Genomic DNA, 254,436 nt, shown 5'->3' on the forward strand with positions numbered 1-254,436 from the left:
GGCTTTCTGAAGTCAGTCTATGCCAGCAAAAGTTAATTTTAAACCTGAGCAGATGTTTGTCCCCAGTGTTTACATGGTTGATATACTGAGATGACAAATGTTCTGTTGACCTTTGTTATTTTAGATCAAACAAAGCAACTTCTCTTTGGGTGTGGCCAACAGGGAGCAGGCAATGGTAGCTTTGCTCAGTTGCTGCTTTGGGCTAGAGATAAATGTCGACCTGGAGCCAGGCAAATCTCTCTGTGTGGAGACCTACTCAGTGCTCTGCTTGCAGTATTTAGTCCTGTTCCTCATAGTCTGCTGACAAAGGCAAGGATCAGTTCAGTTCCACCTCTGCACTGAAGTGAATATATGATTTTCTGTCCCAAATGGCTTTGCTTTGGTCAGAATATAAGGAAAGAAAATGCAATTGGATGTCTGAAACAGCACATCAACCTCTTGGACACCATCTCTACTCCCAGGTTACCAAGAAGGCTTTCCCAAACATAGCTGTTAAACAGTTGAACTCTCTTCTGTTCATGCAAGTTTGTTATTTGCTCTTCAGACCGTGTCTTTACATTTGGTAAAGCTGAGGTGGTTTGAAGGTTTTGTTTCTTTGCCTTTGGCTGAGGCTCAGAGCTGTTGCACTGGATGTGGGTGACTTGCCCCTGTGCCCCAGGACTTGCTCACAGACTGCAGGAACAGAGCACTCAGCAGGGTACCAGTGTGTCAAAATGCTGAGCAGCCACCCCTGAAGTGCTGAATGTGGCACATATCTCACATAGTCCCTCTGCATCAGGGGATCCCTATCTTGCTTGAGACTCAACACGTGCAAACTTGCCAGACAAGAGCACACTCAGGAAGCACTGCTTTAGAGTGTGTGTGTATGGAGGGAAAGAAGGAATGTATTTGATGCTTGGAAAGGTGTCATCTTCTACTCTTTGTCTGTCTGCTCCATGTGTTCTGTTCTCCAGCTGAGGAGGATGCTCTCCAGGGGCACATTTGTTAGGTGATGTTAAGCTTTGGTGCATTTCTGTGTCCCAGATGGAATTCCTTTCTTTTTAAAAAACAACCAACTCTTATTTTAGTTTTGGTTTTGAAGATGCATTGTGATGAATTTGAGGGATTTGAATGGGATATGGGGAGTGTGAAGTTTGTTAATTTCCCTTAAAAGCATATGATAGCTCAGCAGAAAGGAAGCCTCCTTGCCTCATCCTAGCTGCAGCACTCAGGACTGGAAAAATCATCAAATTCTCTTCTGTCTTCCCTTTCTGCTTTGAGTGCTCTCAGATTTAATCTATGTTCTTCTATTTTCTATTGTGAGAAAAGCTGACTTACACATTTCTTCCAAGGAAGAGATTTATGCAGATCTACCTCAGTGCTGTTTGTGCCTGATTTAGGATGAGCATCTAAACAGTACCAAAATTTCTCTCCAGTCCTGCTTGGTGGTGGTCTGTGCTCCAGAAAGAGGGCACAGCTTCAGGCTCTGGGGCTTCCTCTTGCTCCTCGTTTGCTGAAGTCAATTGACTGTAGAAATTGAGCAGACAACAACTTGAACTGTAGTTTACTTGCCTGTGCCTTCCTCCCATCTGAGTGTTTTGTGTTCACAATTGCATTTTAAAATGCAGTTAGCCAGGGTGTCTCATGTCTGGATACGCTCAGAGCAAAGTAAGTGGCAGAGCCACATTTTACATGGGGCTGTGGTCAGGCTAATAAACCTTGCAAGCTTTCCAAATAGTATCTTCTTGTGCTTGAGCAGGGTTTGCCACCTCAAGCACAATGTCATCTTAAATGTTGTTATACAGCTTCTGCATCTTGGAAGATTTGTGTCCAGTCAGCTGAAAACATGAAGTGACCAGGCTCATTTTCATCTGCAGAACACCAAGTAATATACTCTAAAAAAGCCCTAAAAACATAAATTGTGGTTGTGCCAAAAGCATGTGTACAGAAATGGCAGCTGGATTTCAAGCTTTAAACTTGGTTTGAAGAATGGAATGGAATGGAATGGAATGGAATGGAATGGAATGGAATGGAATGGAATGGAATGGAATGGAATGGAATGGAATGGATAGAATAGAATAGAATAGAATAGAATTTAATTGAATTTACCAGGTTGGAAAAGACCTTTGAGATAATCAAGGCCAACCTATCATCCAACACCCTCTAATCAACTAAACCATGGCACCAAGCATCCCAGCCAGTCTTTTCTTAAACACCTCCAGTGATGGTGACACCACCACCTCCCTGGGCAGCACATTCCAATGGCCAATCACTCTTTCTCTGAAGAATTTCTTCCTAACATCCAGCTTAATCTTCCCCTGGCACAGCTTGAGACTGTGCCCTCCTGTTCTGGTTGCCTGGGAGAAGAGACCAGCCCCCACCTGTCTACAGCCTCCTTTCAGGTAGTTGTAGAGAGCAATAAGATCTCCCCTGAGCCTCCTCTTCTCCAGGCTAAGCAACCCCAACTCCCTCAGTCTCTCCTCACAGGGTAAGCTAACAAAAATGGCTCTGTTTTAAAGTCAGTACCCATGTCAATGAGAAGGTGTGTTACTCCAGAAGCACATTAAAATTGCCTTATGTGGTTGCACGGTGTGCTTTCAGTGATAATACTAACAATGTCTCTTGGGGACAGAATCTTATTTCCACACAGGACTAGCAGGGTTCTGCTCTTTATGACCATATACGCAGAGGAAAGGTGCCCAGACTAATGTTCCCTTGACAAGCTGAGATCTCAGGTACTCTAATAGGTGTTTCGATGAGCAGTAGAAACAATACCTGTGGTTTGAGCTGGCAGTGAGACTGCTCTGAACCTGTAAACCACAGATGAAATATAGGTTCTGTTTGTAAGATGTTGAGGACCAGAATAAGACAAACACAAGCAGTATTTATCAAGCATTGCTAGAATGTTCCCTATTCCCACAGCCGACCACAAACCTCAGGAAAATGTATTTTTAAGCTTTCTTTAGTGCAGTGTGTCCTGTTTCTTAAGGGAAGAAACCTTGCTCAGCAGCTTTGTGCTGCAGCAATTAGGCTGCTGCCAGCAAACAGGCAGTGCTCCTCAACCACCCTGAAGTCATGGAGGAGGTTGTTGTGCAGGTCTAGACTGGCTACACTTTGTGCAGTTCCCAGGCAGCCAGCACCAGAACAAGAGGACACAGTCTCAAGCTGCACCAGAGAAAGTTTAGGCTCGGGGTGAGGAGAAAGTTCTTCACAGAAAGAGTAATTGGCCATGGGAATGTGCTGCCCAGGGAGGTGGAGGAGTCACTGTCCCTGGAGGTGTTCAAGAGGGGATTGGACGTGGCACTTGGTGCCATGGTTTAGTTAGTCAGGAGGTGTTGGGTGACAGGTTGGGCTTGATGATCTTGGAGGTCTTTTCCAACCTTATTGATTCTGTGATTCTATAATTCTATGACATGGCCAAGTGAGTGACCTCAAATGTTTGTCACACAGAAGTGGTGAGAGGGGGAGTGGATATCAAGAGTAAGCTCAAGGGAAAATGGTTTATTCCAGGGCCATTGTATAGGTGTGGCACAGCGCTCAGCTCTATAGTCTAGCAGCAAGGAGGGGAAACACCCCAGCTGGCAGGGACTGCTCCTAGCAGAATTGTTCAAAGAGTAGGAAAATCCCTGCAAATGGAGGAGACTATTTTTTATAGACCCAGGCATGCTTTCCATTGACTTTTTTTTAAACTTTTCTCTTCTCTTTTTTTTAAGTGCATGCCATATGGACATTTGAGCACTTCCTGCTAATGCTGTATATGCTGCCTGTGATCATCACCCTGGAACAGGAAAATTGGAACTTAGAAGGGATTTTGTTAATAAGCCTTTTCTAAATGACACTTTTACAGTCCACCTCTCAAAGGAGTACAGTGCCAACTTTGTTGTGAGGCAGATGGTGGTGAAAAAGGTGGATGTGACTCTGATCATTTAGCAGGGAAATTAATTTATGTGGTACTAACCAGCCTCCAAATTGGGTTTATTGGCTCATTACAGGTTCTCCAAAACGCCAAAGCTTTGTGTTTTAAAGAAGCTGAAGGTTATTTCCAGGGTATTTGAGAAAGGGAAGAGAAAATGGTCAGAGAATCTGCATTAAAGGTAAGATGACAACTTTGAATGAAGGACTTTGCAGATCAGCCAAGGAATCTTGAGGAAATTCTCCTGGCTGTAAAATTCATCTTTATCCATCCTTGGATACTCCATTATGAGGGCTCCTACCTTGTTAGTACTGTACTTCTTTTGTTGAACAAAGGGAATGAACTACACCATGGCCTAGCATTAAAGGATACAGATATTTCATGGTTTCTTTCTGTAAGCAAAAAAAATTGATCCCCTTAGAGCAGAATAACTCTGTGTCTGTTTAGTTTACTAAGGAGAAAAAAAGTCAGGATGAAAGTTGGACAGCACAATGAAGATTACATATTTGATCACTACTTCTTACAGTCTATGGTGCTTAACAATATAACAATCTTAAGGATGATTAGGAGCCTTTAGTAGCAGCCTGCCTGAGGAAACTATCCTGTTCCTAGATCCAAAGGTTTAAATTTCATTGCTTCAAGGTAATCAAGAATCATAGAATGGCTTAGCTTGGAAGGGACCTTAGAGATCATCTACTCCAACCTCCCCACCATGGGCAGGGTTACTTCTCCACTAGACTCAGCTGCTGAAGGCCTCATCCAATAATGATTTGTGCTAGCAAGTGACATAGGAAAATTGTAAATTGTAGGTGCTGATATTTGATGGCATTTGTAAAGGTTCCTTAAAATTTAGTCCCAGTTGTCCAATTGTTATCTCTAATAAGTTTTTTATTTTTCTTGGCTTATGCTACAGGACTAATCAAACACTAGGCTGTGATTTAGTCTTACAGCTCTGTCCTTAGTTTGTGTTTACCATAGCATAAATTATTTAAATGATATAAATTTAATTTCACAGAATCACAGAGTCAATAAGGTTGGAAAAGGCCTCAAAGATCATCAAGTCCAACCTATCACCCAACACCTCCTGACTAACTAAACCATGGCACCAAGTGCCACATCCAGTCCCCTCTTGAACACCTCCAGGGATGGTGACTCCACCACCTCCCTGGGCAGCACATTCCAATAGCTAACAACTCTCTCTGTGAAGAACTTTCTACTCACCTCGAGCCTAAACCTCCCCTGGTGCAGCTTGAGACTGTGTCCTCTTGTTCTGGTGCTGGTTGCCTGGGAGAAAAAATTTCAAATAGAAATGTCCTTTTTCCCAAGGTGTTGCTTTAGTATTTCTGATTTTATCACAGGGTTTTTTTCCCCTACCTTTGTAGATTGGAGTCATTAAAAATACTTTGCAGTTTGTATCCAGGTACACCTGCTCAGAAGCACCACTGGTGATGTGGATAACACTCCCAGATTAGGCTAACTCCTTCATATCTTTTGGATGAGGTTTTTATAGATCCTAGGCTGCAACCTGAAATTTGCAGGATGCACATGGTTGCACTTGCCACTTGAAACAGGGGCACTCTCATGGCTGCCTTGTTTTCATTTTGTGAGCTGGTATGTTTCAGCAGTAAAAGGATCACAAGAAATTCTCAAAAGGGATCAGCTGCTGAGAGGCATCTGTGAGTTTTGAAGGTTTAGGGAAGGGTTACTTTATATTGTCAGATGGCCTCAGGTCCCTTTGGAAGTGAGAATGTTTCACAGACACTCAGATGTGACTTTTATTACATTTCAGTCCTGTACTAATACTCATTTTCTCCAGAACAGATTGTCTGTAATTAGTTGAAATAAATACCTGCTATGGAGTTTAGGAAACCCTCCAGAAGGACTTGGCTAGCATGAAGGATTCCCAAATCCCAGACTGAGACCTAAAATAGTCCTCTCTAATCCTGGAGATATTTCTGTCTGATAGCTGGAACCTTGTTTGACTTGGAAGTTTTCAAGGCAACAGAAGCTCTGCTTCTAGTCCCCAGAAATGTTTTTAGTTGTGCAATGCAGTGTGTCTTCTGTACAGATCATTGTTAAGACCCCAAAACTAAGTGTGACACCACTTCACCCTGATTCTGCCAACCTGAAGCCTGTCATCCTTTGTGCTTTTTGCAATACCCATGTTTGCTCTTCCTCCATCCCATTGCTGCTTGTGCCCTGGTCCAAAATCACAGGGCAGGCAACTGTAACTTTGAAGTGAATTTTGCTTCTGTAACCCCAAGAAAGTGTGTTACTGTGGTTTTTCATTGTCAGGGACATAGACTATTGAAACCCTTAAACCTGGGTATATTTTTACCTTGGTGTGCAAGGCTGAGTGTTTGCTGACACTGGGGAAGACATGGGAGGCTATTCCTTGGTGAGACTTTTTTCCTATGCATCCCGGCTTTGTGAAATGGGCTAAAGCCAACTAAATTCTTGACTGTCAATCACACATTGTGCTGCTTCTTTACACAACCCATTTCTTAAGGCTCACCACAGCAGGAATTGTTTTCATTTTTGTTCTGCTAATGGAACCTGATTTGGAGAAACTCAATGGAAGTCATTTAAGGAGCCTTAGCTTCCAATAAAAAATATGAAACAATTTACTTCCCAGTGGGGAAAAATGTGGGTTGGAGAAAGAAAAAGGCAGCTAAAGAAAGAAATGCAGAGAGATATAGAATCACAACTCAGTCCAGAGTGTGGGAGCCCAAAACACTGCAGGAATAATCCATGTAATGAACCAACAGTCTGAGAAACCCACAGGGAGTTTCCAAAACATTTTCCCTTTGGAGAAGATAAAAATAATTTCCATAAGAATTACAGTCAGGGGCTTACAACCAGCACAAAGATAGTATACTGTGGGTTTAGCCAACTGTTTCTCTGCTGTGGTTGAATAAAAGTTCCTAAAGCCCTGCTCCTGCTCTCAGATAATGCACTTTGTTCTGCAGCTCACAAAGCAGAAATATCCTCGTTTCAAGTCCCGTTGTCATCTCTCTAAGAAGAGTCTATCTAGCCAGGTGATATTACCACTACAATCACAGAATGGTTTGGAAGGGACCCCCAAAGGTCATATAGTCCAACCCTGCTGCAGTCAGCAGGGACATCCTCCACTAGATCAGGTTGCTCAGAGCCTTGTCAAGCCTGACCTTGAATATCTCCAGAGATGGAGCTTCATCTACCTCCCTGTGCAACCTGTTCAGTGTTCCTAACATCCAATCTAAATCTGTCCTTCTGCAATTGCAAACCATTGCTCCTTGTCCTATCACTGTAGGCCTCTGGAAACAGTCAAGGATTCATTCTCTTAAAAAGGAAAACTAAAAATCAGGGAAACATCACAGTTCTAAGGACTCTAAAATGATGGTTGCACTTTATTATTGCCAGTGCAAATGACAACAATCAGTGTCACGAGGTTGGCAAGTGTTCAGTCCATGATCCTTATGAATTCTGTGAATTAATATGCTTTTTGTCTTTTTAAATGATGGAAGCACTGAAAATATCATATGGCTTAGCCAGAACTTAAAAACAAAACAGACAGGCCAGCCAAAGCTGGTGTGAAAAACAAAGCAGTGAGAGCTAATCTATTTGAATCCTTCTTTCAAGGTACTGAGTGGAAACCATGTGGAAAATATTCACCAGGCCCTGCACACTGCTTTCTGATCAGCCTATTAAAGAGTGAAAAAGAATTCTTCCAGGCTCACAAATGTTGGGGATTTCTTCATGTCCAGCTCCACCACTGGCCTGACAAATCTGATGCTGAACTTCCAGTTCCTTGGTGAGAGCCCTTTTGGAACTCTTCATACTGTGCAAGGTCCTTCAACATATCTTTGGGCCGTGACACCACCACCAGCCCCCTAAACATCAAGTTTCTGCTTTCAGCAAAATCCAGATGGATTCACAAGTTGAGGATACGAGATAATTAACCTTGAAATCTGTTTTTCTTTCCTCTTCCTCAGAAATATTCCAAACTACCAGAAGATGCAGGTAGAAACTCTGCTTAGAAGAGGGGCAAGTACTTTCTGTGCTCACTGCAGCCAAGGTCATTCACTCTAGAGTACCTGCCCTAGCTGTGGAAGGGTATGTTGCCTAAAGGTTTGAATTGAAGGAGAAAGAGTTTGCAAAACTCAATTCTATTGGTATTAATAGAGTACAGCCAGATGGTGCAGTCATCAATAATCTAAAAATATCCCTGGTGCATAGTCAAAAGCAAAGTAGCATGAAAATTAAAGTAAAAAAATTGCACTCACCAATAATGTCCTAAAACCCCTTTAATGGCAGTTTATCCTGTGCTTGCTGAAAGGTCAGTGCATGGAGACTGTGAAAGTCTTTTGGAAGGGGATTCATTCAGAAATGCAGCTTTTGGACAGGTCATTGCAAGAGAATCTTACCCTTGCCTGACTGATTTGAGGAGTTGTGCTCTTGTGTAGCTGAGTTACAATAAATACTTCATACAGTGGCTTTAAATGACACTGAATTTTTATGACCTGGCCCACTAATGAGTCAAAACTCCTGTGACAAGCCTGATGCATCATTCCTGTGTGGGCTTTGATATTATTTATACACCCTTGTGCAGTGTGGGCAAGTATTTACCATTCTGATCTGGTGCTCTTCGTGCAATTATTGACAACTGTCTAAGATACAGTGGTAACCAAAATAATGTCATGAAAATCAAAACATATTTAGTTATATTTATATATATAAAGCTATGAAGCCACCATAACTAACAGAGAACCGTAGAGCTGTTTTGATTGGAAAAGGCCTTTAAGATCATTACAACTGGGGGCCTCAACCACATCCCTGGGCAGCCACTTCCAGTATTTTACCACAGTGGTAGAGAGCTGAAAGAAGATACAATAAGCACCATAGGAAGCATTTAGTTCAATGTTTATTTAAATGCTAATAAAAATAGACACATGTAAAGACTTAATTAGTTAATGCCAGCTTCACTTTTAACAATACTAACCAGAAAGACTTAACTGTTTAGGAAGAGACTGGATGGGGCACTTGGTGCCATGGTTTAGTTGATGATAGACAGTGTTGGGTGATAGGTTGGACTTGATGATCTCAAAGATCTCTTCCAACCTGATTAATTCTATTCTATCATTGAAGACAAAGACTAACATCACCTGAAATCACGGTAAAACATTAAGTTTTTATACACCTTTATTTCCTTTTTCATACAGAAGTCAGACTTGGGATTTGGGGAGTGTTCTTAGAGTAAAATACTTTGGCAATTATCAAACACCTGAGAATTCTGTTTGACATCACTCAAGAAAATTAAAGGGCCACAATGTCCTCATTACCAGGATTCTTTAATCAAATGCCCAGATCACCAATCAGAGAGACTTCGAAACAGGTTGGGTTTATATGTTTAAAAAAGCAGAAGGATCACATTATGCTTTTTTTTTCCACAAAGCCAGTGAAAACCTATCCATTTGAAAGTGATTCATTGGAAAAGCCCAAACACCAATATGGTTTGGGGCCTGGTTTGTGCTCTCTTTTTATTTGGACAGATGGTGATACCCTCATTTCTATGAATAAATTTTATTCATGCAAACTTCAGCAATAATTTCACCAAGTTAAGAGTGGTACTTGGGAAGGAAATCATCTCTCAGTGTTCCCTTTCTGGGGGTAAACAAGTGACTTAGGACCCTCCATCATTTTCAAAAGTTGCTTAAGCACCCCTAGCCTAGTTTCCTCACAGCCAGCAAGATTTAGGATTTGAAGGGATTTATTTAGATGGTTTTCAGCATTGTTTGGCAGAGGAGCACGGACACAACTCCTCAGCTGCTCGCAGCTTGGAATTTCAGCACCAACTTGAGTGGCTGTTTGCTGCTTGGGATCCCTATATGGGAATTGTTAAGCTTGTAAGAAAGGGATTTTCAGCTTTTTAAGGCAAACAGCTGAGCAGGGAGCTGCCTAAATTAGCCAATAGTGCAAGGCTGAAGAATGGAGCTTATGTGTCTAAGCAACTGATGTGATGCCAGTTTAGAGGTGGCTCCCCTCGCTCAGGCTCCTTGGCTGCGAGCTCACTGCTGGACGTGGGCACAGCAGCCAAGTCAATGACTTAAGCAGCCTGTGCCCTAGTTGACAAAACCTCTGCCTGTCTTGAAGGCCATCTCTCCTGAGCTTTTTCTGTTATTCACATTATCCCTCAGCTGTCAATAGGCTCCTGCTGTCTAGAGGTGGCCTGTATTTATTTTTTTTCAGCCATGGTCCTGTGAGACCATACTTCAGAATTGCTGAGGACACTGCTGGATGAGTAAGCCACTAATGAAAGGACTGTTTTGGTAGCTGGGCTAAAGCCTGGGTGTCAGGCCTTGCAGGAGCTGCCTTTGAGGGTCAGAGCAGCTTATTACTGTGGTGTTGAAGTTGGGATTAGGATGTTTTGAATGCATTGGATAGCAGCAAGGTGGGAAGGTTTTATTACTGGCTTGAATTGATGGTCTCACTGTGATATGGTTTTAAAACTCTCAGTGAAGCCTCTTCAGCTGCATAAGTTGGTGTTGTGACCAACTCCCTCAGTTTAAGAAGGGTGTTGAGTTACTGGAATGTGTCCAGAGAAGGGCAACAAAGGTGGGGAGGGGTTTATAGCACAGCCCTATGAGGAGAGGCTGAGGGAGCTGGGGTTGCTTAGCCTGGAGAAGAGGAGACTCAGGGGAGACCTTATTGCTCTCTACAACTACCTGAAGGGAGGTTGTAGACAGGTGGGTGTTGGTCTCTTCTCCCAGGCAAGCAGCACCAGAACAAGAGGACACAGTCTCAAACTGTGCCCGGGGAGGTTTAGGCTGGATGTTAGGAAGTTCTTCCCAGAAAGAGAGATTGGCCATTGGAATGTGCTGCCCAGGGAGGTGGTGGTGTCACCATCCCTGGAGGTGTTTAGGAAGAGACTGGCTGGGGAACTTGGTGCCATGGTTTAGTTGATTAGATAGTGTTGGATGATAGGTTGGACTTGATCTCCAAGGTCTATTCTATTCTATTCTATTCTATTCTATTCTATTCTATTCTATTCTATTCTATTCTATTCTATTCTATTCTATTCTATTCTATTCTATTCTATTCTATTCCATTCTCTAGTACCTAAATGCCTTCACAGACTTAGCCCATAACTCCCCTGAAACGTTGTTGTGTTTCCCTGGAAGGAAGTTTTGGTGAGTTTCTAAACTGCAGCACACAGACTGAGCACTGAATAGTTATAAACATATTCAAAAACCTCTAAGAAGGACTTCTTCCGAGTTCACTGTTACACCATTAACTCTTGAGGCAGCTGCACTTTCTATTTTAAGCCGTGCTTTACCAGAACGTGGCTTCATTATTCCGCAGTTTGCTTTTGACGTCCTGCCACCTATTGGTTTATCACAGCAATATCAGACCAGCTGGATTTCTCCCTGTGAAGCCACAAAGGAAAATGTATCTTACAGCACAAACCCTGAAGGAGTAAGAAAAACCTAATAAGTGATCAGAAGTAATTTAGCTCCTTTTGCAATTGCCAGCTGATTTTCTGGTGCTGTGTCAGGACCCCATGTGGACAAGGCAATTGCTAAACTTTAGTTTCTGACCTTTTGAATTTGGGAAAGAAAAAAAACCTAATAATAATAATAATTCTATTCAGCAACTTAAATACTGACACCCTGGATTCTTATGCAAAGGATTTGCAGACTGATTTCTGCAGAGCAGTACAGGATTTTGAGACTAATTCCTGCATAGAGAAGTGTACATATGTTTATTGATGTAAAATAGATTGGAGTTTACAGAGATGCATACACTACATTTGCTTGTTTTGAGCCAAATTGCACATAAATAACTTATTTCCTAGCTGCAAACAGATCAGTCACTCTGCCTTTCTTTGCAAATGCATTCTTCTACACTAGCAACACCCTGCACTCTGAGGATATTGTAGAATTTTCTTTCAGCTTATGTTGGGTGACCTTATTGCTCTCTACAACTACCTGAAGGGAGGTTGTAGACAGGCAGATGTTGGTCTCTTCTCCCAGGCAGCCAGCACCAGAACAAGAGGACACAGTCTCAGGCTGCACCAGGGGAGGTTAAGGCTGGATGTTAGGAAGAAGTTCTATACACAGAGAGCGACTGCCCATTGGAATGGGCTGCCTGGGGAGGTGGTGGAGTCACCATCATTGGAGGTGTTCAGGAGGAGACTTGATGGGGTGCTTGGTGCCATGGTTTAATTGTTTAGGTGGGTTGGATTGGTTGATGGGTTGGACACGACGATCTTGAAGGTTTCTTCCAACCTGGTGTATTCTATTCTATTCTATTCTATTCTATTCTATTCTATTCTATTCTATTCTATTCTATTCTATTCTATTCTATTCTATTCTATTCTATTCTATTCCTTCTCCTGGTACTGCTTTCGAGGTTCTTACTGCACACTCAGGAACTGCAGTGTCAAAAGCATTTGGCCAGTGACAACAGAGTACAGGGAGTAGCTAAGAGCTACGTGAGCAGTCCAGGATGAAAGTCTAAGAAGTAAGCAACAACTGTGTGGAATCAGAAGTAAAAACTGGGTGAAAAAAAAATTAATTCCTAGACCTGGTACTGAAATGTTTGAATTTCTCTTAGGAAAGTGAGTATTCTTCAAGACATCTTGCTCTTAACCTCAACTTTTCTTAGGGAGATGCTTCGCTCTCGGGTAGTGACCTTTGCTGCCTCTGCTACCTGCTTTCTAGGTTTTTGTTTTCTTTTTTCCAGGACAAAAATAACACAACTAACCACCTGAGGAGAGGAGCTTTGCAGCTAAGGAGGGCCAGCCAGCCCTTTGCTTTCCCTGCTAGTACCGAGGCAGCGCAGGCAAGGAGAATTGCGCGGAGGAAATAATGATCAACTCGTCACAGCTGCACCATAGGCTGTATAAAGTAAGGCATCATTATCAACATGGCTTGCCCTGACAGCTCAAGCAAGTTGTGTTGTGATTATTCATGCAAAAGGCTCTGTATGGAGAAGACAAAATATTTTAAGAAAAGGGCTGGAAAAATATATCACCAACAAGAAACTTCCAATCTGTTAACGGTTCTTTAAATGTTAGGGACACGAAGCTGCTTAATTCACAAGGCTTGCTGTCTTCTGTTCATTATTTTGTGTACCCAAAAGAATTCAGTAAAGTGCACTCCACACGATGACAGTGTGACAAGGGCCAATTTGTGAATAACTTGTCAACAGCTTGAATGAAACTCTAGAAATCCATAACAGGTGCTCGATAGCTATAATCGAGTGACAGATGGATTAGATACATGAAACCACAACAAACTGACTGAATGGGAGAGGGAGAGAGAATGAGAGGGAGAGTGGGGGGAGGTTCATTAACTATAGAAGAGAGCAAAAATACATGAATTATTAAAGAAGAGGCACGAGCCAATTTGTGTGGATGCTTCCTGCTCATCTTCAGCAGGCCTGGGAAGAGGAGCTACAATGCCAGCTACTACACACAACAGCAGTGGTCCAATATCTTGAGTCTAGGCAGGGATGTACCAGAGCTTGGCACTGGCCTTGATTGCAGAAATCGCTGTTGTATTTTAGTACACATAAGAGCTGATACAGCAACGTACTTCAGTGCAGGCAGTGTCTGAATAGAATCATAGAATCATTCTGCTTGGAAAAGACAAGACCTTTAAAATCATCAAGTCCAACCTTCAACCCAACACCATCATGGCCATTAAACCATGTCCTGAAGCAGAGGAACTCTGGCTTTGACTCACAGTAAGGTGTTGAAACATCTTGCCAAAATTTTGTTATCTGTTGCAGGATTTAAAATAGATAAGGATGGATCCCAGCTAGTATAAATTGTTACAAGGCCCCTAGATCCTTGGACATCGCTGCTGTAGGAGTCTTGGGTGCCACTCAGAGACACATCCTTGTGCGCAGGCAAACCTTCTCTGCAGGTTTTAAGCACAGGGGATGCCATTGGGCCAAACTAGCAAACCCAGCCTGCCTCTCCCAGGAGCCAGAGGCTGCCTGCACTCATTCCATGGATTTTTCCCAGCCAGGGGCCTGTAGCACTGTCAATGCCAGACATCCTGTGCTTTAAGCACACAGGTAGTGCCTGTTGCCCACACACTTTTGTGCCAGATATGTCAGAAAATTATATTTAGGCTCAGCAAGGACCAGTCCTCCTTAGTCCATGCCCAGCCTGTGACTACTACCTGGCCCTGACTCCAGGCAGGAGTGGGGCTTCTATTACCACTCTTCAGATCATTTCTTCTCCATCTCTATTGGATTTTCCTTTATTATTATTTTCTTAACTTTAAATTAAACCTTCCATTTCCATATTTTCCTCCTAAGCACATTGTATAGTGCCACAATCCCAGATTTGCAATTATTCTATCCAAACAATGCTTTTCCAGAGCTACCTATTAAGGGAACAAGCAAAACCTTGACAGCTGGTTTGCTTTTATAGAATGACCTCACAGTTTTTTCCCCTCACAAATCTTGCCATTCCTGGTGTACTCCCTCAGAGGAAAACATGTGAAATGTTGGAACCTGTTTAGATAATGAGTAAAATGCAACCACTGAATGTTTCAAATGCAAACCCAAGATTTGCTGTTGGTCAGAAAAATGCTAGGGACTTGATTTCTGATCTTTTCACCACAAATGTCATGAACCCCAAACTACTGCTTAGAAAAGGGATTTTTGTGTGTAGACATTACTGTGATAACAAACCCCAGCCATTTTACAATGATAAAAGACTGAACTCCTGACATAGTTTAATCTTCTTCTACTTTGGCATAATTCTTCTTTTTTGTGTGTGTGTGTGATATATTCACTCCTGCAACAGTCCAGGCTGCTCTGCCTATGTGGGGTGAGATTGTTCTCCCTGGCTGCGTGGGCAGTCATCCCCAGCACACTCATATTCACATGTGAACCTTGGAACAGCAAATTCAAAGTGTCAGAATTAACCCAACGAAGGCACTGTTTCATACTTCAATGCCTTTCAGCTTCCAGCAGTGAAAAAGAAAGTTGAGCTCCTAGATCCAGAATGTAGGGGGAAAAGCAAGCTGCACAAGCACACAAGGCTTATGCATTAATTAAATCCCATTTTATCTCATTTAAGCTCTACTTCATAGGCTTTCTGCAGTGCATGGCTGCTTGCCTTGGGTGAGAGAAAGATTTCATTGTAGGCTTTTCCCCCCCCCTTTTTTTTTCTGGCTGCAATAATGTTCACGCAAAGATGTGACCAAGAGGCTGACAGAGTTTAAGAGATGAAAAGTTCTTGAGCTCTGATGATACTCAGCTGCCACCACTAACTTGGTGGTAAGTAATGATAATATAATGGCTAATGTCACTGCCTAAGGTAGAGCAGGCAGGCAATAAAAGCATATTCAAGCAGAGTCAAAGCCATAGACAATCAATTGTATTTCAGTATCTGGAAGAGTTTGGGTGCCTGGGGTAGGTCTTAATCATCTCTTCTATAGAAGCAAAACTAAGGCTGGAAAGTTTTCTGCTCAATAAGTGAATTTCCTAATCCTGCACAGATCTGACTAAATGTTGCTCTATTTTGGCTAAGAAAGCTGTTTTATGTGTGTTAGCCTTGGATCTAGCAGTGTTGCCCTGTTCCAAAGTTAAAACCCCCCAAACTGATTGCATGCTCTTATGACTATGCCTCCTTTGTAATGCAGACTGTAATTATCACCATGTAGAGAATTTTGCCTGTCTACTCCACAGCTGCTTGTGGCTGAAGCAGCAACTCTGCATGAGGGAGTACACAGATGTTCAGCTATTGAATCACTTCTTTGCAATCCAGGCCTGACAATAATTTGGATGTTGATGATCTTCAAGCATCATGATCCAGTGTTGGCTTTCTTGTTTTGAGAAATCAAACCTAGGTTTGGCCTTGTGGATTTTGAAGAACTGAAGCAAAAAAGCCAACATCCATGACAATTGTGTGGACTGGAAGAGGCTGACAGTTGCACCTTGGAGCTTCAAGAAGATGCTTATTTTGAGTCCCTCTGCTTTGCCTGTTTTGAGGAAGGTCAGTAACACAAAGTAGGCAGTAGGCTGTTCTCACTGGAAGGAGTATTTATGGAGCAAGCACTGGACAATGGCTTGGAGTTGTTGGTTTGGGTTGTTGTCTGTTTTTGGGGGGTTGTTTGGTTGGTTTTGGGGTTTGTTTAGTTGGTTTTGGGTGGAGTTTTTGTTGTGTTAGCTAGCAAGCTAGGTAAAAAATCCCTGTCTGAACTCCTCAAGACTTTGTGAACGGATGTTATCCGTGATTTACACTTAAGGATTGCCTTGAGAACATCCTAGAGACCACTGTAGATCTTGCTCACATCTACTGCTAACAGCAAGATGAAAGGAACAGTATTAGTCCCCCCACTTTTTGGATGGAAGGTGAGACAGAAACAGCAGCAGCAGCTTCTTTGGAGCTGTGGATTCCTGCACTTGTGTAACCAAATGGTAGACAAATGTCTCCAGACATCTTTCACTTCTTGGTGAACAGGAGTGAGAATTTGCACGTGCACCATTTGCAGGTACTTTAAGTGTAAATGGAGTTTAAATCGTGCACGTTTGGTTTTCAGTCTCATCCTGTTAAGAGACTTCCCTAAGACCTGTAGGTTAGAGGTGTCAGAATCAGGAAGAGCTGCAAGGAGTGAACCTTTCCTGGCAGTTGTTGAAAGAGAAGGTGTTCTCTTGATTGGATACTCTGAACAGAAACTAGAGATCATCTGAAATGCTTCACATTACAAGTACTGCAAAATCCACTCACAGAGCTGATTAAGCTCCTAGTAGCCCAAATGAACAACTGAAGGATTTTAGAAAGCCATTACTTTAACTCAAATAACTTTTTCCTTTAGCTGATCTGACCTGAGGACAGCCATTTCTCCACAATTTGATCCAGGTTAGTGCTTTCAGCTTGAGGCAGTGGGGAAAGCGAATGGAAGTGGCTCACAAAGACTTTCCCAGATAATTCACTATCTTCCCAGGCAGCTCATGGGTACAATTTCTATATCAAAATTAAGGAAGCAGTAGAGCATAGGCTTTCCCTAGAAACATTTCTGATAGAGCTTGTGCCTTCTGGTTGGGAAGGGGTAAGGAGGGGGTGGTGGGTGGTAAGAAAGTTATTATAAAAGCTTCCATTAAAACACTTATTCTTCACTAGTATTAGCCTGTGCCATTGATGCAGTGTAACTCCCTAAGTAAGGACTGGGTCTGGGTTCTGAATTGATAAAAGTTCTATTTAAAACATCATAAAACCAAGCACAGCAAGTCTCCTTGTGTTTAAAGTTGAGGTTGAAAGTTGCCCTTTAAGCAAAAACCCACGGTGTAAATTGTAATTTCTAGGTCACTTTGAGATGTGGACTAGCAATGCTTTGCTGGATCCTACATTTCCATGCTAGAGCTATTCCATTGCTATTGAGGTGCATGCCAAGAGGTGCATGAGAGTACAGTAGGGGAAGTGATGCACAAACTTCATGTTAATTTTCAACTCTCCTGCATCTTTCTGGGAGACCTTAACTTACTGACTGGCTTTGATATTACATATCACTCTGAAGTGGACAAGAAATCCAAGGGATGAAAGACCTGAATCAGATTGAAAAGGTTCATATCACAGGGGAATGAGAGATAGCATTAAAACTTTGGAGGCTGAATGATTATGTCCCCAGGCCAACGCTGTACATTCAGCAGCAGGCTGTCACACCCTATTTGCTAGTACCCCTTTGTGAATCAACATCTCTGAGAAGCTAATTCTCTGTGATGCTTCTTTAATATACATCTTCTCATTTGCCCCACGTATATTTCAGTTTGCCATCTGATAATTGGAATTGTGTGGGAAGCAGCCGGTACCATCTGGCTTGTTAATAAGTAGAGGATAAAAATGTCTAATGCCTTGCTCTACATAAATACAAGAATTACCCTACAAATAAACAGCTCCCTAAAACCTCAACTGAGGAGAACAAAAGAAAATAGTGTGGTCTTAGCTCATTAAAAAATGCACTGAGGAGAGAATGGGGGAGCAGTGGGGAAAGCCTCATCACTTCCCCTCTGAAGTTTTAGTGTAACTAAAACATATGGTAGAAATAATGCAAAATTAAACGTGGCAATGCACTTTTCACACCAAAACATATTGGGCCACTATACAAATGATGCAATTAAAACTGCTGCCTTCAGGAGCCAAAAAAAAAAAAAAACCCTGAATAAGTGGAGTACAATTAAAGTTGTTGGGGTTTTATTTCTTTTTAACTTGAAACCAAGTGAAAGATTTATCATAATGAACCTCAGAACTGAGATAATGTGACTTGGGGGCATCAAAGCTAAGCTATAGAAAGCCACATGTCCCACACCACGGAGTTAGAATTGGAAGACTGGCATCAGCAGATTTTAGGGCACAGAAAGGCTTTACGAGTTCATTTGCATGTGAATGGCCAAGACCATGCAAAATCTTGCATGTAAACAGCGCAGTATTGTAATCAATACTTTAATTAACAGGAAGGCAGTGCAAAGCTGTCTGCATTGGGGAAATAAACTCTGATCCCGGAGGCTGGATGCGAAAGCTGCGCTGTTGTGTTTGGAACCTGCTGGAACTTGTACAGGGCCTTATCTGAGAGGCCTCATCCGCATGGCGACAATGTCCTCTAATCTGGTAATAAAAAGGGCATCATGAACGTGGCAGCCAGGCCAGCCAGGGATGGCTGCAGTCACGCTCTGCTCCCAAGATGGCAAAAGGAGATTTAAGCCTCTTGCAGGAAAAAAAAAACACAAAAGAAAAACAAACCCAAGAGTTGCCTTCAGCTTGGTCTGGGTAGGGAGGGGGGGAGCACAGGTGGATGGCTGCTACCTGGCAGAGGAGAAAAAGCACACAGGGAGCACCTTGGTTCTTCCCCACCACCAGCCACCCACACAAAATCAGCCCATGAAACCAGACATGCTGGTGGTTGGAGTTTTGCACTGCTGGAGAGTTCCCCCAGCAAGGCTTTGCCCAGTAGGTGTTGTGAGAAATGGTCACCTTCATTCTTCCAGACATAAACCTGTCTCAGGGTGAGTCAGAGTTCAGAGGCAGTTTGTGCTGCCCCAGGAAGCAGGATTTGTAACAGGACTCGTGAGCTGGAGAGGGCATTTCGTTTGGCAAACAGGTGAAGAAGCCACTTGTGGAAAATGGACCTATTCTGCACCAGGTGCAACTGATGCAGCCTGGCCCCTGAAGGACTCTTGTAGACGTCTGTCCTGTGCCCCTGCCCCTATCACTGCAGTTCTCTGTCCAACCTTCTACTAACTCTCACTGCTAGCCTGGGTTGTATAGAATTATAGAATCACAAAGCCATTAAGGTTGGAAAAAGCCTCTAAGATCATCCAGTCCAACCATCAACCCAACACCATCATGCCCACTAAACCATGTCCCAAAGTGCCATGCTTTTTGCCCACCTCCAGGAATGGCTGCTCTCTGACAGCTCTTGTCAGTAAAGAAATTGTTGGGTTTTGGTTTGTTTTGCTTTTCCTAATATCCAATCTAAACCTCCCCTGGTGAAACTTGGGGCTGTTTCCTCTCACCCTATCTTAGGAGAAGAGAATGAGAGAATGACCCCAACCTCACTATAATCAAGGCTGGTCATGAGCAGGCCCTTGCCAAACAGAACCTGTAGCAGCTGAACCTCCTTCCTCTTCTCTCTTAGGGTGAATCATGATTTTGCCCTTATAGCTTCATTTTCCCAATTTCTATTCTTCTGCCTTTGCTTCTGTTGGCTGGAAATCTAGTTTGGGCATTTTGAGCATTTACTTTCAGACTGACCAGCAGCACCAACAGAAAGATGTCTTCAAAGGAAATTATGTAAGAAGGGTAGCAATAGAATGAAGACTGTATTAATGTCTTTCTTAGGAAGGGGAAAAAAAAAAGAGAACTGAACTTATGTGATGGGTTGTGTGCAAGAGCTGGCAGCAACCTAAATAGCAATTGTTATCACATAACTTAAAAGTCCTGAGATTTACTTGGACAATGTCCCTGGGAACATTCGTTAGGAATGAAATGCAGTTGAAGCAATTTGTGCCATGAAGTCAGGCAGGAAATCAGACTAATCCTTGATGAAATTACGTGTAAGCTTGGCTGTCTAGGACTTACTAGAGCAAAAGAGACAGAAGAAAACTAAGCCAGAATGAGATATTGAAAGGTACTGAAACTAGGTCACTGCCCTACATTACACAAAAGCTAACTGGAGCTCTATCATCCCACAAGCGAGATAACAAAGGACTTTGTCTGGTGCAAATCTCCTCGCAGCATCCAAGTTATATGGCTGCATAAACCATACAGAAACTTTAAGCACAGCAGAAATGTCAGAACAGGTAGAAACTAAAGCACTGAAAGAACATGGGAGGAACTGAAGGAGATGGCTTCTGTCATAGCTCTGTGTCACTGCATGATAGCAAATTCCCATCAAGAAATTCTGTGATTTATTAGAAACAAAGTAAAGTATGAGGAGGATGGAGGTTGCTGAGTGGAAAAGCCAGTGGGAGAGAAGAGGTGCTTAATTAGTAAACTGAAATCAGATTGCAGCAGCAAACAGAATATGTCCTACATCATAGACTCAAAAACCTTTATCATACAGAACATTGAGACACTTGAACATGTCCAGAGAAGGGCAATGAGGCTGGGAACAGGCCTCAAGCACAAGCCCTATGAGGAGAGGCTGAGGGAGCTGGGATTGTTTAGCCTGGAGAAGAGGAGGCTCAGGGGAGATCTCATTGCTCTCTACAACTACCTGAAAGGTGGTTGTAGCCAGGAAGAGGCCAGTCTCTTCTCTCTAGCAACCAGCACCAGAACAAGAGGACACAGTCGCAAGCTGCACCAGGGAAAGTTTAGGCTGGAGGTGAGGAGAAAGTTCTTCCCAGAGGGAGTTGTTAGCCATTGGAATGTGCTGCCCAGGGAGGTGGTGGAGTCACCATCCCTGGAGGTGTTCAAGAGGGGATTGGACATGGCACTTGGTGCCATGGTTTAGTAGTCATGAGGTGTTGGGTGACAGGTTGGACTTGATCTTTGAGGTCTTTTCCAACCTTATTGATTTAATGATTCTGTTTCCTATCCCAAGCTACTAGGAAATGTGCTTCTCTCAGATTGTTGGAAGCATTTGAAAATGCAGTCTTGTTTCAATAAATGTTCCTAGAGCCTAATGCCCTCATACCACTGCCCTCCTTCAATCTTCTGATCAGAAGGTAATGAGAATCAGAATAGATCTTTAAAAAATTAGCTGTGGGGAGCTGCCCCTCTGACAAAAGAGCCTTCTGAATCTGTCATTTGAATTTAGGCAGTCAGACAAAATGAAAGTGTTTGCCTCAGTCTTTCTTCATCTATTTATAATTAGGGCAAACTGCTGATGGAGACCTCTCTCTGCTTCAGCTGTGATCTGTGAGAAGAGACTGTCCCATCAGCGTCTGCTGCCCTGAAGGTCTACAGCTAAAGGTAAACTCTAATTTTAAAGGACTCTGAAAAAAATACTGGTTTGCATTAATTAATAAAATTAAGAATCATTACTCAAGTAACTATTCATTACTTCATAACTAGTTCATTCTGTCCTGGCATCTGTGTGTTAGAGCAAAGGAAATGTTGAATGCCAGTGGAGCAGAGCTTCCCAAAACGGGTTCTGTCTTGCTGACTATACAGCAAGATCTGTGAGGATTCCTGTCATGATCCAAATCCCACACTTCTGCTCTATTTCAGCCCAGGACATGCCAGTTTTTCTAGTATCACAGTCTGATTTTATTTGTCTAAGTCTATTCAAACACACAGTTCCTTTATGGGCTTTACATTTCCCTTGCTCTCTACATGAAAATTACTCTTGGGCCGTCCACGGGAAGCTGACACAAGAAACCTTTAGCATGCATCCCAAATAAATCTGGCCTGGTTTTGCTGCAACCAGCAGTGAAAAGAGAAAGTCCATCAGATACTGGCAATATTGCCTTTCTAAAAGCAGCAGATTTTTATGTGTGCAACGTCTAAGCACTGCAAATCTCAGCAGAAAATTGCACTGGAACAGTGGGCGGTTCCAAATTGCTGGAAACTTTACAATGGCTTTTATGTTTAAACATCATTTAGCAGCTGTTAAAGGTCAGCACAAATCCTGCACTTGATCACTATAAATGAAGTCTACAACTGCCAAGAAAAGAATGCATTAAATAATGCAGTGATTATTATCTTGATTATTTTTTTCCCCCCTTCAGAAGTGAAAAGGACCTCTTAAGCAGTTCCATTTCCCCCCCCCCCCCCCCCCCCCCTTGCTTATTTCAAGTTGACAGAGCAAAACACTAATTAAATTATTTATACCAGGAATTTACTTACAGGGATGACACATTTTGTACACAAAGCAAGTAAAACATCTGACACATTGTATAGTGCCAGGTGCAGCGAAGAAAGTGTAAAGCAAGTCGGCGTCTGAAGCCTAGAAACACCCAGGAAACTCGCTGCGACGTTTCATTATCAATTTTTATTTCCTACCATACACCAAATGTACAGCACAGAACACAACTTTTGTTGTTTTGATGTAAGAAATATTAATTGTATGAAGAAACAGTATACAAACTACTCCAAATTAAAAAAATGCATACGTCATCGCTCTTTACAAAAGGTCTAATTTACAGTGTAGCTCATCAATGCAGCGAAACACAGAAAGGAAAGTAAATGAAAGAGAAACCAAAGGGAAAGGAAAGGAAAGGAAAAGAAATAGAAATCAGTGCACGGTACAAAAACACATCGAGTACGAGGGAGGCAAAGAAATACAAACATACTCCACAGAACATCCTGAGCAAACAACCCAACACAGAGAAATGAACCTGAAGCCGCAGTAAACCATAATAAATACGTAGCTCAGTAAGAGATTTTCTTTCTTTCTTTCTTTCTTTCTTTCTTTCTTTTTCTTTTTTATTTTTTTACTTAAATAAAATATATAACAAATTTGTTAAAATATTTAGTAAATTAAATTTTAGTCTTTGTAAATGAGTGAACTCATTTCTGTATGCATTTAACGAGTAGGACAAACGTTTGCTTCGCCTTGTGTTTTGTTTGTCGGTGGTTGTTGGTGGTGGTGGTGGTGTTTTTTTTCCTCCGTAGCTAAAGGACAATAACTTTAATAGCAAATTTGTGTTTGGTGTCTTCCTATTTATATTAGACAGCACATATGGTAGCTCTCAAAAAATCAGTTCAAAAATAAACACAGCTCCTAAGAACATACATTTCCCCCTGGCTAAACTAAGATCAGAGAGTTGAGGCAACCCTCGAACGAAAAAAGCAAGCCCCCACCTAACGCAGAACAGTGACCACAGTGCATGAGTGTCGAATCACTTTCCAATAGTACTTCTGTGCAGGAAACAGTAATAATATAATTGTATATGTCAAGCCTTGTGAATGCCATCATAGTCAATCTAGATATAAATGAGGCTAAGAAAAATAAACACTTTCATTATAGCACGGGAAAAAATTAAACACACGCTAGATCCATGTATACATTTACACTGAGGCACATATGCACGTGAGGTGTGTGTGCATACAAAAAAGGCAGTTCAGCTGGTTGTTTATACCTTTTGTTTTCTTTAAAAAAAATAAATATAAAAAAAACTTTTGAAACAATGCTTCATTACTTACAATCCCTGAAATAGACATTGCCTCTGTTATAGCAACCGCTGCTTTCTGACGGATTCAGGAGGCCCACGCCCAACCAGTTACCCAAGCGCCCGGCTGGCCGCGCCTCCGTCTGTCTCTGTAGCACTTGGTACCCTACCAAGGGACTGGTAACAAACCCAGCATCAGCCTAGTCTTAGTGAAGAAGGAAGGGAGAAACCAGTCACGGTGTTGCTACCCTTGGTGCAAAGAGAAAAGCAAGCACCGTTGGGCCGGAGGGAGGTTATCCCTCTCCAGACCGCTGCCTTCTCAGCTGCCATTAAGTTCAAACCAGTATTAAACACCATTTCAGGGGAGATGTGCTCGATTCATTATGTACAAAGCCTCCAGCTTGGGATGTGTTTGTGGTTTGTTTGTTTGTTTCCAATCCAAACCCATAGCAATACTGGTCACTCGGTTATAAACCTCAACGTCTCGTACTAAAGTACCAGATACCTATCGAATTATCCTTCTTGTTTAGAGATAATTGTCATTTCCCTCCAAGAGCCAACTCTGATTAAAAATCCAAACAAACAAAAAAAAAAAAAAAAACCAAAATAGAACCCCAACCCCCCCCCCAAAAAAAAACCAAACAACAAACCTGCAATGGTTAAATAAATCTGGAGTTCTCTTGAAACATTTGAAATAACCATCAGTTCAAATAACCGTTCGCATAGGCTAAAATCACACAGCCAAGTCGAGTGCTCTGCTGATTGCTATATTTCATTATTGCTAATGTTTTTCTTTGTTTCTTTTGTTTGTTTGTTTGTTTGTTTGTTGTTTCTTTTTTACACACTCTGATTTCCAGCATTCTGTGCTTCTGGGAGCCCAAGTTTCCCACTAGTGGGCACCGTTCGTCTTCTCATTCCAGGCATCTTCACCTCGCGTGTTACTGCAAACCCACTGCTGATACAAAGCCATCAGATATAAAAAAGCAGGATGTGAGGAAAATAAAACCAGAACCATGGTTCAGTCCTTTGTGACTTTCATAGTTCTTTTTTTTTTTGTGTTTTGTTGGTGGTGGTGTGTATTTTGTTTCTTTTCTTCTTCTTCTTCCTGTACAAACCCAGCAAGTCATTTAATTTACAGTATAATATATTTAAAACCCCCGCAGGAAAATAAATTAATAAACACATCTGTAAAAATATGGCAGGCTGCAAAAATGCTGTGAAAAGGTTAAAAAAAAAACCCAAAACAACCCCAAAAAAAACCCAAACCAAACCAAAACACCAAACTCAACGCTTTGATTAGAAATAAATAGAAAGTATAAAAAAATAGTCACACGCACACATACACACTTTGTTTTACATTCACTTTACAAAAGAAATGAAACAAACCCCAAACGAACCCAAAACTGAGTGCAAAAGAAGGGGAGACCAGGAAAAAAATAAGGGGGGCAAAAGGGAAAAAAGACGGGGGGGGAAAGGGGGGAAGTAAAAAAAGGGGGGGGGGAAAGAGGGGGGAAAGAGGGGGAAAGGAGGGGGAAGAGAGGGGGAAAGGAGGGGGAAGAGAGGGGGGAAAGAGGGGGGAAGGGGAAAAAGAAGGGGGAAAAGGGAGAAAAAGGGGGGGAAAAAGGGGGAAAGGGGGGAAAAAGGGGGAAGAGGGGGAAGAGGGGGAAAGAGGGGGAAAGAGGGGGAAAGAGGGGGAAAGAGGGGGAAAGGGGGAAAATGGGGGAGAGGGGGAAAGGGGGGAAAGGGGGAAAGGGGGGAAAGGGGGGAAAAGGGGCAAAAAGGGGGAAAAAGGGGGGAAAGGAAAAAAGGGAGGAAAAGGGGGAAAAGGGGGGGGAAAGGGGTAAAAGAGGGGAAGGGGGAAAAAGGGGGGAAGGGAAAAAGGGGGGGAAGGGGAAAAAAGGGGAAAAAAGGGGGGGAAAGGGGAAAAAAGGGGTGAAATGGGAAAAAAAGGGTGAAAAGGGGGGGAAGGGGAAAAAAAAGGGAAAAAAGGAATTGTACTGAAATAAATACAATATACTAACAGAGTGCATTGCTGTTAATACAAATAGTCTGTTGTGGTTTTATTCTCTATTTTTACGTCAGCTGGGGAAAAAAAAGAAAACATTAGTGCAATGTTGCAATTGTAAATGCAGCATGGCAACCTACACCCCTTAGCAGTACATGAACTCCTAACAGATCCATCTGGAGTTTACTGCTGTTAAGTAATTTCTGTTGCCCAGCAGCTTTCACATCCTACACATGGATGCCCTTCACTGCCTGTTTGATACTTTCCAGCAGAGCTTTGCATTCGGGGGAATAGTCCCGTTCCAGATTGCTGTACATGTCTGTGAGTGTATTTACATATGCTTCGAAATTCTGCTCGCTGATTGGCCCCTAAATGAAGACAAAACAGATTATAATTGTAGGAGAGAAAATTAAGGGCAAAAAAACCCCAACCCCAAACACGTAACCCCAAAGCATGGAAAAGGCAGCGATATGGCAGCCGGGGAGAAGCCGTAAGCAGGGCAGCCATCCAAATGAATGGAGGGGTTGGAGAAAGGAAGGGGCTTGCATGTGCTGGGGGAAACCACACACTCTCCAAGCAAGGAAAGGGATTGGAGATTCTATCACCAGTATAACTTGCTTTTTGATTGTGGCCTGTTTGGCTCTGGGGTTGCGGCTGACATCCCTCTGACTGTCATCTCCTAATTTCCCAGCAGCTCTCCTGAAGTGGGGAAAGGGGACTACAACTCTGGGTTTGACATGGATTTGCAAGTGAGACATCGAGGACATGGACCTTCTCAAAAGCTCCACAAAAATCACCTGTATGAATCAGGTCAAAGTTTTGTTCTAGGAGCAGAGTGACTACAGATTCTCTTTGTGCAGGGTGGAGCATGGGGAGCTGGGGAAAAGTCCTCACTGCACAGCCCAGGGACACCGTGGCTGGCTCAGACCTGTGCCTGCTATCACACAGATCCAGCATCTCTGCAGAGGAAATTAGGCTAAAAGAGCTCTCTGCTAATGCAGCTCCAGTGCTCCTGCTGCTCTCTGAGCTTGCTCATCTGCTTCAAGTGCTAGCAAAACAGTCTCAATGAAGGTGTGAAGCTGCTGGCTGTGGTCTTACCATCTGTGGAAGCTGAATGTCAGCGAGGCTGGAGATGAGGGCTTGGCTTAAGCCAGCTAACTCCTTCAGCAGGCTCTCGTTGTTCTGCTCTATGAGTTTGTTCTCTTCTTCTATTGTTTTCAAATTGCTCTCCATAGATGTGATCTAGAAGACATAGGCAGACACAAACACACAAACAGTCCTTTGGCAGTGTTGTAACTGTGGTTTGAACCCAAAAGGGCAGTTGTGTGACAGAGAGAAGGGCTGTCACGGACCTGAGGCCCAAGTATAAGTTCCTTTAGGACAGACATAACTTCACCACAGAATATGCACAGCAAGGAAGCAGTTGTATTTGCTCTGAACTGATGGATTTTGCTGCTGGTTTACAGAGAAACCTTGTAGTAGTGAGGCACTGGAGGGTGCCCTGTGGCAGCAGGAGGGAAATCAGTTTGGGTGTGTTGGGGGGCAGGTCACTGTGGAGCTTGGATGAGAGTGTAGCCTCAGGGCTGGCAGAGGGAAGGAGAAAGGAAGCTGATGTTTACATTGCTGTCCTGCTCTTAGGGCATCCCTGCTGATCCACCACAATAGCGAGGTCCTAGCTGTTAGCTGTTGTGCTACTTTCCTGCCCCACTCCTGGGCAGAGGGCAGGGCTGTGGGCTGGCTGTGATTAGTGACAGGGATGGCAACAATGAGAGAAAAACGGAGTGGAAAGGAAATCAAGAGGTTGAGCATACAACCACCCTTGCGAAGATGATCTCCGACCAAGAGAATGCAAATTGGGATTTAGGAAAGAGCAGGGAAGAGCAACCAAGGTAGAAAATATATCTTGAGTGAGAGCCCAGGGAGTATAGGCAGCCCCAAAGGCTTATGTGTCAAAAGCAGTGCTAAAAAACTAAAGGCAGTGATGGCAGGGCCTCATTGGCTGCTACTCAGCTCCTCGCCCCGCGGCAGGACAGGGCAGAACCAAGGGCTGCCACTCCTGTTCCTGCAATTGAGCACTACTTAGATGTCTCTGGCTGTGGCCACTTTACTTTCCTTCCCCACACACTGTCACACGTCAGCTGTCCCCAAAGGGAGGGATCTGTTTTGCCTGCCTGTGATCCCACTAGTGCCTCCCCTGTGGAAGCAGCCTGACACCCATCCAGGCTACATGAAGAGGAAATGGGGTAAGCCATGCAGGGGACACATTGCTTCAGCTGTAGTTCAGCTCGGGCTTTGCTGGTCAGACTGCCTTCACCAGGGAGCAGTCTGAGGAGAAGAAATGTGACTGCCTAAATTGGGAAATGTCTCTGCAAACAGCACACTGATCTCCAGAGAGAACTGAAATATGTGTCATGACACTGAACATCACCACCCTCTCCCCACTGCAGTGCAATTTAGGGGGGATATCCCCACCTCGTCTGCAGTGTGAAGCCAGATTATTTAGATCCAGAGTAGGCAGCATAAACCTTGCCCTTATTTACACCGTAAATGCAGTGGTTTTTGCAAACCCAGTAATGAATCCACAATACAAACTCCAGTGTGGAATGAATATGGAGGGGTATGGCTATACTCAGCTTGGATTAGAACAGTTTTGACTCACATTAAGTTCCTAGATTCCTAAAATACTGAGCAAGCTTCTGTCCTTGCTAAGACCCAGACTGCCCAGATGAGCTCCCAGGTGCACAGAGGAGTCTCTGTAGGGATGAATGTATTCAGCTCACTCTGTAGAACCACTGTCAGCGTAGTAAAGCCAATTTAATCTCTCCAGCATCCAAAACAATGATAGAAAATGACTCTTTTCCATAGCTCCTGTCAAACTCATCTGCTACACAAATTAGCTAAAGGCATCAATTCTTTACCAGGTGTTGCCTGAAGGCAAAATTCAAACTATTTGAATCAATGACAGTGGATGAAATGAACTAGGCATCTTTTCTTACAGAATACAGGATTAACCAGCTTGGAAAAGACCTTCAAGATCATCAAGTCCAAACTATCAACCAACACTACCTGACCAACTAAACCATGGCACTAAGTGCCTCAACCAGTCTTATTTTAAACACTTCCAGTGATGGAGACTCTTGGGTACACATAAGAAGAAAGTCCACTAGCATTAAGAGTTGGAGTGTGCTGGTAAGATGCAGTATCCTCCCTAAACCCCACAGTCATGTGATTCTGCACAGTTTGGTCAACAAAGGTTTGATCAACAATGGAAAATTAATGTTCTGTTTGGCAAACATGATTTTTCTGCTTGCCAGGATTACCTCCTAACTGCCCTGATTTTGTCATTCGCCAGGTCTTTGAGGACAACCCCCAGGAATCTGCTGCTTCTTTGCAGAAAACAAAACAAAACAAAGAACTTTGGGGGAAAAAAAGCAATGTGTAGGGTTTTGGTACTTGGAAGTGCCACAGAGTGAGAGCAAAACCAAGTGCACAGAGGGATATCTGTGTTTAAGCATAGCATTTGCATAGCATTTCAATTATTCATTGTGCTTAAACACAGCACAATAAAAGGCAAAACTTTCATATCAGTGTCCTACCTGGGTTTGAAGTTTCATCATGTCAGCTTCAATTTTAAGATTGGATTCATTTAGTTCTTTTATTTCCTCATCCAAGTGTCTGATTTCTTCATCACTCTCAATGCCTGCAAACAGTTGGAATATCAATATCAGATTTAAAGTGTCCATGTGCAAGTGGGTGCATGATTAATGAGCTGTGTCATCTGTTACTGAACAAGAGGAAGATAGGAACAAGATTGGAGATTACAATCTTTAAGGAACAAGATTTTGTTCCTTAAATTGCCTCTTACTTTGCTTTTACTGTCAAAATTGTTTCCTAGCTGTAAATCATCCACATGAGCTGAAACATAGAAGGGACTCTCTGAGTCTTTGTGTCTCACAATTCTTTTTCTCCAGTGCAATGTACAACTACAAGCTGGAGGGTACAGAAAGGAAAAATTGCCCAGAAAGAGGAAAGTTTGTTATAAAACATGAGGGGACATTTACAATGTGGGGGTTTAATTTCAAGAGAAAGGTATCAGCAGTCCTTCTTCAACAGGGAACACCCCAGGAAAACTTCTCCGCTAACATAACTGCTGACAGTAAGCTCATCTGTACTTGCTTCTGATCTTGCAAGAAATTCTGTGGGGGCAAATCTCTGTGCAGAATAACTTCAGGAAGTGCAGTGAAATGTAAATAGCAGCAAAAGGGAAAGGGTTAGGAAGCTAGCAAGCATTACAGGAAAAAAAAAGGGGGGAGAGGAAAGGTGGAGGAAAAAAATTAAAGGAAGGCTTTTACATCCTCACATGTTAGCAAAGTAAAACACATCCAAGTCTTTAATGAAAACCTTGTCCTGAAAAACAGTGAGCAGCTAAAGCTGCTGGCAATACACGTTCCTCTTTCTGCTCAGGATCACTCTGAGACCAGCTCTGCCTTGAGATTTGTGCCATGGTTGTTGCAACTGCTTTACAATCTAAAGACCTGAGCAGAGTCTACTGGGGAACCAGCTTGGGAAACCTGTACACAGCAATCCCTACCTCAGTGAACCAAACTCATCTGCCCAACACAACACGGCTATTTTCCTCAGCAGCTGGAGTTTTAAAGACTAAGTTCCCTGAATCCTGGCTCAGTGCCCAGCTGTATAATAAAGCAACTTGTATAAGAAAGGAGGTTCCTACATATTTCCCCCTGTGCCTATTTGGTAATTGCTCCTTTCCACTTACTACCTGGGTTAGCAAAACTGTCCAAGTACTGCACAGAAGAGAACCCATGTGGTGTTCAAGTTAAGGAAAGGAACCAATTCCTGCACACAGCATTCACCCCTCCTTACCACAGTGATCAGATAGCTACGTCCTCCTGATCTGTAACTAATAGTTTATCAGTAACAACAATATTAGAAACATATTTAAAAGGGAAGAAAAAAAAAGTCCTCCTGATCTATAACTAAGAGTTTATTAGTAATAACAATAGTAAAAGCATACCCAAATGAAAAAAACAATTAATGCTATGAGATGAGATGAGAGGAAATGAGATGAGAGCATACCTTCAGCGTTATCACAATGCAAATTAGAAGATTTTTATAATCTCTCATGCAAAGAATTGTGTTATTCAAGATTTGTTATTGCTGGAGACAACTGAAAGGAGCGAGAAATTAATGCCAGAATGGCATGAGGGGGCACAAGTATAAATGGGAGTCAGGGCCCTTCCATCTAAATAAATGTCATCATCTTTTACAAATCTCCTTACCACCACTTGCTTTAAGCTTGATAGTCATTAATTCTTCCGAAATTTTGCCCTTTTTTATGGCTTGTGCATTCAGAGGACATCCAGACAGGCTGAAAAGGATAAGGGAAAAAAAAAAAAACCACAACAAAAAACACAACAAAAAAAAACACCACACAACATTAGTACCCACTTGAAAATGGCAACAATCCTTTCAGGCAATATTATCATGCACTCGGACAGACCTCTTGTACCTAAGGTCACATCAGTATCTCCATTATAGCGTAGCTTTGGGCAACGACATAACTCATAAAGAGCCATTTAACTGTATATTCCAGCTTGGAAATTGGCCCAGAAACCTCAACCTAGAAGTAAACATCTCTTAAGCATATTTTAGAAACAATCAAAGCACTAGTGGCAGCTAGCACTGAGTTAGGTGAAGATGCATTTTACAGAGGTCTGGAAGTTCCAACACTTCCGAAGGAAAAACCCCTGAATGGTTTTAATCGAGGGCTTGTTCTCCAGGGGAGAAAAGCAGATCTTTTAAAATGGCAAGTCTACTATCCTAACCAAAAATTACTAAATCAGGTGATGCAATGATTTCCAAGGTGCCCAACTATTGCATCGGTTTGTTGATACATAATAATGATCGATACAATAAGTCTGGGTATTGCCTATAGACTGTAATAGCCTTTTGGAATGGGTCTATTATATAGTCAGTTTGCTTTTAACCACCCCTCACATTAAATTACATTTTGCTGTTTCAAAGCTTACAATTTCATCAGCTGGTAATTATCTGAAGCAATTTTTATAGCCCACTAAAGGGCTGAGATGAATTGTGCTGTCTTAATACTATCTTTACAAATAATAAAGAAGAGCTCTCCATATGCTGAAAAACTGGTAGAAGGATTTTGTGTCTCCATGTAGCTGAGTAAGGAGTGAAGGAACATTTTCTTCCATAGGAAAGTGGTTTGGGGATGGGTTCACAATGGATTAGTTCAAAGTTTTAAAGGGAAATATGCTAGTTTGCTACTTTTCCAGTCCTAAAATGCTGCTCTATCTCTGTCCAGAGCAGACAACTGGAAGAATGGCTCTAAACCATGGGTTAAACTTGTACGATTTCAGGTGTGCTGGGGAAGGGTGTCATATCACAAAAATGCATTTGCTACTTCATTTTAACTAACATGACCTTGAGTGCAGGACAGACATCATCTGTAGTATGAGTTGGAACCAGCTAAAAACCATTTATGTTATATCCTAGAAGTTATCATGTTTTAGGATAGGATAGGATAGGATAGGGTAGGATAGGATAGGATAGGATAGGATAGGATAGGATAGGATAGGATAGGATAGGATAGGATAGGATAGGATAGGATAGGATAGGATAGGATAGGATAGGATAGAACAGAATAGAGTAGACTGGAACAGAACAGAACAGAACAGAACAGAATAGAATAGAATAGAATAGAATAGAATAGAATAGAATAGAATAGAATAGAATAGAGTAGAGTAGAGTAGAGTAGAGTAGAGTAGAGTAGAATAGAATAGAATAGAATAGAATAGAATAGAATAGAATAGAATAGAATAGAATAGAATAGAATAGAATAGAATAGACCAGACCAGGTTGGAACATTGCTCAGCATGAGTTGATTAGCCCCAATTTACTGCAGTGTCATAAAGAATACAACAGGGGATGTAGATCAGAAAGGATAACATTGGAGTGTGACTGAATTTGTTCAACTCACCTTGGACATTTTTGTATTGAGGAAGTAGGGTCAGAGTGTTAGAAAGAAAGCAAACAAGGCAAGGAACCCACACTTAACTCATGTTACAGACAGAAGATCAGACTTTGCCAGCTATTAAGTCAGATTTTATAGCCAGATTCTTTGGGCAATGTTGGTTGTACATGGCCAGGTTATTCTAGTGCTTTCACAGAACTGTAGTGTTCATTGTCACTAATTAGTTGTGTGATTCCTGCTTTGTAAGGACAGGGATTTTTTCCCTAAGGACAGTAATATTTGTATAGCTTCAGACTTGTGTAATCCACATGAGTTCTTCATGTGTGGTTCTAGCTATTTAAATACAAAGTGTATGAAACCAGCTTTTCCACTAGCAGACAAAAAATGAAATGAATGCAGACATTGCTTTGCTAAATCTTTTTTTTCTGGTGACATTTCAATGCTATTTGTACTTTCCCTAAGAGATGTACAGATATAACTGCATATTTGCCTAGGAAATCACTCTATTCAATTTTAAACCACATAGAAACTGTGCTAATCTGAAGAAAAGACCTTGGGAAGTCACACTGCAATGGGAACATCATAAAAAAAGGTAAAAGTTGATCCCAACTCTCTGCAAGTTATTCTGATCCACGGTACTTCAGCTGCAATGTAAACTATGTTGTTACTTTAGAGACTTCAGCACAATTTATTCAGACTGTGACCGGGCCAGTGGCCAATTCAACAGTGGAATGTTAAGGAGAAATGAAAAGAGAAAACACAAAGTTATACCTTCTGTGGGTGACAAAAACATTATTAACATGACCCAGCCCGTTGCAGCCTGGCAAAGGACAGTGTGGCAGCTCCTGTTTGTTCAGTTTCCAGGATAGTGAAGACCCATTGACAGGACTCTCCTTCTGTCTCTTGGCAGCCAAAGGACAACCAGAAGCAGTGCGATGAGAAGTGTATTTACCTGATATGTGACCTTGGCCATCACAGCCTATCACTGGACATCTACAGAAACACAGCAAAAGAACCCCCATTTTCACTGGAGAGAGCAGGCAAAGAAAGTCCCAAGAAACTCTGAGAAAAAAATTCCAGCTGCCTGTGCCACTTTGGGTTAATGGATTAAGACTCAGTCCCTGGAGGCATGCTATACCTGAGCATCCAATTGATGTCAAGCTGAGTCAAGGAGGTTCAGCTGACTTTGAATTTAGACAATTTAAAATGCAGTCATACAGCATTAAAAATAAACCCCACCAAACATTATTTAGATAGCATTTTACCAGAAAAGAAAACAGGAATTCAAGCACAGGCAGTAAATCACGCTTCTGCAAGCATATGGAAAGTCAACATTTGCTGCTCTCTATCTTGGCTTTTGGCATGAAGCAGGGGATGGGTTCCCCTGCCTCCAAAACTTGTATCATCTCATGGAAAGCCTTGCAAAGGAAGGTCTGGGATATTTTGTGCTACTCAGTGTTGTGCAGCCTCTCATAGATTATTAGCAAGTATTAAGAACAACGTTGTGTGAATCTCTACTGAGTTTCCAGTTATCACTTTAAGAGAAATTCTGATTTATTTATAGAGGCAAGACATGAGATATACACATATTTAAGTTCTCTGGGACATATTTTGAAGGTGCCACTCTGATTTAATTAGCTGAAGATAAGATTTCACTACAGGCAGAAATAATTTGTTTTCCTTCACTTTGCCAAATTTTCCAACCCTGGGGCACTTTGATAGCACTGTTTAAAATAACTGGACCACTGCAAGCAGCTACTGCAATCCTCCCGCGCTGTGCAAGCTCCAAGCTGATGGATTCCACCAGCTTCACTAGAAGTAGAAACACTTCCTTTAGCTCCAGCTCCAGACTATTCTCACATGGCTCAGACTAACCAGAACATCTTGAGCATGTCCAGAGAAGGGCAATAAAGATGGTGAAGGGGCTGGGGAAGGGGTCTGGTGAGGAGCAGTTAAGGGAACTGGGATTGTTGAGTCTGGAGAAGAGGAAGTTGAGGCAAGACCTCATTGCCCTCTACAGCTCACTGAAAGTGACGGCTGTTGGTCTTCTAGTATCAAGTGAGAGGACAAGAAGAAATAGCCTCATGTTGTGACAGGGGAGCTTTAGGTTGGATATTAGGGAAAAAAATATTTACAGAAAGAGTGGTCAGGCATTGGAATAGGCTGCCCAGGGAGGTGGTGGAGTCACCATCTCTGGAAATGGTCAATAAATGTGTGGGTATGGCACTTCACAACATGGTTTAATGTCCATGGTGGTATTTGAGTCCAGCTGTATGGACACTATGAGTCCGTATTCCTAAGGTTGGAAGGGACCTCAAAGATCACCAAGTCCAACCTGTCACCACAGACCTCATTACTAGAGTAGAGAGGACATTACTGCCCACTAGCAGGCTTGAACTCAAGACCTTCCCATTAAGGGTCTAATGTGCTACCAACTGAGCCACCTGAGGGGGTCAATGATCTTAGAAATCTTTTCAGACTGAAACAGTTCTATGATTCTGCCTTCTATGATGCCTCAAGTCCTGAGGTCTGCTAGACTTATATTGCCCCTCTGCTGGCTTAGTACTCACTTAAGTTCAGGGTCTTCTTTTTCTTCCTTGGTAGGAGTCACTTTGATACCTCCTTTCCTGGCACGAGGACAACCAGACAAGCTGAAAGAAGCACACAGAATAAAAGCCACCTCTTTCTGCTGCTGCTGCTTGCCGAGAGCCCTGAGCGCTGCAGCCCCGTGCGGTGGGACAGATTTTACCTTCTGTGGGAGGCATAGTTCCCCGTGACGTGGCCAGAGCCGTCACAGCCAGGTGTCGGGCACCTGCAGAATAACACAGGCAGCTTACCAAACACAGCTTCAGGGCTACACAGGAAACACTGTGCACCTCCTGCAGCTTGTCTAGGGTGGAAGAAAGAGCAGCAAAGCTTTGGTTGAATAACTAAAACCAGGTTTTGGTTGATTTGTCTTTCCTCATTTTGTTTGTGTAAAGAACAGACTCCTTTCACATGCTTTTGGGATTTTAGCACCAGAAGTTTAGTAAGGTATGGGAACTAGATTGGATGTGATGTGCAGATTAAATTAGTTTCTAACACTGCTTTTGCCAAACAGTTTTCCTTGTACAAAACCAAACCATACAAAGGGAAATAAATAAATAAAGAAAAAGAGAGTTTGATATAGATCTATTTGTAAATTTACTGTTAGGTGTTTGTTTGCTATTCTTCTGATGCTTTCAGGTACAGATAGAAATAAGCACTTTGCCAGTGTTTACAGAAGGGGAAGCAGAAGCAGAGAAGCAGTTTTACTTTTGGGCATCAGTAGATGAAAGCCGGAATTTGAATTGAGTAATTTGTATATTCTAGCACCGTAAGCACACAACAGGAGCAGATCTTTCCAGCAGCAGCTTCAATTGGGTATTCAGTTTGGCAATCAGATTATGCTTATGCCTCACAGTTAAGGGGTTTCTCTGTGTGTGCAGCAAACAAGCCTTTTCAAGTATGAATGTTTAATACTGAAACATCCATAGAATGAAAAGAAACAAACCTGCCTGTTGCTGTGTGTTTGCCAGTGGACTGGGAGGGCTTCTTATTTGCTGGTCATACATGAAGAATGTGCTCCAAGAGCCTACTGGAGTTAGTAGCTCTTTCCACTGGCTTCAGTGGGGTTTGGAGCAGGACCTTACTGGACGAAGTTTCCATATAAGAAGTCCAGATTTACATTCCATTTAAGGTTACTGTGTTCCTTGTGGGAGTTTTTGGGTTGTTTTAAGGGAAGAGAAGCACACCTTAGCACACAAAGCAGCACAAACACAAATATTTACCTTTAGAAGCTGTGCCAACCATTGCTAGGTTTCTGTATTACACGGCACAAAGTTCTTTGCTAAGCATCCCTAGGGGCCTTTTGAACACTATGATTTTTACAGAGAATCAGAATTACAGACAGAGCTGTGCCAAGTAATCTTGTACTGAACCGTGAAGGAAACTTGCATTGTTCAATACTCTCTTAAGGGTCTCTGTTGTTACTGAATCTTTCTGAGGTGAGGAGATGAGTGGTTTCATCTAGTGGGCTGCCATGGAAAACATCTACAAATAGAATTGTAATATCACATCTGAGTATGCAGGTGTATCTCTTCACTGAATATTTACAATTCTATTTCTGTGAACAACTAATTTGTCAGGAATCTGATTTCTTTTGGACACAAGCAAAATGATTCCCCGATTGAAGTAGAATTCAGCAACTCATTTCAGCTGAAGGAAAGGGGACATGCTTTTCTTTTTAAAAGACCACGTCAAAACACTTCATGGTGACAATTTCTGAGCAAAATATTTTGGCAGAATGACATGCCTCACACTGACAGCAAAGGTAGAGGTGTGGGTTGCAGAGTGCCAGATATGCTTGACTATGTAGAGCACTAAAGGTTGACCTGTCTGAGTGTGGGGCAAGGAGCAGATGTCTGGAGAGTGTGAATGCTCCCACGTAAATCCAGAACACCTGCCACACACTATGGATATTAATTTGGGCTCCTTGTTTTATCAGATGATCATAGATAGAAAGGCTATCTGCATAGACTGGATTTTAATTCAGCAAAGCTCTCTGTGGAAGACATTCAGATCGTGAGCCTGAGAGTTAAGGACTTAGAAAAGACACTGAACTGAATCAGAATCTCCCCATCCACATTTACTACTTCCATCAGCAGTTAGATTTCACAATCAGATTAGAGTCTGAAGTGTATTTGAAGCAGATTTGAGGCAGAGATATTATCCATACTGATGAAATGATAAGATAATATTTCAGGTGGACTACTGACAAATTGGCAAGAAGCTTCACTAGCAAGACTTTGAAGCTTGACCCCTGGGTTGGGTTTTCCCAATATCGATTATATCTTTGTATAGATTATGAACTTCCACAATACAAAGTACACCAGCAATGTACTGCCCTACAGTCAGCAATGCTGTGGACCTTCATCAGCTTTTAACTGGCAGATGAGTTTGAAATGATGCTCAGGGAGTCATCCTCTGTTTTGGATTCCAGTGTAGATCCAAGAAAATCAGATTTGCTTTGGAGGCCCAGGGCCTTGGGAGCTCAGCCTGAAAGATGTCAGCTCTCATGTGAGTGTAACTTACAGATTCTGAATTTTACAATTCAGCAAGGTTGGGTTTGTTGGTTCTTTGGGATTTGTTTTTTTATTTGTGGTATTTTTTGGTTTGGTTTTCCAAGAAAAAAATCTGTCAGTGATTTCACATGGAAATTCCTGCAACTGTGCATTGAACACCTATTTTGCGCCCTTCTCCAACAGCCCTGCTTTGTCTTCAGGTTGATGAATGACACCTACATCTAAAATTGATACACTGAGCTGCAGATCCAGAAGCATTTCTGGTACTCTTATTCCCCAGGAAGCTCACAGGGATGATTGGATATGAACTGTAGTTAAGGCAAACCCAGAGAGATCAGCTGAGAAAAGCACCGACTGAAATACGTCCTGCTCTCTGTGGAATATGGATCAGTATCACTGTGTTGTGTGAAACCTAACTAGAGGAACCAAAAGAATTCCTCCTAAAAATCGACATTTATGCACTTCAAGAAGCTGTCTAAGGATAGAGCTGACTACCTAGTCCTGGAAGTCTCTGAACTCTTTCTCAAGTACACTTTTAAAGTTCTCTAAGGTCCGACAAACAACCTGATATAGAATAGAATAGACCAGACCAGGTTGGAAGAGACCTTCAAGATCATTGTGTCCAACCTATCATCCAACACCATCCAACCAACTAAACCATGGCACCGAGCACCCTATCAAGTCTCCTCCTGAACACCTCCAGTGATGGTGACTCCACCACCTCCTCGGGCAGCCCATTCCAATGGGCAATCACTCTCTCTGTGTGAAACTTCCTCTTACCTCCAGCCTAAACCTCCCCTGGTGCAGCCTGAGACTGTGTCCTCTTGTTCTGGTACTGGTTGCCTGGGAGAAGAGACCAACCTCTGCCTGTCTACAACCCCCTTCTTTAGTGAAACAGAATAACCAGCCACAATTATCCCCTGCAGCTTTAAAATCTGAGTCATCATCACATTTAGCATGTTTTAATTTGACCACCTTACATTGCTCTGTGCAGCAAGAATTTGCAGAGGGAAAAATTTCTTGACTCAGACTCAAGGCTCACTTTCTGAACAGATCTTCCTTATTTCCAAGCTGCAGATCACATGGAAGCCTTGTATCTTTCCTGGCTTAGACTTTCATAATTGAAGCCAAAATCATATCTTGATTCTGGCAAATGAAGCACGAATAACATTTGGAAAAAAAAATACACAGCTTTCTCATATCCATGCCTAAGTACATGAGGGCACTTTCATGGCCTGATTCAAGGAGCATTTGTGCCCTCTGCTCATACAGCAATAGTGAAATTAGCTGTTGATATCACACCGCCGTACCTGCGCAAGCACCACGGCAGGTTTTGGCACAAGATTTCGTCGCGCTAACGCTGACCGAAAGCAGGGCTCGGTTTGGAAAAAAAAATCACCTGAACAATGCTTGCAGGAAGCTAAAATAAGGTGGTTGCATGTGTGGGAAATAATTTTATTTAGCCCCTTTTCCCTTTTGCAAATTGTCTGTGAACAGATTTTGATTTTTGCTCTTTTTTCGAGTTAATTGAAATTAAATGCGGAGTGCGTGAGGCAACATATTTCTGTCTGTGAAACGTTCATGAACTTTGACTTTGTCTTTCACAACTCACTTATTATACATGGCGTACAGTGTGCAGTTTGTCATTTAAGTCATATGCTGTTGCTCCTCTTTCCTTATGGCATGACCAAAACTCTAGAAGCTTTAGTGGAAAAATAACCATATTGGTATGCAAATTTCCTTATTCACACATGAATATGGGGAGGGGAGGGGTGCTGCATGAGGAGCAACTATTCAAAATATTTGTGTGAGTGTCTATGTATGGCAGGAAGCCAATAAAAGCAGGGACAAATATATATGACTCAGCACATGACTTCAAATTTGTCAGCATTTTCACGAGGCAGCCCCTTGCTGATGGTGCTGCTCTTCCCAAAACAAACTGAACCTCAATTTTCTACCTTTGAATCTCAGTGGTGGAAAAAAAATTGAAGCATTGTGCCAATGTGTCAGTTTGTCTACTGGCTTTGGAAGCCACTCTCAAACAGTTGCCCCAATTAGTAGCCTTTTTTTTTTCTTGCCTGTTTGGTGCTTCTCCAGTGGGTTCAACTCCACAGCTACCATCAGTTCAGCATTTTGTTTACAATTCAGGCTAAAGGGTGAGACCACTAACATTTGATCTGGTAAAGCTGACTTACACAACACAGAATTAACCAGGTTGGAAAAGACCTTCGAGATCCAATCTATCAACCAACAGCATTTGAATGTGCTGCCCAGGGAGGTGGTGGAGTCACCATCACTGGAGGCGTTTAGGAAGAGACTGGATGGAGTGCTTGGTGCCGTGGTTTAGTTGATTAGATGGTGTTGGGTGAGAGGTTGGACTTGATGATCTCAAAGGTCTTTTCCAACCTGGTAAATTCTATTCTATTCTATTCTATTCTATTCTATTCTATTCTATTCTATTCTATTCTATTCTATTCTATTCTATTCTATTCTATTCTATTCTATTCTATTCTATTCTATTCTATTCTATCCAATCCAACCTGGTTAGTTCTGTATTCTGTAAGCATCTAATTAACTAAACCATGGCACCAAGTGCCTCATCTAGTCTCTTCTTAAACACTTCCAGTGGTGAAACTTGTGACTAAACACTGAGTCAAGCCTAAACGTAATCGCTCCTACTGTTAATACCATTAGAACAGCATAATAGAGCCATGATCAAACTTTATTTCCTTCTAACTGGACTAGGCATGAACCCAGAGGACAGAAAAGGACACTCACAGGATTCTCCCCTTTTTACACACATCCATGAGTTTTTCCAAGCCATCCATTATGGGATCCAATTTACAAGTTGCCGAGGGAAAGCTATGAAAGAACTCTAATTATCCTTTCCTTTCCCCCACATTCTTATTGACAAAGCCAATTCAATAAGTAGATGACTGGTTGCCAGTGCCTCTCTTGACTACAGATTTTTGAAATATTCATATGTCCCTATACATCTGTCTATATAGCAGAGCTTGCACAGCCCCTTTGTAAGTGACATTTCATGGTGAGAATTATGCCAGCACAAAAATCAGATGACTTGATGTCTGCTTCAGTGACATTAAACTCATAGTATGTGGTAGTGAATGCTAAAAAATTATTTTCAGGAGTTCTGGTCTAATTTTCAGTGTTTTGAGTGGGGTTTGTTTGTTTGCTTGCTTGTTGTTTTGAACTAGATTTATTTCTAACTAACTAAATCTCATTTATTCTCACTGGATCAGGCTGAGTTATTTGCCAGGTCAGTCTTAACACATTAGATATCTTCTGTTTCTCTCTGATTCACAAATACTGTGAGAGCAGTTTCTCTCCTAGACCTCACTTTTTTCTTTACTTTTCTTTGCTTTCCTTTTCTTTTCTTTTTATTTTTACCCCTCAGGTCCTGGTTAATTCATGGAAAGGCAAGGGTACAAAAATGACAAAGCCAAATGGAGAAAAGGAAGCTCTGTTTCACTCAAAAGCCTTCAAACCAATTCAAGTTTTGGACAAAGGTTTGCCCCTAGCTCAGAGCAATTGAAGTGAACCACTGCATTACTGTGGGGAACATGTTGATTGAAGGTAAATAGCAATAACATTTGTTCTATTATCAATACTTACTTAAGCTCCTGAGAGTTAGCAGCCATGAGGGATTTTAATGTCTTGTCAGCTAATGGGCACCCAGAGACACTGGAAACGAACAAGATGTGAAATATTTTACTAAACATGAACTTTTTTGGTTTTCCTTTTCTTAAAACATCAATCTTCAAGCAACCATTTGTGTTAAAACAGTAACCTCCAGACAATCTGTGACTTACAAGGGGGGAAAAGAGAACCTCAAATATTTGCTCTTGGCAAAGGAGGTGCAGGCATAGCAGGCTGTGGGTTTTAAAATGCTGGGAAGATACAGAGTCAGAGCCAAAGGCTTCTAAGCCCCTGTAAAGCTTTTCATGGGGAGGCAGAGGTACACAAAGTCCTTCATTTATGTTGCCTCCATGAAGGTCAGGTAGAGCACCTGGCCAAGTGGCTTTGAGAAGGCAGAAACTGCTTCCATTCTGCTCCCAAATGGAAAGCCAGGCAATGATCATTACAGTTCCCAGGGACTGGCTGCTGAGTTTAGGCTATTCTGAGGAAAACATTTAGCAACCTCAGATTCTCAGCTGACTTTGGATTTCAAAGCCATTCATAGAGATAGCTGTAGAAACAACATCTAGTATCTCATGAGTCTGTACAGAGTGCTAGGACACTGAGGGAAATGAAAACCTTCCTAAATGACTTCTCTGCAGGTCTCAGCTAAGACAGACAACAGCAGCATGTGCTGCTTCACTCCGCTGGTCTACTGAGACCTTCAAAAGTATAACCAACCCAGGAAAAACAACCACAGGGATTATTCTTTACCAACTGCTTTTGAGTATTTATCTGTGGTTGCTACAAAAATGTTCAAAGAAGCCAACAGGTACAAGTAGCTGCATGTCCTGCTTTAGGCTTCCTGTTAGTTCTTACCTGCGGTGTGAGGCATAGTTCCCTGTTACATGACCGCTGCCATCACATCCTGGAGTTGGACAGCTGTGCAAAGAAGATGCAACGAGAAATTAGAGTATGAATAATACACCACTTAGCTCAGCCTGCCCTGCAATGAGTTGGGTAATGATCCCAGGGCAATCACATTCATCAATATACATCTCAACACTCTCATGATGCTGTGGGGAACTAGCAAAGTTTGCATGAGATCTCCAGTTTTCAATTACTGCTGAGATGGGGGGTAAAAGGGGGGTTTTCTTTTTTCTATTTCCTCTATGCAAAGCATAAAAGCCCTTACTTTTTAAATTCATCCAATGTGAAAGCACCCTGCCTTGTGTAGATTGTTTTTTCTTACATGTGTTCTTGAAAAGACAGTTTTGGTAGTGGCACCAAATTTTGACAGCAATTCATAAGTGTTAGTGATGAAATTCTGGTTTTTACCTCCTGTGTAATACAGAGCAGAGAACAGCAATCTTCAAAAAAAAAGGCACTTTCTTTAGAAACACATCCAAGCTCTATTTGCTGACATAAGTGGAAAAAAATATAGGTTACAGTTGCTCGCAGAGCAATCAGCACAGAAGTTTCCCAAGATGTTTCTCAGCTATACTGAGAAGCGATGCAAAGGTGGTGTACACTTAGCACAACAAATGTATGCCTTTATGCCAAGAGATGGAGGGAAGTTCGAACTTGGAGATGATATTATAGCTTCTGTTCTTCCTCAGTCATAGCACTGAGCTTATTTATCAGCTTGGGATACAGTCCTCTGCAAGAGGGAAAAAAATATCAGGGAATGCAATTTGTGCATGAGGGGGAGAAATAGGTGAATGAAGTGTGCCTTTCCACAGCATCCTGCAACAGTAACACCAGCCCTCCAGGATCATCTTAGACAGGGCTGTGTCTTCCTTCACTGGGCCTGTGGGTAAGAAGGGTGTGCAGAAACTGTACAAAACTTTCAGCTGGTGCTCTGTAGTAATGAGTATGAGGCACCTGAGATCCTCAGCTGGCTGTTTTCTCTGAGCTAAGAGTCTTTTCAAATCTGTAAAGAAACCTTAGGGAGACATCAGCCTCATTTTCACAGCCCAGTTCAACCTGAGCAATGCAGTTCTGGACAGGAGAACTGACTTAGAAAAACAGAAAGCATGTGCTAGGAGGTGGCATTTCTAAACCAGTTCACTGCAGCTGAGCTGTGTCAGAATGTTTTCTTCTGCAAGTGCATATGCCATTTTAAAAACTTCCTCATGATGGAGCCACCTGTATTGAATTGTTCTCAATGTGATCACAGAAATGCAGTCTGTTCCCTGTATTACCTATAGGCTATTCTGATGAATTAAAACTGCTTCTTATTTAACTCTCTCAACAGCTACATTTTGGATGCCTTTTGCTACTCTCTGTGTGAAAATAATACAATAAAACAGCTGTAAGCTGCTCATTGCCCCTGTAAATAATCTGGAAATTATTCTTTAGGAGACTAGAGAAGCATTGTACAAACAGAATCACAGGATGGATGTGGCTGGAAGAGACCTCAGTCCAATCCTTGACCCAGCACTGAAGAGTCAACATTAAACCATGTCCCTAAGTGCCAGTGCTTGAACACCTCCAGGGATAGTGACTTCACCACTACCCTGAGCAGACCATTTCAGTGAAGAATATTTCCTAATATCCAATCTGAGCCTCCCCTGGTGCAACTTGTAGCCATTTCCTCTAATCCTGTTGCTGGTTACCGAGGAGAAGAGGCTGGTCCCCCTCCTCGCTCCGACCTCTCTTCAGGTAGTTGTAGAGAGCGATGAGGCCTCCCCTCAGCCTCCCCTTCTCCAGACTGAACACCCCCAGCTCCCTCAGACATCTTAAAACAGGTCAATATCACAAATGAATAAATATTAACCAAAAACAAAAGCCATTAGTCTTCACAAACAAACTTGCTGTGATTTTTGTATGCATTTTGGTTTTGAAGAGGCAAATCAAACCTGACCTGTAAGAATTTAGGTCATGAACTGCAACTGCAGATACAATGTGGAGAGCAGACAACATGCAGTCTGCATGAGGAAAGAATCACTCTTCACAGCAGCTTGCTCCAGGGAAATGTAGACAGGAACAAATCTGAATCAGTGCTGCTGAGCCTGGGGAGCGGGACACAAGGTGCTGGGATGTGGCTACACTACAGATACACTGCACACTGTCACTACTAAGTCATGCAAAGTACACTTGTCTGGAGAGACCTACTTTGGTTTGGGACAGAAAGAAATTTGGTGTAAGTGAAGGCTAAGTCCTAGCTGACAATTACAGAAAAGAAACTCACTCTATTGATATCAACATGGTGTTGATGTGAATGCAAAGTGGGTTTCCCAAGAGCCTAGAGGAGTTTTTAAACAGTTATTAGTATTATGAGCTGTCTGGGACAATTTTACTGAAGGGGTTCTGAACTGGAACACACAGTGCTGCATAGAAATATTTAATGGAATTATCCTGGTTTTGACAGCAAAGGGTTGGAGCTTAAGGCAGAGCAAGTGAGTCTGCACTTGGGAAAAGAGAGTATTAGCCTGTTCTCCCAGAGGGTGAGTTTGTGTATCCCCTGGATTTTCAGCAGGACAGAAACAACCAACTCTGCTTTGAAAGAGCAGATGAAGGACTTGAACACAGCTTTTGTACAGCTTGGGAAATCCTGGGGCAACTTCTATCTTGTCTTTTATCTTGTTATGAACTTTGCATGTTTCCTATCTGAGAAACCCCCAGTTCCCTGTTTATCTGAGGAATAGAGTGTGGTACTCAATGTAATGTTAGTCATTACTCTGCCCAGACCCCCAAGACCTACCCTGGCTTGTTTCAGTCCCAGACCTCAAGTCTACTCAGTTGTATAGACAACAGGGAACAAACTGCTGCTGTGAACTATCCTGCAAGTCTCCCTACTCAGCTCCCACAAATCTGCTCCAAACCAGTACTCAGAACAATGGTGTGGTCAGTTGTCAGCAGGGCAGGGGGCAATGGGGCATTTTGTGTGACTCACGTGATGAGTTCCTTTTTGAGATCTCTTGAATGGAGCTTGGGTTTCGGGCTTGGTATGGAGACATCTCCTGGGTACTTCTTTTCCTCCATATTTTCTGGAGAGCTCACTGGATCTTTCTGAAATATTAGATGAGAATGTGATTAAAGGTTTCCCTCTTTGAGGATTCCCATAGAATCAACAAATAAGTTGCTGTGGCAAGAAGAGAATCTCTTGGCCAATATTAAATAAAAAAAAAAAGCAAAAAATCTTAAGAAATGATGGAGAGAGAGGAGGCCAGTTTAGTGCCTCAGACTTTTAAAAGTGCTGTGTATTTCTGAAAGTATTTCTAAAGGCAGATCCTGGTTTAAAGCTGCGCAGGGGGAAAGTGTGGCGTAGATGTACAGAATTCTGCTAAAGGCAAAAGAAAAACACACAAAGAGAATAAAAAGCAGTTGCTGAATACATAGAGAACCAAACAGGACTTCCATAATGAAGGGAAGTGCAAGTACCTCACTGAGTTTTGAATAGCTTTGAATAGCATAGAATAGCATAGAATAGAATAGCATAGCATAGCATAGCATAGCACAGCATAGCATAGCATAGTATAGCATAGACCAGACCAGACCAGGTTGGAAGAGACCTTCAAGATCATTGTATCCAACCCATCAACCAATCCAACCCACCTAAACAACTGAAGCGAGTGTGGCTGCAGTGTGAATCACAAATTTACACTCATGATTACAACCCCCTGTTGTGCAGAAGGAGAGGTCTGCAGGATGGAATGGCTTGCTAGCTTACCCCAAAAGCAGAGCCTTGTTAAAGTAAAAATCGTAAGAACAAATCCATTTGGAAGTTTCCTTAGTAGCAGGCTGCTAAGGCTAGTTCTTGATTTCTACTATTAGTAGATTAACATCATCACTGCTACAGTGCTACCTGATGGATGCATCATGAAGATTCTCTCCCTTGGGAATCATTTAGGAAATCCAGAGTCCTTAAAAGCAATTACATTTCTATTTTCTCAAGAAAATCTTCTTTGATCACTTCAACATTGCTTGGTTGATGCTATTCTGAGAATGAATATCTTCAATTATTATTGTTTTTATGAAGGGTAAGTATTTCCTTTCTAGGGGAATGCTTTGTGGGTATTGCACCATTCAAGAACTCTCCAAAGCCTATAGCATCAATTATCAAATCTCTGTTAATCCCTTCTGGGACTTCATGTTGGTTTTGAGACTCCATTGCAATCCCCAAGTAGATATCACCCAGAGATTACTGCCTGCAGGAGCTGGAACTGCTGCCTGTGGTTGAGAGGAGAATCTCCCAGGTCCTGCTAAACTCACGGGGTTAGTGCCATAGATGCTCTGGGCTTGTGCAGCTGCTGAACATGCCAGGACAGAGGCACAGGGATGTCTGCAGAGTTGTTAACACAGAGCAGAGGGCTGAGGAGAATCTGGACTGAAAATGGAGATTCTGCCTAACGGGCTTTGTAAGCTCTGTGGGGGTGTTTCTTCTGATAAAGCTTCCATATGGTCCTCAGTTCTGGCAGCTCATCTTTGCCTGTTTGGAGACTGGATCCTCAATATGACTTCCTTCTGCTTTCTGGTACTGGCTACCTACTGCCTACTGAAACTCACACTACACACACATATAGAAACCATGCCACGCTAGTGCTGTATCAATTACTACTGATTTTTGCAACCACATTTGTGGGGTTGGTTTGTTTGAGAATAATCTCATCAGCTGCAAATACAGAAAGCAAAAATGCATCTATTCAGCTTTTCTAAGCACTCTGCAAAGTAATTATCAAATAATTATTTAAAAAAAACCCAAACACACACAGACCAAAAAAAAAAAAACCCAACAAAACAAAACAAACCCAAACCCAGTCCTGACTTATTTCAGGCTTTTAGAATTTTATTTCCAAAGGAAAACTTCAGATGAGGAGAAATAGAGAAAAAAATCAAAGATGTAGTTAAAATGTGAGTAAAGAAAGAATAAATAGTTGAAAGTCCTCCAAGCACAGAAACTAAACCACTAAAAACCAAAAGGGGAAAAATGAGTGCCAGCTTTGTTAAAGATTCAGGAAGCTCAAAACAGTTTTCCAGCACTGAGTTAAATCCTGGTTCCAGTGGCATATGGTATGGGGATTCGAGTTCCTGACTCTCCCTGTCCACAAGTGCTGACCTGTCTTTCTTACACACGCATTAAAGCAACTCCTACAGGTATCATCACCAGTGTAACTCACTGTGAAATCAAAAGCTCCCAAAAGAAACAACAAAATGATCCTCCCAGTTGCCAGCTGGAAGTGTTCAGAGGTCAAAATAACTTCAAAAAAACAGAGGTAAGGTTGTTTCCAGTTAATGTAATGGAGGTTGAAGATGACTGGCTTATCACTTTCCTCTCTGCCAGCTAGCTCTGATAAGCTGCATCTGTATCACTGAGCTGAGAGTCACAGAATCACAGAATCACCAAGGCTGGAAGAGATCTCAAAGATCATCAAGTCCAACCTGTCACCATAGACCTCATGACTAAACCATGGCTCCAAGTGCCACGTCCAATCCCTTCTTGAACACCTCCAGGGACAGTGACTCCACCACCTCCCTGGGCAGCACATTCCAATGGCTAACTCTCTCTCTGTGAAGAACTTTCTCCTCACCTCCAGCCTAAACTTCCCCTGGCACAGCTTGAGACTGTGTCCTCTTGTTCTGGTGCTGTTTGCCTGGGAGAAGAGACCAACCCCCTGCTGGCTACAACCTCTCTTCAGTTAGTTGTAGAGAGCAATAAGGTGTCCCCTGAGCCTCCTCTTCTCCAGGCTAAACAACCCCAGCTCCCTCAGCCTCTCCTCATAGGGCTTATGCTCAACACTGCATTTCTAAACACTTAGCATATGGTTTGACTGGATGCTGTGTAACATTAGCCTCTTCTACTTCTTCTCAAAGGTCCAACTGGTTGGAGCCTGATGTAGAGGATGGTAGAAAGGCTACTGTGGCACTCCACTGGGCTCTTAAACTGCATGGGTACACCTTGGATGCACCTGCAACAAAGAGCAGCTGTAGCTGTTTGTGCTGCAGGATCTATTAGCATTTACATATAGAGAGCTGGTGCTCTTTATTTTGAATGAAAGTTATCTTTTGGTCATTTGCTGGTGCTTCACCAAAAACTGGTATGTGTGAGTTATTCATCATGTCACTGTCTGATACCTGCTGCACAGGGAGAAGTATGTACCTCAAGGCTTAACAAAAAACTACAGCATTACAGATCACAGCTTCATTAAATGGTGTTCCACCAAATCCTTTGAGAAAAACAAAGATTGCAAGATGAAGGTTGACTTGAGTACATCTAAAGCCACCACCATGACTGGTGATAGAGGGTTTAGAACTGCACTATTCATATTGTCTCTCTTTGAAAGAATAAATTCTCTTCTTCAAATCTTAAATATTAATTCCCCTGACTTCCTGTGAGTTGTAATTTTGTTGAGCCTATAAGCTGCACACACACCTATTTAGACAATGGCATGATTTCATAGTAGCTCCTCTTCTGAGATAGAAAAACATCATCTAAGGAGGATCAGAACAGAATACAATTTGTTTCCTAGTTAACACGCCTTAATATATTTTCCAGGAATGAGGGAGACACAGACATGTAAACTGGTGATTTCCTCAGCATTGGCTTAGCACCATGTGGAACACTTGGTAGTAGCCTAGCAGTGTGAAATCTTCAAATGGGTAGGAGCTGCAAGAGGCTGAAGACAGTGCAAAGGGAATGCAGGCAAAGGAATTACGAAGCTCTGCCTTTCTAGGATCTTACATCGTGTGGCCCAAAAGAAACTGTGTCTATCTGAATTGAGTAGGTCAGACCTAAAGGACAAATATTTTTTGGTCCTTTGCACTTAGGACTGAGTGTAGAACATCAAACCTTGGCTTGTGTGCTTCCCCAGAGATTTAGCTTCAGAGGGAGAGATAATCCTTTGGGAAAACACTTTTAGCACTTCCCACTTTTTGGTCTGTTAGGTGGTGACCATCACAGCTACTCAAGTCCAGCCTTTTGGTGCATAATTTTCTCCTTTCCCATTCGAACAGATTTATCAGTAAATGCTATTAAAATGCTGAAGAATTCCAGACTAAAAGGAAAACAAAACCCAAAACCAACCAAACAAAAATACAACCCAGGAAACCCAGGCCAAGCAGTGCAAACAGCACTACTTCCTGCAAAGAGCATGTGTGTATTCACGCACACCAGAGAAAGCAAGCAAGCAAGCAAGCAATGAAACTCCATTAATGTACAGATGGAAGTTTATATTGATTTCAGCAAAGACCAGAACATAATGGTAACATGAATAACAGATAATAGCATCTGGCACTTTTAACATTTTTAAGCCCTGAAATCTTTGGAGAACTGACAGTTGAACTAACTGACAGCTCTAGTTATTTCTCGGCGTTTTCCTTTGGAGAGATTTTGAGCTTTGTCCAAATTCAGACTTTTTGGGTTTAATTTTTTGGTGTGTGTTTGTTGGTTGGTTTTGGTTTTTTTTTTAAGGGGGCATCTGGACAGGCTATTTCACTGAGAGAGAGAAAGACAATATTTTCTGGAAATTACCACCAAAATTAAGCAACTGTTGTGCATATGAACCAGATAACAATGAATTAGAAATAGATATAATCAGTCATTTTCCTTGCAGCAGGATGAGTGCCAGTCTTTGATTTGCAAAACAGAGCCTCTGGCCCTGAGATCACTGGACATGTCAGTGCTCCCTGAGATCACAAAAGCTCACAGCAGAGGTCTGAGGCCAGATCCTTGGTTGGGGACAAACTGCACAGTGTCAAAGCACTGAGTGCAAGGAGCAGGAGCGCCTGAGCACAGACCTTTACGTCCTGTTGGGTAGTCTGCTGATGCTTCCAGATCTCTGTGCCAGCAAGGGAGGGGGAAATAGCCACCCATTGCAGCCTTCTGAAAGCCAAGCAAGGTTTGAGAGGGATGTGGAGGTGCTCCTGCCACAGCTCCTGCTGAGCTGCGGTGGCAGCAGGGAGGAGGAGCAGCAGAACAGGCCCCTTGCCAAGTCTGCGACACCGCCTGATCCCCTGCAGCAAGGCTGTTCTCTCCAAGCTGGATGTGCTCGCTCAGTATGCGGCATCAACGGGGAGAGACTGAGCCCTCAGCCTACCCCTTCTTGTCAAACCCAGTCCACAACTCTGATATGGGGCTCATGCTCTCATTGCAGAGGTAAGGAGCATCATCAGCCCCACAGGGGTGACCACAAAGTGCTCTTTAAGGAAACCTAACCTCTGAGAAGCAACCTATCATGGTGAAAAGTGCATCAGACAGATCTCCACTCAGTGCTGGCAGATTTTCTTTCCTCACACAACTGAATTATCTTTTATTTCTAGATATTTCTGGAACTGGAGGCCTGGATCCCTTAACCTCAGTCCTAAGTAGATTTACACCTTGCTTATGTCTTCTTGAAGTGCCATATTCTTGCATATTTGACCAAAAGATAATGTTGTTGTAAATATAATGCTCAAATGCTGCTACTTAATATGTAAAACCTAATAGGGAGGTAATGCATTTGAAGCTGAATAAAAACTCCAAACTGAGACATCTTTTATTCTGCTTCAGAAAGCTATCATTCAGGCTTGTCTATGTTAATTACCAAGATTTTATCTAATTAGCCTTTGAAAGTGCTGATGATCCCTTCCTGATTTAAGAAAAATATAAGAAATAGAGATTCTGACAGCTAGGCTCAAGAGAAAAAGATAAAGCCAGACTTGCTATCAAAATAGAGGAATAGGAAAGGAAGCCAAAGAAAGGAGACTTAGAGACTTACAGGCCTTCACAAGTGGGCTCTGAGAGCAAGCTTTTTCAAAGTGAGGAATGAGATGGTTTTATGCCACATCTGAGAGGACAGCACAGTCAGCTCAATGTTCACAAACCTCTATCTGTGGAAATTGATTCCCTTTAAACTGTACTAGATCGGTCATCCCAAAGACCATCAGATGACCACTTATCCAAGGGGGGAAAACAAATCACTCAGAAACTGGAAGAATACCTCTTTTTCTTCTTCTTTCCTGCCATGGGTCTTGCTGTAGTTGATTGGCGTATCCCAGCCTTCCTGTTCACACAGAGCCTGGTAGAAGGCTGCATTTACCAGGATGCTGCTTGTTTTGAAAGGAGACGAGGAAGGAGTAGGAAGTGCTGTGCTGGAAGAAGTGAGAGGCATAACTTTGTCTTGGCTCCGGTTCTTTTTCATGCTTAAATCCAGAGTGCCATTTTCATCCACTTCTATCTCAGCTCCCTGACATGCAACAAGAAACAGAGACATGTTTAGATATGGACGTGGTGAGGCTGCAACATAACCATGTGGTGCTTTTAAAGGATAAATACAAAGGCATGATTTATTTCAATTTATCTGACTCTAAACCCAGCTTTTCGATTTATGTCAGCTAATGTCCAACTCTTAGGCAGACTTAAGAGTAGCTTCAGTAATGGTATCCCTGCATCTCAGCTTAAACATAGTAAGTGGAATTTAAATAAGATGCCTCTAAACCATAACCTATACACTCTAAATCTAGTTTTATTTAAAAAAAGTTTAGCTTTAAATCTTCTTGATCTTTTCACTCTTACAGAGAACTATGACCCCAATTCACAGTTAAAAGCATTAATGCATTGTTTAGGTCAGCAGCAGCATTACTATTAGATGTCCTCCCTTCCCCCCACACCCCAGAAATATTACAACATCTGCATCATGGGGGAGAGAAGGAGGGGGGAAGAAATATGTCTAAAAGTAGCACATTAGCAGAAATTGTCACTGGTTTTGTACATCTCTCAAGAGAACAGCTTGCCTTAATTGTAGTTTGACTAGGCTGCTGTGGCACAGGTCTGCTTTGAGACCACTGGGAGCCACAGGAAGGGCTTTAGGAGGTTGTCCCTGATGGAGAAATGCAGTATGTGATAAAACTTTGCTACCAGGGAAGTATAGCAAAGGGCAGCCTGCTTGCAGGGATGTGTGCAGCTTGGGGAGAGACACAGGTTCTCTTTCCAGGCTGGGAGAAGCTCCCGCAGCAGCTCCTGCACACAAGAAGGCACAAGGACTGCTCAGCTGTAGAAGAGCAAGGGAAGGAAAGCTTGCTGCTCTGTCTTACCCTGCCTGACCATAGAACATATTGCTCTTCTTGGGCTGACAAAAAGCTCCTTTAATTGCAACTTACTCATGAAAGCCACAAAAAAGTTCTCCTCATGCTCAATATGCAACCCTGCATGCTGACCTATTCTGTATAGAGGGATGAGTATAATGAATATAAAACTCCTTGCTATTGCCAACAGTTACTGAAGTGGAGGAAGAAGTGAGAGGTGACTCTGGAGGAGCACATAGTAGTCTAGTTCCATGTTGCCCTGACAGAATGTGGAAAACATTCAAAGACTATAAAGATAAATAACCAAGTCAGAGATTTAACCTGTGGAATGCTGTAGTTAACACTGCCCTGTATCATGTCATCACTACCATGTCTTATTTACATCACCACAAGGCCCAGATACCACTTGGGCATTTGGGGCTCAGATCTATTAGGTGCTGCATAACTGTAAGAGACAGACATATAAATCCAGATGAAGATTTTCTAACCTGGATAATCTAAAAGTAGACCTGCAGCATAAGTCAAATCACCTAAGTGCTCTAAGTGAAAGAGACTGGTGTGTCCAGGTATGTTCTTCCAGCTTTCTTACACCTCTTCCTTAAGAAGAGATGGAACACTAGCAAACAGATCCCCTCTTTCTTCCCATCAACTATTGCTGGAGCTTGAGGATTAGTCAGCCTTTTAATGGTGCAAGACAGGGCAATGAAAGTTATTCTTATTTGAGGATGGTGAAAATGGTTGTGGTGAACTGAGGAATTCTTCTCCTGCGTGGAAAGTGTGACACGGCCACACCAACTGGACTGAAGGCACGAGATTCCTTCCTGCAGCCTTGTCTTCCACCACTGCCAGTGGTAACTAATTTAAAGGTAAAATATGTCTGATGAAAACGCTGGTAGGAGATGAAAAATTAAGGCCAAGCAGTGTCTCCTCACTTAGACAGCCTGACTCTGTTTTGTGCCCATGGGCCTCAGCCAGATGCCCACCTAGATCGAAGCACCACCAAGCCATCTGCTTGTCCCTCATTCAGAAACTCAGGCACCTCTTATCTTTGCTTCTCCTGCGTAGCAAAGTTCACATTTTCAATCACAGAGCTTAAAGAGAGAGATGTTTTATTATATTTATGGGAAGTAAATACACTTCTAATATGTTCATACTAAGACGCTTTGGTTATATCTTTCTGCCCCTTTTTAGTAAATAGTTTAATCTCCTGTGATAGTTTTAAGCCCTGAATTTGACAGTGCAGCTTATCCTGGATAATAACTTAGTAACCACAACATCTTATGCCATCTGTATAATATCAAATACATTTTTATACCAGCATTAATAAACCTTAGTTACAAAAATCCAAGATATTAACTATATAAACGCCAAGCACACTCTCCAGGATCTGACAGTACAGCTCTGCCATGATTGCCCCAGTGTTTTTTGGCTTCATAGCTGATATGTAACTATAGCAATGAAACAGAGCTACAGTAATCAAGTTTAATGACCAATGTAAAGTAAAATGCTAAATATTGTAGTTGCTGACATTTTTCATAATAAAAAAAACTTGGGTTAAGTCTGCACAACCAACATTCACATAAAATTCCAGACCTCTGTGACAGATGGCTTAGGAAAGGAAGCCATGTGACTGGGCTGCAGTAGTTTTATAGTGCAAAACCCATAAATAGTGCAGATTCTCTGTCACTGACAAAATATCGACTACTCAGAAGGCAGCAGTGACAGCAAAAAGGACCAAAACCAATCAAGGTCCTCTCCTCAGCGAAACTGGATGGAGAAAAATGTCAGGAAATGTGTTGTCTCTGAGAAACAGGTACCATTAGCTGCACCAAGGAGCTCTGGCTGATAAGCAGAATATTTACTAATGTGGACATTTCAAGCCTCCTCAGCACTTTCCTGAAATTCATGTAGAAGTTGGGTTGTCCAACATGTACCTAATTCTGACCAGGGAAGGCTGGTCTGTGTGTTTGTGAAGTAGTGTACAGATGGGGTTTAAGTGAGCTCACAGATGCACACAACAATTAAATAAAGTCATAGAAAAAAGAATATCCCCTTTTGCCCATCACAGGATGGATCACAGGTTTATAGCATGGCTTTTGGTTCAGAATGGTATGAAAGAGCTACCACTTTGCTGCCTTCATAGCAAACTCCAAATGGCAGAGTAAAAAGAGAGAGTCAAAGCTAGCGTTCCAGTTTTCATTTCTGCTCTCATCGCGCCCTCCTCTCAATATGTCTCCTTCGCTTGTTTCACCACGGTTATTTTTACATCAGTTTGAAAATTGAGCTACAAAGGCAAAAATGGCAAATGACAAAGAAAAAAATAAATAACAAACTTGATCAGTGCTGTGACATGCTGACAGAAAATGGCACTTCCTATGCTTAGCTCAGACTTGTAAAGGCTGTGCTCTCCTCAGTGAAGGCAAGATCTTATTACTGTCAGCTCTAGTGCATGTGTGAACAGGCCTATATTTATCCATTTCTCATGACATAATTGAAATATGGCTACCAAAACAATGCAAACTCTCCTGATCCTTCCTTGAAAATGTAAGCAAAACAAAGATGCAAATGCCTCTAACTTCTGTTAGTTTGCAGCTATGGAAATCTTTGGAGCCTGATGCAGACCTTATTTACATTTATGTTTGCACTGATGTACACCAGGAAAAAAAAATCCACTGAAGCAACGAGGAAAAATCAACGAGGATGAGAGGATACACACGGTTATTAAATTTGGGTTACTCCTTATCTACTCCCATATCAGTGACAGTGTAATCACCCCCACAGGTTTTACAAGCAGCTGGAAAAAGGATTTCAGAATAAAAAAATGGGAGAAAAAATGACTGAAGCATATTTTCTTTATTCCAGGATCTATTCATTGAAAAGATGAGGTACAAGTAGTACTCTGCTATGAATATCCATCTAAAATCAAGACTAATATAACCATGTAAACAAAAAACGGTCTCTCTCCTCTTCAAGTGCCTTGTGCTTTAAAGTCAAGCTTTTTCAGCCTCTTTATTTTATGACATAAATATTACAGAATGTTTTCTAGCACACTATTAAGTCTTGTGCTTAGAACTGAACTACACGAACTGGACAATAAAGGATGTTGGGTTTGGTGGTAAATTGCTCCTACGTTTTTTCATATGCTTTGGGTCCATCTGATCACTCACAACATTTAATACTCTGCAGTGTGTCTCTAGTAACGATTACAAGTTAAGCTTTATCTCATAGCTGGATCAGGAAGAGTGACTTGTGGTGTCTGCATGAGCCTTATTTCAAACCTGTGACCTTAGGGAGGTTGCATCATTTGATGTAAGGGGAGGTATGTATTCTTTGGTTGGTATCAGCCATCCAACTTAATACCAAGTGAGTCCAAAGAAACAACATTATTAGGGATTTTGTATTCCCACTAGCAATTCAGTCTACCTTGGAAAACTCACAGCTGCTCTTCAGTTCTGCTATTGGGAGTAAATCTGGAACTAGTTGGATGGGTTGAATTGATTGGTAGGTTTGACGCGATGATCTCAAAGGTCTCTTCCAACCTGGTCTGGTCTGGTCTATTCTATTCTATTCTATTCTATTCTATTCTATTCTATTCTATTCTATTCTATTCTATTCTATTCTATTCTATTCTATTCTATTCTATTCTATTCTATTCTATTCTATTCTATTCTATTCTATTCCTTTCCATTCCATTCCATCCCATCCCATTCCATCCCATCCCATCCCATTCCATTCCATTCCCCTGCCATGTGTATATGAATTCCATTCTTAATGCAACACCATCCAAGAGAGTAAAATCTTTTCTCCCTCCAGCTCATAAAAATACATACACCTGGTCCTCAGTTTTCCAGGCTTCAATTTTAACAATTAAGTTCTTCTGCAGCAAATTAAAATCCCAATTTGTGTCAAGATGAGAACGCTTGTAGCTGCCCGGCAACATCTGAGGCAAAAATGAAGTCACAATTTCAGCCCAGAGCAATTCACAAATTAAAAAAGAGCTAGCCAAGAATGTACTCAAGGAGCAATATGCACAGCAGTGCAACAGGATGGTACCTAGTGATATTCTTGGCTGCTTTTTCATCCTGTATTTAGGCTTTAAGGTATTTGGAGTAAAGGACTGCCTGACAAACGTGCTGAGTACTAGCTGCATTGTTGAAATAATTGATGTAATTAGCACCATCATCAATATCCAAGAATGGAGAGATGACATAATTTTGTTCAAAAACAGAATTTGAACTTTAAACATTTTTAGCAAGTGGCATTTTTTGTTTTCTTTCAAGGCATAGTGTGCATATGCCATTTTGTCTAAACAGGTGGGAAAAACACCAAAACAGTCAACAAAATGTTTGGCAAGCAGTAGTGACGAGGCTACAGATAAACTGTATTGCTTGCAGCTACCTCTGTGAGATGTGAATGTGGTGAGGGTTGTAAACAGGGAAGATCCCTGGATGTTCTAACGAGAATGTAGAGTCTTGCACTGTGCTAGAAACTGTAAGCTAAGCCTTCCAGGGGAGTCCTGTTGACTTCAATGGGAGCTGAATGGAGCTACGTAAACTGCAAATCAAATACAACTAGGAGACTGTTTTGGGGTATTGACCGCATGAGAACTGGCTGATCAAGGATTATAGTCAGGGGAACAGTTTACTACAGCCCCAGGTAGATGTCAAATGGCTCAGATGATGTAACATTAATGTAGTGTTAATTATTTTTGGAAGCAGCATGATGAAGGTATCTGATGATCTCAGTATTTTGTATGCAGCTGATAATTCACTTAGAAAGCTTAGGATCCATTTTACTGCTCCTTTCAGAATCAATTTATTCTTGAAATGGCTTCATTTATAAATTCATAGTTTTAATCTTGAGGTATTTGGTAGATCACCTTTCTCTGTCATATCTCTTTGGAAAGGCCTTTCAATGGTGGTGTCAATCTGCTTTTTTTTTTTTAACCCTTGTTACCCTTCCCTTTTATTTCTATTTTATTTATTTAGACTATCCCTTTTGAACTGTTACATGGAGAATGTGGACTATGCGTTTCAAAAGCCATTACATTAATGAAATTTGGCACTGTGCTGCAAAAATAAAGCACTTATTTTTTCCCCATTTAAATGTTATCTACAGAAAAGTGGTGAAATAAAAATGAAATACTTTCTTTTTCCCCCCATTGAAATCTTGTCTACAGAAAAGTGGTGAACGTGGGAGGTTTAGGCTGGAGGTTAGGAGGAAGTTCTACACAGAGAGAGTGATTGCCCATTGGAATGGGCTGTCTGAGGAGGTGGTGGAGTCACCATCACTGGAGGTGTTCAGAAGGAGCCTTGATGGGGTGCTTGGTGCCATGGTTTAGTTGATTAGGTGGTGTTGGATGATAGGTTGGACATGATGATCTTGAAGGTCTCTTCCAATCTGGTCTGGTCTGGTCTATTCTATTCTATTCTATTCTATTCTGTTCTGTTCTGTTCTGTTCTGTTCTACGTCCAGGAAATCCTCTGCTGTCCCATGTGTCCTTGCTTTACCACCATGCTGCCTGCCACCTGCAAAGTGTCACGGCTTGGATTACTGGGAGGTTGCTTGAAGCTCCTAGAAGAGCAGTCACATTTACAAGCCAGAAGCTTTGATCTGCTAAAGTATGGACATTAGAAGTTCTTATAGACAAAAGCACAAAGGAATGTGTCAAGGGGCAGGGCTGAGTAATCTGGTACTATGGAGATCTGGATACAGCCACTCCACATAGGTATTTTCACGCCTTGTGGATGTTTGTGCTAGCAAGGATAACATTAAATCTGTAGACATCTGTTGATGCTGCTTTATTTGAGTCTAAACACTGATAAAGTGTCAAGAGATTGTTTTTAACATCAAAAAATTTGTAAGGTGTTCTAGCAGTCAAATATTTACCTTTGTGGCCAGTACCAGTCACAAAGCAACTCAGAAACATTAATCAAGAGGCAATAGTCTCTTGAAAAATAGCCTGGTTTTTTTGCTGTGTGTTTTAAAGTAAGAAATCAAATTCACTGAAGAGACCCTGGAAATGTATTTATTTTTCCCCCCTCAAAATCTGTATAATAAATGTGATAAAACAAAATAAAAATGGTTTTGTGTGGTTTTGGCCACCAGACCTGTTTGGGGCTTACTTGCCTGTATTCTGGCCAGAAGCTAATTCTGATTCTTCTGTCAGATGTTTTGTAGCAGTATGCCCTCCAGAAAGTCTGGCAAAAGTGGAGGCAGGCAGATAGCAAGGTGTGCAGGTGATTTTCTTTTAGGCTGGATTCCTGGCTGCGAAAAAGGAGTAAGCTATGTGCCCCAAGTGTCCCTCCATATCATTACTATTATGTTCACTTCCATTCAAACCTTCCCCATGATTTGGCAACTATGAAGCAGGTACGGAGGAGAAAATCTTTGGGTTATGCCTGGTCCCTTTACTGCTCTTCTCTGGCAAGAAATGCCTGTTGCTGAGGTCAGCCAAAGGCTGTGACAGCAATTGCATCCAACCATTGGCATCAGTTTCCATTTCCATGCTACAAGTCACCACTGAAGACTGCTAGAAGGAGCCTTTTGCAGCAGGTATTAGTGATGGATCTGTCATCTGGGAAGGGCTCTGTGATCCATCTTTGGAGCAGATGTCTGAGTTACAGAGGATACATGTGAACACACTCAAAAAGTTCTAACACCGTGGCATTTCCCAACATAGGTTTCAAGATCCAAGATTTCACAAGTAGAAAGTCAAGGTAGAAGAGTAAGGAATACCACTCTGCTGAAGTGCCAGGCTTGGAATACCTAACAGGGTGTTGTGCTGGTGGTAAAATTCATGGTTCCACTCAAGGAATAATAGCTTTTAAAACCTGTGGACCAACAGCTGTGGAAGCCACCTGTAGTGAGACTGAGCGTAGCACTAAAATAGACAAGGTAGAGCAGCACTGACTTGCAGAGAAATAGGTCATCTGTCCTTTGGAGCACACATCATGACTCAGAATCCCACAGCAGAAACACACCTGCTGCCTGGGTTTAGATAAATACACATCTTTTCACTCCCCAGTGATTTCTTTTGTAACGGCACTGCCTCATCTACACAGAGCTCTCGAAAGTTGCATTGCCATGGAGCATGTGGGGCTTCAACACAAATGACAAACAACAGAGCTCCCACAACCACAGTCAGCAGAAGAGAATCTTGTCTGCTTTCCTCAGCAATACAATAGCATGCAACAGCACAAGGAAAGAAGGCTCGTAGCCCACACGGTACCGTTTGTAAATCAGAAATATCTGTGAGGAAACGTAGAGCAGAAACGAAAACATGAAAGCCACACAAAGATCTGGGGTATTAGGCAGCTTTCCACTATGACAGACTTGCCCAAATTATCTATCTCCAAACACTGGGGGCCTGATTCTCCTTTCTTGCCAGGAGAAAGGCAAATTTTTACCCAACTCAGTTGTTATTTCCCTCCTCAGACCATGTCAAACTGTCATGAACTCCAAACACCACAGACTCAATAGGTGTAGTTCTGTTCCATTGCTAGCAAAATATCACCTTGATTAATCACATGATTTGCATAATTTTTTTCCCCCTGTTAAATAAGCCTCCAAAATGATCACTTATGGCAGGCTTCAGAAGAAGGAAAATTCCCTCTTTAAACAGATCTAACACATTATCCAACACAGATTGTCGCTGGATTTCAAATAACCTCCTTTCTTCCCTCCCACAGAACTCCCCCTTTATATTTAGAGCTCGATTACAAAAAGAGTTAACAGCACAATTCCTGCTATTTACTTATTTTTATCAGAACTGGTCACTACGTTTCTGATTTATTTTTTTCCCCTCTGCCTCTCTTCAAAAGAGCATGCAAACAGAAGCCTCCTTTTTGGGGATTTAATGCAGTCGCTAACATGAAAGACAGTTTATTCGCACAGTTCAGTAGCTAGCACACCCTCCAGGTTCTTGGACTACCCTACCTTGGCAGACAGACTCTGTGGTTTGTTGGAGAGGATCTCTGCTGCTTCCCTGCAGCGGGTGGAAAGGTTCAGGATAGCAGCAGCTGCTGCTATGTGGGTGTCTTCACTACATTGACCGTAGCTATAAGAGTTGGCATGGCAAGGGCTCTGTGTGTGGGCGCTAGCACTAGGCAGTCGATTAGAAAATTTCACTGGATTTGAAAAATGCTTTGCTGTTGAAGAGAGATTTGATTAGCAATTGCATGCATGAGATTTTTTTTTCCCCCCCCATTAAACAGTTTTGTTTCTCAGACTACAATTTCATACATTCAAATATTCAAATACATTTATAAACCACCCATGTCCTACCAGCAGCAAGGGGTTGCTGTGAAAATGGCTTCGGATACACAACAATTTGATTTTTACCTGATAAATACACACCTTTCAACAAAATATCTGAGGCACATACTCAGTTTTTTGCTCAGAGTTTACTCATTCTTTGCTCAGGTGTTAAAAACAATGATGTCCAAGACTGAACAAGTATTAGTGTGCTATCTGGAGTGACCTGACAACACGGGAAGGCAAATGCAATTGTAAATGTATCCTTGTAAAGGCTTCCTCTTGGAGCTCCATTGTGCAAAAAAACAACAGTGACTTGTCCAGACTTAGTTAAAACAACACTGCTTACCCTGCTTAAATAAGTCAGTTATTTAAACAGCTTTGTTATGTAAGGAGAGCAAGACCAGGCTCTCGAATGAAGCAGAGCAATCAGTTAAGGTTACCTGCTAGGATCCTGATTTTGTAGAAACTTTTAGAAATGTAAGTCTATCCTTTAGCAGTTAACAAAAGCAATGGCAATGAACACTGAGACCAAAACTCACTGCTCTCTGCCTCGTGTTGGCTGTCGTTTGGAGTAGTACATAGATTTGTTAGGCACAAAGAGGGCAGCTGGAAGTGCATATCTAACAGGTGAACAGAAAAGCAGTTTCGCAGACAGAAATGGGGTGTGTGGTTCTTTGTTTTCTGCTACAGCAGCAGCGCTTTAAAATAGGGAGAACTCTGCTCCCTGATCTGGATTTTGACTCTGGGATGTCATTAAGTGTTGCAGGGGAAACAGCAATGTGATTTCAGCTCTTAGGAAGCAACACTGGCTTCTTTTGTCTGTGGTTTTCACAGTGTCCTACAAAGATAAACTAAGCAAAATCCAATTTCTCAGCCTACACCCAGATACACCAAGAACATTTATGCTTGTGGCCATCTGCTCACTCCACAAAGATCTGAGCCCCAAGTCTCTGGTTTCCTCTGGATGTGGAATATTGGCTGAGTCTGCTTTAATGCTAAGACCTACACAAGACATGGAAGAGCTCATCTTCTCTCAAACGTGGGATGCCCTGTGATAAAGGCTTGTTTGTGTGCACTGGCTGTAGCTGACTGCCACATTCAGTTTGTCTAAGTACTGGAGGCATCTCAGTGGAGCAATACATAACAGCCTCATGATTCAGTTCTCCCTTTCTCTAGTGCAAATGAAAAAGGATTTATCTACCCTGCTGTAAAACTGTAGCAAAGCAACAGGGTTTACATTTTCAGCTGTTACTACAGCTAGCTTCAAATTATGTTTAAAGAGCAAAAAAATAGATTCATTTTCCATTAACCACCCTGCAAGATTCAAAACAACAACCAAAAAAAAAGGCAGGCTATGAAGGGTGCATGCTTTGATATGAAGGCTGGATGTTTTGTTAACAAATCAACTTTGGTAGGTGCAGAATCCACAGAGGGCTAATGAGGAGCTTTTGGCCAGCTACATATTTACATAAGATGCTGAACCTATCACTACATCATCAGCTTCTTATTGCCAACTTTTGTCTCTCTGCATAGCTAAAGCACTCACCTGCCCTTTTACTTTCACCTTTCCATTAAAATAATAGCTGCACACTGCAGCCTTTGCAAGAACAACAGGCTGGAAACTTCAGCCCTGATATACTTTATACATAAAATTGGGTACCTATGCATTTGCATTTGTATAAAAATACTTCAATCATATATGTTTGTGGGGTTTTTTTTTTCCCCTTGAAATGAACCTGTGAAATAGACATACATCTGTGCAAAGAGACAGCTAATAGGGAATATTCAATTTTACAAACAAAATTGGAAAATCTGCCACCCAAGAAGCTGGCAATGCACATATTTGCTTTCATTTGAACAAGCCTATTTTCCAGGCTAAATAAATATCTACTTTCCATTTTCCATTTTAAATGGGGTGTTTATATATACACAAGCACATAGATATCTACAAGTCTACAGACTTGTGTGTGTGTGTGTGCATTCAGACACATGCAGAAATAAGCATATACATATATATATAAATATGCATATAAGATTGCATACTATTAGAAGCATATTTTATATTATATGGATTATATTATATTGATAATATTATATTGATTATATAATATTGATTATAGTATAGTAGAGTATAGTATAGTATATTACATTATATTATAGTATACCATATTAGAGTACAGTGTATTTAATTATATTATAGTATACTATATTATATTTTAGTATATTATATTTATTATATTATATCATCTATGTGTATAAGGAAACCTCTGCTTCTCTGTTCACCTTACTCTGAATAGTCTCCCCTGTTGGGATAAAAAGTAGGATGCAATTTGCTTTCCTTCACTCATTTTTGGTGGATTTATCTTTGGCCATGAACAAATATATTATATTATATTATATTATATTATATTATATTATATTATATTATATTATATTATATTATATTATATTATATTATATTATATTATATTATATTATATTATATTATATTATATTACATTATATTATATTACATTATTATATTACATTATTATATTACATTATATTAATTATATCATCTATGTATATAAGAAAACCTCTGCTTCTCTGTTCACCTTACTCTGAATAGTCTCCCATGTTGGAATAAAAAGTAGGATGCAATTTGCTTTCCTTCACTCATTTTTGGTGGATTTTTCTTTGGTTCATGAACAAATATTCTATTCTATTCTATTCTATTCTATTCTATTCTATTCTATTCTATTCTATTCTATTCTATTCTATTCTATTCTATTCTATTCTATTCATCTATGTATATGAGAATACCTCTGCTTCTCTGTTCACCTTACTCTGAATAGTCTCCCCTGTTGGGATAAAAAGTAGGATGCAATTTGCTTTCCTTCACTAATTTTTGGTGGATTTATCTTTGGCCACGAACAAATATTCTATTCTATTCTATTCTATTCTATTCTATTCTATTCTATTCTATTCTATTCTATTCTATTCTATTCTATTCTATTCTATATCTATGCATATAAGAAAAACTCTGCTTCTCTGTTCACCTCACTCTGAATAGTCTCCCCTGTTGGGATAAAAAGTAGGATGCAATTTGCTTTCCTTCACTCATTTTTGGTGGATTTTTCTTTGGTTCATGAACAAGTATTCTATTCTATTCTATTCTATTCTATTCTATTCTATTCTATTCTATTCTATTCTATTCTATTCTATTCTATTCTATTCTATTCTATTCTATTCTATTCTATTCTATTCATCTATGTATATAAGAAAACCTCTGCTTCTCTGTTCACCTTACTCTGAATAGCCTCCTCTTTTGGGATAAAAAGTAGGATGCAATTTGCTTTCCTTCACTCATTTTTGGTGGATGGTTTTCTTTGGTCATGAACAAAACAAACTTCAACTAAAGAGCATTTTTTGGCACATTGGTTTGCATCTATTTTTTTTTTTCCCTGAACCCAAATTTGGTGCAATGAAACCCTTTTGGTTTCTGTCCATTTCCTTCACGGCAACGGAAGTTTTTGTTCCTTTGAACGAAAAGGGATTTTATAATGGTCAATAGGATGGCAGAATCTTGCTGAAGTTTCCCATGCAGATTGTGAAGAGCATCTGCAGTGAATGATCAATATTCACACCATGGTGCCTCATTTATTCAGAGTAGTGCCCCATCAAATCTGTAAGTGATGCAAGCAAAGGAATTTAGGTAACAATTTGATGCGTTGGATATGTCTGCACTACAAATATGATGTAGTACAGAAATATGAGGCATCTAAATGAGTTCAATCCAGGTCTAGAAGTAATGCAGCCAAGGCACATGATCATCTAGGAGCTACAATACTTTTATGGATGTGTCTAAAAGGTATCTTAAATACCTTTAAAATCTAACTTGGATTTCTCTGTACTACAATTCATAACATCTTGTGCAGACACATTCTAGGGGACTTCTCATGGCAGCATCCTGTCACATGAAGTTATCATAACTTAACCAACGGAGAATGTAGCAGATAATACATAAACCATTCAATTTTACTTCTCTTTTGCCCTGGTAACTGCCTTTAAAAGAAACATCCAATAAGTAAACCTTATAATGATGATATTTAGCATTCTAGCACTCTATATTTAGCACACTGGTGATTAGCATTCTAGCCACAAGTGGTTAAAGATGCTTCCTACAGAGATTGTTTTCAATTCTAGAAGATTGACAGCAGAACAAGCAAAAAGAAAAACCAAAGAACACAAATAACAACAACAACCACCCCACCCCACCCCCAAGTCATTGTCCCTTTGCCCATTTTCCAAGACATAAAGGAATTTCAAGCTTACATTCAAGGAACTGCGGTGTTTTTCGTCCCTGTGCCACAGGTGCTGTTGTGCGTTTGCCAAAGACTTGTGCATCAAAGCTGGCATAATCAAACGGTACCTTCCCAAACTTCTCCTGCTCTTTCACCAGGGTGGCCCTGGAGGAGGTGACTGGCTGTGAAGTTCTATAATTGTACTGAGATACCTCAGGCTGCTTTGCTAAGTTTGTCCTGCAGAGCGGAGGAAAAGGATGATGAAAAAGACAAGAATATCTTTAAACCTGTTTGTGAATAACCTCAGAGAGCTTCAGCTCACTATCAGAAAATGCAATGTTCATATGAGAGACTGACTGGTAGCTGTATACAAGAAATAAAGACCATAAATACAGGGGCTCACCTAGAAAGGAGAACTTGAACTTCACAAAAGTTCAAAGCTGAAGACATAAAGATTCTATCATTCTCTGGGAGCAGTGTGGGCTATATTCAAGTCAGAACCTGACTTACCATGGTGCTTCCTTTGTTTCTATGGATTGTCTGAATTTTGGCTAGTCAAAGGACTTGTAGTTTTATGAATCACTATTGTTCTCACTTTGCTGTGAATTAGTATGGTATAAATATACTCTAAGATGATCCAAAATAATTGCTTGTGCTATTTGGGAGGAACACATGATTGATACTGTGTTATTCCATTTTGTTACTGCTCAGTAACTACATGTCTTTAGTAATTTCCTAAGGACTTTTCATATGTAGAGTTAAGGCACGTGCAGTTGGCAGGCACATGGACATAATATCCTGTAATGGCTCTGAAGGAACCATTAGAGCTGATCATGTCAATAATCCACAAATTAAAGTCTCCCCAAATAGACCTGAATATAATAGGTTGTAATGGTCATGGTGCCAATGATGTGCAAATTATGCGTGTCTGTAGGGTCCATAGAACTCTCAAACAAAATGCAACTGCAATAAAAAAATGTCTCCCCTTTTTGATGCCATTGTCTAAAAAGAAATGAAACTAATTAAACCAATACACTTAAAATAAAGAACCTCAAAATATGAATTATTCAGTGATGGGGAAAGAGGGTGAGCAGAGTTCTCAACTCTTTCAAATATGATGCTACTTACTGGATCACTGAAGGATTCCTCTGAAAAGACTGATGAAATAAATGAGGACTGATCTGCTAAAAGTGCAGTGGGGTCAAAGGGATTTTCAAGTTTCAGTGGCCAAAATATTGTAACAAAGGAACTGTCCTTGAAGAGTGCTTAAAACGTTTCAGTAGATTGGAGATTTGGTTTACAGGACCATTTGAGGACCATCAATAAGGCTACTTGTTTAGTAGAACATATTTGATTGCTTTTCAGAAGATCTGTTGTCTTTATTGTCAACCACATGCACCAGAACCAGCAGAAAGCTGCTTGTTAATTTTGAGATAAAGTCAAAGTAGCTAACTTTGCAGAGGTCCACCTTGAAAAACCAAGTTAGCCCTGTAGTATTTAAAATCTGAAATGGAGGAAAGACCTGAGGACTGCTCAGCAGGGCCTGTGCAGAAACACTTTGGAGAGACTAATTTGTGAGGGCTCCTACCTGTGAGCCTGATCGTGGCACTGCCCAGCTTTTGGAGACTCGAGCTGGTTCTTTTCCTGGGACATTGCCAACTTTTCAGCTGCAGCAATTGGACAACCAGAAAGGCTGTTAAAAGAAAAAGTGAAGAAAAGAAACAAAAAGGGGGAAAAACAAAACAAAACAAAACAAAACAAAACAAAAGAGCACCACATTAAAATGAAATCTTAAGTAAAGGAAACGTGTGCTGTGGAAGCCAATGACTTCTAACTTCTCTGGTGCACTGTGGATCTCTGAGAGCTGCTGCTATTACAGCCCAGATTCATCTGGTTTTCACTCCCTAATGCAAAACTGTGAAATCTGTATATTTGAGATGATATATCTGGAAACTGTATCACGTAGGAGTTTTCCACAGTTCAGCTTTGATGTTGGCTGGCTGGCAAGTCACTAGTAAATTTTTTGACAAATGACATTTACTTTATCAGCTAAACCATGCATGTAAGCCTCCTGCTGATTAAAAGGAAAAGTGAATTTGGGGGGGAAAAAAAAAACCCAAAACAACACAGGTGTCTGTGAGTGACTGTTACATTTTGTCATTTCAAGTTGTGACTTCTTTTTTCATCTGTTTGCTTTATTAGATTAGAACATGTTTTCTTATCCTATTTATGGGCTGCTTGCGAGACAGCTGATGTGCTGCAGTGATGGCTGAGGATTTAAAACAGGAAACAATGAGAAAAAATATTTACTCCTTCCTCCTATATTCTTGTAGATGAGATTGTAATCTCTCTGGCAAAGATTACATGTTTGGATTAAAGATAGTAACATGGCATGGCAACCCTTGGTTTTACTGTGCTCATACGATGACCAACCAATCAATCAGCAGCAAAACCACAGAGAAAATCCCACCCAAAAAAATTCAGATCAACAAAGAAAACTGGGCTTGAAATTTTTATGTCCAGAGATTGATTGGAAGATTGACATCCTGTTTTTCCACAAGCACTGCAATGAAATAGTTTGGCTCGCTGGCTCACAAGAGCTGTGCTGACAGCAGTGGCTTGTTGGAGACAGAACGCGTCGGCGCCCTGCCTCACCTGCAGCCCAGCTGTGATTCCCCAGCTGCCTGGCTGGAAGGCTTCTCCCTGCAGGCAGCAAGTTAAACAGATAGGGCTGTTCCAAGCAAGAAGATGGCATTCCTCAGGGTAATAAATGGAGTTCAATTTTTATACAGATTTTAAAATACTCCACTTGAAATTTTCTGGTTTGCTCAAAGGGAATGTGCCTTAATGGGAAGTTCCTGCCATGGATGTGGTGCAAAATGAAGAAGCTTTGGCTTCTGCTGGGTTTTCCAGTTGTAGGAATAATAATAATAATAATGTGTTTGCTCATTCATACTCCTTTGATATGATGATGTTTCACTGTGAAGAATGTCATGAAATTGTAGCTCGAAATTTTGTCTGTGAAAGATATTAGTGGAATTTGCCATCCCCCGGTGCTGCAGCCATTTCTTAATGGAGTGAAATTAACACAATTATTTGGTTATAAATAATACAGGCTGCCCTTGCGGTTCATAGACATTCTACAGCATGGCACACAATGCTTAGCTCTAAGAGGTACCCATCAATTTACTCCTGAGCACATGTTAGGTTCTAAGTGGACTGGAACTTTTCTGGTCTACCTTCTGTGCGTGTTGCGATTGCTGTTGACGTGTCCTCTTCCAGTGCATCCTGGGGTAGGGCACTTCAAAACGTTTTCGTGCATGGCAAGAACTAAAGAGGAATAAGGAGAAAAACCTGATAATAGCATGCATCAATCAGAAATACCCACAATAAGAAAATATGAACAGTTCTCCTTTGGGCTCAGATCCTCAATTTTTTTTCACATTTTGACGGCAAAAGAAAAGGAGAAGTAAAGGACCTAGAGCAGGGCAAGGCTGGTGCCTCCAGCCTATGCCAGTTTGTCCCTATGTTGCTGTAGTGTGGCTTCCCACATGCACATCGTTGTTTCTAGACACTTTAAAAGAACAAAGGGGGAAGTTTGCAAGGATGTTACATCATGAAGCCCTTTGTCCTCCAGCTCTAACACCACTAACCATAGACTACAAAAAGGGAAGGTGATAGAGGAGTTCCAGGCCACACAGTCATGCTGTGTACAGTTGCAGTCCCCCTCTGTCTCAGGGAGGGCAACTCTCTGTTGCAGGAAGGCTTTTTATGCCTTGTACCTCAGTAAGGTGATCTGATCTGACTATGTCTCCTTTGAACCCTGACACCTTCTGATCATCTGAGCTGTGTTTAAACTCCTGTAGACCAATTGGTCCTGCTCCCAGGTGGCAGCTTGCACTCTCAGCAGTAGTTACAACCTCTTGCAAGTACATTTCTTATGGCCTTTGATGTGGATCATCTTTACTCTGACTGAGATGTGTGTCTGTGTAAAACAGAATATGTCTTTGTAGGTCTGCTCTTAGGACTTCAGCATTACCTCTTTGGGTGCACAGTGCTTCAGAAAAGCTGGCTGTTCTGTCACAAACCAAATTATCATTTACTTATTTAGTGCCAGTGGGCCAGAACACATCTGACTAGAAGCATGATCATTAACAAGGACTTGTTAATTTTAACTTCTTTGAAAGTTCAAGTAGCTAAGACCTTCCACGTGGAGCACACTGCTTAACTCAGCAGATGTTTCCATAAATACAGTTTAGTACTAGGTTTTATCAAAGGGAAAGCTATGGTTAGGAACAGGATGTGGGTAAAGTGTAAAGCATCCCTTAATTACATTGTTATGCATGCCACCAGAAAAAACAATCTGACTAACTAGGTTATTTAAACAAGAATTTACACACTCAGTTTTGACTTCCTATGCAGCATTTCATTGCATCACATTGCAGACACACACACACACACAAACCAATGTAATCAGATCAACACAGTCCAGAAGAAGCAGGGAAATTCAGGCTAGATTGGGCATAAAAGGATTGGCACGATACAGTTGTATGAGAGGGATGTGCTGTGGACCAGCACTAGTACATGCTGGTGGAAGCAATATTTTTGAGCTAGATGGTAAGGGAGACACTGGAAACATCTCTGCATAAGCATGGCCAGGCCTCTCAGTTATTGGCAATGAAAACCAGCAGCCTTGGTGTGTGGTTACAGCAAGTCACACACCAGCAGCTGGTTACAGCAGCTCTGAAACAAGCAGGTGATTTGTGTGCTCTATGCCTTTGTAAAGGCATAGGGAAGCAAGGTCCTGAAGATTCATGAGATTACAGAGTTCAGGTCTGCTAGCAAGGTGGGGGTAGCTTGCCTCTGATCTTATCCATCCTAGATCACCTAAGGAGCCTACTGTTGTTTGTAATGCTGCTGCTCAGGAGTACTTGAGCTTCACAAGTTTGGAAAGCAGGACTAAGAGCTAGAGGGCAAAGAAGGTGTGATGGCTCCTCTCTCAAATTCATTCTGCAATCTCACCCAGTGGCAGTGAGATTCTTCTCCAGCATGAACACACAGTACCCACAATACCGGGCCCAATCCAGCAGTTATTCTGGACTGCAGAGTGATGATACTCACTTTCTAGTGGCACTCTAACTTTATGTGGACAGCCTGAGAGACTGCGGTGGTGAGGGTAGAGCCCAGTCACGTGCCCTGTGCCATCACATCCTGGGATGGGACATTTGGTTTCTCTCTTTTCAGGCCTGGGTGAATCTGCAGAGAAATCAAATAAGGATTTTGTTTGGGTTTAGCCCCCATTTGCACTCAGCTGAGTGATCCTAGCGGTGTGATTCTATTTTGTACTTCAGATGTAGTTCCTACACCAAGCTTTAACAGAGACGCACACAATTTAAGCACCACTTTACTTTCCACACTGTCTTTAAACCATGGCTTCCCTGTCCCAATCTGCCATTTATCTGCTGAACTATACAGCTTTAGGACTGCAGTGTCATTTTTTTTCCATTCAGAGCCTCAAAGAGGACAGAAGCCACAATCCAATAAGCCAGAAAACTGGCAGCCTCAGCCAACAGCAAGATCTATAAAGGAATAAACAAAACCAAACCAAACCAACAACAACAACAACAACAAAAGGCAGAAACAATCTTTTCCTCTGTTAATGTCAGACTCCAGGAAGCTGGGACAACCAAATGAAAGCTGAGGTGTGAAACAAACAAACAAACAAACAAAAAGCATTTCAACCAGAAGCCATTCCTTAAATATCGCAGATCTCTAGGCTGTAGGTTCTTTGTTAGGAAACTGAATACATGCCACTTTACATTTGAGAGGCAAGGCAAGCAGCTCCCTCTGGTACACATGGCAATGCTGCTTTGTGGAGCAGCCCACAATGACAGGGAAAACATGGAGCAGGCGATACCCTTTCAAAGGCGAGGTCTCAGCCCAGCCCCACAGCTGCCACTCTGTAATGGCCGCAGTGCATTCCCAATTTTTTTGTTTCAGGCACCTAGAATTGTGCAAGAAGCACCGGTCAGAAAGCCTTTATTTGTTTTCCAATGCAGGATCAAAAGTCTGGGTGAGAAAGGAATGAATTCTGGTCCAGAAATTCTCTTGTGAGAAATCTGGAGGAAGTGGCCGCATAAATTGCTGAGGATGGTTTTAGCTCCATCTGTGACTGGCTGCCAACAGCATTCGGTGCTGGGGGAGAAAACAGCTGCAGCCAGCACAGGGAGCAGCATCTTTCAAGCTCATTTTGTTGGACCACGAGGTAGGATGTGCTTAGAGACAGAAGGATCGCCAGAGACAGCTGAGGGTTAAACTTCCTGGCAAGACTTTAGGTTAAAAGAAAAAAACCAAAAAGGCAAAACAGCAAAAACCAAACAGAGTAATGGGGAGGAAAGAAAATAGGCTGAGCATCAACAGGAGACCACATGCTTTGGAGAATCACTGCAAATGGAAAGTGCTGCTATAGTGGACAGAAAATAAAGAGGGACCTTGAAATATGACTGATTTTTCTTTTCCCCCCCACTCTTTGGAAAGGTTGTCATTGAAAAAGATGTAAAAATACAAATTTAAGCCATGCTCTCCTGATGTAATATCCAAGAAGGAAAATTGAGAGCTGATGGTGGAGTTTTCAGAAATAAACCCCAGGTAATTATGTAAAGTGAAAAGATAATGTTCCTGATACCGCACTCATCAAAACCATATGGTGTTTATGCAACCTGAACAAGGCCTACTTTGTTCCATCTTGAGTGCTACCTCTGAACTCACCTGCAAACTACAGCTAATAATAATATGAAGCAAATCAGAAAGGGACAGATTCTGCCATGCTTACCACGTGTACTGTGAGAAAGTCATACTGACACCACCGTGAACCTGGTGAGCACAGCTGGGCTTAGGAGGAGAAAAGACAGCTGTAAAATTCCTACATATACCCTAGTCATCTGAGCAAATAAAGGTTCATGTAGTTTAGCAGGGGGGTAGGCTGACACCGTGCATGGAAAGCTTAAGGCATGCTAATGGAAAGACTGCTTGAGAGAGCCAAATGAGACACATGCATGTCCTTCCCAAACACTAGAGGAAACATTTTGTAGTTACAACTCCTAGAATAGCTTGCCAGTTATCTTACACACTAAATATGTTAGATAAATGAACTACTGTAATATCTGCAATGCCCACAGAGACTGCTCTAAAGCAACACTAGAAATATCAAAGTAAGTAGTTCATCAAAAGCAGGAATTGCAGCAATGCTGGAGAGACCTCAGTGTATTTGGAAGCCCCAAAGGAAAGGTTAAAGGACAGATGAATGTATTTTTACTTACTGCAGTGGGGAGTGTGCTTACAAAAATGACATTTCTTGATGTTCTGTAATTATCCTTAATTAAGGAGTTTCATATGAGACAGCCTGGTTCTCAAATCAAACCCAACTCTTTTAAACCTCCACTTCTGGAAGCCTGATTAAGTACCAAAAACGGAGCAATGTTCCTACAGCTTTGTAGGATGCCACAAACCATCAGAAACAATAAAGATTTTGGAACTTACTGGCAATTCTGCTGATGGTGAATGAGGCAGAAGAGCACGCCTTGTGCTTTCCTGGCTCAGGAGTGCTGGCTGTGGCAAAATGTAATGTGGATACGTGAAGCAGACTAACCTCAGAAAACACATGGCGTAGGGACTAGATGGCGTGTTTGGGAGAGGCCAATTTTTCACCCTAACCTTTTCTTAAGCACCGTTTTAATGCCTTCTCTTTTGGCTGCTGAAATTTAGGAGCTATGTATCAGTGCCCTATGAAGGAGGAGGCAGAGGAGGAGGAAAAGGAGGAGAAGGAGTGTCAGTGCCAGCTACACAGCCCTTTTAGTACCCATTACTGATCATTTCATATAGCGGTCTGGCAGGAAGCCAAGTACCTAGCATTTAACCTGGTTAGATGTAAGGCGCTGGTGTGAAGGTACATAATTAACAAAATTACCAGCTAAATTCCAGATTCTTTACTGTTGCTATAAACCCCAGTTCACAATCCTCTATCAGTCACAGGATAAATGCTTAAGCCAGTAAGAACAGCCAAAAATACTTCCTTACGTTTGTTGCTAAATATCTGTCTCCCACCAATGTCAATAACTTTGGTTTGTCTCCTTTCCCCTGCTAGGTGCTCCAGAAGAAACCTATCCAGTTCCTTGTAGGTGCTGTGAAACACATGCCCTTGCTCTGCCTGCAGAGCGATTGCTTGTTCTAGCAAACTCAAGTTCCCTTTTGTTTTGTCCAGCTCGACCGACACCTCTGTGGTTTCTGACAGGCACTCGTTGTCGTCTTCTTCACTTTCAGGGAAGGGGTGCTGGATTCTCTTCTCAAAAGGGTCGGGGTGAGACTCCTGGGGTGCTCTTAGCTCTGTTTCTGAGTCACGAAGTGTTTCACAAGGGCCAAATTCTACCTCTTCCTTCTTAATCTCTGGGACCTCCAGGATGCTGGGCTGGTTACACTCTACAAGGTACTTCTGAGTGACATGGGGCTTTACACTAGTTTCTTCTGAGAAATTTGAAGAGCTGTCCCACTCGTTGTCCATAGTTTCAGAGTTACTTTCATTTTCCTCAGAGGAACAGTACTTGGGGTCAGAAATAACACTCTTGTCCTTTCCTTCGGCTGAGTTAATCAGGTAACATTCATCCGTGTCATCGCTTTCTGTTTTCAAGGATTGAATGCCGCTGTCATTCAGATTTTCTGCCACTGTTTGACTGGGTGCGTCTTTTGCTGATTTCCCCATGTTCATCAAAGCATCTTGATAGCTGGAGTAGTTATCTTTTCTTTGACTGGAATTTTCTTTCCCACCTGAATGCGGGGTTTCCTCAGATGATTTTGGTGTACCTTCCTCTGCATGAGAAAAAAAGAGAGAGAAACACATAAGAACATCTGGGGTGTTTTGTACCTTGTAGAAATGATGTGAAGGTATTTACTGATTGGTCACCATTTCTTTACTCAAAGGTACTCAGAACTGATTGAATTCACACCAAGACTGTGTTTGAGATGACTGCTTGTAGCATCTGGGAAAACCTTTCTAAGATTATAACTGCTTTAGGTTATAGCTCCAAAGCTATCTGAGGAATAGATACGCTGCCATTTTGCCCTGATGGTGAAGACATTATTAGCTGAGAACACAGGCACATTCATAGATGTTCATGTAAAGACAAAGGGGCATATTTAGATACTGACTAGACACATAAATCTATATATCATTTATATATCATATTACCTATATGATAAATGCCTGTGTCATGTGTTTTATATATATGTATATGTATATATGTGTGTGTATATATGTGTATATATGTATATGTGTGTGTGTGTATGTGTATATATATGTGTGTGTATATGTGTGTGTATATACATATGCACACACATCTTAAAATTCTTCTGACTGTTTTCACTCTCCTTTCTTCTAAGGTTGCCAAATATTTTCTCAAAATAGACCCTAATTACTCTCCCAGTCACCCCAGATACCATGGAAGACCCTGATGGAAAAGACCTCAATACTTCACTAAGGGCAAGCTCCTGGTCACTATTACAATTGCCACATTAAGTGATAGATCAGGTCATGCACAGGCAAAGAGAAATGGCTGTTATGTACAGACTCATAAAGGACTTGTTAAAGACACCACTGAAGTGCATCCTGTCTTTATAAACATCTTTCTTCAGAAGAAAAGCAGCAGCCAGCAGGTAATAGAGGCTGCATGCAGGAGAGGTTGTCGGTGTGGAAGACAATATGCCTTTTGTATCTCATTTAATTTTTTTATAAACATTTCCTCTGACAAGGACACTCAAAAATACATCTCCATCATCTTCCTTTCTGGTAATTATCTCTCTAAAATCAACACTGGTTTGCCAGGATCAAGTAAATATTGCCATAGTAACTAAAAGCATTTTTGGATGAAGGGAAGAATTTAGTCACAACACTAGCCCCTTCAATAATGCTGATTATAGGGTACATTCTTTTGTTGGGATCTATTCAACATAAACTGGAAAATTTAACATTTTACTTCCTAGAAAGGAGGAAGAATAAACAAGCACAGAGTATTTCACAAGATGTGTCTGTCCTCTCCCGAATCAGAACGACTCCAGGTTTAAATAATAAATTAAGCATAGTCTAAAATGCAAATGAAGTTTCTCTCAATAACACAGCGAGCTATTAAGAGAAAGTGTAAAGGGTTATGATAATTTTAAAGTATTATGAACTACAGAAAACAAATAAAAAGCATTTTCACTGAATATGTCCAATTCATTGAACTATTCTCTCAATCCACTTAACTACCCACATGTGTACAATAATGATTTATAGACATTATACCTAATTATGCATATTTGGGCTGTGTTAGAGTGCCTAACAAAAGCTCTAGAAAGCAACAATTACCTCTGTTGCTTAGCTACATAGTTTAAAATATTCCTATTAAGTGCAGATTATTGTGGAGGGGAAAAGGGGGACAAAAATGCACATGTGCACCACAATGCATTTCACTTTACTGCTGCCAAACTGTTAGCATTTTGGGTCATTTCCAGTTTACATAATTGTTTGGTTCAACTGTTTGTTATATGCTAAAAGAAAATATTGATTAATTCTTATTCTTCTTCAGAAAATTGGACTCATGCAGGGAGAGGTGGCCTTGTGCACTGTGTGCATAAAGTTGTGTTTAAAATAATGTCTGCAAACCGCGGTGTAACTTTTTAGCAGCTGGCCTAGCACCACACACATTGCGGCGTGGTGAATAAAGAAGTCTGCTGTCTTTTCACGTCTCGGCAAGTAAGAACGATGATTTGGCTCTGCAATCAACTTTGGTCAAATGGGGGGGGGGTTATTATTTGCTCTTCTGCCATTTGGAACATAACAGAATCCCATCAGTGGGTCCTTTCAAAGAGCACAAAGTTCTACTTTTAGAAGAACTCCCCCACCCTTCGAAAGAAAATAAACCAAAACATGATCACAGGAGATGGTCTTGACAGGCATTTTACTGAGTAGAAGATGGAAAATAATGTAATAAATGCATGGTAAGAAGTTTTTACTTCTTGAACAGTCAGCAATTTTGAAAGGCAATGTTTAACAATTTCTTTTTTGAACCAGTCTTAATGGCCCAGCTGTCCCAGCTTTGTTTTTCACTGCCACGGGCAGTAAGTTTACTTTTAAAACAATCAAAACTCAGCTTAGTTTACACTTGCATCAAGCCCTGAACTGAACCATTAACTGATCAACAGACAAGAATCACGAGTTGATAATAAAATGGGCAATATTACACTAAGAAATTGCACCCAAGTCTACATGCTCAGACCAGCTGCACAAGCTTTAGGAGAAATTGGGGCTGTAGCTGGCAAAAATAATGCAAAAGGAGTAGGTTGTATTATCACCAGCACAGGCAGGTTGGAAGAAAACTGTTATCCAATATTTTTTAATGCAAGTGAGTTGGTTTTTTAATCTTGACTAGAGGACTGAGTGCAAATAGGTTTCCCCTGCATGTGTATCAATAAACTTGGCTCAATGTTCACCCTTTTTGAAAGGAAAGAAACAGTTAAACAATTGAGGTTCATGCAAGACACACATGGTGTCAGGAGATAAAATTACTCCTTGTAGGCTGGACAGGCACTGAGAACCATTAATGTTTCACTTGATGAATTTATCTCAGTAATGTCACCCAAAAAGCAAAGATATTGGGTATTCACCTGCTTAATTAATGTTCTATATGAAGAGAGAGCTCCCTTCTAGGGTTTCACACCAATGGGATGTAGACCCTTGAAGAGAGTCCTCCTAGAACATTGGCAAGTGACAACTGGCTGAAATCTTTGCTGTATAGAAATGACACAGATTTTGGTAGAACCAGGACTTGACTCTTTGATTGAAAAGACAGCTGCCTTCTTCCTCATATTTTATAGTATTCATGTGTACAAAATCTGGAAATTTTGTTTTGGTTTTAAGGAAATTCTATTTAAAGCGGATAAATATAGAAATCCATCACCCCAGTTCATCACAGAGTAACTCAGGTTGGAAGGAATTGTGAAAGGTGTCCTTTTTGGCTCCTGCCTCTGCTGGATGAGAGCTGCTGCAGCTGCTCTCCTGATCCTCAACCACGTGGCTGGACCTGATCCTTCTCCCTGCTGCCTCTGCGCCTCTTCAGAGACAGACTGGTTTTGTATTATTTTTTTTTTTTTCTATTCCCCTCCCATCCATTCTTGTTCCTTGCCCTTGTGAACCTTATTCCCTGTTATTGCTATACATATTGGCCATTTTGGCTCAGTAGCTGATCGGGACCGCTCGTCCGGAGCCACTCCGCTTAAGCTGTGAGTTTCTCGGGGTTTTTCTTTTGCTTTTGCTTTCCTTTCGGGGCTTCGCGGGTCGGGAGGACTGCTAGTAGGGGGAGGAGCCGGCAGGATCGTGCTCACGAGAGCCTGCACGGGTCACGGGAGCCTGACGTCAGCCGCGGCAGTTTTAAAAGCCGCCCGGGCTGTGCGCGCGGCGCCAGTTTGGCTCAGTAGCTAGGCTAGCAGCCGGGTGACAAAAAAAAAAAAAAAAAAAAAAAAAAAAAAAAAAAAAAAAAAAAAAAAATCCCAAACAGAAAACCCGAACCTTAAACATTGCATCATGGTCGTCACTCGGACGAAGGGTAAAAAAGCAGCGTCTGCCCAGACAGAGCTGTTTCACCAACATGCTGGAGTCCAGGCTGTCAGCTGCAGAGAGTGCTTCAGCCTGGCACTTGGAATAGAGGGGGAGGGAGAGGACACCTGTGTCCGGTGTGAGCAGGTGAATTTTCTCCTCAGCATGGTGGCAGAGCTGAAGGATGAAGTGGCCGAGCTGAAGGAGGAGGTAGCTAGGCTAAGGACCATAAGGGAAAGTGAAAGGGAGTTAGACTTGCGGGAGAAGGCTCTGCAGATCTCCCCTGCTGAGGGAAGGGTTCCTGGAAACAGAGAGGGATGGATACAGGTCCCTGCCAGGGGTGGCAAGAGAAATCCACCCCGACCCTCTCCTCCTCCTCCTCTGCCCTTGCATAATAAGTATGAGGCCCTGCAGGCTGAGGGCAGTAAGGATGAGAGGGCTGAGGCTGAGGAGCAGCCATCCAGAGGGGAGCCTAAGGCCAAGCGGACCCCACCAGCTGTAACGGCCGGCTCTGGGGGGAAGCCTAAGCCCAAGCGGTCCCCACCAGCTATAATGACCAGCTCCACAAAGAAAGGGAGAAGGGTTATAGTTGTTGGGGACTCTCTCCTGGGGGGTACTGAGGGACCCATATGTCGTCCCGACCCATCCCACAGGGAGGTCTGCTCCCTACCAGGGGCAGGGGTTAGGGACATTGCGAAGAGATTCCCTGAATTAATCCAGCCCACTGACTATTACCCTCTGATGGTAATACAGGCTGGGAGTGATGAGATTGACAGGAAGGGCACTAGGACAATTAAGAAGGAATTCAGGGCCCTTGGACAATTGATTGATGGGGCAGGAGCTCAAGTGGTGTTCTGCTCAATTCCTTCAGTGTCAGGGGTGTACACTGAGAGGAATGGGAGAACTCACACCATCAACAATTGGCTCAGGGGATGGTGCCAGCGGCAGAACTTTGGGTTCTATGACCACGGGGCAACTTTCACTGCACCTGACCTGCTGGGTCCTGATGGGGTGCATCTATCTAGAAGGGGTAAAAGAGTCCTGGCACTGGAGTTGGCAGGGCTCATTAGGAGGGCTTTAAACTAGGTCTGAAGGGGGTGGGTGAGGCAATCAGTCCCTCTGCAGAGGTAAGAGTAGGGCGCAAGGTAGGGTCAGTTGAGAAGTCAGGAACCCAGCTGCGATGCATGTACACCAATGCACGCAGCCTGGGCAACAAGCAAGAGGAGTTGGAGGTCCTAATCCATCAGGGCGACTATGATGTAGTCGCCATCTCAGAAACTTGGTGGGACAGCACCCACGATTGGAGTGCTACAATGGGGGGTTACAGGCTCTTTAGGAGGGACAGGCGAGGGAGAAGAGGAGGAGGGGTGGCTCTGTATATTAGAGAGTCAATCTCTGCCACACAACTTGTGGTGGAAGATGAGGTAGTTGAGAGCCTGTGGGTCAAAATCAGAGGACAACCTAACAAGTCTGACATCCTGATTGGAATCTGTTACAGACCACCCAACCAGGATGAGGCGGCTGATGAGTTGTTCTACAAGCAACTGGAGGCTGTCTCAAGATCATCTGATCTTGTCCTTGTTGGTGACTTCAACCTCCCAGATATCTGCTGGGAACTTAATTCAGCAGGGAGGAGGCAGTCCAGAAGATTCCTGGAGCGAATGGAGGACTGCTTCCTGACACAGCTGTTAAGCGAGCCTACCAGGGGACAGGCTCTGCTTGACCTGCTGTTCTGCAATAGGGAAGGGCTGGTGGGAGATGTGATCGTGGGAGGCTGCCTAGGGTGCAGTGACCACGAGATAGTGAAGTTTTCATTATGCAGGGAGATTGGGAGGAGCACCAACAGAACCTCCACCTTGGACTTCCGAAGGGCGAACTTCAGCCTATTTAAAAAACTTGTCTGCAAAGTCCCCTGGGTACCAGCCCTCATGAACCAAGGGGTTCAGGAGGGTTGGACCTACTTCAAACAGGAGCTCTTGAAGGCACAGGAATTGGCGGTTCCCATGTGCCGGAAGGCAAGCCGGCGGGGAAGGCGACCAGCCTGGATGAGCAAGCAGCTCCTGGAGGATTTAAGGGGGAAGAGGAGGCTGTATCACCTTTGGAAGGAGGGGAAGGCTTCTCGAGGTATGTTCAAGGAAGCTGTTAGATTATGTAGGAATAAAATTAGGGAGGCTAAGGCCCAGCTGGAACTGAAGCTGGCCACCTCAGTCAAAGATAATAAAAAGCATTTTTATAAATATATTAACAATAAGAAGGGCAGGAAGAACCTGAACTCCCTAGTGGACCTGGAGGGGAACACAGTTACTGAGGATGAGGATAAAGCTGAGGTCCTGAACACCTTCTTTACCTCAATGTTTAACAGCAAGGCAGGAGTTCAGGACGAGTGGTCTCCGGAGCTGGGCGTTGGGGTCGGGGAGCAGAGTAATACCCTGGAAATCCATGAGGAGTTAGTTCGGGACCTGCTGAGCCACTTGGATATCCACAAGTCCATGGGACCAGATGGGATCCATCCTAGGGTGCTGAGAGAGCTGGCGGATGTGCTAGCTAGGCCACTCTCCATCATTTTCCTCCAGTCCTGGCTCACTGGTGAGGTCCCAGATGACTGGAAACTGGCCAACGTGGTCCCCATCCACAAGAAGGGTCGGATGGAGGAACCTGGAAACTACAGGCCAGTCAGCCTGACCTCAGTGCCAGGGAAAGTGATGGAGCAGATTATCCTGGCAGCAATAACTGCGCACCTGAAGGATGGCCAAGGGCTCAGGTCCAGCCAACATGGATTCAGGAAGGGCAGGTCCTGCCTCTCCAACCTGATCTCTTTCTATGATCAGGTGACCCGCCTGGTGGATGTGGGGAGGCCTGTGGATGTGGTCTACCTAGACTTCAGCAAGGCCTTTGACACCGTCCCCCACAGCAAACTGCTGACTAAGCTGTCAGCCCGTGGATTGGACCACTACACTCTGTGCTGGGTTAGGAACTGGCTGGAGGGCCGGGCCCAGAGAGTGGTCGTGAACGGTGCCGCATCCAGCTGGAGGCCAGTCACTAGTGGTGTCCCCCAGGGATCAGTGCTGGGCCCTGTCCTCTTCAACATATTCGTTGATCTGGATGAAGGGGTAGAGTCAGTCATCAGCAAGTTTGCAGATGACACAAAGTTAGGGGCAGATGTTAGTCAATTAGAGGGTAGAAAGGCTCTGCAGAGGGACCTCGACCGACTGGAAAGATGGGCAGAGTCCAATGGGATGGCTTTCAACAAGTCCAAGTGCCGAGTGCTGCACTTTGGCTATGGCAATCCCATGCAGAGGTATAGGCTGGGGTCGGAGTGGCTGGAGAGCTCCCAGACAGAGAGGGACCTGGGTGTGCTGATCGACAGCCACCTGAATATGAGCCAGCAGTGTGCTCAGGTGGCCAGGAGGGCCAATGGCATTCTGGCCTGCATTAGGAATAGTGTGGCCAGCAGGAGCAGGGAGGTCATAGTGCCCCTGTACTCTGCTCTGGTTAGGCCGCACCTTGAGTACTGTGTCCAGTTCTGGGCTCCTCAGTTTAAGAAGGACATTGAGACACTTGAGCGTGTCCAGAGAAGGGCAACAAGGCTGGTGAGAGGCCTTGAACACAAGCCCTATGAGGAGAGGCTGAGGGAGCTGGGATTGTTTAGCCTGGAGAAGAGGAGGCTCAGGGGTGACCTTATTGCCCTCTACAACTACCTGAAGGGTGGTTGTAGCCAGGAGGGAGTTGGCCTCTTCTCCCAGGCAACCAGCACCAGAACAAGGGGACACAGTCTCAAGCTGCGCCAGGGGAGGTTCAGACTCGAGGTGAGGAGGAAGTTCTTCACCGAGCGAGTCATTCGGCATTGGAATGGGTTGCCCAGGGAGGTGGTTGAGTCATCGACCCTGGAGGCGTTCAAGGGGAGATTGGACGTGGCACTTGGTGCCATGGTCTAGTCATGGGGTCTGCGGTGTCAGGTTGGACTCGATGATCCTCGAGGTCCTTTCCAACCTAAGTGATACTGTGTGATACTGTGTGATACTGTGATCTGGCCCAACCTTCTGTGGGAAAGGGAGCCTAGATGACATTATCCAGCACCCTGTCCTCCCAAAATATTTGGTAAGAAATGGCCCCAAAAATCACCTTTAAACACCTGTAATAACCAACAACCAAGTTGAATATAAACTCATTCTGTTTTCATGTTATCTGTGATTGCTAATTTCCCAGTGCCAGATCACATGGCTTTTATCTTGCTATCTACGGATAACTCCCCCCTTTAAAACAAAGGCAGAAGGTATCCCACTGATATCCTCTGATTTGTCTAATAATTTGTGCAGGAACTTCTTCAACACATCTGTGACATCCAGCTTGGTTTGGTATTTTTGTTCATCTTGAACATGCATAAACATATATCAGAAAGATCAATGAGGACATAGTGAGGCAAGAGCTTTCTGTCACCCCATCCTCTTCCATATTTTCCAGCATACACTCTGCAGAAGTTTCTATGAATTGTTGGACATGTTTGGCTTAGCAGAGTTGGAACTGCAAGTATAAAAGTGCTGAGTCTAATAATCGTGTTAAACAGAACACACGTAGCAGTCACATGCATGAAATTGCTTTGCTAAATGTTAAAGTCAACAATGTTTTGCTAAGCGGTTTGGGTTTTTTTTCTCCTTCCTAAGAGCTCTCTATATTCCACTGAAAATCAGCTCTTCATAAATGTGTTTTTCTCAGTGGTGGGCTTAACCTTGTTCTGTGACAGAGCTAGTAGAGAAGCAGATGCTGCTCCATATCTGACCTGCTGCAGTAGGTGTCTCTTTGTGTGACCTACAAAGCATTTGCTAGACCTCAGGAGGAGTTACTATATAAAGTAATTGGAAGTGCAGTGCTTAAACCTAGGCAGAACTGCACCATTCCAACCCTGAGAGGAGTCTAACACATCCTGCATACTTTTTGAAAACCATTTCCCATCTCCCTTCCTGTGGAGTTCAGGTTCAAGGGGAGCCATGCTGCACAGCTACCTGGAGTTGAGCTGCTTCCAAGGACAATCTCCTCCTGTAAATCCGTCCTGTCTTCACTTTCTTCTTTGCATTCCAAGCTGGGGCTGTAGTGTCGGGGTTTCATTAGCAGGGACTTCCTTTTGTTGACGGGAACGCCTGATACCTGTTCTTCAGCTTTCCTTTTCTTAGCCATGGAGCACTTGTAGGCACTGCAATGATCAGTCATCAATGACAGAGAAAAAAGTGGGAGAGGATACATGGTTTCAGAAATAACACCATCCTCTAGTTTAATTCTAAGTACAAAAGCCAGGACCGACAAAATATTAATTCACTTGCTGTTTCAGCAAGTTGTGTGGAGTGGACATTCAATTTTAGCTCATGTACTCAAAGTTCAGGGCACAGGCAAGTCCCATTTCTTTTCACTGCTGCCAAAATATGTTTGGGGGAAGGGGAATGAGGAGCAAGACAAAACAAACAGCAAAAAAATCCATAACCCAACATCCTTAATCCTAAGTAAGCATATGCTAACCTCAGAGCTGCTCTGCAGGAAAATTAACATCCCCAGGAAAGAATGAGCAGAATTATAATCTGGGTTGATAGGTTGATAATTCAGGGAAGGTGCTAAGGGGGAAAGTACACTACCAGCTATACTACAACATCCTGAGCCTTTGGCCCCAGCAGCTTTACCTCGGTGTGGATTTCCAGCCATGCCCTTGGAGTTCAGCAGCATAAACCCTTTGTGAAACACACTGTACCTGCAGAACATTTTGCAATAAGGGTCCCCCTGTCAATCTCAGTCCCAAGTGTTGCTTTCATTTTGTTAACTACATCCATAGACACTTAATTTTAGCTCTTCTCAGCTGTCTGTATAAATGCTGGGAAAAGGCTCCTCCAAGGGATCAATTCCTCCCATTTCAAGCTGGATCTAGCTGATAAACAGGTTGAGTCATTCCCTGGGAAAGGCCTTGCCCAGTTTAGATGCCTAAATTTCAGATATCCAACATGAGAGGGGAGGGCAGCATTTTAAAGAGGAAGACTTTTAGCAGATTTGATATACTTCCTTCAGTTCCTGTAAGTTCTACATCTTGGTCTGCACGTTTAATTTCCTCCACAGATATTTAGCAGAACCTGTGCCACCATACAGCTGATCTGTATGGCATAGAGATGTTACATAGCATATAACAGGCCACTGAAGAGGTCTGAATGTTCCACTGTCTTTGTAATAACTTTTTTGCCTAAGTGATTTGGCATCATTTCATTGCTCTCCCTCACACAGTCCTCTAAGAAACGTCTGTAGTATGAATAATAGTGCTCATATTATATCTGTCAGAGATGAAAAAACTACATATATGAATCTGTGTAATCCACTCAGTGGTTTCTCGACCTTAGGCACCCTCAGGGTGCATTACACATCTACATGATGCCCTTAGGTGCTGGATTTTGTGTTTGGCTCACTGACTTAGCAGCAAGATTTGCAAAAGAAAAATCCATGTATGCAGAGAACTCCTATTGGTTACACATATTACAGGCTCAACAGCATAAATTAATCCTTCCAAGGTATCTTATGTGCACTAAATTGGCTCAGGTTCTGATTGTTTTGGATGAAAGCATATGACTAACTTGAGCTTTTTTGTTATAGAAAAACAAAAATACCCATTTTTGGCTAACCACCTTCTTGGCAGCCTATCATTGCAAACATGAAGGACATGGAAATATGAAGATCTGCATTTTAGGAGAAATGTTGAAATTCTACCATATGCATCTTAGCCACAGTGGATATTCTTGATCTTCTGAAAGCTAAAATGCTGTGGGCATCAGGAATCCTGGATGCTAAGCACCTACTGCAGTTGAATATATTATGGCTCCTGTGTGTTATTTCTCTGCTTATGAATAGAGGATAACATTAACATCATATTAAAGGTCAGAATCACAATGGTACAAGCTTGGAAATGATGCCTACGTAACAGACACCAGGGATGGATGCATTGTGGGCAAATCTGCATAATTTATTTACAAGAAAATACAATCAAGACTTTCTTAATTCAAATTCATAAGTGGCAATTCATACCATTCATGTTGGTTCAGGAAAATGTTTGAGAACCCTTCACACACGTCCTTTTTACCAACCAAAACCTTCATTAGGTTTGCCTTTGATCTTCCTCATTTATTTGTCAAGCTTCAAGTTTACCTGCAGTAGTGACTGTGAAAGTGTTTAGAGCAAGATGAATTTCCCCTTTAAGACAAGTTTGATTCCCCTTTGACAAAGCTACAACTGCTTCTCACACAAGCGTAAGTAATAGAGTTTTAGAGCAGAAGATCCACACAGATCCCCTAGAATGCCCTCCTGTGCAACACAGGTCACATAACTTCACCTAGCTCTTCAGCTTTAGTCCTGTAATCACAGAATGTTTGGGGTTGGAAGGGAGCTCTGGAGATCATCGTGTCCAGCCTCCCCTCCTAATGCAGGTTTCCCTAGATCAGATGGCACAGGACAGTGTTCAGATGGGTTTTGAAAGTGTCCAGAGAAGGAAACTCTACAACCTCTCCAGGCAGTCTAGTTCAGTGTTCTGCCACAAAGGAAGTTTCTCCTTAAGTGAAACCTTCTCTGTTCTATTTTGTATGATTGCCTCTTGTCCTATCACTGGGCACCTCTGAAAAGAGGCCCATCCTCCTGACCTCCATCCTTTAGATGTTTATATGCACTGGTGAGAATTCATCTGACTGTTGTGCATCTTCCAGTTAAGGTAAGGGAAACCACAGAAAGCCAGTAAGTCAACTGCTGTAGTCTCATTAAGTACAACCTTTGTCTACCAACATAATGTTATAGCAGCAACATTTCAGGCTGCCATAACAGCTATTAAATACAGTGGGTTGTCACTGCAGCTACTAAGGGCAGTCAAACTCAGGAATTAGCAGATCATGATCATAGAATCAACCAGGCTGGGAAAAACCTCAGAGATCAAGTCCAGCCTATTATCCAATACCTAACACCTCATGACAACTAACCCGTGGCTTCAAGTGCCACATCCAATCCTTTTTTGAACACCTCCAGGGATGGTGATTCCACAACCTCCCTGGGCAGCACATTCCAATGGCAAATAACTCTTTCTGTTAAGAACTTTCTCCTCACCTTGAGCCTAAACTTCCCCTGGCACAGCTTGTTCTGCTGCAGGTTGCCTGGGAGAAGAGACCAACCCCCACCTGTCTACAACCTCCTTTCAGGTAATTGTAGAAAGCAATAAGGTCTCCCCTGAGCCTCCTCTTCTCCAGGCTAACAAACAAGATCAAGATCAGTGTAGGAGTCCTGCTGCCACCTGCCACCTACAGACCTGCCCTGGAAAATGAGAGCATAAGAGTCCCACCAGGCTATGACCACCACTGTTTGCAGCTGTAAATCACAAACTACTGCAAATCCACCTGAAAGCACATTGCTCATGTTGGAAAGTTTCTTCTCTATTAAAAACCAATTCATTGGATTGTCCTTTTCATATCTTTTTCTGTCCATGAAGAGCCACTCACCTAGATTTCCTGTGTAGTTCCCATCATTTTAAAATAAGTGAATGCATGACATTCAGCTTTAAGTAAAATCATTCCTGACACCTTCCCTTGATTACATGACGGTGACAAGACACAGTTGTTGCTTCTTTCCTAGGAAGTGCAGATTGCTCTCTGAAGCCTGGGAAAGATTTATCAACTCCAGCAGAATTTATCAACTCCAGCTTTTGCTGGAGGTTTTTTAAACTGCTGGTTTCGAGTTTTAACTGGAGCATAACTGGAGTTTAGACCTTATTGCTGTCTACAACTACCTGAAGGGAGGTTGTAGCCAGGAGGGGATTGGTCTCTTCTCCCAGGCAACCAGCACCAGAACAAGAAGACACAGTCTCAAGCTGCACCAGGGGAGGTTTAGGCTGGAGGTGAGGAGAAAATTCTTCTCAGAGAGAGTTGTTGGCCATTGGAATGTGCTGCCCAGGGAGGTGGTTGAGTCACCATCCCTGGAAGTATTCAAGAGGGGATTGGACGTGGCACTTGGTGCCATGGTTTAGTTATCATGACGTCTTGGGTGAACAGGTCGGACCTGATGATCTTTTCCAACCTTATTGATTCTCTGATTCTATATTACTTTGTAAGAGCCAGTATACAGATCTAACAGGTCCCTGCAGCTTATTCTTGTCCATCTTACTTGTTTGGTTGTTGTTTTTTTAAAGCAAAACTGAAAATAAAACCAGAAAAAGAACTCCATGAATTGTAGCTGTTACAAATACTTACAAGTGATTTGTTAAGTATTTGGGAATGGACACGGGGAATTCAACTACTATGAAAAGAATTATTTCTGCCTTTGTAACATGTATGGCCTGGAAGATTTCCCCTTTGTCTTAAAAAGTTTTTCTCTCTCTCTGTTGCTGATGTACATTCACCCATGCACATTAGTACAGATTTGTTGAGCTGGAGTTTGTCAAATGGTAAACCTATAATTTAGCTTCTCTATTACTCATCTCATAAATTCAACATCTAATAGTTTTGTTGCTATTTATCAATGGCCTGCTTGTTGTCATGGAACACTGATTCAGCTGTCAAGGTTATTTGGTAATCTGAGGCTCATAAAACAGAAGAAGCTCTTTGTGTTATGAGCCCGAAGCCCACACAGGTGGGGGGTTTTGCCCCAGTTTAACTGTGCTTGATTTTTATGACTAATAAATCATTTTAGGACTGTATATACTGAGCAGAATTTCTTTATTATTATATTTTTAGTCAATGACTCAGTTACCAAACCAGCCTTGTGTCAGTTTGTGTGAGTAGTGTGAGCCAAGAGGCTAAAATCTAAGACATATAAGACTCGGATGTATATCTTGGTAAAACAAAACCAACCAACCATACACCATAATACATATTTCACATGGATTTCACACCTAAATACTTGAAAAATAATAAATACTAGGTCTCTCTCTTTATTTCTGATCAGAATACATCTTGGGTGGTGTGGGCAGACACAGAGAGACAGCAGAACAGTGCTTTGAGCCCCACCACAAAGCAACGCTTTCGAAGAGGGAGGTTTTGAGCTGGCCTAACCACATACAGATTTTACTACTGCTGAAAACTGTCCTGTTTGTTGGTTGTTGCTGTTTTCTGGTTTGTTTTGTTGCTTGTTGGTTGGTTGGGTGGGTTGGTATTGTTTGGGTTTTTTGTTGTTGGGGTTCTTTTTTTGCAATTTGTTCACCTAAATAATGTGTTTGCCAAGCCTTTCACCAGACCTTTAACCACTTTCTAGCCAGCAAGGACTATTTTTTTGTTGTTGCTCTTAATCTGTTGGCAAGAAATCCAGGTCTCTGGGGATTCTTTTTCTTATGCACAGTGGCCTGCAGGTTGGTAAAGCATGATAACAGAGCTAAGAATTGCCATAGTGGCTAAAACCAGGGCTACATTCAGCCTGACAACTGGTGTTTACTAATGCCTGCAATGGATGCCATGTCAAATATAGAAGAAAAGAACACACTACATCACATGTACACTCCTTACCTTCAAGAGGGAAAAAAAAGTGTTTGAATATCAAGAAATAGAATAGAATGGAATAGAATAGAATAGAATAGAATAGAATAGAATAGAATAGAATAGAATAGAATAGAATAGAATAGAATAGAATAGAATAGAATAGAATAGAATAGAACAGAACAGAACCGAACCGAACCGAACCGAACCGAACCGAACCGGACCAGACCTGACCTGACCTGACCAGGTTGGAAGAGACCTTTGAGATCATCATGTCCAACCTATCACCCAACACTATCTAATCAACTAAACCATGGCACCAAGCACCCCATCCAGTCTCTTCCTAAACACCTCCAGTGATGGCAACTCCATCACCTCCCCGGGCAGCTCATTCCAATGGGTATCCATATTTGATGTCTAATGCTATTGAAGGAGCCCACCAGGTTGGTTTTAAGACCAATCAGGTCTTAAAATATATTCAATTATTCCATTATGCTGATGAAAACTTGTGGCTTTAAGTGAAAATATTAATAAATTGTGCATTAGCAGAACTCTGATGTGAGTTTTCATGGGTGAAATTTCACAGGGTAGTCCTGGAAAGAACCCCTGAGTTCTCATCATGGACAAGAAGCCAAAGGTATGCTTGCCCTGATTGATAGTCTGGAGTCAGAGTTATTGAAATGAATAATTTCTTGTGTTTTGTAAAGGAAGATGAGCCACAGTTACTTCTAGACTTAGAATGTCTAACATTTGGACTCCATGACTGAGCCTGTTGCATTTCATTGATTCAACCTAGATGATGAAAAATAATCTGGAAGATGGCTCCAGTTGGCAATTCATGGAAAGGGTAAAAAAAAAAGATCTGGAAGAGAATTTGTCTGGTGAATGTAATTTCCTTCCATCAACCTTTTTAAGCATTAAGATGGTAAGGACTCAAACCAATAAAATGTGGGGAAAAATTAACAAGTTGCTTGCCTTTTAGACTTGGTGAATTGTCTGTAATGGAAGTTCAGATCTAGCATGATTTACTGACAGTGAGAGAAAAACTGAATGCATTTCATCCCTTTCTGACAATCATAGAATCAATCAGTCAGGGTTGGAAGGGACCACAAGGATCATCTAGTTCCAACCCCACTGCCATGGGCAGGGCCACCTCACACTATGCTATACATTTGTCTTGCAAGTGGTATCTGTGAAAGGGGCAGGAACTTTTCCTGTGCACTGTAGCAGTCATTGCAGGGTTAAAGGCCCTTCTACAGATATGAAAGTTTATTGCACACAGGGGCAATGCTCTTTATCTAAAATATCAGAGTTCTAAGAAGTTCAGTCCAGGGCTGAACCAAGATGAAAAGAATGCACATGAGGTATAGATGGGCAGAAAGATAAAAGAGAAATTCATATTTATGAACACTAATAGAGAGCAAAATAAGCTCCATAACTTGAGGGTATTAAAGTGTCTGTCTATACACAGAAACGAAAGGTTTAGCTACCAAAAAGGGAACAGAACCAGAGAGATAATAATGTTGAGAAAATATTGTATCATAACTGAAAGCTGGCTGGAACATGATATTAAAAGATATATTTTATTTTATAAAGACACATAAGAAAAGCAAAGGAGCTGCCATAGCCTTGTTGGTGAAAGATTTATTAGCCCCTGTAAGAAGAGGCTGGGGAGAACTGGGTAATGGTGTTGAGTCATTATGTACTGAGCTTGGAGATGTTTCAGACAGTAAACGAGATGTTATAGGCCACCTGACCAAAAAGAACAACTGGACTGTGAAATGATTGAGCAAATAAAAAGAGGCACGCAAAAGGAGTGGACCAATGGCCGGTCAGCAGTGACACAAGGCAAAGCATACAGTTAGGATGAAATCTACCAATGGCTCTAGCTCACTGTGATTCCTGGAGCTAAAGAGCAATGATTTCAGGCTGCAATAGGTTCATGAAATGGCTTTTTTAACAAGAAAAAACCAAAACAAACACACTCTTTTTTTTCATTCTTTCTTTCTTTTTTTTTAACACTAATTTACTATTTTATCATGGTTCTCCTCATAGGAAAGGCTGCTCAGAGAAGGACAGCACAGATTTAGATTCTCTGCTCTGGTTTTCTTGTCTGCAAGCTTGCAGGATCCCAAGGATACCCAGATAATAGGAAGAATATATGCATATAACCCTTCAGTTAAAATACTGCATTAATGAAGTAGTTCATAGAATCATAAGGTTGGAAAAGACCTCAGAGATCATCAAGTCCAACCTGTCACCCAACACCTCATTGTCTCCTCTGAGCCTCCTCTTCTCCAGGCTGAACAACCCCAGCCCCCTTAGCCTCTCCTCATAGGGCTTCTGCTTGAGGCCTCTCACCAGCCTCTTTGCCCTTCCTTGGACACATTCAAGTGTCTCAATATCCTTAAACTGAGAGGCCCAGAACTGGACACAGGACTCAAGGTATGGCCTAACCAGTACTGAGTACAGGGGCAGAATGACTTCCCTGCTTCTGGTGGCCACACTATTTCTGATGCAGGCCAGAATGCCATTAGTCCTCTTGGCCACCTGAATAAACTTATTTATTCCTTTGTAAATTCTTTATTTAGAATAAACCAAACCAGGTTGGAAGAGACCTTCAAGATCATCGCGTCCAAATGGATGACTTCTTTGTAGTGTCATTCTATAGCTTGTAGATCAAGAACTCCGTACGGCTAGAGCTGTGTGTTTGGACCCTCCTCTAACAAGTAAGTAATTCTCAGAAAAAATACAATTTGGAGGAAACTTATTTTTTACTGTGTGGACCTCAAGAAGTTCTTAAGCTCAGTAATATGAATGAATGCCCAAGATATGGCCCAAACCCAGTCTCTGTTTCATTTACTCGCTCAATCTGTCCAGGTTCAGTAGGTCAATAAATTCCAGTGGGAACCAAGCCAAGAATTTGGCTTAGAATGGATTAAATTTCTAGGCAAATCTACAGATCATCCACACAACCTCCACATCCAAAGAACCTTGTACATGAGTGGTCAGCTTGCTAACAGCAGTGAATGCTTAAATAAAAAACACTGGTAACTCCAGCCTGGTTAGAGAAGACATAAAGAAGATATGAAATTCATTGTCAGGAGCCAGGACTTCCTTTTAACGTAGCAGAGATCCTGTGGCTGCAATTTTTTTTCCCTTTCCTTGTTATCTCCAGGCTGTCCACAGTCTGTTACAGCTTGCTTTTGCCTGGCTGAATCCACCCTTGACATCAGTCAGACAGAGCAATTCAGCCAGCCATAATATTTAACTCATGATTGATGTGCATGAGGCAGAAGTTACTGGTTGGCATTTCAATCTCTATATGGCTTGTGGTCATCTACAGAGGAAAGATCTGCCATAAGAGGAAGCAACCATTTGGGGATATAATGTTCTGATGCATTCTGTCTCTCAGCAGAAGGCATTAAAGTATGTGCAGCTCTAAATTCCTGTATGGGATTGGGAGGACAACATTTACTGTGTGCTGATGGACACAGAAGCTGTGATGGAGAAGACAATGACTCTTGTAACATACTAAATAATGGATGAGTTTTGGAATCATTTTGATTGGAAAAGACCTTTGAGCTCATTGAGTCCAACCATTAACTAACTACCATGGTGCTAAACAATGTTCCCTTTGCAACACATCTATGCACCATTTACCATAGAGTCATTTGTGTGGGAAAAGACCTCTAAGATCATCAAGTCCAGCTCAGAGCACCATCTTAGTGGTTATTTAGAGCAGTTCACTAAGGAGGTAAGTCAAATAACTGCCAGCCTCAGGGTTACCTGCAAAATCTAAATCATTACTTGTGATCACCTAGAGCTATATATTATTATTCCTCTTTATAGAAGCAATGGCAACATTTTTAAGAGTGGAAATTCTTACTACCTTTTATAATTTGATCCAAATTCTTACTACCTTTTATAATTTGATACAAATTCTTATTACCTTTTATAATTTCATCCAAAGAATGACATTTGAATGAAAAAACAACCCCACACCTTTATTTCGATGTTCTCTCTCTGCACCAGTTCGAATCACTTTCTACAATCCTTAACCCACTCACATGGATATTTAAAAGTAGAAAATGTTTGAGTTTTGAATTTATTTCTGTGCTTATTTTTCTCTTGCTTCTCTTGTTTCTTGTCTACTGGTTTAACAGCACTGCAAGAACAACCTGGTTCTGAAGTCAAAAAATACTGAGGTCTATCAACTCATCAGAGTTCTAGAAAAAAGAGAGAAGAGGAGGTGAGAGGCAGAGTGAAGGGAGATGAGAACTGACAGCTCTCTAGATTTCACAATTTCATGGCTAATTGGAGGGGGACTGAAAGAGGAAGGAGGAAACAAGGGAGGAATTTAAACACAATAGACCTATAAATTTGATTGCCATTGCAATTTACATGAATGTTTGCTTTATTAGCTATGATGAGAATGGTTGACATACAGTATTTAAGGACAGGTGAACTCCAGCACTATTATTTCACTCTTTCTGTGACCAGCATCTACTTACCTCTGCCTCACAGCGAGCTGCACCACATGCTGGCTGCTTGACTGTTCAATGTTTTCTATCAAATATCAACTACAAAATCACTTTTCCTTACTATAAAACACAGATTTGCACAGAGACTTGGAGGACAGTACTGGCTAGCACATCAGCCTAAATTCTTGAAGACCCTCTCTTGTCAGAAAAGAATAAGAAATTAACAGGATTGATTGGGAATTTGGAAAGTATGATTGCTGCCTACAGGACAGACTTGATTACTCTAGAAATCATGGAGTAAGAGGTTAATGTTTTCAAAGCCTCACAGCCATTTCAATTCCTACCATTGCTGGGGCAAGGTGATAGTTCCTTTTCCAAGCCAGAGAGCAAACAGTAGATACTCTTAACTCATCATTCTGTTACCAGACCTTGGGAATAGGTATTTTAAAAGCCTACTTATTATATAAAGTTCAGGAAAAGAGATACTAATGAATTATTCATTTCTAAACACAGCTAGGCAGGCACAGCTCTTTTCTTTCATGCCATGACTTTTTCCTGTGTGGCCAGTTCATTTCTTATCTGCCAAACTGTCGTTTCCCATTCCATTACTGTCTGAAACTAGAGTTCAGATGTAACTGGATGCATATCATCTACCAGCAAAATATTCAGCACTGTAGAATAAGCACTAACTATCACAGTCAGCAAAATGCTTCTTAACATGGGGCCAATACTGTTACTTATATTGACACACCTCTTAAACCTTTTGGATAAAGTTATGGAATATATTTTGGTAAGAAAACCCTGAAGCACTTCAGCAGCATTGATTACAGGGTTGCTTTGATGATTTTTCACCCTCCTGATCAAAAGCCAGATTGAAGTGTCTAGTTACTCCTTCTGTGAAAGAAACATGCAGAGAGCTCTGCTCTATCACTTCTCTCTCTAAAACATCAGGATGTCCATGTCTCTGTCCATTCCCACTGGACAGTTCACCTTATCTGAATATCTAAAATGTCTCACAATGTCTGGGACAAGAGTTCCAGGTAAAAAGTGGCTTTCCTTACTTTTAAGGAAATGATCCTCTTGAAGAAGGGATCCAACACTACAGTGAGTAAGCTGCAACTGTTCCTCATGGAAGAGGACTGTTCTCCATGACTTGAAACACCAGGGCCTTGTGGATTCTTCAGTAATCATTAGTGATGGAAGTCACAAAGACTTAATTTCACCTGTACCTAATCCAGAAAAGGTACCTTTTCTATTCAAATATTGACTTAGCCAAACTGATCTATACTTTTGCAATCCCATGCTTGGATCAATCCAATTTGCTCTTCCTTGGTCTGACCCAGATGCCACTCCATAACCTACAGATGGTTCATCGTACTGTATCCCATCTGTTAAATAGAACACAGTAATGAGAATACATCACACCAATATTCTTCACTTCCCTTTGGTTTTCATTCTAATCCTGAACACAGCTGAAGGTCCTGGTCCTTTCAGTGGTCCATGACTAAATCACCTAACAGAAGACCTCTTCTTCCTGCTTCTTGTGGAAGATGAATGCAACAGAGTTGTTATGCCCAAAAGGTGTCAGATTCAAACTTGAATGTATGGGACAGAGCTCTCCTGGCTTCAGCAATCTCTTCTACCACATATTGTGCTTTGCTACATTTAGGTTGTGATAAAAGAATCATCTCTCCCTGTGGGTAGTTTAGCTGCAATGAAATCACCGCAGCACTGCATTTCTAACTGAAAAATTAAACTGTGCTCATAAGTAAATGCATTTGGAAGAAGAAAGAGTCCTGTTTTGAAGGACTTACTAAGGGTAGCACATAGTGCCTCATTGCTACAACATACACAGTAGATATGGTAAAGGAAATATCAAAAAACCCAAGAAGCCATAAATCTGAACTAATAACAGAGCAGTGTTAATAATAGACATGAATAAAAAAGATTATTTCTATGATATTGAATGTTGGGTTTTCTTAAGGCATATAATTGTGTGAAATCAATGTAAGCTTGAGAGGAGTTTTGTATCTGCATACATTGAGGTTGGTCAGTATCTGAAAGAAAGTTACTGTCCCCTGAGAGCTCAGTGTGATGCAAGAGAATTTGTAGTTGTTTTACCTGAACAGCGGGAAAAATTAAACCCCAGCTGGGCATTTAAGGTGATGTTTCTCTGAAAATATACATTTGATGTAGAAATGCAGTCCTGGTTCTTGGGAAAAGACAGATGACAGCAAAGCTATTTGCCAGGTTTCTGGGTGAAATCTTGGCTTTCTTGAAATCAACAGATTTCCATCAAGCAAGAATTCTGAAGAGAATTTTTCATGCATTATTCCATCTCATTGGTGACTGCAAGACTTTGTTTTGCTTTTCCCTTATTTTGTTCTCTACTTTTGTGACACACAACTTGCAGAATAAAGAAAAGGCTAACAAATGCTCTAGAACCAATCAATGTTATGAAACTAATAATAATACAATATGAGCATGTAAGCTTATGTAGTGCCTTTCATGTAGAAGTATCCCAAGGCACTTTGTAACAGAAACTCAATAAGGAGTGCAAAAGTGCTTTGTCAGATAGGATAAGCCAGGGGAAAAGGGGAAATTAATTAAGCATGGATTTAAATTTCTCAGCCAACACAGCATTTAGAACCTTGGTTGGAAAAGGCATTGGTGCCATTATCTGTATCCAGGGAACCCACCAGACTATTTCAGTCTTTAATTCTTGAGGAATGCTCAGTAGTTTTTCCACAGTAAAATGAGTATGAGTAACTGGAAGGCAATTCCTAGGCTACGTTTCCAAAAGGCAGCCCCTGCCTCTCTGCCTCTAGTTGTTCATAAATAAATAGATTCATTAAAGCTGATCACCTGACTTGTGTGCCAGTAAAGCCACTTGACTGCAGATACTCAGGTAAGGAATTTGATGCTGTAGAAACTGCAAACACCACGTTAAGGACTGGGCAATGGCTTTGCAGGCTGTTTAGCTCTTTGATTTAAACCACTGTACGTTTCCTTATGAAGGAAGTCCACACCTCTGACAGAGAGAGTCTCTGATCACAGTAGTTCCTAAGATAGCACATGTATCACAGGGAAAAGCAAAATTACTTGGGAAAAGCTCTAGTAATTGATAATGCATAAATTACAGCTTCCCTGATGTTGCAGAAACTTGCACATCCTCTATTTTTCAAACCTTTTTCTCTTCGGAACACATGGACTGTCCTCATATTTGGATGAGTGCCTCTCTGGATTAATGCATCCTTCTGGTGCATAAATTAGGGATGCACAGAGGAAAAAAGGAGAAGCACTAAATCTCAGGAAACTGAAGCCACACAGTAAAAATGGGATTCACAGTAGAGCTGAATGAGTGACTCACTGTGAATGAAAGTTAGCCTCCACTCTTGTTCATGGACTATCTACATGGAACTTGTAATTTCCTCAGTTTTATTACACAACAAAACCTTCAAATATTGCATGCCTTCTCTGTGAATAACTTCCTGTAACTATCACATGTCCTATCTTAAGAGAGGCATCTGACTGATCAAATGAATCACATGATGATGCTTCTATTCCCAGATACCTGATGTGGTTAAGAAAGCAGCTCAGTAGCGCAGTGATGAAAGGGAAGCGCAGGCAAAACAAATTGCTTTAACAACTCTGAAGAGTTGTTCAGTATTTGTACTGCAGCTGTGGCCCATTGTTACTTTTATTAAGAACTCAAGGAATTTGCAGCTACCTGTTAATATTTTCTCTGGGGGACACAAAGAATGACTTTGTCCTAGAGAAGGCTTGAATTTGGTGGCCCATGCTCTTTTTGAAGGTTGGTTACTGCACAATATGCCAATCTTTCCAGAGTTTCTTTGACACTATTGGTAGTTGGTAAGGTTGAAGATCTGAAACATCCTTGTACAGTTGGTGGTTTTGAATGGACTGCCATGCTTTAGATGAATTTGAAAAGTACTCTCTGCTTCTTCAATAAAATATGAAACCTCAGCAAGTACTGGAGGAACAGTGAGCCATGGATGCATTTAGAGTTTGCAGCAGTTTGTAGTGACTACTAGTTTTCTAAAAGCCATCTTACAAATGTTACTCTCTTTTAGAGTGTTCAGATATTGAAACACTGTTATACTTGGTACAGGAAAAAGAAGACTGATCAGAAATTATGATTTATGCTGCACACCCTGACACAGGCTGAAGGTAAAGACAGCATACCAGAACCCTGCCCACAATTACTGTTGATTATGCTTGCATAGTCATTGCTAGCATTTTGCTTTTGGTTTTGATGTATTTAAAAAGAGATTATGCATCAAGCAGCCTTTTGCCAGGTCTATGCTAAATCTCTCCATCCCCCAGCATTTCCTGGATTCTCTATACTATAGCAATAGCACTGGTGTGAATTTCTCAATGTAACCACAAAATAGAACTGAAAAAATAAACAATGTGGGTTCTTACCTGAGCTCTTGAGCTATAGAGTCCACTTGAACTGTTAATAAAAGCAGGAAAGAACAAATTAGTTTACACTTACAGACTTGAGCTTTCTGCAAGCTTGCACCTGCCTCTCTGTGATGACAGAGGAGTGGCTATCAAAACACAGGTGATTATTTCGTGCTAACAACAGGATTGTAGCTCCTAGTTGCAAATGTTAACTGAACATAGAATTCTCACAGTGATTTTTCCTCTCCACAAAGCCTGGAGTATGATGCTCAGTGGAAGATTAAGAAGAATAATAAGAAACAGTGAGCGAGAAGGTACTGCTCTTAATTGAAAATAGAATGACAAATCTCTGCTGCTTCTGAATGCTGATTCAGTTTGGGAATGCTGGAGGCTGGTGTTTACAAATACCTGCCCACACAAGGATATACAGCATATGGAAAAAGCCAACAGGTGGTTCTAAGGATTACTCATATTGAACAGGCAACTTTTGTTGTTTCCAGTTCTGGGAAAGTGTTCCTGGCATTAGTTTCTCCAGATGCATGTGCATAAAAAAGTGCAGAGAGAGAAAATCTATACATTTTTAAAACATGTTGGTTGCTTTTTGAGCAAAAAGGGTTTGAATCCCCTGTTAAACACAGCTGCAGTCTGGTAAGCCAGCCAGAGTGTATTAACTCACAGCCCTGACCAAGCGAGAAGATGCACTCTCATGAGGATGTGGGAATAACTTCCTTAGTCAATGACTTTAAGTCCTCTGTTCTGGAGGTTTTGAATTTTATATTGATTTCAGAGAACATTACTGAGGGATGTGTCAAAGTTTTCAGAAAGGCTTGTCTGAACTTTTGCTTTTGTCTGTGGGACATTTGTGGCACTCCCATCCCTTTCCTCTGTCTTTTCCTAAGTGCAGCCTAGCCTAGCACTTTTCACTCCTTTGGTCACACAAAACCAGAGAACTACGCCAAACCACACTCCAATTTCTCATTCTGACCTCAGCTTGAAGCTGAAGTCACAATATTAAGAGTCCAGAGCTGCTAAGTTGTGACAAGGAATCAAACCAATCTGTTTTGCACAATCCTGAGAGTGCATGATTCACGTTGAAATCAGAGTGAGGGATGGGTGCTTCGCGCTGCTGAAAATAATCACGAGCAAAAAATGTTCACAGAGCTGGCAAAACTTTGACATTTATTTTTTAAGTGCCTCCATTTTTCACTCATTATCAAGAGTCACCAAAAAAAAAAAGAAAAAAAGTGTTATGAATTAAAATTAAAAGTTATTTTCCTGGAAGAGCTGTATTGCTAGTCAATCATGTTTTCCAGATGTTGAGATCATTAAGGGCCTGTTTATCTCTCAGTACTGCATTTCCATCTGTTCCTTACAAAAAGAGAGGGCTAGCTGGGAAATACAACTGTGTCATAACTTTGCAACATGAAACATGAGCACTGATACTTTTCAAAAGGGCCCTGAGTTCCCCTCACACACCTGCACCTTTTGATTAAAGTAAATTTACTTCTGGGCCATTTATGCAGTTCATTTACAGATAATTAATGGCAACAGACAGAGGGAACATCCAGTTGGCTGGGACAAAGTTTTGTACGTTGCTTTGAAAGCATCCATTCAATATTGTCTAGCTCTATTCCCTATGGAAAATCATTGTTTGCATAATAAAAAGCATAACCTTTATTTTCTTTGGGGGGAAAAAAAAAAAAGGCTCAAAGAAAACAGCATACAGTAGATTTTTTTTCCCCCCAGTCTGCTTTTCTTTAAACCATAGCTAATAACATCGTGCCTCTTAATGCCGGCAGTCTATGTCCTGCCTTGATTAAAAAAGCAGCCCTGAGGAAGCTACACACTCTCTTACTGCACATTAGGGACTGTGCACAGGAACTATCATATTTCATGGTGTGCTGGGCACAGGGTCGTGGAACGTGCTTGCTAACTCACCCTTGGTTCCTTTTGAGCGTGTGCGTAGCTTTTTATTTTCCCCATCTGCATCCATCTGCAACATTAACAGAAAGTCTTTAATTCACTCCTTTTGCCACTGAGGGGGGAAAAAAAAAGTCTCCAATGCTTTTTATTTTCCCCCTTCTTCCCCCCCCCCCCATTTTCAAAGGCTAGACAGTAGTAGAAAGAAGAATAATCATGCCTTATTAATCTTGTCAAAGAGATAAAAAGCCATCTGTGAATATCTGGTAAATACCTAGGAGATACCTTTAACGATACAGATTTGTTTAATAAAGTGATGGTTATGAGTGACTCTGCAAGGTTTAATGACAAGGCCTACAGGTGTCAGCTGAAGGCATGAGGTTTGACACAGCAGTGCTGTATGACTGCTGCTTTCAGCATCCACATCCTGGAAGAAAAGGTGCCAGAAAGCCACGGTGCCTACAGGGCTCTCTGTGCTGTTTTTTGTAACTGAAGCATATCTTAGTGGCTGCACTGGAACCCAATTCTCTTCATCCTTAAAACATGAAACCCTCAAGCTTGGATGTGCACATTGCACATCTACAGCTTCACCACTTCATCAGCTGCTTCTTGTGAAAGTTTTGGTCTATGGAGACAGGTAGAGATTTGTATGAGCTTCTGGGCAAATATAGCGTCCAGATTTGTATTTCACATTAAAAAACCCCAAATCCTCAAACAACTCAAAAAATCCAACCTCCCCAAAGAGTCAGATGTTGTTGTAAGATTTCTAATTGCAACAAGAGAAACCTTTCAAGATCAGCTGTTCTTCTGACACTTTTGGCTACATCTAAACCAGCGCTGGAAATATGCACCTTCTGGTCTTGGATCTGGCCCAGGCCCATAATTATAGGGGCAGGTTTTATTTTATTACAGACCCTTGAAATTCCAAGTGATTAAGATTTCACATACTGATGAGGAAAGCCGCAATGACATACAGCAGGTTTTACTGCGGTGTCATTTTGACCACATCCAGGGTGGCAAACTCCTTTCTGAAAGCAACTCTTCATTTTCATGTAAAGGAGATTCTCTCAGGAGGAATTTTTGCCTGGACAAAATATCAGGGACTCTGGAATTCCTCTTCAGTCTCTGGTAGCACCTTATTACCTGTCTTTCCTTTGAATTTCTGTTTCCCTGTTTATAAAATGGTGATGGTCAAACACACTGTAGAGGAAGCTACTCCTCAGTTCAATGCACAGGAATGAATGCATCTGGTATAACTGTGCTAGGGGATAGGCAGCTGCATTCTGTGGATACTAGAAGTTGCCTATGTCCAGCATCTTTCCCTGCAAAAGGTCACAAGATAAAGGACAATGTCAGCAGAAGATCTTGTCTGTTATTTCACTCTTCCTTTCTGGGGATCAGAAGAACTGATTTGCCCCACTGAGGGAAGATGCAAGAAGCTCTATTTGATTTGATTTGATTTTGATTTTTTCCTTTTATGGAGTTTGAAGATCTGAGGATGCTTTATTTTTAGCTTCATGTGACTCGGATAACTGAGATGTTTTGAAGGTCTTATCTGAAAGAACATTGCAGAATATGACAAAATTGACCTGAGAGAGAAAAAGAGTAGAGTCAGCCTTTCCAGGGGAGAAAAAGCACTTCTCTAATTTCCTGGTCTTTTTCTGTTTGTTTTTTTATGTGGCTACATATTAATATACAGCTACTGGAATCAAAACACCTATTTGCAGGAGAGAACACAAGCATTTGAAAAGGCTGTTCATGTACTTGAAGAAGTCTAATTCTAGAACACAGGTTAGTAATATCTGAAATGAAAGTATAAATTGATCGAAATGCACCTCAAAGCCAGACAATGATATCTTGGCTCTGTTTAGATTTACATCTGATGCTGATTATTGGCAGGGAAGGAACATAAGTGGCTTGTGTTTGCGTAGTGGGGCTGATGGCAGCCTTTACTTGTTACTATCCTTAAAACCTGGAGAATGAGTTTTTGCAATGTGACTGCAATGGTAATGGGAAACATGGCTCTGTTCTCTGATGCTGAGTTGTGATTGAAGGCACTGACCTGCCATAGACTTATAATAGGGGAGCAGGTGTGGCAATGATGGACTTTAATTTCCTTTAATAAACCTTTTATGTGCCACACTTTTACTGCCATTCTATGCTCTCCAAGGTCCTGCACATAATAGGTTCATTACTTTTGATTACTATAGTCTATTGAGACAAACAACTCCAGAACACACTATATATTATGTTCAGTTAAACCAATATAGACTATTTATCCACTGTGCATTATTTCACCTGCAACTCTACAGACAAAATTAACAACAGCTCCTGTAAGCTAAAACTATTAAAACTACTGGTACTCCTTTGTCATCATTTCATAATAAATACCCCACCAATCACTGTGCTGCTCTTTTAATTATGAAACAAAAAAGTGTCCACTGCTCCTACTGAAGAGCAGTTACTTGGGTCTAAATAGCGCATTGAGTCGTGATGAATATTTTAAAGCTGAGACAATGAGTGAAAACCAGCAATAAAATCAATGCAGGGGATTTTTCTATTGATTTTCTTTCCTTGCAATAATTTGAAACTATGGGAGATGTTTAATCAACTCAAACCTGGAATTTATGGCATTACTTAAGGCTGGTGGATAGCAGGATTCAAACAGTCATGTCTGTTGCAGAAAAAAAAAGCATTTTAACTTGCAAAAGGTCCAATGCATTAACTTGAAAATTGTACAGAAGCAATTGGCTAAAACTGTGACATTTTTTAAGTGTGTCATCAAAAAAAAAAAAGACCTAATTTGGTCAAAATTTATATGTAACATCTTTGGAGTTTGAGATTTCTTTCAGAGGTTACCTGGTGCTGATAAAAGTGAATGAAGTTTCTCACTTCTGATTTTTGTCTAAATAGTGATGGCTTCATGTGAAACTACAGCCAGTGATGGTCAGTAAGAAGTGCTCAAACTTAAATCACCCATGAAACAAAAAAAGAATTAGACTCCAAGTGAGAAACTGCATCCAAAGTTCTTAGAAGTAATTGTTATCCAGGTGTTAATATGAGAGGCATAGGTTGTTACTATTGTGATCTGGTATGTTTGGATGGATTCTGGAAGGTGCTTCTTGCTCTCAAAGCCAGGTTTTAAGACCATCTAAACATTTTCTCTTCAAAGTTAGTTGAAACTAGCTAATGGACTCAAGAGCAGTTAGAAGGAGCTACCCAGTTCAAAACATGATGACAGAAGTGTAGCAGCTCTGCAGTCCCAAATCATTAGGCAAGCCGGTAAAGAAATAAAGACCTGCCTTGGAAGTGCTTCAGTTGTACTCAGTTTCTGTGATTTGGGAATTTACTGAGGGTGTTGATGGTGGATTATTTTCTGAAAGCATGTTCCAACAAATCTCCCCAAATTTATGAAGGCTTTGCATCTGACTTTGTGAATTTCAGCTTGATCCTCCCTCCTTCTTTCCTTCAATACTGGTTGATTCTTAGGGGTAGGTCAATAACTAGACCACAGCAAACCAATTGAAGTCACCAATGATACCACAAATTCTGCCTGGCTGAAGCTGGAGTCACTTGCTGTGTGACAGCTACAGGATATACACGGCTCCCTGGATGAATTTACTGTTTGAACAGCAGCAGTGATACTTTCCGAGCAAACTATCTCAGAGTTCCTGGCTGCAGAAACCAAATGTTACTTTTTTCTGTCAGTACATTCCCACTGCTGTCAGCAGACTCGAGAGCAGCACCTGGAAATACTTCCCTGAGTGAGAGAATCAGAATTTGGCTCCGAGTTTGGTTTTTTGTGTGCCTGGAGTCTATCTGTGCACATGTGCATGTACTGATATTATAATGGGATCCAAGAATATGACTAGCAGCTGAAAATGGGGCATGTGCAATAAATGATAATAATAACAATGATAATAACAACCACTATTTCAGTACACTTGCACATTTTAAACCTTGCTTTTCAGCAACTAAACTCCTACCACTGTCTTGGTAAGATAATTTTACCGCACATCACTGTGAAATAAACTATGGCACGCAGAAGCCAGTGCTGCTGACAGAGGTAAAAGTGACATGCACCTCCTGGGAAGGGCTGATGTAAGACCTCTGCACTTTCTAATTTCTCGAATAATCTTTGTCTGAGCATCACTTTCCCAAAGTGGGCTTCAAGTTGCCAAAGTGGAAGTCCTTTCCTTTTTGCCTAGCTACAGGAAAAAGAATCACCAATTTATCTAGAGGTAAGGAGAATGAAAGTTTGCATTTGGTTGTGATTTTCCTCACGAAAAGATCTGTCTAGTTTTTAAAGTGAAATTTAGCAAACAGCTTCTGTAGGATAAACTCAAACTAATTCAGAGAGGTCTGAAGAAAGAATCCCTCTTCTTTGCCGTGTTTAATTTCTAAACTACTGAAGACTATACAGACACAACAGCTGAACTTAATCATGAAAAAGATCCAAACTTTATGAATTTTAAGGCACACCAATCCACTCTCGTGTCTCAAAAACAAGCCACAAACTTCAAAGTTGAAGTCAGACACTGCTAAGCATTACAAACACCTCTATGCCCCAAGGTGACACGACACTGTATGTGCCTCTTCCTGCAATAAATAATTCCTTTGGAGCAAGCTTTTCCGCGCTTTTTCTGCTCAGATTTTAAGGTCTCTATTCAATAACTCATTGAAGAATCTAACAGGTAAAAAGACAATAACATCTGAAAGAAAAAGATGGGGTTTTTTGTTTCCAAAATAAATCTGCAATCCTACAGACTGTCTAGAAGTAGAGAGCAGAGTTTGGCCGGCTGTGTGGACGTGTGTGTTGACTGCATCTTTCTGTCACACTGTCAAGTATCGGTGACCGACTGACAGTGAGAAGTACGGTGCAAGAAGGAAATGCAAAGTACACACTTAGCAACTTCTAGGTAAAAATGTAAATATTCTGATTACTGGAGACAGAAATATCCCCAAATTCACATAGTTGTTTTTTTTAGGAGCATTGCTTGTAATGTGGAGAAAGTTTCTTGTTCTTCTTTTCTTCTGCGTTAATTTTTATGCAATACGATGCCGATGGCCAGGAAGGAGAAAAATATTTACACAGTAGATGTTCTTAAAAACTATTACTAAAACCACACCTTGCTTTGTCATTTTGGTTATTCTTAACCAAGAAGCCATTTCACCTTTAGTTTTGAACCTTTCGCTTCAGTTCACACAGTGCTGTTCCTGAATTCTCCAGGAAAAAGTTGAATAACACGGAGAGAACTGGTTCAGAAGTATTAATTTCTCAGGCATTTAAATAAGAACACCTACTGGATGCAAACTTCAATATATGTTAATAACACACAGATATCACCAACAGTTGGGCATTTTATAGCGGGGCTGAGTGATATACTTGGGTTTGAGCAGTAGATGGTTTTTATAGTGAAGTCACTAGTTGGTAATATGCAGCGACAAAATGAACCTGAAATCAGAGGCAAGCTTGAACAGCTTTGTAATGAGGATGATTTATTTTGATTCTCACTTCTGATTTCTGAGTTGTCACTGCTGTTGTATTCTTCATCCATGCAACTTTGCACAACTGGCAGTGCTGAATATAAACCAAAGCCATATGTTTATGTCCTTTTGCCAAACGACTACAGCAAATAGTTCTATTATTCCCTTAGGTAACCAACGTGTGCCAAGTATTTCTATTAGTCTGCTTTACCAAGGCTTTAGAGGGCAGAGTCACAGCTTTATGAAATTAAGGGGCAACTGCTAGCTTTTTAAATGTAGAGAAAAATTATGTGATCTACCACGCTGAAATGCAGCTCAGCTCAAGCTGAGGCGTGATCCTACTGTCTGGAGGCTTTGATTCCTGGATTTTTATGTCTGACCTAGTTCAATATCTTGCCACCTTTTCCTGGGATACTATGCACTAAACATAATTATCTTTATTATTTTCTTATGAAGTAAGCATATTGAAAAAGACAAAATGCTTTATCACCTTGACATCTTTTCTCCTGCACCAAAGTTTTCATCCCACTCAACTGACATATAGTTAAAATAAACTGAATAATAATTATGTATTATATACATAATAAGCACTATATATTTTGTATTTATATTACCTTTTATGTATTCCTATCCTATTCTATCTTATCCTATTCTATTCTTTCCTATCTTATCCTATCCTATTCTTTCCTATCCTACCCTACCCTACCCTATCCTATTCTTTCCTATCTTATCCTATCCTATCCTATACTTTCCTATCTTATCCTATCCTATTCTTTCCTATCTTATCTTATCCTATTCTTTCCTATCTTATCTTATCCTATCCTATTCTTTCCTATCTTATCTTATCCTATTCTATTCTTTCCTATCCTATCCTATCCTATCCTATCCTATCCTATCCTATCCTATCGCAGCTAAACTATCCCTCACAGATTAAATCTAAGCAGTTCATCACCGAATACATTCTCACTCCTGGAGGAACACAGGTTCAAAGACAGTTGTGCTCCTGTCAATATGCAATGATGATAGAATGTAGTCCTGAAATTTAAAAACTAGAATTTCTAGGTATTTAGGAAGATGGATATCTTCCGTCAATTGCTCAATATCACTGAAGATTGACGTCCTTAAAAGATCAGTCACTCTGAGAGAAAAATTGTCCTAGTGCATGAGACACTACACCTGAAGCCACAGTGTTGTAGTCCTACTACACAAATACATTTTCACTCAAATGCATTTCTGTAAATAAATAGTCCCACCTTTGCGTGCTTCTGGGTGAAAACGCGTGCAGATTCCGAAGGACCAAATCTGTCACTCAGCCCAAGATGCCTCGCTTGATTTAATAGATGATCTTGAAATTCATTCTCTGAAAAAAAAAAAAAACAAAACACAAAACAAAAAACAAAACAACAAAATCAAGCCCAAAATCAGCTGTGTGAAATCAAACACCCATCAAACAGGACAATCTTGAAATCAAAGGGGCAAATCAACCAGGCGCAGTTTGTCAAAGAGGTGGTACAGGGGCATCAGTGATGCTTCTAAAAGGCAGGGGAAAAACCAGCAGAAAATTTATACTTTCTTTACAATTTTTTTCCCCTTTTGAAAGCTTATGAACTAGTCCTGCTCCAAAAAAAAAAATAATGTCCTTCTTGAATAGGCAAAAATCCACAGTTTCTCTGTGCAGAAATTCTTGGTCAAATATTTTTGCTGCATCGGAGCCCTTTCGACTGAGTAAGACGCTACAGTACATGATGTGAAATACATGAGAAGCATTCTGAGGTACTTTAATGATAGCAGAAACCCCTTCAATTTCATTGCCCCCCCCCCCCCCGATTTTGAATTTTCATTTAATTAGTTTAAGGTTTGGCACACTGAAAGTGTTCTCTGAAGGGAATCCTTGACATCACTCCATGATCAATTTTTGCTCCTTTCTGTGAGGAAACTTCCACTAAATCAACTTTAAGAGTGAGGGCAGAAGAGATGCACAACTTTGTATCTGAATGTACAACTCTGAGGGGCCTTGGATTCAGGGATAGTGAAACTCAAATCCCACCACCTCACCTCAAGCACTTAAAGTTGGAGACACTTACGACCTGGCAAAATGTGACCGTGAGCAGGTATCATCATGGACAGGCTTTATTACAGCATCACTCCTGCCACAAGTAGCTAATATATAAACCTTTTACTATGACTTGCAACTTCAGAGGTGCTTTCCCAATAGTATCTGCTGCATTTAGTCAAATAAATCCATTCATTCAATGCATTCCAATTATTGCAGAGTTTAGATATTAACTTTTGGAACTTGGAGGCGAAACTTGAGTGATTTAATGATAAAGTTTCGTCAGCAAAATCTGTAACGTTACATTTCTGCAATGGGAAAGGCACATGCTAGAGTTCATTGAGTGACTAATTTCTGCTTGAGTCCCAGCAGATAGAGTATTAGCTGCATCCCATCAGTAAGTTTTAATTAAAATGAATACACTTTTATCAAACAGCAAAGCAGACAGCAGATGCAAAGAGATAAAGAAGGGAGAGAACCTAGAACAAAACAGACCAATACTGAAGATATATTTAAAGCAATATTCTAGCCAATGTGTTGTTTATCCTCCAAAGCCTCTTTTCCCCATAATTCTTTTTCAACATCCATGAAAAAAAAAAAAAAAAAGAAAGAAAAACAGATAAAAAGAGTCTTAAAGATTTCCACCTGCCCCTTCCTCTTTGTTTTTAACACACTAACCTGAACCAAAAGATCTGTCAGAAGAGCTTCAATGGTGAACAAAGCTCTTTCTGAAGCCTAAAACTTAGCAGCTTTTTGTCTAAAATCCTATCAAGTTATGTATTTATTAGCAATATATTTTTCATTTATTTTCTCAAAGATTGCCAATAAAGAAGTAAATCACATAAGGGAGTAGCTGTAAACCCTTTGAGTTCCCTAATGTCAAACTCATTAGCATCCGAATAACCACACAGCAGCACATCATCTGCACAATTGCAATTTTTTACTACTTTTAATAGCGTTTCTCAAAGGGCTCATTTTCAACTTTCTTCAGTGGTTAGTTGGCTCTCTGGGGAAAAGGAGCTTCCTGACGCTCACAGCTTCCACTCAACAACCAGGCCGTTTGCTGTCAGAAGCATCAGCCCTCTGCCCTAACCCCATCTGCTGTCTCTCCCATCCTAAGGGACCCAGAGTTAAGGCAGCCCAGCTGAGATCCACTTGGAAAAGTGCACAAAGGATGGGAAAACACACAAAACTTTTCACATGTACCTTTAGACAATAAACTAGCACACTGAAAATCCTCCTTTCAGGAAAGGGAGCCTGGGCTGGGGCTGGGGGGCAGGTTTGGAAATTGGAGTGGAACACTACATGCAACAGTGCCATTTGCTGTTTCACTCCCATCTGCCTCACATGTGGCATCATCAGCTGGCTTTGTAAAGCAGAGAGTGCTATAGTAGCACAAAAGCAAGACTTTATGTAAAGCACAAAACCTGAAGCCTTCTTCTGTGTTCAATCACAGCAGAAGTTGCTGGTTAGTAAGTTGGCACGTACTGTTTTCTCTTTCTTTCCCAGGGTGCTGGCTGCCACACAGCTGATTCATGGGTGAGCACCACATTTGAAAATGTGGTCTTTCATACAGAGTCCAACACAGTGTCATGCATCTGCCATGTTATAAACAGGCTGTGTAGGACTATGCTGTGTCATGGGATGTGACATGGCCCTAATGGAATATAAACTGTGCATCACCCCAGTTCCCACTTCAAGCAGTGACTTGCATTTCAAATACAAGTGCTGGGACCCAAGACCAGGTAGCAAACAAGAGTTAGTGCTGACTTCACAGCAACATCCAAATTTTACACAATAAATCCCTGACAAATACTATATTTTAGTATATTTTATGAAGTAGAAAACCAATGATGGGCCAAATTTTGAGGCATTACAAGAAGTGCAGATAAAATACCACAATGTCAACAGGGAAAAAATAAGATCTCAGCCTATAAAGAATATCTGTCTAAGGTATTGGTGACTTGGATGACATGGTAGCTGTTGATGCAAATCAAGTAGAGCTAACTTATTTGTCACCCAAAGGACCACTCCCTTAAGTCCACATGTATCTTCGTTTGGCCCAATCTATCCATAGCTTGTATTAACTCATTTGGCTGTTTTACTAAAGACATCAGAAGGGTTTACAGACAGCAAGTTATGCCTACATTTCAACTCCCTATATGACTGAACAGAATTTTTTAATCCTGAAGGTGAAGTTTACCTGCCTACAAAGAAAACCTTTACCCTTTTCAACTACCACCTCAATTCCACTGTAGTAATAAACTTCATAAACCCACAGAGATGGGATAAATGAGTTGCTTGATTTGGCAATGTAATGGTTCAGTGAAGTCACCTGGAACCTTTGCAATTCATTCTTTGGTTTATAGCCATTTCCAGTGCAACATGATTTTGTACTGACTCTGAAGTGCCATCCTACTGAGATGCATGAGTCATGTCAGGATACTGATGTGAATCACCATTTGGGCTCTGATCTTCAACATCAGATGTGTGTGACAAATCTCTTCAAGCAACCATTCTTGTTGACCCATTGTCTGTGGATAAACATATACTCACTCAGGTCAGATTTCTAGAGAGTTCCTGATGACTTAATAATGAGAAAAGACATTTTGTGCAGTCAGAAATTATCTCACCAGAAGTCTGAGGTGGTTGTTTCAGTCAGAACTGAGGTACACAAAGCTGGTAAAAGACCCCCACAACTTTTTTTTTCAGCATATTGGATATAATTTCCAACAGATTAAATTGACTTTTCCTCCTTTATCATATCACTAGTTGCAACATTGCAAACATGAATGGGGAGGATCACAACAGTTTGGATTTTCTTTCCTTAGCTATTACTTCCACTCTGAGTTAACAAATCACAATGTGCTAACCACTGTGATCTCTGAACAATTTTTTGTGTGTTTCTGCAGCGACAGTGACTTCTCTTTCTCAAGATAAAATAACACAACATATTTAGTACTTGAGAAAAAAATATGTGAAGGCACAAGTTGCTGTTAAAAATGAGTGAAGACATATTGAGCTCTCAGCTGCAGTCAGTTCTTTATCCTGCACAGGCTGTAGTACAAAACTTTACGCACTAAGTTATGCACAGACTTGCAGGTCACCTTAGTGAGATCCTTAAGAGAATCTGTAATGTTCAGCACAAGAGTAAACAAACAGTTCTGTTTGGCCTTCTGTGGCTTCACTTTAACACCCTCACTGCAGTACACATGAGCAGTCTTGGAAATTTGAGAGAATCTTCTTGGAAGCATTTTTACATCATCTGAGCTTCAGAAATTTCCTTGGGGCAGAGTACTTCTCTTAGCACTCGCTTCATGAAGTGCAGAGTACATGTGAAGCTGAGCTACTGCTGCTTAAACTATTGCATTTTCTTTCCCAGCTGTAAGCCTGATGTTTATCTTAGTTTTACCCTGAGATGAAGAGGAGTTCATGCTACCAGCGCAAGGCAGCCTGGTAACACAGACAGCTGTCCTTCCAGTGCCTGTAAAACACATCCTTTACACTCACCCTCTCCTTTAAACACAGCGGTAATGCCAGCGCCTTGTGCAAGATCACATTCTGCCTAGCAGAAGTGTTTAACTTTCACCTGATTTAAGCACCAAACTATCCCTCAAAGATGCCTGAGGCTTTGCTGTAATTAACATAACTGCATTTAGATGCTATTCATGACCGATAATTCCAACACCTTGTGGGGGGAAGCAAAATAAAATTAAAAAGAAGAAAAAAAAAGGAAAGGAAAAAAAAAAATAAAAAGGAAGGTTGCATGCTGTAAACATTATAAACATATTCAAATAAGCTTAACACAATCTGCCATGCTTATTTCTGCCTAGATCATGGACCAGCGAAATGGTTAATGCAAATGGATTTATAATTTGCTTTGGGGGGCCAGTTTCTTCTCCTTATTTATTAGCCCAGCTGATGGGGCAGATTTGATGAGGCACTTCTGGAATAATTGAGTCATCACACAAAGAAGGCTGCTAGCATTCAGAGTGGTTTTATCAGCAGCAAGCAGGCCTGATTACTGACAATTACACTCTGATCCGGTGATGGAGGAGAAAGAGCCAACGAGTGGGAAATGTCCGTGTTTCTATCCAGGAATAATTTCTACATTCATTTTACATGCTAAGTGTTTCCTATCTCTGCATAATAAACTGTAAACAGGAATAGATGGCACAATGTCCCTTAATATTTCCTGGTAATGAAGACACAAATGTACAGTGAGTGCTGATAAATATAGATGAAACATAAGCTATTCTCTGAGTCTGTATTGTTACCTTTAAAATAAATGCATTTTGGTGGTAAAAGCATAATCATAGCTAATGCAAAAAAATGACAGAAGATTGAAGCTGTCCTTGTAACTACACAGAAACTTTGTAAAAGTCCTGTTAATCACTGCTGCTCTAGAGGCTCGTAAGCTGAAGGTGATATACTGGAAAGAACATCATTTTGCTTCTCAATACTCAACTATGCAGGAACTCCTTTGCTTTGACACAGTAAAGGAGAGCAACAACAGTGACCTCCATTAACACTTCAGGGATGGAGCACATCTCAATGCTAAACTGAAAAACAATGAAGCTGGTCCTAGAAGACATCTTCACTATGATAAATTCTCATTTCCCTCTCATCAGCCTTAAGATAGTGTTTGTAATGAATAATAGAGCTAGACCACAGATTTCGGGAGTTGTGTTTAGCAATGTATTACCGCCTTTAGGACATTATTTTTGCTAGCAGCCAAGATGATGTAAAATGTCAGTTATTAGCAAAATGCTGGAAACAGAACTTTGGAAAAATCTGTTTCTTCTGTGACTCAGGGAAAAAAAAAAATAACAGACATACTGAGGAGTTGAAATGTAATTTTGTGTTTGTTGATGGCCAATTATAGATTTCAGCTGGAAAATGTTAATGCCCTAGTCTGGGGAGAGTTCTTCTTTTTTCGAGTTGATCAGGCATGAAACACTGAATAATAAACTTCTGCATGCTTGTTTATTCCTTTTCCTCTTTCTAAACTAATTCATAGCTTCAAAAGAGCTAAAAGTTATTCTCTGTTCTCCCATGGTAACTATGGTAACTATGTTTCATTAAAGTAGCCACTTAACTTCAAGGCTTGCATTACAATGATATGCATTATTTGGAGTAAGACCACACCATAACAACCTTATGATTTCCAAGCAATTTCAAAAGAAAGTTCAAAGAGCATAGCCCATTGACTCTGGAACACAGGGTTTGTTTTCTTCTAAACCATGTTTACTCTCTTACAGCCTGGATGACTTTTCCTGGGTGGTGTCATCTCTGTTGTGAAGTACTATGCGGGGTGACTGCTACCAACTTCAGCAAGAGTTGACCGTGCTCTGCTCACCAAAGGGATGCTAGCAGCTCTAGGACTGAGGCCAGCAGGAGATGTCTGAACACACAGATCCATATAAGAGCAACAAAATGATGTTGTTTTAATTACTCTGTTACAATCTTTCTCAACATCAGGACCATTCTGCTCCTGCTCTTGTATTGCTACACACCTGCTGCTTAGGCACCACTGTCAGTCCTTGCACCATACATGGTTTCCAGGAACCTAGTTAGGAATCAATGGTTTTTGAAGGGTAATTGCATGGGGGTGCTGTTATGGTTACACTGAACCACTACAGAAGTGCTGATTAGGCTCAGTAAAAGTGGTCACTCCTCAACTACTTACAGGCTTAATCTAGGTTACAATATTCCTTCCCTCTGAATTCTGTCTGTTCCAGCCAATTTTTGGAGACTGATTTAATAGCTAGAATTAGGACATCACACTTCTTATGCTGGACAAAACCCCATGGCTAATTAGCTCATTGAACATTCTCTGACACGGAGTCAAAAGGAACAATGAACCTAAAAATGCAAACTATTTTTGTAAAAAGAAATATAACGACCATTCTGCTGTTCTGTGCATTCATCCTCCCCTTTCTGAACAACAAGCTCTCTTCATTAAGCATGACAGACATGTCCCAAGAAAGGGAAAGTCGCACAAAGGGAAGAAGTGTGCCTTCCCTCGACATGCAAATCACATATGTTCATTAACTTTGAGAGTGCCATGTGAAGTACAGTCTGCCACCATCTAAAAGGCTTGTAATGACCCTAACTGCTAAAGATAATGGGGCTTGCTTGTGCTCCTGCACTGCCCTGAAGATCCTGGGAACATGCTTAAGAGAAAAAAAACAAACCAAGAACAAAAATATCACCCTGAAATTCAAAGTAGTAAAGAATGAACAAAAGTGAAAAACAAAACCAAAGAAAAAGCCACCACTAAACCCTCAAAAGAACCCCAACCCCAAAAAAACTGTGTTTGGCAGGTACCAAAACATGCCTGCAAAATGTTCCCTGGGACTCACTTTTATCAGAAAGGGTTTCTCTCAGCAGATGTTTGAGCCAGGTGCGTGGAGCAAGGAAGGAGCTGTCCAGGCTGTTCAAAGTTATGTTAAGAGGTCAGTGGCAGTGGGGCGCTGCTCTAAATTCTCTTTTCAGAGGCTTTTATGATTCTAGAGTGGAGTGAAGGTTATTTCCAGAAGTGGCACCTGTCTTCTCTCACAGACATAACCAGAAGGCACCATGACTGAGCAAACAGTTGGAAAAAAAGGAATTCTGAAACTTTCTTCCTGCCTCTGCCACTGATCTCTTCTCTGACCTTCAGCAAGTCTCTTCACCTTTCAGCTAAATTAGGATAACAACACAGAGTGCTGTGAAGTGCTCATGTGCATTTCTAGCCATGCTTTAAGATAGTGAATATTATTTTCAACCTCATGCATTCATCAATTTAATAGCCTGCTCATGCTTTCACTTCCTCTGAAACTCAACCTGATACTTCAAGAGGATGCTATGGCTTGGGATTTCCAAGAAAGAAAAATGTTTCCTTTTTCTCTTCCAGCCTTTCTAGTTCAAAAGAAGAAATAAAAAGGATGATTCTGAGAAGAATGGGTACTAACTAACTAATGCATAATGAATGGCAAAACAATTTAAAACACATTTCTGTTCTCTCTTGACATGTCAGGCAATCTGGAGGTAACTGGACCCCTGACATGTCAGGCCTTTATCTTAAAAGTCTGTCTCGCTTGTTTTCCTATAAAGAGAAACGTTCTACAAGGAAATATCTTTAACTGCTTGGAGGGCTTTGCTTTGGGGTTTATTTTTTGCTTTCAATGCTGACAATTCAGCAGCACATTGAGTGAAGTCTTTGCCTACACAGAGAGAAATTTAGGTGTGCCCATGTATATGTTTGTGGCAACATTAAGTTCAAATATTGTACCCAGCCAGCACTGTGTTTAATGTAAAAGAAACTGAAGGAGAAAATCTGCTTGCACTGTGTGCATGTTAAGAAAGTGGCCAGTTGGGCCACTAAACAATACTGACTTAAAAAATAACGTGACAGAAACTTATCTTTATGGCATTATTTTGTATCGGTAAATCATAGCAATCCATCCAGTCGCAGCAAATCTGATCTTAGGAAGATGAAACAAATCTTCCTGTGGAGAAATCTCTCACTCACTTTAAACCCAATTTCCCTTCAGACTCCCTAGTGTCAACCTGGCTCCACTGAGAACAACCAGAACACCCTCGTGGACCTCAGTAATACTTGTTATTGCATGTGGAAGCAGTCACACACACTTGGTACTAATCACACAGGTATAGAAAGATACAGTCCTGGCCAGAAGATGGAGTGGAGTAGAGTGGAATGGAGTAGAGTGGAATGGAGTAGAGTAGAGAGTAGAGTAGAGTAGAGTAGAGTAGAGTAGAGTAGAGTAGAGTAGAGTAGAGTAGAGTAGAGTAGAGTAGAGTAGAGTAGAGTGGAGTAGAATAGAATAGACCAGACCAGACCAGACCAGACCAGGTTGGAAGAGACCTTTGAAATCATCAAGTCCAACCTATCATCCAACATTATCTAATCAACTAAACCATAAAAAACTATTTTGGATATGACAGCTGTAAATAATAAGCAGCAGTTTAGAAGTCCCAACAGTACACTAATGAAGTTTTGTTATTTTAGTTGATAGTTTTGTCATTCTTGATAAGTAGGTGTGTATCAGATGTCTGAATACATATTCAGCCTATGTAATAGGCTGGCTGCTTGTTTGGATGTCACATTGGGTTCTGCCTCTCCTATTGGCACCTCAAACGCCAAGATGTGTGCAGGAAAAGGGGTGGGCTGGGGGGTGGCTGTCACGCTCAGAGCATAATCCTTTCTTTCATATGCTGTGCTCACCTACCTACCCCAGGAGAGAGATTTTTGCTTTCTTTTGAGGAGGTTAACATCATTTTGCATCAGAACTGTGTCCTGATGCAAGAAGTTGTAGCTGTGACTTTGAAATAATCAGCCTCACCAAAGGAGCCATTGTGGCAACCAACAATGTTCTACCTTAAATCATTTTGACAAGGCAATTCTCTGCACTGCCCATAGGCTTGGAGGGTGTCCTCAAAACGTTCAAAACTGGGACAATATCCATCGTTAAGAAAAGTCCAGAGGCAGCCAAACAGGTGTGTACTTCTCTCAGAAAGGGCTTTTTTTTTTCAAGATAGAAGACCTTTTGTACACTAGTTCCATCCTAGGCCCCTTTTAGGGGCCACACCTGAGAGAGAAAGTGAATTATCAATGACATTTTTTTAAAGAATCAGTGGTTTAACACTAATTTCTAATCAGATCCTACAGAAAGGAACAGCTCGCATGGCAGCTGTACTTTTCCCAGGGTTAATTACCTTTCACTGCTCTCTACTAATGAGTCAGCTGTTCCTGTCATCACACAACTACACTGTGTTCATCTGTAGCTCGAGCTGTGGACAAACACAGTAGCTAGAGCCCTGTTTACATATTGGTGAGGTTTGTTGTGCAAAGAATTCGTGAAGCAGGGTGGGGGTTTTTTTGAATAGGAAAGGTAAAACTTCCATTCCCATGTCTCCTTTCAGGGAAAGGACTGCATATTTTTTTAGTCAACACCACGTTCTTAATATTACTGAATTCATCAACAAAAGCAGAAACCTAAGGACATGAAAACTATTAATTGTTATTCTAATATTGCAGAACAGTTTATATGAGGAAGATTAGTTTTGTGTAGCTGTCCAGCTCGTCTCACCTGGTTGTTGGGTGAGGATGTGTTTGTGTCTTGGCTCATCTGTGAACTAGGAAACTTCTTTATAAAATGAGGTTTGAAGCAGGAGAACAGATAACAGCACAAAAATCAATGCACTTAAGGGAAGAGTTTGTATTATTTTTTTGTGGCAAACTCTAATGAGACAATGATTTAGGGCTTTCAGTAACCTGCTAATGTTTTTACATCATTCCAGTAGGTAATTCAATAGTAAGTAAATAGAACTCATCATTTTCTAGCTGGAGTGAACAGGATGTATTCTTCAAAGCAGTACAAGATTGAGAGCAGATCCTCATATATGACTTTTATATGTCCTCTTTAAGCATTGTATAAAACTTGGGAGGGTATTTAGAAAGGCAAACTTTAATAGTGAGGAGAGAGGACTCACACCTGGCTTATTTTTATTGTCAAGAAAGTAAGGGCACAGACTCCTCCACAGTAGCTTTGAGTACCTGCAGTTAGACACTAGTGGTTATTCCAGATTTCTTGTGGGAGACTATGAAGACAATAGCTAAAGATGGACATTGCAATAGAGCTTCCAAAGCTCAAGCCCTGTGTGAGTCAAAAGTCAGAAGATGTTTGTTTTCTATATAACTGAGAACAAGACTCCAACCTGGTACTGTCTTCAAAACTTGATTCTATGCAATCAATCTATACAGAAGATTCCCTGATCTGAGCAGATTTCCTCAAAGCTAAGACCTGTAGGTGTTAGCAGAGAAAGTAAGCTTTCTCCATACCCCAAAGGGACACCACACAGTACACATTATGGGAGAGTTAGCTCAACTACTCACAGCTGTACCTCCAAGAGGCTCATTCATGAAGACATTATTTGAGGTTGAAGTCCTCACTAGCTGTCAGACAAGATAATGGCAACTGACAAACCTAAGGCAGGAACATGATGATGGAGAAAGTAAGTTAAACTTTCTAGGCTCAGGTTAACCTTTCAGGACTGAAAACTCAAAATATAATAATGTTTTTGAAAGTACCAAGGCAAAAGTACCACAAGATCCCACGGGATGCCAAGGGATCCCTTGAATAGTCATCTGGGAAACAAGCAGCATACCTGCCTTTGAACACTATTGCAATGAACCCCCTCTTTCTCTTAAGGTGCCTAAAGCTGTGCAAGGTGTATGGACAATCTTGGACACTCTGAGCAATGAGAAAATGTGAACTGTGTGGCTATGGCCTCTTCAAAGGCAGATATTTATTTATTGCTCTATTAGATGCAATTTTCCTGCTTAGTTTTGAAATTTGATGTGAAAGTGAATTTCCTGAGGGTGCATTAACTGGACCTAATGATTCTCAGAAACCCCTGATCGCACAGGTCAGACCAAGGAAAACTATTACATAATGTCCATTTTAGCTTAGGCTCTCCCTCTGCTCAAGAGCTTATTCCTTCTCCCAACACACTATGTCTTACTACATCTAATGTTAAAAAAGAATTCACAGGCATAGCATAGGCATCCTCTATCTATGAAAGCTCTCCATGTGCTACTGACTTGTCTTTTACTGAGTTCTCAAGAAGAACTTCATGCCTTCTTCATCCACAGGCAGGAAAATAGGGAACAAGTCCTCTCCATTTGCTGAACAGTCCTAATATTTTGCACTGTTAGATCATTTCCTGAGGTGCAGCCTGCTTAACTTGAACTCTGAACATGGCATAATAGCTCTCCACTAGAAATATACCTCATGCTGTACAATGAAGCTGCTGAGATGCTAGCAGAGAATTTCTCTTATGGTCCCACTGGGCTGATGACAGTCTTAATGTGGGGATCCCTCTGGGAGGTTCAGGAGGGGAGAGGCATGTCAGATGGTGTCTCTGAAAAATATAGGGCAAAAAAACTATGGTATCTTCTATATTATGCCTACTTCTGAACTTGGCTACTTTCAAACTGTCATCAGAATAGCCATGCAGCTTCTAAATGTAAAAGATAGGGGCCATTATGTAACTGGCAAATATCAAAACCGCACAAATAAATAGGGAAGCAAGCTGTATGACTTGAAATGCATCCACAATACTGAACTGGCTGTTTGAAGGCTGGAAATCATTAATTGAAAGCCACTTGCACTTCAATATTGCAGCATTATTCCCCATGATCACCAAATAGTTGCACATTATCCACGTTAATAACAATAAAAATAAGTGCTAGTACTGTGTTGTTACTATAAATAACATTGGGACCAAAGCATTCAGGGCTAAAGCTATTCATTCTCTCACACTATTCTAAATGAGCAGGGGATATTTAAGACAAAGCTTTTTAATGACAGTCTCTAGAAAGTTGATTGTAGGGAAGAAAACTGTGAGACTATGACCTGTGAGCAGGTTCTGCTTTTCAGGATGAATGTTAAATCAGTCTAAAGGGTTGCCTTTATTCAACTGGTGTAAATTCATACCATGATTTTCATTGCCTCATGAGTCTTATGTGTGGAAGTACTGCTGGAAACACATAGTTACTACCTCTTTGTAAAACTCATTGGTGCAAAATAAGACAAGCATAATCTTACAGTAGAGTACTGGAGCTGTCCTCCCTTCAGGGAAAGACTAGGAAAAGGCAAAGAGCTGTCAGAGACCCAGCTACAGCTCTCTGCTTCCAAGGCCAGCCTGTGCCTCTTATGGTATAGATTAGGGCAGTATATAGTCACATGCTGGTCACTAGGAGCCTTCCACTACATAAAGATTAGCACAGTATAGCAGAGCTCCACCCAGTTCTGATCCCTGAGGGAATTCTGAGCTGCCCACCTCAGAGTACAGCTTAAGCACTTTGCCTCAATCTGAAGAAACTTTGAGAACTCATCCTTAGAGATTTAAGGGATGAAGATTTATTTGAGAAGTTCCACATCTATGTGCTAAAGCTGTGGGTTTGACAAATAATCCTCTAGAAATCAAAATGTGTGTCATCAAATCTCTTCAAACATGGGAAAAATAATTGAAGTCCATGCAACTTATGCACAGCAAATGAAATTCTAAACTGAAAGCTTACTTGTAGTTTGTTTCTGATAGCATGAGGAACATTGAATCACTATGATCACCCTCAGAAATAGCAGGGAACTATCCTCCTATTACCTCAAAGCTTGAGAAACAGAGCCTTGAAAGCCTGAGGAGAGAGAGAAATTAGACAGACATCCCTAAAAGTGCCTGCAGAGTCTGAGTAGTGACCAATGGGAGAAAGAAAATGTGGAGCTGAGTCTGGAAATGTTTCTACCAGCAGTGTTTTAAACCCCACCTGCTTTAATGTGGAAATCTCCACTGTAGTTTAAAATTAATGGATATAGTTAAACCTTTACAGCTCATTTCTTCTTATTTTTAAGTATTAGGGAATGCCTTTTTTTTTTTTTGAAAGGACATATGATGTCTTCTCAGAAGCAAGCAGGGAATTCCCTTTTGCAAATAACACATTTCAGGGACAAAATGTGGTCCTCTGATTTGCACAGCAATAATAATTTTTGCTATTCTGCTCTCCACTCTTACCTGAGCATACACCACGTTTCATCAAGGGCATGTATATGCAAGAGGAAACTTGTTCTCAGCTGTGCCACATTATTCACATCATTCTCTTGCATGAAACTGTGAGAAGCAGCAAGTTTATGTGGAGACAAATAAGTCAAATCTGTAGGCTGGACTGGAAAGATAGAATTCACTTCCCTAACTTTATGTGCCTGAAATGCAGATGTCTATTTCTGGGGTAGTAGCTGCTGGCTTCCCATAGTCTCTGGGTAGCCTGTAGGCAACCTGCAGGCATCCCTGCTGCTGCGTAGATGTGTGACACAGCTCACTCATTTCATACATCTACTTCAGGGTGAGAAGGATTGCATCCAAGAAACATCTTTTTCTTTCCACAAACTCTAGAAAGAATCTAGATGGCTGGCTCAGATCAGACATTTCACCAGAGGATTTCTGACCAAGGACCCCATGACAATCACTGAGCAGCATCTTTCAGCTTAAATAACTCATAGGCTCTGTGACTCTGAGCTGTATTTTAAAACAAGGATGAAAAAGCAAGAGAAATAAACCAGAGAACCACCTTCCAGGAATGAAGGCAGTGCCAGTCCTTGTAAGAAAGAACTGGCAAACATAACAAAACAAAACTGATGCACAAATAAAAGAGAGCAATAGTGGATGGTGTAAGTTAAAGAAAAGGGGAGTTAGCCACAGCTTTGATATGAGCCCTGTGGCTTCAAAGACACAGGTGAAACCAGTGGCAAGAGGCAGAGACATGGCAAGTATTTTTTATGTAGACATAGAAGAATGAAGACAATGAAGTTCTAAGCACAGCAAAGGGAAACTGAGCTCTCAGAGTTGGTATGGACTGAAATAACATCTTTCTAACATAGGTACTGGACAGTATTTTATGAAGGAATAAAAGTTTGCCTGATAAGTAAACAGATTGATGTCTGATAAAGGGGAAGCGTCTCTCAGTTTGGACTATTATTATCTGATGCTGAATGCATTTGTTTTCATAAGTCTAAACTTGCTATTTAAGCTTATCTGTGTTTCTTCCCTGGTTTACTGTGAATTGTTGTATACTTAAGCAGCCCAATGTCACCAATGACAGCAGCTCTGCATTTCATTCTTTTTGTTTGCTTAAACCGTAAATAATGCCACATGCCCTGCTCTGTTTGGCATCTTCTCTCCAGTGCCAAGTTTCCAACCATAAAATTGAAGAAATTAAAATCCAAATTCCTTCTAGCAACTTTTGCTAGCCTTTGGGAGCCAACAACAGGAGCCAGATTTTTCAAAAATGGAAATGTTATTGTGCCTACATTGCCTGCCACAAACATGCCCTTTTTTTTTCCAGCATGTAAGGTGAGTGTTTAGGCAAAGAATTAGTGACAATCATTTGCTTGATTTGTGAGTGCCAAGCAGGGTTTGGTTTTGGGTTTTTTTTTATTCCACAGTGGAATATAGTTGGGGAAAAAAATAAAATAACCTTTTTGTCTTATTTTCTTTATTTAGTGGATTTAGTCCACAGGGGGAAAAAAAAAGAGAGGGGAAAAAAAAAGAAGAAAAAAAAAGTCTTGTGAGGAAAATTCACCATTTCCAAACAAAAGACTGGCAGCTTAAGTAAGTGTATGAACAGGGGGAAGGGAGACTTATTTCCTGAGTTTCAACAGATGTCATACTTAATTGGTTGTGAAATAAACCAGAGCTACTCTCGGCCTGTTTCCCTAGTTTCAGCTGTGAAGACACTTTCAAACATGTGCATTTCCCTCCTGCTTGTCATAATGAGGGTGTGGGGTGAGAATCAAACCACCAAAAGGAGTAAAGCGGCAAGCATGCTGCACACAGGCCTTCAGATACACTAATTAAACAGAAGTGAGAGTTGCATCTTTTGTTCCTGCAAGAAACATGTCAATACAGCATTTCAGCAAGACAGCTCTGCTGAGGGGTGATTGCCTTCTGCTAGGACCAGGAAGCCACTGGACTATCCCATTCTGCACTAAACTTTACCACCTTCAGGTATTTTCTCTCTAAAACATTCTTTTTCTTAATTCAAAACACTGACAATATCCTGCAAGGGTGAAATGTCATCGCTTGTCTATTATGACAGAGACAGCATCTCCTAGGTTATTTTTTCCCTTCTGGATGTTTTCTGCTAGAAGCAGCAGAGTAACACCACATGTAACACAACAACAAACAACAAAGATGGAGAAAAAGAGGGGGGAAAAAAAAAAGAAAGAACTGTCAAGCATAAAATAGTTTGGCTGAACATGATGGAGGAGAAGAAAATGGAGAACAAGACTTCTCCCAGGCAAAAAAGACCCCAAACATTTGTAATGTGGCTTAACCACCCATAGATGATGGGCTAATATGAATAAGGGGCTGTGGCAAGGAATGTTAGCCACTCATTTTGTGCTCTATTGTACGTAGCCCTCAAAATTAAAATGCTCTTTTAGAACTTCATGGGGAAGATGATCTTTGAGGTCTCTTCCAAGCTTGGTGATTCGGTGTGATTCCGTGAAAAGCTGAACAAATGGTAGGTGCCTCCCTGGGAAACTCAGTGAGTTAAAAAAAAAACAACATAAGAAATAAAACCAAACAAACCAACAAAAAAGAAGAAAATGGTGCTTGTGAAAACATTTCAAACAGAAATGCAATGGGAATTGCATAAAAACCAAAATTAAGGCCAGGGTCAAATGTGTTTAATACACCTGTGGCGACCAAACCGAACAATATTTGTTCTTTTAGTTTAGACCTGGAACCCAGATCCCAGGAGTGAGCTTTAATCCCTAGGAAAAAAAAAAACCATAATAATAATAATTCAAATTCCCAAAGTGTGTGATGGAAACCAGCATAATCCTTCCTGAAGTCAGAAATAAAACAGAAACCACTTTATTTGCTATAAAAACAAGAGCAGTCATTACCATCTTTATTCTTTGAATGTTTTACAGGTCTGACTTTCGGCAGATGACCTCTCTTGTTTGTCCCTACATGTTTTCCAAAATATAAAAGTGAAATAGAGTCCCAAGGGCACTGTACTTGAAAGGTTATGAGAGTTAGAGAATTTTAACCATGCCTGCCAAATCAGCAGATGGCTTGTGATTATAATTATATGCATCAATAAAACGAATAATCTTTACAAAATTTGAATTTCTACTAAAGTAAGGGATTTAGTAAGCAGATGCAACAGAATGCATTTTCTTTAACCCTTTTTTGTAGACAGTACTTTTTCCTCACCCCCCAAAAAAAACCCACCCAAAAATAATGGCAAGGCTCTCCAGCAAGTTGCTTGACCACACACTTGAGCCTTTAAATGCGTGTTTGGTTTGACCAAGTGTCAATGTTATTTAGCGTGATTTATGCGGTCAGTGGCACTTTGTTCACTAAATATCAAATGCTTATATGTAGGATGACTCCCATCAGACTCATACTTCAAAAGGATGTTTAATTTTATCAAATGTTAGAGATACAATGAAAATGTCATGTGTACTCTCTCTCTCTCCACTTGTGTCACGATGGTGGGTTTTTTATGGTTAGGATTTGGTGACTTTCCATACTTTGTGTGAAGACCGAGTTCACCACATTGGTAGGGAAGCAAATATTTGTTTTCCCCAAATGTGGGAAATGTGTGAAGTGTTTTGGGGGGGTTTCTTTATCACAAGAAATTAATTTTATATATAAATATATATATTTTATATATATATATATATATACAAAAATCACAACCTTGGATTTCAACGATCGCTGTCCTTACTTTTCAAACTTACTTTTGCCACAAGACCTAGATTGTGTGTGTGTGCGTGTGCTAGATTGTGTCAAACTTCTGCCTGAAGTACAAGCACAGTAGAAAAATTAAACAAAACAAAATGCCCCCTGATCCATATCTATTTCTGGAGTGCTTCAGGAAAATGCTCTCTGAAGGCATGATGGAAATATTCTATACTCTTCTGATGTAGCGAGGAAGAAATTATTTGAGAACGTGGAAATATTCTATGCTCTTCTGATGTAGCAAAGAAATTATTTGAGACCAGTAATAAGTACATTTTCCAACAAGTCACTGCTAGGGATGCTGCAGCTTCCTACCCATGGCATTTTAACATTTCTTTTCTGAAAATAATTAAATGTGAACTTTTTATTTGGAGCAGGCGTGTGTGTGTGTGTGTGTTGGGTTTTTTAACTACCTTAATATCTCTGATGCGAAGAGTACGAAACACTATTTTGATGCTCATTAAAAAGTGGATTTTTACTTCAGAAACGACAGAGCCATTACTCTGTATCATGTAAATCCTTCTTAGCATAAGGATTATTGACCTGATAGTCCATAACGGTGCCTTTGGAGCCATTACTACTTTGTTGTGCCAATCCAGCTGCTGTACATGTGCTCTGGGTTGAGGAGAGCGGGGGAAGGCACGGAAGGTGTCAGATTTTCTCCTGAGATTTAGGGAACAGACCTAGTGCCTCTTACTGTCACCTGAAGAAACTCTGTTAAAAAGAAATTGGGACCTCCAACCCTCATGTGAAATGGCATTTTGGGAAAGTTCTGAAGCATTCTTATTTTTGAATTTTTATAATCTAATGCCTCATGGAGCTGCATTGAAATACATGTCCCTAATTGAAAAGCTAGCTGCTTTTAACCACAGCCCCTTAATGGAGGGAAAAGTTCACATGTGAAGCCACACCTGAAAAATGGGCTAGCAAATGTTACCTGACTCTATTAAACAAATCAATAAAGCCGTCATCTTCAAAACACTTACACACCTGCTTTACTGTGCTGAAGTGAGCCATCAACCTCACCCCAGTGGAATCACTCATGTGTGCAAATGCTTTTGTAAGTGTTCACCTACCCAAGAAGGTAAGTCCCATTTGCATTAGAAAGTAACTTTTGCTGTTAGGTTATCACCCTTATTGAACCAGAGATCTGTCAGTTAGAAAGGCAAAAGTTGCTACTACTCTTAGAGGTCTTTCACAAGCATAAACAAAAGTGATCGCCCTTCCAAGAGATTTTATGTAAGTAGTAAATAAAGTTAAGAAGGGGACAATCTTTTTTGGCCACTAATTAAACAGTACCTTCAGTCTGAAGGGATTCAAGATAATTAAAATTCAGAAGCACTGATTCTACTTACAGAGAGTTTAATCACTCACAACTATGTGCACATAAACTACAAGAAGTCACCCAGACACAGTTACACACATGTACTACCAAGATTAATCAGTGGAGTAACAGTTTTTGGTTTAGATGCTCTGTGTAGATATGGATGTAATAGGAAATAAAGTTTACTCTGCATGTTATTGTGGCAGTTTGGGCTGGGTGCTTGTTATGCTTTCCTTTGGAGTGACAGAGCCAGGCCTTCAGGATCCGCCTGTGACAGATCTTGGAGATATTTGCTTATCAGGAACGTCAGATATTTTGGGATTACTGGCTTAAAAATCTATAAGCATGGAAAAAAAGCTGAATTAGAATTATTTAAATCAGCCATGTAATGCCATAAAGTTGTTCAGACCCGTGGGCACTACTCACATTGGTGTCCCTTGGAGCAGTGCACAAACGTCCGAAGGCCTCTTATGGACTGTAAGGTCCAAAAAAAATCTAGCAAAAAGTGGTTTCAAAACATCTGGTGCTTTACATAGTTTATCAGACCAGATGAATATTAATTATCTGAAATCAAATCCTCTTTGCCTTTTCTCTTAGATATACCAAAAAAAATGCCAGACTAGAGTTAAAATAAGGAAGCTATGAAAAACTACTGAAACTTACTGTGGCTCAACCTGTCGGATTACAGTAGCAGTATGACTTTCCTAGCACTGCTGCCTGTACATTACCCCCATGATATCACTCTCTACTTTTAATAGGCTAAAGGACAGCTGAACTTACTCATTGATATGGTGAACACTGAAATATCAAATACCCGTTACTCTCATTCACACAGGTATGCAAAAAGCATCAGGATAAGGATGTGCTCCTCTTTAAAAGCTCTGGCAATGCAGCTGAACATAAAATATCCTCAAACCTTGCCTGTTAAAATGAACTCAAAACTTGCTATGAATTAGTGAAGTTAGGAACAAAAACTGTCGTAACTCTGTAGATTAAAAGATCTCTGCTGACCTAGCAATTAGCCATGACTTATGGGACTCAGCAAATAAAGCAAGCTTGATTTTCTGGTGCCTGCATATCTCATATTTCCTCATGTAACACACAAAAAGCTTGTTGCTGAGATGCAAGCACCGTAAAAATAAGGAAAATAAAATTAAAGACAACATTTTAAGCGGAGTTTCTTTACTTCCTCGTTAAAGGTCTTAAATTGGAATTATTGGGAAAGGCAAAAGCAGCCCTAACTCCCTTTAACAGACACAAAGTTTCAGTGAACTAAGCCACTATAGAGGTGCACGTGGGGCTTTTTGCATATGTGCAGTTTTGACATAAATATGCACGTGTGGATTTAAATGATATGCATGCACACGCTTTTGCAGGGCATCATCAAATGCATATATTAAAATATGACATTTCAGCTTAGTTTCTATACGCTGGGATGATACTTCTATTGTCCACGCTGTAACGAGGATGTCCCTGGGTAAGTGAGGCATACCGTACCGAGCTGACTCGTGTGACCCATGGGGAGTTTTGATTAAGTGAACAGGTTATCCTGCTCCTGTTAGACACGTCAGGAACACACACATGTATTGACAAGTGTGTTTGCATCAAATTAAAGAACTCTTCCAAAACAAAACTGAAAACAAACAAGAAAACCCAACCGTACTGCAGGCTGATATCTAAACCTCACTACTTTAACTGCCTCTGTTTGAGAAATGATTCTTCAAACATACGGTTTTCAATGGTCTGGGGAGGGGGGAGGGGGGAGAGGAGGAGAAGCGTTGCTTAATTCACACAGGCATCTTGCAATAATATAATTTCATTTTGAACTTAGCATCCTGTGAGCCTCCAAAGTGCAAAGCAGGCAGAAACATTTTAGCAAGGCATACAAGACTTTCTGTCAACTTCCTGTTGCCATTTTTCAGCGAAATAAAGGGTCCTGAGACACTGAACAGCAGCACTGCTTGAAAAGATTTTATCATTGCTTACGCAGGCAGGCACCTGCTATTCTAAGACATCAGCTGAATATTTTGCTGCTGTGCAAAGAAAATAGGTTCTGATGGTGTGACTGTTTAACAGCAGCCTTCAACTCTTTCGTTTCAGCTCACGTAAAAGACAGCACAGAGAGGAGACATCACGAAAAAAAACCCACCCTGTTTTCACAAACACTCCAAAATTATGGCAACTTCACCTATACCTGCCTAGTTGTAAAAGCTCCACCAGGTATTTACAGGTGTAAGTAGCTGGCTAGTGGAGTGAAATGTGTACTCAGACACACAACACATTTTCAGCAGGTTTTTACAGAGAACTAAAGAGAAACTTTCTCCCTGTAAAGTTCATCAGATGTTAATGTCTACCTGAGGCAGAGCTTATTGTGTGGCAGGTCCTACAAACAACATTCACTTCATTACACTAGAATTGCCGTGCCCAGCTCACAAAACATACTTTCGGAATTCCAGAAAGTTTTGGGAGCTGAAGGATCAGACAGAGAGGAAAGAAAAACAAACAAACAAGAAACAAAACCAACCTTGATTCCAGAGACATTTTTCTCCCCTTCGTGAAGTGACAGGGGGGAGAACAAAAAAAATTAAAGAAAAAACCCCCTTCATTATGACCTACTTGTCTAGAAACGGACTTTCAACCCCATGCTTAGGCTAAGATTTGCTCTACTTTCTCCCTAGGGCATAATTGTCAGACTGACTTACCGTGTGCCTTTTAGCCTTTGTTCTGCCTCTCACGCTGACATCAGGGAAGCAGTGATGTAGAATAAAGCAGGGGTGGGCTAGGTTAGTCCACTGTTTGTGTCGTTGTGTGGTGTGCAGGGACACTCTGTGATACTCTAGTGAGCTGCTAAGCTTTTTTTGTAGGCTTTGTGTCATTTACTTAACGACCAATCTCATTAGCTGCCAGGGTACAATGGGCTGATGCATTTTCTATGTACATACTCTACACAGTGACCCTCAAGGTTGCCGAAGGTCTATTTAATCAGTCAAAATGCTGAATATATTTGCAGTAAATCACTAAAAAAAATTACGGGACCACAGAGGTATCTCCTGAGGCTTTACTCTTTCCTGGGAGTTATTTGCAGGTAATAAAGTGATAGGAGACGTAGGCAAAAGCAAGGGCAAAGAAGGGAAAAGGGCACTCCCTGGGTTTGCACTGGTCACCTTTAATTTAGGGAACCTTGGGGGCCCTGTACATCGCTGTGTCCCTGCTTGTTAATTTCTCCATGCAGTTCATGCTTCAGCGTAATCATGTTATCACAATTAAACCCCTTTAAATAAGAAGAGCAGCACTAACAAAACACACAGCCTTTCGCACGTTGGGGAGGGGAGACGTGTGTGTGTCTGTGGGGGTGATATTTTTTTATTAACTTCCTTACTACAGGCAACCTCAGGGCTGGCATCTCTGCATTTCTAACCTCTCGTCAGTTACAAGGTAAAACCCTTTTAACTCCTATGAAAAATGAAATGCTGAAAAGCCCTATGAATCACGACAGCTGTCCATAAGTAACAGGGAGAGTTCTATTGTCCAACTTGTCCCTGGATAAAATGAATACTTTACAGCAGAGGCTGTTCAGCTTGGCTAAAGAGTGTGGGGAGAAGGGGAGGAGGTCACTGGAGATTTCGCACACTAATTTAATCTGGGAAAAGGACAGGCACTGCATCTCACTTGAACAGACTGGCGGCAATCTGGGCTCCCACAGAACTATCTCCTTTTGCCTGTGCTCTATTTATTCCTTATCTCTGTTTACCAACCGCTAGGTCCCTTTCATTCACACCACGAGGCCGTTCTCCTACTATCAGTCAGCAGCTGACACTGTGGAAGAGCCTCAAAGGCAAAAAAAAAAGGGATCAAAACTAAACCAAAGCTGTATAAACAATGCAACAGTAGAAGTAAATGCATAAATCCTAATTCTTAACCCAACCCACAGGGTGCGAACAGAACCTTTATAGTAAATCCAACAAACCCACCACAGTGAGCTATGGGCTACAGAGGAAACAGGAAAAGCCAAATATCATTCATGAAATCACCATCTCAAGCAGAAACACTGAAAACAGGCATTGGCAGATATTTAACTGGTTTCAGGATGACAAGTTCATCATCCTGTGTACCCTTCAGCAGCAGAGGCCCAGGTTCACCTGTGTTTCTGGTATAAGGTGAACAAGAGCCCTTGCCACTTGACCACCTGGTGGTTCAAAAGCCTTAGACAACTTCACACTTATTGCTTGTGATTTAGATTAAAAGAAGCAGAGGAAGAGGTTGTGATAATTTACATAACTTTATACTACAACTTAAATGTCAAGTTGTAACTGAAACACTTGTCCAATTGATTTTTGCCTTTTAAACAGTGGCTATTCCAATACTGCTCTAAACTTATATTTTTCTGTCCTACTCTAAGCTTTTAGCACTTGTAAAAAGAAAATGGGTGAAGACAGGTAAGAATAGCTGAAACTTGTGACTCTAATAGGAAAGTAAAGAAAAGTAACAAACTTCACATTTGCCATTCTGAGTTTCAATTATTACAGTGACTTCACTGGGAATAAGTTTATTTTCTGATTTTAATGGTACCCAATTTTGTATTCTTAAATTGACTGAATGAGAAAGAAGCTTCAAATGTTCATTGACAGGCAGCAATATTGCTTCTGCAAAGCACTCCAGCTTCTCAAACCTACATAATCTGTAACTCCTAAAGTAGGGATGTTCCTCCCCAAAGAGGAGTTATGCTTTCAGAACTGTGCTCAACTTTTTGAGACCTAAAAATATGGTTAACAGCATATAGCCAATGCATTGTCAGCTGCCTGAGCAAGATCATTGCAACAATAACAAGGAAAATGTTCCTCATTATAAAAGATGATCCACTGGACCCCATTTCAGTTTTGATTTCCACCTATGTGCATTATGAGCAATGAAGTCTTTACTACTTGGATCCTTTTTTCCAAATGAATTAATGAATTAAATTTATCCTTTCACCAGCTGCTAGGCAGCAGATGGAACCATTTCTGAAGCCTTGTTGAATTCAATCCATAAAACTCATTTCCTAGGATTAGCAGTCCAAAGTTTCTTTTAATGTTTATATACCGCTTGGGATTTTGAATTTCATGATGTTAAACTTTCAATTTAACTATTTTATTTATTTTTTTTTTTCCCCTCATTTCATATCAAACAAATATGATCGTTTGGATTTCTATAGCTTTGTAACCGCACATTTCAGGTCACGTAAGGACAAGAATTCATTTCAAAAGCAATCAAGTAATGCGAGATTGGGATCTGGGGTGGGTTTTTGTTTTGCTTGTTTGTTTTGTTTACATTACAGCACTACCATAGAAACCATTCTCGTTACACTCAAAGATTAATTTGGACAGGAAAAGTTTTGCTGCTGTGGGAGTTCGGCAAAAAACCTTCGCGCAAAGATTTGGTTTTACTAAGTAAATTGCGAAAGTTATTGTGGTCTGAGGGAGATTGGCTGTTCACAGAAATATCAGATGCTCCTGAAATAAGGGGTTTTTTTAATATGAATTTATTTTGCAGTTAACTTCAATATGAGGTTTAGCTAGTTGGGGAGGGGCGGGGGGTGGAAAGGGGCATTTTGGTGAATTTTCTGTACAGTAAGAGGAAATATGAATCAGCTGCAGTACCCTGGACAGCTCCCATTCTTTCATTTTCAATTTTCTTAGCTCTGCCCCACACCTCTGAGACAATCACCAGAGAGCAAGGGACTTCAGCAGGCATTTCATTCACAAAGCTCCCTACTTCTAGGTCATTGGACAAACTGCATTTTAATTCAACCAAACTTTCTACTTATTCAAACCCTATAAAAGCAAAAAAAAAAAAAGCAAACCAGAAATACGCCCTCTCCTGCTCAGCTTTCAAAGACATATTATGTTAAAAGTCTCGAGAATAAAACCTCCTGATGTCAAAGTCTTCCTGTTATTGAACAAAGTAAATAAAACTAAAACAAACAAAAAAAAGAGAGAGGAGTGATTCGTTGTTGTGTATAACAGTGATTTCCGCTAATTTGGCACAAGAAATCTATATTAATCTAATAATGCAGTAAGCCAAGAAGGCCACATAATAATAATTACCATTGAGTAATTGAATATTTAGGAGGAGGAGGAAAAAAAAAAAAGGGAAGACTGGTAATCTTAGCCTGCAGGCATGAAAGAACTATAATACGCAGATGATATTTACAAGTAAAAATAAAATGCTCCAAACTGGGAAGTTAAGAGGCAAAGCCTATATTTAGAAATCCCTCATTCCGAACCTGGATTATCTGTTAGCTACCTTACAGCAGGAATATTATTGTTTCAGAGAGAGCTTTCACCACAAATGCTGTAATTTTCCCCAAGAATTGCCAAACCACTCCGCAGCCAAAGCAAAGAAGACACATCCACGCAATTAACTTAACTAATTTAATTGACAAAAGAGATAATAAATGGTCCTTTTGAACTCTGAAAAAAAAAAAAAAAGGTCCTTAACTGACTAAGTTCACCCCATACAGTTTAGGGATAAAATCTGGGATTTGTGCTTTTATAATCGATTAAATGAAAAATTCACAGCACCTTACAGAAGATTGCCTTGCTATTTACATATGAAGGAAGACAAACATCTGAACTAAGTGCTTTGTTAAAGACAAAAGAAAGTCAGAGAGAGAGAGAGAGCTATTGCTGATCAGAGTGTTAAACAGACTTTCTCTAGCATCAAATGCTATTTCATAAAAATCACCCTCCTGCAAAATGTTGTCCCAGAAGGTCCATTTCATTCTTCAACCTTGCCTGATATTACTGTCATTTAACTTTCTAAAGATTTCCCTGACAGACAACATTCATTCCAAAGTACAGTATTCGCTTTTTCTTCAACCAGAAGCTCTGAATTCACTCTCTGAATCCCAAACAATTTAAAGGACTGAAATGTCACGCTTTGGAAGACCCTTTTTCACTTAGCCTAATACTATTAAATATATTAATCAACAATCTTCATTTAAGAAAAAAAAAACCCAACCAGCACACAGGATTTTTAAGGCGTTCTAAAACATCCTGAGATCTGCAAGTGAAACTGCATCTATCGAACAGTTCTTACAAACACACACTGGTCCCATTCTCTCCCCTCTCCCGTCTCAGTTTTATCCCCCCTCTCTTCTTTTTTTTTTTTCTCCCCCAGTGGTAGTATTTAAGTTCAGTAACTTTTCAAAATGAGAGGAAAAGTGTCCTTGTGATCATTTCCTCAAATCAAATAGCTCGAGCTGCAAATTTGCACAATTGTAAAATGTATATGAACAAAGGCTTTACTGAGGCAGTATAAATGCAATTACACCATGACATTTTATTCAGAAAGCTTTCTCAAAGCAGTTACAAGTAGCTATTTTTTAATTGAGGCCCAAAATAGCATTTAAGATAATGACCAAGCAGACATTGTGGAAGAAACAGCATTAGTGTCATATAAACAAAATAGAAAAGTTTGCAGAGAGCCTTTTAAACCTGGAATAAAACCCCTCAAACTTCTCAGCACAAATCTCTCAGGCTTTCAACAGTGATACATGGAGAAGGCTTTTTGCCTTTTGCAGAAAAATAAGAGCACACACAATAGAAAAGACAGAAAGTTACTAACAGCACAAGTCGCTTAAACATCAACGGGTTCAGAATAGCGTGAAAAAGTTGTTAAACTTACTTTATTTTTGTTTCCAAAACTTATATGTTTCTCCTCCCTTGTGTGCTGAACTGTGCACTAAAGCTGTGTCTTTGAAAGGTAGTTCCCATGATATGACATCCAGTGCCTTTGACTGCCTAGAGATAAGCACCTGCGTTTGTGTCCCCTCTTTACGTCACACCTCCCTATTCAAACCTTCTCAATATGATTCACATTTGCACATCAACAGCCTCATGCGCATACACAGATTTTTTTCGGCTCTGGGCCCAAAACTTTCACTTTAATTTTCATCACATGATTGCTGTGGCATATGTCCTTCCAAACCTCCCATATATCAGTCATCATGCAAATGAGATGGAATATCACTCCTCTGCAGCAGATGGCCAGGGATGATAACAATGGCTCAACAGAGGAGATTCAATGTCCCTGACTTTATCGCCACGGCAACAACAACCTAAAATATATGTAATGGAAGTGGTGCTTATTAATTTTGCAGGCTCGAGTGTTCTGATTTTGTGAGTGAATGGGCTGAGTTAAAAAGGGGGCTGTGTCCTCCTGCCTCTAGAAGACTATCTATAAAAGCCAGGGACCTGGAAATTATTTTCAGTGACTAAGAAGGCAACAGCCTAGCAATTATTTGAGTAATTAGGTGTAATTCCTCCCTGTAGGCCTTGTACCCTCCTGTGCTTGTTTCACAGAAGCTCGCGAATTAGACAGGCACAGATACTGAAAAGAAAAGTGCCTCAAGATATAGCAGGAGAGCTTGCAGGAACTAAGCTTCAGTGATATGACACTTGGCCTCCACCAGGCTTGGTAAACACAAGCCCCAAGCCATAAGTAAATAGAGGCCCCACTCCACAAACACAGACCAATTAAAATTACAAAGGCAGCCACACTTCTGGGTGGGGCCGGGGGAAGCTTTCTTCTGCCATGGTCTCACTGTGAGTTGTACACATAATGGTCCCTTAGTTAGAGCACCAAGTATTGTATTTCCATCACTATCTGCTGCTATCAAACCCAAGCACAAGGTTCTCTTCAGGCTCTGAATTTCTCCCTGGGGATTTATCATGTGCCTTTAAGGAAATGGTTCAAAGTTAATTTTCTGTGTGTCATGTTCTAAATGCAAACCAGGGAGAAGAAATAAATGCAGCATTTTGCTATTTATCTTCAACAGATTAACAAGGGTTGGGGATCATCATTTTACCTCTGAGCAAGAGAAACATTCATAGCCTCCCTTCGCCCTGTTGATGCCACAACTTCCACATACTCTAATTTTGAGCACAGAAATGTTTGATTCCTGAGAAAATAAAGTTTAGCTATGAACTGTGGGGTTCAGTAAGAAACTGTACATGGAGGGGCTGTAAGTCTTTTGTTCTTTTCCCCAGAGGATGCCTTAGGAAAATGGAGATTCTTTTGTCTCCCTCTGCAGTAGAGAGGAGGATGTTTAAGTAAAACTGCCAAAGCACTCTGGGAATTGGTGGCTCTGTCCTGTGCTGGAGATTTAGTGCAGAACTGGACCAAAGAAGCTTGCTATCCCTCACACAAGAGAATTCCTCAAAACATGTGAGATTGTTGAAAGCAATTTTCATTCTTGTCTTTGGAGCTCACACACCTTGAGCAGAAGCGGAGTGCAAGTTTGAAGCGAGGAGATATCAAGTGACATTACACTCCTTGGAGGAAAATAGGGATGGTGAGACAACACCTTGAAACTCCAGAGGCAGTGCTGGCCCAGTGGTTCCTCCTGTTCTGGCAGAGCTCTGCACCACCTCAGCATTGCTCATGTTCTGTGTTAGCATTTCCAGTCATCAATTTTTTTCAAAGGTAAAACTCCCATCTAAACAAATGCAGGCACACTTCAGTTGTGCACCAATATTGTAAACTCCCACAACTAAGATTTATCATGTGCTTGTCTAGAGCCCAACACTCTCACCTTTTGACCTAGTAACAGATGCTACCAGAATATGAATGTTCAGTACTGAATGACCTTTCCTTTTCCACTATGAAAATATATATATCTATATATAAATCTTGTGAATGTGTAAATAATGTATGGCCATTTTAACCACCTGAAACCAAAGGTGCTTCTTTTCCATCTTTAGTATTGCCAATTACTTGATAGCTACCAACAGAAGTATCTAAACTACAAACAAGTCAAGCTCAGTGTTCATCTTTACCTAGCAATGTGGCGTGGAGTTTGGATTTGCATCCTCCAAACATAATGTTACTGCTGAGAAGTTTTATATTGCTGTTTCAGAAAAGCCCATCTGAAATGTAAACCTGGACTTCTGCCTTTATTTGGGGGACTCTGGCGTTATTTTTTTTGTGCCTCTGTGTCCATCTGGGTGCAACAGGATCCTAGGTTTGTATATGCTCTTTACTCCTGGACATTTAATTCTCCACTCTGCTAATTTAGGAATAACTCATGCATGAGTCCAAAGCTCCGAAGCTCCTTGTGGTGGATCTGTAGTTGGACAGAAAGCCAATACACGGAGTACTATAGGAATGATGTTTTCCTGACAGCTTGTGTTATTTATGGGACTGGCCACTGTCTTCTGAACCAGATGGAGCTTTTTTTCTCTAGTATTTTTTTTTCCTTCTCCTTTTTTTTTCTTTTTAATTTTGTGATCTGCTGTGTATGGCCTTAATTGATTGGCATTTAGGTCACTGTCCTTATATTTTCCAGTGGTAATTAAAATCCTGGGTTGTGAGCCAGCTCATTTACCTTAAAGGTGCTGGCATTAATGGTATTGACATTAAAACTGCATACTGAAAGAAAAGTTTTCAAAGATATTTCTTACATTCAGCTGAGGCATATAGTTAAGGAAACAAAATCTTTGTCATTAAGTCAATCCTAAATTTGGATTTAACACAACTTTGCTTTTTTACATGATTTACCATACAGTAAGTAATGACAAACTGTTAAAGATTGGGTTGTTTATGTTGAGAATTCATTTAAAAAACCCAACAAAATATGTACTTAGAATCATAGAATTATTAGGGTTGGAAGGGACCTCAAGGATCATTCAGTTCCAACCCCCCTGCCATGGGCAGGGACAACTCACACTACATCAGGTTGCTCAGAGCCACATCCAGCCTGGCCTCAAAAACCTCCAGGGATGAGGCTTCTACCACCTCCCTGGGCAACCTGTTTTAGGGTCTCACCACCCTCATGGGGAAGAACTTCATAATATTCAATCTGAATCTACCCATTTCTAATTTTTCCATTCCCCCTGTCATTACCAGACACCCTAAAAAGTGCCTCACCAGCTTTCTTGTAGGCCCTCCTAAAATACTGGAAGGTCACAGTAAGAGCTCCTCGGAGCCTTCTCTTCTCCAGACTGAACAGTAAGTACTTCAAAGTTAGCAAAGCTTACACTTATCCCATTTTAACCCTCCAAGCACTAGGAGGTTCAAAGTTTAGAAAGTGATAAAGAACTAAATAATCCCACTAACTTCTCACTTAGGGAAAAAAAATGAAATCTTACAGGAGAGTGATAAAATAAATATACATTGCAATATGCAGAAGCTACCATTCAGACTTGCAGTGGTAAGAAATCATGTAGCTCTGATACTAATGCTCAGGTACAAGACTTGATAAATAAAATACTCTTCAAGGAATAGAATAGAATAAACCAGGTTGGAAGAGACCTTCAAGATCATCGCGTCCAACCTATCACCCAACACCACCTAATCAACTAACCCATGTAACCAAGCACCCTGTCAAGTCTCCTCCTGAACACCTCCAGTGACGGCGACTCCACCACCTCCCCAGGCAGTCCATTCCAATGGGCAATCACTCTCTCTGTGTAAAACTTCCTTCTGACCTCCAGCCTGAACTTCCCCTGGTGCAGCCTCAGACTGTGTCCTCTTGTTCTGAGGAGTATTGCAAATTAATGGTTGCAGTACACCAGCTAGACCACAGCAAAGACTGACAGGGAAAGCTTCTTTGTAGCCCGTACAGCAGCTATTTGGCTGCTATTCAAGTTCAGGGGAAACTTCAAAACCAGCACAGAACTTAAAGGTACTGCTGTGCCTATTGTATTAAATAGTACTAAAACTGTCGATGTTTTCACCTGATCTTAGCTTATCTGCACAGTTAGGAAGAGACTGATACAGGTAAAAAATAAAGTTTTCATTCCTCTGTACAAAGAAGTATAGGAGATGAGGCTTGATTCTTGACAAAGAGATGAGTGAGTGAAATATTCTCTGCTGGTGCCAGGAAATTCACTGCATACTTTGGCATCATCAAGAACCAAGTGTCAAGTCAACACTGACAATAGCATTGCCAAAGTTGCCAAATCCATGTAGCACCTGGGTGAATAAAAATAATAACTCAGCCTGGAGTGAGTTACGCTAGCAGGCTTGGGCTGAGGAAAGCTGCCAGAGATATAAATAGCAGAAAAAACTACAAGTCATTAAACACTCAACTTTGAAATGACATTCCAAAAGTGCACTGACCACATGTGCACAACACATCGCTTTAGGAGTGGCAATTTAGAGGAATAAAAAGGAAGAAGAATAAAAGATAGCTGACCCAATATTAACAAGAGAACGGTTACCCTAATAAAATGATTTGTTGGCTTATGGGAATGTTGAGGTTTTCAGCTTGTTCTCCATGAAATACTCTATTCACTGAAAGAGCACAAAGATTTCCTCTTCTCCCTCGTCAGCTTCACTCTTAAATGTTTACCTAACAGTATCCTACAGAAAGCCAACAAATTTTGGAGTGTTGCTTTCCTGCCAATAGAATCTACCACAGAAAGCTGGAAACAGACAATTCAGATGAGGTTTGTCAAAGCCTGCAGGCATGCACAGAGTTCTTTCAGGCATTCTGTGAAAATACTCACGGGACTGTAGACAACTCTCCATTTAAAGCATGCAAAAAAAAAAAAGTCATCCTTAATGGATTTTTGTCACAGAAAGAGAAATTAGAATATTGCTCATTGGAGTTACAGGTTTATGAAATTCAGGCTGACCTAAAACTGGAATGGAAAAGATTTTTCTCTTTGCAGTCTGATTTACTTTAATGCATAGCCTTAATAAGTGACTGAAAACAGTTTATTTAATAAGCACTGAAAATTAGGTGTAGGTGATGTCAAATGTGGATTAAGCCTTTCAAAAACAAAAGAAAACAAACAAAAAAACCCAACCACCCATAACAAGGCTAAATATTAAGAGTAACCAATTTTCTCTGCTCCTCTTGCTAATTAAAAAACCCCCAACCCTTAAACACATCTTTCTCCTAATCATTGTATTATTAAATGCATAAATAAAAAAAGCAATTATCATACTGTTGCTGCGGTAGGAAACTTTCTATCAGGGACAGTGTCACATCTTCATTTGCAGTGCAGGGAGATGATCAGCCAGAACAGGAATTTCTTCAGGCACAGTGCAGCACCATACCATAATTTGGTAATTTTGAAGTTGTACATCTTGCCTCAAAAAGCCTCTGTTTAGCTCAATGCTACTGTAGATTATTTTTGACTTCCAAATAATTGATCTTATTTCTGCTTCTTTTATGCATTTGTGTCTGTGTATGTCATTTCTGCCTTTCACACACCGCCACAAATATGTCTAGAAATGAAGGGAGCACCTCCAACACCTCCAGTATTAGGCTGAAAACTTCATCGTGAGTATTTGTAGCATCAGAATAAATCCTGTTTGGGAAATCTGTTCTCTCCAACAAAACAGATGAGCCCTGGAAATCTTAACACAAAGCTCACCTACATCACTGTCCACCTAGCCCAGAGAAGTACAAAAATCAACATAGTTTTATAAATGACCTGAGCTCTGACAATGGTGCCTTTCCCTCGGTTGCCTTTGTATCTTTCCTTACATTCTTTTTGCTGAAGCCCTCCAAGTGGATCATTCCAGCTTACCCACAGGCCTCTGGGCAGGAGCATTCCAGCTTCTCTTCAGGAAACAACCCTTCTCTGATTTGGACTTGGAATCATCGAGTCATTTTGGTTGGAAAAATGCCTTTAAGATCACCAAGTTCAACCATCAGCCCAGCATCCCCTGCCAATTAAACCATGTCCCAGAATGTCATGTCTATACTTTTTCTGAAGACCTTCAGGTGTGATTCCACCACCTCCCTGGGCAGCCTGCTCCAGTGCTTGACCACTCTTTCAGTAAAGAAACTTTTCCTAATATCCAATCTAAACCTCTCCTGGTATAACTTGAGGCCATTTCATTGTCTGCAGGCAAGGTCCTGCCTTTGTTTCTGTTGCTCACATACCACCATTTTCCAGATTAGAGAAGTCAAGAGGTAAACACTCATATGCTGAACACCTGCCTGAATTTTTTTGGCCTAAATTTTACTCTCCGGGCTTCTAGCTCTGGTTCTTCAGAGGGGGTTATTTATTTATTCATTTTATTTTATTTGGGTTTTTTGGTTTGTGGTTTGTGTTGGGGTTTTGTTTTCTTCAGATTGCCATGCCTCAGAGAAGTGCTGAGGCAACCTCTGCTACTGCTCTTTCAGCAGCTTCCACAAAACTCCAACAGATATTACCAGCAATGTCTTACCTCACACTTGACAGCTGCTTCCTTCTGGGAAATCCTGCTCATCTTTCCCTGTGCTTATGTGCAGCACATGCTTATTACCTAAAGAAAAGCTAATGACACTGTAGAAACAGGGATCCTAGTGTTCCTGGGGTTTGAGAATGCTGAACAGCAAAGTAAATTCAAATGTATCTGAACATTAATTGCCACAATGCAAACAGACTGTTAAAAAAGGAATTTAAGAAAAATACCATGTGTAGATATATAGAGGGAAAATATTGACATCTTTTTCCTTCTTTCACTCTCTTAGCTTGGCATAGGATTAACAATTTTCCTTCTGCTCCTACATTTTTAGGATTTATTTTGTAGATCTATCCTACTGAAAACAATCTGATTTGTTCAGGAGAGCTATCTGCCCAGGGCAGATTTTTCTGTCGTGTTTTAACAAACTTTGTCAGATTCAATAGTTCATTAAAAAAATCTCTAAATTTATAGTTTGGGGTTGTGTTTGTTTTCCTGCTTTGTGTTGGGGTTTGCGTGGGTTTTCTGTGTTGGGTTTTTTTCTTGGGTGGTTTTGTTTCATTGTGGGGGAGGGAGGTTTTTATTTGTTGTTGTTTGGGGTTTGTGTGTTTGGGTTTTTTTTTTTTAATTAAAAAAAAATGAGGTTTAAATTGCAATAGTCTTGTTAAACTTCAACTCTACTACACTTACTATAAGTGTAAGTAAGTAAGTACTATACTTACTATAAGTGTTAAGGTCCTGCACCTAGGTAGGAGCAATCCTAGATATCAGTACAGGCTGGGGGATGATGAAATCCTGGGGCTGCATTGAATGAAGCATGGACAGCAGATCCAGAGAGGGGATTCTGCCACTTTCCTCTGGTGAGACCTCACCTGGAGGACTGCATCCCACTCTGGTGCCCTCAGCAAAGGAGCACAGGGACTTGATGAAGCATGTCCAGAGGAGGGCCATAGAAATAATGTGGGGGGTGGAACACCTCTGCTGTGAGGACAGGCTGAGGGAGCTGCTGTTGTTCAGCCTGGAGAAGAGAAATCTCCAGGGAGACTTAATAGCAGCCTGCCAGTACCTGAAGGGGACTACAAGAAGCCTGCAGAGGGACTGTTTACAAAGGCCTGCAGTGATAGGATGAGGGGCAATGGCTTGAAATTAGAGAAAAGGAAATTTAGGTTGGATGTTAGGAACAAGTTCTGCACCATGAGGGTTTAACACTGAAACAAAGGTGTCCAGGATGGTGGTTGAGGCCTCGTCCCTGGAGAAATTCAAGGTCAGGCTCAACAAGGCTCTGATATAAACACATAAATACACACATCCAACTTTTTCTATGTAATACAGTTAAGCCTTCAGGGAAGAACTTGTTCTTCTTAACACTGAAGGCATGGTTTGAATAGAGTAGAATAGAATGGAACTAGTACTATAAAGCTTGTCTAAACAAAAAAGGGGGGGGGTCACAAGAATTTTTTTACTCCCCCCCTCCCCCAAAATGTATCTGCAAGAATGCCAGGTCTTTAACTGTAAAGAATTTAAATTGCTTAGATCCAGAATGGGATAACAGCTATTTGAGGTGGGGGGAAGAGAGGGAAGTATGCTTCCATGGACTATGCCTGCTTTCTTTTCTTACACACTTTGTTGAACAGCCTACATAGCCAGAGGCTATTCTGGATCTAATCCTAGGAAATGAGCCAGGCATGATAAATAAGGCTGAATGCTGGGAGTGGCTAGTGCTCACCACTGTGTCATTAGGCAATCTCTAGACTGCAGTCAGTAGCCCTCAGTAACCAAGTATATGTTTTCTTCTGGCCTTTCTAAAAGTAGTCTTTTAGTTTAATCCTCAGCCAGTCCCTCTATGCTGGAAATTTCAACACAGAATTGGTGGAGAGCTCCAGTAAACACCCACTCAAAAACTCTAGGTAGATCAATTTGGGCTTCATACTTCACTTTGAGGTATGAAACAGCCCCAGACGTGAATTGCTTTTGAAAATGTTAATCAGAGTGCCCAGTCCTATGCCTCTAGAAGTCACCAGCAAAAGCTTGCTGTTGTCATCACCAAGAGGAAAATCAGGCCCATCCCTGTTAACAGTCAAAAATGTAATAGGATTGCTTTGCTGAATTATTTGTAAATATTTTTGACTAATAAGGGGCAGACAGGGTAGCAACAAAAAACCCCAAACAACAACAACAACAAAAAAAAACCCTAAACCAAACAAAACAAAGAGCAAACATCCTGGATCAGGATGATCTTCCTTGGTGACTTAAACTTTGTGAGTGTTAAGCCATTTTTTTTTTCTCAATTTCACAGACACAAAAAGTAAAATGAAACCCTAATCATTCCACCTCACCAAATAAAAAAATCCTCATCTAATCTTCTTTTCTTTTAGAGCAAACATGGCAATTTGTATTCCAATTTCTCAAGCCAAAGTTACAGGGGGCTAAAATAGGGCTTTATAATGGAAGTTGATTGCAACCCTAACTACAGAGGGGCTACTGCCTTTCCATAATAAAGAGCTGCACATTTCCAAGGAGAGGAGGAGAATACTGCTCGGCATGGCTTCTTGTAATTTTGCTTCTTTAAATGAAGGTTGTGTCTCCAGAACTTTCTTAGTTCTTTTAAGCATGAAGTTTGATATTTCACTTCATGTGGGTTTAATTTCGATCCCGCACACCGACATTTTGCAGTGGATACATTGCAGAGATGGGGGTTGGGGGGTGGAAAATGAAGCTTTGCACTTGGTCAAAGCTGTGATCCTAATTTAGTTTGTTTGTTTTGTTGTTTTTTTGTTGTGATTTTTTTTTTCCCCTTTTTCCTTTTGTATGAATCATATGAAAAAACCATGCAGGCTAAAGCAGCAATTTAAACATATTTGGATTTAGTTTGCTTGCTTTGTATTGTCTTCTTGCTTAACGCTAGAATGATTTTTGGCTGTTTAGATTTCAGTCTGGAATGAGTGCTGGCTGGTTTTTCTTTTTTTCTGGGCATAAAATGGGGGAGACCACAGAGACAGCATCAGGAATGTAAACTGTGATCATAATAACCAGTGCCCAGGTATGAGATTATTAGTTTTGGTTTCTGTGGCAAAAAGGTTTGACTGGCATTAAACGTTTTGTTTTTCCATTTGCCTTGATGCTGCATGACCATTAAAGGGTGATAAAAAAAACTAAACCAACAGCAAGGAGAAGAATTAAATTATTTAAAAGAACAAGATGTGTAAGCATATATTCAGATTGGGTTTAAATATTCAAAAGTAAGGTTTGCTTTTTCCCCTATATCTTCAAGAGACTACAGCGAGACTTGCTGAAATGGACCTGCATGGAGCAAACATTTAACTGTATATGGCTCCAGACACCAAGGTCTCCAAAACTTTGATGTAGGTTCAACTCCACTCTTCTCTGTTATTCCATTTGTACTCCTATCTGCAAAACCCCATCATGCTTGCATTTGCATTATGTCTATGATTAGTGGACCTAACACTTTGAAATGCTTTCATTATACTGATAGGTCAGAGCAGCCTTCCAAATTCAAGAGCCTTGCATTAAGGCATTAAATTTGAGAGCTTACCATACTTAACAAACACACCTACTGGGTAAAAAGGGTCTCACCTTTTAGGGACACTAGGCAAAAAAAACTTCACTTGTACAAATAAAGAGGGTTTTTTCCCTCATAGAATGAGCAGACCTATAATATACCAATAAGCACTGCTAAAAGACTCATGCATTTTAATTCCTTCCTGCTGTACTAAAATCTTAAGTGACCATGGAGGAAAGGAGATTAAAAATTTAGTTCTCACACACACACATTATTTTAAATGATGGAAGTAAAAATGCTATCTGAGAGTCATTTTAAAAATTTACTTTAATTTTTACTTTAAAAAGGTTTAAATATCTAAAAGGTCTGGAAGATCATAGAAGCATAGAATCAGTCAGGGTTGGAAGGGACCACAAGGGTCATCTAGTTCCAATCCTCCTGCCATGGGCAGGGACATCTCACTCTAGATCAGGCTGGCCACAGCCTCATCCAGCCTGGGCTTAAACACCTCCAGGGATGGGGCCTCAACCACCTCCCTGGACAACCCATTCCAGGGCTTCACCACTCTCATGGGGAAGAACTTCTTACTCACATCCAGCCTGAATCTCCCCACCTCCAGCTTCATTCCATTCCCCCTAGTCCTATCACTACCTGAGATCCTGAGAAGTCCCTCCCCAGCCTTCTTGTAGGCCCCCTTCAGATACTGGAAGGCCACAATAAGGTCACCTCAGAGGCTTCTTTTCTCCAGACTGAACAGCCCCCACTCTTTCAGTCTGTCCTCATAGAGGAGGTGCTCCAGCCCTCCTATCATGCACACCACACTTTGACACCTGCTTCAACTGTATCTTCCAGCACTACTGCCCAAACATAACACACCTATTCTGTTAGTATGCCTTCAGAGCACTGTCCTTCATCCTAAACTTCTCCTTTCCAAATATTAACTGACAACAGCAATATTGTTGTTCAAAAACTACTGCTCAGAAAACACGAGTGTGGCGTTCCACACTTCAAAAGGGGTGCTCGTGCTTTGCTATCAAAGAAATCTGGAAACTTTTTGCTTATTCAGGAAGAATATTTTCTTTCTACTTTAGGCATTCAAAATTAAACAAACAAACCCCAAGAGCACAACTTCTCAGCCCCTTAAACTGAAAATGTCATCATCCCTTTTCAAAGCATATTCACAAAACAGGAAATTGAAGAAATTTAGACTCAGTTGATACTATTTAAACATGAAGATAGACTATGGTCCAGGGAGAAGCAGCAGCAGATGCAACATAAGCTTCACACTAGTTGAAAATTCACACCTTCCTTGTTTGGCCTTGCATTAAGAGCACAAGTACAAATGCAGTCCTCATTTTTACTTTGTTTGTTTATTTATTTTCAGTTCTCATTTATTCACATGACAGTAAGAATGAGAGATTTACATCTCTGTGATTGGCATCTATCTGTACTTGTTCAGGTTCTGGAAGAACTGCCTAAAACACTATTTAAGCTCTGTAGACTGATATCAAATTAAAATTGAGGAGGGCCAGAAAAAAGAAGTGCCAGACTGTGAATGGATCAACTGATATATTTTTAATTCTGTTTAGTAGGTGCCACTGACAGAAACCCAAAATGAAAATCAGAAATACACTCAAAATGGAGTAAAAATGGAACATTTGATTAATTGTTTGGCTAATTAACTTACCAAAGGGATGACTAATTTTATAATGTTTTAAAGCATCCATATGCATTAATTTGCACACTGCTGCATTTAGCAAGTCAGCTAAGAATTCTGGTGGGGTAAATAGGCACTGTCAAACACAGAACAAGAACCAAAGAGCCTGCAAGTTCCAGCATAACACCTACTTCACAAAAAGTTGTCTTCAAATAAATCCATGATCAGAGTTGAATTCATTACAGCCAGGGGGGGAAAAAATGCATATCTCTAGGCCCTTAACGTCTTACTCACTTCCTCAGTTCCTTCTGTTGAAATTATTCTGCTCTTTGTCTTGGAGGCTGAAACTTTCCATAAATCAACTCCATCCAGGAGTTTAAAACACATGTACCTCATTCAGACAATCCACTAGCCCTTCTGTCACTAAGAAAAGGCCTGTCAGTGGGACTTTAACACATCTCAGTGTGACTGACAGCATCCCTAGGAAAAAAAACAAGTGCAGCTCATTGCCAAGTAGCAAGCAAGGAACAGCCCACCTCAAACTCAGAATGGCTAGTTGGAGTGTTAGAACCAGGCTCAAATTATTCCCCCCAAATAAAAAACCTACAAAGCTGTCACATTCTATTAAAAGAACAAAATAATTAAGATCTAGGGGACATTACTAAAAGCTAAATAGCTGTGTGGGTTTTATTTCAAAAGTCAGCTGATAGCCACTGCTTTTTAAAGAGAAGAGGTTTAATGTGCTAACCATAAGACTAATGATTTAGCAGTTATTAATTTTTAAGCTCCCACATGGAGCACTGCAAAGGCCTAGCTGACCTTACACGCTGCTCAAACAGCAATGCCGAGATCCAGTGCAGAAGAATTACCTAACAAGCTTAGAATTCATTTTCTTTCATTAACTCCAGACCTTAAACATAATATGACCCTTTTCTTCCATTTTTTTTTTTTGGGGGGGGGGCTTGAAAGTATATATGCATCTGTCAGCAGAAGCACTTTATTTCACATAACAAGAGAATTCTGTTTATAATGTGTCACCAGCTGCTCAGTCAAAATGGGTTCTATTAGAACTAATTTAATTTTACATAAGTTGATCTATTTGCATTCTGAGTCTCCAGTTAAACGACTAGGTACTGTTTTGTAGACTGATCCTGCTTCAAGCCTCAGTGTATGGACAATGCTTAATCAGTGTGTACATCAGGAAATAAACATAATCAGCAAGTGCACTAATTAAGCCAGGAAAAATTTCACAACATGCATACACTGTATGGATTAACAAGGCAATTCATTAGAAATCTTAATTATGGAATATTATATTTTCAGTACATTTTGTTTTATGATGCTTCAGATGAGTTTGCTCTAAATACAGAAGCCATCCACACTTCTCAAAGTGAGATCCTTTTAACTAAGGCACATCTGTGTAGCCTCTAGTCTGGAAGCCTCTCTGGGAAATATGCTTTGTCATCTCCAGCCAGATAACCTATTGATATGCTCCCTTAAACAAGCAGTTGCTAATCTGAAGTTAATATGCAGATGACCAAAAAACTAAATAGAAAATAAAAACATATAGATGAAAACGTCATTTGGTGATTTGGAGCCTCTCCTCATCCTTCAGACAAGTCTTTATTTGGTTTATTTCTGAAAAGGCAACAAACAAACACCTAGGGCTTGAGACACAACAATAGGGTTTTAATGAGAAAAGCTTCCATTGAACTCAGCATGCTTCAAGCTTTTGGTGTAATGTGGCTGCAAAACTCCAGGCTGAAGGAGAGATGTCAATAAATTCCAAACCTGCATGGTGGTAAATATATGGGCTTCTCTCCTCTGGCAGAGGACCCTGCCTAGCTGACTCACTGTCTAACAAAAGATTCAATCCTGTCCTACAGCTTCGTGTAAACTTCTTGCTGAAGGGGTACTGCATATAGAATGAAGGAGGCTGGTCTCCCTGGAAGTGCAAGGAACCAACTAAACTGTTTGTATTAGCACAGGTGGACTTTTTACGAAGCACTTTATCTGTCAGACAGTACTGTCCTATAACTAACCTCATCTGAGGTTGCTCTGTTCCAAGGGAGGACTTAGAAGGTGAGCTTAGCTTTCTCCTGATTGTTTTAGAGCCACGCATTAATAAGCTCATTGTATGACTCCTAAGCCTTGCACATGCAGTTTTCATCTTGCAGAGAAGACTATCATGATTTTAAATAAAGCTGAAGTAGTTCCTGCAGCACCTTCTCAAGGAGAATATCAGTTTCCAACAGTCAAAGGACACATAACTACGATTAGGAAATTAGAAATAAATGTAGCAGGATAGAAAGCTTATGTAAACCTTCTCATCTCTCAGGCATTCCTCGTTCAGATAGTCCAAGAACACCCTCTGGAGCACCTTTACCTGTGGGTCTCTCTTCTAATTTTTGAATGGGAGAAAAACAAAGCACTGAATGTCCCCCAAGCACATTATTTTTAAACCTTTGGCTGCCATGCCTGGAAAGGAGGTTTCTCCATAGGCAGAAAGACACAGAGCACCTCCTCTCTAACATGATATGAGGTACCCCTGTTGCCCTTTCAGGAATTCATTCTTTGCTCCATATCCCTCCTTATTTCAAAGTCTCTTGTTGAGAAGTGGAGACATGCTTTCAGGTGAGCAGATGAAATCTGCATAAACCACCCGCAGTCTCACTGTTGGGAAGTGTTCTAGCCACCACAGGAGTGGATGAAATGATGCTGTGAGTCCCTGCTGTTACCACAGCCAAGATAATTTCTTTGAAAACAGGTGTGGATGAAGGCCAGTGTTAGGGTAGTTTAGGTTCAATAGAGAGGATGAAATCTAAATAACAGCTAATAGGCACACTTACAAGATTCCTTCTACCACAGTAAACCACAAATTCTGTCCTTGTCTATGCCATGCTTTGGATGTAGAATATTAGTCTGAACTGCCAGGGTTGCCTTCCCCTTGATATCAGTCATATTAAGAGGAGTTAGTTGAAACTTGAACATTATTTTACATTAAGATGAGTAAAGGGTATGGGCTTTAAGTGTAAACTTAAAGAAAATACTGTCAAATAAGAGTTATGCTGTGGTCTGTTGTTAGCAGAAATGCCAAGCAGTGCCCATATTAGGATGGTCCCTTGGCATCTGCATGAGTCATAAACGTGTCTTTTGGCCACTGCTTCATTTATTGCTCATTATCTTTGCAGTGGACTGGTAAAGGCAGATATAAATAGAAAGATGCTTACGTAATATGATGGACAGATTCTGTTTAAACATTTTCCATAACCTAGCCAAAACCTGACAAAGTCACTATTATTAGCATCTGAAAATTCCCATCCCATAAAGGATTATTCATGTATATTTAGACCCTGATTACATTTTATTTGTGGCAACAGGCATGACCAAAAAAAAAAAGGAGAAAAGCAGGGGCTAATATATTCAGTGAAAGCACTTAGTAGATATATGAAATATTCATGCAGGGGACACAGGGTTTAACAGCACAATAAAAAACCATTCCCAAAACAGAGGCCAGATCACTTAAATGAGATGGAAAAGGATATGTGACAGCACCAAACCCTTGTCCAGAGTTCTGGCCTAAAGGCAATGAAATAAGTGAATTGAGGATCTGGGTAAAGCTTTTGTTGTTGAGAGTAATAATTCACATCTTCTTTGTACGAACATGACAAGAGAAAATTACTTCTGCATCCAGTTCTTCCTTCCGCCCTAAATCGGCCTATGAGACAGCTCAAGTTTCTTAAAAGGACATTGGTCAACATCATAGTCCAGCAGTAGAGAAAATGAAAGATTAAAGTTCTGAAACTTCCCTAATCCTGCAGTAATACTTCCTTTCACATCACAGATTGTGCTTAGTGCTTTCTTGAGACCACTAAACTATGATATTGCCTGGCTTTTAATTTGAGTTGCAAAATAAACTAAGATGCCTTTTTGTAAAGTTCACTCGAAGTATAAATTAATTTGCATTAGTTTCTCGGTTCCAAAGTATATTTGCCTTTGAGCAATGACTTTGTCACATCATCAAGTCATGGAAAATTCAATCTGTCATAGGCTGAAGGGCCAAACTATAATAACTTCGTTACAGCATCACAAAGGGAGATGCAGGAAATTATATTGACGGTAAATGATTTCTCTCGAATCTCAGCAGTTAGAGGACTTTTGTAGTAATATCAGGCTGGAAGAATATGATCCTATGTCATTGCTGGTTTCACAAACTGCAGAGGTCATCCTGAGAAAGTGTGGACAAAACTGTGATTCCATTTCTCTGTGCGCTCTAACGTCTGAGATTATCGCAGGCTTGTTTCAGGGGCCCTTCCCTGTTGATATTATCTTAGGTCTTGAGTTATCAGCAGTGGTGATAAACAGCAATTACTTGCATCTAAGCAGCACAAATTGTCAGTTTCTCAAATTTTACAGCACTCTTAAGAAATAATTTTTAAAATAAAGTTTTATGGGACCCAAAGATGTTGTTGTGAACTGTGGTATTGCTAACTGGTTTTATATATAACCACATATGTATCTACTGTACCATAGATATCATCCTGAACTTCTCACCTAGAGCACTGCAGTGCCCCAATAAAATGATACAGCCAGATAGGAGCAGCTATCAAAGCAGCTGTGAATGAAAAGATTGCGGAACTCTTTTCAATCAGGCCTTGCTTAAACATTTGTTTAAGCCTGTGCCTGAACTTAACTCAAATAGTTAATCAGTGAATTTTTCAAACCCACCAGCTTAACTGTCTTACTTGCTAAGACATCCTAGAACCATCCATGTTTGCACATAGAGATAAACACTTTGGGTGTGCAAGATACGGGATTTGCAGATGCCAAGTGTCGACATTTGAAAATGTGGCCCTAAGTGTCATGTACTACCCTTGATTGATGCACACAGATCAAAATGACTTCAAAGAGAGTTCTGCACGCAGATTGAGGGTAAGATATGGCTGTAATAAAATGAACATTAATCTATGAGCAGTGTTGTTCCCCACCATAGGGCAATGATAGATTCACCGTAAACCTTTTCCATCTGTCAAGTGCACTGCAGCGTTCTTGTGTCTATACTAATATCCTTTCATATTTATAGCAGTAGGTTTTGAGCATCATGTCAGGCTGAAAACACAATATAGCAAATACAAAATAGAGATGGAAAAATCCAGGAAAATGGCTTGGGAAAATAAAAAGATAAATAAAAAGAAATAACCCCAAACAAACAAAGGCTAAGACTAACTTGAAAATGATTCTGCCTTTACACTGAACAATGAATTCCAACTAACAGCATTAACATCACTAAAATACAAATATTGGAAGTTCATTTATTGAAATGATTGCCTTCATGTGGGAGAAAAAAAAGCATATGCCAAACCACTGGGCAGAATCATAGTTCAGAGTAAATTGTCAGCCTCCATACCAGCAGTGGAGAAGTACTTCCCCTCCAGCCCATTAGGTTTATGACTCAGTCTGAGTTTGTCTCAGTGTTGGACTCAAAGATGAAACACGATGTAAAAGATGTACAAAACATTTCACTTTTACAGAAAACCATCTCAAAGCAGGTTCATGGCATAGGTAACTGCACTGAGGTATGTAATGAAAAACGATAACACTCACTGCTTCGTTTGCTGATAATAACTAGATTTAACTTAATAATATTATTTCATCATTTAAAGAGGTGGTTGAATAATGAAAATAATTAGGCATGAGTATTTTAGTATCAGCTGATGGGAAAAAAAACCCCCATGAATAGGTCATATAATTAAACATTATTTGACTATCTACACAACTAATTGAATAATGGAAACATTTATTCACCAATAATACATTCATCTATCTACAGAAGAAAGGAAACAATTTGTAAATCAGGCTTACATTAACAGGATCTGATGAATATCTGTAATATTGTCCAAAATTTTTGTTATTGTTACAAAGAATGGGAAAGCTTGCTGAAATAATATTGTCATTTACCATGACAGAACCTCAAAAGGGAAATAATTTGGCTAGAACACACTCATATCATTAATCCACTGTGTATTTAGCATGATGAATGGGATGACATTTCAAAGCACAGAAGGAAGAATAATCTCACATTTTAGGTAGAGGACCAAGAACTAAATGACCTGATTTCTACTGGTAGTCCTATCATCAATTATTTTCACAGGATTTTTACCTCCTTACCTGGAAACTACTTGTTCCTAAGCTAATTAATAATCCCAGGCAACCAGCACCAGAACAAGGGGACACAGTCTCAAGCTGCACCAGGGGAGGTTTAGACTCGAGGTGAGGAGAAAGTTCTTCACCAAGCGAGTCGTTCGTCATTGGAACGTGCTGCCCAGGGAGGTGGTGGAGTCACCGTCCCTGGAGGTGTTCAAGAGGAGATTGGACGTGGCACTTGGTGCCATGGTCTAGTCATGAGGTCTGTGGTGACAGGTTGGACTCGACGATCCTCGAGGTCTCTTCCAACCTTAGTTATACTGTGACACTGTAATTACTTTCACCTTAGGAAACACTTCAAGCTTTATTCACAGTCCAGTGAATAACTGAGTACCCTGAACTATCTCAAAGTTAGGACTGTAGTAACATGGGTGTAATTAACTAAGGCTCAGAAGAATAGAATGCTTGAAAGAAACAAAGCTCTTGCAAGGTATGTCACTTCAGCTTCTCAAGCATCCCTGTGAGGGGAGCTTTCACTAGTGAGAGAAATCAATAATTAAGTGTGAATAACTTCAGTGATTGTTGATGTTACTTTACAAAAATAATCAGCCTGACACACGTGAAACTGAAGTGGTTGGAAAGGCAAATGTAAAGCCATGAGAACCACCCTCGGGTGGTGTTTGATGCAATCTTCAAGCTCACTTAGCTACTGCAAGAACTAAGGTGATGAAGCAGCAGAGAATAAATCCCATTCACTTTAGCAAAAATGCCAAGTTCCCAAATGTCCCAAGAGTGAACACCAGCCTTTGGAAGATGCAGTGTGCATTCATTATGAACATTGTCTGCAGGAGCAAAAACTTTACCCTGGATGAACAGCATTCACCTCTTCTCTCTGCTCTTCATCTGTAAATATTAGCAGCCAGCTTGTGAATAAGAAAGACTTCCCAGGGTGCAGAAATGAGTGAATTTTATAAGGGATTTCTGCCTAATTCTCTTCAGCAGCCTCACTTCTGTTGTCTGAGTTCTCTGCTCCTGAGCAGAAAAGCAACTTAAAGCGCAAGATATTTACTGTTACTCAGCAGAAAAGTGATACTGAAGCTACATCAGGAAACCAGAAATAAGAAAAGGGCGATGCTATTGCAGATTAATAAAAGAAAATAAATCTCTTGTTTCTCAGGCCTATAGTCCAATCTTATTCTGTAAGGTCAGATGCCTGCTTCAATGTGTACAAACAGATTTAAGGTTGTAAGCCTAGCTCTTTTCCAAACCAAAACAAAGGCTAACACAACCAAAACCTCAAAAAAACCCAATTTCTGATTATTCAGAATTCAGTAGCAACTGTGCCATTTTGTATTAAGGCACAATACCAAATGTCAACAAGAAAAATCAGCTTGAAGTTAATGTTTTAACCTTTTCTGGTCTGACAGAAATGCAATTTCCCTTCTTCCCCCCCCCCCCCCATCTCTTTCCCTTTCAAACAGAATCCATGCAAAACTGGCCACTTCAGTGAAGCATTTTGACTTTGACAGAACTGCACATTCTCTGAGCAGCAATACTGGTCAGCCCTCAGCTATAAAACTGCATATAAATGAATGACTTGAACTAGCTCATAAAGCCAAAACCTGAATTTTAATATAGCTCTGTACTTTTTTTTTTCCCTGTGCCTTCCTCTTCAGAGTACAGTATAATAAAGTACAGGTGATGAATATTTATTCAACCCTGATTATACTTGAGCTGCATTAGTGTACTTTAGATTAAAGCTCTGTTGTTTCTACTGGTAATTCTCATGTATGGTAATTTTTTATATTTTAGATCTTTTGATTTACACATAAAACTATACTTATTATAATGTCTCCCTTATTAGCCCTCTTTTCTGGTCTGCATTCAATTCATGGCAGTATTGTATTCATGCAGTGGGTTATTGTATTTACAAACTTGCCTTACTTACTGTAAATGTAGAAATTACTATTATTAACTATGCACTCAGTACAAAACTTACCTATTCAGACTGAAAGTGGGCTCGTATTCTGCTGAAATGTTCTGCTACCAAGAACCTGCACACATTTTTATTTTGGAATCAATAGAGAGGTGAAGCTCTTGCTATTGTGCAGTAAAAAGCGGTGGTGTTTCCACAAACAACTCAAATGCCCTACAAGATACTAGCAACTGGAAATCTGACTGTGCAGCACCTTTAGAATGCAGCTTACTGAAGCCATAAATTTAGTAACACATCTGGGAAAGACACCCAAATACAATCATACCTTCCATGATGTTTCCTTAAGCAATCCTCTCAGAGACTACTTGTCTTATGGATTTAGTTGATAAGGTATTGGTGAGAGAAATAGAGTAGAGTAGAGTAGAGTAGAGCAGAGTAGAGTAGAGTAGAGTAGAGCAGAGTAGAGTAGAGTAGAGCAGAGTAGAGTAGAGTAGAGTAGACCAGACCAGACCAGACCAGAGTAGACCAGACCAGGTTGGAAAAGACCTTGGAGATCAAGTCCAACCTATCATCCAACACTATCTAGTCAACTAAACAATGGCACCAAACTCCCCATCAAGTGTCTTCCTAAACACCTCCAGTGATGGTGACTCCACCATCTCCCTGGGCAGCACATTCCAATGGTCAATCACTCTTTCTGTGAAGAACTTCTTCCTAATATCCAGCCTAAACCTCCCCTGGTACAGCTTGAGACTGTGTCCTCTTGTTCTGGTGCTGGTTGCCTGGGAGAAGAGACCAACACCCACCTGGCTACAACCTCCCTTCAGGTAGCTGTAGAGAGCAATAAGGTCTCCTCTGAGCCTCCTCTTCTCCAGGCTAAGCAACCCCAGCTCCCTCAGCCTCTCCTCATAGGGCTTATGCTCCAAACCCCTCACCAGCTTTGTTGCCCTTCTCTGGACACGTTGCAACAACTCAGCATCTTTCCAAACCAGTGTGACTCAGGGGAAGCATGAATTACAGTGCTAGATAGATGCTGTATCAGGCTCTGCCTTGTGAGCTGATGCTACAAGAATGAAGTCTTCTGCAGCAGGCCGCTGCAGTAATTTTGCTTGGGATTGCCTCTTGACAATATGAGCAAAATGGTTGCAAAGAAAGTGATGCAGCACAGTAAAGGCAGGCAACAAGAGCAATACAGCCACCTAAATAAAACCGAGGCAGAAGCTACACAGGCTGTTTTGTCCTAGCTATTTGCAGACAGCAACCATTTTCTTAGCTGCATTTCCTAACAAGATGGGCTAGAGTCAAAGTGAACAAGTATTCTCATACCAAGAAATGTATTTCTGAAGTGTGGGGTTCAGAATTCCCTCAAGAGTGCTGTCACCTCACTGCAGCTGAGCATCTTAAGAGCTCAAGTCCATTTGGACACTCAGCTTGTCTCAGAACAACAAAAATGACAGAGACACAAATGGCATCTTACAAAGAACCTGGAAGGCCTTTAATATCCTCAGAGACCAACCCAAGTAGTCAATTATCATCCCCCAAGAGACAATTTCCTTTCTGAGAAAAAAAATGCAGAGTAACCAGCTTGATGTTGTAACTTAGCTACAAAGAACTTCAGAAACTCATCACAGATGAAATATTAATGAGGCAGGGGGTCCTAGAGAACTCAAACAATATGCACTACCAGAAATTAAATTGCTAAGTATCCTGGCTAACCACCATTTCAGTGATCATTAGTCTGAAATATTTGGCTAGTAAATTCTGTATCTTTAATTTTAATCAGATTTGAGTGTTTGCAAATGATGCAGCTGCTGCTGTAAAGATAATTATGTAACCCAATAGCCAACAACTTGAAATTTGGGTTGTTTTTTCTTTTTTGTTTTGCCTTTTTTTTGTGTGTCAGATTTTAAGATTAAAGTAATTTTGCAGACTTCTCAGATCTCACTGCTCTTAGTCCTGAGAAAGGAAAAACTTCAGTGTATGAGCTATGTGAACTATATTTGTTGTCTTAGTCCAGTTCAGTATGACAGACCACACATGTCCCCATTATAACAGGCATCTTTGTTCTCAGTCTCAGCAGAAAGCCAAAAGAAACCAGAGATGTAATTATGCACCTCTCCTCCTTACAATCAGTCCCACTATGTGAAAAGCAAGCTGATGGCATGGATCAAGAAGAAGGAATTCACAGTTCTCACTAGCTGCACTGACTGGTTTGTTTAATCGTGGATGACACATCTGACTTTCAAGCTACCATCCTCCCTTTACACCAAGCTGCTGAATTAGAGAGAGGATTACTTTTCTTATTTTGATTATGATGATTCTACTGAGTCACATACTGCTCTCACTGCAAATCTTCATACATTCAAAGGAAATCCTGGATTAGTCTTGGCATGGTAGAATCATAGAATCATAAAATCAATCAAGGTTGGAAAAGACCTCAAAGATCATCAAGTCCAACCTGTCACCCAACACCTCATGACCACTAAACCATGGCACCAAGTGCCATGTCCAATCCCCTCTTGAACACCTCCAGGGATGGTGACTCCACCACCTCCCTGGGCAGCACATTCCAATGGCTAACAACTCTCTCTGGGAAGAACTTTCTCCTCACCTCCAGCCTAAACCTCCCCTGGCGCAGCTTGGTAGTGGTGATCGCTGTCTCCAAAGGTTGCTGCTGATCTTTGGCTTGGGAAGCCAAAGTTTTTAATACTAGAATCAACAAAATATTTATCAGAAAATGATGCAAAGTACAACTCTGTCTTCAACTTGGTAGCATGTGGGTTTTATACTTATATCTTGAAACAAGAGTCCCGTAATGGAATGCAACTTACAGGTACTACCCTGAGGGATGCTCTATCAAGGAGAACTCCAGGAAACATTAAGACTGTTTCTACTCTCCAAGCACAGCTGCCTTGTTTGCACACGTGACTTCAGTATTGATGATCAGCCCACAGTGTGGTATCCCAGAAAAGGTCAAATCCTTAAAAATTCTGTGGTATCTCACTAAATCAGCAGAAGGCACAGCAGGAAATATTTGAGAAAGTGAAGATATAACCTGACTCAGTGGCGATGATATTTTGATTCAAGGAAAACAGGAGACTCACCTTCAAAATCACACAGAATCTCCCCCTGATGCTGACATGAAAGTCAAAAACAAGTCCTAGGTGTCACCAAGGTAGCCACTTTTTGTATGTGTGTGTTGCATTTGTATGCTAATCACACAAGAAGCAAAAATAGGCTTAGATTGGAAATCAAAGATTGGTTGTATACAGGTAATAGAGTGCTCCAATGCTTTATTTAAAGATAGAAGGCTCTTGAACCAGGCTTTATTATTGAACTAAGACTATCTATCCTTTTTGACACTTTTTAAATTAAGTTCTTCCTCTAATTTATGTTTTTGTCAGCTTTCCTCCCTTACCTGGTTTTAAACTGATATTTTTTTTTTCCCCCCTCTCAAAGTAATAAACTACTTTGGAGAAGAGAGGAAAAAAAAAATTTTAATGACCCCAGGAATTCAGATTAACAAAATGGATCATTTGTGTACAGCTGCAGAATTATGAAACCCTTTGAAGGAGTGGAGCCTGCAGCATCTTATGAGCAATACACTGCTTCTACACAGTGCACAAAATCCTTGGTCGTGCTCCCAACGTTCTCAATTCTTGGCATGCTTAAGCATGACCACATCCCTTTGAGGGCAAAATTAGGAGGTCAAAGTTAAACCAAAGGGATAATGTTGAGGTCAAAATCATCAATGTACTACTTTTTTTTGTTGTTGTTTAATGCTGTGATGGATAAGCCCCACCAGCCCTTGTAGTGAAACAGCAAACAAAAGCCTGGGTGAGCCTGGATTTGCACCACCAGTCATGTTTGACTCTTTACTGGCTGCTCAATCTGCCTCCTTATTACTGCTAATCCAACCTGCTTCTGAGCACGGTCTGCGTCCCGTCTGACTTCAGCAGAGATACAGGGAGCTTGTTCAGACAAACAGAGCAGGGTAGCAGCTGCAGCCTGATGAGTGGTGGCAGCCAGATAATCTACTGTGATGTCTTGTTGGAGAAAATTTGGGACAATGTAATTTCCCCAGCTTGACATGAAACCCTTGTCAGAGTAACACGAGGCTCTGCAGAGCACATCCAGCCTTCGGATGCTGTGTGCAATATTTGTTTCTCTACTACGAGCATTAAAATTGTACTTTTATCTAAGATGGCTTCAAATTTTTAGTAGTTTGTGTGTGAAAGATACAAATACAGGTTAAAAAAAAAAAGAGTTAACTACTCAAGAGGAAAATGGTAGCAGCTTACAGTTCTTCCTTGTTTCCTATCTCCTTCCCTCTCTCCAATGAGATCTGAATTCTTCCTAACACTGGGTCACACTGCAAGCATTTTTTGGGAATCCTTTAAAAGTAAATAAAGGTGAAAGGATGTTTTAAAAAGGAGTTACTGATGTGAAAAGTGATTTTGTTTTCCTCCACTAAATGCAGTCACATTCACAAAATAGTGCAAACATCCACTTCTCATACTCACTCACATTTCAGGACATAATGTTATTTTGGTACAACCAACATGGTTCCTGATGTAGCAGAGGAAGGAAACTGCAGGTTTAAAGAGCTGTAGGTTCTTACAACACAATGCTTTGTTAATGTACTTTCATTCAGAGAAACATCCAATAATGGCTTGAATGGAAATACTGTTTCCAGCCAGGTCACTCCGTGGACATTCTCTTTCCACAATAGAATATATTTGCCACACAGAAAATCAGAATGAAAGCGGGCAGGTTCTCAACTTGCCTTCAGAACCTCACTGTGTCCTTTTACCTCTAAATAAAGATTCTGTGGCTCCCTGAAGCTCATGTTTCCTCCCTGGACTTTTCAGTGGAAGTTCATTCAATCACACAATTTCTGATTTCTTTTGGACTGATAACCATGTGCTGTTACCCTACATCTTTTCAGCGGCTTTGGCCATTAGAATTTAGGTAAATGTAAAAATAAATACTTCAAATGAAGAGCACAAATGTCCTTTAGGATTCATTATCACAAATTACATCTACATCCTGGATTCATGGAATGGTTTGGGTTGGAAGTGACCTTGAAGATCATCTAATTTCCAACACCCCCATCACAGGCAGGGACACCTCCTACCTTCCACACTCTGTCATCCAACCTGGCACTGACCACCTCCAGGGAGGGGACATCCATGATCTCCCCAGGTAACCTGTTCCACTGTCCCTCTACCCTCATTGTAAGTAATTTCCTTCCAATATCTAGATTACTTTAAGATTATTTCTAAAGGTTTATCTGTGAGCACACCTCCTAAGATAGCATTCCAGTACTGGTATTTCACTTTCTGATATTGGAACTACATTATCTGGCTCATGCATGGCATAAAAAGTAACCTGTCCCATGTGTCCCAGTTTTCCTTCTGTTATAACTGGACCATGAGGATGGATAGTGGAGCTGAAACCCACTGTGAGTCTGCTCTGAACCTGGCAGTTCACAAGCACTGCTGGGTGTGGTGATAAATTCACCATTCTCATTTCCCTGTCTGCACACGCATGAAAACCAGAGGTCCAAGTGTTCACAGAATGATCCTTAAATGCCAGACACACAAATAAAGATTAAGTAACCTGTGTAAATAGCTCAATTTTAAGAAAGTGCTGAAAGCATGCAATGCCCATTACAGCTAATGAAAATTCACTGAATGAAAATTAAATGTAGTTTAGGTACTTTGAACTAAAGCTTAAGTAATTAACATTAATTTCTGAAAACTATGTGAGCTAAACCAGAATACACTCAAGTTCTCTATTTAGAGCAAGTAAACACTGGTGGCAGAAGCTGCCTAAGTTCTTCCAAGCCTATGCTATGCTTCAGATGTCTTTTTCCAGCATGTTGTCTTGGCTTAGCATTTGATGACTGAGACATCTCACTACATGGATGCTCTGATTTGTTGGGAAACAGGGCTGTGGAAGTGACTCAATATGGAGTGCAGTAGAAAGAGTAGAAAGCATTGTCCATTTACAGTGGTCAGTACAATGAATGAGGAAGAGAGAAAAATGGGCAAATGCAATTTTCTTTGTTACTATATAGTTACTGGTAAAACAGCTTCATTTGGTTTGGTTGCACATCACCCTTCATCTCAGTTGTCTAAACAGAATTAACTAACTTTTAACTGAATTTGTCATAAGTGCAGAGTCAAACCAAGGGTGATTTTTTTATTTCAGATAGGATTTCTGCAGCAGAAATGGTTACTTTTGATAAGAAAAAACAACCTGGAACCCAGTGTGACTTCATCAGTTGCAACAGCAATTTAGGTAACTGAGTGTTTACAAAGAGAGGACCATGAAACTTATTTATGCATCATAGGTGCTGCTCTCAATCTCCCCATGACTGCTGACTTCTGAATGGAATCAAAGAGTCTGGTGCTGCTGAAGCAATTGAATTAATACTTCTGGGGCTGAACAGATCTGTCAGGAAGAGAGACAATGCCACAGAGTGTCATTGTCTTTTCCACTTCATTATTGATTCTCTGTCAGCATACAGTACCCCTGCCTCACTGCATGGTGCACACCGGTGTCATGTGCCATGTTTAACACCTGGGCTCGTGATAACTGAAGAAATGCAGCTTGACAGGCCTTGTCACTGCCTTAGCTGCACCAGGAATACCATTTGTTCTTTCCTTCAAAACAGAAAGAAATTAAAATATTTTTACAAATTAAGAGAAGGAAAAAAAAAAAAGAAGAAGAAGAGAAAGAAGGGGGAGGCTAAGATGGTTTCTTGGTTGGTTTTGTGAGGCTTTTTCAAGCCTTTACAGTAGTTAATTACAGGTATGATCAATTTGCTTAATTAGCAATGACCCCTAACGTAGCTGATGGTAAATTCTATTACCAATAGCAGGCTGTGCTGTACCCTGTGTTATGTTATACTGCACTTATACTATCTCCTGTGCAGACAAGGAAAGTCTTGATTGAATTTTGGAGGTAGAATGTGTGCCAGACTCCCACACACAAACACACAGCACAAAGGGATCATTACTCAGCAGAAAACACCATCTTTTACCACTGGGGGAAAATTTACATCAAGTGTCACACATATAGAATGCCCAGTGAGGCCAAGAGAATTTACACACCAGATCATAAACAACAAGGTGTGTGCCCTAGCATTATGAAGGCAGGGCAGCCTTGCTTTGTGACCTGAGATGTGAGTTACTATGCATGCATGCTTTCAGGATAACCTGGCATCCAGCTAGTATTGATACTAGGGTAGAGGTTCTAAAAGTGTTAAAAATTTGTCCAGGCTACTCAAGCAATAGCCATGACCTCCCACTAAATACCACTTCAGCTAACCACCTGCCAGGCTTGTTCACATCTATGTTGCTAGGAAAACTGCATTGGAAGCAAAAGTGCATTTTGCTCAGATCATGCACAAGTCATCGCAGAGGACATCCTCCACCAGCACGTGAAGGAGCTATGCCTATGTCATTGAGCTCTTGATTTGTATTCTATTCAATATGTTTTCTCAGTTCCACAGTTATGCTTCATGTTCATGATATTGTGATGCCTGGAATATAGAAAAGGTGGGCTCTCATTTTTCTTTCATATAGCATAATGGGAGTGGTGATGGCAAAGTAATTATGCTTCTGGTTTGCTGTGTAGATATCATTAGCATTAGTAACAGAGGTGCAATGTGTAATGCTCCTGAGGTGCTTAATGCCATCTCTGGTGGTGACAGCAAAGCAGCAATACAGCAGCATTCAGTTTGTTCACACACCCAATTATTACAATGTAGTGTGTGTCACAGTATGTTAGAGCAGTTCAGGATTTTCATTAAGGTTTCTCTTTTCAGTACGTTGCAAGGTGATCTTAATCACTGGCTTTGGTCTCAAAGCAGATACATGAAAACTCAATTCAAATGTGAATTTTGGTTGCATGTGTGCCTGCCAGAATAATCACAAGGGAATTAAAAAGGTAGGCACCACTTGCTTTACTGCATTAACTAACAGATATCTGTGAGGTGTTTTCTCCAGTGGATTTTCCAATGTGAGATCATCTAGGGCAACTTTAGATGTGAAGAACAGTACCAGGAAGGCAATACAAAAGAGTCCCAATTTCCTGTCCAGTCATGCATGTATGGGTAGATAAAAGGCTAGCAACTTGTAAAAGCTTGTTGCCATATACTTCTGCTCAACTCTGCCATATGGAGCAGAGTGAAGTCACAGACCTGTGCACTCACAGGTAAACGCCTCTGGGTGGAACAAGGTGTGAGGCCAACAGAAAACATATGGTGCAGAGTACACTGTTTACTCTTCCTCCTGTGTTTGGGACACAGGCTGACATCTGCAGCATGAACCAGGAAGAGCTTTGGACTTTACAAACCTACCTCTTCACAAGTTGGGTAGCCAAAATCTGGCACAATGAAACTGGAAAGGTTTGAAGGAAACCCCTTTCAGAGTCCACATCCACATGCAGAATTTGCTTTTTGTTGAATTTTACAAGGAATTATTTGGCAGAGCTAACAATATTTCCTTGTTCTAAAAAGTTGAAGCCAGCCCTAGCTATGTGTGACTGAAGGTATGAAACTACAATATTGATCTACATCTACCTCTTTATCTATGACCTACAGCTAAAAGGGCTCAAGGATTTATACAATTGTGTTCAGAAACAGTAAAATATTTCATCAAGGCAAATCTTTTGCAATCTTTATAAAGTACCTAAGTAGGACATGAAGGATGAGACATGATTAACTCCAAGCCACTATATTAACTTCCACAGCAGAAAGTCTCATTTAATCACCACGAACTCCTACAGCTCAGTCTTCTCCTAGCATGTTTTCAGAGAACAAATGCCATACAAGCATTTCAGAGCAGGTTTTATAGGAACCTTAGTCCTGGTCCCAGCTAAATATTTCATCACACTCTCATTTCCATAAAGACTAATCCTGCAACACTTACACAAATTTGATTTCTGAAAAAAATAAGGTTAGATAAGTATAAGATAGTCATTATCTGACCCAAGATTCCCCTACAAAAAGCAGCACTACAAAAATTAAGTGCAAAGCAGAGCAGCATACAGAGTGGAGCAAGCTGGCATCTGTAGCCCGAAGACAGTCCCAGGCAATATTTAAAATGAGAAATGAAGGCTGAAGTATAGTAGTTGCTATCATTATCATCACTTCTGATTAAAATCTACCAGGAGCAGTTTACCAGTAACAGAAACACAAAAAGCTGGAGCCTGAGATTTTGTTGGTATCCACACGAAAGTCTGAATGATATTACACAAAATTTCTGCTGAATCCAGACAACATGACATGAAATGAGACCACAGCCCCTGTTTGCATAAGAGTCCAACAGCCAAAGCATGTGTTTTGCCCTGTGTTAAAAAGGGGGGAAAAACTGGCTGACTGGAGGTAGAATATGTGCATTATCTTTGTTTAACAGGTTAGAATATTCTCCTGGCTGGAAGCTCCCTGGCATATGTGAGGGTGAATCAGGACATGTAATTCTCAGCAGTTTCACAACTTAGTGGCACGCTGCCAGAAGAGCCAGCAGGTCATTGATTGTTATTGGGGAATCCCCTGACAGTTCCAACCCCCAGGAAAAGAAAGGGAAAGCTGGGCAGCCAGCCAGGACTTCACTCTTGCAAAAACCCCAAATGCGGCTCTCTGATGAGATCTGCAGGAACCATTCAAACCTTGGGTACTGCTGGCACCTGTGATGCTCATGATAAATCACTGAAAGGACCCAGAGTTTCCTTAAAGGTTCAAATTGTGAGCTGGTGTTAAGAAATGTGTCTTTACTTGACTCAGAGCTGTACATCATTGTACTAAGAATACTGCCTCAAAGGAGCTTAATAATACCTTCTAGTACACATCTTCTGCAGCATATACTGTTATATGTTACCTGAACCCACAAACCAGATTATTGAATAATCTGAGTACATTTATGTGGCAGCAGGGCAAGTGATATAGTCAGTGATTGTCACTCTGATCACTCCAGTGCCATCTGATGCGCTGAACTGACATGTGAAATGCATTCCCCTGATGCAGGTGGATGTATAGGTTACTGTACATTTTGATAGTCCATCCCAGCAGATGAACAATTTATCCAAAGCTGTTGCCACTGCTAGGTACTGCTTCTACCCTCACAGCACTGAAGAGGTTAACAGTGACTGAAAAGTGGAAACAACTTAGGCACCATACACAAACACAGTGCCGTGTTTTAAAACATGACTGAGACAAAGGAGCACTTCCTGGCTTGTGGAACACCTTGTTTGCTCAGGGATTGCAAAGGAACAAAGACCAATCCTGTCTAGTCGAGTTCTTCAGGCTAATTGTCCTTTTACTAGCTTTTCCAAACACATTCAGGTGTCCAGAGGCACTGAGCTCTCCACGCAGAACTCAGAGTAAAACGCTAAACACTTCCACAGAGCAAAATCTCAAGACACATCCAGATATATGGTCACATGGGCAGCTTTTAGTTCTTTGTTCTGTCTTGTTTGTTTGGGGGCTTTGTTTGGGTTTGTGGGGAGTTGGTTTGTTTGTTTTGGGACAATACTGCCTGCGAATATGGTCTGTAGAGTATTCCTTAAGCAGGGAATGAATGCAGAAAATGGGATACATGTTACTTCATAGCACTGAATTTCATGTTAAAACTCGCTGAGTACTTTACAGTTCTGGAGTATCTTAGGAGAGATGAGTTTCTAAAGAGGAACCTAATACCATCTTCTAAACCAGCCACTTAATGGGGTCTTTAACTGCTAAACTACCTAGTGATGACTGATCTGGAAACACTGAACTATGGTTAGCAGAACCATTAAGCATTCAAGGAAATGTAGAAACACAAAAACCCCAGTTACTAAATACTGAAGAATTACTGGATGCTATTGCATATTGCCATGGAAACAGACTAATTATCAATATCTTGCAGTTAAAAATCAATACTCAGCATAAAACCATGTGTTTCAGCTCAACCTTTCACTCTGCTCAACCCACTCTTGAAAGTAAGTAGCAAAGATTTCCTTTAAGGTGGTAACTATGTCCACCTAGTGACAGACAACCAGAAGAAAGAGGACATCCAGACCTATGGCTACTCAGAAGTCCAGATTCAAAACACAACTGATTGTTTCTGATGCAAAATAAAAAGTTTCCTTAGGAATACTTAGGTTTTTTCAGCAATAGTTGGGTTCTATTCCAGCATATACAGCTTATGTGTTTTAGTGACAATTCTCAGAGTAATGGAACAGGAATAGTTATGAATAGACAAGTTTTGTGTGTAAGCTTTATATTGCCCATTGGAATGGGCTGCCTGGGGAGGTGGTAGAGTTGCCATCACTGGAAGTGTTAGGAGGAGACTTGATGGGGTGCTTGGTGCCATGGTTTAGTTGATTAGATAGTGTTGGGTGGTAGGTTGGACATGATGCTCTTGAAGGTCCCTTCCAACCTGGTCCTCTCCTCTCCTCTCCTCTCCTCTCCTCTCCTCTCCTCTCCTCTCCGAACCTCTCCAAACCTCTCCAAACCTCTCCAAACCTCTCCAAACCTCTCCTCTCCGAACCTCTCCTCTCCTCTCTTCTCTTCTCTCATACCAAAACCACCACTCCACCCTCCACTCCCCTCCCATTTCATTGCAGGGGTGGGGGGGGGGGGTGGGGGGGTAATTTGGTTTTAGTATGGAAAGAGTGACCATTGGCTGTACATTTCTAAAGGTGGCTGGAAATATTTCTGCTTCAGAACTGTACACTGAGGATCTATTACGTGCTAAATATGTGCATTAAAAGCAAATTGCAAGCACAGTCTCTGATTTAATCTTCAAAATCCGTATCAGAATCTGCAGACCTGCTTTTATCCTCACCTAAACTGTAAGTGCAATAAGGTTGCTGTAACATTAGAAATGTTGTGCCAGAGAAAAATCATGGCAACACACTTTGTAATGTCAGTGCTGGAACTAAGCAGTCAAGCAGAAAGAGCAGCAAAGGAGCCCTACTGCATTTCTGCTTTATCTAGATCTCAAGTTCCTCCCATTCTGCAGTTAGCCTCCCACTCCCCTTCTCCCCCTTCACAAACCCTCTGCATTGAAGTGGTACCAAAACTGCTGCTGGCATCACCTTGGCAGCTGATTTCAGGAGTGGGCATGCACAGCAAAGGAGAATCCAGGTACAGCTGTGGAGAGTGAATCCGTCCCTCTCTATAAGAGCATTTGGTTGACTCACGTGATCCACCAAGTGCCAGTGAAACCAGACAATAAAGGATTTGGCCTTGCACAGATTTTCTAAGGATGGCCTGAATTCCCTGATAAAATGACAAAATCAGCTTTCTCTGAGATGGAAATTCAAGGACAAACTGAACTCTCTGGTGGAAATATGAAGGAGAAACCTAAAAACCAGAAAAGCAGCCTATGAAGAGATGAGCAGAAAGTTATCCCCGCAGAAAAAAAACCGAGAACGCAGAAATGCTAAATATCTTACAGGCAGCATCATGTAGCTAGTCCTATTTACAATGGTGTGCAAGCACAAAAAAACCATGTAGCCCACTTATGCAATTAAGGCTTGGCAATTTGATGAAAATATCACGGAACAGAATTGATGTGAATTTGAGCACCCTGCCAGCTCATTGGGATGGAATTGGCAGTCAGGGGAAGAGACGGGTGGTGTGATGTGCACGCATGAGCCTGCAAAGGCAAACTCTGGGCTCCAGGGCAATTGCCAGGAGTTGGTTATCCTGCAGAAAAACAGGGATTTTAACAATAGTTAAGCTCTCAAGGGAGGTAGGGTTTTTTTTCCAGCCTTCAGATAATTAAAGGAGAAGTAGTAGAGGATAAATGTATTACCGACCTCTAACACTCACAATACCCACACAGAATTCAAGATATTTTCAGGACACAGGTAGCAGTACATTAAGTGATTTATTCCTCCCAACCCCCAGAAGAAACTGTATTTCATTGCAAAACTTTCTTCACTTCATAGTAATGGTTACATCTATGGTCTTTAAATGTTTCTTTGGATCAACTCATGTGGTTTATCCTATTCTATTCTACTTCTATTCTATTCTACTTCTATTCTATTCTACTTCTATTCTATTCTACTTCTATTCTATTCTACTTCTATTCTATTCTAATTCTATTCTATTCTTTCCTTTCTATTCTTTCCTTTCTATTCTTTCCTTTCTATTCTTTCCTTTCTATTCTTTCCTTTCTATTCTTTCCTTTCTATTCTTTCCTTTCTATTCTTTCCTTTCTATTCTTTCCTTTCTATTCTTTCCTTTCTATTCTTTCCTTTCTATTCTTTCCTTTCTATTCTTTCCTTTCTATTCTTTCCTTTCTATTCTATTCTTTCCTTTCTATTCTATTCTTTGTATTCTTTCCTTTCTATTCTTTAGTTTCTATTCTATTCTTAAATAAAAACAAACTGCATCACACAGCACTTCACATATGCATGTTTTTCTTCACTGATTTCAAATTTATGCTAGATGCTGAAGGAGCCACTGAGGTGATTAAATCAGTTGCATGTTTAAACATTTGCAGAACCTACTTCAAGCACGTGAAGGAAAATACTGCAATGCAAGAGACCAATGCGGTTCAGGAAACGCTACTTTAGAAGGGAAAGTGTTTCTGAAGCACTGTGCTTCAGAAGGAACGAGGAAGTCTCCCAAATTAGGGAACAATTATTATAATCACAATATTTTCTAACAAATCTTTTCTCCACTAGGAAGCTTTATTCTCCACAAAGAAGCGCCGACTGGCCATTCCCGTAGCAGATGTGTCACAGCCCTCAAAGACAATGAAAAGTTAATTATATACTGATGCAATAAGTGTTCAAGCATCCTGAAAAATAGTCTTGTAGTACATTTCATTTAAAAAAAAAGAAAGGCTCTATTCTAGAAGGATTATTTTTTTTTTCACTAGGATTCATTACTTACTGTCAGATAGCAAGCACTTACTGTCAGGCCTCACATTGTGCATATTACTGTGTGATAGCAGAATGGTCACAATTCTGCAAAAGCTTATAAATTGTGCCAATAACTGGACTTGCTAGTCAAATCCAATTAACTTCTAACACCAGTTTGCCTAGTAAAGCATCCACTTAGTCAGAACTCATTTGTGCTGTAAAACTGATGCATCATACATTTTTTGAAAAGTTGGGGTTTTATTCTTTCAGCTTGCCATTAGAATAAAGAACTAAAAAAGAATCTATGTACAGAAGATTGGAAGTTCTGATGTTACAAATAAAATTAAGCTGCACACTTAGGGTCGGCAACATTTGAATGTGCTGCAAGTGCACGGTATTTTTGAAGCATCAAACACAGTCCTCAGCTTCCTGCTGTGTCCCATATAGAGTCTCCATCACTATCATCACTCATGCATAAAATAATTGTTTTTCTGCTCTTACAATAGGACCAAGAAAACCCTGCATTCTAGTTGAAATGAAAATGAAGGGAACATGAGTAATCACATCATGATGGGTCAGCTGTTGTGTACTGAGCATCCTTAAAAGCAGTTCGATAATGGTACCTTTAACTAACTGTTTATTTACATAATCACATAGGTAGAAGTGTCCAAATAACAACAACAAAAAAAGGCAACAACACCATTCTGAAAGATGCTTTGAATTAATTATTTTGAAATTGAGGGATGCAAAGAAAAGCTTCTTGGCTGCGTCTATAAAAAATGATAAGAGGATATTCAGAGAGAAGAGAAAACAAAACTGAATTTACACACCTGAGGTAGCATCGACCAAGAAACAAACAAATAGCACTAAAGTTCCTATTGATTACTGAATTCCATTGGGGGAAAAAAAATACAACATAATTCCAGATATTAATTTTTTGTTTGGTTGTTTCTTTTCCATGAAGAATATTAGAAATCAAAACATTTCATTGGGGTAATCCAGTGCTGCTTAATCACCAGAATCTGAGAAGCATCTCTGTACAATCTTTAATCCGTAGTCTGCTTTCACTCTGACTATTCAAATATTGCTGTGTATCTTAATAAAGCATTGCAAGACAGTGCCTCAAAGTGTCCCCATAAAACACTGGAATATATTTTGAGACACTGGCTTGCAATTATTGAAAAAAGTTGAAGAAAACTGGAACTGAAAGAAAATCATTTCCCCCCTCCCCGCTCCGTGAGCGACGCAGATTCATATCACAAGGTTTAGTTCTTCATACAATGCCACATGTAGATCCCACGCCTGAAGTGCAGATGAGAAAAAAATTAATTACATTAAAGAACACTGCTGTGTGTTTGACTCAGGTTGGCTCTTCAGTTTGGTTTCTAACTCCTTGATGTTTGGCCTTGGCCTTAGAAATGCTTCAGTATGTGCATTGCTTTACACATGTGAACAGTCCCCTGAAACTCAGCGTCAATTTCAGCAGTTCAATCAGTGTTTGGAGGATAGGAAATAAACATTTCTCTTTAAAGCATCTCAGCAGTGTGAGGGGGAAAAAGCAAACATCATACTGTGATATACAAATGCAATGGTGGAAAGTCAGTGTACAAATAGGAGTGTCATGTTAGATTCATGAAGTCATCCTTCCACTCTACTTGGTTCTGGATGTATCACATGGAGTTTTTGGCAGAGAGATGTGGATCAGTTGGAAAGGGGCCAGGGGAAAGCGACAGCAATGAATAGGTTTAGAAAACATAATTTAGAAATCAAGATACAAGAAAGTGAGTTTGCTTAGTCTGGGCAAGTGAGCTATTTCAAAGGATGTGTTATGTGGTGGAGTTTTACAGGCTTTATCTGAGATAATACCCTCAGAACTTCAGTACAGGTCATTGCTGTCTAGGTTTACAGCCACAAGGATAAATGCCACATCTTCTCTATGTGTTTTATACATGAAGGCCCTCACAGGATTCCCACTTACGTGCTCAATAGGTGAAAATAATAGTGCTTAGTTGCTGATTTTTGCTTTGGACTTGTCAAAATTCTCCTTTGTGACAGAATTAATTTAAATCCCCAAATAGCATTCAGAAATATGCTTAGGTTTGTCATCATAAATAGATGGTTTTCAGAAGGACTGGGTGGGGGTGGGGGGGTTGGGGAAAACAAGTAAATCTGTATTTTAGTTTCCTTTTTTCTGGATTTTTTTTATCTCATTTGTAGGGGGAAAAAAAAATGCCTCTGAGGTAACTAATTTGATCACAGCACACAACTGTGGTGAGTCACTCCCACCATATTATCTATGGATTACTGGAGTTTAATATTCGTGCTTACAGAGCTTAGGAGGCGATCAAAAATGAACAGAATGGGGCTGTTCATCCCTAATTATCTTTATTGTGACAGAGAATCATTGTTTTAAGTTGCAAGGTTATAGCTTACAAAATGGCTGTGTGTAAAATATTGATATTGCAGGGACACTGTATTTTGACTGCTAGCGTGGTGCATGCCGTCTGTATGAAACATAAGATCTGGCAGAACAAAACTGGGTTGGTTTTTTTTTTTCCCCCCTAAGCAATATACAAAGTGACAAGTTTGGGTTGTTTTTGTGTTGGTTTTGGTTTGTTTGGTTTTGGGTGTTGGTTTTTTTTTATTCATTATTTAAGCAATTCTAAAGATGGAGTAAATGCATGGCTTTTTGTAATTGTATTCCAAGAGTAAATGTCTCAGTAGCAACACTAATCAGGAAAAAAAGAAATATGTATCTGTAATCTGTGCTATTTATCAGGCAATTAAAATGATAAAAAAAGGATGGTAAATAGGAGAGAACTGCCTGTCTGGAAAGAGCCATAAGTAGGCAGCCATCCAGCACATACTCCTACAATGGAAATCATAAAGACAATTAAATTCATTTAATAGTTTTTAACGTTCCAAGAGCAAAAATGCCTCAAAACATAGATGCAAACCAAAGTCTCCTACAAGATCCAGCTACTGATTTTTCCTTTTTCAATTCCTGCAATGCGCTTGGATGCTACCTGGGTTTTGCTTGGTCCTCTATAAATCATGTGCTCCAAGTACAGCGCTATCTTCTGTGGTTGTGTTCCTCCTTTTAGCTCAGTAGATACTGCAGGTCAACTTTGGTTGCAAGCAGCCCCTGTTTTCTAATATGTTCTTGGGAAGTCCTGGTGGCTTCTAGGTATGGTCTGGTTCATGCTCAATGAACTTTGTGGTGAGAGATTGGGGTTCACTCAGACCAAAGTGTAGTCATTTGTTGTTATTGCCTCAATGTAGTCATGGCAGAATTTCTCCTGTTTAGAATAGGAATAGAATAGAAATAGAATAGAAATAGAAATAGAATAGAAATAGAATAGGAATAGAAATAGAATATAGACCAGACCAGACCAGGTTGGAAGAGACCCTCAAGATCATCGTGTCCAACCTATCATCCAACACCACCTAATCAACTAAACCATGCAACCAAGCACCCTATCAAGTCTCCTCCTGAACACCTCCAGTGATGGCGACTCCACCACCTTATGCTACATAGTCCACCTTCAAGAGCAGAATTATCACAGCTGTCATATTGAGCTGCAGATGTAGGCAACAGACACATTGTAAACAATTTCTCCTCAAAGTTCTAAAACTCCTCAAAAAACCTCTTATTAATATCTTATTATTAATTTCCTTTCTTCCACTTAAATCCAATAGGTTTATTTGAGCTTGACTGTTGAAAACCTAACTGTAGGGGACCCTATATATCAAAGAAACATTCAGTGTTTCCTTAAGATTATATCACAAATTGCAAGGCAAATTACAATATAAATGCAAACAACATATGCTAGAAGAAAACAGGAAACTGCCAGAATTATAGTAATTCATGAAAATAACAAGCTATTGATCTGTTGAATCTAATCAAAGCACCTGACAATTGACTAAGTTGGTATCCCATTTTAATCTTTTCATGAACAGAGCTGTTGTTAAAACTTATTTACATGGACCCCATTTCAACATAATCTGTAGAGCTAAATAAGAATGAGCATTTCGGGGAGAAAAGGGGGGGGGGGGAGGGGGGGGGAAGGTGATATATTTACATGCTCAATTCAACAGAACAATGTAGAAATTTGATGGGAAAAATACAGGTCTTTGTGAGTATGTTACAGAAACACAGATTGGAAGACACCTCAAGATCATCTAGTCCAGCACTGAAGAGTTGACACACAACCACGTCCCTAAGTGCCAGGTCCACGCAACGCTTGAACACTCCCAGGGATGATGATTCCAGCACTGCCCTGGGTAAACCATTCCGATGTCTGTGAACCCTTTCAGTGAAGAAGTATTTCCTAATATCCATCCCTGGTGCAGCTTGTAACCATTTCCTCTAGACCTGCCACTTGCCACAAAGGAGAAGAGGATGGCCCTCTCCTCACTCCAACCTCCCTTCAGGTAGTTGTAGAGAGCGATGAGGTCTCCCCTCAGCCTCCTTTTCTCCAGACTAAATGACTCCAGGTTCCTCAAGACACTCCTTGCAGGAGCTCCTTGTGCTCCAGGTGCTTCAAGTTGCCCTGACTGTAAATAGCTTCCCTCTTCAGATTGTGCCACAGAGTTATCTTGGTTTACTTTTTTAAAGAGAGAGAAGGAGCAAAACGATGAGTGCCACAGGATTATACCCAAAATATGAACCACAAGAAACATTCCTAATTCTCCAGCATTATGCTAAGGAAGTTGTTTTATACACAAGTGCATACTGGTTTAAACAGAACTTTGAGCTTTGCTGACTGGTAAAAAAAGAAAACCTACTGCTTAATTATGAATTTTAAAGGTTAAAGCACCGAGAAGGCACAAGTTCTGTGTCCAGTTCTGGGCCCCTCAGTTTAAGAAGGACATCGAGATACTTGAACGTGTCCAGAGAAGGGCAATGAGGCTGGGGAGAGGCCTTGAGCACAAGCCCTATGAGGAGAGGCTGAGGGAGCTGGGGTTGTTTAGCCTGGAGAAGAGGAGGCTCAGGGGAGACCTTATTGCCCTCTACAACTACCTGAAAGGTGGTTGTAGCCAGGTGGGGGTTGGTCTCTTCTCCCAGGCAACCAGCACCAGAACAAGGGGACACAGTCTCAAGCTGCACCAGGGGAAGTTTAGGCTCGAGGTGAGGAGAAAGTTCTTCACCCAGAGAGTCATTAGTCATTGGAATGGGCTACCTGGAAAGGTGGTGGAGTCACCATCCCTGGAGGTGTTCAAGAGGGGATTGGATGTGGCACTTGGTGCCATGGTCTAGTCATGAGGTCTGTGGTGACAGGTTGGACTCGATGATCCTCGAGGTCTCTTCCAACCTTGGCGATACTGTGATAGATGGTGTAAAACATGGTTGTTAGCTTTGAATAAGTAGATATGTGGCTAATTACATGAGCATGTGACACATACTCCTGTGTTTCTAAGACAAAAGTTACTGCAAGAATCTCAAACTGTTTCCAAACCCCTCCACCCAGCCCTGGCCTGTGGATACACTCTCGAGGCGGATATATTGCATGAAGAAGTAAAACAGGCTTGATTTTTTTAAGCTGCTAAGTAAAGCTTCAGGGAAGTCTAGTTTTACTATCAGATTTTACAAAGCTCTCTGCCTCAAACTAGCCCCAGATGCGCAGTTCAGGTTCACGCACCTCATCTCTCCTTCCTACTTTATATGAGGTGATAATATCTTTTATTCACAAAGCTGCGAAAGATGTCCTTGAATGTACCAACCGCAGACATTTATATCGTTAAGCATTGATTATAAAATTCTCCCCCAAGATCTGATAGACAGGGACAGCTTTATAGAACTTTCATTAGCCCTGAAAAAGTGTCTCCCTCTTAGCAGCCAAAATAACTTATTTAGAACCTCTGCACTGGAGCACTATTTATTAGCCACAATATAAAGGGCAGATTTGATCTATTGACCTTTGTTAAGCATAGATGAAACCCAGCAATATCATAGAGTAACAGAACAATTTTGGTTGGAGGAAAAAACCCTTCAAGATAATCAGGTGAAACCATTACCTAAATCTACCAAGTCTGATGCTAAACCATGTCCCTCAGCACCACATCTCTGCCTCTTTTAAACACCTCCAGGGATGAGGATTCAGCCACCTCCCTGGGGAACCTATTCCGGTGTTTAAGAACCATTTTCATGAAGAAGATTCTTTTAACATCCAACCTATACCTCCCCTGGTGCAACTTGAGGCTGTTTCCTCTTATCCTATCACTAGGACAAAACTACAGAGAAGAGACCAGCCCCCATCTGGTTCTAACCTCCTTTCAGGTAGTTGTATAGAGTAAAAAAGTCTCCCCTTGGACTCCTTTTCTCCAAGCTAAACAAGCCCAGTTCCCTCAGCCACTCCTCACAAGACTTCTCCAGACCCCTCACCAGCTTTGTTACCACTCTCTGGATACCATCCAGAGCCTCAATGGCCTTCTTGTAGTGAGTGCCCCAAAACTGGTATGGTGTGACCTTACCAGTGCAGAGTACAAGGGCACGATCACTTCCCTGGTCCTGATACAGGCCAGGATACTGTTGGCCTTCTTGGCCACGTAAACACATGCTGGCTTCTGTTCAACTGACTGTCAACCAGCATCCCCAGGTCTTTCTCTGCCAGGCAGCCTTCCAACCACTCTGACTCAAGCCCGTAGCATTGCATGGGGTTGAATATGCCTGAAATGAAAGCAACCATTTCAGTGTTGAAGTAGAGATTGGAGATCTCAGCTGTAAGCGGTGGAGAAGCCCATTAACTGGGCATTGTATACACCCTTAAAAGACAATCCCTGTCTCTGAAAGTCTGTTGTGTGACAACCTAATCAACAGCACATTGAGCTTGATGGAGCTCTGAATCCTTTTCTATAAAGAAGTCCTTCTGGGTCCCACATATCTGGAGAGGAAGGAGCTATAGTTACACCTAGGGCAAGAAATAATGTGGCAATGAGACAGATGGAGGATCACTGCACACCAGGGGGATTTATGACAAGTGTAACAAAGTAATTAATCACTTGAACATACATTTCTTGGAGGGGGGGAAATAAAATCGTAGTAGCAAATTTTCAGTGGTACAGCCCAGCTTTTTCAACCTGTTTAAATAGTTATAATTTAGAATTAACAATCTGGTTGCACTCATAAAGGTCATGAAAATATTTATAGTTCAGGCCTCTTCACATTAACTGCAAGGCAACTTGGCAGTGCTGTCAGGAATGCTTTCATACCAGTAAGGAACTCTTAGGTGCTACTCCTAGACAAGTATGATTGTGCTAATGAAGTATCTGCAGGAGGGAGGGGAAACTGCCATTTCATATAGATGATACTATAATGTTTCCTCTTAAGCTGGGGAAATCATTTCCTCATTTATTACAATAGCTGTAATTATAATAGCTGTATCGTCATTAATAGCTGCATAATAGCTGTGCAGTTATTAATATAAAGGTACAAAATCAATTTCAATTGCCAGAACTTTTGTTATTATCCAGTAGTGATTAAGGCACCTTTTACCTACAACTTTAATTCGCCCCCCAAGAATGCTGAGGAGCTGGGCCTGTGGATATAGAAGATAATAAAACCACTGAGGGAAGTTCAGACTTTTCAGAGCGATGAAGAATAACTTCAGCAAGTCGTTTTTAAGTCTTCTGCACTGCAAAGTCACATCAGCTCAAGTCTGCCTGTTTAGTCATGACAAAAGGCAGGGCTGCCTGCTGTGATTGTCCCAGTGGCCACACCTAGTAATCTGCCTCTTCTGCCATTCTGCCTTCTCCCTTTGCAGCTTTCTCCCATAGTGAAGCTGCCAGGGCCTTCTACTCTGTTAAGTGGAATCTAATAATCACTGTACGATCTCATTTTCTCCTGAAGCAGAATGGCTTGAGTGTCTCTTAAGAAGACACTGAATGTTCAGATTTCTCACCTGTCACACCAGTATGAATTTGTCAGTCCTGTGCACAAAATGCTGGTGTTCACCATTACCAGAAGAGAAATGCCCAGTCACAGTGGAAATTTGGTTGAGAGACAGCTTGTATTCAGTTGCACATGAAAGAGACTCCAGCCATGAGAGGACAAAACAAGACCATTACATAGCCAGAACTCTTCCCTGAATGAAAAGCTTGTAGGTGGGTTCTGTGAGGACCATACCTTATATTCATGTGTATGGGTAGAAAAAGGAAGGTAGGTGCCATGGAAAATCATCTGGACAATTCACTCTCTGCCTCTATCTGAAGAGATCCAAGGAAAAAGGATAATAGTAAATAAGCTGTGAGTCAAACTACTTCCCCCCTCAGTGGCCTGCATCCAGTATATACTGTAGGGACATTCTCATAGGAAACAGATCAGACACTTTTATACACATAATCCTTTAGAAATCAGAACTGTATCAAAGACATCAATGTCTCCTATCATTTGCTCATATTTAGCTTTTAACTTTCAGAGTATGATTCCAATCTAAACTGACAAATAGGATTTTTTATGAGTCAGAAGTCAAGATTACTACATTTATATTCATTCCTATTCTAAAGCTGTGCAGTATGTCTTGAAACAAATGCTGTCTTAACTACATCTCAAGGACACTACAATCCTATGCTGCAGGAGGATTGAACGAGTTAACCTCTAGAGGTCCCTTCCAACCCAGTGCATTCTCTGACTGTGGTTCTATGTTCCCTGCAGTTGGGACTGGCCCTGTGACCTGAAGGGGAACATTATCACTGTGCAGTGAAAAAGTAGGAGGAGAAAAAGTAGTTCAGTTGAGAGAGCAGTTTTGCACAAGGGTAGGGAGATTTGCTGTTGGGGGTGCTGTGCTGGCAATTTAATCCCTGTTTTATTTAATTCACTGTGGTTGCCTTGTCTTTTGCCTTTTGACATCCAAGATTCACAGGCCCATAATGACATGCATTAGTTAATTAGTTAATGTTTCTAAAGCACTTTGAAAATGTAAAGCACTATGCTGAGCACTACATATGAGAAATTGATATGAGGATACATTTAACTGTGGGAGTGGGAAATACACTTTTCAGATATGGTAATAGGGGAGAGATAAATATTTTTGCATAATTAAACTAGACTGTATTCTGCTCCCTGTAAATATGCAAGAGATATGTTTGTGTCATACCATGCAGCCCCAGCATCACTTAGTTTGTAGAAGCAGAAAACCACTACTCACTTGCTCACTGGAAAGAGCACTACAAATCTGTGCCCATGTGTAAAGGGTGCACAAGTCTACGCAGTGTGAGAGCAGAAAATTGTTAATGGACTACAGCCCATACACTGTACATGTGCTGTGCAGACATAATATGAAGCTGCCTGGCACATTTTTCGATTGAGATCACCTTCACCACCATCACAACAACAAATGTTACACTTGGGGAAGGAAGGGTAGGTGAGAGCTGCATTTTTATTTTCTCTGTACTACTAGAGCCACTTTATGTCCAGCCAAGCAAAGCTGTTTTGGAGTCACCTTATTCAACTGAAACCTCCTCTACCTTTCTTTCCTTTCTGTGAGCTACTAGATAGTCATCTGCATATCTGTGAAAAGAGAGACACCAGCCTTCCAACTGTGATATATCATATTGTGTCCTGTGCTTTTCCTGCACCACTCATTTCATTACATCTGTTACAGTCCATCCACTAACGGAGATTGCAATATATCTGTTAGTTATTCTTGGGCAGATATCCATTGAAACACGCTGCCAGATTCCTCAGAGATATTCTGTAAACATATCTGGAACAAATAAAAGACCCTTTTTTTTGGAGGCAATCACATTCTCTGTCTTAAACAAGGCTACCCAAGCTCACTTTTATTTGCACCTTTCCTACAAGTTATTGGCATGCAAAGCATTGTCCTAAACATTTTGATGTAGCTGTGATGCTGACCCAGGCCAAAAGCAGGTCATTTATAGGAGTGAACATTTCAACACATCTGTGCAATAAGGGGCAAGAAAGTGAATGTTTGTTGGGGTTTTTTTAATAATTAAAGAAATTAGTCCATTATCACTGATAATTGATGCTAAATAATGTAATGTACATGAATGACACCACTATAGTGAATTAGGAGACTCTGTGACACTCACAATGTAAGTTTAAGTGACAGACACTGTAGCAGGTGCTCTTCAGACTCTATGTGATGTGGTCTTTTGTACTGCACTGTAGACAATGGTGGAGAAAAAGATGTTTTTGAAAAAATCAAATGGTCAAGAAGTTCTCAGGCACACAGGAATGTACAAGCAATGTACCTTTAACAAAGACCCCTGATGATGGCAAGTCTCTCATTTAAAATTTACTCTTCTGTCTTAGAATCAATAAGGTTGGAAAAGACCTCAAAGATCATCAAGTCAAATCTGTCACCCAACGCCTCTTGACTACTACACCATGGCACCAAGTGCCACATCCCTTTCTGAACACCTCCTGGGATGGTGACTCCACCACCTCCCTGGGCAGCACATTCCAATGACTAATGACTCCCTCCGTGAAGAACTTTCTCCTCACCTCCAGCCTAAACCTCCCCTGGCACAGCTTGAGATTGTGTCCTCTTGTTCTTGTGCTGGTTACCTAGGAGAAGAGACCAACCCCTTCCTCGCTACAACCTCCCTTCAGGTAGCTGTAGACAGCAAGAAGGTCTCCCCTGAGCCTCCTCTTCTCCAGGTTAAACCTTTATTAGAATAACCTTTATTAGAATAAACCAAACCAGGTTGGAAGAGACCTTCAAGATCATCGTGTCCAACCCATCAACCAATCCAACCCACCCAAACAGCTAACCCATGGCACCAAGTACCCCATCAAGTCTCCTCCTGAACACCTTCAATGACGGTGACTCCACCACCTCCCTGGGCAGCCCATTCCATAGCACAATCACTCTTTCTGTATAGAACAACCCCAGCTCCCTCAGCCTCTCCTCATAGGGCTTGTGCTCAAGGCCTCAAGACTCGAGGTCTTCTAGCTAGTTCTTTACCCTTTTTTTCCTCTATGAATCCCCATTTTCTTCATTCTAGTAAATAATTTCCCATGCCTCCCTAAAGTCCAGAAAAATTAGATTGATTTGCACTTCTTACATAAAAAAACTACATTTCTTGCCTGAGACAGACAACACATTGATCTGCTGTGATGTATGAGCCCTTTGGTTTATGCTGTTTACTTTCTTCTCTAACCTCAATATTTAGTTCTTGCCTAATTGAGTCACACTGATAAGCCCAGATTTGCCTGTTGTTTGGTTTATTTCTTGCCTTAAATGTAGTTACTGTTTATTTTATTCAGCAATGTAATGGTGTCACCAAGATTTCTTAACACATTTTGTCTGATTCTGATTTTATACTCCAACATTTTGGCAAGGATGTCATCTTCTCTGTCTTCTGTACACAGAGACACTAAGCTCAGTGAGTTCTGTTTCAGCGAGCCTGTCTTAACTTTTGTACTCAGCCTTGGTCTCATTAAAAACTGAAAGACACATAAATTTTGAATCTGTGCTAGGTAAAAGATAATGCTGTGCATGGCAGCCCTCTTCCTTCCCTAAGAAATGAAAAAGAACCTTCCAAGGCAAAATTCAGACTGAATCCTTACCTTATCCCACTGTTTTCTATTCACCAAGGCACAGGTTTCTATGGTTCTTTTCCACTTTCCCCCATTCCTTACAGGTTTTCTGGTTAAAGTTGATGTTCTTTCAAAACTCGTTATTCAGAACAGAATCTGGAGGAATCCACAACAGTTTTTCTTCTTGGACCAGAGTGTGAATTCCATGGAATTTTTGCACCTCTCACCGAGAAAACTTTAACTTCCTAGAGAAGTAAGTTCTCAGCTCTTCATTCTGTCTGATTTATCTTAAGTTCTTTAAGCCTTCCCTTTGTAATTAAAAGCACATGCATTAAAAAGCCCCTATTACAAGAGGGATGTGGAGGTGCTGGAACGTGTCCAGAGAAGGGCCACAAGGATGAGCAGAGGGCTGGAGCACCTCTCCTATGAGGACAGACTGAAGGAGTTGGGGCTGTTCAGTATGCAGAAGAGAAGGCTCCCAGGTGATCTAATTGTGGCCTTCCAGTATCTGAAGGGGGCCTACAGGAAGGCTGGGGAAGGACTTCTCAGGATCTCAGGTAGTGATAGGACTAGGGGGAATGGAATGAAGCTGGAGGTGGGGAGATTCAGGCTAGATGTGAGGAGGAGGTTCTTCACCATGAGAGTGGTGAAACCCTGGAATGTGTTGTCCAGGGAGGTGGTCGAGGCCCCATCCCTGGGGGTGTTTAAGAGCAGGCTGGATGAGGCTCTGGCCAGGCTGATCTAGCGTGGGGTGTCCCTGCCCATGGCAGGGGGGTTGGAACTAGATGATCCTTGTGGTCCCTTCCAACCCTGAATGAAACTATGAAATAAGGCTCGGCTTAAAGAGTGGTTCCAAAGCTTTGCTTTTCATATTTAGCATAAACATAAGATATTCTGTGTAACCTTCCAAGTTTATGAAAAATTAGAAGCATTGATAGCACATCTTTTTTTCTACTGTATCTTTCTGCCAGAGCTCCTTGATGAGATTATCTTGCCGTCACAGCTAATTTATAGTGAACACAGGTGTGTGTGTGTGTGTGTTTTCTCTTTGAATCAGAGTTAGGCATAGATGTCACAGAAATCAGAATCTTTCATTTGCAGCTTGATCTAATAAAATACAATTAAAGAATTATCGGCATGGTGGAATCTCCCCCACAGCCTAGTGAACACCCTGGGGGGTATCTTTTAAGCATAGTGCACAGTAAATTAGCCACTAAGCACCCATTAATGCTAATGAGAGCTCCATGGTTAATTTCCTGAGCACTGTGCTGAAAAGGTACCTGTAGGTATTGGGTTTAAGCCTGGATACCATATATTTAGACTAATAAAATGTACTGTAAAGAGTGAACAGATCATCTAATGCAACCATTAAAGCTGTCCTTATGCTGTAACTTACACAAAGCAAGTCAATCAGCAAAATCCAAGATCAATGTGGATTAATAGCAGAGACTTTTCAAACACAAAGTAAATATGACATCTGCAGACAAGAGGCAAATCAAGTGTAGAAAAAGAACCACAAAGTACATTTTAAGGCTGTGATTACAATTCTTCTCTCCTGCCCTGCTACCTATAGTCATCAGATGCAACAGGACGAATTTCTAATGCACAGCATAAAGTTGCTGCAGCTGAGGCTGTCATTTCAACTGAAATTGTATATCCATCATTATTTTTATTGTTAATTGCATTTCACTGGTGCAAGCCACTTAGCTGAAGTTTCTCTTCTCTTTCACACTGTATTTTGAATATATAATGGCACAATTTAAGTGGAAGGTGCAGCTGTTACATCCTTAACCGACATATTTCCGACTGGTGCTACCACAGCCAGCTCTGATTACAGCGGCATTAGCTAAGTTGTCCATGCTATTAAGCAACAGGATCGAATCTCAAGGAAATGTTTTGTAATTTCATTAAAGGGGAATATAATTTTTCTTCCCATGCATTGGTCAGGACATGTAGGACATCAGTCCAAGAAATCCTGACCGTTTAAATAGCTTCAGCTTCATTAAACATGAATCACATGTTCTAAAATACCTTACTTAGGTAGAGATAAATGTTGCCTCTGCTTGTATTTCTATGATGGTCAGGTGGCTGTGGTACCTTTGCCACCTCACACTCACTATCAATAAGTTCTAGTTCCTTAGCCCTCAGTTCTGAGTGTATAATAGAAACCCTCATATGTGTTGTTCCTTTCCATGGTTAGTTCTACCACTGCTCAACACCTGTGGGTGTTTGGAGCTGGCACTCAGAAAGAGAGAAGGAAGGTTTTTAAGTTTACTTTCATTCTGACTACATTTCTTCAATGACACACATTGCAAACAGGCTGCTTCTGTTTTCCTCTGGCTGATCATGGCCACATTTTCCATTGCTAAGTCTCTCTCAGTGCAGAAAAGAAGACTTGTGATTTTTGAATTGTGGAGGTAACCATTTTGCTATCTGCCAGAAAATGAGCCATGCTACTATGGAATCTTCAGCTACTGCCCAAAGTGTGAACAAATCCACTGATTTTCTGATTTATTTCATACAACATAGCACTGACCAAAAATCAGAAGTGCTGTACAGGAGGAGTATAAACAAAGAGTGTCCCCCAAAAATATGCAACATAACCTCAACATAAGTAGCTCAGTGGAAAACTGGTGGTAGAAAATTCAATACAGCTTCACTAGTGGGCTTCAGTTACTGCCCTGCTCATTCTGTGCTCACAGAAACTGTGATTGTTTTGCAGCCTGCACAGTACAGAGTAAAAATTCCCAACATCCAGATTCACTCAGGTGCACATGTGGACAGTCAAGTCACCAGCTGAAACCAGTTTCAAAACTATCTGACACAGTGGGGACAGCTGACCCCAACAGACCAAAGGGATATTCCAGACCATATGACATCATGCTCTGCATATAAAGCTGAGGGCAGAGGAAGGAAGAGGGGAGCATTTAGAGTGATGCCATTTGTCTGTCCAAGCAACCATTATGTGTGATGGAACCCTGTCTTGCTGGAGCTGCCTGCAGATGGGAAGTGGTGAGTGAATTCCATGTTTTGCTTTGTTTGCATGCACAACTTTTGCCTAACCTATAAAGCTGCCTTTATCTCAAGCCACAAGTTTTCTCACTTTTACCCTTGTGATGCTCTCCCTTATCCTGCTGGGAAGGAGTGAAAGAGTGGCTGTGTGGGGCTGAACTGCTGGCTGGGCTTAAGCCACAACAGTCAGATACACAATTAATGTAATATTGTGTTCCTAAGAGGCATTTAGATTACCCTTTAACATGTATTTGGAGGTGCCCTATTTTTGAAAATTCAGTGTGCAAGTACAAATCCTGCAGGGAGAGAGTGAGCTCTGGATTTCCAGTGTTGTCTCCAAAAGGCTTTTTGAAAGGCTTATTGGCTAGCAGCTGTTCATGAAATGAAGCATCATGGTTTTATGCACATAAAGAATCCTTAGACTTCACATTAATGTCACCCCTTTTAAACTCAGTCATGCTATTCAATTTCTCTAATGCATGAAGTTAGGGAAGCATACCAAACTACAGCTCTCTCTCTCATGGCAGAAGAAACATATAAACAAATACTCAGCTTACAACTCTCCTTACCAGTCCCATCCCCCCCTATTCCAAGCCTTATCTCTGCTGAAGCTATTTCAATTAAAAATGCATATTTGATAAATAATTGGATACTGAAAGGCCAATTTGAGATGCCACTATCTGTAATACCAATGGCTTAAAACATTTTCAGACATCTTATCTTCACTTTTTACACTGTTCCCTCTGCCAGATTCTTTCCCATACCTTCTTTCTTGTAAATCAAGCACAAATTAGCCAATTTTCCTTCTCTAAAACATCCATAGACCAGCTCCAGACTCTTAGTTTAACCTGTCCTAAGAGGATTTAAAAACCTAGGGATTCAAATGACTGATCAAAGCTACTATCTTTACCTTTAAAATACTCAAACAAGTGTTCATCAGGTTTTTGCTTTCACATCAAAGCAATACAGTCCATGAAGCATTTCAGCTACAATAATGCAAAGGTGCCCTCTGGGAAAAAGAAGCTAGATTTTCCATGTTAATGCTCATCCATCTTCTAGATTATGTTGCAAAGCAAAGGTTCAGGATGTTAGTCACACTTCAGGTTTCTCACACCAGGTTAGATTTTTCCATGCCTGCATGGAGCGAATGTCAATTATATACCTAATCTACAAATAAAGATGATGCTCTACTTCTACATAAAACAAGTAGAGTTTAACAGATAGAATTCTATAAGTAGCAACACCAGGAGAAATCAATATTTCTTGTCTGAAACTATATCTGTCTCTTAAGACTCTCCAGATCTGTAAGAGTAAAGCGTAACTGTTTTAATGAGCATACAGCAAAACAAAGCTGAAACACAAAGCCCATGGGGGGGGGAAAATAAATATATATATATAATGTATCTGGGAGCAAGGAGTAAAATGTACAATCATTTTATTTCCAGGATGCTCCATCAGAGAATACTAAATTGTTGGTTTTGGTCAGAAGAATAAATGGTAAAATAAAGATACAGCAATTCCTTCACAGGAATCAAACTCAAGGCAAGCTAGACTATTCCTTAGCAGAACATGCTACACCACTTGACAGCAAAAGGAGGGGAGGGGGGGAAGAAAAAATGCTGGCACTTAAAACTGGCAGTGTAGCTATCCATTTAAAACCCTGTATCAGATTACCAATGCCATGTGATGTCTTATATAAAGCTGGATAACATTCATGATCAGTTTGTATCCAGTACAAAGCTCCTCATAAATAAATAGGGCTAGAGGCATGTTTGGATGGCAGAGGGCATCATATTGCTCTGTTCTTATTGAAAGATGGCCCTGGTTTAGTAAAGATATGTTTTGCTGGCAAAAAGTCTGCTATCATCTGGTTAAGTGGAAGGATGTTCAGACGTGAGGCTGAAGCAAACATTTTAGCTTAATCTTTAAGGCAAGTGATTTACTTTGTAGCATTTCAAGGCTATTTATTTTACAGTACCACAGCTTGTTTGCCTGGAATCAGTGTGACTCACAAAATCTTGTTAGAATGGAATATTAGGAGGAGGAAAGAGAAAAAATGTGGAAAAGAAAAGAAAATAAGAAGAAAAAGAGTTAGAAGGAGTTAGAAATTTAAGTAGGAGAAGAAGGATTTAAGCAAGAGGAATGTTAGAGTGCAGGAATCTATCAAGTAAACATAAATTTAACTTTATCTTCCATTTGAACCCTTTAATGGAGCCCTTGCTTACTCTGGCCAGCAGTTTCTCTTGCAAATAGCTTCATGGGCATCAGTGGGACAATTTCTAAGAGTTACTGCATTTTTATGTCAGTAAGAAGTGGACTGTATAGTCTTTCAGATGGTAATTAACAGAAATGACTACAGAGCAGTCAGTAGCAAGAGAATATATATTCTGTAAACTCAAATATCAGAGCACCAAAAAGAGGGGCTTGATTTAACCACTGGGAACCTGGCATTAATCAGCCTTTTAATGCATTTGCATTTATTTCACACACAGAGAAATCTTCTTTTCTGTGCTATTTCACCCATTATTTTTCTATAATGAAGTTGATTAATTAAAGGAAATTCTAAGTCTTGTACCTTCAATCCCCTACTCTTACCCCCAAATGCATCTCTTTCCCCCCACCTCCTTCCACTGGGAAATCGTAGCACAGCTACTATTTTAAATGGACAAAATTGTTAATCTGGGAAGATACTCAGTATCTCCATGGGCAGTCAGCACAGCAGCTTCCATAATCAATGCTTTGAGCTGTCCTGTCCCACAACCACCTGACCAGCTATCTTTTTATCTTACATAAACATGGAAATGACTTTATCCACAATTTTAACCTGTCATTTGGTGATGAGGTTTCCAAGGCCAAGCTGGATGTGGCTCTGAGCAACCCAGTCTAGTGTGAGGTGTCCCTGCCCATGGAAAGGGGGATGATCCTTGAGGTCCCTTCCAACCCTAACAATTCTGTGATTCTATGAATTATCTAGATCCCCAGAAAATCTGGCAGCACTGTAATGAAGAATCTAACTTTGATGTCAGCCTCAGTAAGGAAACATTGGGCAGTTCTCAAACTCTGATGTCTAGTAATACGCTCACATATATACACACACAGCCTTACAATTTATCTCATCTGAAAGATCATAGAATCATAGAATCAGTAAGGTTGGAAAAGACCTCAGAGATCATCAAGTCCAACCTGTCACCCAACACCTCCTGACTAACTAAACCATGGCTTCAAGTGCCACATCCAATCCCCTCTTGAACACCTCCAGGGATGGTGTCCCAGCAGCAACATCCCTAAGTATCTGTTTCTTACTGTCCACTATATGAAACTTGAGGGCTTTGGAAGAAGCAAACAAAGCAAAGCATCCACCACAGCAAACAACATGGGTGGAGATCTCTTACAGCCATCAGCATCCTCCTAAGTTGTGGAGAGCAGCTTCTCCACCACTCAGTTCTTGGCTTTTGCATCTCACTGCTGATGTGGCAGTGGCTCACACGAGCTCCTACACAGCCAACAGGACAGTGCTGAGCAAGCAGATCCTGATGCCCCCCCCCCCCCCCCCCCCCCCCATTTATCACACTACCAGTGCAAGTTAAGCCAGCCTGCAGCCCCTGGCTGCAGCCCCCGAGGATGAAGATGTTGTGCTTCAGATTTCTATATTAATATTACATCTTGCAAGACACTTCCAATCTGTGCTATATACCTCCCTAGTCTCTCAGGTTTTGTTGTTTGGGGTTTTTTTTTAGTAGGATGGTTTTGCTGTGTAACTGGCTGCTTGTCTTAGCACAGTGAAACAGTGATGGAGTACATGACAGCTGAGGATCTGGGGGGTTTTCATTTCCAGCAACTGGTGATAGTGACACCATCCTTTAGAAGGGCTCCTTTGATGTACAAGTTAAGGGTACCTCTGTCACTGCAAGTCAGTGGCCAACAGCCATAATTTCTTCATCATTTGTATGTAGGTGTGACATCCTCCATCTGTCTCTGTTGCCAGTTCCCAAGTAATCACAGGATTTAGGGAAAACATGTAGGTAGATGGAAGACAGACATAAGACCTGTACAAAGGATGGATTACTCTCTCATCCTCACTGCTCACAGTATTAACTGGGGGAATGGAAATACAACTAACACTTAAAGGGGGGAAAAAAAGGATTGAGAGCAGTGAATAAATCACACAAAGCCCACTGCTGGCCAAATTGGTCTCTGTCACATAGAGGAGTTGTGCTGTGAAGTTCACACGTGAGGTTGTTCACTACTACTTCTCCTACCACTGAAGAGTTTCACAAGAAAAGATTTTAAAATCAGTTATCAAACTGCTTACTGTTTTAGCCCAAAGAAACTCATCAAGATCTGCCTATACTAGTCCTTATACACAGGAAAAATGGATTGCAATGACTTTAGTCTCCTCTTTCACATCATTCAAAGATTGAACCACTTCCACTAGTAAAGGAAGAAAATGAACATAGAAGGGTTGTATGGGCACAGGTTTTTGTAAGCAGGACCTAATGATGTCTAGCAAAACCATCTGCAGGCCTCTGTGAGCCACTCCTGGCACCTCCTACAGTGGAGCACAATCATAGAATGGCTTAGGTTGGAAAGGACCTTAGAGATCCTCTACTCCAAGCTCCTCACCATGGGCAGAAAACTGATGGAATATCTGCAACTTTCTGCTTTTCCACCTACTTTCTTTCCTAATATGCCTGCACATTTAATGCCATTGCATTGTTCTATATTTTCAAGACACTGTAGGAACTTAGTGCCTAAATCCATTGGCCAGACCCTGGAAAGTCATGGATAGGACTGCTTCCAGTATGGAAATCCTGTCTAGAACAGTCTTATGTCTTTACAAATGCAAATGATGACAAAGCTAGATGGAAAACTGATCTTGAACTTGGTGGACACTAGCATTCACAAATCCTTGGAAGAGCCTTCTGTGGGATCACAAATACGAATTTATCTTCCCACAGAAAGCTGATGGATCATTCTTGTAGATCAAACAGAAAAATCTGTGGCTGTGAATAAATTATAGTAATAGGAAAAAACAGTAGGTGGAAGTCCTGACACAAGGAGTTCTACCATACCAGAAGCCTAACAGGTAAGAATGACTTCAGTGACAGAAAAATGGCTGAGGATTCTAGCTATTCTGTGCATCAGACAGTCTAATGCTTGGATAGAGTGGTCCTGAATCTTCAGTAAGCACCTGCAGTGACAAGAGGCTCATCTGTAATAAACAACTATTCCTGAGCTACTCTTTGCAGACGAATGCAGTCCCCTGTCTCAGCATCCTTGGGACATGTACATTGAGCAGTTTGGATGCTCTGCAAAGTTCTTTAGACTTACAGTTCCTCTAACAGAAGTGTGAATTCAGTCAAGACTGAAGCTAAGGTTGACTCTCCAGTGTTCACAGATGTGATTCAGGGGAATTAAAATCCCCTTGGCTGTCTGCATTTCAGAGACAACCCTGCAGATGCAGGGCTTGGCTAGTAATTAGGTAACCTCTAGGGAAGGGATGTGATGATGATCCACAAGGGAAGGCCTCCACATAACACTTGTCTCTGTGTCTCACAGTTGGGAGATTTAGGCTGCATACCCTTGACAAGCATAACCTTGCTATTATGTGCTTCCATCAGCTCAGTCCCCGGGCTCTTCCGTGATTAACTGAATAATTCCATTTGCAGGACAAGATACCTAGCTCTGCAGTTCTGGGGCACTGTACATTACTGGCACTGAAGTTAGGATAATCACAGCTGAATGGTCATGTAGCTTGTCTACATGATGACACAACCCCTCAGGTCATTATTTGCAGAGGGCTCCAATCAGAAACTCAAACATTACAATAACCTTAAAGCTAATCTTATCATGTAACGGACAGACTTTTGTGGCAGGAGATTGCTTCTCCAGCCTGGCAAACTTGGGTAATATCTCTATTGTTGTGCTGAACTGTGGCTATGAACTCTCTGATACAAAAGAAAGAAAAGCAAATGAAAAGAAAATAAGCACTTAATAATATTCTGTGTCCTTTGTGATATATATTTCCAACCTTAGTAATTCTATGTTTCTATATCTCAGTACCAACCTCTTCCCTCACCTTAACATTCATAAAACCTCAGCAAAAAAACCCAACCCAAACAACAGACAGTGAAGCTTTTATGGCAGTTTTGAGAAGATACTTTATCATCACATTGACTGGCAGCAGAGCAAAGCAACTTAGAAAACTGCTTTTTCATGGAGTAGGTGAGCAATATCTATCAGGAACAAATTGTGGTACTGCCACAGCAAATGCAGGGGGAAAACATTCAGAACCGTCACACAGCTAATTCAAATTGAAGGGTATTAAACAGGATTTGCCCACAAGTAGCTTGCACATTTTCTACACTGCATTCTTAAAAATATTACTTCAAGATGTGCAACTACAGGGCTAAATTGGGGAAACTCTTTCACATATCACAATAGGAAAGAGAAAAAACATGTCTTTTTCCTGGGATGAGAAAGTTGATTGCCAGGAATACTGCTGTGACATTGGCAAATTTCAGGCATCCATTCTAATACTCAATTCTGTGTTGAAAAGATCATAGAATCCTAGAATCAATAAGGTTGGAAAAGACCTCAGAGATCATCATATGAGTGGCAAGATGCACCTTCCTGCATGTAAATGCCTGCATGGGGTTTCATCATTGCAATGTGGATACTTGATCTTCAAAAGGGCTAAGTATTCAACGGTGTTAGAGGTGAAAGAAAAAGGAAGATATACTGAAAACATACATGAGTATTGGTGTATGGATTTCAACACACCTTCTTCTCTATTGGTATATGGATTTCAGCATACCTTCTTCTCAAGCCTGAGCTCACTCATGCATTCTGGAAGGATACTTCATAGATCAAACCAGAACTGCCAAATCTTATTATTAAGGGGGGAGGAATGCCTATTGTGCTTCTCACTCATAAATATGCCATCAGAATTTCCTTTCTTTTTACCTTGCCATAAGGAGGACATAAAATCATAGAATTAATAAAGTTGGAAAAGACCTCAAAGATCATCAAACCCAATCTGTCACCCAACCCCTTACAACTACTAAACTATGGCACCAAGTTCCACATCCAATCCCCTCTTGAACATCTCCAGAGATGGTGACTCCACCAACTCCTTGGGCAGCCCATCCCAATGGCTAACAATTCTCTCTGAGACTTTTAAAGCAGGTTTAGAAGATGGCCACAACAAATTATCAGAGGGCTGGAACCCCTCTGCTGTGAGGACAGTCTGAGAGAATTTGAGTTTTTTGTCCTGGAGAAGAGCAGGCTTCAGGGAGACCTTCCTGTACTTAAAGGGGTCAGTCAGAAAGCTGGGGACAGAATTTTTAGCAGTGCCGATTGTGACAGAACAAGGAGTGATAGTTTTAAATCAAAAGAGAGGAGATACAGGCATGATACAAGGCAGATATCTGTTACAACCAGAGTGGTGAAACACTGGAATTGGTTGCCCAGAGAGGTGGTAGATGCCCCATCCCTGGAGACATTCCAGGTCAGGTTGTTTGGGGCTCTTTGCAGCCTGATCTAGTTGAAGACATCCTGCTGACTGCAAGGAGTTCAAACTACATGACCTTTAAAGGCCCCTTTCAACCCAAACCATTGTATAATTCCATACAATACAGTTTTATCCCATTATAAAAACCCTTTTCTGAATATGAAAATGTTGATGATACTAGCTTTTTAAATTTACAAAATGATACATTCTCCTCTACCAGGTTTTCATTCTCATCTTGCAGGAATCTGACTCTCAGGGATGCCCAACCCAGAACACAGCCATTTGTTAGAGTCCAGGTGTATCACACAGAACATGCTTCCTTTCCTCATGGTCATAATATCAGCACAGAATGCATGTAGTGTGAAAAAGGGTGTGTTTGATACTCAAATGCCTGTTTGCAGTTTGCCACTAATTTGATTTGACTACAGCTAAACTGTGAGGTTTATATCATTCATTTCTCTAACAGGTACAAAAATCTGGGAGAGGCAACCTCATGATTTCAATGAACATATTAAATGATTCTTTGTTTTCACCTCTGCCAATTGCAGGGTTCACAACCCTTCAACACAACTTCAAGACCTGCAACTGCCTAAGTACTGCATTTACTTTGCTGTTCCACTGTTACAGAAGGCAACATTTCTTGTGCAAATAGAAGGCAACATTTCTTGTGCAATAATAGCCTGTCCTTTTTCCCCACACCCACCATGCAGTGCCAATGAAGTCAGCAGGAATGGGATGTGCCACCCAGCTCCAGGCAGCCGGGCATGGGCCAGCAGATTCCTGCAGCCGGCACTGTGTTTGTTACACCCTGTTTTACAGAAGCCATCCTTGGGGGGAGCAGCTTCTGCTTTCAGTAAGAACAGGAGCTCAGGTAGTGTGAAAGGTAACATGTTGCAGAGGAAACAATACCTTCTTTTAACAAACATCTCCATACAAGCAAACAAAGCTAGCAAGCTTGTTCCAGAATGAAGCTTGCAGGCTGAGAGGAAGAGCATTTACAATATGGAATTGATCCATTTTAAGTGTTAGAGTTGGCAACTGTGTAGGGGGGAGGGGGAAGGGGAAAAAAGGAAAAAAAACTAGTCTGCAACAGCTAATCTGGCATGAATCAGGAACAATATTTTGTAGGTGGGCCCAGCAGAAAGCAAGGTCCATTAGGCTCAAAGGATGCTGCAACAGAACAATGGAAGCAGACAGGAAGTCTGCACTAATAAATATGCCCATTGGGCCAGTGCCACTGTCTAGCATGGCATAGATACATACAGAAGGATTATACACTAAATGGTGCAAACACAGTCCAGTCCATCTGTCATAAACATTAAGTCCAAAGGCCACAGGTGCAGATGGCACTAAAAAGTAAAAATTACACCCAGACAGAGACCACTTCATGTAATATGGAGAAGAAAAAAAAACCCTCAGTGAAACAAAACAAAACACACCACCAAAAAAAAATAAGGGGAAAAAAAACATCCAGTGATTTGTTTCCAATCAATAAATGTTCTCAGAATGTCCTTGGCAATCTCTTCCTCTTCCTTTCCCTCTGTCACTGTACATGTGTAACATACATTTTATTTCAGAAAAGTATTTGCAGCATTCCAGACCAATTTTTTTATTCAGCTGTATAAACCTGCTTTATACCTGGGCAAAAAGGCAAATGATTTAAAATAAGATTCAATCCTTTTGGCTACTGGGTTGGGAACAGAATGTTATTTCTTTTTTTGCCTTTGGAGATGGCATTTGATAGGCTTCAGGTGTATCTTCTTTGAAGAATGTTCCCAGATTTAAAAAGTGTATCTTGTGTGAGGAATTGTTCTGGTGCTGGTTGCCTGGGAGAAGAGACCAACCCCCACCTGGCTACAACCTCCCTCCAGGTAGTTGCAGACAGCAATAAGGTCTCCAATGAGCCTCCTCTTCTCCAGGGTAAACAACCCCAGCTCCTTCAGCCTCTCCTCGTAGGGCTTGTGCTCCAGGCCTCTCCCCAGCCTCGTTGCCCTTCTCTGGACATGTTCAAGAATCTCAATATCCTTCTTAAAATTGAGGAGCCCAGAACTGGACACAGTACTCATGGTGATCTTTGAGGTCTATTCCAACGTTGGTGATTGTGTGTGTGTGTGAGAGAGAGAATGTTCCCAAATTTAAAAGCTTTATATAAAGAAAGATGTGTTTCTCTCTCTCATAGCCACATGCTGTACCTGCTGAGTAGCCCTGACAAAGAGGTTCATGTGCTAGGATGTGTGAAAGGAACACAGGGAGGTTTTAACCATCCTTTACTAGCCATCATCACCCATGCCCTTATCTCCTATTCCCTTCACCATGACAGTGGCAATGTGCTTGGTCATGACTTCTCTGTGCCTCTCTGGAGCTCTTCCTGCATATCTGCACCGTGGTACCACCACTGCCTTGTGACTTCAGACAAGGAGGGTCAGAAATGACTGAACAAATCAGAAGGAACACGCACTCACTTCTATTCATTTCCAGATTGCATCCTGGCCTAGATCCCATGCTGGCCAGTGGTCACATAGTCATGGAAATCATATACATGGAGGCCTAAATTCTGTCTGTCCCACTGCACTGCTGGTTTATTATTTATTTAAATGTTTAAAACAGAAGACTCATAGAAATGTGTTACTATTTCTCTGCAAGTGAAGATGCTGCACAGCTACACAAATTGCTGTTGAATTCATTGGAGTACTACCTACCTTTTCTGCTACTGTACACAAAAACAACATCAATTAAGGATGACAGCATTGGTGTTAGGACTCTGGAAAGCAGCAAGGCTGCTGCCTGGAGTTAAAGCCACCAGAACAGGACATGCCAACACTACCCATGCAAACATGAATAGAAAATGAGAAACTACTCAGAGATAACAAACTGAGAAACTAGTAAACTTTATAGATAGTGCAGTGAAGAATGGCTGGATTCCACAGGCATTTGAGAGAAAGTTATGTGATTGATGCCCAAACTTCACAGACAGTTGAAGGGGAACAAGGGGACCTTCTGGTGAGTACAGTCATGCAAGGCTAACAGTGTCCAGGCAACAGCCACAGAACTTTAGTGGTTTAATCATGACCTGGCAGTACTAAGCTAGTGGTTTAATCGTGACCCGGCAGTACTAAGCTAGTGGTTTAATTTGATGATCTTAAAGGCATCTTCCAACCAAAACAATTCAGTGATTCTATGAAATTCCATTCAAAGCCATGAATACATCAGCAAGGACATCTGAAATACTGATCTGACAAGGAGATATGGCAAAGCCTGGGCCAGTGTAGAGCAATGAACTGGGGGAGATTGCTTTTTGGGAGGAGACTGGAGCAGGAAAAAAACTAACCAGAGGTGAAAAGGAACATTAAAGAAAACAAAACCAACACCACCACCAACTAAAAAAACCCTACAAATGAAAAACCACATTCTTTTTAACTACAAATCCAATTAACCCAGTCATCTTGTCATGGAAAGCAGTTGAGTTGGCCAAGAACAAATATCCATGCTATTATTTCAGGTCACTGTTTTGAAAGAGCCAGCTATGACCATTCCCATTCTGTGTGGCCATCTCTACCACCAGCATTAAAGCTACCAGCAATTCTTTACTCATTTTCTTTGAAACTGTGTAAATCTGGTAGCAAAACAGAATATCTTTGACACATGCAGTCACATGCTTAACACTTCTATAGGAGCACTACTAATGAAATTACTACCAAGGAAAATAGAGAAAATATTTCTGTGAGTCAGGTTCATGGGAAATGACATGTGTTTCTGCTTCATGCTGTTTAAAGCTGCAGTTAGTATTTTAATTTTTTTTTTTTTTTGTAGATGAAATACCAGTAAAAGTCTTTAATCTTAATTAAATGGTTCCTTAAGTTTAACGTCTTAACTCCTGGAACAAAATGAATGCCTACGTGAACTTGTTGAGAGCACAGAAAATATTAATTAGCTTCCAAGTAATATTTTCCTGATGACTTATCCTATACATAGATATACATTTGTATATCCATGTGGATATGTTTTAAAGATGAAATTATATAGGTATAAAATGGTAAAACATGGGTATAAACAGAGTAAGAAAGGCTCATTTCATTAGAATCATTAAAATCATAGAATCACTAATGTTGGAAAAGACCTCAAAGATCATCAAGTCCAACCTATCACCCAACACCTCATGACTACTAAACCATGGCACCAAGTGCCTTGTCCAATCCCCTCTTGAACACCTCCAGGGATGATGACTCCACCACCTCCCTGGGCAGCACATTCCAATGGCTAACAACTCTCTCTGGGAAGAACTTTCTCCACATCTTGAGCCTAAGCCTCCCCTGATGCAGCTTGAGACTGTGTCCTCTTGTTCTGGTGCTGGTTGCCTGGGAGAAGAGACCAACCCCCACCTGGCTACAACCTCCCTTCAGGTAGTTGCAGACAGCAATAAGGTCTTCCCTGAGCCTCCTCTTCTCCAAGGTAAACAATCTCAGCTCCCTCAGCCTCTCCTCATAAGACTTGTGCTTGAGACCTCTCCCCAGCCTCATTGCCCTTCTCTGGACATGTTCAAATGTCTCAATGTCCTTCTTAAACTGAGGGGCCCAGAACTGGACACAGAAGTCAAGGTGTGGCTTAACCAGTGCTGAGTACAGGGGCACAACTTCCCTGCTCCTACTGGCCACACTAGACATTTATTTGCCTAGACCACCATAGAACCCCCTGACAGCTATCAAATAACGTAGTTAAATAACATTGCTATTCGTTGTAGCTTTCCAGTGTTGGGAAAACCTAATTCATACACTTGAGAATGAGATTTGCCCTTAAAGTACAAAAGGAAAAAGTAAAGGTTAGGTACTTATTAAATGATTTCTGCTCCATGAGATCTGTTTTTTAACATCCCCTTCCAATTTGAATAATCACAGACATAGACTATGCAAGATTTTTTCAATGCATTACAATTTGTGCATAAAAGAGATATTCTGTAGAGGACCAAGCAAGAGACTTTGAAGAGACTTGTTAAAAGCAAAGGATTTCAGAAACAACTTTGCTTGTGAAAATAATCATGAGCAGGTACTGCAAAAACTACATTTATATTTATTTGGTTTACAATCAAGGTGATAATGTGGATACTGACTGATCAGAAACACACAGGTAGAGGAAAAATGACTGAGAATTCTTCTATGAAAATTAAGTAATTTTAACTTTCCAGAAAGCCTTAACTCCACCATTCAGTGGTGGCAATATAAAAGCTACAGGTCTTCAGCCACCCACATTGGGTGAGGGTTTTCCTGTTACTAGGACACAAAGTATTCAAGACTTGAGTTTAGCACCCTATGAATTTCAGTGGGAAGTTAAGAACCTAAAGGAGAGACTGGAGCCTAAAGTTTATTCTTGGCATATGGGGAAGTAAGGAAATGAAAAACCTAGTATTGAAAAGAGCAGGTAAAACATTCCCAATAGAACTCCAGGGTAAAGTGAAAAATCCCACACCCAGCAATACCATCCAGTCTAACACAGTCAGGGAAAAACATCATTGCTGTTCCTTTAGAGCCTTAGAAACAAAGTTGCCTCCACAGTTATCATAGTATCAGTCAGGGTTGGAAGGAACCACAAGGATCATCTAGGTCCAACCTCCCTGCCATGGGCAGGGACACCCCACACTAGATCAGCCTGGCCAGAGCCTCATCCAGCCTGCTCTTAAACACCTCCAGGGACGGGGCCTTGACCACCTCCCTGGACAACCCATTCCAGGGCTTCACCACTCTCATGGTGAAGAACTTCCTCCTCACATCCAGCCTGAATCTCCCCACCTCCAGCTTCATTCTATTCCCTCTACTCCTATCACTAGCTGAGATCCTGAGAAGTCCTTCCCCAGCCTTCTTGGAGCCCCCTTCAGATACTGGAAGGCCACAATGAGGTCACCTCAGAGCCTTCTCTTCTGCAGACTGAACAGCCCCAACTCCTTCAGTCTGTCCTCGTAGGAGAGGAGTTATGCCTCACTGAAATGGTAGAACCTCCCCACAAACAAAAAAGCCAACAAAAATCTCTGTTTTTCTCACTGGAGAAAGGACAGATTATTTGCCTGCATTCATCATACTAATTTACCTGCTCTAATTTAGCTTAGGTTATTTTGCAATCTGCAGATTGATAATGTAACTGCAGGTAAGGAAACTTAATTTATTCAATTGCTGGTGCAAACGCCACAGTTTCCTTGTTTATAGGAAGAGATTTTCACTAGTGCTGCTATCTCAATTACTGATAACCACTGCCTGAATTAATATTACTCCCATTTGGACACAAGCCCATCATTTTTTTCATAAGTGCTTAAACAGAACACACAGCTTTATAGTTAAGTGACAGATCTCTCCTTATCAGGTGATGCATAAATGTTGGAAGGCACCCCTGTGAACACACATACACTAAGAGTGAAGAAATCTATCCCTGTCTTAGTGGTAGGATAATTTATCTATGCAGAGCTACTGTACAGGGAAGACTCTTTTTTTTTTTCTTCAAACCAGCAAACAAATAAATCAAAGACATGAGAAAAATAAAGAAATAGAGAAAACAAGGATCTATTGTTACTATAAGAATGTATGAATGCAACACCACAATCAAGGAAATATCACACATTAATCCACCAAGACTGGGAACTTCAGTGGTGAGATAGACCTGTTTCTTAGTCATGAACAGCTCTTGCTGTAATCTGTCCTTGGTCTGGGTACAGATAAGAGTTGCAAACTTCTAGCACAGCACAGCATTGATTGGGCTGCATGGTTCTTCTTGCACAGCACAGCATTGATTGGGCTGCATGGTTCCAGGAACCTTATTTTGATTGTTGAGCATTTAGCATTATAAGAACCACTTCAGCTTCAACCTTTGCCATTACTTTTCAGGAAAAGCATTTGAGGAGGAGGGCTCCCTCCCAACCACAACTACTGGAGAGCAGCAGTTACTGTAAATGAGCTATTCTGCCGTGGCTCAGCAAAACCTAACTTCTCACACCCTTTTTACATTGCAAAAAAAGGGGAGAGATGACTTCTGCAGAGTCTCTGGCTAGGTCTCTTGACACTTCTAAGTACATTATAAAGCAAACAGGAAAGAAAGTATAGCTTTCAGAGGAGCTGCATACTTCCCACCACTTCCATAGTCAGTTTAAATAACTAGATCAAAAGTAAGTAGAACAAGTGAAGAGGATTCTCAAATATATTCAGTGTGTAGAGGTCTATTCCTCTCAGTGTATTGGGAAATTCCTCCCTAAAGTCATAGACAGAAGTAGTAACTTGGTGTTGGAATGAAAATAGAACACGTCACCTTAATCTGGTGGCTGGTTTTTTTGGCAATTCTTTAATATTCAACAACCACAATTTAATAGCAAAGTAGTTTTCAAGGTACTTCTCTAAAGTGCAAGGGAAGAGAATGGTCACAAGCAGGCTGCTCTTTCTAGATCGACAGAAAGCAGCTTGGGCAGAAGCTTTTCAGAGAGGAGCTTTTGCAGCTAATCTGCGTTGGAGGATCTTTTCATGCGCGGACTATACGAGGTGATTCTTTTCCTTGCTTTAAATCACAAAAGGAAACCACGAGCAAACAATGGCTTTAAAAAGTAGAACAAAGGATAATTCAACTTTATGTACAGAGTCTGTCTGCCTCTCCCCCTCTCCCTCCCTCTCTGTATAGATGTGTATATAGACAAAGAAAAGACTTTTGAAACAATACTTAATAATAATTATCCAAACTTGCTACCCAAAATGAGAACAATTTTTTTGCTACTTCGAGTACCTGAACACTTTATTTTTCCCCTCTAAAATTTATCCTCTTTCTCCTCTTTTTTTGCTACCTACCCATCAGCTGGATGTATTGATCACTGCCATATATGTAACAAGCATTACACACTGGTTTCCAGAATAATTCTACAAAATAAGCTTTCCAGCATCCATCTCTCTGCAAACTGTGAAGTGCTACAAAATTCACGTTGCTTGAACTGTTCTGTTTAAACAGTCTGTCATTGTGATATTGTCCCACGTATTTTCAATCTATATTCCAAAGAGGGCAAGAATAGCGACTGTAAGCCACTGTGAGCCTTTCCCATATTCTAAAGGAAAAGTTAGCGATCCAAAGTAGGGATCGTAAACACACAAAGCCTTGGCTCTCCCCTTCCATTTCAGCGCTCTGCACTGACCTCTACTGGTTTCTCCATCTGAGCGTTCACAAATATCAAACAGTCTAATTTTACTGAACTTTTGCACTCTCTTGCTCTAATTCAAGGGGAAAGAAAACCATCTCCCACCCTGCTAATTTCTCCCTGGCTAAAGGTCAAGAGGCAATCAAGCTTCCAACTAGTTGTGGCATTCTACCTGTACTGAGTGAAACATTGCGAACAATCATCAGTTAAAAGACCCTAACAGAGCACATGCAGCTTCAGAGAGGCATTAAAATCAGAAGACTCAGTCTTAACACTTTGGGTGTATTTTTTATGACTGAATAATTTATCACATTCATTTTATTCAACTGCTGTCTCGTGTCTGCACCATTAGCTGTTTGGTATGTAAAATCTGGTTTTGTTTTGTGCAATACCCAGCTTCAGACCTGTGATGAGGACCAGAAGTATTACTGCAACCAAAGTTGTGAACAGAAATTCAGTCATCCCCGTTTGACAGACTTCTGCTTCACAGAACATGCTTGTTCCAGAAGCTTCTTGAGAAGAAATGCTTGTTCTAATTAGAACCAAGCTGGCAGCTAATCTTCCACACACCAGTGGATCAAAGTACAGCAGCAAGTTTGACGCTATAAAAGTATCAGTGCAAATGCTTTGGCGAACCCAAGTCATTGCCCTCTCTTACTAGGACCAGTGATGCACTCACCACATCTTTTGTACTATTAAATGAAGTTCAGCCCGTCCACTACCTAACTGATCACAGGAAAAACACCCCAAATCTCTAGTTCTTTCTATGCCTTACAGTAATTACGAAGCAACTCTAGTTAGTCATAAGTGAGCAAACATTTCCATCCTCATTTACCAAAGAACACTTTGATTGTCGGCAGCACTCAAAACTTTCCAAGTTTCAAAGCCTATTTTTAGATTTCTTTGCTATTCTTTAAATATGAATAACAGTTTTGCATAGTGTGAGAACTTCATTTCCTCTTTCTGCTGTGTCAGTGACTCTAAACTACTTTATTTTATATTTCTCCCCCCTCCCTTTTTTTATGAGCCACCTGTACTGGCTGGAAAAACCCAGTGATTGTGGACCACAAAAACAATGAAGTTGTGCTGTTCTCATGGTATGCATAGTAAAGAAGATCACTTATTCTTCCATCAAGTTCAGAACAGCAAAATGCCTGTGATTCATGAAGCTTTTTCTCCCTGTGCAATAATGTATTTTCATTTCATTTTTCACAAACCCACTTTAAATTCTAAACATCAATCACTCAGATATTCAGCAGGAATCTCTAATATTTATATACTGAATCAATAAATATCTTGATGACTCTTTTTTTTTTTTTTTAATATAATCTTCTTTGACTTCTGGGACACTCAGGTTTCTCTCCCTTCTTTCACCACCGCTGAGGCTTACATCACTATGTCCTACAGCTGTCGGTGCTTAGAAGCAGAAGCAACGCAGCAAAGACACCCTGAAGATCCAGAGGCCAGAGGGGCTCTTCCCACACCTCGGTGGAGAGGTGCCGAGTGTGTTCCCCCCGCCACCATAGCATCCTCCTCTCCCCGGTACTGACCAGCAGAGGGAGGAGAGGGGATCCACACAGCCCCACGTCCCCAGGGTACCACAGCCCCTTTGCACTACAGCCAAGCAAAACTACAACTGACAGCCTCAGCTTTAGCACCTACAATGACACCACACACCTGACCTCACCCAGCAAGCACACTAGTATTTGATTGTTTGTTTTCTCCTTCTTACCTTTACCTAGTGATTGAGGACAGGCATCCAGAAGGTGTCCTGGTCTCGCTGTGTTTGCCACCACTCCAGTTCTCACACTGCTGCTTCTAGGACTTGGATGAGCAACTGGATCCAGCCTGCTTATTCTGTTCTGTGTTAGAAAGAAAACATTTTGATGTCCTGCTGCTAGAATTGGGCTTTTGCACAACGTATCAGAGCAAGTAGATAATCGTTTTGAGATTTGCAAATCAGCATCTTCTTCTGTAAGTGGGAAATAGAAAATCTTATCAAGACTTCCTAGAACACACAAGGAGCGAAAGTCATTGATTCTCGCTAAACAAGGTGTTGACTAGATCACTGTGAAACCAACTTCTTTCCAAGAGGCATTTTCAAGCACAACTTTCAGTTAGCTCTGTGTAAAACATTCCACAACAGCCCCAATAACTTTTTTTTTGTCCTTACCTCTGGTATCCCAGCGAGGTCACATTCTGTTAAAAACATCCTGTCAAGCTTGGTACAAAAGGGCTCCAAAGAATCAGAATGCAGAAGCTATGCAACTTGCTGACTAACTTTGCTCTGTGTTATTTACCAACCACACAAAGAAAATGCTGTCTATTCAAAACACAGTTCAAAACTCTCTTCACAGAAAGTGAGTGAACAAACAGTCCCATGTCCGACGCTGTAGTCACAGCTCCCATGAGGCCCGGTGATAGCTCTGGGGCATGGGACGGAGTGACACCGCCAGCAGCCACTACAAGGCACTTTTGTAAACAAGTTGTGCATGTGTGCACAGAGGAGGAGGAGGAGGAGGTGGGTGTCACTTTTTGCTCTTTCTTAACATTAAGCTATATTTGCTCCATCCTCTCTAAACCAGCCTTGTCTTACTTAGTCTGCCGGCCGCACTCTCTATAGGCCTTGCACAGTGTTTTCCTCACTTACAACCTTTTGTTTCTTCCAGAAACAATCTGCAAGAAATATCTGGAATTAATTTCTGAACTAGATTTAGAACTCTCTGGCTGGGTTAAACAGCAGCAGCTAGTTGAGAGCCTTCTAGATCCCTCACAAAAATTAATCAAAGGACCTCTGTGGCTTACCCTATTTCACACCCAGCAAAATCCAGAACACCTGAGACAAGCCTTTTGCTTTGGTTCATTAAAGAAACAGGCCTCAGTTACAAATGCCATACCCTAATTTCAAGTGTTCAGTATTCCCATGAGACAAAGTGGGAATTCTGACCCAATATTATGTCATTGCCTCATTAGACAATGGAATTCTTAAAGCAATTTAGGATTGCTTTAGGTATCAGAGGAACTTCTGATTTGGCATTTCAAGTATTCCTAAAATCACAAACCCTCTCCACCCACTTCATCATTTTAAAGCCATCAATTTTTTGAAAACTCTTACCCCACTACTCTCCAAGCCACACTTTGGCAAAGAAGCAGAACTGGTTGTTTCAGCTCCCTGTAGGAACATACAGACCCAAGTGCTTCCTGTGCTGGCCAGTAGCCTTCATTCACACCAAGCCCATCTTGTGTACTGCGTCCAGTTCTGGTGCCCCCAGAATAAGAGGGACATCAAACTACTGAAGCAGGTCCAGGAGAGATTCTATGAATCTATGATCATTCCAGGTATGATGTAGAGGACATTCAGCTGCTGATATACTTGAACAACTGAACAAATCATGACCAATAACTGGATGATAAAAGTATAACTAATAAATGCATAAGTTTTCTAGAAACACACAAAATCTTAACACAGGTAACTCCATTTCTTTTAGCTGTACTTGCAAATAATGGATGGTGAATGACCTTACAGTAGAATTGTCTAAGTAACTCTCCAGATTTTTAAACCACATGCAATTGTTTCTCAGTACCCAACTCAGTTTTTGGTCAGTGTCTGCAGTGATTCCTTATCACACAACACCATTCTCCAAAAGTAATCACTAACAGATATCAGGTGAACCTTCACTGCTCCATAGGAGCTGAAGACACTGCAACAGGTGCTGTTGCTTTTTAATCTACACTTTGAAAAGCAAATGAGCCAAGGTGAAGTTTTCTACTCCTCTTTCTATTTTAGCTTTATTTCAAGTTTATATTGTAAGCTCTTCTCAGATCATTGACATTAGTAATATGTTATAGAATAGTATACATGTACATTCCCTCTTTCCCTACAACCTCATTGTTCCACTTCATTATATCTCAGGAACACATTCCCTGGCCACTAAAATACTGCAGTACACAGTAGGTTGATTCTTTTCACAGCATCACTGTGAGGTCAGAAAAAAGCTGCCTGCTTTATAGACTGGGAAGACCTCGATTATATCTTCCTCTTAAGCCTTTCCTGAGCTCTATTTTTGAAGAGGTCAGAACCAGCATGCAGGAGTCTGTACACAAGAGCAAAGTCTACAGAACATTGTTTCCTGTGTCCAAATATCTGACTGATTTTCTCTTCTCTACTACTGATCCTGTAACTGGCTTTTGCAGGGAAATCTACTAAATAATGTGTGTTAAAGGAGTCTGAGAACTTAAAACTGTGAAACTGTGTTCAGATCATACTCCTTTCCCATACTGTTACTACAGAAAGAGACAACCCCCTTTTTTGGATCAAAATCAGCAATAACTTAGGAAAAGAATAAAAGGTGAAATTGTCATTATGTGATACAGACAGTTTCATATTGAGAGAGCCATTGGTCATTGGAATGGGCTGCCCAGGGAGGTGGTGGAGTCACCATCCCTGGAGGTGTTCAAGAGGAGATTGGACGTGACACTTGGTGCCATGGTCTAGTCATGGAGTCTGTGGTGACAGGTTGGACTCGATGATCCTCGAGTTCTCTTCCAACCTTAGTGCTACTGTGATACTGTTCCAGTGTCTTTGGTACATCTGAGTTAATCTGTGCTAGATTCTCTTTTAGTCATTTGCAATCTTACATTCCATGTCACACATAAAATGGTCCTCATTGAAGGGCACCCATTAAGCATTGTCCTCTCTTTGAAACCTGAATGGAGATGAACACTTCTCCCTTGATCTGCTCAGGTCTGGACTGTCAGTAGCTCCAATCAGCTTCACAAGGATTGTCTTGGACAGCAAAGTCAAGCTTAACTTCTCAGAAGTTACTCCCATCTACCTCTTGCAAACTATCAGTTCTTAAGCAATACCAACAGCAGTCTGTATGTGTGCTTTTCAAAACTGACTTCAGCTTATGGAGAAATAGGGTTAGAAAGTTTAAGTTTTGATGTCCATTTGCCAAATGCAGGGCACATGGGAGCTAAGATGTGAACCCAATAACGCATTTAACCTCAAAGACTCTTCCCTTTCTCTCCCCAACAGCCTCACCAGGAAAATGAGGCCAAGCAAGACTGGTACTAATTACACAGACAGAGAAGCTCTAGCTGCAGTCACCAGCCTGCTGCAGAATTCTCTGGGGACAGCAGGCAGAGTTGGCAAACAAAAGTGGAAGGGGGTAGAAAGAAGGAAACAAAATGGGGTTTTTTTTCTGGCTGTTCACAAATTATATCTATGACTTAAATTAATCTAAATGCACAAAAAAATCCAAGCAAGCTATGGAAAAAAAAGGAAACTCAATATTTAGGTGTCAAATAACTCCAGAAGCAATATTGGATACCAATGAGTCACATGCTCCCATCAGGTGGTTTAAAAAGCTAAACCAAAATCTGTTCAAACATCCTATGCTTCCTTCTTTTCCATGTAATTACCATGAGTTGCAGCCCAGAGTGATGCTGTGGAGAGGGGTGGTGGGAGTGAGGTGAATTGGAACAGATAAAAGCTGGGTAAACCACTCCAGTAGTCAGGCTCATGCAAAAGTACTTAACCAGAAACAAATGCTGCTGATGCTTTTGTTCTGGTCTTTCACTGAAGCTTATTCTGGCCTTCTAATGTGTCTCCTATAGGTTGCCTCTGCCAGGCAACTGTGCATGTCCTCAGAGTCCCAACTGCTAGCACCACCTTTATTTATTTATTTCCAACCTAAATAAACTCTTAATGGCTTAACATAAAACATTTGGATTTTTTTATTCTTTTCTTCTCTTTGATGCACACAAAATAATAAAAAAGCCAGAAGCACAATAAGCCATAAGGGAATGAAAGGGATGATTGTTCAAAGCCCTAGTAAAAGGTTTGTTGCTTTATTTATATATATATTTTTTTTTAACACCACCATTTCAAAGCCTTTTAAAGAAGGCTCCTCCTCCTCAGTTGCCTGCCAAGACAGTACTTAGCTGAGGGAGGGAGTGGCTGCTCTTTAAAAGATGATGGTATCTATTAGAGAGTGAGGGAAAGAGAGATATATCAAAAGGCTTTCCCAAAAAAACAGTTGTCCAGACTGGCCAATGAAAAGAAACAAAAGGTATGAGATGAGGATTAAATGGAAAGAAGATGGGAACATTAAACCACACAGCACCGAGAGAGAGAGAAGAGAATTTGAAAGCAAAAATGGTTCTGTTCAGTTCCTTTCAGTTGCACCATTATACTAACCATGCTCCGTATTTAGGCATCTGTCAGGTAGTAATTGTGAAGCTCTCCACAAAAATTAACTCTGACAGCCCTCTTTCATCAGGTAGGTGAGGGACAGAGACCCACTCACAGGCAGGCAGAGATCAGGTTGTACAGCTGGTTTCCACACAATCCCAGAAGGCTCTTTGACAGCACAGCACGTCGCAGCCCTTGTCTGGGTAGAAGACAGGCCAAGCATGGCTGAAATATCTGGAGATAAGCTAAGGACTGTGCTCCTTATCCTTCCTTTTAGAAGCAAATATTGCAGTCTAGGACTCACTCTTAGGAAAACACCTCCACAGTGATCCTATTCATAGTATCATAGTATCAGTCAGGATTGGAAGGGACCACAAGGATCATCTAGTTCCAACCCCCCTGCCATGGGCAGGGACACCCCACACTAGATCAGGCTGGCCAGAGCCTCATCCAGCCTGGTATTGCCTGAGAGTCTGTTCTCTCAAAATACTGCCAGCACCAGCAGTACAGATGTGATCCAAACTCTTTGGATAACTTGGTGCAAAGCTGAGTAAAAGCTGACAAACCTCAGTTCTGCCTTTGCAATAGGGAGCCAGTGCAGTTGCCACTAGTGGTGTGTCCATGCTGACCTCTGCTTACATAGTAGATGGTCTGTAGTTCACTCTGGCTACAGTTTTTCCACTCCTAGAAGTTAGGAAAGACATATTCTTCTTTGGGGTATAAGAAATCTGTGCAGGAGATTTCCCTCCCTGGGCAGGGACACCTCCCACCAGCCCAGGTTTACCAAGCCCTCATGCAACCTGGCCTTGAACACCTCCAAGGAGGAGGCACCCACAACCCCCCTGGGCAACCTGTTCCAGTGTCTCATGCTGTAAAGAATTTCTTTCTAATCTCCAGTCTGAATACACCCTTTTCAAGCTTCAATCTGCTCCCTCTTACCAAATCACCACAACTCCTTTTTAAAAGTCCCTCTCCAGCTTTTTTGTACTCCCCTTTCAGGTACTGGAGGGTCTTTCTGGAGCCCTCTTTTTTCCAGGCTGAACAGCCCCAACTGTCTCAGCCTGTCCCCACAGGGGAGGTGCTCCAGCTCTCTGATCACCTTTGTGACCCTCCTCAGGGTCTGCTACAGCAAAGCTTTACCTTTCCTGGCGGACTACAGTCTGTTACACCAGCTTGCAATAATCAAAGCCATTGGGCACAGAAGTGCTTGGAAACTTCCCATCTGAAGTGTACGAAAGAAACTAATGCAAGAGGATGTTTTCATTGTAGCTTGACTGCAGTGAAAGATTCCCCAAACTCCTGAGGTCTGCAGCTGAACAGACAACAATAATGACTACAGGCAAAGACCTGAGCCTTCTAGAAAAGGTGATCAGAATTGCTATGTTTACTTTCTTCAGTGGTGCTTCAGCACACCTGAAAATGCAGGGCTATGTGTATCTGTACATGACTTTCCCCTTCATTTCCAGATGAGCTACTTAAACCCATTAGATGTCTCCAATGAATTCTGCCAGTAGAGAGTGTTCATGGTGATGGTGATCATTTCAGGAATACTCATTTAAAAAAAAAACACAACAGTTTGCTTGAACTGTTCTCATCACCAAACTAATCACAATCTAATTAAAACACAACATGGGAAACGCATTTTGAAGAGCCATTAGCAGAAAAGAGACTGTCTTGGTATGGGTAATCAGTGCCTCTGAGGATGAAAGGGCCAGCACCTGACTCACTAGACGTACAGAAAAGTCTCCTGAGCTTTGTGAAGGATTAAGATGATGTGATGCTGTTTCTTTCATCTAAACTCATCACTTTTGAGATGAGAGGAGCTTGGGCTGCCACCCAGTGGTATAGATTCAGCCTTGGAGACGCAGTTTGAGCCAGCTCTGTAGCTCTCCAAGTAACAGCAGAAACAAAAGCAACACCTCGATGGTGCTATTGCTTCTTGCACCTCTGATATTCTGGATCAATCAATCAATTCCATTTACAAGTTTAAACATCTTTCTAAATGTTTACCCCAGGCCTTAGAGTCAGGCTGAAGTTTTGTCCCCTGTGTCTGGAGCGATAGTTTCTGTAGGACAAAACAAACTTCAGAAGCAAATATCGTAAGTATACTTGTTAATTATGTTTATACTCAGCTACAAAGCAGTGATTTTGAAAGGCTTGCTTTGATTTTCCAAAGGCAGGTTGTGCTTAAAGGTTGGACTCGATGATCTTTGAGGTCTCTTCCAACCTTAGTGATAACTGTGATACTGTGAGTCTATCACAGTACAAGCCTAGAGAGCTGAATTCCACCCCAAAGTTTAACTTGAAGCTTTCACTGCACCCCTAGGAGAAGCCTTAACATTTCAATTAAAGCAACACACACAAACTGAGTACTAGAAAATTAATAGCAAGTGGCAAACCTGAAACCAGGATAGGCTGAGCCCTTTTCCAAAGGCTCTGTTACGATTAACAACTCCTGGTCAAAATGCTTTCCTGCCACAAGAGGGAGATACAGGCACATGAGTTGGTCTTGACAAGGTGAAGAAAATCTAGCATCCTTAAATGACATTTGCCAGGAGAGTTGTCTAACCCGTTTGTTCTCTCATGAACACAGAAGCAGCTCTGAAACCGGAGAGACTGGCATAGAATACTTCCTACTCTGCACCAGCAAATTATAGAAAACAGAAGTAAAATTCAGGCATGTTAGATTTTCACTGAGGTACAAAGAAGGAAATAAGCAAGAAAAGTCCAAGCAGCATTCCAAGGAAATAATACCTAAGATGAAAGAGTTTGTCCTAGAGATGGAAAAGATGAGTTAGCTTCCATTAAATTGATCTTGCAAGATTAGTTATGGGACCAGTATTTTATTTGAACCGTAAGGGAAACCATTTAAAACTGCCATGATAAGAGAGAATGCTTTTATAAGTGTAAGAGGAAAGAAGTTCAGCTGTGATGCTGGTTTGTACTAACATAGGTGTCACATTTCATAATCAGTCATTTGTGTGCACACTTCTTTTAACAGAACAGCTTACAGTATTCACAGGTAAGGAAGATCCACTCAGAATGTGGATATCCCCAAATCTGTGCATGTACTTTAGACCTAGGATGACAGGCTTCTGCTGGAGCTGCCATTTCCTTCATTCCTCTTCCACCCTATGATATTGATTTATCAGAACATATTTAATTCCTGATTTGTTTTAAACCACGAGTTGATGATTTTCCTATGATAACTTCCCATCTGAAGAGAAGAACTTGAACAGAACTGCTGGATAATCTCCATATATAAAATGATTCAGATGTGATTCAGCTGCTCCATGTGCATACATAAACAGATTTAGTTAAAAGAGGACCTGGCATTCTGGGATGGATGATGGCAGACTGAGTCAAAAGACTAGAACAGGAAATACTGCAACATTATTCTCTATTTCTGTGGTCAGGGCAAAATGTTAGACCCTGAGGAGCCTTGCTTAGAAATGTCAGGCTCCTTGGCCACCTTCTGTCTTGTTTCTCTGTGTCAAAGTCTTGTTTTGTGATCTGAAGATGGCAAGATTTACAGTCCCTGCAAAGATCAAACAGAAAACCTGAGCTCGACCTTGACTGCAGATCTCTCTGGCTTAACTTCTTACCAGAAGACTGTCACTTCTGAACATTCACTCAGCAGAAATTTACCATTCAGGACACACAATAAAACTCTCAACCCTATGCCCTTGTAGCCCCAAAAAGAATTGCAAAATGAAAACAAGTATAAAGGACAAAAGTAAAACCCAATGACAGAAGGAGGAGGAATGGAGGGAAAGAAAAAAAATCTAGGAAAAAAAAATGTCTACTAATAAAAGCCATCAGATACTGCAAATGCTTTAGAAATCAGATTATCAGGACCTGTAAGAGCATTTATATTCAAATGTAAAGTATAATAGGAATACATCTTCCATGTATAGAAAATCCACATAAGGTAGAAAGAGGCTATAGAGTGGAGCAGACTCCCATCACCACTGTGGATGCTCCTCCCTCCTGGGTGATGACTAGAAGCACTTTCAAGTCAGAAGAAGTGCTCCAAAGAATCAGCTGAATTGATGTCCTCCCCCACACCACAATGGAACAATGAAAGCCCTCACATTTACACTGCCAGTAGCAAAAGAAGAGTGCAGGGTTTGAGCGCCCTTTGGAGGTAGAGAGGGCAGAGAGATCTTATCTCTGTATTACCGAGCACAGTGAGCTGGCTGATAAGTAGGTATTAATAAACCTATGCTCTTAATTCCAAAATTGGCACCATACCAACCTGTTGCTCACCCTGCTAACACAGCAGCTCTGAGTCAGTGTGATTCGGAGCTAACAGGCTGTGACAGTGACTGCAGACTTACTAATAACTCCCAGTAAACAAACTACTGGCGGTGGGAGAAACAGAGGCAGACGTTGATGAAAGGAGTTAGGGCTGAACCTAAGAATAATAGCTGAGGCAGGGAATTAACATCTTTTTAATCATGACCCCAATTGCAACTCGAGACAAACGACACCCTTCAGCACAACAGCTGGTGCCAAGCGTGGCCACTTTAAATTTCACTCTCCAAGGAGCTGGCAATGATTTCTGGGCTTCACAACAGTAGTTATTAATTTCTTCCCTTATGATAAACTTCTCTGAAGTTGAGATGCCATGAAGCCCTTTCACATGAATATGGGCAGGTAATAAAGGCACTTATGCCATTAAGAATGCATTAAGAAATATGGAAAACAGACTGGAGGGTGTTGGTTTAATGGACAACCGTGTTCAGTGCTTTCATAAATATGTAGGATAATTTCTTTGACATATTTGTACAAAGAGAGAGACACCAACACGAGTGACTACACAACACTGGCTCCTCAAGTGCTAATGGATAGTTTTCTTATTTTATTTCTTTTTTCCTGCATTTGTGGACTTTTATTTTAATGAGAAAACTACAAATGACTCACACAAACAGAACTACTCCAGTCATTTAAATAGGACAGAGTCTGGGCCCTCAGCAGACACCCTACATGCGTTCCTTTATGACATCAGGATTTTTCAGGCCAAGGTCTATTCCTTAAAGCAAAATATCAGTGATTTTTTAATATTTTTTTCCCCTGGCAGCTGAGATCTTCTAGTTTATACTCTTATTACACACAAGCATGTTTGTTGAAAGCAGTAAAGCACATCAGACCTGTCAGTATTGAGCTCACTGTGTCATGCGCTACACCTCCTCTGTGTGTAAACAGTCTTTGAAACCACACAGCCAAACCATCCAAAAACTAATCATGAGACCACAGATTTCCTCTGAAACCAATGCTCAGCCCCCAAAGAATGTTGCCTTTATGCCATAGTTTTCAGTTTGTGTCACCTTAAACAACTCATTTGTGAAGAGAGGGCTTGGTTCAGACCAATAGGGATAGGGATAGGGATAGGGATAGGGATAGGGATAGGGATAGGGATAGGGATAGGGATAGGGATAGGGATAGGGATAGGGATAGGGATAGGGATAGGGATAGGGATAGGGATAGGGATAGGGATAGGGATAGGGATAGGGATCTCCCCTCACATACACAGGCTCTCAGCTAGCTAAAGAATAGTAAATCTCTATCTCAAAATTATTGCTACAGATCATATTAGAATGATGCATTATATATAAACAAAGTTGGCGAGGGGTTTGGAGCACAAGCCCTATGAGGAGAGGCTGAGGAAGCTGGAGTTGTTTAGCCTTGAGAAGAAGAGGCTCAGGGGAGACTTATTGCTCTCTACAGCTACCTGAAGGGAGGTTGTAAAAAGGTGGGGGTTGGTCTCTTCTCCCAGACAACCAGCAGCAGAGCAAGAGGACACAGTCTCAAGCTGTGCCAGGGGAAGTTTAGGCTGGGTGTTAGGAAGAAATTCTTCCTAGAGAGAGTGATTGCCCATTGGAATGGGCTGCCCGGGGAGGTGGTGGAGTTGCCATCACTGGAGGTGTTTAGGAGGAGACTGGATGGGGTGCTTGGTGCCATGGTTTAGTTGATTAGATGGTTTTGGATGATGGGTTGGACACGATGACCTTGAAGGTCTCTTCCAACCTGGTTTATTCTATTCTATTCTAAACACACATGGCATTCTATATAAACATACATGGTATATATTAAAATCAAGTTTTAAGGCAATATTCAGAACACGTTTTTGTCTAAACCTCATGATGTTTAGTGAGCAAGAAATGCTGATAAAGCTAATTGCAGTGAGGTTAGTTACTGTCAGGAAAATGCATTAAGAATGTGATTGTGGCTACTCATAGGAAAGCAGTTAAAAGAAACCAAGACCTTGTAGGTTCTCAGGCAGAACTCACAACTAAGTGAACAAGAACTGTCTCTAGAGAACAAGATGTAGATCCTGAAAGTACTTTGCCAAATTCAGCTGATGGCATGCAGAATACAGAAAACTTGGGTACATTCAGAAGAGTATATGTTTATGTTCTGCCAAGATAAGCTGGAGAGATTTACAGTTCACCTAATTCTGCTTTATTCCTTCCTGTCCTGATCAACTGAGTTGTCAGGAGTGCAGAATTCTTGGATTTGAAACACAAAACTCCATTTTGTTTGCTTGTTTGTTTTATTTAAGAAAATCCTGTGCTGCTTCTCTGCCTCTGCTAAGCCTACTCAGAAAACTGGCAGGGGAAAATGAAGAACTTGAAACATTCAGGAAAAGAGCAGCAAGGAAAGCAGTGAAATATTTCCTTCTAAGGGCACAGCCAAATGTTCCCTTCCAGAGGCTGCAGAGAGCGAGACAGCCCTTTAAACCCTGCCACAAGTTTACTTGTTTGCTTTTCAGACAGTTAAAAGTTTTACATGGACACTTATGTGGGGTTGTATCTCAACAGCTTGGAGATCAGAAATATCTTAGTACCTTTTCTTTCCAGCACCTGACAACAGCAAATTTCCTGGGGCAAGCCCTTGACTAAATCTTATCCCTAAGAACCTTGTCTACAGGACTCAAATACTTCCAGGCATGGGGACTTCACTACTGCCCTGGGCAGTCTCTTCCAATGTCTTACCCTTCAGTAAGAAATTCTTCCTGTTCCAATTTCTTACCCTTCAGTAAGAAATTCTTCTTAATATCCAGTTTAAACCTCATCATCTTAACATCATCATTGAACTGTCCACACCAGCAGATGGAAGCTGTTGAAACCTACAGCTTCACAGAGAAGCAGGACAGAGACTGATTGCTCCTAACAAGACAGGCAAGTTTAATGAGCTGGTTTGGGAACTGGCCTCAGATGGAAGAGGCTGATCCAACGGGGCAGGCTACTGTCTCAAAACCTTATGTCCCAGAATATGGTGGTGAAATCTTGTAGGATGACTCTGACTCCAGCTGACTCAAATCCACCTTAACAGCCAGAAGAGGAGAGTGGTCTCAGCAAAGTGGATGTTCAGAAAGAGTATGTACAAGAAAGTCCTTATTCACTGGGGTGACTGAGCTCTGCAAACAGGGTGGCACTGGGCATGTGTAATTTCTGCTAATTTTCATGCTTTATGGGAATATTTGGAAAAACTTAACTTTCTAAGAGTGTTGCTTTTCAGCTCTGACACTGGTAATAAACATAAATTCAGTCCATTAGCATTTTGTTGGCGTGGTTGCCAAGAGAGCACAAGCAATAACAAAATGTGAAGCACAGAGAAGACTGTGCATAAATGATTGGGGTGTGAGTGGGGTCATGTCATGGGAGAGAGCACAACAGAGTTGACAATTCAGTCTAAGGGTGTAATTAGAAAGACAGTCATTCTACCACTTCTCAAACACTATTAGAATGGGCAGGGAAGGTGCTTTTATTTCAGCCACTTTCCCATTTTATTCTCTGCCAAAGGTAAAGTGATAAAAAGAGCACCTCATGGATCAGTCTGGAGGGAGGTAAAGATGTTCCACATTAGAATCACTACTATCACTATTTTAAAAACCATAATGCAGTACCCACTGTTACACCTCAAGGGTGGAGAATTATTTACCTGCAGGTAAAATCTGCATGTTTGGTCCATGTGATAATAAGAATGACTTCCTCAATATCTCAAATCATTCATTCATCTGTTATTGCACATTTAAAAAGCAGTGTTGTTGATAAGTCCACTGAAAGCTGATTGAAAAACAGTCTACACACAACCTACAAATACTTTTTATAATGAAGGACTTGACAATGGGATGGACTGAGAGAGATATCCACAAAAAGAACTTCTACCTTGAGTGTGAGAAAAATCTTTTTCATTTCTCAAACTATTTGAAAAGAAATGGAGGCTGGAGGCAATTCATCCTCTTCAGCTGCCCACAAATGTTTAGGTGGGGCTGCAGCATAGTGGCAGCAGCAGCAGCTTCACAAAGGTCATTCATTTCAAGTCTGAAAAGCCGCCTTCTGTATTTCAGCTCACAGTCTCTGAACCACTACCTCAGTTCCAAGAGAAAGGTTTCTGCCCTTAGCCATCAAACTGAAAAATTTAAACAGCTGCAGCTTCCCTTCGTTCATAACCAAGGGGGAAGTTACCACTCCAGCACCACAGGCCATGTGTTCTTGTTTTTATTGTCTAAGAAAAAACAGATCCTGTATTTCCTACCTGGATCTACAGAACACCTCTGAGTTACAACTGCCCACAACACCAAAAAACTGAGTTAGAGTTTTTGTCACATAATTATGAAATCACCAAATTGCTGTTTCACATGAACGTTTCTCCTTCTTTCCCCTCTCACCATCTTCTCTTAACCACCCATAACAACCCACTTCCACACTACATTTCTTTTCCTCTAAACATAAAGTAATTTATTGGTTTTGAAAGTCTTACTTGTTAGAAGTTAGAAAACCAGCTCCAAGGCACGGTGATATTATGCAGAAGGGAAGTTTATAATGACAAACTTTTGAAGACCTCTGATCTTAAAACCTAACCCACACAGAGCAAACTTTCCACAAACTTTGAGCTCATGTGACCAACTTTATCCTCAGCAGTAGCTTCTCCTTTCTTTATGTACTCGTATTCAAAACTTCCACTCCAATGTACACAGATTTACTTACTGCATGCAGGTTGCTTTGCATTTACTTCCTCTTAGTGATCTTTATCGTTTACTTGTAGTCTTCCAGCTCTGCGAACACTTAGCTCCATCAATGCAGTTGTTGATGGAGCAGCCACTCCAGGACAGATGACCCATCCTAGGAGACACACACACCCCCCACCTGAGGCAGTCCTGCCAGGACTGTGGTCATTTCTCAATGGGCAACTCCAACCAGCTGACAGGTCACTGTATTGACTCCTTTCACACACACACTCTCAATCTCAATTGATTCTCTTTTCCTCAGCTTCAGCCTTAGTTTTCCCTCAGCAAAATCTCTAAATATAAGCTTTCAGCTGAACCTGCTGAGCTACAACCCCATCTAGTCCTCAAAGCATGTTTTTATTTAAAAATGTAAAATAAAGAATTTCTTAAAGTAAATAAAACACCAAACCAACAAAACCAAACCAATAACACACGGGAAAACAGTCTTCTAACTCCCCATTTAGGTATCACAGTGTCAGTCAGGGTTGGAAGGGACCACAAGGATCATCTAGTTCCAACCCCCCTGCTAAAAGCTTTAGAATAGAATAGAATTATACAGGTTGGAAAAGACCTTTGAGATCATCGAATCCAACCTATCATCTCACAGGGCTTATGCTCCAGGCCTCTCCCCAGCCTCATTACCCTTCTTTGTACACATTCAAGAGTCTCAATGTCCTTCTTAAATTGCCCAGAACTGGACAGAGTATGTTGTGCTCATTGCACAACGAAGCCTGTTACCTTTATTTCCTATTGATGACGTCAGGACATTCCCTACTGCGTGTGACATAGAGTAAACAGAGTGAGATATGCCAGCTTCCTAGAGTGTAAATCTGCAGACAGCTAGCAATTTTGGTTTGTGAAGTTTGGAAGAGATGTTATCAGACAGTACCCTGCTGCCAATATTAAGTGCATGGTTTATTCTGTCAGTCATTCCCAGCAGTGTTACTCAGAAGGTTGAGTTTTTCCTCCCCCACGATTGTTTCCACTGAGTGTTATGTCAGTGATCATTTGGCCAGCACTACACCAGGACTTTAATCGTGCTACACAACATGATTTGTGAACAAGTTTTGTGGAAGCAAACGCTGAGCAAATAATCACTATCAATGCAAAACTGTTCATGCAAATGTTCTAGAAAGCAGATGGATGCTTTGGCTGTCATATGAAGGAGTGTTTCCTAACTCCTCATTGCTATCAGTTTTAGCACATTTCAAAGCCATTTTTCCAAGCTTCCCAAGTTTATGGATCTCAGTAAGTTTGTTACATGTTAGCTCACTCTGGTCCTGGTGTCCACACTTCCAAATGGTTCATTTCATTGCCCTATTGCTTCATCTTCTGTTTGAAGAAGACTGAGAATTTTGACCAGTTTTCTCTTCCCAATTTCCTTCAAGAGTATGCATGACAGAAGAGAATTGTGCAGCAGAACTGTTCCTCGGAATAGTTTGGTCCCCGCATGTTTAACTAGCACCTGGTTGCTGTAGAGATTCTTTTAATACTTCTCTGGAGTTAAGAAGAGGAGATTGGAAGACTATGGATTAAAGGCCTTTGCTATTTCTCAGCAGCTGAAATGTTTCAATTTTCTGTAAATTAATAGAATGATTGTGACACAATGCCACGTATTTCTGCTAAGTTATGCTAGTGAGACAGCCTGGTTTGGTCAAGAGTGAAAGTCTCTCTAACCTGACCCTTAATTTGTGAGATCTGTGTTGCACGGCTTAGTTGGTTGAGTGGTGTTGGATGATAGGTTGGACTCAATGATCTTGAAGGTCTCTTCCAACCTGGTCTGGTCTATTCTATTCTATTCTATTCTATTCTATTCTATTCTATTCTATTCTATTCTATTCTATTCTATTCTATCTTTTATTTGTGCTTTATTAAGAAGACACTTAGATAGATACTTGCCTGACTTAAGTACTGAACTTCAACTGACTGGAAGCCTAGAGCCCCTCAGTTTAGGAAACATGTTCAGTTGCTGGAACATGTCCAGAGAAGGGCAACAAATCTGGGGAGGGGTTTGGAGCACAAGCCCTATGAGGAGAGGCTGAGGGAGCTGGGGTTGTTTAGCCTGGAGAAGAGGAGGCTCAGGGGAGACCTTATTGCTTTCAACAACCTGAAGGGAGGTTGTAGCCAGGTGGGGGTCGGTCTCTTCTCCCAGGCAACCAGCACCAGAACAAAAGGACACAGTCTCAAGCTGTGCCAGGGGAGGTTTAGGCTAGATATTAGGAAGAAGTTCTTTCCAGAAAGAGAGATTGGCCATTGGAATGTGCTGCCCAGGGAGATGGTGGAGTCACCATCACTGGAGGTGTTTAGGAAGAGACTGGATGGGGTTCTTGGTGCCATGGTTTAGTTGATTAGATGGTGTTGGATGATAGGTTGGACTCAATGATCTCAAAGGTCTCTTCCAACCTGGTTAATTCTATTCTATTCTATTCTATTCTATTCTATTCTATTCTATTCTATTCTATTCTATTCTATTCTATTCTACTCTACTCTACTCTACTCTACTCTACTCTACTCTATTCTGGTTTTATCTTCACTTTTAACATGGCAGCCTAGAATTATACAACCAGAATCATAGCTGGAATCAAGTAAACATCATTATATTTTCTAACCAAAGGACCACAAAACATCTTGGCAGCATCAACCACACAAAAGTTCTTCACACAGGCACAGCATTTCCTTTTTGAGAGAGGTGGCAATGCTCCATGGAAAGGGAGTAATGGAAAGGTCAAATTATATTACAAGATTTTTTTGAACTTTCAATTTAATTTGCCTAGTCCTCCACAGCGCTAATTAGATAAATTAATTAGACATTAAAAATTTGATTGAGTTCATTAAAAAAAATACTACATTAAAAATAAAATTTACTAGAGAATATAAAATATTTCATTTCTGGTGGCTAAAATTAACACACAACCCTCTTCAAAACCTCTAATTGCAGGTGCTTTGCAAAGGAGGAAAGACAGATTCATCCTTTTGCTTGACCATAGGACAGCAGCAGCACAATAGACATGCAATACTCCAATATAGAATAGAATAGAATAGCATAGAATAGCATAGAATAGAATAGACCAGACCAGGTTGGAAGAGACCTTCAAGATCATTGCGTCCAACCTATCAATCAATCCAACCCACCTAATCAACTAACCCATGGCACCAAGCACCCCATCAAGTCTCCTCCTGAACACCTCCAGTGATGGTGACTCCACCACCTCCTCGGGCAGCCCATTCCAATGGGCAATCACTCTCTCTGTATAGAACTTCTTCCTCACTTCCAGCCTAAACCTCCCCTGGTGCAGCTTGAGACTGTGTCCTCTTGTTCTGGTGCTGCTCGTCTGGGAGAAGAGACCAACCTCTGCCTGTCTACAACCTCACTTCAGGTAGTTGTAGAGAGCAATAAGGTCACCCCCAAGCCTCCTCTTCTCCAGACAAAGCAACCCCAGCTCCCTCAGCCGCTCCTCATAGTACTTGTGTTCCGAATCCCTCACCAACTTCTTTGCCCTTCTCTGGACACGCTAGAGCAAGTCAACCTCCTTCCTAAACTGAGGGGCCCAGAACTGGACACAGTACTCAAGGTGTGGCCTAACCAGCGCAGCATACAGAGGGAGAATGACCTCCCTGCTCCTGCTGGCCACATTTACATGTAGAATTCAAGAATTACGCATTTCCTGCTGTCAGTAGAGAAAACAGGATCATAAGCCTTGAAATATTGAATACCAACTTTTCATATTCCTCCTAAGGATACCACAAGCCTCTCTTACCAACAAAGAAAATCTTACAGCAACAGCTTATATGGGACCAATCATGTAATTTTCCAAATATTTCTGATGTACACTTCAACTTTATCCAGTTCTAAGACTGCTCCTTGGGGCATCTGTTTGCTTTCCTCACTGCAGCATTACCCAAGATCTGCCTTTTGGGCCTTGCACTCTTCACATTATAAATTATTCTAATTCCACTTCACTCATTTTCTGCTTTGTAGAGTGGGATTTGAGGTCTCTGAATTTTTCAGGATGACTGTTACTGCTGACAAAGTGTGCCTGGCACAGCCCCAGCTCTTTTCTTACTCCATCAAAACCTCATTTTCTGTAATATTTCTTCCTAGCTGTTTCTGCCACTCTAGCATTCAGATGCTCGTAATCAGGAGTGGCATTAGGTTGTGCAGGGGTTCTCACCATGATGCAGGGTGCATACATTTAAAGACTAGAATCTTTAAGATTGAAACTTGGTGGAACTTAAGTCACACTGAAGCAATTCAACCTTCATTTTTAAACGAGGACCAAAGCCTAGTGAGAAAATACACAACAAGCCTGATAAATTAATTACACTAATAAATGTTTATAACCTGTAGCTATTGAGTTGGGGACCTCTGAAACTAGGAGCCCAAGTCTTCACCTCCCTAGCAAAGGGGGGATGCTTCCACTTATGTTTGCTCATTCATCTTTGAATGTTCAGAATATATTTAGTAGCTCCTACAACCTCTTCCATATGTAGATGCTACCAGATTTCTAAGCTGATGGTGCAGAAGAAACTGAACAACCTTCCACATTATGGATAGGATCCTCTGAGAGACAAACTTCCAAAGAAAAAATAAAGACCTCTCTTAAAAACAGAACTTCCCCTGCCCAGATTTACCTTAGATATTTAAATTCTGGATAAAACAAAGAGGTTTTTCTTAAAAATGAAGTTAAAGCTATTTTTATTGGAATGAAAAATCACTTTGGGGTTATACAAGAGTGAAGGTTACTCACAGTTCTCTCAGACAAGCTATTCTCCATAAAATACTGTTATTATTGACTTTGGTTTGCTGAATGCAAGATACTCCTTAATGACATCCACAGTAAAAGACATTAAATCCACACTTTATATATAAGGAAGTTATTTATGCTTGTCTGTGTGAACAGACCAGATCTCACAGCCAGTATAAACATTACTATGTAAAGGAAAAAATCCTGGTACACCTATAGAAAACAGCTCAGATGAAAAGAAATGGAAGAGAATTAGATTAAGAGTTTCTGAGTGGAGGTTATTATTTTTTCACTCTAACACTTCCTGAAATGCTATCATTCATTTTTATGAGCCTCATAAAAACATGAGGTACTTACTCCAAGTACTTAAAGTAAACATGCAGGTGGCAAGGTGATGGTTTCTCTTGCAGCCGTGGAAGAATCATGGAATGTCAAAAGGTAATCCTGCACTGTGAAACAACTACAAAAGCAGTAGCACTTTCTTGCTCTGCTTTTATCCTGAACCACTTGAAAGAAGCTTAACAGCACATTTGGCTCTTGGTAAGACTAAGGTTCAACTGCCTGTTCAGGCTGAGACTTGCAACACCACCTTCCAAGTGGATACATTGATGAATGGACTCTGTTTCTATGACAAGAGAATAACATCTATGCAAAAGGTCTGAACCCTATGTTTCTCCCCCATGGGAAAATCCTAGCCAGGAAATGTAAGATTTAAGCTCATTCTCAACAATTAAATACTTCTCAGGCAATTAACACTTATCTTGTTAAATCATCTTAAAACGAATAGCTTCAACACAAGTTGACAGCACACCTTCCTAGAATATTTCATACACTTTGTACAGAAACATACAGAGGGCAGATCAAAATAGGCTACTTTTTAATCTCCTGACTTGTGGTCCACTCTCTTTAAAGACTAAAGGAAATGAACTCACACCCCTAAAGCTGCTAAATATTGAATCACTTATAAACAGTCCATTAATCCTGCCTTGGCTGTCTTGGTTTCCTGCTTTAAGCATCAGTGTGCTACCACAGCACTTACCGGTCAAAGCCCTGGAACCAGGGACCAAGTATATAAACTTCAACACAGAGAAATAACTCTGGGTCAAAAGTTAAGTAAGTCAGCATAAAACTTAAAATAACAAGTAATTAAATTAAATTAAATGCATGTTTTTGCAACAAATTCAGTTTAATTTGATGGTTTCTTACTTTTGAGATATACCAAAGCAGTGACCACTGCAGCCCAAAGTGATTTGATTTGTTTCCTTTTCACCAAAGTTTCAGACATTCCAGCTGCAAGGGTTTTTCTTTATTGTTCACTAGTTGGTTGGATTTCAATGTTATTAGTGAGGCCAACTATTCCTTTTTAAAGATCCCCACTGTATGCATGTGACCCAAGTGCTTTCAGCACAATAAATCAAACCACTGCAGGAAATACAAGCAGCACAGAAAGCTCAATGAACACAGTCTTCCGATGGGCACTATTAGTAATAACAAGAAAGGAGAAACTAAGATATCAAAACATAATCAGCCTTGTCTGAATAGAACAGTCATCAACGTTTCCATCAACTGCTAGAAGGCTTTTGACAGAGTTTGCTAATTCCTGTTTTTACCCTGGCTAGGAAATTACTGCAAGTTACCATTGCTGCAGGCTGCACTTCACAACACAAGGAATACCTTCGGACAAAGTATCCACCTGATGAGAGTAAATACAACTTTGCAAGGTCAAACCCGTTCTAAGAAGGCTGCTTTTAGTGCTCATCCCTCTCCAAACAATGTAGAAGTATTTCCTCTGATGGCAGAATCAGTTTGGGTCACAAGAAGTCATCACAAGAAATTAATTCAGTTTTGATTATTTCTAAGGAGGAAATTCAATTAATTTAGAATCATAGAATCAATAAGGCTGGAAGAGACCTCAAAGGTCATCAAGTCCAACCTGTCACCCAACACCTCATGACTACTAAACCATGGCACCAAGTGCCACGTCCAATCCCCTCTTGAACATCTCCAGGGATGGTGACTCCACCACCTCCTTGGGCAGCACATTTCAATGGCTAACAACTCTCTCTGGGAAGAACTTTCTCCTCACCTTGAGCCTAAACTTTCCCTGACACAGCTTGAGACTGTGTCCTCTTGTTCTGGTGCTGACTGCCTGGGAGAAGAGACCAACCCCCTCCTGGCTACAACCTCCCTTCAGGTAGTTGTAGACAGCAATGAGGTCTCCCCTGAGCCTCCTCTTCTCCAGGCTAAACAATCCCAGCTCCCTCAGCCTCTCCTCATAGCACTTGCGGCTTCAAACACTTTTGAATTGTATTATAGTTGTTATATAATTTTTTGTCATGGGTTTTTGGAATGTTTTTGTACCCAGGCACTATTTACAACGAATATTAAAGCAATGTAATTCTTGAGAAAGTGACATTTCACTCATTTTTAAAGTTGAAAATGAAACAAAACCATAACAGGAGTTGTACAATATTCCTTTGCTAGTGTTTGACTTTCAACATTGTGCCTGCTATGGATCATTAAGCCAGACTATGTGGTACTGAGTTTATTGTAATTGAATAATGAAAACCCACGTTCAGGTTTTCTTCTGCTGTGAATATATAACAAAAAACCCCAATGTTTCCATTATCTAGATGGTTTGCTTCTTAGGATTACTCCAAATACACCTCAGCAGCAAAGTTCCCAATCAGGATTCTCATAGGGAGACACACAGAAAGGACACATCATCTAATTTTCACATCAGCTCAAGAATTATCTTCTTTTTCCTCTCTCTTTTTTAGGAAACTTCTTTTTCCCTTGACCAGTTTGTTGGTTTGCCTTGCAGTAGCACGCTGTATTCATTTTCCTTTAAATTCACTTTATCTGAAAGCAGTCTAAGATACTCTCTCTCCAGTCACACTCTTAGCCCTATAAGTAGTAAATCAAGGATTATCAACATTCTACAGTAGAACTCATACCTTGCAGACAGTGTAATAGGAAGAGTCAATGTCTGTCCCACAGGTCATTCCACTCTGAGAACACAGCTTTCCTGTTCATGAAAATGTTTTGTCTTTTGCCTGTATGCAAAACCTGACAGATCACTCTTTTGCTTGCTTTGCATATCCAGATGCCATTTAGAAGCCACAAACAACATCTCCAGCATGAAGGAATACCAAATAGTCACCTAATAACAAAGAGATGGATGAGGGGGTTAAAAACTGTGTCCAGTTACGGGCCCCTCAGTTTAGGAGAGATGTTGAGTTGCTGGAACGTATCCAGAGAAGGGCAACGAGGCTGGGGAGGGGTTTGGAGCACAGCCCTGTGAGGAGAGGCTGAGGGAGCTGGGGTTGCTTAGCCTGGAGAAGAGAAGGCTCAGGGGAGACTTTATTGCTGTCTACAACTACCTGAAGGGAGGTTGTAGCCAGGTGGAGGTTGGTCTCTTCTCCCAGGCAACCAGCACCAGAACAAGAGGACAGAGTCTCAAGCTGTGCCAGGGGAGGTTTAGGCTGGATGTTAGAAAGAAGTTCTTTCCAGAAAGAGAGATTGGCCATTGGAATGTGCTGCCCAGGGAGTTGGTGGTGGAGTCACCATCACTGGACATGTTTAAGAGGGGACTGGATGAGGCACTTGGTGCCATGGTTTAGTTGGTTACATGGTGTTGGATGATAGGTTGGACTCAATGATCTCAAAGGTCTTTTCCAACCTGGTTAATTCTATTCTATTCTAAAAGAGGCTTTGCTCAGTGCAACTGAACTAAACACAGGTTTATTTATTTTTCTATTTATCCACCTGCATCACTTTGCAAAGTTGCAAATATTTGTAACCATAGTTAGCTGTTGCAAATAAAGTCTAAATACATATATGAGCACTTAATCTGACTTGGACAACACATAACTTTAAAAGTTTGTCCTTAGTCCAAGGCTGTGGTGAAGCTTTTCACCAGGCCTGTGGCACAAGTGCTACGCCCAGGGTGTTCCCTACTGCACCAACCAGGCCAAGGCCAGGCAATGGCTAAGCATCACCAGGATTAAGAGAGAGAAGAGTGGGTCTAAACTGCACTGAAAGCTCTTCCACACTCATTAGAATGACCTGATGGTCACAAAATGAGTGTCCCAGGGACTCCAAGTTGTGTACTGCTGTATCTAAATTCAGTTAGTGGAATTTGCTTGCAATGTACATTTCAGATACATTTATGCTTGCTTAATTCTACCATAACATCCATTTTAATTCTCTGGAGATACTTCCTCTACTACTACATACCATAAGTAGATGGTTTATAGCCTAGAAACACAATTTTTTAGACAAGTAAGTGTAGCAGAATTCCCAGCTCCTGAAAGCCATAGTGAAGGAATGAAGGAATCAAAGACATCATTTGGAACTTTAGGTCATGTTTTGAGGCTTAATCCTGCAATCATGAAACCTAGAAATTGATATCTGACTTTCCTGCTATTGCTGATATAGAATAGAATAGAATGGAATGGAATGGAATGGAATGGAATGGAATAGAATAGAATAGAATAGAATAGAATAGAATAGAATAGAATAGAATAGACCAGACCAGACCAGACCAGACCAGGTTGGAAGAGACCTTCAAGATCATCGTGTCCAACCTATCACCCAACACCACCTAATCAACTAACCCATGGCACCAAGCACTCTGTCAAGTCTCCTCCTGAACACCTCCAGTGACGGCGACTCCACCACCTCCCCGGGCAGCCCATTCCAATGGGCAATCACTCTCTCTGCGTAAAACTTCCTCCTGACCTCCAGCCTGAACTTCCCCTGGCGCAGCCTGAGACTGTGTCCTCTTGTTCTGGTGCTGGTTGCCTGGGAGAAGAGACCAACCTCTGCCTGTTTACAACCGCCCTTCAGGTAGTTGTAGAGAGCAATAAGGTCACCCCTGAGTCTCCTCCTCTCCAGGCTAAGCAGCCCCAGCTCCCTCAGCCTCTCCTCATAGGGCTTGTGTTCCAAGCCCCTCACTAACTTCGTTGCCCTTCTCTGGACTCGTTCCAGCAAGTCAACCTCCTTCCTAAACTGAGGGGCCCAGAACTGGACACAGTACTCGAGGTGTGGCCTAACCAGTGCAGTGTACAGGGGCAGAATGACCTCCCTGCTCCTGCTAAACAAGAGATGCAAAATTGGAAGTTGTGAAATCATAGCTAATAAACATAACAAAAATAGAACACAGTAACTCACCACATCTTTCCCGCCTCCCCCCCCCCCCCCCCCCCCCCCCCCCCCTTTGAATCAAGGTCCTTTCCATTGCTAAATTCACTAATTAAAAGCCTAAAGCAGGCCTGGCAGCTTGTCACACGTGTGCATCACCCTGATCCATTTATCATGCAAACAAATCACAAAGGAACAGTTATGAAACCGCCACGTGCTGAGATGCAGATCTCCTCTGTTGACACAATACAGGTTACTTCTGTGATTCCTGTTAGACTGTTAGTTCATCCTAATTAAGCAGCACATTTCACTGCAGCTATTGAAAGATGCTCTATCATTGCAGATCAGTTAGGGAAGGCTTGAAAACTGAAATATTTGAAGTGTGCTAGAAGTGCATTTGGAGAACGAAGAAGGATGTTTCCACATTCCTAATAGAAGATTACAGGCAAGTGTTGATAAAATGCTGTTCTATTTTATTCAGAACAGGCACACATTAATCATCAGCAATTTATAGTCTGCATGACTAATATAATCAGTCACAAGAAAGTGTATCTTCCCTCATTTAGCATTCATTTGCCACATTATTTATAATTATCAACTGCTTTAATCAGAAATAACCTCCTTATGGGGAAAAAAAAAGCAAGCTCTGACTACAAAAACAGATCCTTTTGTATCCTCTTCTGAGCATTATTTACTAAGTTAGGATTGTTAATCATTGTTTATTTGTTTTGTGAAATGGGCTGTTGAACAGCATGTAGGCTGTAACAGCTTCATTTCAAGTCACTTTGGAAATATACCATAAACAAGTCTTAATACATAGGACTCCTCCAACTCTGCTGAAGCCCAGCCCAGGATCTGATCACTGAAAGGAAAAAGTTGTATTTGCAGAAAAGTAAACCAAAAACTGCAGCCAGAAAACACCACTTCTGTTTCTGTCTTGACCTTAGCAGAGGTTAATTTAAGCTTCTAAGGGTTTAGGAGCCAGTAGTTCGCCTGAGAACTTTAGGGTTTGGTCAGTTTTAGCTCCAAATCCTCCCTTCAAGATGCATGGCTTATTTAACAGTAAAGACTGGGGTAGAAAATGTGAGAGGTATTGCTCACTGCTATCAGGCCTTATGTGAACTTGAACTTGGAAAGCCTTCACCACAAAGCAGCCTCTTTTACACTGCCTGCTTCAACCAGGAGTCCAGATGACTCTCTAAGTATGATCACAGCAGCAGTAGAGGGGACAATGAGAAATTGGAGAAGATTTGTCCCAAGTATCCTCCTGCCTGCGGGTATCAGAGAGGAATAACATTTCCCACTAAATAAATCTCACCCGAGAGATGCCACTAGAGGGAGAACCAACCGTATTTATTGACACTGGAAAGCTACGTGGAGCTCCAGTGGTACTTCTGGCTGGAGGAGGGAGGTGAGAGCAAAACACCAAACCCTATTGACTCCAGACAAAGACAACCCCAATTTTCAAGCGAAAATCCTGCAAACGTGTAGGCTAGATTATATCAAACTTTTGGGAGAATGATAGAGAGAAAAGTAGAAGGACTTCAAAGGGCTTTTGCACTCACTGCTAGCAAGACCAGACTCATTTATTGCACTCCTGGTAAGTATCTGTTGATATTCCTAAGAAGCCCAACAACAGCTGGATATTCTGGATAGAACATCACTGGTTTGGAGATCATAGGAGCCTGTTTCACTGCTTAATATTCCTCTGTGCTGTGCCTTTTCTTCCTGCTTACCTAAGCATTCAGAGTAATTTAAGCTCAAGACCCCTGTTCTTCCCTTCCACAATGTCTGTGGAGAAGATTTTGTATTTCTCTCCCTCTTTGTTAGCAACTTTTGAAGGTTCTAAGGGAATATTGGATTTCCCCCAGTCTTTTCTGGTGTAAACCATTCTAATCCCTGGTCCTACAGGAAAAGTCTTTTGAATGTTATTTTATTCTTACAGGGAATCTTAGATTCCTAATGCAATGGTAACAACATAGTCCATAATTACTTCCAATTCCATCTCCATGGCCAATGTAGAAAGCATCCATGGATACTAGAAGCAGGAGAGACCCTTTCAGAGTCAAATCTGTTGGGTAAGAGTGTGTGCTCCTCTCTCAGTTTATGCCCCTGCATAAGAAATGTCAGGTTTTCTTTTTATCAGTTATCCTTTACTTATGACAATGCATTCAGCAAATATGTCCAAATGCTCCCCACAGACAAAGTATTGTGTTAAATGCTTCTCCTCCTTGCAAAAGGCCTACTAGTTTGTTTTGGAGGAAAGCTAGATCAACTTAACCCAGCTGACTCCTGACAAATCCATTGCTTTAACCTTTTAGGTGCCTGACAATGCTTTTATCAAACAGGAATTAAGTTGAGAATTCTTCATATTTCCAGCCTTGCTTTTTGAAATTGCAGTGAATTTCATTAGGTCAAGCAATTATTAGATGAAATAATTACTCTCCTATTTGCCTACACCCACCAATGTTTTTACATCTGCTTCTGACAATGTGTTGGCTGCATGACTAGTGCAAAAAAAATCTTTGGCAGGCAAATCTTTCATCTCTTGCCTTCTGGTATATGCCTGAGGAATACCTCTTGGTGTTACTTGTCAGGTCAGAACGCTGAATGTAAAAGGGAAGTAGTCCCTCCACGACAGAGAAAACTCTAGCCATCAGCAGCTGATTGTTGATGTTAGGGAACGCTTGAAACTTGAGTGTCATGGGAAGCAAGAATCTGGGATTGGAGCAACTGAGCGAGGGAAAAACTCTTAATGATAGCAGTGGAAATTCATCAGGAGACAGGGAAAAAAATACAAGTTTCTAATGAAGAGGGAATGATTAAGCAGCCATTCACTCTCCTTAAGGTCACTACGAAGTTAACAGCACCAGATTTCCAGGAAGCTGCCCAGCAAATCAGGAAAGACTAATGAGAAGTTGTGGATTCTTTGACACTTAGAATTAAACTTGTGCTTACTTCCCGACTAGCAATCCCACCCTGCACACTTCAAATTGTGTTCGATCATTCTGAGTGAAAGAGACAGAAAAACCCCAAACAAACAAAACAGCCATGGCTATGCCAAAGTCCTGCCGAAGGCCAAAACTGCTGGGGCCTTAAAAGCCAACATTTCTTTCTGCCTTTCTGAATGGCAGAAAGCTGTGAGCTGTCTAGAACCTCTTGTGAGAGAGAACAACGCATAAACTCCCTTCCTCATCTGCACATTTCTCATGCTGTTAAGTTTGCTCTCTTAAAAAAAAAGCACCTCAAGAATAACAATATGTCAGCTCATCATTCAACCTCTGTAAGCCAATTTTAACATCAAGTGTTAGGTTTTAAGCATAACGTTCTGAAAACCTTTCCTGGCAGAGGAGTGATTTATTGTTTAACCATCATTTTAGTGAGGTTTCTGCATTTACAAATTCATTACTGTGGAATTCCTCTCTGCACATAGATTGAAATCCATTGTAAAATATATATATATATATAATTTTTCCCCTTTAGAATAGAATAAAGCAGGTTGGAAGAGACCTTCAAGATCATTGTGTCCAACCTATTATCCATAAACCATGCAACCAAGCACCCTATCAAGTCTCCTCCTGAACACCTCCAGTGATGGCGACTTCACCACCTCCCCAATCTGATTGCCCAAGGCTGCTGATATTTAAGTATTTGGTAAGGTAAATAATTGTGTCTTGTTCTTGTTGCTTCCTCAAGGTAGCCAACATCTCCTGAAAAGGGAGGTTTTTAGCTCAGCCAACACCAAATCAGAATCTTGTGTGATTTAGCCTCAGACTGACAGAAATGTTAACCTAAAGCTGATCCAAAACAAATGTTGTATTTGTATCTCTTGCCTATTAAGCCCCAAGACTAGACACAACGATTCCCTATTCATGCTACTCTTGTTTCCAGGGATTTTGGTGGTGCCTTCTGTAATCTTATTCCACAAAAGCAAGAGCTGATAGTATTTACATGCCTTTGAAATTTCATGTTTTATTTATGCTACTCGTGTGTTATACTTCTGGGCTACAGCGATATCAGCCCATGGGAAAATTAAACCTTTTTGCTGAACAGCCTCCAAAATTGGTTTGGAAAGCACCACCACAAGCCATGTTTACTGAAATCTCACCCTCATTACCTTCTCCTTTTTTTTTTCATTTTTCATTATTAGTAGGATCAGTGATGGATTTGGCTGCACCTGGAGCAAGGATTTCGCTGTCTAATTTAAAGAATGGCAAACAAGGGGAAGATAAAAAGCTGTGCAGGAGAACAAGGTAACACCTTTTTGCCATTCTGGGCCTCAGTTTAACCATTGCCAATATGGTGGGTGGAGGGGGTGGGGGTGGGGGGATCAGGCAACTCTCAGCAAGGAACAGATGGACTAAACAGCAGCAGGACATTTTGAACACTTCAGAAGATTATTACCGAAGTTAAAGTGTCTACAGAGGAGTATTGGGGAGCTAGGGAATGAGACAGAGAGGGAGCTAACTGGCTTGTTGAAATTGCTCATCTGGTGTTAAACATTACCTGGTAGATGTGATGTGAGAATGCTTGCACTAAAGAAAAAGCTGATGGGTTTAATCTAAGCCCGTCCAGCACCTGAGCCAGAGATCTGAATCATGACCTACTACCTCCAGCACAAGGAGGTTACTAGTCACATGAGAAAACATAGAATCAACAAGCTCAGAAAAGACCTCAGAGATCATCAAGTCCAACCTATTACCTAATACCTAACACCTCATGACAACTAAACCATGGCTTTAAGTGCCACATCCAATCCTTTTTTGAACACTTCCAGGGATGGTGACTCCTCCACCTCCCTGGGCAGCACATTCCAATGGCCAATCTCTCTTTCTGGGAAGAACTTTCTCCTCACCTCGAGCCTAAACCTCCCTTGGTGCAACTTGAGACTGTGTCCTCTTGTTCTGGTGCTGGCTGCCTCGGAAAAGAGACCAACCCCCACCAGGCTACAACCTCCTTTCAGGTAGTTGTAGAGAACAATATGGTCTCCCCTGAGCCTCCTCTTCAAGCAAGTTAAAACTGCTTTTAGCCAAGCAAGTAGAAGATCAGAGTTTCAGATATTTGCCCGTAAATTTTATAACATTTTTAAAGTAATCAGGTCACTCAAGCAGCATTTCTATTCTTTTCGAGGTGTTTTGTTTGACTAAGTGCACAGGATGTCAAAGAATTTCTTTCTTGCAGGCTGACAAGCATTTGGAGAGATATATACATATGGAACTTGGAAGTTTGGAAGGCAGAAAAACAAAATCTTAGGAATTTTTATATGCCAGTGAAACATACTGCAGTCATTGCTCTCATAATCCTGGTCATTGTATAGTAAATTATGAGTCAAACTTCTGAGTCACATGCTCTGTCTCCTTGTGACTTGGAGAAATGCCATTTGTCCATTTAAGTCAGTCTCTTCTCAGTATCTCCTTCAGCTATCTGGATGGATTGCATGTTGCAATTAATGTTCTGTTGAGTGTTCTGCACAGGACTCTTCTCAAGGAGTCTGAAATACTGAAAAATGTAGACTAAATTCTTAAGGATATTCTTAAGAACATAGCATGTATGCCTAACTCAAAAGAACGCTGGACTATATGTCTGCCTTTGTTAGGATAAGATAGGATAGGATGGGATAGGATAGGATAGGGTAGGGTAGGGTAGGATAGGATAGGGTAGGGTAGGGTAGGATAGGATAGGATAGGATGGAATGGAATGGGATACGATAGGATAGGATAGGATAGGATAGGATAGGATAGGATAGGATAGGATAGGATAGGATAGGATGGAATGGGATGGGATGGGATGGGATGGGATGGGATGGGATGGGATGGGATGGGATGGGATGGGATGGGATGGGATGGGATAGGATAGGATAGGATAGGATAGGATAGGATAGGATAGGATAGGATAGGATAGGATAGGATAGGATAGGATAGACCAGACCAGGTTGGAAAAGACCTTTGAGATCATCAAGTCCGACCTCTGGGCTGGTTGAGCAAGGTCCCTTGGGGATGGTCAGACAGATTTCCTGCTTACTGCTTACAACTACAACTAAATCCTAAGCTTACAAAAGAGTATATTTCTATCATTATTCTTACTAGAAGATTGCTTTGGAAGCTCATTACTGTGACAAGTGTATAATATGGTCTGGTTTTCAGGGTAAAATGTCTAACTAGCTTGCAAACACTTCTTGCTGTGCTTATTGCACCTTATCTTAACATACCTGTGAATGTTTTTGTTTGTGGCCAAGCAAAAACATTCAGACTCCTTCTCTGTTCCATCCCAATAGCTCTTGTCCACATTACTCCAAGCAGAATTCCTCTTGCTTGTGAATGGCCATCATCTTGTAGAGTGTAGAGTGTTGGAATGTGCTGCCCAGGGAGGTGGTGGATTCACCATCCCTGGAGGTGTTCAAGAGGGGATGGGATGTGGCACTCGGTGCCATGGTTTAGTAGTCATGAAGTCTTGGGTGACAGGTTGGACTTGACGATCTTTGAGGTCTTTTCCAACCTTATTGATTCTATGATTCTATGTGCCTACCTCTGCTGAGGTAAACAGAAATTGAATTTATGATCTCAAGGCACTATGACATGACTCATGCTCATGAGATAACTGAATCAGTGCTTCATGTCCTTCTCTCCAGCTGCTCAAAGCCACCTTCCTTACTGCCACAAAGACTGGCAGGTCTATTGCATCCCTCCATTACTGTCATTTGGTGCATGTAAAATTGTCAACATGTATTTAATGAACAATAAATACTCTCCTTGGTCCTCAATTTTCAGCTTTTCATTGGAAAAATACACTTAACTTTCTTAGTTATTTCTACAGTGCCTCTTACAGGTTAGACTGATGGGCTGAGGCTGATTGTATGAAGTTCAACAAGGCCAAGTGCCAGGTCCTGCACTTGAGTCACAACAACCCCATTGTAAGATACAGACTTGGGATCTGGGGTTGGAAAGCTGCAGCTTGGAGAGTGACCTAGGAGTATTGTTTGATAGTCAACTGAATATGAGACACCAGTGTGCCTAGGTGTTCAAGAAACCAGTGGCATGCTGGCTTGTTTCAGAAACACAATGGCCAGCAGGAACAGGGAGGTGATTGTCCCCTTGTACTCAGCACTGAAGAGGCCACACCTGTAGTACTGCATTCAGTTCTAGGACAGGATGGACACTGAGGTGCTGGAGCACCAGAGAAGGGCAACAAGGCCCACGAAGCACATGACCTACAAGGATCATTGGAGGGTATCTGGGATTATTCAGTCTGGAAAAGAAGAGATTGAGGAGAGACCTCATTGCTCCCTACAACTCCCTGAAGGGAGGATGGAGCAAGGAGGGGGGCAAGCTTCTTCTCTTGCAACCAGATATATTCTGTGATTCTGTAGGAAAAGCACAAAAACTCAACACAGACAAACCAAACTAAGGAAAAACACAGTGTGATCTTTCCAAAGGCAAAATGAGTTAACTTTGCTCTAAGGACTAAACTGCACAGCAGCAAAGAAAGAATCTTTTATTATTATTATTTTAAAGATCAGCAACTTCTCTTAGTACCTGAAAAAGTGAGAGGTTTGAGAGTTTATTGGGTTTTGGTACATTTATAGGGTCACAGAAATATTTTGGTTGGAAAAGACCTTTAAGATCATTAAGTCCAACTGTCAACCCAACACTACCATGCCCACTAAAGCGTGCCCCAAAGTGCCATGCCTACCCATTTTTTTTAGCTTCACCACCTCCCTGGGTGGCCTCTGCCAATGCTTGGCTACTTTTTCAGTAAAGAAATTTTTCCTACTCTCCAGCCTGAACCTCCTCTGGTGCAACAGATCCACTCTTGCCAGCCACAGAGTATATTCAAAAGAACAAAATTGAGATTTTAAGTTGGGAAAATTGAGGTTTTGAGTTGGGAACCTGGTGAAATTCCTCTCTCTTCCACTGAGTCTGCAACTTGTGTACAGCTGTGAGACAGAACTTGAGGGTACATTTGTTCCCTCTTAATAATTTAGAGACAAAAATCAATCTGGCAACTCAGTACTTGGTCAGGGATTACAGTAGGTCTCAGAACATTCTTGCTCAAGGGTGGCCTTCTGCTTGTCTGAATACCTTAAGCTGAAGCTGCCTGAACAGCTTGTGCTGTCTCTGACAGGTCAGTGCCTCAGAGCTCTCCAGGTAGGCAGAAATTGCCATTTTTGTCAGAGCATGACATCTTGTGGACTGATGGTAGTACTACGAAAGGACTCGCTGTTCTTAACCTAAATATTACTCACAGCGAGTAAACCAGCACATGGAAAGCCTGTTTCTTTTAAAACTGACTGGAGCATATACACAGCTGTCATCTATTTGTGGATAAAAAGCACTGCAGAGGATAAGCTTGTGGGAAAGGAGATACATAGGCAAACCCTATTTAATGTACAGGCACTGAGCCCAGGGATGGCAATGTTCAGGGCTCAGGAGAAGAGAGCACCTTTGGTCACTCAGCATCTTACTGGCAAGGAGCAGGCTGTCAAGACTGCCACGTTGCTATCTTCAGTCTCCTTTTTTTTCTTTTCTTAACCCAGTTTCTGGCAAGCAGTTGGAAAAAGGGATAAGGAGCCCTTGACATGTTGCCTGGCAGGCAGGTGGTGTAGGTCTCTTTCCAAACCTCTGAAGAATGGGAAAGGACAGACAATATTGAAGAGATTAAGGTTTTGGGGTTGTTTTTTTTTCCTCCTCATTGCTAAAAGTGGAGAGCATTCATGATTATTTTAAGGTTTAGAGCATGACTAAAAAGCTTGCTTACAGGACACGTGAGCTTGCCTGCTTGTATCACTGGCTCGCATCACTACCTCCTGATTAACAGTAATGGAAAAAATCTGCCTCATCATTAAGCCTCTGACCACATTTGAACACATCCCCATCTACACTTCGTGTAAATCTTTCATGACTGACATACTCAAGAAAAACCTGGCCCTTTATTTGAAATAGCCAGGCAGCACTGGGTTATGAGCCAGCAGAAAAGTTGAACTGTACAAAATCTATACAGTTCTGGGGTTGGGGTTTTTGTCTGCTGGAACTGAAGCCAACAGTTTTAGAAAACCTGGGTCTTTGCCTTCACATCCTTTTGTTGCTGTTTCATTTTGCACTCAGGGTCTCTAAATATATTCCCTCTATTCCAAGCCACCCGTTTAGCTCTTCAGATGCAAGAATATGCCATTCCAAATGGCTTAATATCATGAAGTGTAAATATGGACAAGGGAAAGGAGGCTGTATGTTACACAAGAGCCACAAAATTAATCATTATCTTTATTTAGATGATATTGCAAAAGTAGAACAGATGCATCCCACTGAAACTTTGAAACACCACTGTTTGTGAGGGTGGATGAATGAAACAGTCTTCAGACTTCTCCTTCACGGTTACCTTTACAGTTTTGACTGAGCAGGGAAATGCCAAAGTACTCCGAGAGCTTGGAAAGAGTTTCCCATTCTAATTTTATGGATTTGAGAGAGGTGAAAGTTTTAGCCTGGTATATAACTTCTGGATCTCTAGTCTAAACAAAAGGGAAGTTCTAAAGCTTTTTCTCCCTCACTTTAATTTCTTTTTCTAATGAAAAGATTCATCAGCTTAAAAATTACTTTCAAGTTTAAGTCTCAGCAAGTAAAGAGCAAATGCTGCAAGATTAGGATAAGATTAGGGGTAAGATCCAACTCAAGATTAAGGCCTTATTGGTAGTGACTACATCTCCACTGTACTGGAAGCCATCATGTATAACAAAGCCAAATTCAGCTGTCAATCTCAGGCTGAATCCCCTGATATACTGAACACAGAGAAAAAGATGTGTAACGTGTTAAGCAACCATCAATGTTGTACCAGTTTATAGACACATAGATTAAAGATGACCCCCCAAAAAAATCACCAGACTAATCAAGTACAGTACCAGAGTTGGGTATGATTATGAAAGGAGGAAGAAATAAGAAAGCATAAAAGGATTTCTTTTCAAGGGCATGCTACCAAAGTAATTGTGCTCTGCTGAATTTGACCCACATGGCATACTAAGCCTGGCACAAACAAGTATGAACATAAGGGGAGCTAGGAATGATGACGTCAAAGACTAAATCTAGCCCTCAATGGAATCTACCAGCCTCACAGAGTCAAAAGCTGAGCTTTGGAGACCGGGGCTGGGGGGAAAACTAACCTTCTTCAACTAGTCGCAAAACCTGAATGTTATAAAACCCTTCTGACCCTCTGCCTTAGCCATGCCTTCTAGTTCTCCAGTAATTGCTTCAGGAAGAGAAGAAATAAAGAAATATCATGTCCCATAGCTTATACATATTTATTAGTAGCAGACAGCTGAAAGTTAGTTAGTTATGTCTATATAAAAAGCAATGATAATGACTTAAGAATCAGTGAAATGATAAAGATGAGAAACATTAAACAAGAAGTGAGCAGTAATCATTAAAAACCAGACAACAGTGCAGCTCAAGCTCCAGATTTCTTCCCTCCCTTCCTTTTCTTGCTCTAAATTCCCCACTGAGAGTGGGTTTTTAAATACTTCTCTTAGAATTTTATGTTTTTCAAGAGCAAAGGATAACTTTCTACAACTACAATGAAAGTGATTGTTGTACCATTAGGCCAAGACTGTTTGTGTCTGCATTTAGGCAATAGACTCTAACTATTGTAGTAGGTCAGCAGTTTCATATCAACCTTTTTTCACCAAAAATCCAAAACCAAACACACAAACCAACAAACAACTAATATTATGTAGCCATCTTCTGTCTGACAGAGGCAGTCAGAAAGGACAGAAGAAACTTCATGATTTTTCCCAAGTTAGTTTAATCACTCCCATATGGTACTAAACATTTTTTGTCTTGGCTAAAAAATGAAATAAAAATAAAAATAAAAATGCATGAGCAATTGTTTAGGCTTCCTAAGGAAACAAACAAGTTTTACACCTGAGTCACTTTGTGATTAAACCATTTAGCCCTAATTGTTTGGTTTAAAATCAGATCTTAACTACGTTAGGGAAGAATGTGGCTCTGTTAGAGGACACAGAGCAGGCTCGAGTCATTACAAAAGATGTAAACAAACTGGATAAAGTCCAGAGAAGAGTAATAAAAATGATAAGAGGTGCAGAAAATGGCCTATGAGGAAAGGTTGGAATGATGGAGCTTGTTTAGTCTAGAAGAGTAAGGCCTGAACTGGGACATGATCATAGACTTCAAATATGCATAATGCCCTTTCTCTACAAGGCAAGCTTCAACTCTTCTCTGTGTTAGCCAGGCATAATGAAAGCAATAACTTACAAAATTTGCAACAAAGGAAATCACAAGTTCCATATTAAGGACAGACCTCCAACCAGAGATGGAGATTCCTGGTTTGGAGAAGTTTCAAAAGGCTTTTCAAGAGTTAATTGAAGTTTTGGACTGAATCAGAATGCTAAAAGCACTACTGCAAAAGTTCATAGCATTAAGGCAAATGACAAACTGTCAAGAAGGCTTAAATATGATATGATTTATCTCAGAGAAAACTTTCTCATAGTTGCTTGTAAAATTCTATTAAACAATTAAAAACAGTTTCAAGTGCTCAGAAAACTTGGAGAGGTTCTGGATGATCTGGAAAAGTCTTTTTAATCCTTCCTTAAATATGATGGGATTTCTCAATACATGGCACGTTTTACATCCTATTCACACAAGTATTTGGTGTATGGCTACTGGCACAGCAGGGTTCTTTGATATACATTGAGAAGTGGAGCCCTTTAATACAAAAGGTTAGTCTTTATTCTTTAATTGCAATCATACTTCCCTCCAGGCCAAAAATCTGGACATTAACAACACTGCAGAAATTATCCATAAAGTTTTATTAGCTACCAAACAAAGCAATTGGACACAAATAGTGAGCTCCTGTGAGAAGGAGAAAAGATGCTCTAAGTGTAATTGCACACACACACACCCCCCTCATTATATGAAGCTATGTTTATAAATCATTAACAGCTTATGAAATTCTTATACTAAATAAAAGACACTTTTGCAGTTTATTCATGGCAGCATTAAATTCAACTGGCTTCAAAAGCTTCTCTCCTCTGTAAGTACCTGGGAGAGGCAATGTGTGCATAAACACCAAGAGATTTCCCTAAATCCAGGTGAAAAAGCATTAGGTTCTATGCATAACACAAGCATTTTCTGTCTTTCCCCCAGAAACTGTTTATATTCATTGCAGCTGAAGAGGAAACAAAGGTGCTTGAAGGAAGTTTAAGTATTAGCTGCAGTCCTATATAGGCACCACATAAATCATGCACATCTATTAGCTTAAATATACCACCAAGAAGTGAAAAGATCTTTCCTGAACACAATTGCACAACGAACAGTTCAGAGCTCTAAACCAGCTCAAACACCCTGTCAAGCTGGGGAAGAAAAAAGTGGGGGGAAAAAAAAAAGAAAGTCTTCAATTTTCAGCATCCAATGTAAGTGTTCACAATGGATTTCTTACACTTAATATGGATATTATCCTTGGAAAGATAGCCTAGGACCAAAAAGATGTGAAAGCACAGAATGTGGCTGTTAGGATAAAAGTTATGGAAATTAATAGTAGATGAAGATATGCCAAGGTAACACTCCTCTACACTAATACCTATTACAGTTGGCTGCCTGCAGAAGGAATAAGTTTTATGTTTGTAGTCTTGATCATGGACACAGAAGCTGGAGTTAGGATTAGCCATTTATGATAAACAGTAAAAGTGCAAGTAGCATTATCCAATTTCAATGTTCCAAGTAGGGCAACATTCATTATGTGAGAAAATCTGTCCATAAAACTGTCTGGAATACATTTAAATTTGGACTGTTCCCACAAGCTAGGTTAAAAGTTTAGATTGCCCAGGTGGCCAAAAAGGCCAATGGCATCCTGGCATGCATCAAGAATAGTGTGGCCAGCAGGAGCAGGGAAGTCATTGTGCCCCTGTCCTCAGCACTGGTTAAGCTACACCTTGAGTACTGTGTCCAGTTCTGGGCCCCTCAGTTTAAGAAGGACATTGAGACACTTGAACGTGTCCAGAGAAGGGCAATGAGGCTGGGGAGAGGCCTCGAGCACAAGCCTTATGAGGAGGGAGCTGGGGTTGCTTAGCCTGGAGAAGAGGAGGCTCAGGGGACACATTATTGATCTCTACAACTACCTGAAGGGAGGCTGTAGCCAGGTGGGGGTTGGTCTCTTCTCCCAGGCAACAAGCAGCAGAACAAGAGGACACAGTCTCAAGCTGCATGAGGGAAAGTTTAGGCTGGAGGGGAGGAGAAAGTTCTTCCCAGAGAGAGTTGTTCGTCATTGGAACATGCTGCCCAGGGAGGTGGTGGAGTCCCCATCCCCAGAGGTGTTCAAGAGGGGATTGGACCTGGCACTTGGTGCCATGGTTTAGTCATGAGGTGTTGGGTGACAGGTTGGACTTGATGATCTTTGAGGTCGCTTCCAACCTTGGTGATTCTGTGATTGGACATGAGGAAAAATTCCTTTGCTGCAAGGGTTGCGAGGCACTGGCACAGGCTGCCCCCGGCAAGGGGAGGAGTCCCCATCCCTGGTGGGATTTTAATGATGAGAACAATTACCAGGCAAACTAGGTAGAAGATCTGTTTTCCAACTTGAGAAAAGTGGCAGACCTGCAAGTGTTACTGCTCAGACATCAAGGTATTTCACATCTTCCACTTTCTTGCTCAAAGAATCGATCTAGAAATCTTTCAGTTATTGAAGAGCCACTTACGTGAGAAAGGAAGAAAAGAAAATGGAGAATACAGCATGCAGATAAAAATAAATCTGTCACATGAGAAAAAAAAATGATGGTATTAAAATGAACATTAGAACCCTCCATAACCTTGGTGCTTTCACAAAGACTGGAGCATGATTCTTCAGGAAAGCCAATAAAGATAACTTCTAACGTCAGCAGCAGGAGGAAATTGGGATAGCAGCTACTATCTGGAAGACCAATTCTTTTTACAAGGATTCAGGGAAGAAACTAAATTGCAAACAGATGAGAGAAGTTGTCCTGTCAGTTATGTGATCCATTACAAAAGTCTATATTTCAGGACCTTAAAGGTGACAAATGCCAGAGAAGCTTTAGCCAGTGTCCAAAAGGAGAAGTGCTTTGGCAGTTTCATCAGCAGTGTGTAGGTAGTCACTGATTCCTTTTGCATGGGTTTGGGACACATATCTGCTTGAAAATAATGGTGGAAGTGTCAATTTGTTTAAAAACTAGAGATGACAAACTATCACTGTTTTAGAAGACTCTCAACAACCACAGGATATTTTAGTCATCATTAGATCATTATACATAATCACACTGATTCTTTGAGAACCACAATCAGCAGACAACTCAGTAGTAAATCACTAGTTCGGGGAAAGCCTCATTTGCAAGGGTCCTCACTGCTCAGTCGTCAGAAGCTGGGCTGGATGAGACTCTCTAAATTGCTGTTCTGCTCAGTTCTTACACAGAGGATGGCAGCCACCACACTGGAGAATAAAGGAAGGCCTATCAGGCACAGCCTATGGAAATCTTCAGGGTTACCCAAAATCCCCATCTGGAGAGCTCCAGTAACAGCCAAATATTTCTTGTGCAGGTGGCTAGAAGTTGAGTCAATCACTTTGTCTCATCAGCCTAGTGTCTCATCTACTCTCTCAAACTACACAACTAGATGAGTTCCTGGACTACCCAAGAAATTAACCACCTAAGTGTGTATGATGTGTACCCAGACAGAGCCCTTGTGCCCAGCTGCACCACAGCTGAGGCTTCAGGACAGACATGAATATTTTGCTTCAATCACTCTTACAACATAAGTTCTGTGGTTGTGTAGCTCCTGTCACGAGTAGCACTTGACCTTTTCATATGTGTGCTGGTGTAAAAGCATAAGAATTATTTCATCTTAGACCTCTGTGCTGACTATCAAAGCACCTCATAGTTTCAGTATTTTTCATCTGGATTTGGAAATAAATATCTTGATCTTTTCCTGGGGGTGAGAACTGTATTTTCATCTTTCCTAATCCTTGATAAGCAAATGCATGCAGCTTAATCAAATAGTGGGACCCGAAAACTACTGCTCCCAGTTGTCTCTTGTGCTGGTTTAAACATGAAAGCAAGCACTCATTACACAGACAAACATTATCATCTGGATTTTCCCTTCAGTCTCGATCCAAGCATAATCTTATGTTTTATACTTACAGTTTAGACTGGTTTGGGAACCTGGTTCTTTGGCAAAGTATTTGTAGTGTAAGTATATTCACAGAATCACCAAGGTAGGAAGAGACCTCAAAGATCATCAAGTCCAACCTGTCACCACAGACCTCATGATTAAACCATGGCACCAAGTGCCACGTCCAATCCCCTCTTGAACACCTCTGGGGATGGGGACTCCACCACCTCCCTGGGCAGCACATTCCAATGGTGAGCAACTCTCTCAGTGAAGACAATCCTAGTATAAGGTTAAAGTACAAGGTAAGAAAAGGTGTTCCAAGATGTTGATGCAGTGTAAATAATATTTTAAATTACCTTCTGCATTCATTAAAATTTGTGCTGCTCCTATCCCATGTCCACATGGCCTTATCTGCAGCTGCTACAACCATCAATAAAAGAAATCTATTTTTTTAGCAAGAGAACCATGTTTTCAACCAAGATCAGACCTCAGTGTGACTGCTTGACTATTTCATAGTGTTAAGTGTCAGGCTCTTTTTCTTCTCAGTAAAAGAGCAGCCCAACACAGTATCACAGTATCACAGTATCACTTAGGTTGGAAAGGACCTCGAGGATCATCGAGTCCAACCTATGAACGCAGACCCCATGACTAGACCATGGCACCAAGTGCCACGTCCAATCTCCCCTTGAATGCCTCCAGGGTCGATGACTCCACCACCTCCCTGGGCAACCCGTTCCAATGATGAATGACTCGCTCGGTGAGGAACTTCCTCCTCACCTCGAGTCTAAACCTCCCCTGGTGCAGCTTGAGACTGTGTCCTCTTGTTCTGGTGCTGGTTGCCTGGGAGAAGAGGCCAACCCCTTCCTGGCTACAACCACCCTTCAGGTAGTTGTAGAGGGCAATGAGGTCACCCCTGAGCCTCCTCTTCTCCAGGCTAAACAATCCCAGCTCCCTCAGCCTCTCCTCATAGGGCTTGTGTTCAAGGCCTCTCCCCAGCCTTGTTGCCCTTCTCTGGACACGCTCAAGTGTTTCGATGTCCTTCTTAAACTGAGGAGCCCAGAACTGGACACAGTACTCAAGGTGCGGCCTAACCAAAGCAGAGTCCAGGGGCACTATGACCTCCCTGCTCCTGCTGGCCACACTATTCCTAATGCAGGCCAGGATGCTATTGGCCCTCCTGGCCACCTGGGCACACTGTTGGCTCATATTCAGGTGGCTGTCGATCAGCACACCCAGGTCCCTCTCTGTTTGGGAGCTCTCCAGCCACTCTGACCCCAGCCTGTAGCTCTGCATGGGATTGCCGTGGCCAAAGTGCAGCACTCGGCACTTGGACTTGTTGAAAGCCATCCCATTGGACACTGCCCATCTGTCCAGTCGGTCGAGGTCCCTCTGCAGAGCCTTTCTACCCTCTAACTGACTAACATCTGCCCCTAACTTTGTGTCATCTGCAAACTTGCTGATGACTGACTCTACCCCTTCATCCAGATCATCAATGAATATGTTGAAGAGGACAGGGCCCAGCACTGATCCCTGGGGGACACCAACAGCAAAAGTCACAATTCATATTCTCTTTTACAGGTGTGATTCCACTTAGAGAAATTCAGAATTCTCATAGCCTTAAGTTTAACATTTATGCTTCCAAGAACTTTTTCTCCCATACTTAATCTTAAATAGCTGCTAGGCCTGCAAAGTTATCTGCAGATCTCTCTTCCTGATATCTACCCAAAGTTGTTTTACATTTTCTGGTGAACATGTGCCAGAGAATTCTGAGCTACATTCGTCTATCAAGGTTCCATTCAACTCTTTTACAGCAGAATAAGCAGCTGTGGCACAGCTACCACTAGATATATATCTAAAATCACATTTTTACATAGCAAATTTAGAAGCACCTCACCTTTACAAAGAAGATAACACAGTAGCTGTGTCTTGTTCCTGTATCATATGCATCTCACAGCAATAAAATTGCTCCTACAGATTTGTTGCCACACGCAGAGAATCCTCCTGCAACTTTCAGAGTTACAGTTGGGATCTTGAAACTATCAGCTCTACGTACCCAGTGCCAATGGTATTCAATAAAATACTATACTTGATGTTAGATCCTTCCAGAGTACACAACCATAAACAGATTCAGAAAGGAGAACTACTGATGTCAAGGTTTTACTCAGACCTGTTTTCTTGATCAAAAGAGTCAAGGCTTATACCAAGTGTAGCTTAGCAGAGCAACTTACTACCAACACATTTTTTGTCTCATCCATTGCTGATGAGGCTGCAGCTGCCAACACACTGTCACTCAGAGAATGCAAACTAAGCAGCCAGCCACCAAATACCCTGATACTCTCCCGTAGCTTCAGCCCTGTCTTCTGGTCTGTAAAAGCAGAGAGTAGGAAGCAAAAGGCAGGAAGGGATTTGCAGTGCTCTTAGCACTAGTCAGGGCTGATAAATAAAAATCTTTAGTATCTGGCACTTCTACTTGATTTGTGTGTATTTAATGCAGATAAATAATAAACTGGCAAATGTTTCTAGGTATATTTTGGGTTTAGTTTAATTACTCTGTCCTTTTAATGTTTGTCTAAGTTACCTACTTTTAGCTGGCAAGCAACATCCCCAAACTGCCTTCTTCAGCCAGTGACTTCAGTGGAATCCAGTTTTTCCCCCTGAGCATTATGGAATTCACATTTCCTGCCTCTTGAAGCTGCACACTCTTTAGAAAGGTTGTAAAATTCTCTTTGTGGACAAGCACAGAAGGAAAACATTCTAAAAGTGCTTTTCTCAAAGAGTAGATTAAAACACACGACACCAAAGGTTTGCTCAAGCAGCAGAACATCTCTGCAAATGCTGTGCTACTGCATCAGAGGCCACTTGAGAGAAAAAATACAATAAAATCAAGTTATAGTTTCTCTTCCTCTGTTTGTAAAGGCTTTGAGAGAAATCCTGCTGGTATATTCTGATGGATAAAACTAGAAGTAGTCAGTAGCTTATTTCTCAACAGTAAGTATCAAGAGCTTTTAAGAATATAAAGCTAGAGCTCAACATGGAGGTTTAAAGCCAGTTTTAAAATAGAATAACTTGCATTCTTTTGTTGAATGATTCTGCAGTGACTGTGAAGTGACTGCAGGAAGACAGAGTGAGAAACTGAGTTAATGAGGTAGGCACTAAAGAGGAGCCATACAGTGACAAGACTGGAAATGTAACTAAAACAGCTCAATAGTTAGGCAGTAGAATGTTCAATCCCTCACAGACACTGTGACCATGAACTTCCTTTCTTAGAAAATAAGGAACCCTAAAGATCTGCCTTATTCTTCAAACTGGAAGAGTCAGTTGGTCATATATATCTACACCTTATCAGATCACAAACTAGTGCACATCATTTAAGAATACTATGAAGAATACTATTATTTACTTAAATAAATGGATTTTACATTTTGATGTAGCCTTTCTTTTGCCTTTCTAAGCTCCTCTCATAAATACCTGATGGCCCTACAACAACTACTGAAGGACATTTTTGGTCATCTTAGACATTTTTCTGATGTACAAAAGCTTTTACCTGAACATCTTGCCAAATCTCTTTCCCACAAGATGATCTAAAAGGCCTTGGCTCATCACTCCAGGGGTTTATTTAGACTAGATATTGCTGGGTCATGCTATCATACCCATACAATTATGGCTATTTCTTTTATGACTCCCTTTAAGCTGGAAGCACAAGTTTCCTCTACAGCTGCAGCCTTTGTGCCTCAGAAGACTAATCCTTGCTGTAACTCATTTAGGGAGGTATTTACAAGGACAAGCTGTGATTTAGTAGACTTTTTTCTTAGGCTTCTCTCTGATGAATGGAGAAAGAGAAGGTCATTCAGAATCTTGTTGAAAAGAGATACTAATCTGCAGGAGTTCAGAGTCATTGGACTAGCTGAGGTGCTAGCCAAACGTGCTCTGAAAAGAGGATGTAAGCTTTGGTCTTTCAGTGCTGGTTTGCTCTGTTTCAGTGCTATAAACTTTTGGACTAGTTCAGAAGGTTGGTTTGACCTACTGCTCCTAAACATCCAAAGAAAGCAGTCATAGAATCACCCAGAATCACACAATCACCGTGGTTGGAAGAGACCTCAAAGCTCCTCAAGCCATCACCTAGCATGCTGAAACTGAATGAAGAAACTGAACAAGAGTATCTGCATGATTATTTTTTTCAATGTGATATATTACCCATGACAATGTATTGCTAAAAATACATATTACACTGCTTGGAAGTTTATCTGAAACATGATTTACAACTGCCACATTGACTCATCTAAAGACAGAAAGCAAGAGGAATTGGCAACTATGCTTGAATAGCTTTCCATTCGTGGGTTCTTCATGCAAATGTGAGGTTTTGAAATCCATTTGCTAAGAAAACTAAAATTATTGTAAAAATGTGTTTGCTTGTGAGCTTCTACACTAGCTACAAGCTGAATTTTTTCATTCCTTTGCCAAAGAATATCACTTACCTCTTCCTTAGCAGGATGTGTTGCTCCTACACATTATCTGCCAAACTATCTGGCACGTTTCCAGACCCGGGGAGACTCAAAACCTGCTAGTTAATTTTTGTGGAGTTGGCACCTATGCATATTTGCCTGCAAAAATATGATTGCTTCCTTCCTTCATTTATTTATTTCCTGACTTTAATGGGTTTGGTTAAAACATTAGTGCAAGTGCCAGAGAAGTTATTGCTTGAAACAAAAACTCTGACCCAGAGACTCAAATATCAAGAGGGCATTTATTTTTGCATACTTGGAAGAGAACTCTTCCTCAGCCTTAAGTGCATGTACTCTTATCCTGATATTTGACAAAGCAATGTGTGTGTTTTAGAAAACAAAATGCAGCACCCTGTTGAGATTATTGTATGAAAGCCACTAGGACCAACTAAAATGAAAGCTGTGCCCCGTAGAAAATACATGAGCAGAGTTTACCTCCTTTGATACTGCATGTTCATAGCCGCAGTATGGCAGTGCGTGGTCATGTTCTTCAAGACTAATGCCTTTTAAAAGCACCAGATGTGGTCTTGGGAGCATCAGACCAATTAGTTCTGATGGTGAAGAACCAAGAGAGTGATACCTGTGGGGGTTGTGCAGGGCTGCCAATGCAGCATGGAGAGAAAGGAAGGTGAGCATCTCATTTGCCAGCTAATGAGTGCCTGGCCCTGCTACTTTCTTAGCAAAGACAGGCTCAGTCCAAGTCCTTTGCCTCTGCAGCTGCAACATGGAAGAGTGTGTGAGGCCAGCTGAAGATGATGAGCAAAGTCAGGGGCAGGAGGAAAAAAAGTAAGGCCACCCTTAGGATGTTGGAGGGCTTACAGAGTGCTAAAAATCTTTACATTTGTCCTGTCAGAATCTATTTCTTCATCAATTCTGTGAAGTTCTGATGTTGGTGTCTTTTGAATAAGAGATGCAAATGTAACCTTTCCATCTCTTACACCAGTAATGAAGTAAGTTATGCTGTTTGACGTGGGTAATCTCCTAGAGTTATGGTATAGCTCTTTTTTATTTCCATTTGAGTTACAAGATCCAGGCCTCTCTTTGGTGCTGGAATTCACATTTTCCCTGATCTATGGGAATCTTTTGTGTATGTTTTCCATTATTCACCAAATATCCTGTTAAATATGTGCCTTTTTTTTTTTTCTACAGGATCAAGGTTTTAGATCACACTCTGTGCAGAGCCTGTGGTTTTCCCCTCTTGCCTCACTTCCCTAAGTCCTAACTCCTTAAGGAGCACATGTATGAAAAGAAACTGACTTCCTCATAGGCCATGACCTTTCATGCATAATATAAATTCACATATTATGATTATAGTATAGTTGTAGTCATTCAAGAGTACTGCAGAGAGCTATTTGACATTATTGTATATAGAGTGAGGGCAAAGGGAGTTGAGCTACAAAGAGAACCAATTGTTTTTATTAATGCACAATTTAATAACCAATCATTTCGTTGAAGCATAACATAACATCTTGGGAGCTGATGTATTTGTGTTAGAGGTTTGTAAATCTAACTAAGCATAAACACTTGACTTCAAAGCATTCCTGGGAGGGAATGATCATATTTTAACAATATGATCCAAAAAGGCTCATCTTTTTTCTTTTCTTTCTTTTCATTTGAAATGGTTATACCTGAGGGAAGAAGTATTATGTAGCATGAGATGTATTCCTGAATAATAATATGTATGAAGATATCTTGCTTCAGCTGGTTAAAAAAAACATGAGATTGGGTAAACAGCTTAGCAATTAATATTTCAGGGGGCCTGAATTTTGTTATTAAGCAACACTAGAGAACTTGTTTTGCAAACCAACCAAAATATCCCAAAGTTTCAGCCTTTTGCATTCTCACTAGTTAGAATCACAGAATTGTTAGGGTTGGAAGGGACCTCAGGGATCATCTAGTTCCAACCCCACCGCCATGGGCGGGGACACCTCACACTAGATCAAGTTGCTCAGAGCCACATCCAGCCTGGCCTTAAAAACCTCCAGGGATGGGGCTTCCACCACCAGATATTTACAATGGTATTTAAAACATGGTATTTATAAACTGAGAACAGTTGAAGACACAAAGTGACAGTAATCTCTGCTGAAGGAACTCTTTCTTCAGATGCACATTCTGCTGAATTCAGTGTTCTTGGCAAGCACCTTTGCAGTCTGAGACCTGAGAATAAAGAGTTGCTTATTTTATCCTCCTCTAGTCACTCTTGCTCCTCTCATTCCTGCCATCCACTACAGCAGGTCAAAAGTTTTGATTGTTGTAAATTTTAGCACAAAACACAAACCCATTTGTCCTCTTACTTCCATCTTTATGAGCTTTACCTACTCTACATTTCAATTGCTTAAAGATGGTTCTGTGCTCTGGGTCAGCAGTTATCAGATATTGCTTTCTCATCAGACAGAAGTGCTAAAACATCTCCAGGTTTTACCAAAAGATCCTCTGGGCCTAGAAGGATTAGAACACCTGCAGAAGTTTAATACTGTTTATGGCTTATTCATATAAATATCTCCAAAGACTCAGATCTGATACAAACAAATAAATCAGTAACCTCCATAGCTGTCTGTCACTGGTTTCTCATTTCAGTGATTAGTTTGTTTGGGCAATCAGTATTTGTTTGGTCTTTATCGATGGGTGTGAAGAGTCAGGCTTTTGATTTCTCCCACTTTCCAGTAGTGGTTAGGTTCTCATTCTCTTTTGAAGAGTGTGTGATTGGAAATTAGATTCAATTCAGCTAAGTTATGAAAGGAATATGCTGAAAATAAGCCTGCCAAGTGAACATCGTGGTACACATGGCTTCTTTTTCAGACTGTGAACTGCTCATGGACAAATAAGCAGTTGGAGAAGAGGAGACTCAGGGGAGACCTTACTGCTGTCTACAACTACCTGAAGGGAGGTTGTGGCTAGGAGGGGGCTGATCTCTTCTCCCAGGCAACCAGCACCAGAACAAGAGGACACAGTCTCAAGCTGTGCCAGGGGAAGTTTAGGCTCGAGGTGAGAAGAAAGTTCTTCACTGAGGGAGTTATTAGCCATTGGAATGTGCTGCCCAGGGAGGTGGTGGAGTCACCGTCCCTGGAGGTGTTCAGGAGGGGATTGGATGTGGCACTTGGTGCCATGGTTTAGTCATGAGGTCTGTGGTGACAGGTTAGACTTGATGATCTTTGAGGTCTCTTCAACCTTATTGATTCTATAATTCTGTGAAATGTGCAGTATTCCCTCAGTGACTGGATTTTGCAGCTTGTATGATTCCAAGTCCAGTCTTTGCTTCAAACTAAATCAGGAGCAGCATGATTCTATTTTAAAGAAAATGGAATGTGCTTCAGAACCTAGCTGCAGCCCCTATAGCACCTGCAAGACCATGGAAGAAAATGTAACTAGCCATATACACACTCCCAAGTCAATCAGCCACTGGCCATCAGGGGCTTGGGTAGTCCACTTGGGCCATCTTTATCTCTCTGGTCTGTCTGTTATATAACCAAGCTAACAAAAATATCCCCAGTCAGCCAGGGTAAAGAGGCAGCATGGAGGGGCAGCAAGTGGCACTCAGCCATGGCTCACACAGGTCTCCCTCCAAGAATGTATCCCAAGCCTCAAAATAAAATTCTGCAAAAATATTGTGCAGTTGAAGGGTCAATTGTTGGTGGATTAGCACTTAATTCCCTGGAATAGTGACATAGGAATGAGCTCATTAACAACAATATTTATTCCTGGAACAGGGTATAGAGACAGCTTCTCTCCTGCTGCTCAGTTTTGCTTCCCTCCTGCAGTAATTCCCCTACCCCATACATTTGATTTCCTTAGACCGTGGTGTCATCTGGCAGTAGTTGCATCTCTAGCAGCAGTTGCACCTTTAGCAGCTGTTGCTGGATGTGCCACACACAGATCCAGCCAGCACACTGTGGACCAATACCCTCTCGGAGGTCCACTCGCACTGCTTGGATAAAGCACATTCCCCAGATTGTTGTCCCTTCTCTCCTAGAGGAACGCTCCCAGGTGGGTTTAAAAAGCCTCCAGAGAAGGAGACCCCGCTATGAGAGAAAAACTCCCTTTATCCTAACCAGGACCCTTCAAGTTCTTCTTGCAGTTTCCCTGCTTTAACAGATGCTCAATTCACATTTTTTTATAAACACTGCATGGTGGCTTTGCATAGTAATGTCTGCTCAGCATAAATAGATGACTGTCTCACACCTAAAAAGCTATAAATGCATGCCAGAGGAGAAAGGCTGCATGCATTTATGACAGTGGAGAAAGATTTCAGTTGAGCTGCAAGATGTGGAGCAATGCCATTTATGTTTTAGTAACATTTCTCCTTACTTCAGGTGTAAATGTGCCATGAGAGGCAGATAAATCCTGCTGCCTGAGCTACTTCTACACCACTTGGCAACAGTACCTTGGGTCTGTGATCAAATGGCACCTGAATGCATTTTTCATGCTCTGAACTATGGGGCTTTTTTTTAGTGATGAAAAAGAAACAACCAAACAAAGAAGGAATATTTCTTTCCCTCCAAGTACATTCAGCTTTCACTGTTCTATTTAGCTGCAGTCTGCTGTTGCTTTCAAAGCTGCATTTGAAACTTGCGAATTAGCCATACTGCCATGTGAAGGACAGCTTCCTGATGGTGGGAAAGAGATTAAAAGAATGACAGCTTTCAAGATTTAAGTGGTGCTGCAGGGTATTAAGCTCCACAGGAGAGTTTGAGCATGTCAGAAGTGTCAGGTACTTTATATTCATGGACAATCTCACAAAGCAGTAGCTCGTGCTGTCCTCGCACTGTGAAAGCCAACCCCAATGACGTGGTTACCAGTGTAAAGCCTTAAGAACTGGGCTTGTCACGGGGCTGCTAGAGAGCTCTTTGTATCAAAGTGTTTTAAGGCAAACATTCCTGTAGGCATTTGCTATTAAACTGGTCAATAAAGGCCACGTTGAGCTTTTAGCTGAGCCCCCAAAGTGTTCTTAAAAATACTGAAAATTTGCATTTAAAGCCTTAGGGCAAAAACTGCTAAGCTGATATAAGTTAAAACATCCACTGCAGGATTTAACCCTCTGTAATTACAGTTGGCATAGTGGAAAGAAGCAGGTTTACCACTCATCTGTCTAATCCTGGGGCAAGGAAACAACTGCTGAACTCTTCTTAATAAAGTCTTGCACAATATTTTGTTTAATTAAAATTAAAAGGCAGGGTATCCTGTACATTAGCACAGAAAATTACAGGTGGGTTTCTAGGACCTGGTTTCAAATTCCTGCTTGCAACTCTTTCATGTCACGTGAAGCAATGTGCAGATCATTAACAGCTACAAGTTATTCCAGCCTGGGGCTCATTCACTATCTCTAAGTGAAGCTGTCCCTCTTGGTGTGAAACACCACACCTGCAATTCTAGATGTTACATCACTGAATGAGTTGGTTTTGATTTGTCCAACTTGCCCACCCCTAAGTGGAACAATTTCAAGTGAAAGAGCTGAGCCATACAACTGTCCATGTATGACTTTGCCCTCTGCCTTGGCAATGCAGAGTATGAATTTGACAATGAGGAGGATGAATCAACCCAAGACATTGAGGGGTTTCAGACTGGGCCTTAGAATGCTCAGAACTGAGGTTATACTTTTCTCCCCTGCTGCGTTTTCTTTGGGCATAAGCATTAGACGCATATCTAACAGAATGCCTCTCTTCTCGGCAGGGTCTGGAGAAACATACATAAATCTACCCCACACATTTGCCTGAGACATCTGAGAGTTCCTCTGCCAGATCTGAGCTCACAGACACAGGCCAGCTGTGGCCTGGAAGCTGTAGATCCATTTTAGCATGGCCCTGTGCCCAAACTAAAGCATCTTGCCTCAGCAGAGTTGTGTTAATGCCTAGATAGCTTCTGGCCAGTCACACTATGGGCAGCACAAGATCACTTGTCTGTGTTTCCTTGAGACATCTTTCTGTTTACAAGTCCCTCAGCTAGTTAAGCTAATGGAGTTCACCAGTTCTGCTGAGATTTGAGCAATGCTGTACGTGCCAAGTAATAAATGGGCAGGCAGCCCTGAGAACTAACACTTAGACAAATATCATCTCCCCAGGTACAGGAAAGCTTTTGGGGTGCCAGGTAAGCGCTTATCACAAAAGCATCTTCACCTCCTTTGTGCATCTGGTCCATAGGCTTGTGAATAACTTGCAAGACTTACAACCTTGAATAGCATTTAGATTAAAAATCTCTGTTTATACAGCATACAACCCAGTGTATTCTGCTCAGCCTAATTAGGGTATAAATGATACAAATAAAATGTCAGATTGTTAGACAACATAGGAACTGTTTTACTTCCACCCAGCTTGTTCACAACTACTGCATATACTTCAGAGATTACATATGGCAGGAATTAGAAAGAACTTGTTGCAGTAAAGAGGAAACACAGACAACATCCTTAGGAATTCCTCTTCACTTCAGGAGAAATAAAAATCTACACAACCTTTCAGTGTTCTTTCTTTTAGGTATTGTTGCTATGCTCTCTCCTAAGATGTGGAAATGTCCCTGGTCATATGCATGAAACCACACTTGAATCAGGAAGCTTTAGTCCAGAAGTGTTGTGATTTGTTCAACTCATCTTTACCACTGCTTGTGTTTGATTCTCCACCACGAGCTCAACCCAGATATTAATTCTTATCTTAGTAATCCATAATTACAGGTGTGCTGCAAGTAATAGAAGAACATTATTCAGTGATTTGATCAGCTGCTAGCCTTCTAACCAAATAATGTCCCTCCATCAACACGTACCCAAACACAGTAATACCTTCATTTCTACTGGCATTTTCCACTGCTATTCTGTCATATTCTCTGGTACTAGGGGAGTAGAGATTGGGTTTTGGTGTTGTTTCTGTTAGCTGACCAAATAATCTTAATACAATATAAACATTTGTGGATACAAATACAGTTCCAGCATTTTGTCAAGCTGGCCAAAAGCTACCCACATATCTGGTGCCAGGGATTTGGCTATTGGACTTTGAAACACTAAAGTGATTGAGTTGGCCAGCAGTCTAAAGGTAAATATGACAATGAGTTTGCAGCAGATCAGTAGTGGTGAGATACAACAGAAATTAAACTGCTACCCAAATTCAAGAGCATAACCCTGTGTGAGGTGGGTTAGAGAATGAAACACAGTACTGAGCAAGGTGCACCTTAAAACCCAGGATTCTCACTGAGCCACAAAAGGTACTGCTCCTTATCTTCCCATCTTATTATGAGCTTAAAAGGGTACATTTTGAAAGATATATCTTGAGCACTGTAGAAACCAAAATTGCAAGCCTAGAACAAAAGCAGTGACTACAACTCTGGGCCAGTCGTGGATCATATCACAGAAAGAAACCACAGTACCCCAAGGAGGGAAGCAAGATCCTGGAGCAGCCAACAGCAGCTTTCTCTTCCTGCCGTTACTCCCCAGATTGCCTCTGTGGGTTTGTGCTTTGGGCAGGGAAGAAAGCATGGTCAGAATATCTTGGGAAATCCCTGTGATCAAATTAGCCTGCCCTAAGGCAAGGGGATGCAAGTGCAATCACTCATTAGCTCCAACTTATGCTGCAAATTGGGAAGAGGGACTGGAGGAGATTGAGGGAGGGACTGAGAAGATGTCTTGGGTCAGAGAAGAGAGCAGGGCATCTATTTCCAGGCCTCTGGGGAGACCAGTGTGTGCAAAAGCTTAACCTTATCCACCTTCTACATATCTTATGTAATCAAACTGAGCTCTGCAATAGCATGTGCAATCCTGAGTGTCTTATTAACCAAAATAAAGAGAGTCATTGCTTGCCAACTGTGTTTTTCCAATCTCCCTCAGCTCAACTCTGCACCATCTGTCTTTAAATCATAAATATACTGATAACATTTATCCTTTCAAGTTCTAATCACCTAGGCTCACTGACCTCTGTGTTATCTTTGATTATTTTTTGACCCACTCATCAGCTGCTGTTGTTGGACTTTCACACAGAAAATCAAGACATTTAAATGAAATGAATGCACTGTGCATTGGACCCCTTGCAAACTCCCATTCAGGCCATGTTGTGTATTACACATTGTATTAAAACACATCTATGCTTGGACTGGGATTGGAGGCAGAACTGGAAAGTCCTCCTCAGACACTGGCCATTGAAGAAGAGGCCTGACCCTGATGATCCCTCAGCTTTTTATTGAATATGTTTCTTGAAGGAGACAGACAAAACAGAAGGGTAACAGCCAGTGATTTGTGACAGTTAAATCTGCTCTCCATCCAACACAATGAGGTTATAGGTTTGGGTGTCAGTTGGGTAAATACTGTTGCACAGCTAATTAAACTATTAAAATAGTTAAACTGATTGGAGAGATGAGCCAAAATGTGCACACAACTCACCCATAAAAGGAAAAATCTCCCACAGACACCCAGGGTATAGCTGTATCTATACTCACCAAGACTGGGGTGTGAGTTTCCTTAAGTTCCATTCTAAAGGGAAGAAGTTCTGAGCTGCAAAGTCTGCTTATGTGGAGCAAGAGGGCTCTTCTTCACAGCAGAACTCCATTTATACCCCTGTTGGTTTGGCTGTGGTCAATTGCTCAATTAGTTGGTCCTCCGAGCAAAAGAAAACCCGACCTTAGACTCGGGGGCACCAGAGATAAAAGGTGATAAAGATCAGCTCCTAGCAAGCCTCACCTAGAAGTCTTTCCTGCCTGGAGAGGGGGGTGGAGGTGGTGTTTGCAACTGCCACAATATGATGTCCATGGGGTGGAATCCCTTGTTGGTCAGTTTAGGGTCCACTCCTCCTTGCCAGTGAGAACTCTTACTTACTGCACCCCAATGTGGCACACAAGATTTAGCAGTGCCCTTACTCTTCATAGGAACAAATATAAATCAGAGCCAGTCTGCAGCCCAGCCCTTGGCAGTAACTCTCCCTATCAGTGTTCTTACTGCTAGAAGCAGCCACTGACTGTGCAAACCTGCCCTGAACTTCAGAAAGAGCTGGCACTGAGCAGAGACTGAGAAGTAAAATCACTGAAGAGAGTTAGTTTTATTCTAGCTCAAACCAGGACACACACATAGGCTGTTTACTGATATGCTAAAACTCTGCTACTGTCTTTAGACTGCCTGCCTATGCCTGCCATGTCAGAGTATCCTTCACGAGGCAATGCAGCCAGCCCTGATGGTCCAGAGCCCTGGAGTAATCTGTGTAACTGCAGTAATTGGTTTCCAAATCACATCTGTGCTGGAGAATTGGACATTTTCCTAAGTGAAAATCTAGATAACCATCAGTGAGAACAAAGGGTCAAGATACGTGTGCAACTGTGGCAGAGCAGGTCTGGCACGCTGAGGGCTGTGGACAAGAGGTGTTGAGTGCCAGATGGCACAGACCTAAGGCTAAGGTGGAAGTCTTCCTCTGCACATCACCCCAGCCTCACGTGCTTTGAAGACACACACCAAGGGTGTGAATTAGAGCACATCTGCCCCCTGCAGTCACAAGGCTCTTGTGGACATGGCCTTCATGTCTTTACTCGTGTTTTTTATCAGCTGATCCTTGTCATGATTCAGATATACAAAGGATATATGGCACAGATCTCTGGCACGCAGGGGCTCGGATTTGGCCAAATGGGAAGCGGGCCATGCAGGACACAGAGAGGAGGACACTTTCATCACAAGCCAAGACTGTGGGAACTGCTCTAGACATTAGCAGGCCTTTATGTAGAAGTTGTTCAGCATGGAAGAAGATGCATAGCCTATTCCATGACAGCCAAAGTAAACAGTGCTAGCAGGGCTCCCTTATTTCTCTATTTTTGTACTAGACATTAGAAACATCTGTCCATGTGATGGTGACATATATAAATTCAGGCCATAAAATACCACCTTGCTATTCATTGGCAATACTTTAATGTCACCACTGATCCTCTTCTGTGGTGACCAGTCAGGCCAAAGACTGTTCTATATTCCTTTTTTAGGTATGTCATGGGAGGGGAAGGCAGGCAGAGAGAAAGAAAAAAAAAAGAAGAAGAAAATCATTTCAGAAAACTCTTTTAAAACACCAGACTTTACTTTTCACAAGATTATTGGGCTGGCATTTTTAATCCTAGCCTGGCTTTCATCCTCAGACAATTGAATGTCACAGTACAGCAAGAATTCCTGGGTATTTTGTAGTTTGGATCACTCTGGAGAAACATTGCCCTTTCCATTTTTTGTCTCCACACTGGGCTCGCACAGCCAGCCACAGAACACACACATCAAGTGTAGCATTAGAGTAATGCTGGGAAAGCAAGGAATTGTTTTAAATATCTTTAAATAAATAAAAAAAAAGGGAAATATTCACTGTGTTCTGTCAACTTCAGAAAAAGTAAAGTTACACAGAACAGTTGTTTTCTCTATCTGATCTCCCACAACCACTAAGAAGGAAAGCCAAAGCTATATGATGTGTTAACTCGGTCCTATCCCAGGGATATTTGGCCTGTTCCTGTCTGTTCTGTGCCTAGAACAAAGCTGTCAAACCAAGAGCCTTAATAATTTAGGGAATAGGGAAGGAGAAGTGCCAATCAAAGTGGGTTTTATTCTTTCCCCTGGAATAACAAAGTGGTTCCCAACAGAAGTGCTTTGGCATCTGAACTTTTAGATACATCAGGGTTACTTGTATGGGATAAGCACAGAATCAATAAAGCTGCATTTTCATGTGGTAAAGGGCAGGCCTACCACATGTTCCAGTACTACTTCATTACAGAATCCTATTGAGAGAGAAGCAGAGTGAAAAGCATAAGGTTTAATGTCAGAGAATTTAAGGTCAGCAAGGATCCAGAGAAGAGCAACGAGGCTCGGGAGAAGCCTCCAGCACAAACCCTATGAGGAGAGGCTGAGAGAGCTGGGGTTGTTTAGCCTGGAGAGGAGGAGGCTCAGGGGAGACCTTATTGCTGTCTACAACTACCTGAAGGGTGGTTGTAGCTAGGAAGGGGTTGGTTGGTCTCTTCTCCTAGGCAACCAGCAACAGAACAAGAGGACACAGTCTCGAGGTGAGGAGAAAGTTCTTCACAGAGAGAGTCACTAGCCATTGGAATGTGCTGTCCAGGGAGGTGGTGGAGTCACCATCTCCAGAGGTGTTCAAGAGGGGATTGGATGTGGCACTTGGTGCCATGGTTTAGTCATGAGGTCTGTGGTGACAGGTTGGACTTGATGATCCTTGAGGTCTCTTCCAACCTTGGTGATTCTGTGATCATTAGGTTACCTAACTTCTACTGTGTTGCAGGCCAAGGCATCTCAGTATGTTTAAACACATACTAAACTTCATAATTTATGGATTAATCTGGTTGGGGGTGGGGAGCTTTGAGGTGTTTTCTCTGTGGGTTTGTTTTGGTTCAGTTTTGTGGTGGGGTTTTGGTTGTTTTTTTTTAGAAAACCCTCCACCTGTCTTTCTTCCCTGCTGCTTCCAAGGAATCCAACATACCTCAGTGGATTAACTTTCTGAACAGATGAGTAGTGATTTAGAGCCATTCCAAATTTGAATCTGCATAACACCAGTTTCCAGCTTTTGGTCTCTATTGTACCTCTCCATACAAATTTATGTAGCCCCTTTGTGCCTTTCCCTTGGGAAAGTAATTAAACATGGAAATCTATTCATTACTTGGTAGCCTTTAAAAATCAACTAGGCAGACTGAACCCTTTAATTCTGTCATTCTAATATATCCTTTCCAACTCCTAGACATTTGTATTCCTTCCCTGCTCTCTCCCTACTTATGCAGCAACTATATATATCTTCAGGCTGGATGTGAGGAGGAAGTTCTTCACCATGAGAGTGGTGAAACCCTGGAATGGGTTGTCCAGGGAAGGTGGTCAGGGCGCCGTCCGTGGAGGTGTTTAAGACCAGGCTGGATGAGGCTCTAGCCAGCCTGATCTAGTGTGAGGTGTCCCTGCCCATGGCAGGGGGTTTGGAACTAGATGATCCTTGTGGTCCCTTCCAACCCTGACTGATACTATGATACTATGGTACCTTGGAGCTGTACAGACAGGATGCAGATATGGAGATGTAAAGACAAGACAAAGACTGTAATTCCACACATTTCAAAGGTAGCACCACTTTGCCCTCTCAGTAAAAACTCTCTCAGCACACCTAATGTGAACCTAGGACTCTTCCCAGGGTTTTCAGGATGTAATCCTTCATTCTGTATATACAGTCTGTATTCCATATTTCTGGATGTGTCTCCTTAGTTTTGCTAACATTAAAACAATATTAAAGCAAGCCTGTCTCATAAATCAGTCTGGTCATCAAATAATGCCACATGATTACCACATTTTTGTGTTTACTTAACTTACCAGTCACAACTTCATGCTTACAAATCATAATTCAAAATTATTTAACAGCTTTTAAAAACCATTTCTGCACAGCCCCTTCTCAACCACTCTCCCACTTAAGCAAGTTGTCAATGTCACTCCTTTAAAAATCAGTCTGTTAGTTATTTGCAGTCTGCTGAAATGTGCCTGCAGACTGTACACAGACAAAATACAGGATAGATAGAGAATAGAAAACAAAATCAGGGAAAGGAGGAAGTTATCCAAATGATACTGTGATACTGTGTCCAGTTCTGGGCCCCACAGTTTAAGAATGACATCAAGACACTTGAATGTGTCCAGAGAAGGGCAACAAGGCTGGGGAGAGGCCCTGAGCACAAGTCCTATGAGGAGAGGCTGAGGAAGCTGGGATTGTTTAGCCTGGAGAAGAGGAGGCTCAAGGGTGACCTCATTGCTCTCTATAACTACCTGAAAGGTGGTTGTAGCCAGAAAGGGGTTGGTCTCTTCTCCCAGGCAACCAGCACCAGAACAAGGGGACACAGTCTCAAGCTGTGCCAGGGGAAGTTTAGGCTCAAGGTGAGGAGAAAATTCAGTATTCAGTATTCAGTATTCCTAAAGTTGGAAGGGACCGCAAAGATCATCAAGTCCAACCTGTCACCCCAGACCTCATGACTAGAGAGCACACTACTGCCCACTGCAGGCTTGAACTCACGACCTTCCCATTAAGGGTCAGAGGCATTACCAACTGAGCCACTTCACTGAGAGAGTCATTTGTCATTGGAATGTGCTGCCCGGGGAGGTGGTGGAGTCACCATCCCTGGAGGTGTTCAAGAGGGGATTGGACGTGGCACTTGGTGCCATGGTCTAGTCATGAGGTCTGTGGTGACAGGTTGGACTCGATGATCTTTGAGGTCTTTTCCAACCTTAGTGATACTGTGATGAGACAAGAGCATAACCTGCCTTCTTCAAGAACAGCTGCTTGAATTCATCCCACCTAGTGCATAAAACTCTTACGAATAAATGTGTCTAGAATTTGGGGAATAAACCCACTAAGAATCCTTACTTCATGTTGTGCCCCTAATGCAGTCACTGTCAATTAGGATCTCACAGACTGTGAGGAAATGAACAGAGATGCTTCTCCTCCCACTTCTAATCTTCTGTTTATCCAGTCCTCTTAAAATAAACTGCACTTCTCTCTTTATTCACACACCCAAGTTTGCCCTGGGAGGTGGTAAAAGGGTAAAGAGCTTCTATGTTTGAGCACAGACGATGAGGTCAGTGGTGGCAGGTTGGACTCGATGATCTTTGAGGTCTCTTCCAAACATTGTGATACTGTGATACCATGACTACAACCACAGGTACCAGACACCACAATGCATTTTTCATGTTGTAATAGAAAAGCTGGTTAAAAGCTCTGATGTTACTGATTTTATTGTGCCTAGGCAAGCCTCCTCTTTTTCTCTCTATGCTTCAGTTTTTTTCTTTCCTAAGATTAAATGCCAGAAGGTAAAATAAATTAACCTAACTTTTATCACCTGAAGGAGAGTGCTGAATCTTGTACAGAGAGTGAGTCAAGCCTCATGGTCACCTCCAAGCCTTTTTGGTGTCATTGCATTTTCTTAGTTAGCAAGTGGCAGGGATTCTATTTAGGAATGACACATTTTAGAGCACAGCCAGCCTCTCCTGGTGAAAGTTTTGACCAGACCTCCTCTTCCTTGAGATATTTTGCAAATCTCAGGTTGCAAGTTATTATTAGGCCTTATGTTGATTTAAAAATAAAAATTCCACATGACAAAAATATTATCCTGCATGTGCCTCCTCTGGCTCAAGGCTAGCAATCATCATGATGGAGCAGACATAAGTTATGAGATTTCCATGGAGGAAAGCACACCGGACCAGTGAGGGAGAATGTTATAATCCAGCTGTAGCAATAATTCCAAGTAGCTTTTGGGCAGTGAAGTCTTAATAAACTTAAACACTTGTGTAAGCCAGATTTATTGAAGCAGCTTCACATATTGTGGTTCTGCTTTAGGGTTTTCTATTCTGGGCAGAGCCCCAACTGGAAAGATGCCTTGGAATATGCAGTCCCTAGTCCACCAGAGAGTCTACTGAAAATATCACATACCTTTCCCTCCCTGTCCCCCCA

The 254,436-nt window shown here is 41.2% G+C and overlaps 1 protein-coding gene across 8 annotated transcripts; it reads right to left on the reverse strand.

Annotated features, from left to right (window-relative positions):
• Positions 1–25,205: 25,205 nt before the first annotated feature.
• On the reverse strand, positions 25,206–197,571 carry ST18 (ST18 C2H2C-type zinc finger transcription factor). 8 transcript variants are annotated; one of them, XM_068166700.1, is made up of 23 exons: positions 197,494–197,571; positions 197,053–197,182; positions 105,408–105,514; positions 98,686–98,740; positions 96,766–96,796; positions 82,373–82,560; positions 72,827–73,612; positions 69,872–70,006; positions 67,990–68,080; positions 66,339–66,443; positions 64,782–64,987; positions 60,147–60,358; positions 51,125–51,370; positions 45,103–45,218; positions 42,084–42,146; positions 41,202–41,270; positions 35,216–35,278; positions 35,037–35,117; positions 33,238–33,459; positions 30,752–30,840; positions 29,048–29,151; positions 26,550–26,693; positions 25,206–25,819 (listed from the first exon to the last, which is right to left on the reverse strand). In XM_068166700.1, exons 1-23 carry the CDS (start codon positions 197,530–197,532, stop codon positions 25,679–25,681), a joined length of 3,423 nt encoding a protein of 1,140 aa, XP_068022801.1. In that variant the 5' UTR covers positions 197,533–197,571; the 3' UTR covers positions 25,206–25,678. The 8 variants fall into 8 exon arrangements, 6 of the variants coding, with proteins under 6 accessions (XP_068022801.1, XP_068022802.1, XP_068022803.1 ...); XM_068166701.1 differs by lacking the exon at positions 33,238–33,459; XM_068166702.1 differs by lacking the exons at positions 197,053–197,182; positions 197,494–197,571 and adding an exon at positions 131,514–131,600.
• Positions 197,572–254,436: the final 56,865 nt, after the last annotated feature.

Source organism: Melanerpes formicivorus, unplaced genomic scaffold (genome assembly GCF_026170545.1).
Source record: "Melanerpes formicivorus ecotype bairdi unplaced genomic scaffold, bMelFor1.0.p_v2 SCAF_105, whole genome shotgun sequence".
NCBI classification, from domain to species: domain Eukaryota; kingdom Metazoa; phylum Chordata; class Aves; order Piciformes; family Picidae; genus Melanerpes; species Melanerpes formicivorus.

Excerpts from the sequence above, each read along its gene's own strand:
- ST18 (XM_068166700.1), bottom strand. The coding sequence starts at position 197,532 with ATGTTTTTAACAGAATGTGACCTCGCTGGGATACCAGAG. Across the intron at positions 35,118-35,215 it reads AACTATGCCTCCCACAGAAG|CTTGTCTGGTTGTCCTCGTG; the intron begins GTAAAATCTGTC and ends TGCTTCTTTCAG. Across the intron at positions 25,820-26,549 it reads ACATTCAGCTTCCACAGATG|GGGCCAATCAGCGAGCAGAA; the intron begins GTAAGACCACAG and ends GTCTTCATTTAG.